Source organism: Loxodonta africana, chromosome 14, assembly GCF_030014295.1.
Source record: "Loxodonta africana isolate mLoxAfr1 chromosome 14, mLoxAfr1.hap2, whole genome shotgun sequence".
Classification (NCBI taxonomy): Eukaryota; Metazoa; Chordata; class Mammalia; order Proboscidea; family Elephantidae; genus Loxodonta; species Loxodonta africana.
This window is the reverse complement of record NC_087355.1, coordinates 50,730,526-51,018,883: the sequence shown is the minus strand read 5'-3', so window position 1 is coordinate 51,018,883 and position 288,358 is coordinate 50,730,526. Positions and strand designations below refer to the sequence as shown.

At 39.1% G+C, this 288,358-nt stretch overlaps 4 protein-coding genes across 13 annotated transcripts; 2 read left to right on the top strand and 2 right to left on the bottom strand.

Annotated features, from left to right (window-relative positions):
- Window positions 1-82,823: 82,823 nt before the first annotated feature.
- RNF19A (ring finger protein 19A, RBR E3 ubiquitin protein ligase) lies at window positions 82,824-133,974 on the top strand. Of its 10 annotated transcripts, none has more exons than XM_064267964.1 (12): window positions 82,824-83,077; window positions 95,460-95,913; window positions 96,894-97,034; window positions 106,299-107,066; window positions 114,733-114,941; window positions 120,997-121,141; window positions 121,672-121,834; window positions 125,142-125,256; window positions 125,793-125,954; window positions 129,284-129,497; window positions 130,662-130,805; window positions 131,784-133,974. In XM_064267964.1, exons 4-12 carry the CDS (start codon window positions 106,393-106,395, stop codon window positions 132,472-132,474), a joined length of 2,517 nt encoding a protein of 838 aa, XP_064124034.1. In that variant the 5' UTR covers window positions 82,824-83,077; window positions 95,460-95,913; window positions 96,894-97,034; window positions 106,299-106,392; the 3' UTR covers window positions 132,475-133,974. The 10 variants fall into 10 exon arrangements, with proteins under 10 accessions (XP_064124034.1, XP_064124035.1, XP_064124033.1 ...); XM_064267962.1 differs by lacking the exon at window positions 82,824-83,077 and adding an exon at window positions 85,902-86,220; XM_064267965.1 differs by lacking the exon at window positions 95,460-95,913.
- Window positions 133,975-147,537: 13,563 nt separating this feature from the next.
- SPAG1 (sperm associated antigen 1) lies at window positions 147,538-228,133 on the bottom strand. The gene is made up of 18 exons (XM_003408415.4): window positions 227,974-228,133; window positions 225,254-225,413; window positions 222,142-222,267; window positions 216,680-216,744; window positions 215,057-215,163; window positions 211,988-212,093; window positions 209,012-209,142; window positions 205,947-206,053; window positions 195,452-195,611; window positions 180,675-181,061; window positions 180,197-180,296; window positions 174,557-174,709; window positions 169,979-170,145; window positions 166,944-167,076; window positions 164,683-164,809; window positions 155,177-155,341; window positions 153,719-154,096; window positions 147,538-153,610 (listed from the first exon to the last, which is right to left on the bottom strand). The coding sequence occupies exons 1-18, from the start codon at window positions 228,111-228,113 to the stop codon at window positions 153,479-153,481; spliced, it is 2,844 nt and encodes a 947-aa protein (XP_003408463.2). The 5' UTR covers window positions 228,114-228,133; the 3' UTR covers window positions 147,538-153,478.
- Window positions 228,134-239,756: 11,623 nt separating this feature from the next.
- POLR2K (RNA polymerase II, I and III subunit K) lies at window positions 239,757-243,127 on the bottom strand. Its single transcript, XM_023545911.2, has 4 exons — window positions 243,022-243,127; window positions 242,184-242,253; window positions 241,758-241,850; window positions 239,757-241,129 (listed from the first exon to the last, which is right to left on the bottom strand). Exons 2-4 carry the CDS (start codon window positions 242,242-242,244, stop codon window positions 241,107-241,109), a joined length of 177 nt encoding a protein of 58 aa, XP_023401679.1. The 5' UTR covers window positions 242,245-242,253; window positions 243,022-243,127; the 3' UTR covers window positions 239,757-241,106.
- Window positions 243,128-247,847: 4,720 nt separating this feature from the next.
- FBXO43 (F-box protein 43) lies at window positions 247,848-262,782 on the top strand. Its single transcript, XM_023545669.2, is given in 8 exon segments — window positions 247,848-247,918; window positions 248,143-248,178; window positions 248,180-248,211; window positions 248,993-248,997; window positions 251,619-253,099; window positions 258,180-258,282; window positions 262,137-262,340; window positions 262,446-262,782. Coding segments are annotated over 8 exon segments (2,181 nt in total). The 3' UTR covers window positions 262,695-262,782.
- Window positions 262,783-288,358: the final 25,576 nt, after the last annotated feature.

Here is a 288,358-nt window from a genome sequence, read left to right as displayed (position 1 = left end):
TATTTCTCAAGATCTTATAATAGTGGTCTTATACAATATTTGTCCTTTTGCCTCTGACTAATTTCGCTCAGCATAATGCCTTCCAGGTTCCTCCATGTTATGAAATGTTTCACAGATTCGTCACTGTTCTTTATCGATGCGTAGTATTCCATTGTGTGAATATACCACAATTTATTTACCCATTCATCTGTTGATGGACACCTTGGTTGCTTCCAACTTTTTGCTATTGTAAACAGAGCTGCAATAAACATGGGTGTGCATATATCTGTTTGTATGAAGGCTCTTGTATCTCTAGGGTATATTCCTAGGAGTGGGATTTCTGGGTTGTATGGTAGTTCTATTTCTAACTGTTTAAGATAACGTCAGATAGATTTCCAAAGTGGTTGTACCATTTTACATTCCCACCAGCAGTGTATGAGAGTTCCAATCTCTCCGCAGCCTCTCCAACATTTATTATTTTGTGTTTCTTGGATTAATGCCAGCCTTGCTGGTGTGAGATGGAATCTCATCGTAGTTTTAATTTGCATTTCTCTAATGGCTAATGATCGAGAGCATTTTCTCATGTATCTGTTGGCTGCCTGAATATCTTCTTTAGAGAAATGTGTGTTTATATCCTTTGCCCACTTCTTGATTGGGTTGTTTGTCTTTTTGTGGTTGAGTTTTGACAGAATCATGTAGATTTTAGAGATCAGGCGCTGGTCGGAGATGTCATAGCTGAAAATTCTTTCCCAATCTGTAGGTGGTCTTCTTTTTCAATAATTTTTGATATATAATTCATATAACATAAAATTCACCTTTTAAAGTGTACTCTTCAGGATATTTACTATGCTGTGCAATCATCGACTCATTGCATTGGGCAAATCTGCTGCAAAAGACTTCTTTGAAGTGTTAAAAAGCAAATATGTCACTTCAACAGCTAAGGTGTGCCTGACCCAAGCCATGTTGTTTTCAATCGCCTCATATGCATTTGAAAGCTGGACAATGAATAATGAAGACAGAAGAATTGACACCTTTGAGTTATGGCGTTGGTGAAGAATATCGAATATACCATGAGCTACCAAAAGAATAAACAAATCTGTCTTGGAAGAAATACAGCCAGAATGCTCCTTAGAAGCAAGAGTGGCAAGACTACATCTCACATGCTTTAGACATGTTATCAGGAGGGATTAGTCCCAGGAGAAGGACATCATGCTTGGTAAAAAGAAGAAGACCCTCAATGAGATGGTTTGACACAGTGACTGCAACAATGGGCTCAAGCATAACAACAATTGTGAGGCTGAAACAGGACCTGGCAGTGTTTCATTCTGTTGTATGTAGGGTCACTATGAGTTGGAACCAACTCAATGGTACCTAACAACAACAACAAAAAAAACAACAACAACATGCACAAAAATCACCACCACTATCTAATTCCAAACTACTTCCATCACCCGGTAAAGAAACCCCTTACCTTTTAGCAGTTAGTCCCCATTCCCCCCTTACCCCACCCCTTGGCAACCTCTAACCCACTTTCTGTCTCTGTGGATTTGCCTATTCTGAATATTTCATATAAATGGAATCATGCAGTGTGTGGCTTTTTGTGTCTTTTTTTTTTTTTTTTTCACTTAGCATGATGTTTTCCAGGTTCATCCGTGTTGTAGTATGTATTTCATTCCTTTTTCTGGCTGCATATGTGGGCTTTTTAAAGTGGATCCCAGACTAAAAGACAAGTAAGTCTTTCCCTCTTAATCTAAATTCTTAAGAATTTTTCTTGTTCAGCTCTCTTCTAGGAGGCAATTGCATTATACACAACTCGCCATGTGGACCCAATTTTCTCCCTTTCCAACCACAGTCTCTTTCCTCTTTTCAGCTTGAGAGGCCCCATAACAGGCGGAAGGATACTTTTCAGGATACTGTGACCACCTTGCAAGTCTTTACCAGTCATGTAACTGAGAGATGCAATCGGGCAAGTGGCAGCTCTGTAATTAATTCTTTTGCTTAAATATAATAAGATATATATATAAAAAAAATTCTTCTAGGCAATCTGCTAATTGTTACCGAATGTAACCCGAGATTTACCAAACCCACTTTTCTCAAGCCCAGTTTACTTTGTAGCATACTCTGCTGCAGATACAGCTTGGAATCAGAGTTACACCAGACCTGTTTAAACTGCAGCTAAATATAATTTGCTGCTATGTTTTAGAGATTGGGGGTGGAGTGGTGGAGATGGGCTGCCATTATTGCTCCTTTTTGGCAGGCGCTTACTGTGCTTTCCTTTAATTATAAACATCCCCCAAGCTGTGAAGTTTCTATAACTGGGAAAGCGGTGGTCCTACCGGATCCATTCTAGGTGTACTTATTATCTATCATAGTATAAAGCAGAAAATAGCTTCATTTTTTTTTTAGTTCGAATGTTTTTTAACAGGTTACATTGGTTATCCAAAATTTTTGAGTTGTCTCTTTCTTTTTTGTATTTGTCACTTTCTAGAAGTTCCTTTTCTAGCTGATTTTCAGGTTTCTTCCTCATGATAAATTGCTTGATCAGAAACTAGGAGTTCTTTTTTTTTTTTTTTCTCATCCAAACTCATGGATACTTTGGTGTTTTCTTGGACAGTTGAGGTAGGATTTAATTGTGGGTATTTGAATGTTTGAGATAGTGGAAAAAAGAATTGAGTTGAAGAGTGTCTTGGTTATCTAGTGCTGCTATAACAGAAATACCACAAGTGGATGGCTTCAACAAACAGAATTCTATTCTCTTGCTGTCTAGTAGGCTAGAAGTCCAAATTCAGGGCACCAGCTCCAGGGGAAGGCTTTCTCTCTCTCTGTCAGCTCTGGAGGAAGGTTCTTGTCATCAATCTTCCCCTGATCTAGGAGCTTCTTAGCACAGGGACCATGGATCCAAAGGATGTGCTATTCTCCTGGCTCTTGTTTCCTGACTGTATGAGGTCCCCATGTTTCTTTGCTCAATTCTGTCTTTTATATCTCAAAAGAGATTGGCTTAAAACACAATCTAATCTTGTAGATTGAATCCTGCCTCATTAACATAACTGCTACTAATCCCATCTCATTAGCATCATAGAGATACGGTTTACAACACATAGGAAAACCACATTAGATGAAAAATGGTGGATAATCACACAATACTGGGAATCATGGCCTAGCCAAATGATACAGGTATTTTGGGGGGACACAATTCAATCCATGACCAAGGGTAATGACAGCTCATATGTGTGAACATGGACTGTGGAAAGCGCATTGTGTAGCATTATTTGGCTTCAAGAATTTGTTGCGATGAGATCAACAAGGCAAAATTATTTAAGCCATCACTCTTGTGGCACACACTGTTGTTCACCTAATACACAAGCCCTTCCCATTCTACTTTGCCTATCTCCAATCTTTTAATGCTCACTTTTTCAGCCTCTCTTGCAGCTAGGAATGACTATGGGACACTGTTGCATGTAGGAAACTTTAGCTTTTCTGATAAATGATGCAAATGTGCCTTTTGTGTTTGTGCCACTGTGACCCCTTCTCTTCTTCCTATCTTGAATATGTTGTGATAACTGGAGCTACAGATGCCTTCTTGAGGTAGTTATCTTGTTATGATAAGGGAACAACAACAACAACAAAAACTAAACCCACTGCCATTGAGTGGATTCCCACTCATAGCAACCCTATAGGGCAGAGTAGAACTGCCCTAAAGGGTTTCCAAGGAGCAGTTAGTGGATTCGAACTGCTGACCTTTTGTTTAGCAGCTGAACTCTTAACCACTGCACTACTAGGGCTCCATGATAAGAAAAAGGCCAAAAGAATTGGAGAGCCGCTAGCCCTGACATCACATCACTGAGCTGATGAATCAACTCCATTAACTGCCTTCTTTCAGCCTTCATGTTGTTTGTGAAATATGAACCTCTATTTGTTTAAGTCACTGTGATGGTTAAGATTGTGCATCAGCTTGGCTGGGCCGTGATTCTCAGTGTGTATGTGTGATCACTCCCAAGATGGAATCTGCTGTGAATAGCCAATCAGTTGAAAGGGAGTTTCCTTGGGGGTGTGGCCTGCATCTGAATATAAGCAGACATTCAGACTCTTTTGCTTACTCTGGCTCCTGCAGTTGCCTCCTGTTCATCTGATCTCCGGTCCTTGGGACTTGAACTATCACCTTATCTACCGATCCTGGGATTCGTCAATCTTCATAGCCTGTGTGGGGGAGCCCTGCTCTCCTACATGCTGATCTTGGGTTCGTCAGCCCCTGAAGCTATGTGAATCAGGAAAAACCTTGCAGTCTTGCCTGCCAGTCATGGGATTCATTGATCTTCATAGCCTGTGAGCAAGAGCCCTGCTCACTGACCTACTGATCTTAGGTTTGCCAGCCCCTGCTGCTACATGAATTGAGAGAAGCCTCTATCCTGATCCACAGACTTAGGATGTTCCAGTCTCTACAATTGCATAAGCCATTTCCTTGATATAAAACTCTCTCTATATATTTATACATGTCTTTTTTGTGTGTGTGTGTCGTCTAGTGCTGCTATAACAGAAATACCACAAGTGGATGGTTTTAACAAAGAGAAGTTTATTCCCTCACAGTTCAGTAGGTTAGAAGTCCAAATTCAGGGCATCAGATCCAGGGGAAGGCTTTCTCTCTGTTGGCTCTGGAGGAAGGTCTTTGTCATCAGTCTTCCCCTGGTCTGGGAGCTTCTCAGGCAGAAGGACCCCAGGTCCAAAGGACACACTTAGCTCCTGGTGCTGCTTTCTTGGTGGTATGAGGTCCCCAACTCTCTGCTTGCTCCCCTTTCTTTTTATCTCTTGTAAGATAAAGGGTAGTGCAGGCCACACCCTAGGGAAACTCCCTTTACTTTGGATCAGGGATGTGACCTGACTAAGGGAGAAATTACAATCACAAAATGGAAGACAAGCATACAATATGGGGAATCATGGCCCAGCCAAATTGATACACACATTTTGGGGGAACATAATTCACTCCATTACAATACAGTTTACTGGTTTTGCTTCTCTAGAAAACCCAGCCTAAAACAGTCACGATTAGTCAGATTTTTGTTACGTGAATACACCGCTAATTGATACCAACAATTTATGGAAAGAACTTTATTACATACTGTCTTAGTTATCTAGTGTTGCTTATAACAGAAATACCACAAGTGGATGGCTTTAACAAAGAGAAATTTATTCTCTCATAGTTTAGGAGGCTAGAAGTCTAAATTCAGGGTGGCAGCTCTAGGGAAAGGCTTTTTCTGTTGGCTCTGAGGGAAGGTCCTTGTCATCAATCTTCTCCGTCAAGGGGCTTCTCAGCACAGGGACTCTGGGTCCAAAGGATGAGCTTATCCTCCTGGCTCCTGTTTCTTGGTGGTATGAGGTTCGCCTGTCTCTCTGCTTTCCCTCTCTTTTATATCTCAAAAAATATAACCTAATCTTGTAGATTGAGTTCTGCATCATTAACATAACTGCCTCTAATCCTGCCTCATTAACATCATAGAGGTAGGATTTACAACACATAGGAAAATCACATCAGAAGACAAAATGGTGGACAATCACACAATACTGGGACTCATGGCCTAGCCAAGTTGGCACACATTTTTGGGGGACAAAACTCAATCCATAACACATACCCATCCTCTATTTTACTAATATTCACTTTAATATTTCTGCCTGTATATTTATCATGTTCTTCTTTTTCTGTCTCCTTTATATTTTTGCACTACCTGAAGTCCATTTTTTATTGTCCCTATAGGTTCTTTTCATGGAAATTTAATAGATATTTAAGTTTGAAATTTCGAGGGAAGAGATTGACAAAATCTATTTTGAAAGAAATATATTCATGAGCAGTTTCATTTTCAGAATCTAATGTGTGTTGCTTCTAACAAACAATTTAGAAGTGTTTCCTGGGGTAGTTGCAACCCACACATGGCAGAACTAGTTAGTGTGGGAGAACGAGGAAGGGAAACTATGACTGTGTCTGTAAGTACAAAGCTGTCTGATTATAGGCCTGTTTGTGCATGAAGACAATTCTTCTAGAAACCTATAACCTTTATCACCCTTTAACACCAAAAGTAGAGTGTGAAATAACCACAGTAGAAAAGTACGGGAGCCTTATTATTGACTCCATTATTGTACTGTATCTTTTAAAGACTTTTAAACTACATTTAAAGAAATCTATACTTCTAATAATTTTTAAATTAATCCCTTGGACATGTGCCAGTGCTCTGTTGAGGAGAATCTGAGTAGTTGCATATTGTTTTGTCTGTTACAAAAATGCTGTTAAGGATGTTGTCCATTGTGTCATGTAGTTTCCTATGTATTAGGACCCTTGGGAGAAATTTCTATTGATCACAGAACTGAGAACATTTGTACCTGAGTAAATAGGTTTATTTTTATCTCGTGAGTATTATAGCTAATTTAATTGTCAATAGGCTGTTGGTTTTGTTTCATTTTGTTGTTGTTGTTGTTTGGTTGTTTGTTTTAATTATCTAAAAAGATGCCCAAGTCTCACAGCATTAGTTCCTATTAGAAAAGGATGAGTTAATCCGTACATATTTCATGTCACAGCCAAGAGTAACTCTGGCCGATAATATACTCCCCGCCTCCTCTTGATTTTTCCTGACATTGACTCAGGATATGCAAACCAAAACCAGTTGCCATCTAGTTGATTCCGACTCATGGCAAGATGTGTGTCAGAATAAAACTGTGCTCCCTAGGGTTGTCAATGGCTGATTTTTCAGAAGTGGATCAACAGGCCTTTCTTCTGAGAACCCCTGGGTGGACTTGAACATCCAACCATTTGGTTGGTAGCCAAGAACATTAGTCATTTGGACCACCCAGGGACTTCAGTGTTAACTAACATTGTATGAATTTTCAAATTTTCATTTATTGCTATCACTAATCCTACAGGAGCCCTGGTGGCACAAAAGTTAACCACTTGGCTCCTAACCAAAAGGTCAGTGGTTCAAACCCACCAGTGGCTTTGCAGGAGAAAAGGCCTGGCAATCTATTCCTGTAAAGATTACAGCCTGGAAAACCCTATGGGAAACCTACTAGAAAACCTCTAATGGGGTAGTTCTACTTTGTCATATGGGATCTCTATGAGTCAGGATCAAGTCAACGGCACACAACAGCAACAACAACATTACCAATCTTTCCATAGTTGATTACATTTTAGGGATTTTTATTTTATAATGGCAATAAATAGAAGTTAATGGGTGTTTTCATAAAGATAAACAATTGCAAAAATATATAATTGCTTTAACGTCATAATTATGGTTTGTTTTTCACTCAGGCCAAGTCCTAAATGGGTGATCCTGATTAGCAATTAGCTCTCCTCCAACCCAGATTCCCTTCAACTCATGGGCTCAACCATCTTCAATATGCAGCTTCCAAGATTACCCTCTGCTCTGCATCAAGCCTGTAGAAAAGGAAAGATCATGGAGCACGGAGCCTGGGGAGGTTTTATAGGCTAGGCTAGGTTACACATATTTCACTGGGCAGTACTCAGCCACATGGCCACACCTAACTGCAAGGGAAGCTGAGCGATAAAGTCCAGCTCTCTGCCCAGGAAAAAGAGAAAACAGGTTTGGTGAAGACACTCCAGTCTCTGCTGCAATGAAACAGATAACAAAGTAAAAGATAGAGCTTTACAACCTGAAGAGGGATGGAAAATTCAATTAACTCTAATCACTTGGGGAAAAGATGGGCTACGACCCAGGGGGGGGACTTCAGCATTCTCTCTACCCAAATCATATGTTAAGAGGTGAAAAAGGCTTAGAGGCTCTGATAAAAATAGGCTAAGGGTGAGATTTGAAAGATACTCTGGGGACACCTGGTTTACTCCTCTCTGGTGACACAATAAATAGAACAAATCCACCTATAAAAAGGAGCTCAGTATGTTAGCAACTTACTGACAGAATCATTCCAGACAAATTCGCAGTCTTACAAATCTAACTGATAATCTGTATTTCAGCTCTAAATAACTCCAGCCTGCCTGAAATACTTCTGCTCTCTTTGGCTGAGTAAAGTGACTGCTTCCCCGGAGAACGTGTATAAGAAGTATGTAGATGGTGAAGCCAATCAATTCATAGTATTAGGACTTTGTGTTAAGTTTCAGCAGTGAGTTTTGTAACTATTGTGATGATCAGTTTGTGTTTGTTATGAAGTTTGAAATATTTAAGAGCATCTGACATATTAGCCTGGCAATTTTATTTTGAGATACTAAACTGATACTGGATTTGTGACTTTAACTTGAAAGTTAGAAAATAAATGAATATGTTTGTAAACAGTGCCGGGATGTTTCAGAGAACCTAATTTACTACATGTATAAGTTAGTTTTATCAGATTTATAAGAATTGTTTGAAATGAGGAAGGATTTTACATGCTAGGTTTGTAGTAAGCCCTATCAGCCATGTGTTTCAGAAACTCATATGTAATAACTTTGTAAAGGTAGTTGAAATTTTTTAGGAAATTAATTATATATGTAAAGGTGGGCAATTGTTTGAGGAAAAGTCATCTTTTTAAGTGTATAAGTTAATTGAACAGTAATCAAATAGCAAGGGAAAGTAATTGTTCTCATTTTTATATAAAAACCACTATATTTATAAATAAAGTAACTAGACTTACAGGTTAAGCTTAAAAACTTAACAAAAGTAAATTTTCAAAATAAAAATTTTGAAATTTAATAAATTGAATATTAATTAATTAAAGAAGCTCTAAGTAGTTCATTTTGCTCACAAATCTCCCACAATTAAATGCTTAATTGAGAGGAGTGAGGAAGGAGAAATACGGAGAGTGACAGGCATTTAATAAAAACCAGGACCAACGACAAATTTAAACAAATGAGTTACTTTCAAGGTGTGGTGTGAGGCTAAAAGTTAGCCCATGGTATCTGCAGCAATTAAAAACATATATATATAATCTTTAGATACCATAATGTGGAAATCAAAACAGGCACAGTGGGGTTGCTATATTATATTTCCTTCTCCACACCCCGTACTCTAGCCAAAGCCAACTATGTGAAATTGGTTAAGACAAAAGAATTTAATTTGTGTGTTAATCCCTCAAGCGTTCCTAAAGATTTAGGTAATTTCCAAAGGCAATTTTGCTGTATGTATTGACTTTAGACGCTAACAAGCAAGTAAGATGTGACTTAGCCCAAGTGACCATCTGACCTGAGCCTCCATGTTGTGTTGTTTTGCCCACAGAAGGGAGAGGTCCAGCCGAGCCTAGTTGCAAATCACTAAAAGGCTGTTATGGATTGAATGTGTGTCAACTTGGCTAGGCTATGATTCCCAGTGTTGTATGGTTGACTGCCATTTTGTGATCTGATGTGATTTTCCTATGTATTATAAATCCTAACCTCTATGATGTTAATGAGGCAAGGCTGAGAGTTATGTTAATGAGGCAGGACCCAATCTATAGAATTAGGTTATATCTTAAATCAATCTCTTTTGAGATATAAAAGAGAGAATCCAGCAGGGAGGAGAGGGACTTCCTACCACCAAGAAAGCAGATCAAAGAGCAGAGTGCATCCTTTGGACCCCGGGTCCCCACGCTGAGAAGCCCTTGACCAGGGAAAGGTTGATGACAAGGACCTTCCCCCAGAGCCAAAAGAGAGAGAAACCCTTTCCTGGGAGCTGGTACCCTGAATTCAGACTTCTAGCCTCCTAAACTGTGAGAGAATAAATTTCTGTTGTTAAAGTCATTCACGTGTGGTATTTCTGCTATAGCAGCACTAGATAACTAAAGGCTGAAGGGGATTCAGGACAGTCTCATTATAAGAAAATTGACAAGAAAGCGTGAAAGTCAGGGACAATTACTACCATAGATTTTTGAGATTTCTTAAAGTTTTATTACCTCCCTATCGGATTGCCTTTCTTTTTTCTTTATTTTATATTTTTGTATGGGACTCATCTATTTCCACCAAGCAGTTGTTGTCACCTGCCTTATAGTGGTCCTCCCACTCATAGTGACCCCATGTACAATGGAATTAAATGCTGCCTGATCCTGCACCATCCCCATGATTGGTTGCAAATTGGACCGTTGTGGTCCATAGGGTTCTCACTGGCTGATTTTAGGAAGTAGATCTCCAGCCCTTTCTTCCCTATCAAGTAGTAAAAGCCCTTAAAAACAATAAAGCAATTGTGCATTTTCTCAGAAACAGCATTGGGTGGGACTGAGGGATGAGTGAGTCAGCATAGGCTGGGAGAGGGGCTCTGGGTGAAGATTTGCTGGGACCCTGGGAAGAAGATGTGAGCAAGAGAAACTCTTGGGCCTTGTGTTAATAGGGAGTACCAGGATAGTGAAAATGGTTAACACGCTTGACTGTTAACTAAAAGGTTGAAGGTTTGAGTTCACCCAGAGACACATCGGAAGAAAGGCTTGGTGATCTACTTCTGAAAAATCAGCCCCTTAAAAACTCTTGTGGAGCCTAGCTCTATTCTGATACACATGGGGTTACCATGAGCTGAAATCAGTTCCATGGCAACTGGTTTTGTGTTAGCAGTAAGAATGGAAGGGCTAGAAAAGACCTCGGCTTGGACTGAGAAGTTGGAGTTTTAACCTGAAGAAAGGTCCAACTCCCCCAATACTCCTGTGGAGTTGTAGCTGATCTTCCTCATTTACGGATGTTTGTAGGTAGAACGGAGCCCTGGTGGTGCAGTGCTTAAGGGCTCAGCTGCTAACTAAAAGGTCAGCTGTTCAAATCCACCTCCTTGGAAACTCTATGGGGCAGTTCTACTCTGTCCCACAGGGTCACTACGAGTCAGAATCAACTCGATGGCAATAGGATAGGTAGAACAAATGAGTGTCCAGACTCTCAAAACCAAGACTTTGAGGCTCCTTCCTAAAAGTACCACTGTGTTTCAACTCAGAAGGCTGAAGCCCAAGTCTTGGCCCTTGAAATTCTTCACTGTGTGATCCTGAGTCCATGACTTAAACTCTCTGGGTCCTTGGTTTCTTTGTCTGCAAAACAGGGATAATAACATCTGCTGCCTACCTCTCAGTCGGGTGGTGCAGTTAACACACTCAGCTGCTAACTGAAACGTTGGAGGTTTGAGTTCACCCAGAGGCACCTCAGAAGAAAGTCCTATTGATCTACTTCTGAAAAATCAGCCACAGAAAACCCTATGGAACACAGATCTGCTCTGGTACAAGTGAGTTCTCCATGGGTTGGACTCAACTGCGGCAACTGGCACTTAACCTCTCAATCAATAGGTATTTGTAGAGTGTCATTATCCACCAGACACCAGGCTAGACACTAGGAGACAGCAGATAATGAGATAGATATGGTCCCTTCACTTATATTCTAGTGGGAAATTGGGCATGAACAAGTAATATAAAAGAGTGATGGTGTCACAATGGAAAAATGCCTGGGTTTATGGGTGCATTCACCAAAGCATATTACCTAGACTGAGGTCCGGGGAGGCTACCTTGAACAAGTAAAATTTGAGCTGAGATGCAGAGAATGAGTAGACCTTAGCAAGACGAAGTGAGGAGGCCATAAGGGAATAATGGTGAAAAAATGTGAGGTGGGGAAGACAGTGGCATGTTGAACCAAGAGAAGGACAGAGTGACAGGGAGTGCAGAACCAGATGGGGAAGGTGGAAAAAGAAGAGGCTGCAGACTGTGCTCAGCCTCATAAACTGTAATAGAGTAATTCTAAGGGAAGTAAAATTATAAGAGTGCTGACATTTATTGGGCCAGGTGCCATGGTAATCACTTTACATGCATTACCTCATTTATCTTTCCCAGTAACGACAAGGTCACACAACCAGTAAATGGTGGAGCCAGAACTCAAACCAGGCAGTCAGCTCCCAGGCCCCCAGAGTTATAACGTGCTGTGTATAAGAATTCTGTGCAAACTCAAAGGCAGGATGCCAACGTCACATATGGACAGCTTAGACCCAGAAGGAATCGTTTCTCCTCAAATCTCTTTTGGATATTCCTATTTTTGTAGGAGGTGTTTCCCAAGGCCACAGATACTGTGAAAAATGATATCAGCTTCTTTTTTAAAGAAACTCATGAGGAACAAATGACTCTTGGTCAGGCATCTCCTCTCTCGGTCAACATCCTGGCAGGAAACTTCCAGTGCTGCCTGAAACAAGCACAAGAGGCTTGACAAGGAAGGAGTGTTCTTCCTTTGCCTGTAATTTGGCTTCCTGTTTTGCTTTCTGAAATTTGCATGGATATTTTTACAATGCTTTTAGGAAAAGTTTTTTTGTTTTGTTTTTAGATCTTTTCCACAAAACAAGATTTATGTTGGTGAGTGATCAGCCAGAGGAATTGTGTAGGATTTGGTCTGAGTTATAAATGCTGTCACCTCCTCTCTGAAGCCTTTTCTGTCCCCCTTCACCCATCCACTTAGAAATGTTTACTTCTTCCTTTGTGCCTTCAATCTTTGTTGTTTTTGTTAGTTGCTATCTAGTTGGCCCCAGACCCATACCGACCCCATGCACAACAAAACAAAACGCTGCCTGGTCCTGCACCATCCCCATGATTGGTTAAGGATTGGACTATAGTGATTCATAAGGTTTTTACTGGATGATTTTCAGAAGTAGATCTCCACGCCTTGCTTCCTAGTTCATCTTAGTCTGGAAGCTCCACTAAAACCTTTCAGCATCATGTCACTGTTGTTGCGGTTGTTAGGTGCCATAGAGTCAGTTCTAACTCATAGCAACCCTATGTACAACAGAACAAAACACTGCCTGATCCTACAACATCCTCACAATCATTGCTATGTTTGAGCCCATCACTGCAACCAGTGTGTCAATTCATCTTGTTGAGGGTCTTCCTCTTTTTAGCTGACTGTCTCTTTTACCAAGCATGATGTCCTTCTCCAGGGACTGGTTGCTCCTAATAACTTGTCCAAATTATGTGAGACAAAGTCTTGCCATTCTTGCTTCTAAGGAGCATTCTGTCTGTACTTTTTCCAGGACAGATTTGTTCATTCTTCTGGCAGTACATGGCATAGTCAATATTCTTTGCCAACACCATAATTCAAAGGCATCCATTCTTCTTCAGTCTTCTGTATTCATTGTCCAGTTTTCACACTCATCTGAGGTGATTGAACACACCATGGCTTGGGGTCAGGCACACCTTAGTTTCTATAGTGAAATCTCTGCTTTTTAACACTTTAAAGAGGTCTTTTGCAGCAGATTTGCCTAATGCAACACGTCACTTAATTTCTTGACTGTTGATTCCATAGGTGTTGATTGTGGATTCAAGGAAAATGAAATCCTTGACAACTTCAATCTTTTCTCTGTTTATCTTGATGTTGCTTATTTGGTCCAGTTTGAGGATTTTTGTTTCCTTTATGTTGAGGTGTAATCCATACTGAAGGCTGTGGTCTTTGATCCTCATCAGTAACTATTTCAAGTTCTCTTCACTTTCAGCAAGCAAGGTTGTGTCATCTGCATAACGCAGGTTGTTAATGAATCTTCCTCCAATCCTGATGCCACTTTTTTCTTCATATAGTGCAGCTTCTCAGATTATTTGCTCAGCATATAGAGTGATTAAGTATGGTGAAGGATACAACCCTGATGCACATCTTTCCTGATCTTAAACCACACCGTATCCCCTTGTTCTGTTTGAACGACTGCCTCTTAATCTATGTATAAGTTCCTCATGAGCACAATTAAGTGTTCTGGAACTCCCACTCTTCACGATGTTACCCATAATTTGTCATGATCCACAGAGTCAAATGTCTTTACATCATAGCAACACAAAAACCTCCAATAACAGATGGGTGGTGGCTGTGCATGACTTACATGAGGAATTGAACCCAAATCTCCCATCTCGTCTGTTTATCCCAGAGTTTACATGGTGCCTGGTGCATAGTAGCCATTCAATAAATGCGTATAGAATGAATGAGCAAATACATGACTGCTTAAAGGCTATCAGCGTCGACTGAGTACCTACTTTGTGGCAAGCACCATGGTGGTGACTTGCACATGTTATCTCATTTAATTCTCATAGCCCTGCTGGGCAGTTACTCTTATTCTCCTTTTTTCAGATGAAGAAACAGGGGCTCAGAATCACACAAGGTAGCACAGATCATAAGCAACTGAGCCAGGAGTCAAGCTCAGGTGCTCTTTCCCATTATCCCCTTTTGCCTCCTCCCAAAAATGTCAAGATGGAAGAAGTCAGCAGCTCAGAGGGTTTGCTGATCCTCACAGGCACTGGCATTTGAAGGCCAAATTTTGAAAGCTGTGTCTTATTTAGTTAGGTAAGGCTTACTTTTGGATGGCTCTGGCATGATGAGGTTCTGGAGACAGAAATTGCCTTCCATTTCTGAAATTGTTCCTTGAGAGGCAGCATAGAGTGGGGGAATGAACGAGGCTGTGGGGTCGGCCAGGCCAGTGATCTATCCCTCGCTTTGTCACTTACCAGCTGTGTGACTCTGGCAAGTTGTTCAATAGCTCTGTACCTGTTATAGAGGGGCAGTCACATCTACGGCATAGGAGAGTGAAGAGTAGATCAGAAATTCTAGGTAAAGTGGCTGGCACGTAACTAACCAGTTGCCGTCAAGTTGACCTGTGACCCCCTGGTTTTCAATTACTGATTTTCAGAAGTAGATTGCCAGGTTTTTCTTCTGAGGTGCCCCTGGGTGGACTTGAACTCAACCTTTTGGTTAGCAGGCGAGTTCATTAACTGTTGCACCATCCGGGGACTCTGACTAGCGCATTGTTGTTGTTAGCTGCCATCAAGTCTCCCTCCAGCTCATGGCAACCCCATGAACAATGGAAGGAAATGTTGCCTGCTCCTGTGCCATCCCTGTGACGATTTCTGTGAGGTGTGATGTTACTGCATCACCAGCTCCCACTGACCCTGTCCACTAGCTTTAGCAGGCACAAGACGTTAGGCACAGTTCATGCCCAAGGACCTCTCTGCTTGGAGCACCCTTTCCATCCTCATCCCCTTATCCTCATGAGTGACACTGTCCTCCACAAAACACCCTCCCTGACCTCCTTTAACCCTGCTGCATGGTTTGTTTGCTGTCTGTCTGTTGGCTGGTTAGTGTAAGGAATCTTGGACTCTTGGTTTAAGCCAGGGGTTAAGCAACTAGAACCTGCAGTCCAAATTCAGCTCTCCCCCTATTTTTGTCTGCCCCACAGCAAAGAATGGTTTTTACATTTTTTTAACACTAAAACAAACAAACAAAAATCAAACAAAACTACTATTTTGTGACATGGGAAAATTATATGACATTCACATTTCAGTGTCCATAAATAAAGTCTTACTGGAACACAACCGTGCTCATTCATTTATGTACTGTCTATGGCTGCTTTCCCACTACACAGGCAGGGTTGAATAGTTGTGACAGAGACCATATTGTCCACAAATCCTAGAATGTTTACTATTTGGCCCTTTACAGAAAAGTTCCCAGTTCCTGGCGTAAGTAAATAACAACAGAAGATTCCTCTCTCGGAAATGCCCGACAGAACCCCTCCCCTTTCCCGCTACCTTGCCCTATTCCCAAATATAGTCCCAGGTCAGAGATTCTTTTGGATTAACAAGCTGCAAACACCCCTGGAAAGTTTACGTGTGCACATGATTCTTCATGCTTGTTTGACTTAATCACACCTTAGGGGCGGATGGAGGAGGGAGAAAGCAGAAAGTGGAGTAGGCGAGGAGGAGGGGGAAAGTGAGGGAAAGAAGGGAACGCGGGAGGCAGTGAGAAAGACAGGCAAAGTCGTAAGTAAATTTGTTCCAAACAAGCAAATCCATAAAAAGGCCAGGAAAGAGAAGATTTAACAGAAATTTGTAAATTCTCCTGCTTTCACTGCAATTGACATAATCAAATCATCTCTTCTTCAGAAAAGCCTAACAGTTTTGGCACAATGGCAGCAAGGGGCAATAACACCAGTAGAGAAATCGATTAACCAAGCAATCTGTGTTGAAAAACTGTGGTATATACTCACTCTAGGAAGTGCTGACCAGTTGAAAGAGATGAATTCAAAACTCCTGGCAAAAGTTGGTTGCCTGGGCTAAGCTAAGCAGTTAGAACTATCTAAAAGAAGTCATTGAATCCCTTAAAAAGATAACCAGTTGCCATGGAGTAGAACAAACACAGGGTTTTCAATGGCTGATTTTTTGGAGGTAGATCAATAGGCTTTTCTTCCAAGATGCCTCTGGGTGGACTTGAACCTCCGACTTCTGGGTTAGCAATCAAGTGCGTTAATTGTTTGCACCACCCAGGACTCACTTAAAAAGATAGAAGCAGCAATTTTAGCATTAAAACTTATATGTTGAAAGATGATAACAGTCAACAAAGAAAGTCCTTGGGGGTGAGGGGAGGAGGAAGGAGACAAGGACATAAAAAAAAAAAAAAAGCCTGGACATTCACTTGATTAGTGTTAATCTTGTTTTATTGCTAGAGAAATCCCAATGATGGCAATACAAGAGAAGTTCTGATTTCATCCTTGGTGCCTATGGACTGTATAGCAAAATTTCCAGGCACAGGCATGGGGATTGTTAAAATATCAGAATAAAACTAGCAAAGCATTTCTTCTCTTTAAGACAAAGACAAGAGTGCAAGGGTTTCCCAAGTCAAGTCCCATTTGGCTTTGGTTTTTTTTTTTTTGTCATTGTTTTTTCCTAGTATGCACTTGATATAGACTTGATATAGAGGAGATATTAAATCTAAACAGGATTCACAGTGGGCTGTGAAGCTGAAAAATCTCATTTCCTCCCCACCAAGGACACTGGCTAATGCCAAAAGAAGATAAAAAAGAAAAAGCAGAAAAGCAAAAGGTAAAGCAGTAAATGCAAAGAGAACAGTACAACATTTGCAACACTGTCTACTTTCTGGTTTATTTAGCATTTGTTTGAGCCCCTGACTCTCCCATTTCAGGGGTTCCACAGTTCCCATTTGGGGGACTTTGTTTACCAGTTTATGTAAAAACTGTAAACAGCAGAAATGGTTTGTTGCCACAAATTACATGTCAGAAGGAGTAAAAGGGGAAGGTTAAAAGGAACTCTTCTAATCAGTACTCCTCAAACTGTCGGATCATAAAAACGAGGAAAGTCTGAAAAACTGTCACAACCAAGAGGAGCCTGAGGAGACCTAATGACTAAATGCAATATGGTGTCCTAGATAGGATCCTGAGACAGAAAAAAAGGAATTAGGTAAAAACTAAAGACATTTGAATAAAGTATGGACTTTGGTTAATAATATTGTGTTAATATTTGTTCATTAATTGTGACAAATGTACCAGACTGTCTAAGATGTTAGTAACAAGCGAAACTGTGCAAGGGTATGGAAACCCTGGTGGCGTAGTGGTTAAGAGCTACGGCTGCTAACCAAAAGGTAGGCAGTTGGAATCCACCAAGTGCTTCTTGGAAACTCTATGGGACAATTCCACTCTGTCCTATAGGATTGCTAAGAGTCGGAATCAACTCGATGGCATTTTTTTTTTTTTTTTTTTTGGTGCAAGGGCATATGAGAGCTCTACACTAGCTTTGAAGGAGCGCTGGTGGTGCAATGGTTAAGTGCTTGGCTGCTAACTGAAAGGTCAGCAGTTTGAACCCATCAGCTGCTCCATGGAGAAAGATGTGGCAGTCTGCTTCCTTAAAGATTTACAGTGCAGGAAACCCTATGCGGCAGTTCTACTTTGCCTTGTAAGGTCACTATGAGTCAGAATTGACCCCATGGTGGTGGGTTTGGTTTGGTTTTTTATACTAGCTTTGCAGTTTTTCCATAAATCTAAAACTGTCCTAAAAAATAACATTAATTATAAAAAAAGAAGGAATTATTCATTTGGTGAGCATTTAGTGAGTGCCAACACATTGCAGACATTGTGCCAGGAGTCTGCCTTGAAGCCTGGTGAATCTGCAAAACTATCCAAGAAGGGCAAAGAGAGGAAATTGTGCCTTTGACTCTGTAATAGCCTCAGTCAGTGTTTTCCAAGGTGAAACACACTGTGGGTAGAATTCTTGCCTTACATGCAGGAGACCTAGGCTCAATTTTGGACCAATGCAATTCACGTGCAGCCATCACCCCTGTGTCAGTGGGGGCTTATGTGTTGCTATGATGGTAAACAGTTTTCAGTAGAGCTTCCAGGCTAAGATGGACAAGAAAGAAAGGCCTGGCAACCTATTTCTGAAAATCAGCCAGTGAAAACCCTCTGGATCACAACAGTCCAATCTATAACCCATCATGGGAATGGCATGGGACTGGGCAATGTTTCCTTCTGCTGTGCATGGGGTCACCATGAATTAGGGTCAGACTTGGCAGTAGCTAATAACAACAACAATTTTAAAAGGAGGGGAATCTTTGTTTAAACAAATTTCAGAAAAACTGCATTAAAATAAGTTAAACATGTTTCTTTACGACAGGACTTCTCAGAGCCTTTAGTATTCTTATACAAGTTACAAATATCCAGAAAGAGGCTGTAGAATGCAGCATTCTCAAACTTACTTGATTGTGAAACTCTTTTATTTCAGAACATCTCTTGGGACTAGTTTCCCCCAAAGACACTTTGGAAAACACTAATTTAAGCAATCTAGAAAGAGGGCTAGCATTGCTGAAAAACTGCTGAATGAAGGGCTTGATAACAGTGAAGTTGAAAGAAACAATGAAAACAATCTAATCAGCCATCACTGAATTTTAACTGCTTGTTTCAGGGATCTCAAGAGCAAAAAAATCTGCCAAGCTAATCACTGAAAAATTCTCATTTTATGCCGAAGGCCTTCAACGAAAACCTAATGGACTGTGTGTCTTGTTAAATGTACCTGGATGAGGGAACTATTAACACTAGGTTCACTTGATGACTTCTGTGTGTTGCTAAACAAAAGGCATTTATATATCAGCCCTTTGAAAAGTGACACAAATATGGGGATAGACAATGAATATTTGGTTGAGATTAGTTAACAGAGATGAATTAATAAATCCTCCCTATCAGTAACTCCTAAGGGACAAAGAAAATTCATTTTGCAGGTAACGATTGACCACTGGAATATTTAGAACCATATATGAGAAATTGTACACTTGATTCCTTTATGTGTGCAACTTTCTCAAGTCTAAAAAAAAATTTCATCTTAATCAGTCTGGGCAGTCATATCTCTTCAGCTGAGGTTAAAACAATAATAGGCTCAGACCATGCCAGAATTTTCCTGCAAATTTGTTTCAAAATATAACAGATGATAAAGGATAAGACTCCAACCTTGACAACACAGCTCTGTTGTAGGACACATTGGTAGCATTTTTATCAACACCTGACTGCTTTTAGCCCAATCCTTGGAGAATTGGGAAAATCTTGCTTGGGATCCATTTAAAGCAGCAGAAAAAAAATTGTAAAAGAAATAGAAGAATTGAGACAGCAGAATAGAGTAAGGCATCAGAATTTAGCAGAAAGAGCACAGGCTTTTTGAAGGGTGGCAAATGAAGGTCTGAAGCCTAGATCTATCCCTGCAAAGCTGAGTAAGCTTGGGCAAGTCACTTTTGGAACCTCAGTTTCCTCATCAGTAAAATGGGAATAATAATACCCCCCTTGTAAGGTTGTTGTAAAATGTAGAAATAATGTTTGCAAAGTGCTTTTGACAGTACTAGACATGTACTCTACTTTCTATAAATGATTATTATAATAAGAGAGTACCATTACCAATCTTAAATGGCAAAGCATTTAGTAATGATACAAGCAAACACTAGAATATCAACGTGAAACAACTGGAAGCCAGTTTATAGGAATTAGAGGAAGGAAAAAGTAAATTTAGGCCAGCTAAAAGTGAATGTTCTGTGGAAAGAACAACTTTATTGCAGCAGCAGAGTGCTTTGGAAGGGAGGCAAGACTAATAAACTTTTAGCCTTTTTACATAACTGAACTCAGTTACGATGTTTCTGCTTAAACCAAACCTCCAAAACACCCTAGACAAAGCTGAAGATGCAGTGGAAGATTTTACCAAGCCGACTGCCCTATATTCCTCAAATCAAAGTCGTCTAGGACTAGTGCATTCCTAGACTCAGAAAAAAACTATCGGATCCTCAAAAATGATACAATGAAAGTGAACCAAGAAAAGTGTTTCCCAAACTATGGTACATACACACCACGGAATAATATGCAAAGATAAAGATCAAAGATGAATCTGTGAAGCATCTCACCACATGAATGAATCTAGACAGCATTATGCTGAGTGGAATAAGTCAATCACAAAAGGACAAATATTGTATGAGACCACTATTATAAAAACTCATGAAAAGGTTTACACACAAAAAGAAATAACTTTTAATGTTACAAGGCAGGGGAGGAGTGGGAGAGAAAAACACTAAATAGAAAATAGGCAAGTGGTAACTTTGGTGAAGGTTAAGACAGTACACAATACTGGGGAAGCCAGCACAACTTGTACAAGGCAAGGTCATGGAAGCTCCATAGACACATCCAAACTCCCTGAGGGACGGAATTACTGGTCTGAGGGCTGTGGGGACTATGGTCTCAGGGAACATCTAGCTGAGGCATAACATAGTTTATAAAGAAAACATTCAACATTCTGCTTTGGTGAGTAGCATCTGGGATTTTAAAAGCTTGTGAGTGGCCATCTAAGATACTCTACTGGTCGCACTCCATCTGGAGCAAGGTAGAATGAAGAAAACCAAAGACGCAAGGGAAATATTAGTCCAAAGAACGTAATGGTCCACAACTACCACAGCTCCGCCAGACTAAGTCCAGCACAACTAGATGGTGCTCGGCTACCACCACTGACTGCTCTGACAGGGATCACAATGGAGAAAAATGTAGAACAAAATTCTAACTCACAAAAAAAAAACCCAAAAAACAGAACTTACTGGTCTGATGGAGATTGGAGACACTCTGAGAGTATGGCCCTGGACATCATTTTAGCTCAGTACTGAAGTCACTCCTGAGGCTCACTCTTGAGCCAAAGATTAGACTGGCCAATAAAACAGAACAAGACTAAATGGGCACACCAGCCCAGAGGCGAGGACGAGAAGGCAGGATGGGGCAGGAAAGCTCGTAATGGGGAACCCAAGGTCAAGAAGGGGAGAGTGCTGACATGTCGTGAGGATGGCAACCAATGTCACAAAACAATGTGTATTGTTTAATGAGAAACTAGTTTGCCCTGGGAACTTTCATCTAAATACAATTTAAAAAAAAGAAAGAAAAGTGTTTCCGAAAGAACATTCTGCAGGATGTTATTCTGAGGAAGTGGAATTATAATTACACAATTTAGGAGCTGTTGTGTTAAAGTTAAACCAGTCTATAGTTCTTTTTTTTTTTTTTTTTTTTTTTTAAGTAATGCATGTACATGACAAAAACTTAAACCGTAGAAAAGGGCATAGAATAAAAAGTAAGGTGTCTTCTCACTTCACCTTCTGTCCACCAGTTCTTTGTCAAATCAAGAATTATTAATGGTTTAGGATAAGTAAGGTACTATTGAAGAAGAAGAATAAAGTAGGAGGGCTTGCACTACCTGATCTCAGAACCTACTATACAGCTACGATAGTCGAAACAGCCTGGTACTGTTATAACAAAAGACATATTGACCAATGGAACAGAATCAGGGACCCAGATGTAAATTCATTCACCTACAATCACCTGATCTTTGACAAAGGCCCAACGTCCATCAAATGGGGAAAAGACAGCCTTTTTAACAAACGATGTTGGCAAAACCAACAAAAATTGGACGTTCATCTGTAAAAAAAATGAAACAGGACCCATACCTCACACCATACACAAAAACTAATTCAAAATGGATAAAGACCTAAATATAAAATCAAAAACTATAAAGATCACAGAAGATAAAAATACGGTCAATGTTAGAGATCCTAATACATAACATAAATAGGATACAAACCATAACTAACAACACACAAACTCCAGAACATAAGCTAGATAACTGGGATTTTCTAAAAAGTAAATTTAGGTTCATCAAAAGACTAAAAAGAGAACCTGCAGACTGGGAAAAAATTTTGGGCTATGACATGTCCTACAAAGATCTAATTTCTAAAGTCTGTAGGAAAATCCAGCCCCTCTATAACACAAAGACAAATAATCAATTTAACAAATGGGTGAAGGATATGAACAGACACTTCACAAAAGGAGACATTCAGATGGCTCACAGGCACATGAGGAAATGCTCGTGATCACTGGCCATTACAGAAATGCGAATCAAAACTATAATGAGACACCACCCTGTCATTACTGGCACAAATAAAAAATAAAGAGAAAACAAATGTTGGAGAGGCTGCAGAGAGATTGAAACACTTATGCAGTGCTGGTGGGAATGCAAAACGGTGCAACCATTTTCAAAAAGGATACAGTGCTTCCTTAAAAAGCTAGAAATAGAAATACCATACAATCCAGCAATCCCACTCCTAGGACTATATCCTAGAGAAATAAGAGGCTATCACACATATAGACATATGCACACCCATGTTCATTGCAGCGTTGTTCTCAACAGCAAAAAGATGGAAACAACCTAAGTGCCCATGAATAGATGAACGGGTAAACAAACTATGGTACATACACAATGGAATAGTGTGCAACAATAAAGAACAATGATGAATCTGTGAAACATCTCACAACATGGACGAATCTGGAGGGCATTAAGCTGAGTGAAATAAGTCAATCAGAAGAGGACAAATACTGTATGAGACCACTATTATAAAAACTCATGAAAAGGTTTACACAGAGAAAGAAACAGTCTTTGATGGTAACGAGGGAGGGGAGAGATGGGGAGGCAAAAACACTAACTAGACAAAAGATAAACGGTAACTTTGGTGAAGGGTAAGACACTATACAATCCGGGGGAAACCAGCACAACTTGACCACAGCAAGGTCATGGAAGCTTCATAGACACAACCAAATTCCCACAGGCATCAAGTTACTGGGCTGAGGGATGTGGGGACTATGGTCTCAGGGAACATCTAGCTCAACTGGCATAATGTATTTTATAAAGAAAATGTCCTACCTCCTACATTGGTGCGTAGTGCCTGGGGTCTTAAAAGCTTGTGGGCAGCCATCTATGATACATCTACTGGTTTCACCCTGTCTGGATCAAGGGAGAATGAAGAAAACCACAGACACATGTCATACAAAAATTAGTCCAAAAGACTAATGAAACACAACTACTACAACCCCCACCAGACTGAGTCCAGCACAACTAGATGGTGCCTGGCTACCACCACTGGCTGCTCTGACAGAGACCAAAATAGAGGGTCCTGGACAGAGCTGAAGAAAAATGTAGAACAAAATTCTAATTCAAAAAGAAAGACCAGACCTGCTGGCCTGACAGAACTGGAGAAACCCAGAAAGCATGGCCCTGGATACACTTTTAACTCAGTACTGAAATCACTCCTGAGGGTATTCATTTTAGCTTTTTTCCCTAGTGGAAGACTTGAAATAACTATATGACCAATACTACACTGATTAAGAAATTGTAACTCATACATATAGTGGAATAGTATAGTGGAATAGAATGAGGCAGATAAAAATAAGGATTTCTCAGCAGTGGCACTGTGAACCTTTTGGGCCAGATAATTGTTATGGAGGGCTGTCTTGTGCACTGCAGGATGTTTAGTAGCTTGCCTGGCTTCTACCCACAAGATGCCAATAGCAAACCTTGCCCCCACCCCAAGATGTGACAACCAAAAATGTCTCCAGATATTGCTCTGGTTGAGAACCATTATCCAATGAACTGATATTTTCCCAAAATATTTTATGTGAACAAAGGAAGATGCAGAAGTATGTAGAGTGGGCTAGCATTTGTATAAGACATTTACCTATAAAGGTCGGCCTTTCGAATCCACCAGGCACTCCTTGGAAACTCTATGGGGCAGTTCTACTCTGTCCCATACCCTGCAATGGGTTTGGAAACCCTGGTGGCGTAGTGGTTAAGTACTACGGCTGCTAACCCAAGGGTTGGCAGTTTGAATCCACCAGGCACTCCTTGGAACCTGAATTCTATAGACCCTTATTACCCCTTCCGGAAACCCTGATGGCATAGTGGTTAAGAGCTACACCTGCTAGCCAAAAGGTTGGCAGTTCAAATTCACCAGGCACTTCTTGGAAGCTCTATGGGGCAGTTCTACTGTGTCCTATAGGGTTGCTATGAGTTGGAATCGACTCAATGGCAATGAGTTTTTTTTTTTTAACCCCTTCAAGGAGCCCTGGTGGCACAATATTAAAGCACCCTCTGGTAACCAGAAGGTTCAAACCCATCAGCGGCTCCACGGAAGAAAAAACCCAGTAATCTGCTCCCATAAAGATTACAACATAGGAATTCCTATGGGGCAGTTCTACTCTGAACTCCTGTGGAGTTCTCATGAGTTGAAATAGGCTTGACAGCCTGCAACAACACCATCCCTTCACCAAGTATATTAATCAGGTTCTTTTCCTTGCAGGTGACTGAAACCCAACCAACTCAGACAAGGTAGTTGTTGTTTTAGGTGCCTTCAAGTCAATTCTGACTCATAGCAACCCCATGTAACAGAGTAGATGCCCCATAGGGTTTTCTCAGTTGTAATTTTTACCAGAAGCCAAGTGCCAGGTCTTTCTCCCATGGAGCCACTGGGTGGGTTCAAACTGCCAGCCCTTTGGTTAGCAGTTGAGACTTTAACCATTTGTGCCACCACAAGGTTAGGCAAATAAGAAGCAAAAAACACTTATTTGCTGATATAAATTAACTTTAAGAAGGTCTGAGATTCAGCTGGGCCTCAAGTATAACTGGCTCCAAGAACTCACACTGGGAGTTTGCTCTCTCTTGCTCACTCACCCTTCCTTGCTCCTCTCTTCGGCTGTATTCTCTCCTCCCAGCACCCAGCTGCTCCTGCACCTGGCTTTCCATTGCTTCACCACCAGAGAGAGATTGAAACACTTGCTCTTAGGCCACAGGTTCAGAAGTATCCAGGAAGTGCTGTGTCAGTGTCCACCCCTGAGCCAAACAGTAGTGGCCTGTGCCAGGAACAGCAAGGACACCCAGCACCCATTAGTACCACGTGCTGAGAGTAGGAGAAGGAGCTTTGCCCGGAAATAGGACAAAGGGGAGGTTCTCTTTCACCAATACATGACGCGTTAACAAAGAGTCCAAGAAACATCCCTGGAGAATATAATCATCATGGACCAAATGACACTTGACAAATAAGGTAAAAAGAATTCAGCATCCAATGTTCTTTTGCAGGTTAAACATATTTGCCAATGTTAAAACCAGTATTAAAAGAAAAAAAAATTTTTTTTGTATTAGACATAGGAAAAAGACTTTTAATTCACGGATTGGCACAAGTGAAGAAATGTAAATCAAAAGATAGCCTACTGTGGTCCTGGGACAGAATGTAAACTCCTAAGCCTTTCAAGGTACAGGAGACCAATTCATTTCTTCACATAAAAGTGGCTAGAATGGTAGATTCCAAATAGAAAAGACTAATGGGGAAAACTGGGCTGCTTAGTACTATAGAGTTGGAACATCTATAAATTGTGTTAGTTTTCTATTTGCCTCTGTAACAAATCACTGCAAACTGAGTAGCTTCAGCAATACAAATGCATTATCTTGGAGTTCTGAGGGTCAAATTTCTAAAATGGTCTTATTGGGCTAAAATCAAGGTGTCAACAGGGCCACACTCCCTTCTGGAGGCTCTAGGGGAAAATCCATTTCCTTGCCTTTTCCAGATTCTAGAGGCCACTTAAATTTCTCATGGCCCCCTTCCTCCATCTCCAAAGCCTGCCACAGCAGATCAAGTCCTTCTTATATCACTGCACTCCGACCTTACTTCCACTGTCACATCTCTTTCTCTGACTCTGGCTCCTTTTCTGTCTCCCTCTTCCACGTTTATGGACCTTGTGATTATATTGGGCCTACCTAGATAATCCTGGATCATCTCCCTATTTTGAAGTCAGCTGAGTAGCACCCTTATTTGCATCTGGAACCTTGATCCCCCTTTGCCATGCAATGTAACATTTTCACAGGTTCTGGGGATTAAGACGTAGACATATTTGTGGGGTCATTATTTTGCCTACCTCACAAATTAATAACTTAAAGATAGCATCACCATTTTCTCTTGAACCATCCAATGGAAGACTGGTATCTAAAATAGCAATTATCAGTGATACTAAGCACTCAAAATGTATAAGGTAAATGTCTAAAGTTTAAATGCTTAAAAAGTTCAGGGGCACAGTTTACATGGACATAGAAAGGTAAGTCTCTGTAAGCAAGATCTGTATGATTCCATTTATATGGAATGTCCAGAATAGGTAAATCCATAGAGACAGAAGGTAAAGGTGTAGTTACCAGGGATTGTGGAGAGGGGGGAATAGGGAGTGATGGCTAACGGATACAAAAATTTGGTTTTCTATCTGGAATGATGAAAATATTCTAAAATTAGATGATGGTTGCACGACTCTATGAATATGCTAAAAACCACTGATGTATACACTTCAGGAAACCCTGGTGGCGTAGTGGTTAAGTGCTACGGCTGCTAACCAAAGGGTTGGCAGTTCGAATCTGCCAGGCTCTCCTTGGAAACCCTATTTGTCAGTTCTACTCTGTCCTATAGGGTCGCTATGAGTCAGAATCGACTCGACAGCACTGGGTTTGGTTTTTGGTTTTTTTGGTATACACTTCAAAATGATGAATATCTTGGTAACTGAATTATATCTCAATAACGGTGTTATTTAAAAAAAAAAAAAAAAGAATTCAGAGAATCACATATAGGGGATCTGTCCCCGGATAATTCAGGGAAACCAACTGATTCTATAATTGTTGTGAGGTAACGTCAAGTCAATTCAGACTCATAGCAACACTTTGTACAACAGATTAAACACTGCCCAGTCCTGTGCCATCCTCAAAATCATGGCAATGTTTGAGCCCATCGTTGCAGCCACTGTGTCAATTCCTCTGGCTGAGAGTTTTCCCCTTTTTCACTGACCCTCTACTTTACCAAGCATGATGTCCTTCTTTAGGGACTGGTCCCTCCTGATAACATGTCCAAAGTATGTAAAACGAAGTCTCACGATTCTTGCTCTATAATCATTTACATTTATTGAGTGTTTTTTAAATCAGGTATTTTCTAAGTATTTCATATGTATTAACTTATTTGATCCTTGCAATAACCTCATGAAAAAAGTACTTTTAGCTTCACTTTACAAATAAACTATGACTTTCCCAAGATGACACAGTAGTAAATTCTCAAACTGGAATTTAAACTCTGGCCACCTAACTCCGGACCTGTTTCTGTTGAGTTGATTCCGACTCATAGCAACCCCATAGGACAGAGTAGAACTGCCCCGTAGGGTTTCCAGGGAGGACCTGGTGGATTTGAACTGCTGACCTTTTGGTTAGCAGTGGAGCTCTTAGCCACTGAGCCACCGTCTAACTTGAGCCCATATTTTTTTAACCACTCTCTACTCATTCTCTTAACCACTACATCATACTGCTTTCTTGACTAGGTGAAGTCCATTATTAAAACAGCATTATCTGGAAACCCAATTCAAATACTACTAAATATTTTAAGCAAAGAGCTATGATCAAAAGGAACTTAATATTTCACTCTAAAAAGCCATATATTTTGGCAGAATTTAAACAATGTAATCAAGAATCAAGAAGAGTTAGCCTATAGTCAAAGCCTGGTTTCGCAAAATATGAGAGGTTATAAAATAGAGTCCAACACTCATCTATCAGTTTGTCATACTGTGGTGGCTTGCATGTTGCCGTGATGCTGGAAGCTATGTCACCAGTATTTAAAATGCCAGCAAGCTCACCCATTGTAGACAGGTTTCAGTGGAGCTTCTAGGCTAAGACAGACTGGAAAGAAGGACCTGGTGATCTACTTCAGAAAAAACTGGCCAGTGAAAACTATGAATAGCAGTAGAACATTGTCTGATACAGTGCCAGAAGATGATCCCTTCAGGCTGGAAGACGTCATGTATTGGATTAAAACCCAGAAAACCAAACCCAGTGCCATTGAGTGGCTATGAGTCAGAATTGACTCCACTCCACGGCAGTGGGTTTATGGATTGGATTATGTGCCCCCCCAAAAAATGTGTGTATCAATTTGGCTGGGCCATGCTTCCCAGTATTGTGTGATTTTCCTGTATGTTGTAAATCCTGTCCCTATTATGTTAATGAGGGAGGATGGGCGGCAGTTGTGTTAGTGAGGCAAGACTCAATCTAAAGATTGGATTGTGTCTTGAGGCAATCTCTTGAGGTATAAAAGAGAGAAGCAAGCAGAGAGACAGGAGGACCTCAAACTACCAAGAAAGCAGTGCCGAGAGCAGAGCATGTCCTTTGGACCTGGGGTCCCTGCTCAGAGAAGCTCCTAGTCTGGGGGAAGATTGATGAGAAGGCCAACAGAGAGAGAAAGCTTTCCCCTGGAACTGACACCCTAAATTTGAACTTTTGGCCTACTTTACTATGAGAAAATAAACTTCTCTTTCTTAAAGCCATCCACTTGTGGTATTTCTGTTATAGCAGCACTAGATAACTAAGACAGAAGGCATTCAAAATATGACTGGAAAAGAGCTACCTTCTCAAAGTAGAGTTGACCTTAATGATGTGAATAGAGTAAAACTTTCAGGACCTTCATTTCCTGATGTGGCACAATTCGAAATGAGAAGAAACAGTTGCAAACATCCATTAGTATTTGCAACCCAGAATGTATGAATTATGAATCTGAGAAAATCGGAAATCATAAAAAATGAAATGGAACACTTAAAGCTTGATATCTAGGCATTAGTGAGCTGAAATGGACTGGTTTTGGCCATTTTGAATTGGACAATCATATGGTCTACTATGCCAGGAATGACAAATTGAAGATTAGTGGCAGAGCATTCATCATCAAAAAGAACATTTCTTGGTGATAGGATAATATCCATATGCCTACAAAGAAGACTATGCAAAGGCACTCAACAGTGTGGATCATAACAAATTATGGATAACATTGCGAAGAATTGGAATTCCAGAACATTTAATTGTGATCATGAGGAGCCTGTACGTAGATCAAGAGGCAGTCGTTCGGACAGAACAAGGGGATATTGCATAGTTTAAACTCAGGGAAGGTGTGTGTCAAGGTTGTATCCTTTACCATACTTATTCAATCTGTATGCTGAGCAAATAATGCAAGAAGCCGGACTATATAAAGAAGAATGCTGCATCAGGATCAGAGGAAGACTCATTAACAACCTGCTATATGTAGATGACACAACCTTGCTTGCTGAAAGTGAAGAAGACTTGAAGCACTTACTGATGCAGATCAAAGACTAGAGTCTTCAGTAGGGGTTACACCTCAACATAAAGAATATAAAAACCCTCACAACTGAAACAATAAACAAAATCATGATAAACAGAGAAAAGATTGAAATTGTCAAGGATTTCTTTTTACTTGGATCTACAATCAACACCAATGGAAGCAGCAGTCAAGAAATCAAATTACGCACTGCACTGGGGAAATTTGCCGCAAAAGACCTGTTTGAAATGTTAAAAAGCAAAGATGTCACCTTGATGACTAAGGTGTGCCTGACGCAAGCCATGGTGTTTTCAATTGCCTCATAATGATGCAAAAACTGAACAGTGAGTAAGGAAGACCAAAGAAGAAGTGATGCCTTTGAAATATGGTGCTGGCAAAGAACATTGAATTATACCATGGACTACCAAAAGAACGAACAAATCTGTCTTGGAGGAAGTACAGCCAAAATACCTCTTTGAAGCAAGGATGGCGAGACTATGTCTCACATACTTTGGGCTTGTTATCAGGAAGGATTAGTCCCTGGAGAAGGACATCATGCTTGGTAGAGTGTCAGCCAAAAAGAGGAAGACCCTCGACGAGATGGACTGACACAATGGTTGTAACAATGGGCTCATGAATAACAACTGTGAGGACGTCACAGGGATGGGCAGTTTTTGTTCTGTTGTACGTAGGGTTGCTATGAGTCAGAGCCAACTCAACTGCACCTAACAACAACAGCAAGGAAGTCCTATTAATATGGCTGTTATTCAAATTTTCTCACCAACCACTACTGCCAAAGATGAAGAAATTGAACATTTTTACCAACTTTTGCAGTCTGAAATTGATCAAACATGCAATCAAGATGCACTGATAATTACTGGTGATTGGAACAAAAAAACTGGAAACAAAGAAGAAGGATCAGTAGTTGGAAAATATGGCCTTAGTGATAGACATGACACCAGAGATCTCATGGTAGAATTTTGCAAGACCAACAAGTTATTCACTACAAATACCTTTTATCAACAACATAAATGGTGACTATACCTGTGGACCTTGTCAGATGGAATACACAGGAATCAAAACAACTACATCTGTGGGAAGATATTATGGAGAAGCTTGATATCATCAGTCAGAATAAGGCCAGGGGCCATCTGCAGAACTAACCATCAATTGCTCATGTGCAAGTTAAAGTTGAAGCTGAAGAAAATTAAAACAAGTCCACAAGTGCCGAAGTGGGACTTTGAGTATATCCTACCTGAATTTAGAGACCATCTCAAGAATAGATTTGACACATTGAACACTAACGACCAAAGACCAGATGAGTTGTGGGAAGACATCAAGGACATTATGCAGGAAGAGAGCAAAAGGTCATTAAAAAGACAGGAAAGAAAGAAAAGACCAAAATGGATGTCAGAAGAGACTCTGAAACTTGCTCTTGAATGTCAAGAAGCTAAAGCAAAAGGAAGAAATGATCACTTAAAAGAGCTTAACAAAGATTTCAAAGGGCAGCTAGATTGGACAAAATAAAGTATTATAATGAAATGTGTAAACACCTGGAGTTAGAAAAAGGGAAGAACACGCTTGGCTTTTCTCAAGCTGAAAGAATTGAAGAAAAAATTCAAGCCTTGAGTTGCAATACTGAAGGATTCTATGGGCAAAATACTGAACTATGCAGGAAGCATCAAAAGAAGATGGAAGGAATACACAGAGTCACTGTACCGAAAAGAACTGGTCGATATTCAACCATTTCAGGAGGCAGCACATGATCAAGATCCAATAGTACTGAAGGAAAAAGTCCAAGCTACACTGAAGGTATTGGCAAAAAACAAGACTCCAGAAATTGACAGAATACCAATTGAGATGTTTCAACAAACAGAAGCAACACTGAAAGTGCTCACTCCTCTGTGCCAAGAAATTTGGAAGACAGCTACCTGGCCAACTGACTGGAAGAGATCCATATATGTGCCCATTCCAAAGAAAGGTGATCCCACAGAGTGTGGAAATTATTGAACAATGTCATTAATATCACACATAAGTAATTTTGCTGAAGATAATTCAAAATGGTTGCAGCAGTACATCTAGAGGGAACTGCCATAAATTTAAGCCAGATTCAGAAGAGGACCTGGAAAGAGGGACATCATTACTGGTATCAGATGGATCTTGGCTGAAAGCACGGAATACCAGAAAGATGTTCACCTGTGTTTTATCGACTATGCAAAGGGATTCTACTGTGTGGATCATAACAAATTATGAGTAACATTGTGAAGAACGGGAATTCCAGAACATTTAATTGTGCTCTTGAGGAACCTGTACGTAGATCAAGAGGTAGTTGTTCGAACAGAACAAGGGGATACCGTGTGGCTTAAAATCAAGAAAGGTGTGCGTCGGAGTTGTATCCTTTCACCATACTTATTCAATCTGTATGCTGAGCAAATAATCCTAGAAGCTGGACTATATGAAGAAGAATGTGACGTCACGATTGGTGGAAGACTCATTAACAACCTGTGATATACAGATGACACAACCTGGCTTGCTGAAAGTGAAGAAGACTGGAAGCACTTACTGATGCAGATCAAAGACTATATATATCCTTCAGTATGGATTACACTTCAACATAAAACAAAGATCCTCACAACTGGACCAATAAGCAACGTCATGATAAACAGGGAAAAGATTGACGTTGTAAAGGATTTCATTTTTCTTGGATTATTACATTGGGCACATCTGCTGCAAAACACCCCTTTAAGGTGTTGAAAAGCAAAGATGTCACCTTGAAGACTAAGGTGCACCTGACCCAAGTCATGGTATTTTCAATCACCTCATATGCATGCGAAAGCTGGACAATGAATACGGAAGACTGAAGAAGATTTGATGCCTTTGAATTATGGTGTTGGTAAAGAATATTGAATTGAATATACCATGAACTGCTAGAAGAATGAACAATTCTGTCTTGGAAGAATTACAGCCAGAGTGCTCGTTAGAAGCAAGGAGGGTGAGACTTCATCTTACGTGTTTTGTACGTGTTATCAGGAAGGACCAATCCTGGAAGAAGAATATCATGCTTGGTAAAGTAGAGGGTCAGTGAAAAAGAGGAAAACCCTCAACAAGATGCCTTGACACAGAGCTGCACCAGTGGGCTAAACATAGCAACAATTGTGAGGATGGCACAGGACTGTGCAGGGTTTTGTTCTATTATACAGAGAATCACTATGAATTGGAACTGACTCGATGGCACCTAACAACAAAAACAACATAAAAAAAAGAGAAGTAGAGTAAATCATCATAGATTAAAACCCCTTCCTACTCAAGTCCGTAAGACATTCCTTAACCAGTTGTATGCCCTTTTAAAATTGCGTCAATAAGAAAAACAATGCGTCAGAGAAGACCAGATATTACATATCCTATAAACATTTCCTTGAGTAGAATGAACTAGGTGATTTTACATCAAGATGAAATATAAATATCTCGCTATCCACATCGATGTGTAATTGACATTTGAATTCCTATGTCATATAAAAATAAACCTTTTTCTTTTGTTACTATTTCTGTTATGTTAATCTGGTGCAAAAATGCAGTTTATATGAGAGATTATGGAAGATTTCAATAGCATTTTTTTTTTTTTTTTTTTGCCTTCACAAAATAAAAGGCAATAAATGTCTGTTAAACAGGACACTCAGGGATAAAGTGATAACATTTCATGCTTTATGATAAAGGTGATGTTTCTTTGCCCTCTTGTTTTAAGATGAAACTTCAGGGATCCTAGTTAAATAACATTCAAAACTTAATGTTTTCTGTCTTGCTAGCTGCAGAGAGTATCATCGTCTTCACAGAAAATGACAGCAATGTTAATTTTTTTTCCTACATAAAAGGACATACTCTCACTGCTCTCATCCTGCGGCAAGGTGTTTGTGGGATACTAGGACAGGGAAGCAGAGCAAAAACCACATTAGAAGAGCCAGCTAGTTGCCTTGGAGGTGTGCCTGAATTAGAATCCCACTTGCAAACAGCAGTCACAATTTTAGCTCAGAATGATGTGTGTAGCTGTGAGCTGCTCTCGAGGATGTGGAAAAGAAGAAGTGTGGCAGCTAGCTAATTACTGACCTTCTTCGTTGCTTTCTTCCATGTTTCACTTACCCCAGCCCCCAGGCTTCATTTCCACCAAGCTGCTGCTCTGCTGAAGTTCTGTATCTGTTCTACACTCCACCATCTCTGAGTCTTGACCCAAGCTGCCCAGATTCCTGGAGAAATCGTCTTCTTTCTACTAACTCCACCTCCCCCAACATACACACATACACGTTCTATGCCTTTTCTTCCATAACTCTCCACTGAACCTACCTAACTCCAGAAAAATTTTATTAGCTTTCTTTCATTCATTCATTTGATAATTTATCCATCCACTCATTTAAAACAAAAACTATCTGCCAAACACCACCAAAACCACCTCTAAATGACTATTTGTCTTCTCTAAGCCACAGTGCAATTATTATAATGATTGTGTATATGTATATGGTAACTCTCTGCCTCATTCTCTGTTCTGTTGCAAGATGGGAATTTGTCTGATCCTTGTATCTTTAAGTACCTCTGGACTCTTAGGCATAAAATTGGTACTCAGTAAATTCTTGTTAGGTAACATTGGTGGTTTAGTGGTAGAATCCTCACCTTCTATGTGGGAGACCCAGGTTGCTGGATTTCCGGCCAATACACCTCATGGGCAGCCACCATTTGTCCCTCAGCAGAGGCTTGCTTGTTGCTATGATGCTGAACAGGTTTCAGTGGAGCTTCCAGACTAAGACAGACTATGAGGAAAGACCTGGTGATCTACTTCCAAAAATGAAAATCAGCTAGTAGAAACCCTATGGATCACAATAATTCAATCCCCAGCTAATCATGAGGATGACACAGGACAAGGCAGCATTTCATTCTGTTGTGCATGGGGTTGCCATGAGTTGGGTGATTTTTGTCAACCTTCCCTTAGAGGCAGCTGTTGCCAAGGGTGGCTATTTTAGGTACACTTCATGGTGAGAGAAAGTGAAGTACTTTGTCTCACATTTCTGAGCCACGCTAACACAGCTGACCTTTGATCTGTCCTCTCCTCGCTCCCATATCCACCTTACCAAAACAAACATGGACTATGTGTCCTCAAGAAGTAACCACACATTCCACTCAACTTTGGCCAAAAACAGGAATGCTCAGGCCCCAAATCCTAGTGCTTTGCCTAAAAACTGCTTATTAATTGTGAAGTTGAAATGAGACCTCATAATACTGTGGACAAAAAGACAGGATTTGAGTCCCAGTGTTGTTACGAATCAGCTGTGACATCCTGGGTGAGCCACATTCTCTTGGAGGTTTAATATCCTCATCTGTAAGAGGTAAATGCTGGGACCCCTGCCCTTTCTACTTCAGAGGCTTCTTGTGAGGATAAAAATGGCACTGCTTAAGAAAGCGCTCTGAAAATTACAAAGCCTACAAAAAATATTGACATGCCTTCTCTGGTTCACTTATTGCCTTTCAGAAAGCCTCACAGCACCTTTCTAAACCAGATTCCATGTCGATGACTCAGATCCTTAATTTTTGCCTTTTGGCACTACAATTTTAAAGAGAACTGTCACTGACTTTCTCTGGATTCACTCAGGCCTCAATCCTCTGCAATCTAACGTTCGTTCTCAGGAATTTAATGATGCTGACTCTTAAAGGTCATCTACGACTTAATTTGCCAAGGCCAAGGGCTTGTTTTCCTTGCCTGAGTGCTGGTCATCTGATGCTATCGATCATTGTTCTTTCTCCACTTCTGTGACATAAGCAACAGTGATTTTTCTCTCACTTCTCAGTCCCACTTTCTCATTACTTTTTGTCTACATTTCTTCTTCCTTCTAACCCCTAAATGTAGCATTCTCCAGTGTTCTGACCCCCATCCTCCTCTTTTGCTTCTCTCTCTGCCCTCAAAGACTCACCCACTGTCTTAGTATCTAGCGCTGCTATAACAGAAATACCACAAGTGGATGGCTTTAACAAAGAGAAATCTATTTCCTCACAGTAAAGTGGCTAAAAGTCCAAATGCAGGGCGTCGGCTCCAGGGGAAGGCTTTTTCTCTCTGTTTTCCTCTGCTCCTGGTGCCGCTTCGAGGTCACTAACTCTCTGTTTGCTTCCCTTTGCTTTTATCTCTTGAGAGATAAAAGGTGGTGCAGGCCACACCCCAGGGAAACTCCGTTTACCTTGGATCAGGGAGGTGACCTGGTAACAGTGTTACAATCCCACCCTAATCCTCTTTAACATAAAATTACAATCACAAAATGGAGAACAACCACAGAATACTGGGAATCATGGCTTAACCAAGTTGATACACACATTTTGGGGGGGACATAATTCAATCCATGGCACCCACCCTTGTGACTTCAGTGACTAGTTTCTAAGCAGATGACCAAGATACGTAGCTTCAGGTCTGCTGGATACTCCTATATGTATGGCCTAACCTCAACTTGTCTGTGTCATATCTAAAATAAAACTTCCTGTTTCTCCCTCAAACTGGCTCTTCTTTCTGCTTTCTCTCTTCCTTATCCCTCATATGTAGTCAATTATCCAATTCTGGCAGCTCTTCTTTTGCAATAAAAAAAAAAAAAAAATATCTTGTCCAAATCCTAATTACTTCATGGAGAGCTATAATAATAGTTCTGCATCTATCTCGCATTCCTCCTGGGCTTTCCTTATTGACAGAAGAGGAGACTGCAAGTTTTGAAAAAAGAGGACTTTTGATTTGTGGTTTAATTACCCACTGGCTTTTAACTTTATGATGAATTTTTGTAATTAACAAATTTCTGCTAAACTTCTTTACATGCTGTCTTGGGAGGAAACTTTTATTATTCTCATTTGTGGTAAAAAGATTATATAATAGTTATCTCAATAGTAAAAGACTATGTAATAGACGTTTCTCAGATCAACAGATTGGTGATGATGCGGTTTGCCAAAAAACATTAATGGCACAGTTTTTCCAACTTCGTGAACTTCTGCCCTGTCCAAATTGGCCCCTGCCTCAAAGCAAGGCTCTAGGCTTCCAGGTCTTTAACACAGGGCCTGCACTACCCCTAAATGTCTAGGTACTTTCCCTGATAACTCATGCCCAACACTCTACTCTGCCCACCCTACTTCCAATATCCCTGCCTAAAGAACACATTGACGCCCAACTTGATCATTTTCCCTGCTGCTTTGCTGCAGCACCTTCCAGTTGTCGCCATTGCTCTCAAAACCCTATCCTTCTGCCCTAGTGAGAAGGAACATGTCTCTAGGTTCTCTCAGGTCAGCTTCCTGCTCATGCCTTAAAATGGGACCAGGATGCCCCCCAAAGAGTGCATTATGTGTTGGTATGGTTGTTTTGTGCCTCTCTTTTGACACTACGGATATTTTAATGTCCACATCTCTTTTGCAGCTTTAAAAGGTGAATCATATGACTTTCAGTCTCTTTTAACTGGTAAATAAAGTGTCCAATAGACAATGATGTAATCCCTATGCCCCTCATCCCTGACACTTATCCATCAGGATGGCATACCATGTTTCTTGGGAAGTCTAGGCCAGACCTCACAACGCTGGCTGAAAGGGAGGAGGCTCCTTCTCACAGTCATGTTATTTGGTCCTGTACTTCCTGCCTCACTTCTCTCAAGGCACATAGTTTGGCCCGAAAATCAAGCCCCAGACTCGATCATCTCCTTCCTCTTTCCCATCTTCCAGATGCTTCCTTTGTTTCCCCATTTTGCCAAGCTCAATGGAAAATTCAGCCCCACAACATTTACCTGCTCTTTTAAGAGTTTCTCATTACAATTGCACTTTGCCTAACTCACACAACAAAATCATGGCCAAAACAAAACAAAAGTCACCTTACTCTACTTCCTTTGCTCCCAGGTGCTCTCTCCAGCAAGGTGACTCTCCTAAATGAACTGAAGACACCTGAGTCTTCATGATGTATATTGTTATACTGCAGGTCCAGTCATTGTCAACACCCTTATGCTAGTTTTTCTTTATTAAAAATTGCAGGAACGTCTGCCAAAAGACCAACAATAACAATGAGATGTAATTTATCAGCCAGAAACAAAAGGGGCTCATAGGAAGGGAAGATGAACAATCAGGAAAAAAGAAAGGTCTGTGGATTGACTTGTCTCCACATCAGAACAGGATGAATCAGCACAGACAGTCACAAAGAGTGGTAACTAGGACACTGACAGGATGATTCCCCTTCCATACTAACTCACAAAGACATTTATGTCCCAGTTACCGTTTGAAACATTTACTTGTTTCTTTGGGCTCTGAAGTTTATGACCTAGTTTTCAGTTTACCTTTCACCTGGTATAGCCACATTCAAAAACACAAAGCAATGCCATTTTATTCTACTTCCTGAAAGACCACTCCAGAATAAAAGTCTAGAGCTGTGAGAGATTGCTTTTTCTCTCCCCTATCCTCTTTCCTCCTTCCCTTCCCTCCCCCTGCACAGCCTCTAGCCTCTATCGACTTTGGCCTAGAATTCTATCAGCTCTTCATCTTTGGGCATAATCAAATGGGTTTTGTAACATGCTGAAATTCAAATATCACAAGAAGAGGTAACACATAAAGCCTTATTAGTCATTCACTTTTTGATAAAAATTATTTGATCTAATGCTTTCCAGAGAGCAAGTTTTGAGAAAGAAAAGAAAGCAAATAGGTTGTGAACACTTAGGAAGGTACAAAGGTCATAGAAGAATCTAGCTTCCAGTTGCCTACATCACAACCTGGTCAAAAGCAGGGTCACAGGTATTCCTAGTTCTAATTCTGCCACATTCCCTCAGCCCCATGTGGTGTCTAAGAGACAAACAGCCTCCAAGTTCCCCACTACCATCACTACCTACATGCCCACAAGTGATGGGAGAAAGAAAGAGCAAATGGATCTCTAATGTAAAATGCAAAAAAAGTTAAGGCAATGGTTTGTTGTGAAGTGTTATTCCTTGAGTGTAGCCATATTTTATCATTAGTCACTAAGCATCGCAAGTTGTGTTTTCAATTAATTTTCGCTATTGGCGTTACAGAAACCAATGGATGCACAGCAAAAACAGTGGTCCTAAGAGTGAGATGGGGAAGGAGGAAGTAACCCTGTGATCACCATCTTGGGACTTTGAGTTTGATTTCTGATGGAAACTTGGCCCAGAGATCTCTGAAATATGGGTGGAAATAAAGCCATTTCAAGAGGTAAGCAGTTTTCAGTCTCACAAGCAAGGAGACTTAAATGTCTATTCAGGACCAGCTACAAAATTTGCAAGATCCACTGAAAAATGAAAACATAGTGCTTTGTTCATAAATTATTTAGAATTTCAAAATGGCGATAGCAGAGAAGTAAACCAAATGCAGGCCTTTCTAAGCATGGCACCCTGTGGGACTGCACAATTTGCAGACCCATGAAGCTGACCTTGGGACCATTTAATTATTCAAACGTAGAGCACAGACCCTCTTGTTGGTTCAGGCATGACTCCAAAGAGCTAAACTGCTCTGTTTAATAATACAACCTTCAAGAAAACAGGGATATGAACTACTTGACTTATTGCTGAATCCCCAGAGCCCAGAGTAGGTACTCAATCAATATTGATTGGGGAAAAAAATGAATAAATGAATAGAAAATAATTTCTGTTTGTTAGACAGCTGCACTATTACAGACTTTATTACATTTGTGTTCAATTTTTCTATGTAGGAAACTGACCTGTAAGTGCAGGAAAACTGTTAATTGTTCTTGTGGAGACATGACTATTCTTTAAAAAAAAATTCTTAAGAAACCATTTATTCAGTAAAACCAAGGAGCTGTTTTCACAAAAGGCTGTGAAAGAACCTGAGTACAGATGGTCCCCTGGAGTTCAGAGGACCAAGTGGAGCCCCAAGTCAGGAGCAGGACTTTCTTATCACTCCTGCAAGGAACCCAGCACCATGCTTTCATCTCAGCTCCTGGAAACACTGGAAGCATGTCTTGGAACATTAGCAGTATGGCAGCTAAGACCAATGGCTCTGAAGCCACACTAACTTCGTCATTTACCTGCTACTTGACCTTGGGCAAGCTACTTAGCCTTTCTGTACCTGTTTCCTCAACCATGAAATGGAGGGATAATAAGTGTTTCCCTCCCAGAGCTGTTTAAAGAATTAAATGAGTTATATATGTAAAGCCCTTAGAAGAGTGCCTGGAACATATTAAGTGCAATTTTTTTTTTTTTAATAAATATTAGCTATTCAATAGCCCTGGTGGTGCAGTGGTTAAGAGCTTAGCTGCTAACCAAAAGGTCAGCAGTTGGAATCTACCAGCCACTCCTTGGAAACCCTCTAGGGCAGTTCTACTCTGTGCTGTAGGGTCACTATGAATCGGAAAGACTCAACGGCAACGTGTTTTGGGTCGTTGTAACAAGGAGCTCTGATGGTGCAATGGTTAAGAGCCCAGATGAGAGGTTGGTGGTTCAAACCTACCCAGTGGTCCTGTGGGAGAAAGGCCTGGCAATTTGCTTCCATAAAGATTGCAGCCTAGGAAGCCCTATGGAGCAATTCTATTCTGTTACATGGGGTTGCTACGAGCTGGATTCAATCCGAGAGCACCCACCACCACCAACATGTATTGTAACACTCTGAGGAGAGACAACATTGTCTTAGGCAGTCGTGAGGCCCCTTTAAGCAGCTTCGTAGACCAATGACCAGTGATTAAGGGAGAAAGAATAGAAGAGTATTAGGCTGCACACTGTCAACAGACAAGTGTGCAAGCTAGGGAAGAAGGATTTTTTTGCAGGGGTGGTGGGGTGGCAGGGCTGTAAACAGAGGGACTTCCAATCACCAATGCTATGCTGCGACTTCACTTGTATATTTCCACTATGGAGGTAGATCACTTTTTGCACAGTGGAAGTCAACTCGCTTTGGTGGTTATGAACAAAGGTTCTAGAGTCAGACTGTCTGGGTTCAACTCCTGGCTCTACCATGGGGGCAAACCTAACCTAATGGTATAACTGAGAAAATATTCATTTCCTAGGGCTACTGTAACAAAGTACCACAAATTGGATAGCTTATAAGAACAGAAATTTATGGTATCACAGTTCTGGAGGCTGGGAGTCCAAGATTAGGGTGTTGTCCAAGTTGATTCCTTTTAAGGGTTCTGGGAGAGAAACTATTCCATGTCTCTCTTCTAGCTTCTGGTGGTCCTGGAAATCCCTGGTGTTCCTGGGCTTATGGTTGTATCTGCTGCTGTCATCACATGTCAGTCCTTCCTGTCTCCCTGTCTGTGCCTCTTCTCCTTCTTCACAAGAACACAATCATAAAGATTAGGACTCACCCTACTCCAGTATGGCCTCACATTAACTGATAACATCTTCAAAGGCTTTATTTCCGAACAGGGTCACGTTTACAGGTACAAAGTTTAGGACTTCATCTCATCTTTTGGGGGGATACAATTCAATCCATAACAAGAACATAGCCCTGGGTAATAATCCTTCTTCTTCTAAAAAATTCAAAGTTGAACTGGAATTGCATTTCTAAGTTTTTCTAAATTCCTACAAAAGATCAAATCTGGGTTTGAGTAATAAAAAAGGACTGTAGCAAGCTGGTTTGGCCCCTATGTGTGAATTAGGAAAAGGTTCCATTTCCTGCAGGTGGCTAAAATCCGTTTTGCCAGGAGACAAGGCTCAGAATGGACTCCAGTCCCAATTTGCCCCCTTGGCAAGGTGCCCTTTACGTCATTAACACATGTGTGCTCAGGCACAGTTAACCAACTTAAAAAACCAAACCAAACCCATTGACATCATGGATGGGGATGTCATAAGTTGAAATGAACTCGATGGCAACCAGTTTGATTTTTTGGTTTTTATTATACAATAGTAAAAATGATTTAAAATTTTTCATGTCTTCCATCAATTGTTGGAAAACTTGGTGGCATAGTAGTAAAGTGCTATAGCTGCTAAGCAAAGGATCTGCAGTTCAGATCCACCAGGCGCTCTTTGGAAACCGTATGGGGCAGTTCTACTCTATCCTACAGGGTCGCTATGAGTCAGAATTGACTCAACGGCAGCGAGTTTGGTTTTTTTTCTTTGTTTGTTTAAGATCAATTGTGCATATTTTCCTAACATACATTCTCCAGTGACCTGGAATGTCCTTGCTGAGGACACTTGCCCAACCAAGGCCCTCAGGGATTTCTTTCCTTGACAGTATGGGAGTGGATGGGTGCTGTACTGACTCAGGATACAGTTTGCAGCAAGCAGTGGGAATGCCTGGAATGACCTTCATTCCATTGTCCATCTGGCAAACTCCTACTCACCTTTCAAGAGTGAGTTGAAATGCCACCTCCTCTGCGAAGCCTTTAAGAATTTCCCCAGGGGAAGTCTGAGCTCTCACATATTTCGCTCATATCTCTTTTATAGTATTTTTGTTATTTCATAATTTTATCCTACATGTTTTTCTGATTAAATTATGACTTCCTTTAAAGGCAGGCAATGAGGCCTGTTTGTCTTTGTTTCCCTGGCACCTAGCACAGTACTTGACTAAATGAATGAATGAGCTGTTCGACCTCATGCAACTCCCACAAACTCTCTCCCATCCAGGCATGGGTTAACCAGTAAGCAAGATACGCACAGGCTTACAGTAAACAAGATGCACACGGGCTTAATCGTGCTTACTTACTAATCTGTAGTGCACATTTTCACATGGGTTTTACCACATCAAAGATTACAACTAATCTGTAGTGCACAGGTGAAATTGTGCACTACAGATTAGTAAGTAAGCACAAGCAAATCTGTGCATACCTTGCTTATTGGGTAAACTTTCCCCCCTCCTACTCCATTTTCTTCATCTGTAAATAAAGACAGCAGTCTATATTCTCAGGATCCTGACCAGCTCTAATGCTTCTTTAATGGATAATATTCAGTTACAGATACTCCATCCAGGCCTTCTTCAGGGGTAGGACAGACACAGTTGCCTTTGGGGTTCTGCCACCTCCCTTTTTGTAGCACCTTCTGCCCATCTGATTCGCCTACACACTCTGAATATAATTCTTTTCCACAGGCCTGTGCACTCAGCTATTTGTCAATATGTCATGGTTAAGAGTGGAGTCTGGAGACAGACTGAGTTCAAATACTGGCTCTAGCACTTATTAGCTGTGTGACATTGGATATGTTATTCAACCTTTCAATTTTATAATTTTAAAATAGGAATGATAATAATAATAATGGTACTTACCTCATAGAGTTGTCTAACACAGGCTCCGATCAATCAGAATGGATGCCAGCCTAAAACAACTAATAAAGCTGTACTGGACAGAGGGTCCCTCCCTCCCCAAAGCTGAGTCTGTTGCAGTGTTGATTCTAATTCTTGGTATGGGTAAAATAAAGACTTGGTGAAATATACCTGCCTAGATATTTTAGGGAGCCCTGGTGGCACATTGGTTAAGAGCTCAGGCTGCTAACCAAAGGGTCCGCAGTTTGAGTCTACCAGCCACTCCTTGGAAACACTATGGGGCAGTTCTACTCTGTCCTATAGGGTTGCTGTGAATCGGAATCGACTCAACAACAACAGGCTTGGTTTTGGGTTTTTTTTTTTTAGATATTTTAAATAAAGCAAAGGAGGGTGTAGTGGTTCAGGTAGTTAAAGGCCAGGCCCTAGAAGGCTTACCTCCAGGCAGATTTCCAAGCGTGGTTGGTTTCACTCTGGCAGTGAATAATGAGACCACCAGGGCTTGCAATTACTTTTCCTGGTTTGTGAACAGAATATGTGTCTACTTATTATCAGAAAATAATAATGATCTCCCAAGATTTATGGTTTTCTGATCATATCTGCAATTTAGGAAATGTGTTTTTAATAGTAACATCTAACATTAGAATAAAATTTTATACTTTTTCCTGTGAATTATTTCACAAGATTCTTAAAAGCCTGTGAAGTGAGTAGAGCAGCTATCCTATGCCCCATTAAAACAGTAATCACTAATTTATTGTATTTGGGAGTATCTAACACATAAGAATTTTGGCAAATTCTTGAAACACAAACAGTGATGAACCAGTAATACTCTCTGGGAGGTGAGTTGGCAACTCGGATATTCTTTGTCACTTTCCTGGAATCTAACTGTAAATCTTAGAGTCCAAGTATAATCACTTATATTAAATGGATCCGTAACTTAGAAATTGCTGTTGTCACAAATGATAAATTACTTCACTTAGCGCCAGGGTATAAGGTTAGTGGTTTTTGTAATTCACAGAGAAAAGTAGAAATAGAGACATAGCAAGTATGAACTTGTTCCCAGATTACGAACGAGTTCTGTTTCTAAATCTGTCTTTAAGTCAAATCTGTGTGTAAGTCGGAACAGTTAGGTATGGCTCATATTTAACATCAGTTAGTCAAACGTTTGTCTTGGAATACAGTCAGCCCTCTGTATCCACAGGTTCTGCATCCGCAGACTCAATCAACTGAGAATCTAAAACATTGTGGGGGAAAAAAAAAAAAGTGATGTGTAGGTATACCCTGCTGTAGTCTCCCGCCATTTCACGGATCATCAGTCTCTCTCCAGCACTTGTTGCTTAAGCATTGCTGGCCTCACATTTGACATGTTCTATGTAGTTTTTTTTTTTTTTAGGCCTACCATGGTTGCATCTGTACTGAAAACGTACGGACTTTTTTTTCTTGTTATTATTCCCTAAACAATGTAGTGTAACAACTATTTACAAAGCATTTACATTGTATTAGGTATTATAAGTAACCTGGAGATGATTTAAAGTACATGGGAGAATATGCATAGGTTATTTTTTTATATGCAAATATTATGCCATTTTATAGGAAGTACTTGTGCATCCTTAGATTTTGGTATCTGCAAAGGGGCCCTGGAACTAATGTTAGTATGCAGTGTGCTTTTCTATCCATAAAAAACATTAAAGAAACACTTGGAGATACACTAAAACAGCTTTAACATAATAATATAGTAATAATAATAATACTTTTCAAGATCTATCCTGAAGTACAATGCTATCAATGATGGGATAATATGCATATGCCTACAAGGAAGACCAGTTAATATCACTATTATTAAAGTCTATGCATCAACAACTAAGGCCAAAGATGAAGAAACTGAAGATTTTTACCAATTTCTGCAGTCTGAAATTGATCAAACATGCAATCAGAATGCACTAATAATTACTAGTGTTGGAATACGAAAGTTGGAAACGAAGATGGCTTGGTGACAGAAATGATGCCAGAGATAACATGATTGAATTTTGCAAGACCAATGATTTCTTCATTGCAAATACCTTTTTTCACTGACATAAACATAAACCACCCCAGATGGAATACACAGGAATCAAATTGGCTACATCTGTAGAAACAGACAATGGAAAAGCTCAATACCATCAGTCAGAACAAGGCCAGGGGCCGGCTGCAGATTAGACTATCAATTACTCACACCCAAGTTCAAGCTGGTAAAGTATGACCTTGAGTTATCTCACCTGAATTTAGAAACCACCTCAAAAATAGATTTGAGGCATTGAACATTAATGACTAAAGACCAAATGAGTTGTGGAATGACATCAAGGACATCATACATGAAGAAAGCAAGAGGTCATTAAAAAGATGGGAGAGAAAGAAAAGACCTAAATGAATGTCAGAAGAGACTCTGGAACGTGCTGTTGAACGTCGAATAGCAAAAGCAAAAGGAAAAAATTATGAAGTAGAGGAGCTGAACAGAAGATTTCAAAAGCTGGCGGCTCAATAAAACAAAGTATTATGATGACATGTGCAAAGAGCTGGAGATAGAAAACCAAAAGGGAAGAACACAACTTAGCATTTCTCAAGCTGAAAGAACTGAAGAAAAGATTCAAGACTCGAGCTGTAATACTGAAGGATTCTACGGGGAAAATATTAAACAACGTAGGAAGCATCAAAAGAAGATGGAAGGAATACACAGAGTCATTATACCAAAAAGAATTAGTCAATGTTGAAAAATTTCAAGAGGTAGCATATGATCAGGAAGTGACAGTACTAAAGGAAGAAGTCCAACCTGCTCCGACGGCATTGGCAAAAAACAAGACTCCAGGAATTGACAGAATATCAATTGAGATGTTTCGACAAATGGATGTAGTGCTGGAAATGCTTACTCATCTATGCCAAGAAATTTTGAAAACAGTTATGTGGCCAACAGACTGGAAGAGATCCATATTTATGCCTATTTCGAAGATGAGTGATCCAACCAAATGTGGAAATTATCGAATAATATCATTAATATCACATGAAAGCAAAATTTTGCTGAAGATCATCCAAAAGTGGCTGCTGCAGTGCATGGACAGGGACTGCCAGAAATTCAAGACGGATTTAGAAGAGGACTTGGAACAAGGGATATCATTGCTGATATCAGATGGATCTTGACTGAAAGCAGAGAATACCAGAAAAATGTTTACATGCGTTTTATTGACCATGCTAAGGCATATGACTGTGTGGATCATAACAAATTATGGATAATGATGTGGAGAATGGGAATTCAGGACCAGGCAGTGTTTCATTCTGTTATGCATAGGGCGACTGTGAGTTGGAACCAACACGACGGCACCTAAAAACAACAACAATAATAATAATGTTCTGATGCACATCACAAAGTAACACCCCTTTGTTACTATAAACCATTGTATATACCCCAAATTTTTAATATAATAGGTTTTACAGGGTTTCATTAATAACTACAGGCTGTATGTCAGTCTTATGTTCATAATCCGGGGACTGCTGGTACACAGATTAAGTATAAAATAACATAACAGCATCTCTCTGAAATACAAAGCTATGAGAAGATGAATAGTCCATCTCTGCTATATGCAAATCAGTACAGTGTTTGGTTACAAATTAGGATGCCATTTGAATTGACAGAACATATGATGCAGAACAAATAATCATCACTGAAAATTCGCAATTCTACCCTCAAGTTATTCCCACATTCCTCTAACTGTTCATTATATTAATTTAGCCTTGGCTTTTAAGAGAATGTTGACAACAGTTAAGTCTGATGCATTAACATGGGTGTTTGGTAGGTATATACCCAAAAGAGTTGAAAGCAGGGACTCAAACAGATACATGTACACCGAAGTTCACTGCAGCATTACTATTCACAGTAGCCAAAAGGTGGAAATAACCTAAGCGTCCATAAATAGATGAATGGATAAATAAAATGTGGTATATGCATACAATGGAATATTATTAAGCCACAGAGAAATGAAGTTCTCCATCCATGTTACGACATGGACGAACGTTGAAAACAGTATGCAGAGTGAAATAAATCAGACACAAAAAGACAGATACTGCATTATCCTGCTTACGTGAAACATCCAGAATAGGCAAATGCATAGAGACCATAGTTTATTAGTGGTTAGCGGGGCAGAGAGAGACAGGGAAATGGGGAGGTATAATTTAAGGGCTACTGATGAAAAAACTGGAAACGGAGTGGTGATGGTTGCACAACATGGTGAGTGTAGTTAATGTCACTAAATTGCACATGTAAAAATGGTTGAAATGGCAAATGCATTTTATATGTATTTCACCACAATAAAATAAATGTAAGTTTGCACAAACTTATGGAGCTATGGAATAGATGTTAATACATAATAGCTAGGTCTGCTGTCTTGAATTCTAGACAAATATTTGATTGATGGTAATCTTATTTCATGAGTCCAGTGCAAATGAATTGTATAAATTCAACACTAAATGCAATTCCTGTGAGACTTTCTTATTCCTGAGAGCAAGTGAGGTAAGCGCTGTTTGTTTACTGAGCAGAATGATGGAATAATGTTTTTGGCAAAATTATGGAGAGTAAGCAGATGGGAAATGGGAGAAGAGCCTCATGGGTAAGGAAAATCATAAGTTTTCACAACATAACTATAAAATATAAAGGAAAATTCTCTTAGAAACCCCATGGGTCACTTGGTTAAACAACAGCTATTTATTTTCCATTCAGTAAGTGTTCTAAACTTTGAGGGTTGAGGGAGTTTTATGACATATGGCTCTCAGTACCAGCTGTGACAGAGAAAAAGGGCTGTTGCTAGAATAATTCTGACTAAGATAATGAGATTCTTAGCTGGCTGCATCTAATACCCTCACAGGAAATTTTAGGATGGAAGTTAGCCAGCAAGCCCATCTTCATTTGCCCTTGACTTTGAGTTGGCACAAACCGTAGTTACTCATTTATTTCCCTAAAAACATTTCCTTTAAAAAAATTTAGTGGAGTCATTTCACATGATAGTCCAGTCTATATTTCAAACTAAGTAAAAGCTTTTAAAAAAAGTTACCTGTCTTGCTGACTTATTCCATCCTTGTCCTCATTATGTCACCCTTCACCATGACTACTGAGGGTGGAGGGACCAATCAACACTAGAATCATTTGAGATGTGAATGCAAGATGGAAATGACCAGGAAGGAACTCTGGATCTATGTGGCGAACGGTCTGGTATGCCCGATTAGGGAGTATCAGCTTTCTGTCATAGGCAATACGAAGCCTCAACTGTTTTCTAAGGAGTATGGCATGATCAGACCCGTGCTTCAAAAAAATCACCCAGGTGACAATATGGAGGACAGGTTGGAGAGGAAAGGGAATGGACTTTGACACATTACTTGGGAGGTCCTTGAAATAGACTGAGGGGAGAAATATTGAGAGCCTGAACTAAAACAGTGGTTTAGTTAACATGCAGCTGTCAGATCCTATTCATTCTCTGAAAGTCTTTACTAATTGAGTTGAATGTCCCAGTAATGTCCATTTTAGCCTTTCGTTTTCCTCCAGTACATGATCCAGTCTAGAATCACATATTGCATTTAGTTGTTATTTCTCTATAGTCTCCTTTAATCTTGGACAATTCATCAGCTGTTATTTATCTTGTATGACATTGACATTTTTGAAGAAAACAGGCCAGTTATTTTATAGACTGTTCCTTAATTTTGGCTTGTCTGCTGTTTTCTCATGATTAGATTCAGGTTTGGCATTTCCAGCTGGAATACCACATAAGTGATGTCATGCCCTTCTCAGGATATGACATCTGGAGGCCACATGATGTCCGTCTGCTCCTCATTGGTTATTTAATCTTGATCACCCGGTCAGGGTGCTGTCTGTATAGTTAATATTTTCCTTCTCGCAACCAAATAAGCAATCTGTGGGGAAACACTTTAAGACCGTATAAACGTTTTGTCCTTCATTAAACTGTCCTCCCTAGATTTAGCATTCTTTGATGATTCTTTACCATAATAGTTGCCAAAATTGTGATTTTTTTTCAAATCCACCGTGCCATTACCAGAAGCTCACTTTTTTAACAGGATACATTACTGCCTGAAATAAGGGACTGCATATTCCAGTCTAGTTGTGGCTTTGTGACTAAATTCTAGAAGCGTTCTGTGGGAGTCATTGAGAAGTCTACTTAAAAGCAGGATTGAGGGGGGAGTTCTCCCTTCCTCCTTCTTCCCGTTGCCTATAATACAAACATGATAATTAGAGGTCCAGCTGCCAACTTAGGCCATCTTGGAACTTACAAATGGAAACTTGAACAGAGGATAAAAGCAGAAAGATAGAAACTTGGATCCCTGTTGACACCATGAAGCTCCCATACTTGCTCTGGACTGCCGGCATCAAGACTTTTATCTTGTTTAAGTCACTATTTTTTGGGTCTCTGTGATAGATGAATAAAAATTTCTGGATAGATACATCCATAGTAGTTGAATCTTTGAGAAAGCATGCATGGCCTCCCAGGAAGAATGTGGTATAAGAAGAGAGAAGTGCTAAGAATCGGAGCCATGAGAGACATTGAAATTTACTGGGTAACTAAAAATAAAAAAAGTAGGTAGTGTAGAAGGGTGCAAAAAGTCAAATGTCATGAAAGAGTGGTGCCCCCAAAGAGGAAAGAATTTTAAGTAGAATGGAATCAAACAGGAGCCTTTTGTGTCTAGCTTCTTTCTTTTAGGATAATATTTTTGAGATTCATCTATGTCGTATGTACCAGTAGTTTCATTTCTTTTTATTGGTGAGTGGTAACCCATTTTATGAATGTATCATAATTTGTCTATCCATTTTCCAGTTGATGAATATTTGACTTACTTCTAGTTTGGGACAAGTATAAAAAGAAAGAAGCTGTAAATATTTGCCTACAGGTTTTCGTGTGAACACATATTTTCATTTCTCTAGGAGTGGGATTGCTGGTTGTAACTTTAGCTTCATAAGAAACTGCCAAATTTTTTTCGAGTGGCTATGTCATTTTGCATTCTAGCAAAGCACAAGAGTTCCTGTTGCTTCACATCTTCATCAGCACTTAATATTGTCAGTGTAAAAGTTTTTACTCATTCTAATAGTGATTTCTCATTGTGGTTTCAATTTACATTTTCCATTTCATACGTAGTCTGCTAATTGCATTGAGCATCTTTTCATGTTCTTATTTGCCATTTTTACCTCTTCTTTGGTGAAGCGGGAAACACTGGTGGCGTAGTGGTTAAGTGCTACCGCTGCTAACCAAAAGGACAGCAGTTTGAATCCGCCAGGCGCTCCTTGGAAACTCTATCGGGCAGTTCTACTCTGTCTTAAAAGGTCGCTGTGAGTCAGAATCAACTCGACGGCAGTGGGTTTGGTTTTTGGTTTTGGTGAAGTGTCTATTCGAATCTTTGCTAGTTTTAAAAACTGAGTTGCTTGTTTTCCTATTACTGAGTTGTGAAAGTTGTTTATATATTCTGGATTCAAATACTTTATCAGTGGTGATGGCTGCAAAAGGTGGTGAATTCAATTAATGTCACTGAATTGTATACTAAAAAATGTTTAAAATGGCAAACTTTTTGCTACATATATTTTACCACAGAAACAGCAACAGCAAGAATGAACTTTATTCTGTACACAACGGGGAGCCACTGCGCGTTTTTAAGAGGCAAGGGACTAATATGAACTCGGTTTGAAAAGGCTTGGACTAGAGGAAATGCATAGAGGAAAGAGATTAGAGATAGAGATTAGTTAGGATTTTGTCATGGTTATGAACAAAGATTATGAGTATAAACAAGGGCAATGGCAGTAGGAAGGGAAAGAAGAAGGTGAATTCAGAACCATTTCAGAAAGTGATAAAGGGAGAGTGTCCTGAAAATATCAAATGTCTTTAAAAACACTGTCCCTAAATCAGCCTTTGGAGACTTATGGAGCAATGGCTGCTGCTGTTGATGTTACTTTTCCTTCTAATGCTGGTTAGGTTAGAACAGTCTATCTGCAAATTATGCTAACAATGATAGCTGGGTAGGATAATCAGAAGTCATTATTCCTTAGAATAGCTATATAGTAACAAATCACTTCCATTTATGAAGGGGCCCTGGTGGCACAATGGTTAAGAACTCAGCTGTTAGCCTAAAGGGTGGCAGTTCAAATTTACCAGCTGCTTCTTGGAAACCCTTTGGGGCAGTGCTACCCTGTCCTACCGGGCTGCTATGAGTCAGAATCAACTCAACAGCAACAGGTTTTTGTTTTTTGTGGTACTATGTGTTAGTCACTGTGCTTCTTGCTACACATCTTTACCTCAGCTCAGAAATAATTTCCCTATTTGGCAGGTGTGGAAAACAAAGGCCATTGAAGTAAAGTAACTTGCCTGGTGTAATTCAGGGCCACACGAAGGATCACTTCTTGAGTCCAAGGCACTTAGCCTGACGGAGATTATAATGAAGATGCATAAAACCCTCCTTTGAACTTTTCTTAATGTTTGCATTTTCTGCTACCTAAATTCACTCTGTCTTTTCCCTTTACTTTTTAGATATCTTCCATCTATCTCATTATTCTTATTAATATGCATCCAAATCCATTGCAAATATTCCTGAACAAAAATAATGTCTGTATTAGGACTTCCATGTACAGGTCCTTGACCTTAGCCCACGTTGCCATATATCATAATTTATAGTTACGTCCCTAAATTGTATGTTAACTAACAAATAAGTATTTGGGGCAGCTTGGTAGGTAACAACTCAATTTCAAATATATTACCATCTTTCTCTGCCTCGTAGCGTTTATCTGCCTCAATAGTCTGCAGTTATTTAAACATTTTATTGCATTTTGCCCTTATTTTATTAAGAGTATAAAATATAAAAGCACTAGACTAGTAATAAGAAGCATTGACCTCGTACACTTAATATACTTGTGAATCACAAAGGAGTGAATCCTCACCCTCCTCAGATACTTATTGGAATTAAACTGGTTGATTTTTGTTCAGTTGTGATGGAAAAACATAAAATTGAGAATATGAATAAAATGTTAGAACCATACTGTCAAAAATTATGTCTAAAAAGTAAGCTGTAATCAGATATATACCAGAAACCAAACCAGTTGCCATTGAGTTGACTCTGACTGTTAGTGATCCTACATGTGTCAGAGAAGAACAGTGGCCCATAGAATTTTCAGTGGCTGATTCTTCAGAAGTAGATCACTAGGGCTTTCTTCCAAGATATCTCTGGGTAGACTCAAACCTTCAACCTTTTGGTTAGCAGCCAACAGCATTAACTATTTGCACCACCCAAACCGCTCCTATACACACACACACACACACACACACACACACACACATGCACAGATACATACTCCAGAATAAATCTTTCCTTATAACATATAAATCTATTATTGACTTTTCACATGTTGATTTTAACATATTTTCACAAATTTATGTATGAAAAGGGGACTTTCCATATATCTTTCCATTCAAAGTTCTCTAATCCTGGAGTCTTATTTAAGTAACTTCTTTCATTTCTTCCTAACGCCCACCTTAAACCTCTTAACGGAAATCTAATGCTTGTTGTTGTTGTTAGGTGCCGTCAAGTCAGTTCCAACTCATAGCAAACTTATGTACAACAGAACGAAACACTGCCTGGTCCTGCGCTATCCTTTACAACTGTTGTTATGCTTGAGCTCATTGTTGCAGCCACTGTGTCAATCCACCTCGTTGAGGGTCTTCCTCTTTTCTACTGACCCTGTACTTTGCCAAGCACAGTGTCCTTCTCCAGGGACTGATCCCTCCTGATAACATGTCCAAAGTATGTAAGACGCAGTTTCACCATCCTTGCTTCTAATGAGCATTCTGGTTGTACTTCCTCTAAGACAGATTTGTTCGTTCTTTTGGCAGTCCATGGTATATTTAATATTCTTCACCAACACCACAATTCGAAGGCATCAACTCTTCTTCGGTCTTCCTTATTCGTTATCCAGCTTTCACATGCATATGTATAAAGCGATGGAAAACACCATGGCTTGGGTCTGGCGCACCTTAGTCTTCAAGGTGACATCTTTGCTTTTCAACACTTTAAAGAGGTCCTTTGCAGCAGATTTACCCAATGCAATGCGTCTTTTGATTTCTTGACTGCTGCTTCCATGGCTGTTGACTGTGGATCCAAGTAAAATGAAATCCTTGACAACTTCAATCTTTTCTTCATTTATCATGATATTGCCCATTGGTCCAGTTGTGAGGATTTTTGTTTTCTTTATGTTGAGGTGCAATCCATACTAAAGGCTGTGGTCTTTGATCTGCATTAGTAAGTGCTTCAAGTCCTTTTCACTTTCAGCAAGCAATTTGTGTCATCTGCATAGCGCAGGTTGTTAATGAGTCTTCCTCCAATCCTGATGCCCTGTTCTTCTTCATATAGTCCAGCTTCTCATATTATCTGCTCAGCATACAAATTGAATAGGTATGGTGAAAGACTACAACTCTGACACACTCCTTTCCTGACATTGAACCAATCAGTACCCCCTTGTTCTGTCTGAACAACTGCCTTTTGATTTATGTAAATGTTCCTCATGAGTACAATTAAGTGTTCTGGAATTCCTAGTCTTCAAAATGCTATCCATAATTTGTTATGATCCATACAGTTGAATGCCTTTGCATAGTCAATAAAACAGGTAAACATCCTTCTGATATTCTCTGCTTTCAGCCAGGATCCATCTGACATCAGCAATGATATCTCTGGTTCCACGCCCTCTTCTGAAACCAGCCTGAATTTCTGGCAGTTCCTTGTCGATATATTGCTGCAACCATTTTTGAATGATCTTCAGCAAAATTTTGCTTGTGTGTGATATTAATGATATTGTTCTATAATTTCCACATTTGGTTGGATCACCTTTCTTGGGAATAGGCGTAACTATTTTTTTTTATGGATCTCTTGCAGTCAGTTGGCCAGGAAGCTGTCTTCCATATTCCTCGGCATATGCTACTACTCCTCTTGTGTTTATCACTAACTTTTCCTCTCTGTGCCGAACTGCAGCTCTCCTCTCTTCAGACCTTTCCATCAGTTGCACTTGTCTTTTCTTTGCCCTGAAATGCTGACTAAATTGTAGGTGGGTTTTCTTCCCAAAATGATCCTAAATGCCTAAAAGGATTAGGAACGAAGTCAACAAGAAGAAGTAAGAATTAGAAACAAAAATAACTCACGTGTATGCAAGAGTCCTCTCTGTTTCTTAATATTTTACTACATGTGGGTTACTTCTTGCTTATACTCTCTTGTTGTTGTTGTTAGGTGCCATTGAGTCAGTCTGACTCATAGCTACCCCATGTACAACAGAACGAAACTCTGCGCCATCCTCACAATTGTTGCTATGCTTGAGCCCATTGTTACAGCCACTGTGTCAAGCCATCTCGTTGAGGGTTTTCCTCTTTCTCGCTGATCCTCTGTTTTACCAAGCATTATGTCCTTCTCCAGGGACTGATCCCTCCTGATAACATGTTCAGAGTATGCGAGACATAGTCTTGCCATCCTTGCTTTCTAAGGAGCATTCTGGTTGTACTTCTTCCAAAACAGATTTGTTCATTCTTCTTTGCCAACACCACAATTCAAAGGTGTCATACACTCTAGGCCTTAAGAACTAGTAGCACTCTTCTGCTTAGCACAGTTATTACCAAATATAATATTAATGTAGTTTAAAAGGCCTAAATTGCAATCTAATGTCTGCCCTTTATAAATAATAAACACAGTAAAATCCTGAACACTTTGGATTTATTAGAGAGAGAAATAAAACTAAATTCATGAAAAGTCTGAACTAGAGACTATTTAAAAAGTCAAATCATATTACTTCCAGTTACATTTAGTAACTTGAACTACTACAGAGGAATTTCTAAGTAGAAGCTCTAGTTGCCTGCTTTAATGATTGAATAACACTTTGGGTAGTTAGTAGGATCTATTTACATTTTTATTTACATTTGAATAGCAAATGCACTTATCTCTTTAAAAGCCATTTCTTCTAAGTAGGCTAACATCCTAACCACCACAGCCATGCAATCACAATCTCACTTAGAGAACTAATTTTCTCTCTGTAGATAGTATTGAAGCCCTGGTGGCACCGTGGTTATGAGCTCAGCAGCTAAACAGAGGTTGGTTGTTTGAATCCACTAGCTGCTCTTTGGAAACCCTGTAGGGCAGTTCTACTCTGTCCTATCGGGACTCTGAGTTGGAATCAACTAGAAGGAAACAGGTTTGGGGTTTTCTTGTTTGTTTTTAGATAGCATGGACAGTAATTCTTTCCAAAATGCTTTCATTACAGATTTACATTAAAAGTTATTTTAATCTGAATAATTAAAGTTACATTCATGGCAGAATTAGAAAGGGTTAGAAAGGGACTCACTGAACTAAAATCATTTATGTGATTTCAACTTTGAGGGGCAGGGTCAAACATTGTCTTAGGCTGTGGTGACCCTCAATCTATCACTCTTGACTTAGCATAAATCGTTAGGGAGTAGTTTTGTTACGTCATAAAGTGCTGGGCCTTGGAGTCAGAAAACAAAATGGGATTATACAGATGAGTTTATACTGAGAATTTACGGATTATGAAACACTTAGATGTGGCACTGATGCACACACACAATCTTAGGACTAAAATAAAAAGAGAGAAAATTACCATGCAAAACCCATATGATTTAGAGTAAGACGAATTTAGTTTTGATCTGTTGCATATAGCACTGATTTTGGCTCAGTCACGTAACCCCTTTGAGCCTGTATTCTAGCTACAGAATGATACTATCAACCTCAGAATGTTATTTTGAGTATTAAATTAAAGAATATGTGAGAAAACATTTTGGAAACTCTTTGCTGTTGTTGTTGCGTGCCGTCGAGTCTGTTCTGACTCACAGTGACCCTATGTACAACAGAACAAAACACTGCCTGGTCCTGCGCCATCGCCACAATCGCTGTTACATGTAAGCTCATTGTTGCAGCCACTGTGTCAGTCTACCTCATTGAGGGTCTTCCCCTTTTTCACTGACTCTGTACTTTACCAGGCATGATGTCCAGCAATTGGTCCCTTACGGTAACATGTCCGAAGTACTCAAGATAAAGTCTCACCATCCTCGTTTCGAAAGAACATTCTGGTCGTACTTCTTCCAAGACAGATTTGTTCGTTCTTCTGGCAATCTGTGGTATATTCAGTAGTACTATTCAAATGCTAGATTAAAAATAGAGAAACGGGGACCGTCACTGTTTAGGAAGTAGTGAGGTTTTGTTTATAGTGATGGAAAAATTGTGCAATAATTATCGGTGATGGTGATACAACACGATTAATGTAATTGATATCACTGAATTGTACACCTGAAAAATGATGAATTGGCAAATGCCGTGTGTATATATTTTTACAACAACAAAATTTGTTTTTAAAGAAAAGGAAAAAATTTAATGGAGAAACATTTCATTTGTATTGTATTGTTTTCAAAATAGGACTTTTCCTGTCTTGGCCTAGGATAAAAATTTCCTCCAACACTTGGTATCATTTGAAAAATGAATAATAAATGCTTCCACCTATGAATGACTTGTAATTATTTCATAATTTTGTGATAGGAAGGAAATACCACAGAAAACAGTAATTTTAGACAAATTGTCAAATTGTCCCTACATTTGTGACTACTTTTTTTCAGGAAAGCATTCCCATATAGATGCAACATGAAGGGTGAAATGGTTTGTCATTGAAACATCAAAAACAACTCATAACTATGTTGTAAAAATTAATTATGCAGTATGTTTTGGTTGCACAGGAACCAAAGACAATTGAGTAACAGGGTCCTAAGAAATGTTGGGAGCAGATTGAAGGGAATAATTGCCTGTAATATTTTTTGTATTTTTACATGAGTGAAAGCCAAGATAATGACTATCAACTAGACTGGACAATCCAACTCCAGGTGGTGATAGAAAATATAACCCATAAACAATTTGTTTATTGTTAACAGGACTTTAAGTCCTGAATGAAGAATTACAAAGAAGAGTAACATTTCCTCGATCCAGGGTCAGAAATTTAGAAATCTCACTGTGGTTTAAATACCAATTATTTCCTCCCTGACAAAATCTCCTCAGCAAGCCTACCAACAGACTGGGTATTTTTTAAGTAGCAGGAGACCTACCCTGCTCTCTGGCCAGCTAATTTGACCAGGGCAGACACTGGCTCAAACTGGGTCAATCATATTCTCAGAGACACACAGGCTGAACTGGGTAGTGTTGGCATTGAGGATGCAAGGTCATGAAGAGTCACTGCCGGAACTGGCGGCATGGCAGCCCACAGCCAGGTGCCAGCCGGTGTTACGAGGGAAAAGAAATAAAAAACGTTGCACAGCTGCAGAAAAACTAGTCTGCAGAGAGGAGAATGGAGCAGATGTGAAACAAAGACAAGTGAGACTAGGAGAACCGCAGCTAGAAAGAGAGAGGGACAGAAAGAAAGGGAGAATGAGAGAAAGAATCTGTCTGACCAAATGTACGTTCTTCAGCTGAGTTCTGTATTATATCTTAAAATAAGTCTCGTTCCCTTTACTTGTGTTGCCTCCAGTGTGTTTTTGTTCCTCAGAATCAAGGAAACCCTTAGTAAGACATTTACGGATTGAACTAGAGCCAAAAAAAAAAAAAAAAGATCTGAACAGTCGAATTGTATTTCAAAATATTACATACAAAAGCTCCCATGGCACTAACGGTCTTTCATTACCCATTTACTTTTTTATAACAATTTTACTGAGATATAATTGACAGACCATAAAGTTCACCTTTCTTTTATTGCCTATTTACTTTTAATTTTTTTTAATTCCATCAGGCTTCCAGATCTAGCTTCCAAGTCAACAAGTAGCCTTATGAACAGAGAGAATGGCTAGTACAAGCAAGCACACTACAGCAATAAAAAGTGACAGTTGACAGACTAGCAGGAAAGGAGGAGACGGAAAAACTATAAATAGGAACAATAATTCCCAAGAAAAAATAAAAGGAGCATTCTGGAGCCCTTCGGAGTGTTTTTGTCAGGCTCTTTCGGTTCCGAGGAACAGCTCAAGTTACATTTAGTTATCAGGGGAAGGAGTTATTATAAGGAATGAAGAAAACAAGGATCTCAGCCCCACAGGGCCTCGTGGGAATCCTCGAAAGGCCAAATCACCAAGCCTCTGAAAGAACGGAAGCCGTAGTGGAGCCAGACCTCATGAAGACTGGAACCAGGGCACCATCATGAATCTAAGGTTACCCCAGGACTTCAGCATCAGGAGTTTACAGCTGTGCACCCCAGTGAGCAGTTACTTCAGTGATTCAGCTCACCCTCCATCTGCACTTGTCAGTGTGTTTTTGGTTTCTCTGCTTGCCCCTTATCCTCTCTTTGGAATTTGCAAACTGGCAGCCTATGACCTGCAGACACATTTGGTTTGGCAGGCACGGTGTCTTCACATTATTTAGAATTCCAAAGCCTTTGGGCGGGGCACAGACTTTTTACCATGGGAATGGACTCAACGGCACTGGATTTTTTCCCCATTACCTTAGCACAGCTCTCTTCTCTCATTTACATTGCCCGCCTGACTGCTGAAGGTATTCGTGCCTGAGACCCCTGATCTTTATCTCTTTTCTACCTCACAAACAGCTGGTTCCAAATAGCTTTTGCTTATTCTACCCCTTCACCTCTCTCTGTTTATCTTTTTAGTTTCCACTGATAGCCAGTAACTCCCAATTCAAATTCCCCAAAAGAAAGAACATGGAGCATTTTGCTCATTTTTAGCTAAACTTTTCCCATTTGTGCAGATCGTAGATTCCTGGCCAGCCCAGAGTATGGCTGCTTTAGGTCAAGTGTGTACACTTGTTCAATCAGCTGTAGCTGAGGAGCTGCAGGGCCCACGTGGAAGTGAGTATAGGTGCCTCGGCTAACTCCACAGCAGGGACTACGGGCAGGCAGAAGGGGTTGGCTGAGAGAAAGGCAACCATTACACTTGTCCAGTACAATGGATAAGAATCACTTAAGTCTACAAAGGAAACTCTGGTGGCATAGTGGTTAAGTGCTATGGCTGCTAACCAAAGGGCCAGCAGTTCAAATCTACCAGCTGCTCCTTGGAAACCCTATGAGACAATTCTACTCTGTCCTATAGGGTCTATAGGGTTGCTCTGAGTAAGAATCGACTCAAGGGCAACGGGTTTGGTTTTTGGTTTAACTCTACACACCTTAAAAAGCCTAAGAGAATCAGCCACCATCTGATCAAACATAATTAATGTCTACGATGCTAACATTGAGTCTTAAAGAAAAGGTTAAATTCTGTTTAGTGTCCTTTATTCAAAGGAACAGAAATATACATACAGTAAAACAACCTGCGAAAGCCAGAAGCTGTGCAAGGCAGAAATCTGGCAGAGAAGGAAAACTCAGATATTTTTCACTAATAGGGAGCAGTAGAAAAGCGGCACCCTGTCAAAGGCAGAATATTTGCAAGACCTGGAAAAATGAGGCAGTCCCATCAAGTTCCAGCTCTCACAGGTTTTGCTGTAGTATAATTTAGAATAATCGCCACTGAAAATTATAAAAGTAAAAATAATAGGAGGTAATTAATGTTTAATTAATTTTTTTTTTAATTAATGTTTACTCAGATATTTCGGAAACCTTGGATGTTAAAATAAAGATCTTATTCTCATTTGAAATAGGAATTAGTCCTAGAAAATTGTTAAGAACAGAAGCTCTAAAAGTTTTCTAATCCTGGCTTTGCCACTTACCAGTTGGCAAATTCTTTAGTAATTCAGTGCCTTGGTTTCCTCAAATATAAAATGAGAATAATAACAGTGCCTGTCTCATAGGGTTGTCGGGATAAATGAGACAATCCAAATAAAACATTTAGAACAAGTGCCTGGCACATAGTAAATGCTAAAAATTGTTAATCATTATTATTATTGCACTGCTGTTGTTACTATATAAATAAAGGAGCTGTGTACTGATAAGTACCTGGTGGTGTTTGGCTGCAAACCGAAAGGTTGGCAGTTCAAACCCACCAGCACCAGCACCTCTGTGGGAGATAAGACCTGGTGATCTGCTCCCGTAAAGATTTCAGCTTAGAAAACCCTATAGGGCAGTTCTACTCTGTCGTATAGGGTCACTATGAGTCAGAATCAACTCAGTGGCACTTAACAACAACAACATATACTAATAGGACATTAGTACAATTTTTATAATGACGGATAATACAAATTATGTATTCCATTTCCATATAAAAGAAACTGCTCCAATCAGATTGCTTTACTGTGCAATGACAGGGTTTTGCTTAATGGGACCTACACTTATTTTAACCGTAGTGCTGGTGTGTCTTATCCATTAACTTATCTTGGTGCCTAGACTGAACGGCAACACATGCAAGGCAATCTTCAGAGCAGGCTCCAAAGCAGACAGTTGTCAATTTGAAAGTAAACACCTTTGAACAACAACAAAGGCTGCAATTGATGCCAAAAGACTTATCTAAAGACTGTCTCTTTGGAGTCTCTGGCCAGTTTTAGGATGACTTCCTGCTTGGACACGGGACAGGAAAGTACTGGAATGGGTGGAGACCAAAAGAACTGAGGCCTGAAAGGAGTCGACTTAGGTTAGTGAAACCGTTAGAATCATCTAGGGAGCTTTCAAAAACATACCAATGCCAGTCCCACCTTAGGCCAAGTAAATTCCAACCCTCGGGGATGGGACAGGGAAGAGAGAGGGCAAGCAACAGCATTTTTCAAAGCTCCCCCAGGTGCTTATAATGTGCAATCAGGGTTGCAAGCCCCGCTATTCTAGGGCTTTATCTGCTTTTCTTCTGCCACTGAGCAGGGTCTTCTCAGAAGAGAGGCTACCAGGCAAGAACAGGGGAAAGGGGAGAAGACAACACAGACCAAGAGCATACTCATCACAGCAGCCTTGTCAGGAGTTCACAAGGCCTTGCTCAGCACTGGGCAGAAACTGAGCGGGAGGTGAAAAGAAGACTATGGTTAGCATTGCCTGCCTTCATAGAGCTTGCAAAAACAGTCGAGGAGTCAAAAGTAGTGCACAAGAGATAGTGGGAGAACCATGGAGCATTACTTCCATTGCGGCTGTGATTAAAATGACATGCTCTAGCAGTTCAGCCAAGGCTGAGATAAGAAGGAACTCCCTGAAGGACAAACGAGATTTGGACACACAAGGGCCTGAGGAAGGGTGTTACAACACGGTGAACAAAATGAACAAAGTCAAAGGGTATAGGAAAGGGCATGGTGTGGGTACAAACTGTGACAAGACGACTCTAAGATAGAGGACGTTTGTTGGAAGTAAACTTGGATAACTTGAGTAGAGTAGGGCCACATTATAGAGGGATGGCATACTAGACTGAGTAATTTAAACATCATGCAATAAGGAATAGGAAATGGTTGTGGGGTTTTGGGACTCTCTGGGTAGTGCAAATGATTAACATGCTCAGTTGTTAACTGAAAGGTTGGAGGTTTGAATTCACCCAGAGGTGCTTTGGAAGAAAGGCCTGACAATCTACGTAAAGAAAATCAGCCATTGAAAGCCCTATGGAACATAGTTCTACTCTGACACACATGGAGTCTTCACGAGTCAGAATCAACTCAATGAAAGCTGGTAGTTGGTGGGGTCTTGGTTGCTAGGGTCTTATGTAAAGGTAGATGTTTTCAAACAACCTAACAGAATGTTGGAGGAGACCAGAGGGAGAAAGACTGGGTAACAAATTGTTACAATAATCCCAACAGAAAGAGGAAGAAAAAGGGTGAATTCTAGAAACAGGTTTTTATTTCTTTTTTTTTTAATTTTTATATTTAATTTTTTCAGGCTATATAATACATGCACATTATAAAATTTGAGAAATCATAGAAAAGTAAAAAGAAGCAGAAAAATATCACATATAGCCTCTCTAAACACAAATAACCAGTGTTAAGATTTTGACATATCTTTCTCGTTTTTAATATATTTTTATTCAGTTGTGATCTCACTGTATATAATCAATTTTTGTATTCCACCTTTTGTTTAATATAATAGTACAAGCATTTTCCCACTTCATTGATAGCTTTAAACACTGTTTTTGTAGTTTTTTTTTTTTTTGTAGCTACAAACACTCTTTGGTATGGATGCACTGTGATTTATTTGTGGGACAATAGCTTTCAAATTGTTTCCAATGTTCTCCCTGCTAACACAGAGCTGTGCAGAAAAACATCTCTGTTTACTAATTTTTGTCTAACTTGATAGTTACATTCATAAGATAGATTGCTAGAACTGCCATTACTGAATTCAAATAAAAATTTTAAATTCTTACTTATTGAGAAATTGCTTTCCAAAAGGAATGAACCAATTTGCAACCTTTCCAACAGAGTATAGCAATGCTGGCTTCTCTCTACTTGCTTTTGCCAATTTGATACAGTAAAAATTGAAATCTAATTTGTATTTCTTTAATTATTTGTAATGTTGAGCTTTTTATGTGCTTACTATCCACTTATATTTCCTCATTTATGACTTATTTTTCATTTTCTTCTCCCACCGTAGAAATAGTAAGAAGGAACAAATTTTTAAGACTTAGTAATGGATTGAGGACGAAAAAGAGATCAAGTTCAAAGCTGCCATGTTCTTGGCAAACATAAACAAAACAAAGCAAAAAAAGAAGCCATAAACAAAAGTAGAAGGTTAAATAGCAATCTAGAAAAAAAATGCAACACATATTGCAAAAAAAAGACTGATTTTCATAATATATAAAAAGCTTCTACCAATTAATAAAAGGCCGACAACCTAATAGAAAAATGGGCAAAGAACATGAAAAAATAGTTCTAGAAAAGGAAATGTAAGTAGATTTTAAACATATGAAATGATGTTCAACCTCACAATAAAAAAAAGCAAGGTAAAAGTAAAATGAGATTGTATTTTTTACCTAAAAAATTGGCAGAGACCAAAAAGTTTAATAAAGTGTTTTGTTGAAGATATTGAAAAACAGGCACCATACATTGTTGATTAGACTTAATTTATATGATCACTTTGGAGAATAATTGGACAATAGCTATCAATATGGAAAATAGATATATCCTTTGACCCAATAATTCCACTTCTAGGAATTTATACTACAGATAATTCAAAATATGTATGAAATAATATATAACCCAGATATTCATTGCAAATTTGTGGATAGGAACACAATATTGGAAATGACCTAATATATACCAATAGATTATTTAAGTAATTTATGGTATCTCTTTACAATTAAATATTATGCAGCTATTAAAAAGAACAGATTGGCTTTGTAGGTACTGATATAGCACCTATTGATATATTCAAGATATATTGTCGTGCGTAAAGCAAGTGCAAAGCCTACCACTGTGTAATGGGAGTAGGCAAGAGGCTATGTGTATACACACACAGACACACTTGATTATATGTACACATATTTGCTTTGGATCAATACATAAGAAACTAATAATAGTAGTTGTCAAGGGACTTTTCATTCTGAATTTTGCACCATATATCTGTTTTTATCTGTCATAAATAAGATATTGGATCTTGAAAGGATGGAGCCCTTTTGGCGAAATGGTTAAGCGCATCTGCTAACTGAAAGGTTGGCACTTCGAACCTACCCAGTGGCTCCACGGGAGAAAGACCTGGTGATCTGCTTTCATAAAGATTACAGCCTAGGAAACCCTATGTGGCAGTTCTCCTCTGTCACATGGGGTCACTGTAAGTCAGAATCAACTCAATGGCATCTAACAACAACAACATCTAGAGGGAGTCACAAAGGGAAAATGTTACTGTAAGAGTAGGGTGATGGCTTTTCTACATTATATGAAATCAAGAGTTGAAAGGGCAGCTACTTGGATTATCTTCTAACTGTGATTTTGGATAAAGCTGCATCAGTCAGTGTTCTACCCTGGGCTATAAGCCCAAGATGGTAAGAGCTATGAATGTTGTCTTCCCCACTGAATCTTCAGCACCTAGTTCATATGGGTGGTTTTTAGTAATTATGTCTTAAATGAATGACTACAAGGATTCTAATCTAAATAACAGAAAATTGAAGGAGCCACAGGTAGAAATGGACAGACGGATGCAAAAGGAATACTCAGAGACAAAAGCATTTGGCAGAGAAAAGAAGGTTCCTTGTAAAAATGTTGCAAGGCAGCCAGACTTCAGAGAGACTAGCTCAGAGCAGTGATTCGGTCTGCCCATTTTGTACTAATGCTGTGTGTCTACAGAAATAGTGCCAAGAGTGTTATGGATAGAGGTGAAGCTGGAAAGCTGGGCAGGAACCAAGTAGTGGTAGGCCTTAGAAGTCAGATAAAGTAGTCAGTCAGTGAAATGAATGAGAGACGTTACAGAGACAGAAGAGGAAATACATTGCATACACGGTTAAGCACTCAACTACTAGCTGAAGGGTTGGCAGTTTGAGCCCACCCAGAGGTGCCTCACAAGACAGGCCTGGGAATCTGCCACTGAAAGGTCACAGGCTTGAAAACTCTATAGAGCAGTTCTACCCTGTACACATGGTGTTGCCATGAGTTGGAATCAACTCAATGGCAACTAACAACAACAACCTTGGCTTCTAGAGACTGAGATCTAAATCAAAGAGGGAATGTATTAACATATGTCACTGGGAAGTCCAGAGACTAGGAATTATCATCAATATATTCTTCCCTTCTTTCCACTTCACTCCCTCCCTGCCCTTTCCACTTTTTTGGGTTGGCTTCATTTTCTTGCACACTCTTTCCACATAGAGGCCTCTGGCAACTACAGCCTTATAACTACCTATAAGTTACCCAGCAGTTCCTAATAGTTTCAGTCAAAATCCAAGAGCTAATTCTTATTGGACAACTTGGATCACAGGCTCATCCCTAATCACTGTGCCAAGCCCTAGTAGGCCAGGCAAGGGTCGTATGCTTACCCCAAAAGGGAGTTAACACCACTTTAACCATATGAGCCAAGAGTGAAGGAAGGGTAGATCCCCAAAGAAATCAACATGCTGTTTTCAAAAACAAGGGTGCTGAACAGATGAAAACAGCAGTTTCATTAATCCAATGAAGATGGTTCCATCCTTTAAGAATAAAAATGGGAAAGAACTTTTAGAGGGAGAAAAATGTAAGATGCTAGAGAAGGTGGGCAAGACTGTGGGAGCAAGCTTTGGAAGAAAGAGGAAGAGATGGTGCTCAGCTCGAAATGTTGGTGATAGAGAATATATATATGGATGCTTAGAGCTAAGAAGAACTTTGACAGTCATCTACTCCAACTCTTTCATCTCTTCTATGCAACTTCCCCACCCCAATATACACACACACAAATTAGGATCACTTACAGGGCAATTCAAACTCCACTTTAATACATTCAGTAATGTATAGTTCATGATTTTGGAAAGCATTTAATTGAATTGTCATATAGATCTGATTCTTAAAATTTCTGCTTTTTATTGAGCTAAAATCTAGTTCTTAGTTTGCCTTTTAGATTAACAAATCGTAAGCCTACTCCATTCACCAGATGATCCTTTAAGTATTGGAAGACGCTTACATTCCTGCCCCAGTTCTTTTTCTTTTAGCCAAGTACAGTTCTTTTGAAGACATACCAGGTGACACGGTTTCCAAATTTTTCTTTAGCCCACGTGGCTTTCTCTGGATCCATGCTGGTTTATATGTGTCTCTCTTAAAACAGGGTGCTTAACCATAATCCTTCAGATGAGGCCTGACTACTGCTGAGTTCAGTGGAACCGTTGCCTTCTTTATCTGGACACTGTACTTTGTTAATGCAACTTAAGATTTCATTGGATTTTAGCAATGCTAAATCACAACTCACTCATTTTGAGCTTGTGATCACCAAAAATCCCCAGGTCTTTTTTCTCACAAATGGCTGTGAAGTGAGGCCTTTTTGTAATTATGCAAGTGATATTTTTTGAGCCAAAAGAATGGAACTTCCTAATTTTCTTAAAAAAAAAACTCTTCTGGTTGTTTCTTCCTGACTCCATCATGTGGCTCACTCTGCCAAAATGTGGCTCTTCATAACCAGGTGGTTTAAGGCCTGCAGACCCTAACGCAAAAGGAGGGAACCCTTCAGCATTTTATTAACTCAACTGGTCTTTTGGCTTATGCACTGACCAAATCTCAGGCCTGATTCCGGAATAATCTGGTTTCTATTCTTTGGTAATGCTTTGGTCACAGGTTGCTCCTCTAATAAGTGGGCAGGCTTCCTAGTCTGTAGTATGTGTGTATCAGTTTCGGTTTCAGATCAGTCACTGTCAACCTTTGCCCCCACTTTAGCTTTGTGCCAACCCTTCTGAGTGAATATACACTTCGGTGTTTGTAAGCTGTTCCACGCCTCTCCTATGGCCAGTTAAAAGGTATTAGCCAGGATAGCTCCAAAAGGATTTAAAGTTAGTCACATTTGGCCCATGCTTTAGAGCAGGGTTGTCAGAGTTCGAACCAACCATCACCATATAGCCAAACTCTCTGATGAGTCTTTGAGCCAATTTTGAGATTCCTAGATCCCATCCCATATCCTTTTACGGGAGAAGCTCTTTGTACTCTAGCTGTGTCATCTGGGGATTTTGATTCCCTATGGCCCGTCCCTGCCCCCAATTGTTCATAGAAGACTCTTTTCATGGGGCTGTAAACCTGATTCCAAAATTTGGAAGGGTTTCCCTGATCTAAGACTTGGATACCCAACTGATGTCTTAAGATGGTAATAGGTAGAAATCCTCTCTTCCACACTGCCCCGGGCCTCTCAGGCTAGCTCCCCTTTGCATATAGATGCTCCCCCAAAGTGAACTAAAATTCACCTTGTCCCTTGGACTTGATGATTTTGACTGCTGACTCTCCTGGATAAGGGTTACTTCCTTTGCTTCACTTAGTCTCCACTGTTCTCTCAGTCCCAATACCACCTTCTTGTCAGCTTGAGCCTGCTTCCCCACCAAAGGGTCAAAAGGTACCCTGAGCCTTTGGGAAACTGCCTGTTATAGTAACTAAAAAGAATGTGAAAATGAGACCCTGAAGGTAGAACAAAAACAAAATACAATTGCTGTCTAGTCAACTCTGATTCATGGCAACCCCATGTGTATCAGGGTGGAACTGTGCTCCACAGGGATTTCAATGGCTGAGATTGCCAGGGCTTTCTTCTGAGACACCTCTAGGTGGATTTGAACCTCCAACCTTTTGGTTACAAACCAAGTGCATTAACCATTTTCATCATCCAGAAACTCCAGAGAGAAAGCGAAAAAAAAAAAAAAAAACCTGTTCCATTGTGCCAATTCCAACTCCTATTGACCCTATGGGACAGAGTAGAACTGCCCCATAGGGTTTTCAAGGCTGTAGTTTTCGTGGAAGCAGACTGCCACATCTTCTTCCCACAGAGCAGCTGGTGGGTTCAAACCTCAACTTTTTGGTGAGCAGCTGAGCGTTTAACCACTGCACCGCAAGAGCGAAGGCAGCCATTCTTAAAAAAGGACTGAAGCCTCAGACTCATTCCTCAAGCATTTGAAGGGTCTGTGTGCACAGGATCTATGTCTCAGATTTCTCACAGATCTCGTCAATAGCTTACTTTCAGATAGTGTCAATAGCAATAACGAGATGATGCATGTGTGCTTCTTGCTCACATCTTCTGAGTCCCTGAATGAGATATGCGGGCTTGCAGAGTGACCGTGAAATCATCAATGATGCTCTCATCACCTTTCCAGACTTGTTTTGTGTGATGCCCTTTTTGTGTTATTTTAAAAAGAGGAACCAGATGTTTTCCTAAGGGGATATTTTAAAGATCCCCTTCCTGTAAAATCAGACACTGGACCATCCAGTCAGGATTTGCCAGGTTATAACCACAATAAAGTAAGGGATGACAGCACCTATAGACAGCTTTCCGGGAACTAATACAATTCCTGGTGTTGAGAAAGAAATTGCTAAATCTACCAAGAAATTTTATAAGAATACCTAGATACTGAAAACTCTTTTCCTTACCAAAATTTTTGGACCAGAAAATGAAAATAATTTTTCTCTGTATTCATTGGCCACACTAAGATTAAAAACTAAAAAATCAAACCTAGATGTCTGGGACTTTTTCATAGCAAAATAGAAAGTACCTGGAAGGCAATCCAAATAAAATCATTCAAAAAGAAGTAATGCTGACTCTCTCCTGAGGAACTGTTCATCAGAATGTTTAGACTGGATCAAAAGAAGTGAATCCAATGGCTCTATGCTGATTATTCTGGGACAGAAGACAAATTCCAAAATAAAAAAATATATATATAAGATATTAATTCAAAGAAACTCTACCAATTCTGAATTTGAAGACACTAAAAAGTGGACTCGGTACTCCTTTCATCAGAGAGACGGTCAAAATACACCATTGTGTTTAGCATAGACTGTTTTAAGAGTTTAAGATGCATATTACTTATTTCAGAATAGAAAATATTGAGAACAAGAAGGAGGAAGGCCTTGGAAAAAGGAAGAAGGAAGTGAATTCAAGGGTTCGTGGGAAGGAGATAAAGAAGTTTGGTGCTTCCCTGGGAAAGGAGAAAAGAGCAGGCAGACAAACGAGATGGAGAAAGGGAACTTTAAGTGGGTGGAAGCATTCCCAAAAGCCTGGGTGGTCTCAGTGAAGCAGGAAAGAGGACCACCTCAGTTTCCCTCACTAGGTGGCAGATCTTTTAGGTAGGCACTCCACCCAGTGCTGTCGAGTCCATTCCGACCCATAGCAACTCTATGATGAGGGTAGGCACTGGATCTGTATAATTCCCTACTGCGATGCCTACTGCCTGGCACAGTGCACGGAATATTGCTAACACTCATTTAATATTTGTACAATAAAATGAGTGGAAGAGCGTGGGCATTAGGGACTTAGAAGAGTGGAAAATGCTGGGAAGAGCTAGGTTAAGGACCGTGCCCTAGAATCAACAAGAGATGAATAATGGGGTTGCTAATTTTTTAATCTGAGATTAGGCGGCATGCATCTAAAGAGAATTGGATCAGCATTTATATGAAATTCAGAAGCAAGAACAGAGACGGAGACAAATGGTAATTGGCATGACCAGCAGAATGGAATGGAAAAGAGGAAGAGAATCTAGGATGCCTGAGAGGGCAATGGAGGCCTTCCTGAAAATGAGGCCAAGGGTGGATACAAGCTGAAAGCAGTATATAGATGAGCAAAGTCATGAGATGTGAAGTACTTCTGAGGGGTTTAGACAAACTGCCCTTTGAAAACACCAATATAACATATACTTTTGTAACAGGCTAAGCACGTAAAATTTTTACAGTAAGTTCTATGGGGACATGAACTCTGTCTGATTTGTTTTCTGTTGTAGCCCAGTTTACTAATTAGATAAATTTAAAAAGGAAAGAGAGAAGGAAGGAAATTAGCTAAGGACATGATTGACATGTGTTATGTCTACTAAAAGTATGACATATGTCAATCATGTCTTGAATTTCCTTCTTTCTTCCTTGTTCATTTAATTAAGAAACTGGGCTACAACAGAAAACAAATCAGACACAGTCCATGTACCCTCAGAATTTAGGGTAAAAATTTGAGTTAGATTTTTAGTCTGTATTAGCACAGATTCTTATACATGCATAAATGTAAACAAATATGTGAATGTGTGTTATAATACACACACACTCACAAGTATATATCCCATCCCTAAACATTACCAGATATTTTTTACAATATTTGAGTTGATAACAATGACTAGAAAATCTGTCAGTTGAGTTGTGTTCTATCTTCTGTGCTGTGGGATAGAGCCAAAATCTGGTAAATAAACAGTCAGTGGACAGAGTGAGCTTGAGGACTCAAGGGGCAGGTTGAGGTTTTTGAAGGCAGAGAACCAAAATCAAATACTTGGGTGAAGATAAAGTTGAGAGATCTTGTCCAGATGTTAGTTACTGAGGGAAGAGATGGCATTCGGAAATGACACAGTCTAGCCAGAGTCAGAGGTCACGGGACTGGCCAGGTCAAACAGAGGGGCAAATTAGCAGGCACCATGTAGGCAAGGCCAGATTAATTTTATGAACTTAATATGTGTTTGCTTCTTTGGAAGACCCAAAAATCAAACCCTCTGCCAAGACCTTTCAGCCTTTTACAGTCTCTGCCTTCAGTAGCAAACATGTTTCCCCGTACAGGATTTTCTGCAAAAATGAATCCTTTGGATTAATTTTCTTTACACCTCTTTTTGAAATGTCTTGTTATAAGGTCCTGTTTATTTTATTTGTGTTCATTTTTTCCATGTTGTTTACTTTGCAAATGCACATGCTCATATATTCAGGTTTCTCAAGTTAAAAATTCTTCACTTGTGAAAAATAAATTCAAAAGTACATTAGAAGCTGAATTAAAAAAAAAAAGCAGGCACTCAGTGATAGACTGGGGTAAGATGGGAGTGAGGATTGGAGGGAGATGAGAATAAAAGGAATTTTTACTCCTCTCCAGGTTTCCTCCCTGGTGGTATAGTGGTTAAGTGCTACGGCTGCTAACCAAAGGATCGGCAGTTCGAATCCAGCAGGTGCTCCTTGGAAACCCTATGGGGCAGTTCTACTCTGTCCTATAGAGTGGCTATGAGTCAGAATCCACTTGATGGCAATGGGTTTGTTTTTTTTGGGGGGGGGGTTCCAGGTTTCCTAAGTCTCCAATATGTAATGTTTTAAGGGAATCCATGGTCCATTTTAAAGTATGACAAAATTTCCACACTTCTTTCCTTTTGGGCCTATAAACCAGTAAAATATTAAAGTGGAGACAAGAGAAATTTCTCTTTGTGATGGATTATCTACATCAGTCATCCAAATCCTTGAATTTGATTGTGTTGCAGGTTTGTACTTCTGAAAATAGATTGTTTCATATGTTTCTAAATCCCAAAACGCTTGCTAGTGAATTGTTCCTCTTCTATCCAATGCTGAAATGCAGTGAAGATACCTTTTAAAAGCCCATATGATGTATGGAACGAACTTTGTACAAAATCTACATTAGATACTCTCCACTTCCTTGTAAAAAAAAAATTATACCTGATCAAAAGGGGAAAAATGTAGAACAGAATTTCAAATTCTCATAGACTCTAGACTTTCTGGAATCATGGAGGGTAGATGAACCCCTGAAACTATTGCCCTGAGATAATCTTTAAACTTTAAATCAAAAATATCCCCTGATGTCTTCTTAAAACCAAATAGTTAACTAGCGAAAAAAGGTCTGCCTTGAGCATTATTATGCTCTTTTAAGAACTATTTATGTGCTAAGTTGACAAGAACAACCTGAAAGGTTGATGGGAACCTTAGTGGGCAGTGAATTTATGTTAATGGGGAAAGAACAACTCAGAAAAGGAGGGTGAGAATGGTTGCACAACTCGAAGTAGAAACTGTTGAATTGGTATGTTTTGCTGTGTATATTCTCAACACTAACAACAAAATAAACAAAATTTAGATAAATAAATAAATAAAATATAGTAGCAACTCTACTGTGTGGGAATTTTTGAACAAAGCCAGATAAAAATCACAGCACTTTAGTAGCTGTTCAGTTTTGCCCTCATGTCCTTGGGATATATTACACAAAGTTTTGCTTTTATCACAGGTCATAAAACTCCTAGACACAATTTGAAATTAATTACGAATCTCTGGCCCTGAGACTTCAGATATTTTTCTCCCTGGCTTTGTTATCCAACTATTTTAAAACCTTGTTCTCTTTGATCATGGATAGGAATGTTGGCTGGGCACAGTCAATGCGGCTCCAACCTTGCAATGTTTTTTGAAAACTCCCAAGTCTGAATTTCAACAACTTAACTTAGGAACCTAAGTTCTCACCCCTGGCCCTAAATATATCAGCTGATGCATTCAAGATATTATGTCATCTCTTGCTTTTTTTTTTTTTTTTAAATTTCACACAGAATTTCAATGAGCCATTTTGGGTTCTAATCACATTTAATAGGAAATAACTGTTTACGTATGCCTTCCCCTAACACGTTGACAGGATTCCCCTGGCAAAGGTAGGTGGATTGTTCTTCATTGGAGCCATACGAGAAGCAGAATTGTTTTTGGTAAATGCTGATGCGGTTTCCTGGCTAGCACACGTGGAGCTAAAGTAACAATGCCACTGAACAGAATGGATAGCAGAGAAGAAGAAGGAGAGTAAGCTATCCTGCAAAAACAGGCTATCCCGTTCCAGCAGGGGTTAGTTTGTACTTATATTTTTTCCCTGCTTAAATGCCTTGTAGTTTCTCACTGTTTCAGTGCTGAGATTCTGCCCAAAATATTAAAAAAAGAACACAATTTCAAAAGAAAATGAAAATACAAAGATAAAACTTTCAAATATGATATTATAGGGAGGACTGAAATCCAGTGTTTTCTTTTTTCCTTAAAATTCTATCTTTCTATGTTATTTTATTTTCAAATGAAAGACATTGAATCCAATATCCACCCATCTTAAAGTGATGCTGTTGATAATACCAAACCAAACCCATTGCCGTCGAGTAGATTCCGACTCATAGCGACCCTATAGGACAGAGTGGAACTGCCCAATAGAGTTTCCAAGGAGTGCCTGTCAGATTTGAACTGCCGACCCTTTGGTTAGCAGCCATAGCACTTAACCCCACTACGCCACCAGGGTTTCCCTGTTGATAATAACTAGTGTTTATTGAGCCATTACTAAGTGCTAGGCACTGTGCTAAATACTTTAACCAAAATAATTTACATTTATTATTTTATTTAATCCTCACAGAAATGTTATGAAGGAAGTATATTTATTATCCTCATTTTAGTGATGAGGAAACAAGCCTAAGAGAATCTTGATGTATTGGTATTTACCTCCCTGTGTTAATAATTTTAGACCTTTTACTGGAGGGGCTCTGAGGATCCAAATGCATACAAGTATTTTTTTTTGCCCAATGAATATTGACATCAGAACAGAAGTGAGCCACAAGAGTGGTTATAATATTTTTTTTAACTTTTAAAAAGATTTTAGAGAGTAATTCTGCTTCTAAGTATATACCCTAAAGAAACTATCCTACATGTACACATGTGCACAAAGAGACCTCTGTAAGAATGCTCATTGCATATTGTTTATGCTTCAACAAGGGGATGTATAAGTAAATTGTAACATACTCATACAATGGAATATTATATAGCAGTTAAAATGAATGAACCAGATTTCCATGTATCAACATGGGTAGATTTTGAAAACAATGTTGAGTTAAAAAAAATTATAAAAAGTTCATAGAATTATACGTTCAGTACAATATAATTTACATAAAAAGTTTGTTTAGTAAAAATCATGTTTAAAACATAAAACAATAGAATGTGTTGTGTGTGAATATGCACTTATATAGTAAAAGTATAAAAATGTGATCCAGTTACTTTTGGGGCGGAAGGGAATGGGCTGAGGAAAGGTACAAAGTATTCTATTTGTAATATCTTATTCCTTTTGCTTTAAAAAAAGGATACAAATATAAGAAAATGTTAACATTTGTTCTTTCAGGGACTACATGGGTCTGTTATCTTATTCTCTGAAAGTTTTTGTATTAAAAAAAATTTTCCATACTTAGAAAAATGAAACATAGATATATTCATGCTGGAAAAGGGTAGGAATCACTACACAGCATAGTCTCAATATTTTAGGCTAACTTTTTTTGAAAGTAGATGTAACCAGATGCCCAGTTTCTCCATAAAATAACTCAGTAAACTACCCACAGAACATTTAGTTTTGAGTCGTGTAAATTCAACGTATCCTCCAAAATAATCTAACTGTGGATATATTCCTTAGTAACTTGATCTAAGGTGAATTTCCTTATGCAGCTTTATGTTAGTTGCAAAGCACAGAGTGAGGGTCCCCTGACCCCACATTATTTTCAAGGGCAGCTGGAAGAACAGTACCTTGGAGACAGTTACAGGCCCCATGCTTCTGCCAAAAGACTCCTCCTCATGGGTCATTATTGTCATCTGGACTGTGCGTTCCCAAATCTCATCCCCCAACCACCTCCCTCCTCTCCTTTCTTCATCTCCGGCAGCATGGGGTTTCACCGTGGGGGAAACTCCCCTGAATGTTATCTAATTAGGCTATTCAATTCTGGTAGTGAGTGTTCTTTCTTATATTATTTGGCATCACAGTTCTGGGACACAGCTAAAAATGAGTCAGTCTGAAAATTAATCTAATCTCTTGTTTATTTGCTTTTGTTTAGAATCTTCTTACTAATAATGTAGTTGAAGAATATAAAGCCAGCACTAGTTGAAGTGCTATTAATTTGTTAATATACTTTGTATGTGAGAAAATTGTCTATGTATATACTTAGATATAATCCCTTTTAGTTCTATAACTAGCAATCAGTACCAGTTTGTTTGTGGGCATGTGTTCATACACACTTTTTCAACCTGCCTTATTACTGCAATGGGTTTTGATATTTCAAAAAAAAGATAAAAGATGGGTATGCACATGCATTATATACAACCAGAAAAACTTAATTTGAAATTAGTAAGGAAATGGAAACAGGAAATTTAAGCAAGGATTGGGTTAAGTACCTGAAGTGCATCCTGCTAAATCTTACGCACTGGCAGGAAGGGGGCCACGTATATGGTCCTAAGCTTTCTCACAGTCAAGGGAAATACTCTCAGTTCCTCAATTAGGTATCCAGAAGACAAAAAACAAAAGGAGATAATAAACAAGGGAAACGCAACTATACCAGGTGTTAAAACCAATGAAAAATATTTTTCTTGTGTCGTCAGAAAGAGTAAATATAGCAACAAGTTTTGTGAAGCTTCCTTGTAAATCCTTTCATGTACACCCAAAGTATTATACCAAAGTGAATTCATTAAGGAAATCTTAGAGGGGGAAGGAGCCATGGCAGAAGACTGGGGGTTGGGATGGCAGGAAGAGGGTGGTCGAGGCACATTCCAGGGACTAAAACGTTGCAATAGTTGGCCTTGAAATGCTGCTTCTCACCAGGATGAACAGAAAATTTGTCTACACTAGGACCCAGTGATAGTAAAAAGAGGCACTACTTACAATTAAGCCCATGAAACAGGCATAAGCCAGGACTATCCTGAACAAACTGGGACATGCGGTCACCCTAAGTCTTTGTTCTTCACCCACTGACCACCTGCTTCCAATGTAACCCACCACTGTGAACCTAGTGAGCCAAACTCATCCTGTCCAAAATGGAGCAGATATAACAAGTTCTGGTGATAGGGGTTTCTGGCCCAGGTCACCAGCAAGGGGGTGGATTTCCTGGGAATCAGCCAAACAGGGACAGTAATGAAGAAAACTGAAGTAAGCAGTGGGTAACCATGGCCTGAGGATCCAGTATCCATCAAAAAAGGATTAGGGGAGATGTCACTTCCAGAGAATGGTGGGAGGAGGAATAAATAAGGTTATAGGTCATGGAGTGGGTCCCACAAAACGGAAAAAACCTCCCCCCGCCCAGCACTCTGTGAAAGATCAACTGAGAGATCTAGTGAAAGAAAACTGCTTGAAGTTGGGATATTATCATAACGGCTAAAGCCCTTAAGTTGTGGTTCTCAAACGTTAGTGTGGTGTGAATTATCTGCAGAGCTTGTTCAAAACTTGATTCCAGGACCCCAACCCCACAGATAATGGTTTTGTTAGTCTGAGATGGAACCTAGGAATCTAGTTTAACAAGCAATCCAGGTGATTCTAGTAAAGATAGTTCTGGTCTACACATTGAGGGGTACCAACCAAAAGGCTGCTTAAATAGCCCTTCAAGGAGTCTAAACTTCCCAGAAGAAAGGGTACCTTGGGCCAGCCTAGGTGAGTAATACGGTGCCAGTTCTCCCCTGGGGGAGTGGGAACGGGACAGGATAAGTAGATGATCAGAGAAGCTCAGCTTTCAGCCACCTGAAGGGCTTTCCCATTGAGAGACCTAGGTCTTTAATTTGCAAGAGATGAAGACCTTTTCTCCTCAAGGTCCCTATGTAGTTCTCACAGTTAAGAGAATCAATAGCAGGGACACAGATGACCCCATTTAAAAAATCCTAGCTGGAATAGCTCCCACTTTAGCCAGCATCCCTTTATCTAGTAATAGCAGCTAATGTTTACCGACAATTTAGCATGCACCAAGCTCTAAGGGCTGTAACTACATTCACTCATTTAATCCTCAGAACAACCCAATGGGATAGGTACTATTATTACCTCCATTTTATGGCTGTGCACATTGATCAGGGCTACTGTGATGCACATCCATGGAACACTTTGCACATTGTGGTCTGTGTTTGGGGCACCACCTGTAGCAATGCAGGGCACAACCTTCTTGACCTTTCCCAGATTTTTGCAATAGCCTTCTAATTGTCTCCCTGCTTCTACTCTTGTTCAGGCTTACATGCTGGTCCTGACATCGTGGATCATAGAAGTTTAATAACCTTTCCAAGCTCACGCAGCTAGAATCTATGCTCCAAAATCTTGCAGATGACAAAGAAGAGGGAACTGCATAACCCTGCCAGGAAGAGAATCGAACCAACTTGGAAATCAGTACATTTGTTTACATAGGGGACAGGATAGTGGAAAGGTCAGAAAGCAGCACATTCCAGTGAATCAACTGTGCCAGTTGAGAATCTCCCACATCTTCCTGGATGAAGCTTCAAGGCTGCCTCTCCCAGTCTTACTAAATGACTATAGAGAATGAAGCCTCAAGCACCCATTCCTGGTGTTCTTTTTTTCCAGCAAAACAACCCTATGGCCAAGCTTCTTGTCTGTGGTGTTCTTATGCAGAATTAATGGCATCTTGTCCTATAACATATTGTTTATGTCACACTTTTGGCTTTTATTAGAATGATTTTCTATGTTCTGTCTCCCTATCAAGTTTACAAGCTTCTTGAGAGCAGGTATGGTGCTTTACCTCAGTTGTGTCTCCGAGTGCCCAGGGAAGGAATCGCATGTAAGCATAGCTAGGCTTCTTTGCTTCCTTCCTTCTTCTCTCTCCTATATGCCAGGCATGAAGCTCCTTGCATTAAAGGTTTAGTGGGAAAGACCTACAAATAATAATGCAGTACTTTGTACAGAAAACTATAGAGGTAAGCACAGGGTTGCTGTACAGCCAGAGAAGATGGGCTTGACTTAGCCTGTAAGGACTAAGGAAGGGTGATAAAATGAGCCAGGCTGAGAAAGAGAGGGGAGAGGCATTCTAAGCAGAGAAGACAGTAAGTAAAAAGAAAGTTAGATGTGTGTGTGTGTGTGCATGAGAGAGGGAGAGAGAGAGAAGAAGGAGGAGGAGGAGGAAAAGGAAGAGAAAGGAGAGAGAGGAAGAAAGGAGGGAGGATTTGTGGTATAAGGAGCTTAATGTGGCTGAAGAAATTTTCACTTGGCTGTGACACCAACAGAAGTCCCTCAGTGGCACAAACGGTTAAGTAGCTGGGTGCTTACCAGAGAGTTAGCCATTCAAATTCACCCAGAGGCGGCTGGGAAGAAAGGCCTGGCGATCTACGCCCAAAAGGTCACAGCCACTGAAAACCCTACGCCCAGTTTTACTCTGAAACACATGGGGTCATCGTGGGTCTCTGCTTCTGGAAGGTCACAGCCACTGAAAAGCTCGATGCACAGTTCTACTTTGAAACACCTGGGCTTGCTATGAGTCGGAATCGACTCTCCCACAGTGGGTTTGGGTTTTTTGTGTTTTTTGGTGACACCAGTAAAGAAGGGTGGGGTAGGAGGAGAGTATGAACTCTGGAGCCAGACTGTCTGGGTAGTCCAAATCCCAGCCTTGCAATTTACAAACTGTGTAACTTTCAGCAAATTATTTAACCTGTAGGGCCTCAGATCCTGATAATAACAGCATCTAATTCTGGGACTGTTGTTAAAATTAAATGCCTCAGTACTCGTAAAATACTTCAAACTGCCTGGCATGTAGTAAGCACTCAGTAAAAGGTATCTATTATTACAACTTTCTCTTTCTCTCTTTTCCCACTTTTAATTCATCAGCAAGTCCTATTAATTCTACCTCTAAACAAATGCCAAAGCCATCCACTTCTGTCTCCACATCTTCCACCAAAGAACCATGATTTTTCTCCTGAATTTTTGCAATATCCTTCTAAATGTCTCCCTGCTTCCACTCTTGCTCTGTGACAATCTGATGTCCACAGCTAGAGCAAGCCTTTGCAAAGGTGAATCAGGTGTTATACCTTGGCTTAAAAATCTGTGTCTAAAAATCAAACACTTATGCTCATCAAGAGACTCCACCAAAAGAGTAAAAAGAGAACGTACAGTCTGGGGGAAAAATTTTGGCTACAGCATATCCAATAAGGGTCTAATCTCTAAAATCTATAAGGTACTACAACACCTCAAAAACAAAAAGACAAAAAACCCAATTAAAAATGGTCAAAGGATATGAACACTTTACCAAAGAAGACATTCAGGTGGCTAACTGACACACAAGGCAATGCTCATGATAATTAGCCATTAGAAAAATGCAAACCAAAACTACAATGAGATACCATCTCACCCCAACAAGGCTGCCACTAATCCAAAGAATACAAAATAACAAATGTTGGAATGGTTATGGAGGGACTGGAACTCTTATGCAGTGCGGGTGGGAATGTAAAATGGCATAACCACTTTGGAAAATGATTTGGCGCTTCCTTAAAAAGCTAGAAATAGAACTACCATATGATCCAGCAATCCCACTCCTAGAATATACCTGAGAGAAATAAGAGCGGTCACACAAATAGACATATGCACACCTATGTTCATTGCAGCACTATTCACAATAGCAAAAAGATGGAAATAACCTAAATGCCCATCAACAGATGAATGGATAAACAAATTATGGTACGTACACACAATAGAATACTATGCAATGATAAAGAAAAATGATGAATCCCTGAAACGTCTCACAACATGGATGAATCTGGAGGGCATTCTGCTAAGTGAAATAAGTCTGTCACAAAAGGACAAATATTGTATGAGACCACTATTATAAGAACTCAAGAAAAGGTTTAAACACAGAAAAAAAGCATTCTCTGATGGTTACCAGGGTGGGAAGAGGGGAGGAGAAATCACTAACTAGATAGTAGACAAGGATCAACTTCAGTGAAGGGAAGGATAACACACAATATATAGGGGAAGTCAGCACCACCGGACCAAAGCAAAAGCAAATAAGTTTCGTGGACACATCCAAACACTTTGAGGGACAGAGTAGCTGAGGCCGGGTCCTGGGGACCACAGTTTTGGGGGACATCCGAGTCAATTGGCATAACAAAGTTTATTAAGGAAATGTTCTACACCCCACTATGATGAGTGGCATCTGGGGTCTTAAAAGCTTGTAAGCGGCCATCTAAGATACATCAACTGGTCCCATCCCACCTGGAGCAAAGGAAAATGAAGAAAACCAAAGACACAAGGAATATATTAGCCCAAAGGACTAAAGGATCAAATGAACCAGAGACTCCATCAGCCTGAGACCAGAAGAACTAGATGGTACCCAGCTACCACCAATGACCGCCCTGACAGGGAACACAAAAGAGAGTTCCAGACAGAGCTAGAGAAAAAGGTAGAATGGAACTCAAATACACGTAAAAAGATCAGACTTAATGGTCCAACAGAGGCTGCAGGAGCCCCCGAAACTATGGCCCCCGGATGTACTGTTAACCCAGAACTGAAACCATTCCTGAAGCCCACTATTCAGAAGAAGATTAGACAAGACTATAAAACAAAAAATAATACACATGAAGAATGTGCTTCTTTGTTCAACCAGATGTATGAGACCAAATGGACAGCTCCAGTCCAAAATCAGGATGAGAAAGCAGGAAGGGGCGGGAACTGGTTGAATGGAAACAGGGAACCCAGGGTGGAAAGGGCGAGTGTGCTGTCACATTGTGGGATTGCAACTAATGTCACAAAACAATACGTGTATAAATTTTTGAATGAGATTAACTTGAGCTGTGAACTTTCACCTAAAGCACAATTAAAAATAATAATAAATTAGCCGGGGGTGATACAATTGACAATAAAAAACACAAAGAGTTGCCTCCTGAGCCTGAACAGAAACAGGTGGTGCCTGGATACTATGAAGAGTCTTCATGTGCACGGGCTGTGCAATAAACAAACATATTTCTTCGGTACCTATTATTCTAAATCTTCATCAATAAATCACTACGCCTCAAAAAAAAAAAAAAAAAAAAAAAACCTCTGTGGTGCCCCATACCAACCATTTAGAATTCTCCTTATTATGCCCTAACAGGTCTGATCCCCTCCTACCTCTCTGATCCCATGTCATACTCCCCTCCCTCTTGCTCACTACACTTCAGCACAACCTCTAACTGCCTTGAATTTGACAAGTTTTTCCTGGAAGGATCTCTACACCTGCTGTTCCCTTTGCCTTCCCCATCCCTCCCTTGCCTGCTTTTTTCTTGTCTTGGAGAACCCAGTTCAAAGACCAAGAGTTGACTTTAGTTTGAGATACCAAACTGAAATCACAACCTCCCTGGTTTCTAGTATTACCTAGCCAACCCACTGCTGTCAAGTGGATTCCGACTCATCAAGACCCTAGGAGACAGAGTACAACTGCCCCCATATGGTTTCTAAGGCGGTAAATCTTTACAGAAGCAGACTGCCACATCTTTCTCCTGCAGAGCAATTGGTGGATTCCTACTGCCGAACTTCTGGTTAGCAGCCGAGTGCTTTAACCGCTGCACCACCAGGGCTCCTCTCTATTGTATTAAATTTCTTTTCCTTATTTCTTCTTCTTCTCCCCCCAGCCCTGTTTTTTGTTCCCCACCCCCAACTAGAATGTAAGCTTTATGAGAGCTGATGCCTGGGCTGTCTTCATTGCTGAATATCTCCAGTGCCTGTAACAGCACCCCAGGTACAGTAAAAACAAAAAACCAAGCCCGTTGCCGTTGACTCGATTCCGACTCATAGCAACCCTACAGGCACTCAATAATTATTTATTGAACTGATGTTGAATGAATTAGGAGAGTAGGGAAATAAGGGAGAAGGCTGCCAAAAATTAAACCACTGGGCCAATTACTACACTTTTGCAGTGTTCCAGTGAGAAATGTGGTGGCCAGAGCAATGGTTTCCAATCTTGGCTGCACATTGGAATCACCTGTGGTTTTAAAATGTTCTGAGGCCTGAGTGCCCCCCTTGGAGATTCTGATTTAATTGGTAGGTGAGGCCTGGGCATCAGAATTTTTTAAAGCTCCCGAGTGGATTCTAACGTGCAACCAAGATTGAGAACACTGTCAGAAGAAGGGATGTAGAAGAGAGGCCTGAGTGGAGAGCTATTTAAAAAGCTGTAATAAACAGAACTTGGTGGTAATTAGGAATTGGAGGCAGCAGAAAGGAGGGTGCGTAGGTAGAATCCTAGAATCCTGGCTTTGGTCTGGGTGAATGAAAGACGCAAGTTTGAGGAAAAGATAATAAATTCTGTTTTGTACAGGCTGAATTTGAGGTGCCTGCAAAAATTTGAGTAGAGATGTTCAATCGGTATTTGTTCCTTAATAGATTTATGTTGCCGGAATCAAGAATAGGAAAGTCCTCTAATTTTCAGTAAGATAAGAAATGAAGAAGCAGGCATCTCTGAAAAATATGATAACTGCGTAGAGAACAAGTCCCTTTCCGTTCTACACAGCATGACTCACCTTCTTTACTCAACACCTTCCAAGTCTGTCCTGAAATATTGTTTAACATATTGATATATTTCCAAAAAGGATTATATTATGTATGAGTGAAAAAAAAATTACTGTTCCATAAATCCATCTAACTTACTATTTTTGTACTACTGTTAGGCTTAAAGTATCCCCAAGATCAAATTGCTTGCAGCCTTCAAGTAGCACTTAAACATGTTGTCTTAGTCATCTAGTGCTTCTATAACAGAAATACCACAAGTGGATAGCTTTAACAAAGAGAAATTTATTCTCTCAGTTTAGTAGGCTACAAGTCTAAATTTCACGCATCAGCTCCGGGGGAAGGCTTTCTGTCTCTGTCATCAATCTCCCCCTGGACTAAGAGCTTCTCAGTGCAGGGACCCTGGGTCCAAAGGATACTCCTGGTGCTGCTTTCTTGGTGGTATGAAATTCCCATGTCTCTCTGCTTGCTTCTTTATATCTCAAAAGAGATTTGCTTAAGACACTATCTAATCTTGTAAATCTCATCAATATAACTGCCACTAATCCATCTCATTACATCATAGTGATAGGATTTACAAGACAGGGAAATCGCCTCAGATAACAAAATGGTACCATCATACAATACTGGGAATCATGACCTAGCCAAGTTGACCAATATTCTGGGGGGGGACACAACTCAGTCCATGACATATGTATACATAACAGCTTAAAGTCTTCCTATAAATGAAGATAAACATACCCATCAATACTTCCTTTAAGATTCCTGGTCAAAAATACTCAGACCTAAACTGCCTACTTTGCATAGTTTCCTAACTGGCATTTACTGGGTTACCAAAGATACCAAGTACAGTCTGAAAGTCCACGGCTGCTTGGTTCATTTCTAAGTTAAATTAGACACACTACAACAGGGATTGAAAGGGTGATATATTTAGTTAAGTAACAGATGGGTACATGGACATTCTGTCCAGCATCTATCACATTCCGTTTCTCAGCATTCCAAGGAAGAAAAAAAAAAAAGGAAGAGGGACTCTAAATCTTGAGAGGAAATAAACTAAAAGGGAATGGATCAGGCTTGGACTGAATTTGTTTATTCAAGTAAGAATTTATACCAAGGCATGTGTAGACTGAAAAATTCAAAGGGTATGACTGGCTCAACGGATGTGAGGGCATGGAACAAAACTGGATTAAAGAAGTGATTCAGAATACATTAGACATCAGTAAGGGCTGAAAATGTGAATTCAAATAAATGGATTATTTGCAATATATTTTAAAATTGAAAAAGAAGTGAGTGAAAGATATTCTGAGCCCTCGCATACGGTGTTAACTGTGGTTGAGTGACCCTGCGAAAGACTGAGACCTATGAAACTGAAAGAGCTAGGAGGGGCAGCTGCGGACGTGCGGGACACTGCTCCAAAGGGCGCCGCCACGCTCTGGTGAAAGACATTTCCTCATCGAGAGCGGCAGGAATTTGCTGCCTACGTCCCGGCTCTGAGCTCCCTGGGGCTGCCAGTCAAGCAGGTGAACTGTGAGAGCACAAAGGAATGAAAAATGCTGTGTGGAATGTCAAGGGCCAGGGTCTCAAAGACCGGCATCTTCCTCCACCTCGGGCGCAGCTCCATCCACCTCCACCTGTCCTTGGAGGAGACGCTCACCGGGCGACAGCCCCATAGCCCGGCCCGCTCGAGGCGGACTGCTGCAAGCGGGAGGAGAAGGAAGGGCCGCTAAGTGCCCCGCGCGGAGGTCGGGCTTGAGGGCCACGATCCGAGCCTCCGGGGTCGTAGGCGGGTCACTCCGGGCGAGCACTGCGCGAAGGCGCGCGAGGAAACCACCACGTCCCAGGACCGCCCGCGGCCGGCCCAGTGGGCGTGACGCTATGACGCACGGCACGTGGGTGGTGCGGCGGGGCGGGGCGGGCGCGGCGGGGCGGGGCGGGAGGAAGGAGTGGGAGGGGGAGGCGGAGAAAGTGGGGGCCGAGACGGGGAGAATGGCAGATGCGGTGCTGGTTCCTGAGAGCTGCCGTCGAGCCAGAGCTGCGGAGGAGTTCGGGAAGGCCGCCGTCCGAACCCCTCCCCTTCGTTCCCCCCGCCCCAGCTGAGAGGCGCCTCCGCCGGCCTGAGGGACCGTCCCCTGAACTTCCTCCGGCTTCTGCCGCCGGCGTTGGGAGATGGGCCTGGTCACCCACAACCCCGCGCCCACCGTCGCTCTGACGAGTTGAAGGTACGGACGGGCACGGGAGGAGGTAACGCCCGGATCGGGAGCGCAGGGCTCGGCTCCAGTTCCGAAGCGCGGTCCTCTGGCCGGCCGCCGCCCTCGCGCCCCTCCCCGGGACGGAAATGGATTCGGAAGTCCCGCGGGAAAGGCGCCCCCTCCCCGCGGTTGGGGCCGGGGTCAGGCCTCGGGCTGCTTCCGGGTCCCCCAGGTCGGGCGTCTGCTTGGCCGAGTGGAGTGTGGGATCCACCCCGCACCCCTCTCTGGCCTGCGAAGTCTGTGGCGCCGGCGGCGGACCCGGCCGTGTTCTGAGGCCCTGGAAGCTGGCGAAAACTGAGGGCGGCCAAGGAGGGGCGGCGGCGGGGGCGGAGCGCATTCCTGGTGGGTGAAATCGGCTCTAACGGGACCGGCTTTCGGGCCTCGCCCCCCGCCGTCTGCTGCTTGGGGCCCTGGGGAGAGGTTCGCCCAGGAGAACTACCACCCCCTTCAAAAACGAACAAAATTAATAATGAGAATCACGGAAAACGGTGCAGCATTGGGGTAAAGTATATGTTAATAAGGGTCTCCGGAACTGTCCCCATAATGCTAAATCTTTGGCGTTCGAACCCGCACCCAGCAAGTAATGCCACTACTTTCGTGTTTTTCATCTGGATTCCACTCTGTCGTTGCTCTTTTTTCTCATTTCCATTAATGGGAGGAAAAAGAAGTTTAGGGTTCATTAGCCCCACGACGCAGGCAGTAAATAAAAGAGGGGAGAGAGTGGTCAAGGCTATATATGGGAGAAAGAAAGCTCAATTTTTTTCCACGGTCCTTGAAGATAGAAATACAGGAACGATGCTTTATTCTCACTACTACTACTCAAAATGTTGTTAGGTTAACGTTGGAAAGTATAGCGTGTAAGTGGCGCTGCAGTTTCCAACCTAGGTATTGGCTGGAAATGCTAGTTTTAAGTGTTGGTAAACAGTGGACGCATAAAGCCACCCTTTTCCCTACCGTAAAATGTTTGTGATCTTTCTTTTCCATTCTACTTTTTTGTAAGAGCACGGCTGTTGTTTCACTGTTTTACGGTTTCCTTTTTCTTGTTTAACCTAGATTCCTTTTCCCTTTTGGGTATATGAGTCTGACGGTATTCCTAAGTTTTATTTTCAGTTTTGCCATTAACCAATGATCTCTCTCTTACTGCACATCTTACCACTTCTGCTTATAATTCAAGTCATTACCATATTTGCCTGTTCATGCTTCTTTTACGCCAACTGTCTGAATTGAATTAGTATTTAAAGACTTCTCTATTTAGAAAACGGTGATGATCTTATGTTAATTCTTATTTTCAACTGTTCCTGCCTTGCTACATACAATTCCATGGTAAGGATTTAGAACTAAGCGTTGGATCTTAACCAAATCCTGCCCCCCCCCCCCCGCGCGCAAAAGACCTTTTTATTTGGTAATTTAGTAATGTTCAGCTTCTTAATATTCTCTTTTTTATTACTGTATACAATATAACTGAAGCTTAAATTTCGTGCGTCAGTGGAGAGTGTTTTAATGTTGTCACAGGGTGTCTTTCTGAGAAAAAAAATTACATTTGGTAAGTAATAATTAGTGTCTTTTTTTCTGGTATCTCTGGCTCACAGAAAGAGGCCAATAACATTAACTTGGAAAACTGCAACATCATTTTGAGAATTGAAACACAACCAAATGCCTAGTCTCCAAGATAGTAACTAATTGATGTATTGTTGTTTCATTTGGGGCATGCCTCATTGGATCATTAGAGTTTAGATAAAGAACTGTCCATGTTACTGTCATCTAACTAGTGTTGGAATGTATTTTTTAAAATTTGGAATTGTGGAATTTTTTGTGCCTTTTTTCTTGACTAAATGAAACCATATTATTTTCTATTTAACATGAAAGATGATACTTCAGCATCTTAACCAAAACGAAAACCAAACCCAGCGCCCTCAAGTCTATTCAGACTCATAGCAACCCTATAGGACAGAGTGGAACTGCCCCATAGAGTTTCCAAGGAGCGCCTGGCAGGTTCGAACTGCCAGCCCTTTGGTTAGCAGCAGTAGCACTTAACCACTATGCCACCAGGGTTTCCTTCAGCATCTTAGTGGCTGTTAAATGCAATTCTTAAAATTGAATGTAGGTAAAGTTATAAAGTAGTATTTTTGCAGTTGTGAATGTAAGACACTTCAGGTCACCTCAAAGGATCAAATTGAAAGACACTATTTGTTATGGGATCGCTCTGTGGTATTAAAAAAATATATATATGGGTAATTAAGGCAAACTTTTTTTTTAAACATTTGAAAGAGACTCTTGTACATTATGGCAAGTCCTGATTTTTATCCTAAACACTTTCAATTTATTTCAGAATTTTTTGGCTTCTAATCATGTGTTTCCCTCCCCATCCCCCCTTTTTTAACTGGAGGTCACCGAGGATTGAGAATTTTCCAAGAGGGAGGACAAAGAAAATATTTGTAATAACGTGTAAAAGTTCCTAGTCAAATGTTGGGCACAGAGTAAGCTGGAGGTAAATTTTGTTGCATTTTCATTTGAATTGCCTGTTTATATTTTTTCTTTATTAAGTCTATATAGGAATTTTTAGGGAATGTTTATTGTTTTTCTGATGCAGCTAACAAGTGACAAGTGGCTGTCAAATGCAGGCTAGTTTCTTACAGACTATGTTATCATTTGGGGCCAAGAGAAAAATTAGTCTATCTTGGACTGAAAGCCAAAGTAAAGTTGCATTTTTAAATTTATATTTGGTTGCCTATTGCATAGCATTTAGCAAAGAAGAGCATCATAGCACAGTAGTAGTTTAATGATTGAAAGTATCCATGATAATATATGGAGTACTTTAGCTTAAAGGCTTTGGTTTAACTCCTATTTAGTAAAATGTTACTCTGATTACTTAGGAAAAATAGCTAAATTTTCTATACTTAGGCTGTTTTCTTCCCTCAGAAGCTAATTTTAAGTTTTCTTTGGCCATTTTTTTCTCTTAAGTCATGAGATGTCAGTTGTTTGCTGACAGAATATGCATAACATGGAAACAATACATGTGCCTAACCATACCTGCACAGCTAAAGGCTGAGGGATGATATTCCTTTGCTAAACACATATGTATTTCAGATGTTCATAGACTTCAACCCAAAAAGGTAATGAAATCATTTTTGGGGTGCTTTAAAATTTGGGTACTTGTTTCTCAATAGCTGTTATATGTCAGTGATACTTTCTGTATTAAAGTGTGAAAAATTAGCACTTTTTGATAAAATAGTTTTTGCTTGTATGGCTCTCTTTGTAGTTGCCACTAGACCTGAAGAAGAATTTTTTTATTCTTAACATTTTCTTGACAGCTATGCCATTAGCCTTAACAGCATTATATATCTTTTCCTATTCATGTTGCTTAGTATTTTATTTTAGAAATCATTTATTAGAGAATTACTATTTGTTAATTTGTTTAAAGTCCTACTTGGGGGAAGTTTTGTTATTCAGAAGCCTCAGTAGGGCAATAAGGGGTTGTTTTAATTCTTAAATAAGTTTGTGCTTTGAATTATGAAGCAAAATACTACTTGGAAATCACCGTAGTTTGTTGAAGCCCAAAGAAACTTCAAAATTAAGTCTTGGGTCCAAAAAAACTGGAGTTGGCCTCTTAGGATTATGGACACTTAACATTTTCAGCCTCTAGCCTCTAGAGACCCCTGAGAGTATAAATAGCCCTGCTGTTATGTGAATAGTCGGCAGGATGCGAGTTGAAGAGCGACTCTGGTAGAGGTGAGCCATGAGGTAAGGAACAAGAAACCAAGAGAAGCTATTGGGAAGGTTACAGTATTAGGCTTCAAGGTAAACATTATATGCTATAATAATATATTAGATCACAAAAATAAACTACAGTTAGTATGAATCTACTGGTGATTTCTAAGTTAGGTACAGGTAGTCCCCAATTTACAATGGGGTTCCGTTCTGATGGCCCCTTCATAAGTTGGTTCTGATGTAAGTCAAATACCCCCTTTTTTTTTTTTTTTTTAGTTTTCAGTATTATTGCCTTTTATTGTCAGTATCTTTATAAATCCGATCTTTGAACTTCTGCAGTTAACATTTGAGAATGATAACATCAGCAAATTATGTACTACAACTGCAACATTGTATGTTGTGCATATTACTAATGATAAGATGTACAAAAGATAAAACCAGATGGTCATAAGTGCGGTCCATTGTACCTCAAATATCGTATAAGTCGTGGACTACCTGTATTGGCATTTGCCCCAAAAAATGGTAAGGTGTTTTTGTCCTAAATTAAATTATTTTTATGTGTTACCTCAAATGAGATAATATATGTGAAATGTGTAATAGAAGTATAGGAGTTAACATAAGCTGTGTGATGGCAGGGGCCATTCTCTTTGTTCACTGAAAGGTTTTAGCACAGCATACAGCCTGACGATAATAGGTGCTGACTATTTGTTAGCTGATAAGTTATATATAATGTGTAAGGTATCTATATCATAACTTTCTCTACAGCAGTGCTGTCCAATAAAAATATAATGTAAACCACATATGCAATTTAAGATTTTCTAGTAGTTACATTTAAAAAGTAAAAAGAAACAGGTGGGATTAATTTTGATGTATCTTATTTAACATATCCAGAATATTATTTCAACACACATTGAGTGACTTGATAGTCTTTTATTCATAGCAAGTCTAAGTGTGTGTTTTACTTTTAGAGCTCAATGTAATTCAGCCCACATTTCAAATGGACAGCCTAGCTCTAGGGATATTTTATATGACATATGACAGCTCCGAGAAATTTCTTATTCTTTTCTACAAAAATTCTTTAGTCTTTTTGATAGGCTTTTTCTGATTGACGTGTCTTTTAAGGCCAGGCACAGAAGTGCATATGGCATTGAACTAGAATTGCTGAGTTGAATTGAAAGTTAGGAGACCTGACTTCCTCAGTTTTACAGCTGCTGAAAAATGACATTGTGTCTTACTCTCTTTTCCTGTCTATAAAATGACCTAATCTAATCTAAGAATGTGCTATCATCTGTTTCACTGGGGATTAGGGTAAATTATTTCTCTGAAACACCCGGCTACTCAGATAAGACTGTGAAAAAGAGAACTTCTCATTTTTAGCAACTTGTCCTAACAAGGCTCAGTATAAAAACAAAAGGAAGAAGTCCCTGTGAGACTACTGCATGTGGAGTGTCCTGTTACCTTCCACACTGGAATCAGTTACAATGAATAAGTCAATACAAGGTACTTTTGTAACATGCAGAATCAGGAGATTTGACGAGGGTGGTTTAAGCACCAGATTTTAAATTGCTGATCTATTTAAATACTGCCTGAACTAATCTAACCTTCAGTTTTTGTTATATGAATAACTGGGGCTTCTTATATAGAAATCCTTAAAATCATGAAATGAGCTCCTTTAGAAAGAGGGAATGGGAATTGGTAAGTACATGTAAGTGGGTAAGGAGAGAGAGCAAAATAGAGAGCAAAATAATCATTTAGAAAATACTATCATCTCAGAGTATATGATGCATAGCCCAATGACTGTAATTCTTTTATCTGAACCAAGAGTGGCAGTGGTTATCTGGTAAGCAGCTGAGAGACTTCTCGTTATAATAAAAACCCCAAAAATCTGGTTATAATAGCCAAACAAAATAGATGTCACCGTATACCCTTTAATCAAAAAACATAAAAAAGGGAGGAGGACTTGTTATGGATGAACATTAAGTGTCTTTGGTGTTTTGCATAAACATAGCACACTGATATCCTTAGCAAAAACTTCTGAAATCACGTTGTAGTGAGTTGAACGGTAGCTTCCAAAGTGATACATATTCACGTCCTAATTCCCAGAGCTGTGAATGTTACCTGATTGGGGAAAAGAGTCATTGCAGATGTGATTAAGTTAAGAATCTTGAGGAGATCATCTTGGATGATCTGGGTGAGCTGTAAATCCAGTGACAAGTGTCTTTAAGAAAACAGTAAAGGGCGATTACAGACAGAAAAGGAGGACACAATATGACCGCAGAGGCAGAGACTGAAGTGATGAAGCCACAATCCCAGGAATGTCTACAGCTGCCAGGAGCTGGAAGAGGCAAAGACCGGCTTCTTCCCTAGTGCCTCCTGAGGACATCTAGCCTCCCAAACTGTGAGAGAATACATTTCACTTGTTTGAAGCCACCCGGTTTGTGGTAATTTGTTACGGCAACCACAGGAAACTAACATACAGTCGAAGGCTTCGGTAAACCAAAGATCTGTGCTTATCTTTGTTTTATATCATGTATTATGATTATCATGGACTAGACAGTTCTTCCTTTAGAATTCTAATACTATAATATCTGCTTTTTCTTAGAAATATCAGAGGTAGCACCCTCCAGTTTGAATAGACCTAAAAAATAGATTGTATCCTATAAGACACATTTTTTTTTCTCTCGTCTTTTCTCCCCTCATTCTCCCAACTTGCCTTCCTTGTTCTTGACTTTTTAAGGTGTAGCTTACCTCGCAGGGAAGGAGGGAGGGAGGGAGTAAAATACTGATGGGGATAGACTAACAGGTTTTTGCATCCTTAAGGTTAAATTCCTAGAAGATTCCCCTCCCATTCCTTTACTGGATCTTCCTCTTCTCTTCTACATCTTAGTGTTAGAATGCCACAGGGCTCAGTCCTTACTCTTCTGCATTCACTCCATTGGTGATTTCATCCATTCTTATGATTTTATATAGCATGCATATACCAACAAGCCCCGAATTTATAACTCTAGGCCGGACTTCTTTCTGTGAATTCCAGCCTTATCGAATAGGTATTTGGATATACATTTCTACCTAGATACAAAGGACATCTCAAGTTTAAATGTCTGAAAATGAACTCTTGGTCTTAGCTTCTCTCTAAAACTAATTCTTTTCACAGCCTTCCCCATTTCATTTGATAGCAGTTTCAGCCTTCTAGTTAACCAGGCCAGTCTGCTCCTGCATTGGCCTATCAGCTCTACCTTCAAAGCTTTTGTATCAGAATACGTTCTCATTACCTCCACTGCTACCACCATGAACCGTCATCATCTCCTACCTAGATAATTGTGGTAGCCTTTAAACTATTCTTCCCACTACCCCCTTTCCCCGCTATGATCTGATCTCGATACAATAGCCAGAATGATCCTTTAAACTATTTGGAGCCTAACTGTCTATTCAGAAGCCTCAAATGTTTCCCCATCTAACTTAGAGTAAAAGCCAAAATCCTTATGCAAGTACCAGTTGCTGTAAACTCAATCCTGACTCATGGGGACCTCATGGGATTCAGAATAGAACTGTGCTCCATAGGGTTTTCAGTGGCTGGTTTTTTAGAAGTAGATCACCAGGCCCTTCTTCCCAAGCGCATCTTGGTGGACTCAAGCCTCCAACCTTTTGGTTAGCAGCCGAGCATACCAGCCAGGGATTCCAGAGTCCTTATAGTGGCCTATAAAAATCTCACAGAACCTGACCCCATTACAATCTGACCTGTCTCAAATATTCTTCACCTTGCTAATTTTTCTTCAGCCATATTCTTTGAACATGCCAGGCACATTCTTGCCTTAGGGCCTTTGCAATACCCCACTTTCTAGCAAAGAATCACAATAAAATATTTAAGCAAAATGTTTAGAAAATTATATACTTCTATATAAAGTTATAAGGAGCCCTGGTAGACCAAACAGTTAAGCACTTAGCTGCTAACTGAAAAGTTGGTGGTTCAAACCCACCCAGCAGTTCCTCAGGAGAAAGATAGGGCAATCTGCTTCCGTAAAGATTAACCCATTGCCGTCCAGTCAATTCCGACTCATAGCAACCCTATGGGACAGAGTAGAACTGCTCCATAGAGTTTCCAAGGAGTGCCTGGTGGATTTTGGTGGATTTGAACTGCTGACCTTTTGGTTAGCAGCTGTAGCTCTTAACCACTATTTCACCAGGGTTTTCTCCATAAAGAGCACAGCCAGGAAAACCCTATGGGGGCAGTTATGCTCTGTTACATGGGCTTGCTGTGAGTCAGAATCAACTGGACAGCACCTAACAACAAAATATAAAGCTAAGGAGCAATTTTTAGCAGTGTTTATAATTACCGACCTAGAATGATTTGTGGAAATATAAAAATTGGGTCTTGAAAGAGTAATAGAATTTGGATAAGCAGACAAGATGGAAAAGAGTATTCCAGGCAGAGGCGCAGGCATAGGGAAACATCATGGAGGTGAAACTACGTTTTGTTAAGCTGTTTAACAAATAGGTCATTTGGCTAGAGCGTGGGTTTTTTATGTCGGGAAACAGTGATAGGAGAGACCAAGAAGGTTAGGTTGTAGAGGGCTTTGAGTGTCATGCGAAATTTGGAATTTATTCTTTATCTGTGGGAAGCCAGGGGAGATGTATAAGCAGACCTGGACAAAGAAACTAATATGATAGTTCAGATACTAGATGTTTATTTGAAGGCCTCATTTCAGAAGTAGGATAGTAGAAAGAGCACTGAGACTTTTGGCTCTGCCACAGTAGCTGTGTGGATAAATCCCACAGTATCTCTAAAACCAGTGCTTTCCAGTAGAACTTGCTGTGATGATGGAGTTGTAGATCTGCAATGCCCAATATGGTAACCTCTAGCCACATATGCTATACCAAAAAAAAAAAAAAATCAAACCTGTTGCTGTTGAGTCAATTCCAACTCATAGCGACTGTATAGGACAGAGCAGAACTGCCCCTGGGGCTTCCAGGGAGCAGCTGGTGGATTCAAATTGCCAACCTTTTGGTTAGTAGCTATAACTCTTAACTACTGGGCCACCAGGGCTGCACATATAGAGCGTTTGAAATGTGACTAGCGCAACCAAGGAACTGTATTTTAAATTTAATTTTAATTAATTTAAAGTTAAATGGTCATATGTTGCTAGTCATAATGTATTTGACCAGGCAGCTCTATACTTCAGTTTTCTAACTTATAAAATGTAAGGGCTAGATTAAAAGACTACTGTCATTAAAAGGATAGGTTCCACAGCCAAATAACTGTAACTGGAAAATACCCACCACCTACTTGGATAGTCAGCACACATGGTACATTGAAGGCTTTTAGATGTCTTAATTTTATTGTTTAATTTTATCATACTTATCATGTTTGCTTTACTGCAGAACTTTCTTTCTTGTAACTTCTGTTAATATCACACATGGCTAGTTTTCCTCAGAGCCATACTTTGGAAACATTTTGTTAGATGAATTCCAAGATAGTTCACAGGAAAATGGAGAAGGGATTTCAGCGATAATAGACTTAATTGGGTGACTGACTAGACTTGAAGAATAAGACAAAGGAAGAGAATAAACAGTTCATGAACAGGGTCTTTTAAAAATTTTGTTCTGTATGCAATGCTAAAGCATTCCATTGGAAGCATAGAGACTACAGGAGGCAATATCTTCAATTTTCAAGTGAGAGATGAGGATTTCCTCAGTAAGGATCTCAAGGTTCTTAAATATTTGCCTCATTAAATTGTCACATTTGTACTCAACACTGACATTGTTGATATTTATGGAAAGAAATAATCATAAAAATGCTGGTGTTAGAGCCAACTTTTTTAGTAGTTAAGGATTGACCTTTTTATGAAATTTTGAGAATGTAAGCAAGAGAATGAACCAGAGGTAGATCACAACACGCTAGCCTCTATTTATTCAAGTAGAAGTATGGAATCATGGATGTTCTAGACTTACAAGGCACCTTGAAAATCATCTAGTCCCCTGGTTTTTGTTTTTTCCTAGTTTTTTTTTGCTTTAAGCAGCAAAACCCTTCAAAGAAAGTATTTTTTGAAGCCCTCTAAAACAAAACTAGAGCCTGTATATAAAATAACTCATTTCCTGGGTTTTAATGTATTCTTTTTTTAATGTATTTCAAGTTCTCAGATTTTTTTTCCTCCAAGAACTTTAAGATGCTTCTTATTTCTTAGTACTAGTTGAAAATTCGAGGTGAGATTTGATTAAAACGAGGCTGGTACAGTTCACTTATCTTTGCTATTTCTATTTCAACTAAAAATACAGAGTTTGAAAGTGTGTTTATATATCTTATTAGTCTTATCTGCTGAGATTGCCTGGAAGCAGTGAACACACTTAGCATCTCGTTCTTAGTTTCTGAATACCATTCTCTTCTAAATGGAATCAGGACTCTTTGGAGAGAAAGTCAATTCTAAGCTGAGGCAGGGAAAGAACAGTGAGCCTAGAACATCTTGTTGTGCCAGAAAGTAAGGAAGTGCTGGAAGAATGATGAGAATATATCAAAATGACTCAGAAGCCAGGCAAAAGGGGCTTTCATGGGTCAAATCAGGGAATTTCGGCACTAATGGATGATAAAAATCATGGGTTAAAGTTTAACAAGGAGTAGAATATTTATGTAATCTCTAAACATCTTTGTATTAATTAGAAAGGAGAAACTAGTAACTTTACAGGGGAGGAATCTGGCAGATACCACTAAATGCATAACTTATTAGGATCGGTGCAAAGCTGGTTTCTGAGGTGGAGTCTGAAGATGTCCCAGATGTCCCGCTTTTCCAAGCTGCTGTTCCAGTCCATCATCTCTGACGTTAGCTACTCCCTCTCCCTTCAGTACTCTCCCTCCTGTCTTCGGGTTTCCTAATTCACTGCAAAATCTGACAGACTCATGACCTGTATAAAGAAAATGGTGCATGCAATTGCAGAGGTTGGCAAGTCCCAAAGTCGTGGGTCAGGCGTAGGCTTCTGCTTGGCTCTCAGTCCCTGCCGGAAGGCACTCACCTTTCTTGCTCTGTAGGCCAGGAAGCCCACTATGCCATCTCCTGTGGGTCTTTCCTGCCAGTCTCTCCTTCCTTGGTGGTAGTGGGCTTTTCTTTCTGCTCTGGAATTGGTTCTCTTTTAAAGCAAAACTGACCAATCCCCTTGGTGGGCCACAATTCTCTTACTTGCACAGCCCCACCCAGTCACCTGGGTGGGAGTTACAAGACCATGGCTAGAGAGGTCATACTAGGTAATTCATCATGTTGCCACCACCTTAACTAAGTGGTTAAAAACATTGTCAGTATTGGGACAAACCATCATCATGTGTCTCCTAATATGAAGCATTGAGGAAGACACAGCATCACTTTTGTGGAATTCCTACCAAAAATACATGACTTGAATCTAATCATGAGAAAACACCAAGCATACCCAGATTGAGGAATATTCTATAAAACAAATGGTCTGTGTTCTTCACAGATGTCAAGGTCAGGTAAGACAGAGGTTTGAGGAACTATTCTAGACTGAGGGAATCCAAGGAGATAAGATAACTGAATGTAATGGTTGATCCTAGATTGGATCCTGCACTGGGGGGAAATAGCTGCGAAGGACATTACTGGAACAATTGGCAAAATTTAAATACAGACTATGCATTAGAAATTTCCTAATTTTGATAGTTCTGTGGTTATATAAGAGGATCTTCTTAGGAAATCCACACTGAAATGTTCAGTAGTAAGGGATTTGATGTCTCAACTTTCTATTGATTAAAAATAAAAAAAATAAGAGGGGAGGGAGGGAGAGAGAAAGTCGGGAATGACAAAGCAAGTATAGGATAAAAGGACATAGGAAGTTCGTTGTACTATTTTTGCAACTTTCTGTAAGTCAGAAATTACAAACAAAAGTTACAAAAAATAGGTTTAATTATGTAAGAATGAATACATTAATCTTACCCCTGATTAAAATATCCCGAGAACTTCAGCTAAACTGAATGATAACCAGTGAGAAACGTGGCTTTAGTAAACAAAATAATAGTCTATGTAAACACTCATGTAACTTCTTTCAGCAAAATATTATTGACTTGCCTACCATATCAATCTGTACTAAGTGCCAGGAATAGAATACAGGATTGAATAAGAAAGAACTTACCTTCAGGAAATTTACAGCGATGAAGACAGTAAATAGTTGGAGTGTCTGGAACGCTCAAACTGATAGTAGGAATTTAGGTCGGTACAGCAATTTTAGAAAGCTGTTTTAGCAGTATCTGCTAAAGCTGAATATACCCTAAAGAAACCAGCAATTCCATTTTTAAGTGTATATCAAACAGAAATAAATATATATGGTCACCAAAAGACTTGTTCTAGAATGTTCCTAGCAACGTAATACTGGCAACTACCCAAGTGCCCATTAATAGTGGAATAGATGAATAAACTGTGGTGTATTTACACAATAGAAAATTATTTAGCAGTGAAAATGAACAAACTATTGCTGTGCTCAACAATCTGGGTAAATCTAACGAATCTGATGTTGAGCTAAAGAAACTAAAACACACAGAAATGCATACTGTATGATTGTATAAATGAAGGCATTTGAATGTGCAGATCATAACAAATTATGGATAACACTTCGAAGAATGGAAATTTCAGAATACTTAATTGTGCCCATGCAGAGGCTGTACAAGGATCATATCGAACAAGGGGCTACTGCATGATTCAAAATTGGAAAAGGCATACATCAGGGTTGTATCCTTTCACCATACTTACTCAATCTGTATGCTAAACAAGTTATTTGCTGGACTATATGAAGAAGAACATGACATCAGAATTGGAGGATGACTTGTTAACAACATGTGCTATGCAAATGGTACAACCTTGCTTGCCAGAAATGAAGACAGCATGACGTACATACTGATGAAGGTCAAAGACCTTCAGTGTGGATTATACCTGAATGTGAAGAAAACTAAAGTCCTCACAGCTGGACCAATAAACAACATGATGATAAATGGAAAAGAAATTGAAGTTGTCAACCTCTATGGAAGCAGCAGCCAAGAAATCAAATGATGTCTTGCACTGGGCATATCTGCTGCAAAAGACCTCTTCAAAGTTGTCACTTTGATGACTAAGGTGCGTTTGACCCGTTTGACCCATTTGACCCACACCATAGTCTTTTCGGTTACCTTATATGCATGCAAAAGTTGGAGAGTGAAAAATGAGGACAGAATCGATCCATTCAAACTGTGGTCAAACTGTACTTTGGCCCGCCAAAGGAATGAACAAATCAGTTTTAGAAGAAATAACCAGAAAGTTTCTTAGGAACAAGGATGGCAAGACTTTGACTCACTTATTTTAGACATATCTGTAGAAGAGGACATCATGTTTGGTAGAGGGTCAGCAAATATGAGGGAAGCTCTAGTGAGGTAGATCGACAAAATAACTGCAACAATGCACTCAAACATACCAACAATCATGAAGGTGGTCCAAGATCGGGTAATGTAACATGTAAAAGTAGCCCTTGTACAAAAGGGTTTTTAAAAAAAATGAAGAGTAGATGTGGTGTATACGGGAGGTAATTAAGGATTTGCCAGCAGAAACAAACTATAAGGAATTGTATATCTTCCTACTTCAGTCTGCCTGCCCTCTCGTACATCTTCTGACTCACACACTGCCTGGCTGTCTATTACATGTGAGCTTTTGTGTTGGCTTATCTGACTTTCTTTGCCTCTTGTCTTTAGTTCTTTCCCCATGTCTGCTTCATTCCTCATTTTCTTCAAATTAATTTTGTTTTTGTTTGTATGTTCCCAGATAAAACGTTAAAACTCACTAGTGTTACGAGAGAAAGACTGGCCTAGCCTGGGACAGAATCTGGCCATCCTTCTAAGAAGCATTCTGGTTGTATTTCTTCTAAGATTGATTTGTTTTTCTGGTAGTCCATGGTATATTTAATATTCTTTGCCAACACTACAATTCAAATACATCAATTCTTTTGTCTTTTTTCATTAGCTTCATGTTTTGTAGCCTTTTGACTCTTTAGTCTTAGTTATCTAGTACTGCTGTAACAGAAATACAAGTGGGTGGCTTTAACAAACAAATTTATTTTCTCACAGTCTAGGAGACTAGAAGTCCGAACTCAGGGCACCGGCTCCAGGGGAAGGCTATCTCTCTGTGTTGGCTCTGGAGGAAGGTCTTGGCATCAGTCCTACCCTGGGTCTAGGGATCATGGGTCGAAAGGACACAGTCCGCTCCAGGTACTTCAGTCTTGGTGATAGGAGGTCACTCTTCTCTCTGCTTGCTTCTCTCTTTTATGTCTCAAAAGAGGTTGACTCAAGATACAACCTGATCTTGTAGATTTTCTCATACCTCATTAACATAACTGCCTCTAATCCTACTTTATTAATATCATAGAGGTTAGGATTTACAACACATAGGATAATTACATCAGATCACAAAATGGAGGACAGCCACACAATACTGGGAATCGTGGCCGAGTCAAATTGACACGTATTTTGGAGGACACAATTCAATTCATGAAACATTGTATCTTCATGTCTTATTTAAAGATCTACTGTCTCTTGTTGCTTTTTTGAATTGGTCCTTAAGTTGATGCTTCACGGAATTCTGTGATTACATACCGAATGCATATAATTTAATAGCAATGTTTTAGAGTTGTATTATAGCCTATTTTATTTCATTTGAATTTGCAGTGAGAAAACTATAACAATAAGCCTTTATGGTTGTTTCCCTCCTGTGTAATTCTTACTCGATTGCTTTAGAAAATACTCCCCTACTTATTTTCTTTCTTATAAAATTAATGAATATATTCTTTGTGTTTGAGTTTCAGTCTCATTTTGAGAGGACATGTTTAGAGAGGAACTAATACGAGTGCTGCATGTCCAGAGGAAAATAGACACATTTTGTTTATTTTGCCTCTTGTTCCAAGAGATGCTATTGTCCCTTCTGAGAATTAAGCTATAATTCGAAGAGGATTTTGAAGATCGCTTCTAGGATCTCTACCAAATCCAGCCTGTACTCTACTTTCTTATGTATATATACCATAAATTAAACACACACACAAAGATTTAGCTAATCAGAGGTTCCCCTCCTGCTGCCCAGGAGAAAGAGGGAAATGAGCTTCTAAATTTGGAGAAGTGGGGTGCTGCTATTAGCAATAATTTATATATTTAAAAAAAAAAAAAGTTCTGAAAAAAAGTGGTTAGAGCGAAATCAACCCACTTCTCTTATTTGGACTATTAGAAGCATTATTCAGATTAATCATGAAACTTGGTAAAATCCAATTTTCGAAGATTATATTCACTCTACTGGATTTACTAAGACAGAGAGTGTACAACACTTGAGAGAATTTGGAGATCTTAAAAAGAACGGAAACAAAAATATGTTTATCCCAAAAAATCTTGATTACCCTCTTTTAACCCTTAAGTTTTTTTTTTTTTATTGTATTTCAGATGAGGGTTTACAGAACAAATCAGTTTCTTATTAAACAATTAATACACATATTGTTATGTGACATTGGCTGCCACCCCTATAACTGTCAACACTTTCTCCTTCTCGACCTTGGGCTCCCTGTTACCAGCATTCCTGTCCCTTCCTGCCTTCTCATCCTTGCCACTGGGTGGGTGTGTCCGTGTAGTCTCGTTTTGTTTGATGGGCCTGTCTATGATGGAAGGGTTTAACTCAGGAGTGGCTTAGGTACTGAGTTAAATGGAAGTCCAGAGACCATATTCAGAGTTTCTCCAGTCTCTGTCAGACCAGTAAGTCTGGTCATTCTTAAGTCTTCTTCTGAGTAGTAAAACTGACTGTACATTTGTATATCAGAATCATAACTTTTTTAGAACTCCAAGGGATTTTAGCAATTAAAACCAACCCAAAACGTTTGGTTTTAATTGCTAAAATCCCTTGGAGTTCTAAAAAAGTTATGATTCTGATATACAAATATGCAGTCAGTTTTTATTACCTCAGTTTTCAAATAAGGAAATTGAAATTTCAAAATATGAAGACTTGGCTAAATCAGCAAGCCACTGAATAAAGAGAGAGAGCTTGAAGGCTCTTGGAATAACTTAGGGGCCAGTCCTAGAAGTGGCATTCATCATTGCACCCACATTGCATTGGCCAGCACGAGTAACATGGCCCCACCTAGCTGCAAGGGGGGTGGAAAGTATAGTCCTCTGTGTACTCAGGGAGCACTGGTGGTGCAGTGATTAAGAACCTGGCTGTTAACCAAAAGACTGGCAGTTCGAATCCACCATCCACTCTGGCTGCTCCTTGGAAACCCTATGGGGCAGTTCTGCTCTGACCTGTAGGGTCACCATGAGTTGGAATCAACTTGATGGCAATGGGTTTGGTGTTTGTTTTTTTTCTTTTGGTGTAATGCGCTCAGGAGGTAAATGAGACAGGCAAGTATAACATCATTTCTGCCACAGTAATTTTTTCCTATTGTTCAGATGATACAGAGAAGCTGTTACTGAACTAAAATCACAAAGCCACTTGGTGGAGCTCTACAGAATCCAGATTTCCTTAAATCAGCTTATAATATGCTTGTTTCTGAGAAGACATTAAAATAATTGAAAGGCATTTAGATTGTATTTCTAGCACCATTGCTGGCTCTTTCTCACGGGGCATCAAATAAATATTTTACCTTTCGTGTCTTACATTTTAAATAAAGATATTGATAATTGGCTTACCTTATAAGGAATGATAAAGTTAGTTAATACTCTTCACTTCTCTCCTACCTCCTAGTTCGTTGCATAGTGCCTGGGGTCTTAAAAGCTCGCAAGTGGCTACCCAGGGCACAACAATTGGTCTCTATTCACCGGGAACAACAGAGGAAGGAGAGTCAGGAATAGAGGAGGATATGGAATGTGTGGGTAATTGCCTCTGTGAGCAACTGCCTCCTTTGCCATGAGACCAGAAAAACTGGATGGTGCCTGGCTGCCATTACTGAACATTTTAGTCAAAGATTCCATAGAAGAATCCTGATCAAAAGAGGGGAGATGCAGGCCAGAATTTCAAATTCTCATGGCCTCTAGACATTCTGGAGCCATGGAGATTAGTTGAACCCCTGAAGCTATTGTCCTGAGATAATCTTTGATCCTTAAACCAAAAATATCCCCTGAAGTCATCTTAAAACTGAACAGTAGTTTAACTTAACTAGTAAAGAAGGTCTGCCTTGAGCATTGTGCTCTTTTAAGAACTATATATGGGATCAAATTGACAACAGCAACTCGAAAGATTGGATAGGAACCTTTGGGTGCAGTGAGTTTATGTTAATGAGGAAGTAACAACTCAGAAAAGGAGTTTGAGAATGGCTGTCGGAAAAACAGCACAGGGGTAGCGTCTGACTTCCTCTAACTTCCGGCGGGGGTGGGGGGGAGGGTTGGAGGAAGAATCAAGATCAACAGCCCAAGGCTGATTCCTGTGAGGCAAAGGTCAGAGATGCCTTCTCTCTCTGCCATCTTTACCAACTCTGACAACAACCGGTCCTTCCACAGCACTCTCTACTGGGTTCAATAATTCATTGCAGTGGCCACACAGAACTTACAGCCGATATTCATGATTATGGGGTTTATTAGGGAAGTAACAGTTACAGTTTAGGTTCAGGAACACTCAGGATACAGTTCTTCCATCAGGACATCCTCTTCTCCACTGTGCTTGGAGGCACGCCTCTCCCTGGCCCTTGGCCTCTGCCCATAGTCATTCAGCTTTCTCTCTTCGTGGGCTAGGAATCCTACCACGCCAGGTCTCTGCTACCAGTCTCGCTGTCTTCAGTGTTAAAGCTGTCTCTCTCTGTCTCCTGGGTCCAGGAGCTTCTCAGTGCAGTGATCCTGGGTCCAAAGGTGCACTTTCTGCTCCTGGCTATTCTTCCTTGTTGGTGGTAGGGTCCTTTTTTTCCTGGGTGTCTCATTTCCAGCCCAGTGGGATGGTAAACCTGACCAGTCCCCTTGGTGGGCAGTTACCCTGTCTGCACAGTTACCATGTCCTACCTCGGTGGGAGTTACGTGACCATGGTAAGAAAAGCCACACAAAAGCACCACCATTGCATGGCTCAAAGAATATAATTATTGTCACTAAATTGTACATGTAGACACTGGTGAATTGGTATGTTTTGCTGTGTATATTCTTAACAACAACAAAACAAAATTTAAAGGAAAAAAATACTTTTCAGTGGAAATTGGCATTTTAAGTGAAGCTGACATAATAATACTGTAGTATCTCTATCTAAGGAGCACTCGTGGCACGATGGCTAAGATCTTGGCTGCTAACTGAAAGGTTGACAGTTCGAACCCACCAGCCACTCCACGGCAATCTGCTTCTGCGAAGATTTACAGCCTTGGAAACCCTGTGGGGCAGTTCTGGTCTGTCCTGTGGGGTTGCTGTGAGTTGGAATCAACTCAGTGACAATGAGTTTTTTTGGTAACTCTGTATCCATTCACATCAATGATTGGAAAACCTGGTGGCATAGTGATTAAGTGCTATGACTGCTAACCAAAAGGTCGGCAGTTCAAATCCTCCAGGCACTCCTTGGAAACTCTATGGGGCAGTTCTGCTCTGTCCTATAGGGTCGCTATGAGTCAGAATCGACTCGACGGCAGTGGATTTTGGTTTTGGGTCTGTATACATATTTGGAGCCCTGTTGGCACAGTGGTTAAGAGCTTGGCTGCTAACCAATAGGTCAGCAGTTCAAATCTACCAACTGCTCCCTGGAAACCCTGTGAAGCAGTTCTGCTCTGTCCTGTAGGGTAGCTGTAAGCCGGGATCAAATCTATGGCAACGGGTTTTATAACATATTTATATTCAACTGCCCACTGAATATACAATATTGATTAGCTTTTTTCTTTTTTGTATAATGTGTTTTCAATAAGTGTGATAGATTATTTAGGCCACCTGTACACATCGTCATTATTTTTGCATTATGAATCTGAGCTATTGGCTTCAGGTTGATAGTTGTTTTTTAACCCTCCCAAAGACTTAACTTTTATGTAAAGAGCTACAACTTCTCATCTTAATGAAATAGAAGTATGTTCTAACTAAAGTGTGAATGTGAATATTATAGTAATAGCATAAATTAGTGAAAGCAGAAAAAATTTATAGAAACTGATGTTAAATTTTACTGGCAAGTTAAATTCTGACCTCTCATCAGTAGCAGTTAACCTCTTGTTGTCCTTTAGACTCTTTGGAGAATCTATTGAAAGCCATGGAGGTATCTTATTCCAAGAATATACATGTCTTCACAATTCCATACATATAATTTCAGATATTTCATAGATTTTTCGGAAGTCTTTCCATGCATTAGCTGCTGTGTTTAAGCATTTTTACTCTTTTCCAGACATTTGTTGTATCACATTTACTTTGTTAGCAGGCTGTATAAAGAAGTGTTTAATGAGTCAGTTTTTATAGAGTCTGTTTCATAATGTTATTTAGATAGTGCGAATGGTTATACAACTTGAAGAATATAATCAGTGTCACTAAATTGCACATGTCAAAGTTGTTGAAATGGTGTATTTTTTTCTGTGTATAGTTTCACCCCCTCCCCAAGATAAATTTAAAAACAAAGAACAGCACAAAATCCTATAGGCTTGGCCCCCAAAATAAGGCTCCTACTTTTTTGTAACCTTAGGTACCAAAAATAAAAGTCTCATTAAAACATAACTAAAAATTTCACTCTATAGTCATTGTCGGGTTAAAGGGTTATAGTGAGGTCCGCCCTTAACAATCTATGGTATAGAGATGATTGTTGTTAATAGCCGTTGAGTCAGCCATGTACAACAGAACTAAACGTTGGCCAGCCCTATGCCATCTTCAGGAGCCTTGGTTTGCTCAATTCTTACAATGATGATAAGAGAAACTTCTTAAATTTTCTGTGTCTGTTAGTGAATCATGAAAGTAGCTGAGTTGGTTTTCACCAAATTTAGAGGAAGTCTTGGGACAATATAATAACTGTTAATGTTTTCATGCGTATTCTTCCAGAAATTGTGTATGCATATGCAAGCCTGTGTGGGTTCATACTATACATACTATTTTGCAGTTATGTTTGTTCACTCAGCATTTTATTATAGGGGTCTTTCTGTATTATTACATATAAATTGTGGTTCATTTCTTTTTACCAGTTCCCTATTGGACGTATTAGTTATTTCTGGGTTTTATGATTTTTGTTTTGTTGTTTTTTTTTTTTTTTTTGCTTCTGTCAACTATCCTGCAGTGAATTTCCTTGTATAGTATATGTTTGCATACTTTCAGCCTATATCTTCTGAAGGATAACCTCTTACATGTAAATTGCTGAGTCAAAGAAAATTTTGAAGTTTGAAATACCACATTGCTTCCCCAAAATTATGCTGATTTGCACGCCTCTCAACTGTATATGGGAGCCCTGGTGGCACAGTGGTAAAAAAAAGAGCTCGGGTGCTAACCAAAAGGTCGACAGTTTGAATCCACCAGCCACTCCTTGAAAACCCTGTGAGGCAGTTCTACTCTGTCCTGTAGGGTCACTGTGAGTCAGAACTGACTCACTGGTAACAGGTCTGGTTTTTAAGTATGTGTGAGAATGCTTATTTCACTACACATACTCCCTGACACTTTATAGCTTTTGTCAATAATCTAATATGCACAAGGATGGTATCTAATGTCTGAATTTTAATATGTTTAGCTATGATTGTTACTGAATATTGCTTACTGTCTTCCTAATTTTTATAATTCCTTTTCTCCAAACTGCCTTTTTGTATCTTTGTTCTTTTTGGTATTAGATTGTACATCTTTTTCTTATTAATGTGTGAAAGCTGTTTTATATTAAGGAAACGTGTTCTTTATTATATCTGCTTTTCTAATTTATCATCTTTTTTTTTTTTTTACTGTATAATCCCATTGCTGTCAAGTCGATTCCGAATCATAGCGACCCCATAGAACAGAGTAGAATTACTCTGCTGGGTTTCTAAGGCTGTAAATCTTTACAGAAGCAGACTGCCACATCTGTCTTCTGCGGAGCGGCTGGTGGGTTCGAACTGCCAACCCTGCAGTTAGCACCCGAGCACTTTAACCACCGTGTCACCAGGGATCCTTTTTTTATAATATAGAAATATTAAATTTTTAGTATTCAAACTTTATTTTCTTTTGATGATTATATGCTCTAGTTTGAACCTTTCGTCCCAGTATAAGAATTAATAGCATCCCCACTCACTCTTACAAGGCTTTCATTTGAATAATAAATTATATTACTATTGAACTTCTAGACATGTGTATTTTGAAAAACTCCCTAGGTGATATTGGTTAAGGTACCACTGGTTTAATATTTTAAGTGATAAATTCTAAGGATAAGGTCCAAGATAGATTGCATGTATAATTCTGTTCTATGATACATGTATTGAACCCTGCAGAACTAAAAGCATTTGAGATGTAAAAGAAAGGAAAAATGTGTAAAGAAAATATGCTGATAATTTTTGTAATACCTGCCTTTACACTCTATATTTTTCTTTGAATTAAGAAACTATGCTGGAAATAATGGGAAAATGTAAATTGAAGGAACATGACTAAAGTTTGCCTGAGTGTAATGTTTTCTAGGTTTTCTTTGTCTTGGGAAACCAGTGTATTACTTTTTCAAGGGCATGTGTGGATATCAATCAGCTCAGAAAACATTTTTTTTATTTTAACCTTTTAATTGTGATATAACAGTCATCCAGAAAAACACGTGAACCATGAGTTTTAGGTCAGTGATTTATCACAAAGTGAACGTACCTTTGTAACCACTATAAAGGTTCTCTTCTGTACCCCCTCCCAAGAGGTAGCCACAGTCCACACTTCTAACATCATAGATGAGTTCTTCCTGTTTTTGAACTTTATGTAAATGGGGTCATACAGTTTGTATTCTTTTGGATGAGGTTAATGTTTGTTTTGTGTATAGCAGTATTTTTTTTTTCATTGTTGTATACTGAAGTTGAATATACCACAATTTATCCATTGTACTGTTGGTGGAAATGTGGGTTGTTCCCAGTATTCTGGCTATTACAACTAACACTGCTATGAACATCGTTATGTATGTCTTCTGATGCATGTTTGCATTCATTTCTCTTTTTCACTTATTTCTAGGAGTCAAATGGCTGAGTAATAGGGTAACTATATGTTCAAATTTGGTAGTACTGTCAAACAGTTTTTCAAAGTAATTGTGCCGTTTTATATTCACAGTGGCAGTGTAAGAGAGTTCCTGTTCCTCCATATCTTTTGTCAACACTTGGAAATGTCGACCTTTTAATTTTAACTATCCTGCTGCAGATGTAGTGGTCCCTCAGTGCAGCTTCAATGTGTATTTCTCTGATGACTAATGATGTTGAACACTTTTTCATATCCTTTTGTGAAGTGCCTATTCAAGTCTTTCTCCCATTTTTCCATTGGATTTTCTGTTTTTTTCTTACTTATTTGTAAGTGTTCTTTACATATTCTGGATACTAGTCTTTTATTATTTATATGTGGCAAATGTCTTCTCTCTAATACTGCTTCTTGATTTTATTGTAGTCTGATTTATCAGTCTTTTTTATGGTTAGTACTATGTATGTTCTCTTTAAGAAATCTTTTTATTCTCTTCCATTGTCTTCTAGAAGCTTCATGGTTTTATTTTCACATTTAGATCTATTAAACACCTGCAATTTATTTTTATGCATGGGGTGATCTATACATCAGGTTCCTTTTTTTTTTTTCCCCCTCAGGTGGATAACCAGTAGAACTAGTACTTTATTTTTTTTTTTTTAAGGCTATTCTTTCTTTAGTGCTGGAAACCTTGTGGCATAGTGGCTAAGTGCTACGGCTGCTAACCAAGAGGTCAGCAGTTCGAAGCCACCAGGCGCTCCTTGGAAACTCTATGGGGGCAGTTCTCCTCTGTCCTATACAGTCGCTGTGAGTTGGAATTGACTCCACAGCAGTGGGTTTGGTTTTTTTTGTTTTTTCTTTAGTACTCAGCAATACCACATTTATCATAAATCAGCTGTCCATGTATATGTGGGTCTTATTTTGGGGCTCTTCTATTTCATTGGTCTTTGTATCCCTACTTGTGACATACCACACTGTCTAAATTACTGTAACTTTATAAGTCATTATATCTGGCGGTGTAAGATACTCTCCCACCCCACTTTATTCTTTCTCAAGATTATGTGGGCCATTCTTAGCCTTTAGTATTTGCAGTACGTTTTATAATTCGTTTGTCAATTTTTTAAAAGAGCAGTGAGGAATTGTTGAAGTCAGAATGATAATGATCAGGCATTTTATGATGATCATATATTTTGTGGAATATTTTAGTAATGATCAGGTCAGAATACACATGTCCTAGTTGCTATTTCAGCATAGGTGGTTTTATATTCTTTTGCAGACTACCTAAGAAATTGGCCTTATATTAAAAAAAAAAAAAAAATAATTGTTAAAGAACATACTTGTTTGAAATTTCATATTGAGTTCGTAAGTTTTTAAAAACATGCAGAAGAATACAATTAAGTGGTCTTGTTTTTTTTCCTCCCCCTCAGGGCATCTATGGTAACAGCCTCCTTTAAGTCGAACTTTTTCAAGAATTCTCTGAAGAAACCAAGTATGATTTTCTTATATCATGACATCATCTGAATGCAAGAACAAGAAACAGGTTTTATCTCTAAATATAATGAAGGGCTGTGTGTAAACACTGACCCTGACTTAATTCTAATGAGCATTTTAGACATGAGTTTACATCGGCAAATGGGTTCAGATCGAGACCTTCAGTCTTCTGCTTCATCTGTGAGCTTGCCTTCAGTCAAAAAGGCACCCAAAAAAAGAAGAATCTCAATAGGCTCTCTGTTTCGAAGGAAAAAGGATAGCAAACGTAAATCAAGGGAGTTAAATGGCGGGGTGGATGGAATTGCAAGTATTGAAAGTATACATTCTGAAATGTGTACTGATAAGAACTCCATTTTCTCTACAAATACCTCCTCTGACAATGGATTAACTTCCATCAGCAAACAAGTTGGAGACTTTATAGAGTGCCCTTTGTGCCTTTTGCGGCATTCTAAAGACAGATTTCCTGAGATAATGACTTGTCATCATAGATCTTGTGTGGATTGCTTACGACAGTATCTAAGGATAGAAATCTCCGAAAGCAGAGTTAATATCAGTTGCCCAGAATGTACTGAACGGTTTAATCCCCATGATATTCGTTTGATATTAAGTGATGATGTCTTGATGGAAAAATATGAAGAATTTATGCTTAGACGGTGGCTTGTTGCAGATCCAGATTGTAGGTGGTGTCCAGCTCCAGACTGTGGGTAAGAAAATATTGTTTGTTTTTTTCTTGAAGTAAATTTTTTTCATTATGGATAAAATAAGAATTTGCTGACTACTGCTCAAAAATCTTAACATGCCAGGGAATTTATTTATTCAATAGACCAACATACATTGAGTACATGCTGTGTTTCAGGCACAGTGTTAGTTAAGGCAGGAATCCTATATTATTCATTTTTGTATATTATCTGCATTTCATATTCATTTAAGAGCATTTTCAGAAGAAGAGGGTATGATGGTTGAGTATAGGATCTAGTTGTGTACAAAATTGACTTTCCCTATCGATTTGAAGAATTTTTATTTTGGTGTAACAGATAAAATGATCAGGATTTTTTTCTTTTTTTGGGAAATTTTTGTGGTCATAAACTTAAATGACCCTTAAAAGGGGATTTTAACATGTTACAGTATGATATGCTCATATTGATAGATACTAGCATTTGCTGGTCTCAAGATCTCAAGATCTAGAACTTATGTAATATTTCAGTCTGCTCAAGTTTTTGAGTAACAAATACCAATTTCCCAACATTAAAAAAAAAAAATGCCCGTTAACAGTAGAATGGATAAATACATTTGTTTTAGTGATTACCCCTTGAGAGGACGAGGAGGGGATGTGAACTCCGAGGGACAATCAGAGGGCTTCTGAAGCCGCTGATATATAAGGTAACCATAGGTTCTGGTTTGCCCAAGGTAGTTCTGATTCTTGCTTATTGTACTAGTATAATTTTTATTAGCAGTACCTTTCTTTCTTAAGTGTTTTATTTAGGCTGTGAATTATATGATCACCATACTGATCATGTTCTTGTGTGGTAGATACGTGGGTATCATTTTATTCTTTATAAATTCTTTGTATGTATGACATATTTCTCAGTAAAATTTTAAAATTTTTCAGAAACTCATTTGGGATATTTTTGCATATTTTTTCTCATGAGACTCTGTTATTATAAAAAATGGCTTAGATCTATTGGTCCCTTCCCACTCGGAACAAAGGAGAATGAAGAAAACCAAAGACACAAGGAAAATACTAGCCCAGAGGACTAAATGAACCAGAGACTCTGCCAGCCTAAGACCAGATGTGCCCGGCTACCAGCAGTGACAGCCCTGACAAGAAACACAGTAGAGAGTCCTGGACAGAACAGGAGAAAAATGTAGAACAGAATTCAAATTCACGTTAAAAAGAACAGACTTAGTGGTCTGTCAGAGACTGGAGGAACCCCAAAACTATGGCCCCTGGACGCTCTGTTAACCCAGAACTGAAACCGTTGCTGAAGCCCACTCTTCAGGCAAAGGTTAGGCAGGACTATAAAACAAAAAATAATACAAGTGAGGAATGTGTTTCTTAGTTCAGTCAGATATATGAGACCAATGGGTAGCTCCTGTCCAAAAACAGGATGAGAAGGCAGAAAGGGACAGGAACTGGTTGAATGGACATGGGACCTGGGGTGGAAAGTGGGAATGTGCTGTCATGTTGTGGGGATTGCAACCAATGCCACAAAACAATGTGTATAAGTTTTTGAGTGAGAAATTAACTTGAGCTATAAACTTGGAAGTAAAGCACAATTTAAACAATAAATAAAACAAGAGAACTCTGGCTAGGTAGGAAAAATGATGGAAAAATGGTATTATATTTCCAATGAAAGAAGAAATCAACGTGTGCCTATCTTAAAAAAAGAAGAAAAAAAGGTTTAGTATCCTGAATATTTTGAAGATGATACCATAAATGTTGACTAAAATATAAAATAATAGAAACACTTTTCTTTAAAAGATACTTCTGTTATGAAAACAACTACTTAATTGTTACATATTTAACAAAGAAATTGTCCTTAATTTGGTCATAAATTAATTTTTGGTTTTGGTGGTTGAATACAGAGATCTGAAAAAATGTGTCAAATTACTTTTATTATTTGTGTATTTTCATTTGTAGTTGATTTATTCTGGCTCTCTAGATTAAGAGTTTATTTTATATATTCATTGACATTATAGGTTGTGTGGTTGTGTTCTGTAGAAAACATCACCTAGTAACATGAAATTTATATGTACACTTTGTAAACAGAATACTACATGAGCCCTTGTTAAAGGTTACAATTTTACTTAGTATGAACATGTACAGACTTGACTTTGAATCAGGATTAAGGATTAAGTGACATAGGTCTTTAATGCTTCTAGCATAATTATTGTTATATAATGATTAAAATAAATCTTTAATGTTCCTGTGATTAAGTTATAAATGTTTAAACACTTGTCTTTAAAGAGTTTGTTACATGCTTTACAGAGTGGTAAGCACACTTTCACAGAGTTAACACTGCAAAGATTCATTCTGGCAACTAGTACTCTGTTGTTTAGAGACAGATTTATTTTCCTAGCATAATTTTCAGTACACAATAAGCACTTTATAGTTCTCATTTAACACTCCTCATCTCCATTTCTGAAGTAAGTTTCGTTTTTATTTTTTAAATCGGACACTTATTTAATGCACCTGTGTATCAAGTATTGGAGATTGAATGATGAACAAAAGACAAAACTCGCAGCCCTCTTGGAACTTATTAAAACCTTTGGACCCTCAGAGGGACATTTTTTTTTTTTATTGTACTTTAAATGAAGGTTTACAGAGCAAATTAGTTTCTCATTAAACAGTTAGTACATGTATTGTTTTATGCCATTGGTTGCCAATCCCATGACATGTCAACACTAACCCCTTCTTGACCTTGGGTTCCCCATTACCAGCTTTCCTATCCCCTTCTGCCTTCTCCCTGGGCTCGTGTGCCCATTTAGTCTCATTTTGTTTTATAGGCCTGTCTAATCTTTGGCTGAAGGGTGAACCTCAGGGGTGACTTTAGTACTGAGCTAAAAGGTTGTGCGAGGGCCATACTCCCGGGGTTTTTCCACATTCTGTCAGACCAGTAAGTCTGGTCTTTTTTTTTTTCATGAATTAGAATTTTGTTCCACATGTTTCTCCAGCTCTGTCTGGGACCCTCTGTTGTGATCCCTGTCAGAGTAGTTGGTGGTGGTAGCGGGGTACCATCTAATTGTGCTGGACTCAGTCTGGTGGAGGCTGTGGTACTTGTGGTCCATTAGCCCTTTGGACTAATCTTTTGCTTGTGTCTTTGGTTTTCTTCATTCTGCCTTGTTCCAGACGGGGTGAGACCAGTGGAGTATCTTAGATGGCTGCTCACAAGCTTTTAAGACCCCAAGAGCTACTTACCAAAGTAGGACGTAGAATATTTTCTTTATAAATTATGTTATGCCCAGCCCCCACAGAGGAACATTTTAAAATTTAAACTGCATTTATTGTTTAAATCTGGCGTGAGGAATATTGTTAAATAGCTGACTATTTGGTTCTCATTCACAGTTATGCGTAGGAATAGTACCAGGACCACAGGCATATAGGTAGTATTTATTTAACCCCTTGCATTGCACAACACACCTGAAAAGCTTTTTTCCATAAATGTCTAGATGTGAAATTATGAATTTTCCTTTTTGCATGTGATATTTATCATTTATCAATATGACATTAATTTTACTTAAACATGTGGATTAACATACCTTGAGAAATACTGCCCCTCCTTCAAAGTAGATAAAAGTACTACTCGACCTGGTTGCCGCTGGAGATGTCTTAATATTCTTCTGAGCACCAGGGCAGATTAGGATTATTTAAATGACTTTCCTTAAAAAAAAAAAAAAAACCCTTGAGAAGGAAGAAAGGGAAATGGAGCAGTAGAGTGGAAGAGGCATGGGAGGTCAAACTTGAGTGCTATAGAACATGCCAGTCCTTACAAGTTCCTAAGAAAAAGCTCTCCATGACTGGGGACAAGAAGAATTGGGATGAAGGGCACATACGGGGAGAAGCATGCACCCTGCCTTTGATAAAAATATCTGATTCCTTCTGCGTAGGAGCTCTAGTTTGTACATTGTCTGGGCAGATAGTAAAAAGTTGGTGTTTTATTTTAGTTTCTGTCATCACCTGTTTCAGTTTGCTAAGGCTATCCCTACTGCCAGCACACACTACCCCTGTCATCTCATGTGAGTCCTTCAGATTTTGCAGGGAGCTTTGAATATACAGGAACATTTATATAATAGAATGTAATTAATTATTTAATGTCTCCAAGCCACTCGAGCAAAACAAAACAAATTCATTTTTGTTCTTCTGTCTTTGTACATTGTGACTGACTTCAAAAGATTGTTGGTTTTGACATTGTCTCCTGCATACCACAATTTCTTCCATCCTGCCTCCCATTTCCTTCTTTCTTCCTGCAAGAAAAGGTAGGATACAAAAGAGATCTAAGGGAAAGTACATTTTCCTATTCACTGAAATTAATATTCTGAACAGAGACTATTTTAGCTTATACTTTGGATTATAACTTGTTGGAACGGCATATACAACTCAATGGCAACCACAACGGGTGCCATCTTCGTGATCGTTGGCATATTTGAGTCCATTTTTATGGATATGTACCTATGATTTGTTGTGTTGTGTGCTGTTGAATCAATTCTGACTGATAGCAACCCTGTCTGACAGAGTAGAGCTGTTTCCTAGGGTTTCCTAGGCTGTAATTTTTTTTGTTTGGCTTTTGTGCATTAGGTGAAAGTTTACAGAGCATATTAGATGCCCATCCAATAGTTTATACATAAAGCATTTCATGGCCTTGGTTTCATTCCCCACAATGTGTCAGCACTCTCCCCATTTCTGCCCTGGGTTCCCTGTTTCCTTTTGTCCTGATTTTCTATCCTTGCCTTCTCATCTTTGCTTTGGGGCAAATATTGCCCTTTTGATCTTGTATAATTGATTGTTCTAAGGAACACATTCTTCTTGGGTGTTGTTTATTTTATGGGCTTATGTATTGTTTGGCTGGAAAGTGGTCTCCAAGAATGGCTTCAGTTACAGGTCAGAAAAGTGGGTGACTTAGGGCCATAGTCTTAGGGGTTCCTCTTGACAGTCCTTACTATCAGACCAGTAAGGCTGGTCTTTTTGTAAATTTAATTTTTTGTTCTACATTTTTCTCCTGCTCTGTCTGGGACCCTCTGTTGTGATCCCAGTCAGAGAGGTCAGTAGTGGTAGCTGGGTACCATCTAGTTCTCGTGGTCCGGGGTTGTGTAGGCATTGGTTCATGTGGTCCCTTAGTCCTTTCGACTAATTGCCCCTTTGAGTCTTTGGTTTTCTTCATTCTTCTTTATTCCAGACAGGGAGAGACCAACAGTTGTAACGTAGATGACAGCTCTAGGTTGTAATCTTTATGGGAGCAGATCATCAGATCTTTTCTCCTGTGGAGCTGCCAGTGGGTTCAGACTGCCGACGCTGACCTTTCTGTTAGCAGCCGAACACTTTTAACCGTTCATGAGGCCACCAGGGTCTGGTATATCTGTGATGCCCAAGCCCATTGCCGTCAAGCTGATTCTGACTCAGTGATCCTCTAGGACAGAGTAGAACTGCCTCAAAGGATCTCTAAGGCTGTAATTTTTTACAGAAGCAGATTACCGCATCTTTCTCTCGTGGAGTGGCTGGTGGGTTTGAACCATTGACCTTTAGGTTAGCAGCCAAGTGCTTAACTGCTGCGTCACCAGCGCTCCTCATACCTATTGCAGACAGTGGTAGAGAATTGGCCTATGAGGAATAAAATGGAGTTCAAGATGTAAGTTTAAAGGGAACAACAGGTCTAAAAATGAAAGAATTCTCTGACTCTTAAAATCTTGTGTATTTTTGTAGATTATCTTGAAATTTAATGAAGCCTGAGTTGAAGTTATTATTTAGATTTTACTGCTAGCAACAATAGGAGTTCTGAAAACTCTCCTAACATTCCAGGCAAGAGGAAATATTTGATATTTACAAAAGCCTTTTATACCTAGATTAACACTTGTTTGTTGCTGTTTTCGAAGAGATCTAGAAAATCCTAGAAAAGTTTTTAATTGAAAAATTTATTGAGATAATAGTAGATTCACATGGCAGTTGTAAGAAATAATACAGAGAGTTAAAGTTTCCCCCGGTGGTACCATTTTGCACAGCTGAAGTACATCACAACCAGGATATGGGCATTGATACAGTCTACCAATCTTATTCAGATTTCGCCACTTTTAAGTTTTTGTTTTTTTTTATGCATACTTGTGTGTGTGTGTGTGTTCTATAAATATTACCATTTGTGTAGGTTCGAGTATTCACCACCAGTCAAGAAATCAAGGTATTAAACGATTCCGTTACCACAGAGATCCCTCTTGTTATTCTTTTATAACCACATTCTCCTACCCTTCCTCCCTGCCCTCGTTGCTAATCTCTGGCAACCACTTATCTATTTATAAAATTTTGTCATTTCAAAAATTTTTTATAAATTCAGTCATGTGTAACCTTTTGAAAATGACTTTTTTTTTTCCACTGAGCATAATTCCTTGGAGATTCATCCAAGTTGTTGCATGTATCATTTGTTCCTTTTTATTGCTGAGTAGTGTTCCATGGTATATATGTTCTGTAGTTTGTTTAACCATGCCCTTGTTGAAGGACATCCGAACTGTTTCCAGTTTTTGGCTGTTACAAATAAAGCTGCTGTGAACATTCATATACAGGTTTTTGTGTGAGCATAAGTTTTCATTTGTCTGAGATAAATGCCCAAGAGTGCCCAGAATTATTTTAAGTCAGAAATTCTTAAACTGCCGAAAAATTAACTCAGAGAATAGGTATTAGGGCTAGTAATGAATCTAGTGCTTTCAGCGTTTTATCTGACAGGGAAAAAAATAAACTTCCTGACTGAAAAATCTCAGTTTGTACACTTTTTGGTAGGAGATTGGCACCAAAGACCACTTTCACCATCATTTTAGAGACAAAAATGTGAGAATTGATGCTTAAATGTCAGGTAATCACGAAGTTTGTGAATTGGCACAGCATGTCATTAACATGTGTAGCCGATCCATTGTCATCATTATTTTTAAATAGGTCATTTTTTAAATCTTCCTGGTTATAAAAGTAATAATTAATTGTGGAAAATCAGAAGTGTATAAATATATAAAAAGGAAAACTAAAGCCCTAATACCAAGAAAACCAATGTTAAGATTTTTGGTAAATTTCTTCTAATCTTTTCTATATGCATATAATACTAATTTAACATAATTTTTATAAAATTGGGATTGAGCTATATATAGTTTGGTGTCCTACTTTTTATGTTTGGCATATCATGAGTATTCTTTGGTGTCCTAAAATTTCTTTCAAAAATATTAGAACTATATAATCTACTAACAAACATGTCCATTTCTTAAATCATTTTCTTTGATGTGATAACTTAGGCATTTTACTGTATATTTGGATATCCTTTGTGATAGGCTCCTATAAGTGGGATTATTTGAGTCACTTGATAATATATTGCCAAAAGTGTTCATTTCAACCGTATTCCACCAGATTTGAATGTTATTTTTCCCTTGTAAATATGATAAGTTAAAAACAAAAAGTTGGAACTTTTAAAATGTTTCTTAGCTATTTGTGTGTCTTCATTTGTGAACCTTATCCTCTCCCCCCTTTTTTATATTGGTGAGATGTTGTTAGGGTTTATGACTATTTGCTAATGCATAAATGTAAAATATGTTATAGGAATAACATTATAGTTGGATAATTGTTTTAGTTAATGAATCTCTTTTGTTTTACATCATGTTTTTAATCTTTTTTCTTGTGCTTTCAAGATACGCTGTGATAGCATTTGGATGTGCCAGCTGTCCAAAATTAACTTGTGGGCGAGAAGGCTGTGGAACAGAGTTTTGCTATCACTGTAAACAGATTTGGCATCCTAACCAGACCTGTGATGCTGCCCGACAAGAGAGAGCCCAGAGTTTACGTTTGAGAACTATTCGATCTTCATCCATTAGTTATAGCCAAGAATCTGGAGCAGCAGGTATTTCTCTCTAACTTTTTGTAATGAAATATTTGACACATACAGAACACTAGTTATTTTAATAAAAATATATAGTGTTCAGCTGCTGTTATCCCCTATCCTCCCTTCAGTTTTCAAAAGTATTTTATGTGTTATCATTTCTGTCCCAGAATCACTCATTTTTTTTCTGTGGAAGAAAGTGGTGTTGAGATCGGAAAGATGCTATTGTCAAAAAAAAAAAGAGTGTCATGATTTACCTAACTAGCAGCTAAAAATGCTTTGAGACTTGTTTATAAGGGTGTTTTAGACAAAGTTTAGCAAATATTTTTAATAAAATATTAATTTTGAAAAACCACCTTTAGATTATTTTTTATATCACAAAATTACAGAATTAAATCAGTATTTATTCTTACAATGCTTTTCTTTTCCATATTTTGTGAAATGCATTTCTTACTTACCAAAGTTTCATCCAGTCCCAGGATCAAGGGTGCAAAATTATACAGGCAATCCTTGGGTTCTGAACTGAGATCCATTCCTAACTGTCTTTAAGTCAAATTTAGGTGAGTTGGAATAGGTGTATACAGTTCATATTCAGCCGTACTTCAGTGCAGGGAAAGACTCGAAGCCTTCTCAGTAATTTTTAAAAGCTGCGTGCGCAGCAAGTGAAGGTGACCTTTACGAAGAATTTGTTTTGAGTAGGGGTTGGTTCAGTCATTTAAAAGTGAGGGCAAATTAACATAACATTAAAGGATATGTGGGAGTTTACTCATGTAAGTCCACATTCCATTCCTAACCCAGGGACTGCATACGTCTTAGTAGAGAGGACACTAAGAACAGTAAGGTGTCTTTGGCCATGAGTTTAAAAGTTAGGTGGGGACCTGTGCATTAAAGTATGCATTTCATCCCAAGAGCTTTAATTTTTTTTTATGAACATCTTAATGTTCCTTGAATAAAAATTTTAAAAATTAATATTTAATGTTCACAGACTTCTGATTGCTTATTGAAATTTTAATCCTTTTTTGAAAAATATTAGTTTTTCTCTCTATAAAAGGCAAAACTTATATAATACAGAAATTTATTAAGAGAATAATTTACATTGCTACCAGCAGTATATTGAAATAATCTTTTGCTTTATATTACTAGAAAAATGGTCTTATTAAAATTTAACATGGAAAATACAACATTTAGTATTTTATATAATGTACATGGATTTTTATGCTTGTTTGGTGACTGGTTTATTCCTGTTTCCTCTCCTGAAGATTTTGGGTGGAACCCAAAGGTATTAGTAATAATATGTAGGTATGAGTCCCAAAGTAGTTCACAGAAAACTATACCTAAACTGTCCCCTGAGGAGTCAGCAGTAGTAACCATTGGGTAGTGCGCTTGGAAAGATATCCCTCCTCTCTCGGGTGGGGTGGGTATTTATTAGTCATAGGACACACAGATATGTATTAAGTAAGAGAATAGATTCTGAAGTTAGACTGCCTGGATTCAAATCTCAGCTCCTCCACTTATTCTCTGTGTGACCCTGAGCAAGTTACTTGCCTAATCTGTAAAATAAGGTACTAATAATACTTATTTCCGTAGGGCTGAAACATTTCCTGACTTGTAGTAAATGCTGTCTGTGAGGCAGGAAACTATAGTCTCCTGATAGAGATTTTAGCATGTCTGGATCTTCATTTTAGAAAATGACAGAGAGATGGCTTTTGTTATAATTTCTTAAATAAACACTGTGATTTCGAGCAGCCATCTAAGATACAGCTATTGGTCTCTACTCGTCTGAAGCAAAAGAGACAGAAGGAAACCAAAGGCTCAAAGAGGAACTAGTCCACAGAACTAATAGCCTACATGAACGACAACCTTTTCTAACCTGAGACCTGAAGAACTGGATAGTGACCCCTGGCTATCATAACCAACTGTTCTGACCAGGGACATAATAGAAGGTCCTGGATAGAATGGGAGAAAAAGGTAGAACAAAATTCAGATTCCTAAAAAAAGTCCAGACCTACTGCCGAGACTATCTCCCTAAGATACCGTTTGAACTTGGCACCGAAGCTACTCCTAGAGGTCACCTTTCAGCCAAATAATAGATTGGCTTATAAAATGAACAGTATCACTCATGAGTAATGTGCTCCCTTAAACAATCAACTATATGAGGTGGTCAACATTTACCCAAAAACAAAGATGAGAAGGCAAGGAGGGAAAGGAAAGCTAGATCAGTGGAAACAACAAACAGAGTGGAAATAATGAGAATGCTGACACATTGTGAAAATTGTAACCAATGTCACAGAACAATTTGTATAAAAATTGTTAAACGGGAGTCTAATTTGCTGTGTAAACTTACCCCAAAAACACAGTAAAATACTATTTTTTTTAAATATCATGGTTTAGTCTTCCAAAAAAAAAAAGATCTTCTTCAGAGCAGTCACCCTGGGAGGTTTTATGTTTATTTCAGCAGTGCTACCTTGGAATGCCTTATTGGTCATAGCCTTTAGGTCCTGATACCTTCTCTTAAATTATCCTTTTAATCTCAATTTTATTTTTGGAAATGTTTGAAAGTTTCTTTGGAGCTCAGTCTTAACAACTAGAGGATCATACTAGGTTGAGTCACTGGTTTGGGGTGAATCCAGACTAACATGTGACTAATATGATCATGAGAGTGATTTTTTATATGAAGTAGCTTTGAAGATGATTCTGAAAGAAAAACTTCTCAAATGATTTGAGCCAAATACTAGCGTTGTTGGAATAAATATAGCTTTCCAAGTCAATTATTTTAAAAAATAAACTTCATTTGGAATTTGTTCCATGTTTGTTTAAAAATCTTAAGATATAAAATTTAAAATCTATATTTAAAGTACAGTTGGCCCTCCGTATCCGCGGGCTCGGCAAGCATGGATTCAACCAACTGCAGATCAAAAAATATCAGGAAAAAGAAAGCTCCAAAAAGCAGAACTTGGATTTACCATGTGCCAAGCAGAATGCTGAGTCCACACGAAATCAAATGAGTGTAGGCATCTCCTGCTGCAGCCTCCCACCATTTCACAGATCCTCAGTCTCTCTGCAGCACTCAGTGTTTAAGCATTGTTTGCCTGGAGTCTTGTCATTATTCACTGAACAATACAGTACCGTAGAACAACTACTCACATAGTATTTACATTGTGTTAGGTATTCTAAGTAATCTAGAGATGATTTAAAGTATACAAGAGGTTGTATGTAGATTATATGCAAATACTACACCATTTTATGTAAGGGACTTGAGCATCCTCGGATTTTGATATCTGCAAGGGGGTTCTGGAACCCATCCCCAGCAGACACCGAGGGATAACTGTACATGCATTTTTACTTACCCATAACTCATTACCATCAAGTCGATTCTGACCAACAGAGACCCTACAGGGTGGAGTAGACCTGCCACATAGGGTTTCCAAGGAGCGGCTGGTGGATTTGAACAGCTGACCTTTTGGTTAGCAGCCAAATGCTTAACCACAGTGCTTCACAAATCAAAGCTGTCAGAACAAATGACTCTGATAATTTCTTTTGATATAATCTATAAAAAATTAAAAATTTGAACTTGGTTCTCACTGACTTGTGGAAAAAGGAAAAGGACCTACCATCTAAAATGATTTTTATTAATTAATGTTATTCCCAATAAACTGGCAGCCTTGCATCTAAGTGAGATTTCTTTCTTATAGCTACTGAGTGGTTTATGTACTTTGAGTTACATTTTAAATGTAGCACATATTTTCTTTTTAACTATATTTTTCTCCTTTCATAAAAATATAATATTTAATGGACTCCACATCACCACCTGTAATCCCCTTCCACTACCACTGTTAACATTTTGTAGTAAGTTCTTTAGAGGTAATGTGCTTAGCAGGAAGGAGGGGAGAACATTTAAAACAAATTTTGAGAACACAGTGTTTTGTATCCTGTTGTTTTTTTCTTAATATGACAGTGCCCATATTTTAACAGTAGACAGAAATATAGTAATAAAAAAAGGCAAAAGCTTTGCCAAACGCTTTAAACAAAGTAGGAGACCTTTTTTTTAAAAAAAAAAATATCAAGGAGCTATGAATTATTTGATCCTTGGCGAACAGGAGTGTGATCAGTAAAACTATAGCATTTTTACATTTTGAGAATATTTTGTAAGAAGTGTATCATATGTGTACAGTAATTTTTTTTTCCTAATTGCTGGCTTAAGGAAAGAGACAGTAGACAAAATAGCCTTAATTATCTATACAGAGAGTGAAAATATTTAGGTACAGATCTATAAAGAGATAAGAGCAAAAACACATTGCTTAGGGTATTAATTCTCTAACATGTAATCTTAGCATTTTGAAAGGCTGTTTTGTGTTTCCAGAACCATAAAACTAAATGGGAATATCACCTTTCAGTTCGTTCTGAGGGATTTCATGTATTAGAACCAAAGCCTAAGTATTTGTACTTCTACTTCTAGTTGGGGTGTGTGTTACCTAAGTGTACACTAGAATGAGGAAGTTTATCAATCGGTATTCCATTTTAAGCAAATTATATTATTATTTCTTTAATTTGATGTATTAGATGTTATATCAAGTATGAAAGCCAGCTTTTTTTCATTCATGTCCCAGTGTTAAATTTTTTTTTAATGCAAACTTTATGTTCTTTGGACTATTTAAATCATGACTTATGGATATTTTTAATTTTTATATTCTAGTAATTATCATTTGTCTTGGTCTGGCTGCATAGAGTTATCAGTTTGCTCAAAATTGCTTGAATCGTTAAAACACTAATTGTGAGCATTGACCAGTTCTTAAGTTAAAAAACAGCTTTGGCCCTAGAAGAAGCACTAAGGAAACCTGAATTCACTGATAAAGCGCACAGGTAAAATTTGACCATAAAACTTGTGGAAAGGAGAATAGAACATAGTTTAATGCTTATAATGTAAGAAATTGGAACAAATACTTAAATTCTGTAAACTTTTTTTTTTAACTGGATAGTTAGAAAACAAAGCTGGATAATAGTAGGAGTAAGATAATTGCAGGTTACTGTTTAAATAGATGCCAAAGTTCAAAATAGTTGTATAATTTGAAATAATTCTTACTCTGTGTCAGTGATTCTAAAGTAATGTACCACTTGATTTTGACTTGGTACCTTTGGGCATTGTAGCCATATACAAGGAGCATACATCAGCAGCATTTGAATGCTTGAATAAAAAGGACAATACAGTCATGAACATAACTAACAATAATTACATTAATTTTGAAACTGTTTACTGGTGTCGATAGTGTTTATGGAAACCCTGGTGGTGTGGTGGTTAAGAGTCGTGTCTGCTGACCAAGAGGTGGGCAGCTCGAATCCACCAGCCACTCCTTAGAAACTCTATGGGGCGGTTCTTTTCTGTCCTATAGGGTCGCTATGAATCGGAATCGACTCAACAGCTGCAGGTTTGGGGTTTTTTTTTAACCCCTTACCTCCTTTTTTTTTTTTTTTCTGTGTACTAATTCTTGGCAAGGCCCATCTGTTTATTGTATGAACTGAAATACAGGAGGGAAAGCTGCTTTTCTAAAGATACCTGTATTATTTTTACAGTGAATATAGTTGATGTTACTTAGAAAAGAAAAATGAACTCATAGTGCTTTGTCTGTAGCCCCTTAGATTAACATCAGATTGTCACTTCCTACTAGTGTTCATTCGCTAAAGAAATAGTATATGGAACGTCTACATTTTAATTAAGTGGAAACAGAAAAGTTCTAGAAAGTGAAGTATCACTCAGAAAAAAAAGCTGTGGAATAGGGACAAAAACAGCCTTATCACAATTTGCCTAGGGCTGACCTTGGTTGGTTTTTCTTTTTATTCCTTGTTCTCATTGTTCTGCTCCTGTGTTTGAAAAATGTTTACAAATAGAAAATTTATTGTAAAATATGTTCCCTTTCTCAGAAAAGAAGATAAAATGCTTTCTATACTAAAAATAGCATATTAGAGCTATCAGTTAATCTACATGTTATTTTTTTTTGACAGTACTATTTCTATCATCTACTAGAAATTGTTGCTTTTAGATAATTTACATACTAAACAGGCCTCTTTGTTTTCCTAATAGTTGATGATATAAAGCCATGCCCACGGTGTGCTGCTTATATAATAAAGATGAATGATGGAAGCTGCAATCACATGACATGTGCTGTCTGTGGTTGTGAGTTTTGTTGGTTGTGTATGAAAGAAATCTCAGATTTACATTATTTAAGGTAAATTTCTAAAATATTTAAAGCGATCTGTTTTAGTCTAGTTACATAGATTTAAAAGGAACCAAATTATTGTGCCAGTCATTTGGGATTGACTAGTCAAAAATAAACGGAGATTTTCTTTTTTTTTTGTTAAACTATAAAGCTGTAACTTAATATCCTGTGGTAGATAATAAATAGTTCCATTAATTTTCTCAGATACAAATTTCCTCATTTAGTCCACTTAAGTGAGTTTATTTGGGCGGGGGGCAGGGGGAAGACTTGATAAGTGTATGCCTAAAACAGGTTTTGCATTAATCTGTTTTTAAAAAACAAATTTAAGATTTTGAGAGTAGTAGAAGACTAGCGGTAAATTTTTAACCTGAATCCCAGCTGTCAATATCCCTTTATTATAATTTATGGTGGTCCTTACCTTAATTTTGGGGGGCTTTTAATCATCCAAAAATTTAAAGAGAAAAAATCTTAACTCGTATGAGGTGCATTGTTGTTGATGTTTTTCAACAGTTACTTTACATAATATTTTTTTCCCCTAGTCCATCAGGATGTACTTTTTGGGGGAAGAAACCTTGGAGTCGAAAGAAGAAAATATTGTGGCAGCTGGGAACACTTGTTGGTGCTCCTGTAGGAATTGCTTTAATAGCTGGCATTGCTATCCCTGCAATGATTATTGGCATTCCAGTGTATGTGGGCCGTAAGGTAAAATGTGTAATTTCTTGTTGGTTCATTATCTTATCCTCAGTTTTTAGGCGCACTGCTTTGGGATCAATGATTTTGTTTCTGTTTGGTTTGGTTTTTGTTTGTGCATTTGTTTTTTTAAGACAAAAGTCATTTTTGGTTTGTTCAATATAAAACAGTTACCATTTTTTATAGGATAGTACAGTTTCAGTGTTTGGTGAGCTCATATGTATACATGAAAAATAGACTTGCTTTAAAATGATCTTAATCTGAAAATTTCAGTACATTTGCATTATAAACCAACTTTGAGTACTAAGTATTGGCGGATATGTACATTTTTTCTCATGGGCATATCCTTGTAAAGTCAGGTCTTTATAACTAAAGCTAATAGCTAAATAACACATGCCTTCAGGCAAAGAATAATTAGCTGGTTCCTAAATTTTTTCCTGAAGCCCTGGTGGTGTAGTGGCTTAAGAGCTACGACTGGTAACCAAAAGGTCAGCAGTTCAGATCCACCAGGTGCTCCTTGGAACCTCAATGGGGCAGTTCTACTCTGTCCTATAGAGTTGCCAGAAGTCGGAATCGACTAGATGGCAGTGGGTTTGGTGTTTTTTTGTTTTTTTTTTTGGTTTAATTGTTTCCAATTTAAGTTCAAATTTTTTTTTTCCCTGAGATTTTAGTACTGTTAGTAAACATGTTGTTTTACAGATTCCAACGGACTTGTGAAAGTACACCAATAATTATTAATGTATGTCACTGGCCTATAATGAATGAATTATAATTAATTAGCTAAGCAAATAATTTTTTGAAAAGATTAACGAAATACGAAGTGGGTAACAAATCTGCTGGTGTCTAAATTAATAGAATCTCAAAATTCAGAAGTAACTTTAGAACTTATTTAATCCCAACCTTCTACCTGGAGCCCTGGTGGCTCAGTGGTTAAGAACTCTGCTGCTAACAAAAACATGGACAGTTCATATCCGCCAGCCACTCCTTAGAAACCATGTGAGGCAGTTCTGCTCTGTCCTGTAGGGCTGCTATGAGTCGCAATTGACTCAACGGCAATGGGTTTGTTTTGGGGTTTAACCTGCTACCCAAGCTGGATAAAGGATAGGACAGGAATAAAAAAATACATAGTGAACTCTCATTGCGTAGTAGGTGTTTTATGTACTTTGACTAACTTTAACCTCGCAGCAGCCTTTCAAGATATTTTAATCTCTAGTTTGTATGTTAGAATATTGAGGCTAAGAAAAGTTGATGTAATTCATTTTTGGTTACACAGAAAGAACCAGAGCTGGAATTTGAATCCAGATGCACAAATTTTTTATATAAGATCCCTGATACATTTCAGTCTAGCCATTTGGGCATTACAGGGAAACCACCAATTCATGGGACAGCCGATTATATTGTCAGATGGCTCTGATTGTTAGAAAATGCAGTCAAAACCTGCTTCCCTTTGTTTCCTTTAATTCATGTTCTAACTTTAGGACCTTACTCAGGATAAGACCAGTCCCTTCCATATAACTGCTAATTAAAAAAAAAAAAACATACATAACTTTTACAAGAAGAATAATTTTTTTAAGTTAGCCCTGGGTCTAAAGACAGACATAAAAATTTATAATCTAAATATTCATTTCAGAGAGTTTTAAGTAGCTAAACTTAAGCTTTTTAAAGTCCCAAACCTAGTAGCTGATTATAGTAACTTTTCATGTAGTGATTCTAAACAAGTTTTTGCTGAAAACAGAACTGTTAACTCAGTTCCTTAGATATAGAAGTAGAAGAGAGAAACCAGTGTACTGTATGTACCTATAAATAATTATAGAGGGAAGATTATATACTTCATTGTTCAAGTTTTAAGTGTAATTTCTAGTCTCGTTTTTTCAAACGTGAACCCAGAGAATTGCAAGTCAGTAAATTGTTTCTATTGAAACAATATTTTCAGTGGTGTTTAGGCCTCAGAACAAGCCTGGGAAAACCTATTAATTAAGTTGATAAAATATCTGAAAGCCGAGTCTTCATTTACAATAAAAAATAGAAATCGTGGCAAAATAATTTAAAAAAATTAAGTTGAAACAGAAATAGTGAGATAATGTAATGACTGTTATTGAACATTGGTGCTTAAGGATGCAGAATTTTCTGGAAGACTCCTTTCCCCTAGCATCCTGCCTTTGTAAGTCTACCTCATCAGTGTATAGCCTCGTCTTTTCTCTGCTTCGGAGTTGAGTTTCCGAGGAATAGGAGTAGGAAGGAGCAGAAATTAGCTGCAGAACCTTGGAAGGTATGCCATTTCTGCCTGCATGGTTATTTAGGGAAATGCGTGGACTATTCTCTGGGAGTATATAGTCATTGCTAGGAAACAGAACTCTGACTAGGAAATATATGTTCCTTGTTCCCATGCTTGCTTTGCCTACCTTCCCTCTCCAACTTTTCTACTGTGCAATATATCCCACAAAGTTCGTTGTATTTTACAGTCCTTAAAATAATCACAAAATAATAGATTATTTTATTAAACCTCACCTGTGATATTGTTAATAAGGCACTTTATTTTACCTGTACACTTTTGAAGCTGAAAATGTACTTTATTAGCTTTAGTCTTTATGAACTATGAGAACAGAGACTAAACTATTTCCTAAATTTCATATAATACAGTAAAGCCTGTGAAAGCTAGAACCTATGTAAGGTGGAAACCTGTCAGAGAAGGAAAACTTAAATATTTTTCACTAATAAAGAGCAATAGAAAAGTGGTAAAAAGCAAAAAAAAAAAAAAAAACCTTGCAAGACCCAGAAAAACAAGGAGTCCCGTCAAGTTCCAGATCTCACAGGTTTCATTGTACTTCACAGGTCACTTTCATGGTGATATTAAAATATATTTATTAATACCTGTACTGTACAAAGATGCTAAGCAGATCCAATTCCTGTTCTCTGGCAGCCATTACTTATTCTTTTTTCTTTCTCTGCCCCTTACTGTGAGCTATAAATGAGAGCATCCTGAGTTGTTTGATAATATTTTTCTTTATAAACAGGGATCTGAGAGAAAAGTGATTTTATTTAGTAATGTTTGCTGATTAGAACTGCCTTTTAAGGTCAATGGAAAGTAAACAAAATAATATCTGTTAAATCACAATCTTATGCAAGTAAATTATTAATGAGGAAATTGTGAAAATATGGTACAAGAACAAAGTTTTCCCTTGAATTAGGACAGTCAACTACAAAATTATGTAAGAAATCACTTCAAACTTCTAGCAAATGTAGGTCTCTTTCATCATACTCAAATACGTAATGTATTTTCTTGTTAATTCCTCTTCCTCATTTTTTTTTGTAATTCAAGATTCACAATCGATATGAAGGCAAGGACGTTTCAAAGCACAAACGGAATTTGGCCATAGCAGGCGGCGTAACTTTGTCTGTAATCGTATCTCCAGTAGTAGCTGCAGTAACTGTAGGTAAGAAAATGCTTTAAAAATGTTAATTACCTCAAATCTTATAACATTAAAATTTTGTGAAAGGATTTTAAAAACAAGGCATTATCTTATTGTTGATGAGAAGGTTACTTTATTTTTTAATTCAAGGACAATTTAAGCTGAGCCTTCAGAAAGCCTCTCGTTTAGAAACTGGGTTGTTTTAAAGTATGGTAGACTCAGTAGCCTGGCCTTAGGGTAGCTGGTAAATCATTAGTAGCTGATGCTCCCCCAACCCCCGCCCCAGTATAGTTCAGAGCCCTGATGCTTAAAAAGAATAAAGGTCGTGTCTCTTTATCTTTTTTTTTTTCCTTTGAGTGTGCCACCTGAAAGACTGGGAGCCTTGAATTTGCTTGTGTCCTTTAACAGCTGGGTAAATCCACTTTTGACAGCTGTTCTAGCCAAATCTTCATAACCCTAGCACTTCCCCCTTGTACATGTTCTCTTGAAAAGACTTTCTAAAACTCATGTTTCTGCGATTTATGTTTTGGTGTATAATGACTAATTGAATTTCTCTTTAGGTATTGGTGTTCCTATTATGTTAGCTTATGTCTATGGCGTTGTTCCAATTTCTCTCTGTCGAAGTGGAGGTTGTGGAGTCTCAGCAGGAAATGGAAAAGGAGTCAGGATTGAATTTGATGATGAAAATGATATAAATGTTGGTGGAACTAATACAGCTGTAGGTGAGTCCTTTAAGCAAAGAAAGAAAATGTAGTTAATAGGGTGGTGTGGGGAGCTGTAGATAACGTGCAAGTCAGAATTTCTGTCGCTGTCCTCTTGTTAGACCTAATAGTGTTAATCCAGAAGTGCGTCAGTGAGATGAACTGCCGAGGAAAGGGGCGCATAGATCAGAGAGGGTAGGATGTTTCTGGGCACCTAACAAGTCAGAATCGACTCGATGGCACCCAGCAACAATAACAACTTCCATTGTGCATTTAATGTCTTAGAAATTGTAGATTTTTCATCTTAAGTTTTGCTTGTTGTTGTCAGGTGCCATCAAGTTGTTTCCGACTCATAGTGACTCTGTGTACAACAGAACTAAACAGTGACAGATCCTGTGCCATCCTCACCCCTTAAAACATTCTAAATCAGTAATAAAAGAATATGAAGAAGCATGTGGTTCATAAAAGAGAACTGCAGATGGCCAATAAATAGGAAACATCTTTAATCCAATGTTATTCAAAGAAATTGAATTAGAACATTAACTGGCAGAAATTGAGAAGAATGAAAATATTTTATTGGAGAGAATGTAAGGAAATAGGCTCTCATAGACTGCCAGTGGAGTGTAAACTAATAAACTTAAAAAAATGTATATGTTCTATATTCTGGCAATTCTTGTTATAGAAGAATTAAGAAATAATCAGGCAGATACACAAAGAAAAATGTCTACCTTCCTGCCTCCCATTCTCTCTTGAACTCACTCCAGTTAGATTTTGGTCTCTATCACTACAGGATTTCATCTTTACCACTTCACCAAAGCAAAGTCACCGGCGCCCTTCATGTTACCAAATACAGTGGTCAATTCTTGACCTTCATGTAAATGTAACATTAGCATCTGACATGGTATATAGACGATGCCCTTCTTCTTGAAACACTTTCTTTACTTGTCTTTTGGAAGCCCTTCTCATCTCAGCATTTCACAGTGGTCACTCTTTTCAGTCTTCTTCGCTGGTTTGTTTTCCGCGCCTAACCTCTAAATGTTGGAGTTTGCCGGGGCTCAGTTCTCAAACTTCTTTTCTTCTTTATCTACACTTGCCTGAATCATCCTAGGTGATCTCATCTATTAAACAGAATATAGACCGACCTCTCCCAAATTTATATCTAAGCCAGAACTCACCCCTGAACTTCAGACTTGTATATGCAGCTCTCCTCTTTAATCTACACTTGGATGTGTAACAATTTCATGCTTAACTTGTCTGCAACCAAACTCTTCCCTCTCAAGCTTATTCTTCCCTCACTCATCCTCATCTTAACAAGTAGCTTCTCCATGCTTCCTATTGCTTGAGCCAAATACCTTTATTTATCGATGACTCCCTTTTTCCCCTCATAACCTGCATCTGATCTATCAGCAAATTCTATTTACTCTTCCCTCAATATTTAGCCACAATCCAACCGTTTTTCTCTCTACTGTTATTTCAGGCTTTACTGTTATTCCAGGCTTCTGTCCTCTTTCTTGGACTATTATAATAGCCTCCTAACTGCTTTTTCACTTTCTTGGCTTCTGCTCAGGGGCTAATTATTTAATATGTAAGGTAAGCACGGGCTTAGTTGTGCTTACTTGCAAACCTGTAGTGAACAATTACATGTTTTTTCAGCACATCAAAGATCCTGCTTCTTAGTGTAGCTGGCTTCTGTCTCTCTCGCAACCCCACAGCACCTTCCTAGAGAATCAAAGCCTCTTTTCAAATTTACAGTCCCTGACAGGAGCCGATGACCCAGTAAGCAAGATAAACACAGGCTTACTTGTGTTTACTTACTAACCGGTAGTGAACAGTTTCACATGGGCTTCACTTTGATGTGGTGTGGTGACCAAAACAACCAAACCTGCAGCTGTCAAGTTGATTCCGACTCATAATGACACTATAGGACAAAATAGAACTGCCCCATAGGGTTTCCAGGGAGCAGCTGGTAGATTTGAACTGCCAACCTTTGGTTAGCACCCATAGCACTTAACCACTGTACCACCAGGGCTGGCGAATCCTATGTGATAATTGTTCAGTAAAGATTAATAAGTAAGCACAAGTAAACCTGTGCTTACTTTGCTTATTGGCTAATCCTCCCCTGCTTCTGCTCACTGAAAATCTTTTCCACAGTGTAACTGTAAGTCAGATCATGTCTTTCCTATGCTCAAAACTCCCCCAATTGCTTCCGATGGTACTGGGGAAAAAATCCGAAGTCCTTATTATAGCGTGTAAGGCCCCGTATGATCTTGGCCCTGGCTACATCTCTGAACTTGTCTCTTGCCACTGTCCTTTTTTATACCACCCCACCTTGTGTTTGTGAGGATGCCAGGTGCTCTCCATCTAGGCCTTTAAACGTGTTGTTGTACCCTCTGCCTGGAATGCTCTTCCCCCAAATAATTTCATAACTTACTCCTTCACTTTCTTTGAGCCTGTGCTCAAGTTTGCCTTATCAGATCATGCTGTATAAAATGGCATATAGGCATGTTCACCTACTCACTCATTATTCTCACTCCCCTTTACTCCTCTTTTCTCTGTTCTATTTTTCATTATAGCATTTATCACTGTATGATTTTACTTACTGGTCTCCCTGTCCCATTTCCCTCTTCCCCAACTGAATATAAACTTTAGGAGAGGGTATTTGTTTCTTGGTTCACTGTATCTGCTGTGCTTAGATCAGTGTTGGGTATAAAAACCAAAACCAAACCCATTGCCATCAAGTTAATTCCAACTCATAGCAACCCTATGGAACAGAGTAGAACTGCTCCATAGAGTTTCCAGGGAGCATCTGGTGGATTTGAACTGCTGACCTTTTGGTTAGCAGCCATAGCATTTAACCACTATACCACCAGGGTTTCCTGGGTATATATAGTAGAACAATACAATACAAAGCATGTGAAAAGTACCATAAGATTGGAATATAGTGTTATCAGATCTTGTAATAGCGTCTGGACAATTGGGACTGTGGGATATATCTAGAAATCAACCTTGGCCTACTCTTGTTGACCCAGAGAATAATATGCTCTTTAAATGACACTCATATTGAAAACTGGAAGTTTTCCTCCAGAGTTAGCTAAATTCTTCAATAACCAGGTTTAAGCTTCTGGGCTGTTTAAAAAATTAGTGACCGTTTAGAATTGAGGGCTGCTCCCTGATCCAGCTCTGCTCACTGAGATATTTCCCTTTGCTGTTACCCTGACACCAGAATCTTTCCTATTCCTGTATGTGTTTTGTACTTCATAATAATATGTCCTATCCAAAATCACAGAGGAATGTAAGATGGGATATTAATAATCATATTTGTTTAATTTCTTTGAAATATTTTGATTTAGACACAACTTCAGTAGCAGAAGCAAGACACAACCCTAGCATAGGAGAGGGAAGTGTTGGTGGTCTGACTGGCAGTTTGAGTGCAAGTGGAAGTCACATGGATCGAATAGGAGCCATCCGAGACAACTTGAGTGAAACGGCTAGCACCATGGCACTAGCTGGAGCTAGCATAACAGGGAGTCTGTCGGGAAGTGCCATGGTAAACTGTTTTAACAGGTGAGAAACAACAGTGTGTTTTGTTTTGATTTTTACCTTATGTTAACTAGAAATTAAGAATTAGATGAGAATTTAGAACACAAATCATGATGATTATATATAACCTTACTATGTCAGGGCTGAAAATAGTAATGTTAAAAAATGAGATTTTAGTGGTGAATAGTGAGTAAGATTTTTAGTTTTTGAATTTTCTGTCACAGTATACCTAGGATGCGATGAAAACTTAAGTCAGAGGCAAAACATCCTGCCACTTTTTTTCACTGCATTTGTCAGATTTTTTCTTTGTAAATCAGAGCTAGAGCTGCTTTGATGGACAGAGTAAAGGCAGTGGTTAAGCCTAGATCTTACCTCTAGGGGTGGCAACAGCTGGATGTTAGGAGGTGAGATGGTCACTGAGGCCAGGGGAGAAGAGATGGAATCAGGGCGCCTGGCAATGCATGATCCAGGGGCAGGATCGTCTGCATGGGTCCTTTAAGTACTAATGGGTACTTCATTCTCTCCAAACCTTTTACCAACAGTCATACATAGGTAGGTAGGAGAAATTAGCACATTTTGTTTCCTCTTCAATTCACTATTCTTTACTTCTTAACTGATTTGATTGTTTTTAATTTTTATATTGGGAGTACAGGAATAAAAATATAAATCAGTCACATCTTACTTTTCAGGTAGTTTGTATTTAAACACACAATCTTTTCCTAAGTTATAGTGGTGTTTATTATTATCTCTAATCTGAAGAGTCAAATGTTACCTGTAGAACCATTTTTAATGTGGACGCCCAGGATTTTTGAGTCACGTTGAGCCATGTATCATGGTTGATAATGTATTCTGATTTTATGTTTTACATTGAAACATGGCATGCAAAATGCCACAGCCTGAGTGAGAATAGGGCTTATTTTTGTCCTGTGTGTTATTTTGCTACTACCTTACTTTGCAGATAGCTAATTTTCCCCGTTCTGTTTGGATGGCTGGTACTGTTCATGGTGTTGAAGTAAAATTTAAATAATCAAATAAGTAGACACCTTAAAAAATAATGTTTATAGTTCTTTTTAAAATAGCTTCCCGTTATGTGGGTTTTTATCAGAATTATTTAAAGATGCATGTTACATACATAGTGCTGATATTACACGTAACCTCAGTTTTTATCTGATCCCCCTCCTCCTTAAGGCTGGAAGTACAAGCAGATGTGCAAAAAGAGCAGTACAGTCTAAGTGGAGAATCTGGCACAGTCAGCTTGGGAACAGTTAGTGACAATGCCAGCACCAAAGCAATGGCAGGATCTATTCTGAATTCCTACATCCCGTTGGACAAGTAAGGAAAGAATTGCTGTAAAACCATTAGAATTTGTTTTGGTAATTTAAAAAGACTTATCCATGTCGCTAGGTAAAATTATCAATGAATAATGGATATCAACTATTGAATTCTCTGGGAAAAGAAAATGGTGAGAAATTGTGTTAAAAGATTGTGAAAGCTGGCAGTGCCTGATTTTTTATGATTTTAAATGTCAGGATGGGATATTTTGTATGTTAATAATTATAGAGTATATACAAGTATTTTCTAGTCATGGCAGAGCTTTTATGTAGTAACCCAAAACCAAAACCCACTGCCGTCGAGTCGATTCCGACTCATAGTGACCCTATAGGACAGAGTAGCAAAGAAGTACATTTTAGAAGAAAAAACCAGCCTTCCGCTCCCCCCTCAAAAGAAATTAAGTATTATAACATCATGGATGAACCTTGAAAACATTATGTTAAATGAAAGAAGCCAGTCAGAAAATACCACAGATTGTATAATTCCATTTATATGAAATATCCAGAATAGACAAATAGAAAGTAGTAGTTGACAGGGGTTGGGGAGAAGAAATTGGGTGGGGACTGTAATGGGCATGGGGGTGATGAAAATGTTTGGGAACTAGATAGGAGTGATAGTTGCACAACTATATGCATATGCTAAAAACTACTGAATTATGCATTTTTTAAGGGTGAATTTTATGGTATGTAAATTATATCTCAGTAAAGCTGTTCTAACAAAAACAGTGCCTGGAATACAGATACACTATTTAAAAATATATATTTGAAGCATTATAAAGTCCTTTTGTTTCAAGTACCTTGGTTTTTTTTTTCTTACTTTTTAGTGGAATGTGTTAGAATTTGTTCTGAAAGATTTTATGTAGTCTTTTTTTTTTTTTTTTTAATTTTCCACACAGAACTCCCTCCCCCTTTATTGTCATCTGAATAAAATTAAAGAAGAAGTCAGATTTTATTTATATTTGTTACTCTTATGTTTCAGAGAAGGCAACAGTATGGAGGTGCAAGTAGATATTGAATCAAAGCCATCCAAATTCAGGCACAATAGTGGAAGCAGTAGTGTGGATGATGGCAGTGCCACCCGAAGTCATATTGGTGGTTCATCTAGTGGCTTGCCTGAAGGTAAATCCAGTGCCACCAAGTGGTCCAAAGAAGCAACAGCAGGAAAAAAATCAAAAAGTGGTAAATTGAGGAAAAAGGGTAACATGAAGATAAATGAGACCAGAGAGGACATGGATGCACAATTGTTGGAACAACAGAGCACGAACTCAAGTGAATTCGAGGCTCCGTCCCTCAGTGACAGCATGCCGTCTGTAGCTGATTCCCACTCAAGTCACTTTTCTGAATTCAGTTGTTCTGATCTAGAAAGCATGAAAACTTCGTGTAGTCATGGTTCCAGTGATTATCATGCCCGCTTTGCTACTGTTAGCATTCTGCCTGAGGTAGAAAATGACCGTCTGGAAAATTCCCCACATCAGTGTAGCATTTCTGTGCTTACCAACACTGCTTCATGTTCAGAAGTTCCACAACTGAATCATATTGCTGAAGAACATAGTAACAATGGACTAATTGCCAATGTTGATTTATATTTTAGTGACACACTAAAAGAAACAAACAACAACCATTCACATCAGACAATGGAATTGAAAGTTGCAATTCAGACTGAAATTTAGGCCTATAAATGCTGCAAAAGAATTACCACTGAACAACCTTGTTTGGAGCTGGTTGAACTACATGTGACTAAGTATCAAGTTACCAGCAGGAGCCAGGTTTCATAATCATAATGCAGATACATTTTCTGTGCTCAGCAAAGCATTGTGTTTTGTGTGGATCTTAGTTACCAAACTATGAAATGAAGGCTTTAAAAGTGCATTATTTTAAGGACAATAAATCTTAAGAGCAAAGCATGTTTTGTGTGTTTGCCGCAAAACATGGCTTGAAGCACATGCTTGTGTACTTAGATGGAAATTTGGCTTAATTTATAATCAGTATAAAATACTAATGCAATTCTATAACATTCTTATAAAGAAAACTTGACGCTTAGGGCTAAGTGGTTAGTGACATTTTATTGAAACCACTAAAGGATACTGTTTAAAAGAACCTTGCAGGTTACTCTCAGTATGTTATACTCTTTGTAACATTTCTATTCATAACTGGGCATAAATTTCATTTTTTTCTTGATATGCAATGTGGATATATAAAGCTTAATGCAGCCCATTTGCTATCATTTGGATACTTAGACACTTTGAGCAAGATTGTGGCAGTTTTTGCACAACTTTGAAATAGAAATACCTGGTACTCTATATATCTTGTGTATTGTTGATGCCATCTTAGAAGAAAAGTGTAATGGTAGGTAATTTAAATATACTGACAGCAACAAATAAGATATATAAAACTGCAAAATAAAATGCCAGTAGTTTATAAGTAGTAGAAAAAGTCACCTTTCACTGAGGGGAAGTTTGCACCCCATTGATTCTTGGTGCCTTTGTGATAGACTGGGTTTTAAGTGCCTAGTCGTTTGAGGACTTTGTTGTATTGTTTTCCATAACATCCTCTCTAGCCACCTTAGATTATGTAGAAAAGTACGGAAAATAGATAAACAATGTGATTAATAATAATGCTGAAAAAGTATTCGCCTACCAAAGACACACTCAGGCTTTAGTGAGTAACTCTACATAACCTCAGTTTTTGACACGTGCATATGTTCTCCAGACATGAAATCAAAGCGTGGTGCGGAGCTCGTACAAGTACAAGAGGGGCCCACGTGTGGTTGGCTTTGTTTCCTTTTGCTTTTGTTCATAGAAGATGTTCAGCTGACATAAGCAAGAGGTTGGCCAAAATACTGCCTGTGCTGTTTACTTCCTGTAAAATTTACTTAAACAAAGCAGGATAACTTCAACAATAGCAGTTAAAATGTTCCATTTTATGTGTTCCTTTTAAACATTGCCATTATGGTGCTACTGAGTGTTTTCTTTTGATAAAAACAAAAATGCCATGGGCTGCAGTCTTCTTCCATCACTTTTCCTCACCAGGCCCATTAATATGCTTATAACACTAGTGCCAGTTATTTGATAGTGCTTATTATGACATTTGTATATGTGTTTGCATTCCAGTTGTGTTCAATAAGGAATGTGTAAATTGCATACATGAAAATAAATGTAAATACTGATGTATCACTGTCTTTTGGTTTGTACATAGACGTTTTTATAAGAACAGGAATATTCATTTGCCATGCGGTACCAAGAAAACCAAACCTGTTGCCATTGAGGCAGTTCCCACTCATAGCGACCCAATACGACAGAGAAGAACTACCCGATAGGGTTTCCAAGAGTGCCTAGTGGATTTGAACTGCCGACCTTTTGGTTAGCGCCCGACCCCTTCGTATTGCAAGCCATTAGATGATTTTGCCTTCTAATCTAAGTCTTAGCCCAAAGAGAAGCATTTGCTGAACTTCCCAACAAACAACCTTAGAAAGGAATGTTAGAAACAGCCCTTTCTTCATGTCTAATTCTTGCTCTTCTCCCTAAAAGAAGCTGCTTTATTAATCAACATAATTTCATGTTTGAGTGAATTCACTTTGAATTTAACTTAAGTAAATAAATCTATCATTAAATTGTGAAAAGAGATCAGTATTATAAATCTTCACTTAACAGAAAAGTAAAAAGTTCTTAAAAGACTATTTTAAGGGATTCTACTCTGGCAGCATATATCCCTTTGGTAACCATTGTTTAATAGATGAATAGTCTAAGGGAATTTGCAGTCCTTAAGTTCAGATTGAATCAGTATACTTCATATGCTAATCAGAACCTTTATGATTTCTGCCAATTTATTCATTCAGCAAAGTCAAAGGCACTGTTCCAGGTGCTGGGGATATAGCAGAGTACCAAATAAACCAGAGACTCTGGCTTCAAGAAGTTTATATTATGGTTGAAGGGAGAGAGACAAAAGTAATGAACATACATACACACAGCTGTAGAATAATGTCAGATGATAACTGCTATGAAAAGTACAGGGGAGATAATGATTGAGAGTGTTGGGAAGTGCTGTTTTATACAGGGCAAACAGGGAGGTTCTCTGATTAGATGATATTTGTGCTAAGATCTAAAGGAAGTGAGGGAGGAACCGTGCAGACCTATCTGGTAGGTGAGCATTTCAAAAAGAGATCTCCAAAATTAGTTAATGGATAATTTAGACATCAATTTTAGGATTTGAGGTTAGTATCTAGTAGAGCAAGTATGCAGTCTTGTTTTTCTTTCAAGAGTGTCTTGGCTGTTCTTGGCACTTTATATATTTCCATAGACATTTTAGAATAACCTAGTTGACTGCCACCAATTTTGATTTGGGATTGCATTGACTATAATTATCCCTATAAAGGTCTTTTGCATGTTTTGTTAAATTCATTTCCCAGGTACTTGATATTTTTATGCTATTATATCTTTTAAAAGTCATTTTCTGTTTGTTGCTAGCAGTATGTAGAAATACAATTGATTTTTGTATCATGATTTTGTATCTGAGGAATTTTACTCTTTAGCTTCAATAGTTAGATTCTTTGGGATTTCTGTGTTGATAATCCTCATCTGTGAATAATTTGTTTTTATTTAACAAAAACTTTTACAGTGCTTTACAGTATCGGACACTTTCTGAGCACTTCTAAAATATTATTTATTCAGAACAACCTTGTGGAGGAGGTACTTTTATTATCCCTCTTTTACAAATGTGGAAACTGAGGCACACAAGTGTTAAGTAACTTGCCCAGCGTTGCATAGCTGGTAAGTAGCAGTGCTGGAATTAAAATTTTGTTTTTTCCTCTTGGATCTTTACACCATTTCTTTCTTTTTCTTGCCCAGATGTACTAGCTAGGACTTCCAGTGTAGAGTGCTAAATAGCAATGGTTATTGTTTATTTGTTAATCTCAAAGAGAAAACTTCCAAAGTTGTACCATTCATTATATTTCCTGCATGTATATTTGTAGATACCCTTTGTCAAGTTTAGGAAACTGCTTTCTAACTCCTAGTTTGCTAAACATTTTTACCTTGGAAGATATGTTGAAGTTTTTTTGGCTGCTTTTGGGGGGGCATCTATCATATGATTTTTCCATTTAATGTGTTAGTATGGTAAATTTGATTTTTCAAATGTTTAACTTCCTGGGATAAACTTCAATTATCAGTGTGTGTAAGACTGGAATTATGTTTTCCTTGAATGTTTGGTAGAAATTGCTGTTGAGGCTGTCTGGCCTGAATAAAGCTCTCTCCTTTATAAGAGTTTTCTAATCCTAGAATGTGTAGGCTTTGCTGGCTGTCAGGTGACAACACAATTCTGCTGTTAAAACATCTTTTTTCCTTTTCTTTCTAGCCTTTTGCCTAATAGCATTGGAGTGCCCATTTCTGCTACATTTGCAAAAGGAGATATGACTTAGATATTACAACGTACCATGTGTACCAGGAGCCTCCAGATTGATTCTTAGAAACTGTAGGCTTCTTGAGGGCAGAGACCTTGTCTTTCCCTTTATTTTTCCTATAAGTATATACTTAAATACTTTGTATATGAAGAGGGAATTGAGGATAAGCTTGCTATGATGGGGCAGAAGCATAATTGAGCAAAGGGAATGAGAGTATTTGTGGACTTAGACTTCAGATTTGGTGACTGGAAAATAAGTTGTTTGAAATAATATCCCTCCCATTGCCTTCGAGTTGATTCTGACTCATAGCTACCCTACAGGACAGAGTAGAACTTCCCTGTAGGGTTTCCTGGGCTGTAATCTTCAGGGAATTAGACTGCACATCTTTTTCCCATGGAGCAGTTAGTGGGTTCAAACCGCTAATCTTTTGGCTAGATGAGCGCTAGGGCTCCTTTTAAAATAATTTAGTGGCTGAAAAACCAATCACTTTTAGCAAAGTGTTATACCAAATATGTTAATTTTTAAATATTCTAAGAGATATGACACTCATTAGAATGCAGGTTTTTTTCTTTTTTAATAATAATTTAATAATTTTTATTGTGCTTTAAGTGAACGTTTACAAGTCAGTCTCCATATACACCTTGCTACACACTCCCAATTACTCTCCCCCTAATGAGACGGCCCGCTCTCCCTCCACTCTCTCTTTTCATGTCCATTTCGCCAGCTTCTAACCCCCTCCACCCTCTCATCTCCCCTCCAGGCAGGAGATGCCAACATAGTCTTAAGTGTCCACCTGATCCAAGAAGCTCACTCCTCACCAGCATCCCTCTCCAACCCATTTGTCCAGTCCAATCCATGTCTGAAGAGTTGGCTTCGGGAATGGTTCCTGTCCTGGGCCAACAGAAGGTCTGGGGCCATGACCACCAGAGTCCTTCTAGTCCCAGACCATTAAGTCTGGTCTTAGGAGAATTTGGGGTCTGGATCCCACTGCTTTCCTGCTCCCTCAGGGGCTCTCTGTTGTGTTCCCTGTCAGGGCAGTCATCGGTTGTAGCCAGGCACCATCTAGTTCTTCTGGTCTCAGGATGATGTAGTCTCTGGTTCATGTGGCCCTTTCTGTCTCTTGGGCTCGTGATCGCCTTGTGTCCTTGGTGTTCTTCTTCTCCTTTGATGCAGGTGGGTTGAGACCAATTGATGCATCTTAGATGGCTGCTTGCTAGCGTTTAAGACCCCAGATGCCACTCTTCAAAGTGGGATGCAGAATGTTTTCTTAATAGATTTTATTACGCCAGTTGACTTAGATGTCCCCTGAAACCATGGTCCCCAGACCCCTGCCCCTGCTACGCTGGCCTTCGAAGCATTCAGTTTATTCAGGAAACTTCTTTGCTTTTGGTTTAGTCCAATTGTGCTGACCTCCCCTGTATTGTGTGCTGTCTTTCCCTTCACCTAAAGTAGTTCTTACCTACTATCTAGTTAGTGAATGCCCCTCTCCCACTCTCCCTCCCTCCCCCATCTCATAACCACGAAAGAATGTTTTCTTCTCAGTTTAAACTGTTTCTCAATTCTTACAATAGTGGTCTTATACAATATTTGACCTTTTGCAGCTGACTAATTTCACTCAGCATAATGCCTTCCAGGTTCCTCCACGTTATGAAATGTTTCACAGATTCCTCACTGTTCTTTATCGATGCGTAGTATTCCATTGTGTGAATATACCATAATTTATCCATTCATCCGTTGATGGGCACCTTGGTTGCTTCCATCTTTTTGTTATTGTAAACAGTGCTGCAATGAACATGGGTGTGCGTATTTCTGTTCGTGTAAAGGCTCTTATCTCTCTAGGATATATTCCAAGGAGTGGGATTGCTGGATCGTATGGTAGTTCTATTTCTAGCTTTTTAAGGAAGCACCAAATCTATTTCCAAAGTGGTTGTGCCGTTTGACATTCCCACCAGCGGTGTATAAGTGTTCCAATCTCTCCACAGCCTCTCCAACATTTATTATTTCGTGTTTTTTTGGATGAATGCCAGCCTTGTTGGAGTGAGATGAAATCTCATTGTAGTTTTGATCTGCATTTCTCTAATGGCTAATGATCATGAACGAATTTCCTCATGTATCTGTTGGCTACCTGAATGTCTTCTTTAGTGAAGTGTCTATTCATATCTTTTGCCCATTTTTTAATTGGGTTATTTGTCTTTTTGCTGTTGAGTTTTAGCAGTATCATGTAGATTTTAGAGATCAGGCACTGATCAGAAATGTCATAGCTAAAAACTTTTTCCCAGTCTGTAGGTAGTCTTTTTACTCTTTTGGTGAAATCTTTGGATGAGCATAGGTGTTTGATTTTTAGGAGCTCCCAGTTATGTAGTTTTTCTTCTACATTCTTTATAATGTTTTGTATACTGTTTATGCATGTATTAGGGTTCCTAACGTTGTCCCTATTTTTTCTTCCATGGTCTTTATCGTAGAATGCAAGTTTTGAAGGGTGGAATAGCCAGGACATTTTAATTTTGCTTTTTATGTTGTTTTGGGTATTTCTGTTTGTTTAAAGAAAATGTAATACTTTCAGCTAAATAAAGGAGGAAATCATTGTTGCCTTAGAGGTAACTTGTGAACTAAAGTTCAGAGGCAATTACTATCAAAAGTTTAAATAAAATGTGCAAAGAATTTGTTAAATGCACACACCCTTTTTTTCTTTCTTTGCTTTTTACTTAGCTCTGCCTTCCTCTTCTCTGCCCCTTTTCCCTCATAACCAAAGTAAATGACCGAGTATATATAATGCCACAGCTTTCTTCATGTTCACATAGGCACACATAATGTATATACATATGTATTTTCTGTCATTATTTTCTTTATTTTTCAATAATACCTTGTTGCAATCTGTCTAAATAAACAGGCATAGCTCTAATTTCATTCTTTCTAATGAATGTTGTTAGGTGCCGTCAGTAAGGGTTCTGACTCACAGTGACCCCATCTACAGCAGAGACACTGCTCGCTCCTGTGCCATCCTCATGATCATTCTAATGAATAGCTGAATAAAACTTTTATGACATAGATGTGCTGTAATTTATTCAGACATTTTCGTATTGATTGACATTTACTCATTTTCATGTCAGGTTTTTGCTTTTTGCTTTTGGTCACTATAAAACGTTGCAAGAAATCACCCTTATACACAAATTCTTATTTTCTCGTAGTTTTAATTATGGAACATAGATGCATGGAAATCTGATAGCTAGTTTGAAAAGTATATGTATTTTTTACTTTAGTAAGTTTCCAGATTGCCTTTCAAAAAAAAAAGGCTGTCACGTTTGCAAGTCCACTAACAATACATGAATACCCGTTACCCTGAATTCCACCAACAATAGGTGTTAGAGCTCTTCATAATTTTTGCAAGACTGTTCAGTATGAAGTGATAACCTCTCTATTACCTGATTGTACATTTCCTTGACTGCTAGTGAGCTTAATCATCTTTGTGTGTGTTTTGGGGCTACTTGAATTTACTGTGCTCTAAATTGCCTTTTAAATACTTGGCCATTTCTTGGGGGGATTGTTTTCCTTGTCAGTTTGAAAGCGATCTTTGTATATTATAGCTATCAATGCCTTGACTTGTGTTATATTTTCTCCAAATCTTTTATTTGACTGTTAATTTTTCTATTTATTTTTTCTTAGTGTGCATTTTAATTCTTAAATAAACTTTTTATTTTGATATTTTGGAATTTACAGAAAAGTTGCCAAGATTGTTCAGAGTTCCTATATAATCTTTGTGTGTTTCGCCATATGAAAGCTACAGAGTTAAATGCGTCTTATTTTAATACTTTTGTTGGTTCTAGTCATGGTTAAGGTCTCCCCTGCTCCTAAATTGTAGTCTCCTTATATTTTTATTTAAATTTTTACATTTGCTTTAATCCATCTTGAATTTATCTCAGCATTTAGTGTAATATAGAGGTTGTTTTATTTTCTTCCAGAGGAAATGCCATTTGTGTTGGCACCGTTGGTTATACAATTTATCCTTTTCCCACCGATTTGAGTACCACCTTTATACTGGAATCCATTTCTAGGTTCTGGGCTCTACATTCTCTATTCTGTTTCACAGATCAATTTAGCTACTCGTGTACCAATTTCATTGTATTATTGTGGCTTTGTATTGTGTTCTGATATCTGGTAAGATATTTTCCATCCCCTTACTACTCTTTTTTATACTTGTCTTAGCTATTCTTGGGAATTTATTTTTCCTTCCTCCGATCTTTAAGATTACTTTAACTAATTTTAGAAAGCCCCCTTGAGATGTTAACTGGAACTGTATTAAATGTACATATTTTTATTATATTGTCTTCCCATCACTAAACATGGTATATCTTTCCATTTGTTCAGATTTTGTTGGTAGTCACAATTTTTAACTGCCTTCACTCAAACCCATGTTTCACAAAACATACTCTGTTCTTTGGGATGTTAATAGTTAAAAAAAGTTACTTGGTTAAGTTTGGGAACCACTATCAACGTTAAATAGGTTTCTTCACTGGATTTTTTTTTTTTTTTTCCCCCTTTGGCTCTGTAGTACACTAGTATCCACTGATAACCTACTAAAAACTGTGGTGTACTGTGTTCTCCAAACTTCCTCGGCCAGGGAACTGTCTTTGTGGAAAATCAGATGTAACTAGTATTCTAAATGTTACTCAGGAAACACTAACTCTAATAGTTTATAGTTCTGGTTTTGTTTAACTCATTTTCTATAAATAAAATGGACACTAAGAAAACTTACTAACAAGCTGTTTCTTTTTAAGCTAGTAACAATATGATTACTATTTTGAATTAAAGGCACTTTGGTGTGCTAGAGGTTTGTTCCATCTTTAAAAAACATTGAGGACTTACAATGTCCCAGGCAGTGTGCTCAGATTAGGGATAAGGAGATACATTTCTTGAAGGAAAAGGCTGTGTCATCCACTTTGTGTAACTGCTGACAGAGAGAAGCTTTCCATTCTGAGAGAAAACCTCATTTACTTACTAGCAAGAAGGTTCTTCTACAGATGCATTGTGCCTGGTATTGCTTTGAGTTTCCTACCTCCTCCTTAGTGGACTTTGGTTAGAGCCCTTCCAACATCTAGCTTCTCTGTCTAGTCTTCCAGGTGAAATTAGCAAAACTACATTAGCCCAAGAGCTGGCACATGACCTGTACAGGACTATGGATTGTCAGGGAGGTGCTACAAGCCTTCTCAAGACTGCACAGTCTTAATAGGACACCTGAAATAACAGCTACCAAAAATGGTACATCTTCAGATACATCTTCCAAAACAAAACCCTTTGCCGTTGAGTTGATTCCGACTCATAGCGACATCTTAGGGTCCTGGTATTTGTTGCCTGCGTGTTTATCACCTACTCTTGCCTCCCACCTAGGTACAAACAACCCAAGAACGACTCACTACCACCATTTCCCAAGGAGAATGGAGGGAAAAATTCCTACAGGTCTTAGATCTAAAACTAATTTGGCCCACAGGAGAGCTGCTGTTCGCTTAACCTGAGTTTGAGAAAGAATCTCTTATTTGTATTCTTTAGCTTGTAACAAAAGAACTATTAAATAACACTTAAATTGTCTATTACCTAGCTGAAGTTAGTTGCAGGAGAGATTTGCAGAGCAGGAAATAGGGTGAAAGGAAGAGTAAATCCTTTGCCCTCCTCCCTTTTTTTAATCTTCTACAGCTTTATTGTCTTACTGACAGACAACAAACTGCATACACTAGAAGTGTCCATTTTCATAAGTTTTGACATATGCATATACCCATGAAATCACAAGAAAATGGACATATTCAATGAAAAAATTTATCTGCTTTCTGTTACTATCGTTAACATTTTCAATAATTTTATATTAATGGAACCTTAACAGTACATACTCTTTGACGGTGGGGGTCTGACTTCTTTCACTCAACATAAGTACTTTGTTATTCATCCATATTCTATTGATAGTTCATTCCTTTTTATTGTTGAGTAGTATTCCATTGTGTGGATGTACCATAATTTGTATACCTGTTCATCTGTTGATAGACATTTGGGTTGTTTCCAGCATTTGGCTATTAAAAATAAAGCTATTATGAACATACGTGTTAGAAATGTTTGTGTGGGCATATGCTTTCATGTCTCTTTGGTAAATACCTGGGAATGGAAGGAAACTGCCAAACTTCGAAAATGGTTGTACCATTTTACATTCCCACGAGCAGTGTTTGAGAGTCAATATTACATCTTTAGCAGTAGGTGGTATGGTTCAGTCTCTCTAATTTTGGCCACTCTATTTTTAGTTGGTGAGTCGGTGAGTAGTACTCTTTCATTGTGGTTTTAAATTGCATTTTCCTAATGACTAATGATGTTGAGCATCTTTTTTTATTGTGCTTTAGATGAAGGTTCACAGCAAATTAGCTTCTCATTAAACAATACACATGCTGTTTTATGACATTGGTTGCCAACCCCAGCATGTGTCAACACGTATCCCTTCTTGACCTTGGGATCCCCATTACCAGCTTTCCTGTTCCCTCTGCCTTCTCATCCTTGCCCCTGGGCAGGGGTGCCCATTTAGTTTCATTTGTTTTATGGGCCTGTCTAATCTTTGGCCGAAGGGTGAACCTCAGGAGTGACTTCAGTACTAAGTTAAAAGTGTGCCCAGAGGCCATATACTCAGCATTTCTCCAGTCTGTCTCAGACCAGTAAGTCTGGTCTTTTTTGTGTGTGTGTGAATTCGAATTTTGTTCTACATTTTTCTCCAGCTCTGCCTGGGACTCTCTGTTGTGTTCCCTGTCAGAGCAGTCGGTGGTGGTGGCCAGGCACCATCTAGTTGTGCTGGACTCAGTTGGGTGGAGGCTGTGGTACTTGTGGTTCATTAGTCCTTTGGACTAATCTTTTCCTTGTGTCTTTGGTTTTCTTCGTTCTTCTTTGCTCCAGATGGAGTGGGACGAGTGGAGTATCTTAGATGGCTGCTCACAAGCTTTTAAGACCACAGACGCTACTCGCTAAAGTAGGATGTAGAACATTTTCTTTATAATCCATGTTATGCCAGTGGAGCTAGATGTCCCCCAAGACCATGGTCCCCAGCCCTCAGCCCAGTAGTTTGGTCGCTCAGACATGTTGAGCGTGTTTTCGTGTGCTTATTTGTTATCCATAGTTCTTTGGTGAAGTGTCTGATCAAATTTTTTCTCCATTTTAAAAACTGGTTTCTCTAGGTACAAATCCTTTGAAAATAAATATGTTGCAAGTACCTTTTCATTTTCTTAGCTATTATCTTTTGAAGAACAAAAGTTTCTAATTTTGATGCAGTCCAATTTATTCTTTATAATTTTTGCTTCTTGTGTCATATTTAAGAAATCTTTGCCAGATCCAAAGTCACTAAGATTTTCTCCTGTTTTATTCTAGAAGTTTTGTAGTTTTAGCTCTTATATTTAGGCATATGTTTTGGCTATCTTACAGAAACAGGATGGACCCCCACCCAAAATTTGGTTCATGTTGAGACTAATGATCACACACACATCCCTCAAGAGGGCATGAAAAGTACTCACATGAGGCTTTTTGAGAAAAGCAGAGCAAGGTTCCCAAGCTGGTTCAAGAATGGTTTGAGAAAGCAAGGAAAGGTGACTAGATTGGGTTTTTATTGTCATTAAGGGGTGGGGCAAGGGTGAGTGTTCCTGTGCACAGGGAGGGGCTTGCAAGGTTGGAGCCTCCTGCTGACACCAAAGGAGGAATCACCTAGGCATTTCTATCAGCTGTCCCAGATGTAGAGCACAAGGGGAGAGAGAGAGAGATGAGGCTTAAAAGCTGTCAGTAACCAAACATCAGAAAATGGAGTCAAACTCTATTTTGTATATAGTGCAAGGTATGGATCCAAGTTTATTATTTATTTTTGCATATGGGTATCAAATTGTTCAGCACCATTTGTTGAAAAGTTATCCTTTATCCATTGAATTGGCGGCCACAGCACTTATGTCAAAAATCAATTGCCCATTTTTGTGTGGGTCTGTTTTTGGACTCTATTCTTTCCTATTGATCTATTTGTCTATCTTTACACCAGTGTCATACTGTCTTGATTACTGGAGCCTTATAGTAAGATGTAAAGTCAGATAGACCAAGTCTTTCAGTTTTGTTCTTTTTCAAAGTTATAGTCTAGGTCCTTAATGTTTCCATAGAAATTTAGAATCAGTTTGTCAATTTCTATCAAAAAGCCTGCTGGGATTTTTATTAGGATTCTATTGAAGCTATAGATCAATTTGGGGAAAATTAGCATCTTAACAATATTAAGTCTTCTGATCCATGGACATGGTACCTCTTTCCATTTATTCTTTAATTTCAGCAATGTGTTTTAGTTTTGAATATACAGCTATTATACGTCACTGGTCATATTTATCCCTAAAATTTTCATACTTATTCATGCTATGGTAAATTTATATATTTTTTCATTTCTGATTATTTGCTACTAGTATATAGAAATACAGCTGGTTCTGCATATTGATCTTTTAAGTCACTTATTAATTCTAGTAACTTTTTTACAGATTCTATAGGATTTTTTATGTAGACAGTCATGTTGTCTACAAATGAAGACAGTTTTACCTCTTCCTTTCCAATCCAGATGCCTCGTATGTCTTTTTGGGGTGTTTTTGGTCTCATCACACTGGTTCTAGTTCCCAGTAAGCACGATGTTATTTAGAAATAGTAAGGGTGGACATCCTTACTTTGTTTCCAGTCATAACGTGGAGGTCTTTAGTCCTTCACTCACCCTTAGCTTTTCTTCCTCCTAGTAAATTCTCCACTAACTCAAATGGGTGGCCTTTCAGGACTAATGGGAGGGCAACTGGAGTTTGTCTCTAACTTACTCTCTGCATTGGGTGGTTTGCTCTCCCCCCGCCCCTCCATTCATTTATACATTCATTCTATGCCAAGAAATTTGGAAGACAGCTACCTGGCCAACCTACTGGAAGAGATCCACATTTACGCCTATTCCTAAGAAAGGTGATCCCACCGAATGAGGAGATCATCAAACAATATCATTAATATCACATGCAGTAAAATTTTGCTGAAGATAATTCAAATGATATTAATGATATTGTTCGATACTTCTGTGTTCTATTGGATCACCTTTCTTTGGAGTGGGCACAAATATGGATGTGCATCAAAGCTGTATCCTTTCACCATACCTATTCAATCTGTATGCTGAGCAAATAATCTGAGAAGCTGGACAATACAAGAACGGGGCATCAGGATAAGAGAAAGACTCATTAATACCCTGCATTATGCTGGTTGACACAACCTTGCTTGCTGAGAGTGAAGAGGACTTGAAGCACTTACTGATGAAGATCAAAGACTACCACGTTCAGTATGGATTACACCTCAATATAAAACAAAAATCTTCACAACTGGACCAATAAGCAACATCATGATAAATGGAGAAAAGATTGAAGTTATCAAGGATTTCATTTTACTTAGATCCACAATCAAAACCCATGGAAGCAGCAGTCAGGAAATCAAAAGACGCATTGTATAGGGCAAATCTGCAAAAGATCTCCTTAAAGTGTTGAAAAGCAAAGATGTCACCTGGAAGACTAAGGTGTGCCTGACCCAAGCCATGGTGTTTTCAGTCACCTCATATGCATGTGAATGTTGGAGAATGAAAAAGGAAGACCAAAGAAGAACTGACATCTTTGAATCGTGGTATTGGAGAAGGATCTTTAATATAGCATGGACTGCCAAAAGAACGAACAAATCTGTCTCGGAAGAAATGGGACCAGAAAGCTCCTTAGAAGCAAGGATGGCGAGACTGTGTCTCACATACTTTGGACATGTTGTCAGGAGGGATCAGTCCCTCTAGAAGGATATCATGCTTGGTAGAGAGTCAGTGAAAAAGAGGAAGACCCTCAACGAGATGGATATATACAACGGCTGCAACAATGGGCTTAAATATAACAGCGATCTTGAGGATGGTGCAGGACCTGGCAGTGTTTTGTTCTGTTATACGTAGGGTCGCTAGGAGTCAGAACCAACTCAACGGGACTTAACAACAACGTTCATTTTAAAAATTGAGATAAAGTTTACATATATCCAAATACACTTTTTTCCCCCAGTGTTTTTTAGTATGTTCACAGAGTTGCATAATCATCATCACTATCTAATTCCAGAACATTTTCATCACCCCAAAAAGAAACCCTGTACCCATAAGTAGTCACTCCCCATTTCCTCCTCCCACCAGCCCTTGTCAACCACTAATCTTTCTGTCTCTATGGGTTTGCCTAGTCTGGATAGTTCATGTAAATGGATTCGTACAATATGTGGTCTTTTTGTGTCTGGGTTCTTTCACTTAGCATAATCTTTTCAATGTTCATCCATGTTATAACATGCAACAACAATAGCAGCTGTGTGCCTTTGAGTCGATTCTGACTCATAGCGTCCCTATAGGACAGGTTAAGAACTGCCCCATAGGGTTTCCAAGGAGTGGCTGGTGCATTCAAACTGCTGGGCTCTTTGCCACCAGTGTGAAATCTTTGCCCTTGTTTGAACACAAATATGAACTAGGTAGGATGAAAATTGTGTTTGTTGAAAACGATACTGTATGATCCCACTTATATGAAATAATCTAGAATAGGCCAAGGCATAGACACAAAGTTTATCAGTGGTTACTAGAAGCCGGGGGAGGAGCAAATGGGGAGTTACTGCTGAAGGGCATTGAGTTTCTGCTTGGGTTGGCGAAAAACGTGGAAAAAGTGGCGATGGCAGCACAACATGGTGAATGTGATTACCGTCATTGAATTCTACACTTAAAAATGGTTAAAATGGCAAAAAAAAAAAAAAAAAGCAATTAAAAAATATAGTCTCCCCACCCCACTGTTTAATTATAGCAGCAAGTACTCGGTCCTATCTTATAGGTGGGAAACGGGCATAAAAGAGGTCAAATGGCAGCTAGTCAGTTTAAATTTTTGGCTCTTTTTGGATTTGATTTAGTCCCCATTAAAACCCTTGCCTCATTTCTGCCCTGCTGCACAGTGAAGCGTGCCTGCCTGCAATGGCAGAGTTTTAGATTGTTTCTAGTGCCTGTGATACTGGAAATTCTACAGTAGAGTAATTCAGTCATACTGAGCTCTTCCTTCTCGTTGACCCGTGTCGGTTTCAAAACCTGGCTTAGATTTACCCTCTTCCTCTGAAAACCTTCATTGACTGTACTTGGCCCTTTGACACTTGTACATTTAATTGATTTTTTTTTTAAACTTTAACTAGGTTTTATTGCTTATTTATTCCAACTTAAGCTTTTAAAAAAAAAAAAAACCGTTTGCTGTCGAGTCCATTACTTCCCACTCATAGCGACCCTATAGGACAAAGCAGAACTGCCCCCATAGGGTTTCTCAGGAGCGCCTGCCTGGTGGATTCGAACTGCAGACCTTTTGGTTAGCAGCCACAGCACTTAACCACTACGCCACCAGGCTTTGCAAATTAAGCATAAGCTCACTAAAATAGGAACTGTCTGTTTTATTTATCGGCCACAATACTTGATTGAGACGGTAATAAATACGTTAGTCCACTTACAATGCCCATGCAACTCAGATGTTAGCTACTGTGCATTCACCTTTTAGACTAGTGGGCCACATACTCCAACGTGCATAAGAACCTTACAGGATGTACTTTTAAAGCCAGATTCTCAATTCCCTGGACTCTAAGATTCCCAGGTGATTCTGATGCAAATATCCCAAGTACCAGTCTTTGAGAAATATTTAAAGTGTCATTCTCAATAACAGGAATTCCTTTAAACTTTGGAAACCAAAGGACCTTTTAGGGCAGTATCCTTTACTTTCATTCATTCAACAAAACATTTACTAAGCACCGACCAGCCTGGACCAGACTCTTTGAACGTTCACCCGTTTGCATGTTGCCACAACCTGTGGAGGCATCTCTTAGCTATTGTAACATGACCAACTCCCAGGAGATGGCACCAGAGATCCAAGGCCAGCCACTTCTCTGGCTATACTATTTCTATTGGAGGGGTCTTAATGAGTATCTCTTATTCAGTAGGTAAAAAATGAAGGTGTCCATACTATTTAAAGGAACTTTCTTAATCTTTTTTAAACATAGATGAGATAAATGTAATTATGGGAAGAAAGCAATTATACAAATGGGAAGAAAAGGTGTTACATCTTATTAAGTACCACCAGGCATTTTACATGAACTACATAATACAACAACTCTGGTAGGGAGGTATCCCCATTTTGCAGATGAGGAACCTGAAGTCTGCAAGGTCATACAGCTCATAAGTAGAGCTGGGAGTTGATTCCAAGTTTATCTGATGCTCTTAAGCAGTCTCCTAGAGAAAAGGAGAGAAAGGCAGTTGTGCGAGTTTCATACTCTGTCCCTTGCTTGTTTTTCATTGATTTTTCTACCATCAATTAACCTTCAACTATCTCTTTTACATGATTTTTAGCAAAAGGCATCAAAACCTATAAACTTTGATGGAATTCATTGTATTCTCGAGACAGGGGATCTCTGCTAACACTTAGCTATTCCTGTATAGAGAACTCAGAGAAGGCAGGATTCTGTGACTTCACATCATTTTCTAGGCATGCTTCTGGTCAGGGTAGCGCTTGTAAGCTAAAAGGAAAGTAAAACAAATTCCAAAGGAACATCCTTTGCTCCTGCCTGTTCCTAGAAAGCAAAGCCCGTAATGTATTAGAAAAACAAGTATAAGAAAATACATTTGAAATAACGTTAATGTAATGTTCTACCCTAACTCCTGATTAATCTCTGCACATAACACAGAATCAACCCTGTCTGCTTCCTCCTGAGAAGATCTCTAGAAAAGTGTAAGAAGTACACTGTTTCTATCAGTGAGGCACCACAAATTGGGAGGATGAAGGGCATTTTCCCCGAGATCCATCAAGAAGAGAAAATGAAAAGGTTAAACCAGCATCGCCATGTCTTTGAAGCTTTCCTGACAGATAATCAAATTTTCAACATATCCATCACTTTACACTGTCAGTATGTAGAGCCCTTTGCACTTTGAGATCTTGCTCATGCAACAAGTACTCTCCGAGTTTGTCTAGAGTATATTATGGTGCCTTCTGAGCAGTTCAGAAATACAACGGCCTTTTTGGACTCAATGTTGTACCTGCACATAAGGCTTGCCTCTTCACTTTTCAAATTTCATCTCCTTTGCCCACAAATAAATCTTAGCAAAAGGGGGAAACCAGTATAGTTACAGTTTCTCTGCATTTCAAAATAGGCAGTATTCTCAGTTAGGCTTTAGTATAAATAAAGGGATTAAATTTAGATAAGATGATCTCTAAAAGAAATGTCTTCAGGCTATAACGTAACCTAATTCTACAACTGAGAAAAAGCTGCTGGATTTGAACATGGTTGTTGAGAACAGTTTAACTAGTGAAGGGAGTCCGAAGCCAAATTTCCTTTTAAAAAGGAGTAAATGGGAAGTGGGGAAAATGGCCAAAGTTATTTTTAAAACATGACTATAGGAAAGGATGGAAGCTTGAGGCTGAAAGGACTTTTCTTTATGTGAAAAGTTGAATAGGTTTGTAGGCTGAGAGGAAGAAGGCAGTGGCAAGAGATTGCAGATGTAAGAAGGCATTACTCTTGGAGGCGAGTCCTGGAAGAAGAGGAGATGGGGTCAAGAGCACAGATGAGGGGTGAGCATTAAAAGGAAGAATACTCTCTGCGGGGGGGGGAAGAATTGGTGAAAAGGGAAGAAAGCTGATTGGAGCAGTCACGTGGGATAGCCTGTTATTTTAGTCAAGGTCCTGAGGCTGAGGGAGACGTGGGTAATGGGCCATGGGAACATGTGCTAACAACTACAGAAGCCAATGATGGTCCATAGTTAGGAGACAAAGGAGTCCTGGTGGCACAATGGTTAAGTGTTTGGTTGCTAACCTACCAGCAGCTCCGTGGGAGAAAAGACCTGGCAAATCTCCTGTTAATAAGATTACAGCCTAGGAAACCCTATGGGACAGTTGTACTCTGTCATATAGGGTTGCTGAGTTGGAATTGACGGCACACAACAAGAAGTAGTCAGGAAATGTGGAACTCTAGATTCAAGCTCCATACGGGGTTGGGGGGGACCTTTCGTTCGTCTGTGAACCTGCAATAGTATACCGCTTAGAAAGCATTTTCATACATGAGCTTTGTAACACATGAAATGTCAGCCCAGATAACATTTTACAAAAAAAGCAGTTATGCCTACAGCAATTGTGATCTGCTCAGGATTAAAAAAAAACCAAACCCATTGCCATCAAGTCAACTCCAACTCACAGTGACCCTATACATACCTAGTAAATAATTTTCATGTCTAGTTTTCACTGAAGAGCCTTTGCCTTTTTCCTTCCTTTTCACCTGTGCCTTGGAACTTTGCTTATAAGGTCTTTGAGGCATGAGTTAAGCTTCGATGATGAATAACCCGCACTCTCTAGACTTACTGTATTTGAGACTTTTCTAACTTCCAGATGCATGATTCACAGCAATTAGAGGTAACGAGTGCTGACATTCCAGTGGAGCACTTTAATGTGTGTGTACCAAGAATAAGGTGATACAGTTAGTAATGCTTCTCATTCATTCAGTGAGGGTGTATTGAGTGTTGTGCCAGGCATCCTGCTGAGCAAGACGGGGGAGCGAATGAATCAGACTTTGCTGTTACAGGCAGGTAAATGCAAAAATACCAATGTGGTAAGTGCTATGACAGTGCACATGATGGCTTAATACAAAGTTTATGTTTTATACCTGCCATGTGTCCTTTGCAAATTGGTGGGACTCTGCTTCAAACCAAGCTGGGAGGTACCATCACCTTGTAACTGCACTGGAACATGAGGCCTTCTTGGTCTCTGTAGCAAGGAGAAGGTCAGCCAGATGGCTTTGCCAGCTCTTGTATACTTTGGCCCAGGAAGTGACACACATGTCACTTCTACCCACACCCACTGCTAGAATTGGTTACATGATGCAGCCAATCACAAAGAGGCTGAGAAGTATAGTCTTGTGTATACCCAGATGGGGAAGAAAGGTATTGGCTAAGAGTAGTAATGCCTGACCCACAAAGGAACTACTTGTATATTTAAAACTCTGAGACTTCCTGCCATCTTACATGTAGCATACAACTCTCTATTCTATCCAGGTATTACCACCTTCACACAAACCTTATGCTCCATTAATATTAAACTCTCAGTCCCCTGAACATACCAAGGTATTTCACAACTTCCGTTCAAGCTGTTGAGCACCTTGATGTCTTTGCATCTCTGCTCCTCTGCCTGACATGTCCTTGTTTCTCCACCATGTGACAAACTCAGGCTGGTAGATTACTTCCTCCTTGAAACCTTCCCCCCCACCCCCCACAAGCAGGACTGAGTGCTCCTCTTGCTCTGTGTCATCACTATAAATACCTCTATTAGTTTACCAAAATTGGTCATTTACATATTCCTTGCCTCCACTAAGCTGTAACTCTTGAAGGCCAGGCAGTTTACTCATTATTCCATCATATATTTAATAAATAGTTTTCATCACACAGCACAGTGTTGATGAGTTCAAAAGACAGACTGCCCAGGTTTGAATCTGGGACCTATCACTTTTGTGACCCTTTTGTAACACTTTGGTGTTAATCTATACAACCTTCTCTATACCATGCTTTCCTCATCTGTAACAGAATTGTTAGGAGGTTAAATTAGATAATGTGGGATAAGCTTTATGAGCAGTGCCTGGCACAAACTAAAGATGAAGAACTATCAGTTATAAATATCGACATGACTGTATTAGGCACTGTGCTAGGTGCTGGATATGTAATTGTCAACAGAAAAGAAAGTTTTCTTTTTATTGTGTCTTTACTATGAAGTTACTCTAAATCTCCTGTTGCTATGTAAAGGAAAAGAGGGGTCCCGTTTCCATAAGTAAACTCCATACACAGGGTACAATCTTAACACAATCCGTCATTTACTATTATAAAAATTTAATAGTATTACAAAGGGCAGGACCAGGTAGTGTTGTGCTCTGTTGTACATTGGGTCGCTATGAGTCCAAACTGACTCAACATCACCTAACAACAACAACAAAAAGGGAAAACCTGTTATATTTGTTTGCATTAAGGTTGGAATTAAGTACCTATTATAGCAGATTTTCATGAATGAACAAAAGAAAGAAAAGGAAAATGGCACACAGTTTGAAAGTTACCGTTTACCCAAGATGATTTTTGATATAGTCTGTAATTATAAAAGATTAAATAGTAAATGGATATGGAAATAATGAACGTGATATTTTATCTTTCATCTTTACTAAGAAAATGAACAAGAAAATTCTCCAGAAAAAGGGAACTGACTACAGACTACAGGAATAAATGACAGTATACTGATAGAGCCCTGAATGCTTTATTACAAGAAATACCTTTACTCTGACCCAGTGAACAATCAGGAGGAGCTTCACTGTGATAAGAGTTCTTGATTTTCCCTTTTACAGTAAGGGAATAAATACGGTCACGTTTAAAGCAGAAAACAAAAAGGGGATGGGGATACATTGAAATGTCTGGGGAAAATGAGGGGATGACAATTCAAATAGAAATACAAGCTTAGTTTGCTTTTATATAGTAGTTCCTTTGGTTTAGGCAATATAAAAGGGAAACTAACTTCTTAAAATCTAATAAAAAGTGTTAGAAATTTTTAGCAAATTTTGGTCTTAAATTATAAGGCAATGTTTCCATATTAGAAAAAATAAGTTCCTCTTATAGCTGTAAATTAATAAACACAATTTATTTAATAATCATATGGTTTTATCATAGCATAGACTTAAATTGGGATTTCATCTTAACTGACTGTATCCATAAGCAGTATAAAATGGGATTTATTTATAGATCTTAACAGGAAATAAAGATAATATAATAATCACTGTTAATGACTTTCTTTTAAAAATAATTGCAAATACATTTCTGCTAAACCGAAGAGGACTCTGTCATAGCCCAAAGAAATGCAATTTAACTCAAATTTTTAACGAGTTATTAAAAGAAAATGTGTAGTATAACTTAAAATGCATTTTGAACAAGTTCCAAATATACTTATTATACTTATTGTTAAATATAAAGACGCTAGGCTCTCTGGTACATAAGAGAATATTTACAACTAGTAAAAGGCAGATTAGAGAATATACATGTTCTGTATATAAAAATAAGTAAAATATATTATGGTCCAGACCAAGGGATCTTTTCTCAGTCGGGCTTTATCCACGTAATTCTGTCCCACCACCACCTCATTAGCATCACTGAACACACACATGCCTGGAAGAGACCTAACAGGAATCTTGACTTAAAGCTCATACTGCCTTTTGAGGGCCTGTAAATCTTCTAAAGTAAACTGGTTGGTTGATGTGTTTAAAAGGTCATCAAATAGCTGTTCGATTTGCTCCTTTTGGCCCTTGCTAATTAGTGTCAACATCATCTGCAAAAAGGAGAAAAATTGTATTAGCGTAAATCATTAACATTTTAAAGTTATGGCAATCCTAAAAAAATTATTCAATCTCTATTCATAAAACATTTTGCCACTTACCTTAAACCTTTCCACTTTACTCAGATATAAAAGATGCTGATACACCAAAGAGGGATCTTTATCAATAAGATTATTTTTCAGAGACTGAATGAAGAGGAGAAACATGTCCCCTTCAAGTTTGTTACTCAACAACATTGGCAAGTCTTTCGGTTCAGTGATGGCTAAAAGCTCTGCACAAGCGTCTTTATCTTTCCTAGTATTTATAGCATTTACAACTTGACCAAATTCATAGGCATTATTAGGCTTGCAGATCTGTAGTTTCTCACAGGGTTCTGGTGGCCCATTGCTTTCATTTCCCTTTTCAGAAGCAAGGCTGTCAATGGAGACATCTGGTGAGGTCCTCCCAGTCGTCTCTCCAGTCGTCTCTCTTTCACTCACCTTCACAAGGAAAGGACTAACACTGTGACACAGAGCAACACTCACCGTCCACATCATAAATTATAGTCATCACAGTGGGAATTTAAAACATAAGATACATCGTATTTTAGTCAAGTTCTAAGTGAAAAAGCTATAATTTGTAATTAACTGTAAAATCTATAATTTTTACATAAATTTTATGGTATTATATAAGAATTCAATTCAGAAAAGTATTCTTTTTTAAGGTTTAAAAAAAAACTTGGATATTAAAAATATGATAAAATTTTACTTTTATAATTTTCCAAGAACAAAAGCTATTGTATAAAATAAAAAAGATCTATGCAACTTTATCTCTTTTTCATGATACATTTTACATTTACTTATTTCCTTACCTTTAACAGAGAAGTGAGTTTACATTCTTCAATTCTCTTAAAGCAGTTTGCTTCCCTCTTCAGAGAGAGAAAAAAAAACTTCCTAGCTTTTCTTCACATATTAGCCTTGTACTCTTAGTGGGAATGTCAAACTATAAATGGGATGATACTGGCATTCATGAATATTCATGTATTCATGAGTTGGCATTAAGTGATAGCAAAGTAAAAAGCTACAGCATAAGACATTTGAGTTATCTGAAATCACATAGGTAGGTTTGTTTCTGAGATAGACCACAATCTCTGATGAATCCAGTGTTGTTTCAGAATGCTAAAAAGGTCTGAGTCAATCTGGAAAATGTCATGGGGTATGGCTTATAAGGCCACTGAAACAGACCAGATTCTCCAGGTCTACCCTGACGCAAAGCTCATGGAGTGGTAGCAATACAAGTCACAGGCAAGATGGTGGGTGGGGAGGGTGGGGCACAGATAGGAAGAACTTCAGTAATGAGGAAACTCCCAATACCATTCATGGGCCCAAGTTGAGAAATACATTGGCTAATTACCACTGGGAAGAAGTTCTGTCTTTGTAATTGGTTAAACCTTTCTCGTTGATCATCAGAATAAACACACAAAGTTAAAAAAACTTTTGCAGAACTCATAGGAATATGACCTTAGAATCTAGTATAAGATCCCCAAAAGAGTACTTTCAAAGGTAATCAAATACAAATACCTCTTGAATCTCAATTTTCCTTCTCTCCTTTTCTTTCCTGAATGATGCTGTATTATCCTTAATATTAAGGAATCTGGTTACCTCTTCCAGTTCCATCTTTGCCTCAACAATACTTGGGTCTAATAGGAGAACTTTATTGAGATCATTTAAACTTTTCTGATAATCCTGAAAGTAGACAGAGAAAACAATTAGAAATTAAATGAGACATGGCAGATAACCCCCGTGGGTGCGAAGTGAAGCTAAGCCAAGCAGAGTGGTGTCTTCAGTGGGTCCCCACTATCACCACTAAACACAGGCCTAGGGAGTGAGTGTGGAGCCAAAACATTATAGCCCATAACTCAGCGAACATCCATTCTAGAAGAAAAAGCACAGATTCTGGGGCTAGAAGACTCAAGTTCAATTCTGTATCACCATGGCCTTCACAGTCCCTCACACATAATAGGCACGTGTTAACTGTTTGCTGATTAAATAAGCGAAAGAATGAACATGTTCATATTAGCACTTACTAGGGGTGAAACTTAACCAAGATCTACTTAAACTTTCTCAACTTCAGTTTTCTCATTTTTAAAATAAGGATAATAAAAGCTTCCTATTTTTTTTTTATTCTAGCTTTCACAAGGCTATTCCACGAAGTAAATTAATAATAATATGTAAGTGGTTTTAAACCTGTACAGAGCTACACAAATGTTAGTTTTCACTATAGTCCTCTTTTTCCATAAAACCCTCCAAAGTCGCATACTGTTCAAAATAGGATAAATTCAATGTTTATCCTTCCATTTAAGAGTCAGACAAGGCACTAAAGAGGAAAAAGAAGGGGAGTCTAAGACCAACAAGACATGGCTAGTGAATCTGGTGGCAGACAAATGCCACAAAAGCATCGTCCACTGTAATAGGTCTTACTCTAGAACTACAGTTTAGATTTATGTTTTGGTTAAGCCAAAAATGATTTGGTGAGGAGGCAAGGAGTCCTAATGATGTCTAACCTCTCCAAGTATTCCTGACACATCAGTAACACCATGTGCGGGAGACTGGACCACAGATTAAGCTATGCTAGTGGTTATGCGGAAACCTTGGTGGCGTAGTGGTTAAGTGCTACGGCTGCTAACCAAAAGGTCGGCAGTTCGAATCCACCAGGCGCTCCTTGGAAACTCTGTGGGGCAGCTCTACTCTGTTCTATAGGGACTATGAGTTGGCAGTGGATTTTTGGTTTTGTGGTTATGTGACATTCCTGAGGGGCCAGCTGTAACTCCACGCCCCCCCCCCACCCGAGCAACACACCAGAGTAACATGTTAAAGGGATAATCTTGAACCCATTCTAATGTATAAAAAAAAAATTATTTACAAATTATAGTTTATTATTTACTATTAGTACCACTTGTGTCACAACAGCACAGTTGGAACCTGGTAGGAAAAAATGACATTTTATTTATGTCTTATGTGTTCTAAGCAAGGAACCACATGTGAAAGACAAGGGAATGGGGCAGTAGGGCACGATGAGGAAGTAACAACAGCTAACCCTTACTGTTCTAAGCATTTTATAAGTAGTATCATTTTATGCTCACAATAACCTAATAAAGACTAACTTTTACTGTCCCCATTTTAAAGTGGGACACTAAGGAAATTGAAAGGTTATCTTTGGGATGATCAAGGTAGCAATGACCAGAAGGTAGATGATAATAGTGTGGAGCTCAAGTGAGAAGACTGCAAGTAGAGGTTTGTGAGCTACAGCCTTGGGCATGGAGGTCTGACACCAAAAGAGAGGATCGATTTCTCCATTCCTTCAGTAGAAGTCCCTGCTACAGAGCAATCTGTCTGGCTGGGGGAGACAGGAGAAAGCTGGTAATACAGTTTGATAAATGTTAAAACAGAGGCAAGTATGAAGAGAGGGGTGGGAAGCAGGAAGGGTGGAGATGGCATCAAGCAAGGAGGCAGGATAAGAGGAGGTGGTCCAGCCTGTCAGACCTCAGAGAGTGGCTGGGTACATTCACTGAACAAATATTCACTGAACACAGCCATGTGCTAGGAGCTAGGAGTGAAATCAAAACCAAACCTGTTGCCATCGAGTCAATTTCAACTCACAGCAAATCTATAGGACAGGGCAGAACTTCCCCATAAGGTTTCCAAAAGCTGTAATCTTTACGGAAGAAGATTGTCACATCTTTCTCCCATGGAGTAGCTGGTGGGTTCAAACTGTTGACCTTTCAGTTAGCAGCTGAGCACTTAACCACTGTGCCACTAGGGCTCCTTGGAACTGGAAATAGCGTGGCAAAAAAGACACAGTCCCTGTCCTCATGGAAGCTTACAACTATTGGGGGAGAGGGTGGAGAGACTATAAAAAGACAAGTAAACAAATGAATAAATCAAATATAGACTGACATTAGAACAATTAAGAAAACCAAAGATTGAGATGGATACTAATGAGGGGGAAAGGTCTCCTTTTGACACAGTTGTCAGAGACACCAAGACCTGAAGGAAAACCAGCCACGCAGAGGCCAAGGAAGAGCAGAGCTACTATATAGAGAAATGTGTGGATCTGGCAAAAAGGAGAACATTGAAAGTTGCTAAGAGCCTCATTAGGCCTTTAAAAAAAAATAGTATAATCACAGACATTTGTGACATTATTTACTATTAATAGATTTGCTTAAACTATAATAGCAACAATTATAAGATACTACTTCTTGATATTTTTTGCCTTGCAGCATCCCCAAATGACCAAGTTCCTTAAGGAAGGCACCATGTCTTATTCACCTCTGTGCTCCCAACGCTAAGCACATAATTATTGTTGTTGGGTGCCACTGAGTAGGTTCTGACTCATAGCAGCCCTATGTACAACAGAACAAAACACTGCCTGGTCTTGCACCATCCTCACAATCGTTACGCTTGAGCCCACTGTTGCAGCCACTGCATATATCCATCTCCTTGAGGGTCTTCCTCTTTTTTGCTGTCCCTCTACTTTACCAAACATAATGTCCTTCCCCAGAGACTGATCCCTCCTGATAGCACGTCCTAAGTATGTGAGATGAAGTCTCGCCATCCTTGCTTCTAAGAAGCACTCTAGCCACACTTCTTCCAAGACAGATTTATTTGTTCTTTTGGCAGTCTGTAGTATATTCAATATTCTTCACCAGCACCACAATTCAAAGGCATCAATTCTTTGGTCTTCCTTATTCATTGTCCAGCTTTCGCACACATATGAAGCGATTGAAAACACCATGGCTTGACTCAGGTGCACCTTAGTAATCCAGGTGACATCTTTGCTTCTTAAAGCTTCTTTAAAGATATCTGTTGCAGTAGATTTGCCCAAAGCAATGCATCTTTTGATTTCTTGACTGCTGCTTCCGTGGCTGATGACTGTGATCCAAGTAAAATGAAATCCTTTAGAACTTCAATCTCTTCTCTGTTTATCATGATGTTGCTTCTTGGTCCAGTTGCTATTCATAAGGTTTTCACTGGCTAATTCTTTGGAGAAGTAGACCGCTGGGTTCTTCTTCCTAGTCTGTCTTAGTCTGAAAGCTCAGCTGAAACCGTCCACCATGGGTGACCTTGCTGGTATCTGAGTACCCATGGCATAGCTTCCAGCATCACAGCAACATGCAAGTCCCCACAGTACGACAAACTGACAGATGCATGAGGGACCACATAACTGGCACTTGATAAAAGACATAAATTGTAAATAAAGGCAAATGCTCAGCTGTCTTTTCTTGTGAAGAACAGCTGCATGTTAAAGAAAGCCCCTGTTTTTCAAAACTGGCAAAATAAACTATTAAGGGCATCTAGGAAAAACATAAAACCCTGAGAAAGCAAAGTGTTCCCCTGAGAGCTATGGCAGGTCCACTTCCTCATCATGTTCACTCTTGAAGGACCAAGGCGTGAGTTCTGACGCATTTTAAAAGCAGTGGTAGCCTTTAAAGATCCTGAAATTAAATTCATTTGGCACATAACTCGAACACGTAAATCAAGCTGTTTAAGAAGTCTGACTGGAAAAACAAGCTACCAGACTCATAATCTAGTGGGACCGGATTACTCAAATTTGGGATTATCTTTCTGCCTCATAATACAATTTCTAGAATTCATTTGAAGGAAGTATAAAATTCCAGTCTTTCATTAGGGACAGCTTTTGACTTTTAATCAGGTAAACAGGTTCAAAGAGACAGACAGCCAGGAGTTTGAGCTTATTCTAAACTTATGAGTCACGCAGATCTATGCCTCATTTACCCAAATCCATTAGGCTCAAAAGAAGTTAAGAGTGAATTCCAAAGAAGGCTCCTTTTAAAAAAGTATTCTTGGAGCCACACACCAGCTAGAAGTCTTTACATAAAGTTTACAAATATGTACATTACTAACACAACCCCCCACCCCCAAAAATCACTGCCGTGGAGTCAATTCCAACTCATAGCAACCCTACTGGACAGAATAGAACGGCCCCATTAAGTTTTTGAGGACCGCCTGGTGGATTCAAACTGCCGACCTTTTGGCTAGCGGACGTAGCTCTTAACCACTACACCACCAGGGTGTCCACTAACACATAAGAAGTGGGTAAAGTCACATGCCACCACTGTCAGTTTGTTTGTTGTACTGTGGTAGCTTGAGTGTTGCTGTGATGCTGGAAGCTATGCCACCACTATTTCAAATACCAACTGGGTCACCCATGGTGGAGAGGTTTCAGCTGAGCTTCCAGACTATGACAGACTAGTAAGAAGGACTTGGAGATCTACTTCTGAAAAAAAAAACTGGCTGGTGAAAACATTACAGATAGCAGCTGAACATTGTCTGATAAACTGCCAGAAGACGAGTCCCTCAGATTGGAAGGCACTCAAAATACAACTGGGTAAGAACTGCCTCCTCGAAGTAAAATCAACATTAATGACGTGGATGGAGTCAAGCTTTTGGGACCTTCATTTGCTGATGTGACACAACTCAAAATGAGAAGAAACAGCTTCAAACATCCATTGGTAATGGGAACATGGAATGTATGAAGTATGAATCAAGGAAAATTGGAAGCTATCAAAAACGAAATGGAATGCTTAAAGATCAGTATTCTAGGCATTAGTGAGCTGAAATGGACTGGTACTGGCCGTTTTGTGTCAGACAATCGTATGGTCTGCTATGCTGGGAATGACAAATTGAAGAGGAACAGCAACACATTCATTGCCAAAAAGAACATTTCAAGATCTATCCTGAAGTACAACACTGTCACTGACAGGATAATATCCATATGCCTACAAGGAAGACCAGTTAATACTATTATTCAAATTTATGCACCAACCACTAACACCAAAGTTGAAGAAACTGAAGATATTTACCAACTTCTGCAGTCTGAAATTGATCAAACATGCAATTAGGATGCATAGATAACTACTGGTAATTGAAATGTGAATGTCAGAAACGAGGAAGAAAGATCAGTAGTTGGAAAATATGGTTTTGGTGATAGAAATGACACTGGAGACCCCATAATGGAATTTGGCAAAATCAATGACTTACTCATTGGAAATACATTTTTTCAACAAAATAAACAGTGACTATAATCTCACCGGATGGAATACACAAGAATCAAATTGACTACATCTGTTGAAAGAGATGATGGAGAAGCTCAGTATCATCAGAACAAGGCCATATGCAAGTTCAAATTGAAGCTGAAAAAAATTAAAACAAGTCTGTGAGAGTCAAAGTACAACCCTGAATATATCCAACCTGAATTTAGAGACCATCTCAAGAATAGATTTGACCCACTGAACACGAAATGACCGAATGACTGAAGACCAGATGAGTTGTGGGATGACGTCACACATGAAGAAAGCAAAAGCTCATTAAAAAGAAAAAAAGACCAAAATGGATGTCAGAAGAGACTCTGAAACTTGCTGTTGAACAGAGTAGCTAAAGTGAAAGGAAGAAATGACGAAGTAAAAGAGCTGAACCCAGGATTTCAAAGGGTGGCTTGAGAAGACAAGGTAATATGTTACAATGAAATGTGCAAAGACCTGGAGTTAGAAAACCAAAAGGGAAGAACACACTCGGCATTTCTCAGCTGAAAGAACTGAAAAAAAAAATTCAATCCTCGAGTTGCAATTTTGAAGGACTCTATGGGCAAAATATTAAACAATGCGGGAAGCATCAAAAGATGGAGGGAACATACAAAGTCACTGATCCAGAAAGAATCTGTTGATGTTCAATCATTTCAAGAGGTAGCATATGATCAAGAACCAATGGTACTGAAGGAAAAAGTCCAAGCTGCACTGAAGGCACTGGTGAAAAACAAGGCTCCAGGAATTGATGGAATACCAATTGAGACATTTCAACAACCGGATGCAACACTGGAAGCACTCACTTGTCTATGCCAAGAAATTTGGAAGACAGCTACCTGGCCAACTAACTGGAAGAGATCCATATTTGTGCCCATTCCAAAGAAAGGAATGCAGAAATTATTGAATAATATCATTAATAGCACATGTAAGTCAAATTTTGCTGAAGATCATTCAAAAGCGGTTGCAGCAGTACATTGACAGGAAACTGCCAGAAATTCAAGCCAGATTCAGAAGAAGACACAGAATGAGGGATATCATTGCTGATGTGAGACGGATCTTGGCTGAAAGGCAGAGAATACCAGAAAGATGTTTACCTGTGTTGGACTGACCATGCAAAAGCATTCGACTGTGTGGATCATAACAAATTATGGATAACATTGCGAAGAATGGGAATTCCAGAACAGTTAACTGTACTCATGCACCTGTACATAGACCAAGAAGCAATCATTCAAGCAGAACAAGGGGATACTCCTTGGTTTAAAATCAGGAAAGGTGTGTGTCAGGATTGTATCCTTTCACCATATTTATTCCATCTGTATGCTGAGCAAATAATCCGAGAAGCTGGACTATATGAAGAACGCAGCATCAGGATTAGAGGAAGACTCATTAATAACCTGCAATATGCAGGTGACACAACCTTGCTTGCTGAAAGTGAAGAGAACTTGAAGCACTTGCTGATGAAGATGGATGGATTACACCTCAACATAAAGAAAACAAAAATCCTCACAACTGGACCAATAAGCAATATCATGATAAAGAAGACAAGACTAAAGTTGTCAAGGATTTCATTTTACTTGGACCCACAATCAATGCCCAGGGAAGCAGCCATCAAGAAATCAAATGACATATTGAATTTGGCAAACCTACTGCAAAAGACCTCTTTAAAGTGCTGAAAAACAAAGATGTCACCTTGAGGGCTAAGGTATGCCTGACCCAAGCCATGGCGTTTTCAATCGCCTCATTCATACACCAAAGCTGGGCAATGAATAAGGAAGTCTGAAGAAGAACTGATGCATTTGAATTATGGTGTTGGTGAAGACCACTGAATATTCTATAGGTTGCCAGAAGAATGAACAATGTGTCTTGGAAGAAACACAGTCATAATGCTCCTTAGAAGCAAAGCTGGCAAGACTTCGTCTCACTTACTTTGGACATGTTATCAGGAGGGACCAATCCCTGGAATAGGACTTCATTTCTGGTAGAGGGTCAGTGTAAAAGAGGAAGATCCTTAACAAGATGGACTGACACGACAACAGGCTCAAACACAGCAATGACTTTGAGGAAAGTGCAAGACCAGGCAGTGTTTCATTCTGTTGTATATACAGTTGCTATGAGTCAGAACCAACTCAACAGCACCAAATAACAACAAGGTCAGGTGGACACTGTAAACGCAGTGTAGCCATATGACTACAGGGACTATCCAAAGGCATTTGTGTCCTGTTAAGAAGCATGGGTATCACTCAACTCTCCACGGAGCCTGAGTGGATCTATGGTCTGGAATAGCATGCATAGAGATTGTCCTCACTTGATTTGCCATGCAAAAACATGACTGCTCCCTCCAACAAAACTTAGCTTTACGGTAGAATAAACTTTTAGATGTTTCCCTGTCAGTGACAGGGTGGAATTAAAAGAACCCTGTCAGACTCAATAAGCTAAAAGCTGAACTATCCCCTTCGCTCCTCAAACCTGTCCTTCCTCTTGCACGCCCTCCGTTATTGGCCGCTCCAACCAGAAATTTGGGTGGTAGCCCTGTCCTTCCTTCCCCAACACACATTCTACTGCTCACGATGTCCTATCAACTCTACCTTCAAACAAGTTCACCCCTGAAGGAACAAGTGAATCAATCCCTTCCCTTCTCTCTTCCCTCTGCCAGTACCTTCCCTCAGGCATTTCTCACCTTGGTGGCCTCTCACTTTTCTCCCTACTGCATGCTGGCTCCCCTTCTGATCCACCTTCCATGCTGCCCCAGATCTGATCCATCATGACACTATTTACCACCCTTCAGGGGCTCCCATCACCTTCAGAATCAAGTCCATGCCCCTCATGACATGACTCTCTCCCCAGCCCCACCCACACCTGGGCTCCGGCTGTGCCGTTTGTGAACAAGTCCATAGAAACACGTGCAAAGGTCAGAGCAGTTTCATTCCTAACAGCCTCAAACTGGAAACAATCCAAATGCCATCCACCACTGAATGTTCAAACAGTGTGGTGTATTCATACAACTCCACAATAAAGGGAACAAATTCCTGACACACACAAAATGTGGATAATCTCACATGGTACGCTGAGCAAAAGAGGTCAAAGAGTATACTGTATATAATTATATTTATGTTAACATCAAGAAGAGGCAAAACTAATCTACAGTGATAGGAATTAGATCACTCATTGCCTGGGATGGGGGTGAAGGGAGGGAGATTGATTGCAAGCGATATAGGGAATTTTCTGGAAAGGTGGAAATGAGCTTTATCTTGACTGGGGGGTGGCTACATGAGGATTTACATTTATCAAAAGTCAATGACCTGCACACTTACAAATGTATGAATTTCATGTATCAGACCTTAATAAAAGTGACAGTTTAAAGATACCATTTGAGGAAATGCCATTTCCCAATATGTTCCTGGTATTTCCTTGTGGTATTATTTTCTACACAGATGAGTATTTGCTCATCAGGATTTTTATGCAGAAGAATCAGCATAAAGAAAAGTGCAATTATAAAATATTATTTTTCTTCTAAACTAATGGTGTGGTTTTCTTAGAGAAGAATGCCTTGCTACAGGCTCACACTGGCTAGCAGCCAGCTGAAGGCCCAGCTTACCACAAACTTCCAAATCTCTCATTTTTCTCTACCAACTTCCACTGGGTGGTCCATTCTAATGCCCCCTCCAACTTGTAACTCCAATCCTTGCTGGAGGAACTTGGTGGCATTTCTGGTAGCCTTCAGTAACTGAATTTTCTGTCCTTTAAAGCGAACCTATTACTTACAAAATTAGAAAATCCTAAATTTTGAGCTGGATGGAACCACGTTATAGTTAGGGCTAAACTCTGAGGCCTATTCCAGGGTTTCAGGACTGGTCAGTATAGAACTAGGATTAAATCCCAGGATAAGCGCATTCCCCCCGCTCTGTGACCCCCAGGCCTATGTTTGTGAAAAGTACTTGATTTGTTCAGAGCTGAAACTTATATGTTAAGATGAAGATCTCTCACCTTGAGTCCTTTATTAGCCAGAGCTCGTCTATAGCAAGCTTTCACGTTCCCATCATCTATCTGAAGCGCCTCATCACAGTCCTGCTTTGCGTCTTCAAACTGGCATAGCTTCAAGTAACAGAGAGCTCTAGCATAATACAACAGAACTCAGGATTATGAAAGGTAAAGATGGCATATCTATAAATTTAGGCAGCTAATAAAAATCAGAAAATAATAACTCGATAAGTCTGCTTTTATACCACAACAGTTCCAACTGAAACGTAATATTTTACTCCAATTATGGCACTTTCTTGCAATACATGAAATTATGGCACTGGGGATACAATTACATATAAAATACACTCCTAGCCATCAAAGAGGAGACAGTATAGTGGAGCAGACAATTAAAACAAGCAAACACAGTCAAATCTGTACAGGGTGCTCTGGGAGTCAACAGCTGACAACCTAATCAGATCTGGAGGGATGGACATGGAGGATGGAGTAGTTATGGAAGCCTTCCTGGAAGAAGTGACAGTTTAAGTTGAATCCAAAAGTATGAAGTAAGAAGTATCCAATGTAATGGCACTGCGTTGAGGGGGTTAAGATGGAGAGATGGAAAGTGGAGGCCAAGGGTATAGCCTGAGCAAACGCCTATGGTGGGAGAGAACATGGTACTCTCGATGAGCTGAGAAACGTTCCACAGCCAAAGTGCAGGAATGAGGCTGCAAGCGTCGCCAGGCCAGATCGTGAAAGGGCCTTGTAAATCATGGCTAGGAGGTTGAGCTTCAGAGATGCACTGAAGGGTTTCTAAATAGGGACTGACATGTTTGCCATGTTTCAGAAAGATCACGTGAGCTGCAATTTGGAGAATGAGACCAGAGGGAACAAGGCTGTTCAGAGTCATTGTAGGGGATGTTGCAGGCATCAGGAAGAGAAAATAGTGGCCCAGAGCCAGGGAGTGATGGTGAAGGTGGGAAGGGTCACACTGAAGAGGTATTTAGAAGGTAGGACCACTGGGGTTTGCTCACTGACAAGAGAAGGGAGATCAGGGAGAGGGAGGCATCAGCCAGGGTGAAAACCAGTAGTGAGTGCAGAAGGCAGGTGAGGGTACAGCCCTGGAGCTCAGAAGAGAGAGATCTGGGAGAGGATGAAATGGTCAGAGAGTATGTAAGCAAGAAAAGAACCCAGACCTTCAGAAAGCTGAGAATACCAGGGAAAGAAAAGCCCGCAGAGGGAGCAGTCTGCCACTGCTGCCGGGGCAGAGGGGGCTCCAGGAAAACCAGGCAGGTAATAATGTCCGGTGCTGCACAGGTTAAACAGAGGCCAAACCAAAAAACCAAACCACTGCCCTCAAGTTAATTCTGAGTCATAGCGACACTATATAGAACAGAGCAGAACTGCTCCATAGGGTTTCCAAGGCTGTAAATCTTTACAGAAGCAGACTGCCCCATCTTTCTCCTGCACAGCAGCTGGGTGGGTTCGAACTGCTGACCTTTCTGTTAGCAGTTGAGCACTTAACCACTGCACCACCAGGAGCAAGAGGAGCAAAAAATATCTGTAGGATTTAGTGACAATAAAAGTTTTTTGGCAAAAAGATTGCCAATGGAGGAGAACATGTACAAAAACAAAGTGGTGAGAGCTTGAGTTAAAAAGCATTTATCTGAAATGGCTAGAAAAACTCATGTTGTGAGTTCCTGTAAGAACTTGTTAACCCATACTCTATCCACTCTCTAAAAACCCCCAAATCACGACATTCTAAATAGGGATCTTTTACCATATATGGTAAACATGGCACCTGAGCAGCATTCTAGAACAATCTGCCCACTCCCACTGCACACTATAAAAGATGCTGGTCCCTGCCCTCAGTGCTTCAGAAGGAAAAGGGCATTGCTCCCTAAGACACTCCTTTGAAAGGGAACCGATTCCTCCTCCCACCACGCTGGGCAATGTCCTGGCCCAGCTAGCTGCAAATGCAAACAAAACACAGAGAAATGCCAAAATACTTGAAATGCCAAGTCAGAGCAGGACCAGGCAAAGCAGCAACACTAACTTGCAGGAAACCGGTAACACATAGAGTACGTCAGAGCTACGGTCCCTCCCTCACCTCATTTTTTCCATCTCTTCAGATTTCCTATGGTCCCACCCCTTTGAAAAACACTCATTTCGGACAATTTGCTATAACATTCCCAGTACCATGAAAAGCAAACTTTGGCAATTAATATTTCTTTTTTTAAAATAAAAATTATTAACATAAGAAATGCATCAAGTTATAAAGAACTTGCCTGTTGGTATATATGGCACATTCCTGGTCGTTAATCTTTAAACATTCACTGTATTTACTAAGGGCAGCTTTATAATTTTTGTCCTTTACACATTGATTTCCTTCTTCCTTAAGGGTTCTAAACAGTTTTTCATCTATGGCGCCAAAATAAAAAAGACAGAGTTTTCATATAAGCACTTCCACAGAATCTTAACTACATCTCTAAGTAAATCCTCTACTGCAAATTGACTTGAACTACACACCACGCAGAGCTAAAGCCAAAACATTTTACATGAGTTAAAAATATAAACTGGCTATAAGTAAAAATGATTATAAAATTATGACATTATTATTTTCAATTTAGAAAATAAAATGCAAGTAACTTCTATCATTTTAGCCAGACTGGCATGCCTTCTTTTCTCTACTGGGATTCTGGAGGCAGTAACAGAGGTCGGAAAAGGCTCTGAGCTGGGAATCCAGCCAGGCCTGCAGCTATTCTACCTCTGGACTCTTCCACAATAAATGCCAATAAAATGCCCTTATGTGCTTAAGCCATTAAGGGTTGGGTTTTCTGTTATCTGCAACTAAGAGTCCCAACTGTTCGTTTCTAGATCTACGAACTATTCCAGTTACTTTACAGTGAGCCTGGCTGGCTTTCTGCTCAGAATCATATTCCTCTTTCCACGTGTGTGTTCAGGAGAAACTGACCCCTCAGATCAGGAACTCAGGCCTAAGCCAATCAGCACATGGCATTTGTTCATCAAAGGGACGGACTGGCTCAGGAAACTAGCACATGACCCAGTTCAGCCCAATTCAGGCAACAGAATAACAGGACAAAAAAAATTAAGGCTTTTGGGCAGCATACTTCCTCATTCTTAAATTAATGCAACCAAAAACCGTGGTGTCTCTCTCCCTTCAACACTGATATGTATAGCTGTAAAGTTTAGGGCTGCTACAGTTCCATCATTTCTGGCCAGAGCCTGGACTCTGATGAGCCAGGTCTGACTTTAGAGCCTGCCCCTCTTCCAGTTACATGAGCCAGTATCTTCCCTTACAGTTTAAGTCAATGGACTTTCTGTTACTTGCAACCAAAGTTTTCTAACACACATAATATGAAGTATTAAAATTTAAAGTTTTAAACCTAGGTGCTGGCTTTACCCTATGGAGTAACTTGATATGTAATAAAAATCCATAACTTAAAATTTAAAATGAGCCTTTAAATTGTACAATCTAAGAAATCTTCTAACAGATATACTAAATTTATAGTAGTATAAACCTGGAATGGAAATAATTTTCTTTCTCCCTCTGTACAAAGTTATGTAAAATGTTACTCAGTTAATTCTTCATCTTTTATTTCAAATCACAGAACATTTCTGCCTCATGTTTCACATTTCAAAAGATTTCACACAATGGTTGTCAAATGACACATCTCTAAGTGTCCTAGTATGTACACCCTAAAATAGAATATCACAGAGGATTTTTCCCAGAATTTGCTGTAAAGCTTTGCTCAAACTTTTCTTCCTCTATTTTTTTTTAAACCTCTGGTATTCACTCAGTAATAATTCGTAAACAAATATGAACAGAAAATTTCAGATACAGCTGATTATACTTGTGCTTATGATTTTTCTATTAGATATCTACAGTATGGATGGTATGTGCATTTTGTTAATAATAAATAGCTACCCTTTATTGTGCAAATACTTTTTGCCAAGCCCCATTATTTAATAATGGACTCTGGAAAACTAGAGATCTCCAAGATGTTCCTAGGAGTGCTGAATTGTCTAAAAGCATTGGAAGATGCTCCTTGCCTCCTTTTTCTAAGGAATGAAGAGGATGAGGGCCTAACATTAGCCATTCAGACAGCATGGTTCAGGAACCTCAGAGGCTCTTCCAAATGAAGCCCAACCTGGGATGCACCTGGAGTTCCTAAGCGGACAAGAGAAATGCGGCCTCAACTGGCTTTAAAGCTCAGAAAACATGAGTTAAGTCACATTTCTTAAACACTTACTATACGTAAAGTAATAAGGTAGGCACTATGGGAATCCAGATAAGTTAACAACTATGCCATAAGGCAGAGAAAAAAAAAACAAAACCCATTGCTGTTGAGTCAATTCCAACTCATAGGGACTCTATATGACAGAGTAGAACTGGTCCATGGGTTTCCAAGGAGCAGCTGGTGGAGTCGAGCTGCCAATCTTTTGGTTAGCAGCTGAGCTCCTAACCACTGCACCACCAGGGCTCCATAAGCCAAAAGGTACCTGCTATATATTTATGTTGTGATGTGTTTTTTTATTCTTATTTTGAGCACATCAATTCTATTACCATATTTTTATGCAAATTAAGGTGCACCTTCTATGTTAGTTTGCCAATAGCACCCTCCCCACCCCCCGTGAAGTATTTTCTCAAGTACCACTATGCCAGTTTTTTTTTTACATGTTGCTGTTAGCATAGCATGCTTATAAAAATATCTTGTGGGGGCAGGGCATGGTGGGCAAATAAACATAGAAGGTGTGTTATTTGTGTAAAAATATGGTACTGTAGTCTTGCCACATAGCTGGTCTACTAAAGAGTTACATGATGCTTTTTTTTTCTTATTATTAACAACACTGCTAACTTAGGTTGGCGGTTCAAGTCCACCCTGAGGTGCCTCAGAAGAAAGGCCTGGTGCTCTACTTCCAAAAAATCAGCCACTGAAAACCCTATGGAGCACAGTTCTACTCTGACACACGTGGGATTGCCAGGAGTTGGAGCTGATTTGATGGAAACTGGTATGGGAGTCACAAAGTCAGCAAATATGCTAAGTACTTTACATGCTTACCTCCATTTATTCCTGACAACAACCCCATGAGATAGTTATTAACATTCTCTCCCTGTCATATGCGTTAGGCTACTCGAGATGTGAAGCAACTTCTTAAGACTACATACTAAAAGAAGGCAAACGGGGAGTTGAACCCAGGTCTGATGCCAGGCTTCATGCTTTAATCCCCTTGCTTTACTGTGAAAATACACGCACATGCTCAAGAGAACCTCCAGAAGAGAGGAGCGCAGACTCCACACCTGGAATGCCTGGTTGCTGACGGCTGCTGGAATCTCCCGCTTGGGCCGACCTGGTCACTGCTGCAGGATGCCACGCTCGCAGTTGCGCAGAAGTGGGCACAGATGGGACGGGTGACAGCTTCTCCCGCCAGTTTGGTCCATCCAGATCCATTAAAACTCTTGCTATTCTAAAAAATAAGTTTTTGCTATTGATCATGCAGTTTGCTTTTTATATCACTGAAGGTCATATCAAGATAAGATTTACAAATGCTATCCAAATGTGTACTTCCTTATAGAAAACATACAGTCTTGAGCAATTTTCTGTCCACATAAATTAAAATGGCTTCAAAAGAACTTTTAGAAGTTGCCACAAACTATATAACTTTAGGCCATTCTTTAGTTCAAAGAAAAAATACATTTCTCTTTTGTTAAAAGAAAATGTAATGTGCATATCATGTCCCCTCAGTAATTAATGTAAGTATTAAATTGATAATGTGTTACTCTTGAGAATAATCAGAAGTACTTTAGGATTTCTGTATCCAAACTGAAATACTGAAGTGGTTAAAAACAAGACTACAAGACTGATTGCTGTAACTGCGGAGGCTTAGCTGTCACGTGGCACGCTGCTTTTTGTTAAACATTTACAATACGGTGGAGGAGTCTTACCTGATGTTTTTTTCACCTCTAAAATAATCCTATTCTGTTTTCATATAAACAAGGTGAAAGAATGGGATGTTGGAGTCTACTACAAGGGACCCCTGCATTATTGACATTTACTAATGGCCATCATGTGATTCAGAGTAACATCGCTGATTGCAACATTCTCTTTACTTTAAACATAAAATATCATACTTAGATTTAAAAACAAAACTCAATTATGTCTTTGGGATGAATCTGGTGGGGAAAAAAAAAAAAAGGTATTTCCCAAGACTGAGAAAGTTCACTGGTAGTTAGTACAATGCATTGAAGTAAGTTACCTTAGGAGTTTCCTATATTCTCTGTGGGAAACATTTTTATATTTATACATGGACTAATACAATACATATACTTTCCTCACAGTTTCTTAGACTGAAATTTCAATATCTGATCTTTGGTTATGATAGCCAAATCCCAACTGTTTTAGTGTAAAAAGGCAAATCTGAAAATTAATGTATAACCATCCATAGTTGTAGAAGATAAAGAAGCTTTAGGAAGAGAATTTCGAAGCAAAACTTGATTACCAGCAGAGAGGAAGGAAGAAGCTGCTGAAAAGAGATGATGTGTTGCCAGGGAGTAAATAAGTATGTGCAGGGGAATTTAACAAGTAAGATTCCTGGAGAGGAAGAAAGGAACATGGTTAATGGAAGACAGGTACAAAATAAGCACAGATGTTTAAATAAAATAATAATAAGCTGCTGTTTAATTTTCCATAATGAACTAGAATAGATGGAAAAGCAAGCATAAATATGAGATTCACAAAAAGGAATAGTGAACTTTTAAAAGCGGGTATTTTATATAAAAGTATATATGGCAAAACTGGAGTAAGCCTCCGCATCTTCTTATATAATGATATATCGACAAGAACCATTCAGTTAAAAAATGAGTATTAAAAGTCAATTGGTCTAAAAGAGCCAGCTTGTGTAACATATAAAAAGCACAATATAGAAGTTTCAGATGTGAATATTCGTGGTCTTTTAGTTACAATATTTCTCCCTTCAAGCTATCCAGCCTATCACCATTAAGCTACATTTCCTAAAATACCTTTGTATCAGGTCTCCCTATGTCACATATGCTTCAGGTGTCTTCCAACTTTATTTCATGAGAATCTGTGTGTGAAGACCCTACTTTACCCAAATATCCTGGGAACTACCAGGCAGAGAATGGCGCAAATTAAAAGCAAAACCTCTAAGTATAGGAGGGAACTAAGCTTCAGGACCTTGTTTTTTGTAATGGATTCTTAGATATGACACCAAAAACGTGTGCAATAAATGATAAAATAAAATGGACCGCATCAAAATTAAAAGCTTTTGTGCATCAAAGGACACTATCAAAAAAATGAAAAGGCAACCTAAAGAATGGGAAAAATATTTAGAAACCATATATCTGATAAAGGTTTAATATCTCAAATATGTAAAGAACTCCTACAACTCAACAACAAAAAGACTAACAAGCCAATTAAAAAATGGGCAAAGGACTTGAATAGACATTTCTCCAAAGAATATATACAAATAACCAATAAGCACATGAAAAGGTGATCAACATCACTAACCATTAACCTGTTGCCATTGAGTTGATTCTAACTCATAGCGACCCTATAGGACAGAGTAGAACTGCCCCATAGTGTTTCCAAGGAGCAGCTGGTGGATTTGAACTGCTGACCTTTTGGTTAGCTGCCCAGCTCTTAACCACTATGGCACCCGGGCTCCTCGCTAGCTGTTAGGGAAATATAAATCAAAACCACAGTGAGATATTACTTCACACCCACTGAGATGACCACGATCAGAAAAATGGAAAATAACAAATGCAGGATGTTGAGAAATTAGAACCCTCATCCATTGCTGGTGGGAATGCAAAATGGTGGAGCTGATGTGGAAAACACTTTGGCAGTTCCTCAAAAAGTGAAACATAGAATTACCATATCAACCAGCAATCCCACTTCTAGGTGGGTATATACCCAAGAAGCTTGAGAGCTGGTACTCAAACTGGTACTTATACACCAATGTTTATTGCAGCACTATTCACAACAGTCAAATGGTGGGAACAACCCAAGTATCCATCAATAAATGAGAGGATAAACAAAATGTGGTATTACATACTATGTTACTCAGCTATCAGGAGAAATGAAGTTCTGATACATGCTATGACACGGGTAGACCTTGAAAACATTGTTAAGTGAAATAAGCCAGACACAAAAGGACAAATATTATATGCTTTCACTTATATAAAGTATCTAGAATAGGCAAACACATAGAGACAAAAGTACATTAGGGGCTACCCAAGGCTATGGGGAAGGATGCAGGAAGTTACTGCTTAAGGGGTACTGAGTTTCTGCCTGGGGTGAAACACAGACACATATGATGCCAAACAGATGCACATGTGAGCAAGGAGCAGATCACATGCGGTAACAAGGCTGTGCAGTAGGGCAAATGGCTGGGAGAGCTACCAGCTGAGATGGCCTCCTTTCATAAGCTAGAGAGATCAAGGAAGCTGTGAATGTCTGAGGTTTGATCCAGTCTACGCTGCCACATATAACCAGTATATATCCCTCTCTTCTGGTGAGGCTGGGACTACACAGGTTCCGTGTGACCACAAAGTGAATGCCCCAGGGAATGGCTGTTGCCTCTGTTTTCTCCAAAACAGGCTGGGACCAGTTGAGGAAGTAAGGCATCATTTTAAAAAATGATTCATCCAAAATATGCCAAAATTCTCATTTTCTGTAATTTTGCTCAAGGTCTCCTCATGTTCTCTATCAGTGCCCTTCAAAAGACTATCTCAAGTGCTCTCCATTAAGGCTTCCCAAACAACTATAACCACAAAATATAACACACAGACTTTCCCTACAGTTTCTTAAACTGAGACGTCAATATCCAGTCTTTGGTGATGACAAGTTATAGACAAAGGTGGCCTGATCTCTCTGTAAGCCCCCACCACCCTTATCATCTAACATCTTCTTGCACTTGGGGAAAATTCGTCTTATATTAAGTTTTCCCTCCTAGCTAGATTTTAGTTAGCTTAAAGACAGAGACCATGCCATTTTATCTTTTTGTCTTTTCTGGGGAAAATGCAACACTGTATACTAGACTAGTACCAGCACAGTGTAGCATAGCAATAAATACTGGAGGCTATGCTCTGGGCAAAATAGGATGAGACAGTATTGTACATAACTACAAATGTTATCCAACTAGTACCTTCCAAATTTCACCTGAAAGCAACTTACGAAGTTTGGAAATTCTTACCTTCCCATTCTCACTCAAGGGATAAATGGGTCATTATATAAATCAGACCCAAATTCCTTGCTATTTCACCATTATAAATTAACACTCATCCTAGATGAGCATCTATGTACAAGGGCATACAAAACAAATGTCTAGGAGGCTCATGAAGACATCTGTTCTCCTGAGGAAAAACAACAGATACGCTTCCACTGACAGATGTGGTGCCAGTGAACATCTGCAAAGCCTGTAGGAGGAGAAGATTCAAAATGGCAGTTTTCACTGCATTTTTGGATCCATAATCAATGCTGATTTATGACATCAGTGAAAACACCTTCCTAACCCCACAGATATTTACAATACTAAAGTTAAATCTGTACATTTTGAGTACCAGACATGAGTTCAACCCATGTTATTAAAAAAACAAAACGAATATGAATGGTAATCAATGGACCAGAAAGCAAACAATGTAAAGCAGTGAGAGAACAGCTCAAAATATATTAAGGGATAGTCAGCCATTAAGTGAGAGAGAGAGAACCATTTGGTTTTAACGGAGAAGAAGGCCATCGTTCACATAAATACAGAACTGGCAACACATCTACACTTAGACATCTTTCATGAAGTAGAGGAAAATCTAACTCCGTTATAGAACAAGCAGCCCTTCAGTAGCTACCTCGGGTGAGATTACCTGTTGATACCGTCATTTGCTACCTGGATTCCACAGTCTATTTGCAACACTGTTTTATAATCCACGTAAGCTTTCCGATACTGCTCTAAAGCTTCATAGGCCATTGCTCGTCGCAGAAGAGGTTTGACTGAGAATGGATGAAGTTCCAGGGCTCTAAAGAAAACAAAGATACTGAAAATTATTTATTCTGCAAATTACTCTTTAGTGTATACTTAACTGAATGTATATTGCAGTACTGTCGTTGTTATTTGGTTGCTGTGGAGTCGATTTCGACCCATGGTGACTGCCTGTGTGCAGAGCAGAACTGCTCCACAGGGTTTTCAACCCTGTGACCTTTCAGAAGCAGATTGCCAGGTCTCTCTCCTGAGGTTCCTCTTAATGGGTCTGAACTGCCAACCCTTCCTCCAATAGTCAATGTTTAACCATTTGTGCCACCTAGGGACTCTCAAATATGTACATGTCTGATATTCTATCTCCAGCAGCTGGTATATACCAGAGAGGCAAGCCAGCACTAACACTCTGGAGATTCCTCCTTCCCCACTGAGCTCCCTGGTGGCAGGCAGTGTGCCTCTCACACTCCTCTGTGCCCCAAAAGAGCCCAGCATAGTACCAGGTACAGAGTAGACTTTCAACAGATGCTTGTTATTGACGAATTAAGAAGAAAGTTCTTGTTTGAACCTATGCATTTAATAAAGCACCTTAGCACAGAACCATAAAAATGTGAATTACTTTTTAAAAATAATCTCCCTAAAACTTAATAAAGTTTACTATGATTTACTTGCTGAAAAAGGGCTCACAGGGAAGAAAGGAATTAGACATACAATGGTTTCTTATAAGTCATGGATTTTCACCTTGCATTTTTTTAGTCTATGAAGTGTTTCCAATATCACTGAAGATGTAGTTCAAGGTTATGTTCTTTGGTTTTGTTTGAAGCAACTATTTAAAACTACTTCCCACTAAATGTACTTCATTATATTCTGAAATAAAGCATACAATCAAAACACTGTATTTATGAAAGAAGCCCACTGTACTCTCGGTTTTAACAAAATTCACTGAAGCTGTGAACAAGTACCCCATCAGAGATCCTATGAAGCATATACTTTCTATATAACCTACTAACCAATATCCACACCAGACTGTTTGCACTGGGGGACTGCGGGTTCACTCTTTTTAACTCTTATGCTACAGGTAGAGACTTGGTGGCGCAGTGGTTAAGGTCTCGGCTGCCAACCAAAAGGTCAGCACTTTGAATCCACCAGCAGGAACTTGGAAACTCTATGGGGCAGTTCTACTCTGTCCTACAGGGTTGCTATGGGTTGGAATCAACTAGACGGCAATGGGTTTGGTTTGGTGTGCTACGGGGAATTTATGTGTCAAATATTTAACTTGCTTTGGGGAAAGCAAGAGCAAGTGCTGCTTTGCTTAACTTGTTTTTTCAACAGTCTTAGCAACCCGCTGTCTACTCCAGTCTACAATGATTTGGCAAGGATGAAGACGTGATGGAGTGTCCGCTTATGCTGGTCATTGGAGACTTTCTCATCTAATCTCACAACAAACCTAAAAGATAAACATTACTATGCTCACTTTGCAGGTGAGGAAACTGAGAGACACATAGAGCGATTTACTCACATGTCAGTTCTTCTGAATTAAAGCTTCAATGAAGGCAAGTCTGTCCTGAGTACCGCTATATTCCCAGTGCCTAGATCAACACCTCAGCCATAAGATGCGCTCAGCAAGCCTGTTGAATGAACCTTCAGAGCCTACGTTCTTTCTACCACAACCACACAGATAACACTGCAAATGAAGGAGGTGTGAGTCATTTGCCACTGACTCATTCACTCACAACTCGCTATTTCACACCCGTTAGCCCGTTGCCATCAGTCGACTCTGACTCATAGCAACCCTAAGGATACTCGACTGCACACATGAGTGCGCATCTCAACTCTGTACTGTGGAAGTTATTCTAGAAACGCTGATAAACCTATCAGCATCGTTTCTCTGAAAAATAACCACTTTGGCTCTGCCCAGCTGTTAGATTATGAGTGGCTTTAATTATCTTCTTTGTGCTGTACTAGATTTTAAAATTTCTCTATGATGAGTACGTCTTACTTTTATAATCAGTAAAAGTTACTTTAAAAAGTAAAATTAAAATCAAGTAAAAATATTTAAATATCAAAAAATAGATTCCTGAGTGTCAGGACCCATCACCTGTACCTCTGCCTTAAATTCAGCTTAGCCTAATTTTTAGCGGAGAAGTCCTGGTGGTACAATGGTTAAGCACTGGGCTGCTAACCAAAAGTTGGCGATTTGAATCTACCCAATGGCTCCAGGGGAGAAAGACCTGGTGATCTGCTTCCATAACGATTATAGCCTAGGAAGCCCTATGTTCTACTCTGTCACGTGGGGTCACTGTGAGTCGAAAATTGACTCAACAACACGTAACAACAATGTTTAGGAGATATTCACATTAACAGAGATGATAAAGACATGTCCCTCTCACAATCACTTGGCCACCTCTATTTCACAGCAGACTTCCAACACCCAAGGTGCCATTTATCCAATCAAGATGGACCTGAGCCAGTCTTAGAATCTAAATTGAGGAAGATGATGCATTTAATTTTTAGCACCTCCTAGCCAGAAAATGTAAGGCTTTCTTTTTTTTTCTTTATTTAACCACAATCCTGAAAATGATATGAGCTTATGGAAACTCCATTAAGGAAAATGAGTGTCTATTCATAAAGACAAATACAGGACAATTTTAAACCAGGGTTTACAGAGCGGGCTGTCTATTCAAGTTAACATGGTTAAGACTTTAAAAGGTCTTCTAATTTCAAGTCGTCCTGAGTCAAAATCGACTCCATGGCAACTAGCAACAACAACAACAACAATTTCAAGTGTGCCAAAGAATAGCAAAGATAAGCAAAAGCAGACAAATTCTAGGCAACATACAGTTACAGTCTCTCCAAATACTGTCAGTAGAAAGTCACTGAGAAAATTCTGGTGTGGTTTTGATGCCCTAAAAAGGCTCTTCAACAGAATGGGAAAAGCAAGTATTTTTTAGCTGGTAAGAATAACAAAAATAAAAAGTAATTTCTAAAATAACGGTTTTTATGCTTATATTTAGGCATCATAACCCTTTTTCATGTTTCATCTGGAAGTTTAAGATAGAAACGTGGAGATGCTGCAGTGAGGAGGGGGACAGGGCCTGGAGCCCCTGGAGCATCTTCCAAGAACATCCTCTACACACTCTACACTCTGAACAGTGATTCTCCAAATGTGAAACACCAGGAAATAGCGATGTGCCTAACGGTGCCTCCCAGGAGTTTATACATTTAAAATCACATAGTAGTTTTCCCCAAATCGCATAAAAAGTTATTTTAATAGGTAAGATTCCACTCCCCCTTACTTTAAGTTTTGCTCTCATGAGTTTTTCCTTTTAGATGTTTGACTCCTGCTATCACTTGCCTGGTAATAAGGGCTCATGGAACACAAAACAGCTCTTTAAGGAGCAAACAGAATTAACTAAAAACCTAAAAAAATAAGCTTCCTTTAAATTGTATGCAATCTTTTTGAGATGAAGATATGGTCATATCTTAATAAGTAGAAGACACACAGATGTAGAAAATAGTCATTTCTGCTATTATTCCTAGTTCATGCAGGCTTGAATATATCCAATTTTCAACATGTTCTCAAAAGTACACCATGGCTTCTCTGGCATTAAAACAAGTTTGAGAACCACTACTAGGGAGTAAAATCACCCCTTACTGGCACCAGCTCCATGCCCTTTATACTGGGACTCATATGCCAGGTGTCAAAGAACACATCTAAGTAGGTCGGTCTCTCGGAAGGCCAGCACTGACCAGCAGAGCCAGATTCCTTGGCCCAGAACACAGTTCTTATCTAAGGACACCTTACCTAAATCTCCCCTGCAGGCCCTCTCCCACTCCTCCCCAGGGCAAGCCCCCATTCCGGGCTCCCCGGACATCATGGCTAGTGTCTATCTTGGACTCCCTCCTGGATCTACACTGAAATGTAAGGAATTTTAGCTAGCAAACATCTGCTCCTTAAGAGTTCTCATTTAAGGACCAAGTGAGTCCACTGTTCTACAGCAGCCCTAACTTGAAGGGCCCCAAGTTTTAACTAAAGAGTTCTGAATTCGCTTACTGTAAAAAGGCATAAGACAAAGCTCTAGGGTAATATATTACAGACACTTGAGCCAAAAGGTTCTCAGATACATATCACAAACTGCCTAGTGTCTTGCAAATACACATGGTCTTTTTTTGTTGTTGTTGGTTAGTTCTGGGCAGGAGTAAATCTCTAACAACTGTCTCTTCAGGGAAAGAAAAAAGAAAAAAAGCTCAGGCTTCGGTGTTGTCAATCTTCATGGTATTTGTACTCCCACTATTGCCGACTTAAAGCTACCAACTAGACATCCAATGGCTCAAAAAATCCTGAAAATGTGATGAGCTAGTACGAGCTCACACAATGGATGAGGTCGAAAGTTGGTCCAAAGTGAATATAAACATTGTCTATTTTTAATTGGAATATGTAAAACTGGCAAACATCCAAGGGTCTCCCAAGGCCTTTTTATACCATAAGCACAGATGCTAGCAAGATTTCACCCATATCAGTAAACTGATACTGCCAATAGAAAAACGATAAATTGTTCACCTTATAAACAAGGTGTCCACAGAATTTATTGTCCAAACTAGGGCTTCTGAGAGTGAAAGGGGGTGATATTAATAATTATACCACACAACCAGACTAAACCATAACTTTATCAGTCAAATCAGAATATAACTTATTTTTATATGCATTACCAATTGCTTCTTGCCAAAGGGTTCCTATAGCGGACTTATTGTTTAATGGTAAAACAATACTTTTATTCATGTAAACATATTCACCCATTCCAGTGTGTAACTTATTGAGTACCATCAGCAGGTATTGCGTTTTGAGGGGTACAAAGCTATAGAAGACAGGATTTCTGACCTTAAGAAGTTAAAATCCAGTGCAGTGGATGACACAGTACCTGTAAGTGTGACGGAGTGACAGTGCATGCATTAGAGATGTGCACAAGACCGGGACCTTCCTCTGGATAGGGTGGCCAGGGAGGCAAACAGGGTGTGGCAGCTGAGCGGAAGTTGCAAAAGCAAAGATGTGCAGAGTACATTCCAGGAAGCAGGACAACATGGGCAAAGGCTTGGAGCCAGGGGCGGGTGAGTGTAAGAAACTGGTACAGTGGACCAAATGGGAGCTTGTTTTGGAGGTAGTGTGGTGACAATTATGCTTATCTGGAAGACAATACTAAATGCCTGTTCGAAATAGGAAAAGTTATTCTGATGCCACGGTGGACTGGAGGAGGCAGAGAAACTAGGCAGAAGGCTTTTCCAGTAGTCTAGGAGTGATGTGTAAACCACATGAGTTAAGGTGGTAACAGCGAAAATGAAAAGGAAAAAAAAAAAACGCTTTTATAACTGTCTTCATATATGTGAAAGGAGAATCTATGATAGTATGTATTAAGATGACTTAAAACTATATAAGAAATCAGACCCTTGTGCAGAAATTGAGGATATTAAATATTGCATTCATCCTATTGAAATCATAGTAATTTCTTGGCAAACCTGAAAACGTGCAGTTTACCTGTTACAATCTTGAATGCAGCCACTGCAGTTTCCTTCTTTTAGGTAACATGCTGCTCTATTTGAATATAAGATACTTGGATCATCTGCACTTTCATTTCCTGAAATCACATTGAATTAAATACAGTTAAAATCCACTAGCAAAATCACAGTTCCCCAGATTATAAGGTCTCCGACGGCACTGCAGTCCCACAGGCTGTTGACAATGCAGCTCTCCAAGGAGCTGGCTCTATCCCCCCCGCAATCGCCACAGAGAAGGGAAGCCCGTAAGGGACAGGTGCAAACGTGCTTCGCCCGGGCACATGCTACACATTCCAATGTATGGCTCACAATGGATCAGGTCACACAGAGCCCTCGGTCGCGGGAAGGAAATGCAAGTCCCTGTCACTGAGGGGGGGGCCTGCGCCTCTCCTGGGGTAGCTCTGAGATCCCGTGAACCGCAGCCCGGGGGTCTCGGTAAATCCCAAGGCGCAGCTCACCTGCAGACTCCAGCTGCGCTATCGCCGCCGAGTACTTGAGGGCCGCCTCCGCGAACTGCCCGTTTTTAAACAGCTCGTTGCCCTCGCTCTTCAGGCCCGCTGGGGCGGGCGGCGCGCCGGGCCCCGGGGACGCGTCGGGCGCAGCGGGGTCAGCGGCATCCTGCCCGCCGCCCGTGTGCCCGTTGGCACCGCCCCCCGTCGCCGTCGCCAGGGCCCGCGGCCGGCGCTGCTTGTCGGTGCCCGGTGCCGGCGCCCTTGCCGGCCCCCGCCGCGGCGCGCCCCTCTCCGGCCGCTTGCCGCCTTCGCCTCTGCGGGTGAGCTTCTTCTGGATGTTGCCCATGGCGCGCGGCTCGCCAGCACGGCCGGCTCCCGCCGACTCCGCGGCCTCTGTGGGGAAGTGGGTGCGGGAAGTCAGTGTTTGCATCATCAGAAGAAACTACCGCGGAAGCCGCGGGGGTGCCGGGCGCAGAGGCGCGGCCGCGCCGCTCGTAGGGGCAGTTTCGCGGGGGAAGCCGGGCTGGGTGCCGCCCCCTCGGGCGGAGCCCTGCGCTCCCCGGGCCTCCTGGGCGGACGTCCGTAGAGAAGGTTCCACGGCGGAGTCGGTGTCCTCCGGGCCCCTGGCTTCCCGAGGACACAGCTCTTTAGTTACGGACTGACGCCAAGCCCTGATTTAAGTCTTTACACGCTCAACAGCTTGTGACGTGAAAACCGGCATTTCGAAATCATTCCCTAGGGTTCTACCTCGTCATCAAATCTTAACTATCAAGGTAGAGCTAACAAAACTTTTAGATTTAAAATCTAATATGTGCTTTTCTTTCTTCTCACAAGTTATGAATGAATGAATGAATAGCAAAAGGAAAGAAAAGAAAGTCACTAGAACTTGATGAGTACAATAACTGTGCCCAAGATTAGGGTAACCTTTCCTCATTGTAAAGGCTGGGAGAAAGGGATCATTTGAAAGAAAAGTAATGTCGAAGTGACCTTTAAGTCATTTAAAAATGAATATAGCAAAGAAGTCCATCTAAAATAGGCATCTAATTTTTAAGCTTACAGTGAACCTTAAACACGTAGTAAATTTTCCATTTCAATGCCTTATTCAAACCTAAAAACTTCTTTTATCTTGATTGAAGGATTTCAGTATTAACCATGGCTTTAGTAACTGATTATTGTATCTACTGTTTTTAAATATGAAAATTATGTATAAATATTTCATTGATGGGTATCTTAATTTTTACAAGAAGGCAATTAAGCATGTCACTGCACTGTTAAAAGGAACTTAAATACAGAGACTGCCAGACCTTCTCTTTTAACAAATTCTAATCTCGTTTCTAACGGATGTATTTTTCCATTGTGTTTCAAGATTGGTAAAGGAAGGATTTGAAGCACAAAGACAAAGGGAATAGAATATCCTAATTGTTTTTTTTAATTATCTAAATGAAAATCAGTGAATCATTAAGACACGCACCGAGTATAAAAACACACTAATTACTACAGTGTTCTACACAGTAGAATTGCCTCTATGAAACATCTAATTTGGATCACCAACTGTTAGGGACTGAATTGTGTCCTCCCCAAATATGTTTTTATCATACAAAAACAAATTTATTATATATCTCTATTCTCTGGGGTAAATTCTTAGAAATCGAATCACTTAGCTAAATGTTAAGAGCATTTTTAAGTGTAAACTACTGAATTGGATTGGAAAGCTTACTATCACTAATATAGCAATACTCCCCCAAATGATCTATAGACTCAATGTAATCCCAGTTGGCTTTTTCCAGAAACTGACAAACTAATCCTAAAATTCATATGGAAAGGGACCCAGCATAGCCGAAACAATCTTGAAAAAGAAAAACAAAGTTGGAAGAGTAACTCTCAGTTTTAAAACTACGAAGCTATAGTAATCAAGACGACGCGGTACTGGACTAAGGGTAGAGAAGTAGATCAATGGAATACAATTGGGTCTAGAAGGAAACCAGCACATTTACAGGCACCTGATTTTTGATGAGGGTATGAAGACAATTCAATGGTGGAAAGAGCAATCTTTTCAACAAGTGCTGCTCAGAAAACTGGATAGCCACATGCAAAAGAATGATGGTGGGCCCTTATCTAATACCCCTCGCCCCCCAAAAAAACCAAACCCAGAGCCGTCGAGTCAATTCTGACTCGTAACAACCCTATAGGACAGAGTAGAACTGCCCCACAGAGTTTCCAAGGAGCGCCTGGTGGATTCGAACTGCTGACCCTTTGGTTAGAAGCCGTAGCACTTAACCACTATGCCACCAGGATTCCCTTATCTAATACAAAAAAAAATGTATACAAAAATGTACTCAAACCCCCCAAATTGGGATTGCATTGTATTTATCTTTTTGTTGTAGAGGTGTTGGATTTTCCTATAGATTTTAGAGATTAGACCCTTGTGGGACATGTTGCAGCCAAAAATTTTTTCTCAGTGTGTAGGTTCCGTTTTTACTTTTTGGTGAAGTCTTTTTATAAGCATAATTGTTTAATTTTAGGAGCTGCCAGTTATCTAGTTTCTCTTCTGGTGTTTGTACATTGTTAGTTATGGTTTGTATTATATTTATGCCATGTATATTTTTGGTTTATTAGTGCCCCTAGTATTTTCCCTATTTTTTCCTCCATGATCTTTATAGTTTTTGGTTTTATATTTAGGTCTTTGATCCATTTTGAGTTAGTTTTTGTATATGGTGTGAAGTATGGATCCTGTTTCTTTTTTTTTTTTTTTACAGATGGACATCCAGTTTTGCCAGCACCATTTGTTAAAAAGACTGCCTTTTCTCCATTTAATGGATTTTGGCCCTTTGTCAAAGCTCAGTTGACCATAGGTGGATGGATTTACATCTGGGTTCTCAATTTTGTTCCGTTGGTCTATGTGTCTGTTGTTGTACCAGTACCAGGCTGTTCTGACTACCATGCCTGTATAGTAGGTTCTGAGGTTAGGTAGTGTGAGGCCTCCTACTTTGTTCTTTTTCTTCAATATTGCTTTGCTTATCCAGGGCCTCTTTCCTTTCCATGTAAAGTTGGTGATTAGTTTTTCCATCTCGTTAAAGAATGCTGTTGGTATTTAGATCGGGATTACAATACACCTGTAGATTGCTTTGGGTAGAATTGACATTTTCACAATGTTAAGTCTTCCTATCCACGGGCATGGTATGTTTTTCCATTTATGTAGTTCTCTTTTGGTTTCTTACAGTAGTGTTTTGTACTGTTCTTTTTATAGGTCTTTTACATCCATGGTTAGATTTATTCCTAAGTTTTTTTTTTTTAAGGGCTATAATTTAAATGGTATTCTTTCCTGATTTCCTTTTCAAAGTTCTCTTTGTTAGTGTATAGGAATCCAACTGATTTTTTTAGGTTGACCTTACATACTGCTACTCTGCTGAATCTTTCTGTTAGTTCCAGTAGTTTTCTTGTGGAGTCTTTTAGGTTCTCTTTTTTATGTATAGTATCATATCATCTGCGAATAGGGATAGCTTTATTTCTTCCTTACCAATTTGGATGCCCTTTATTTCTTTTTCTTGCCTTATTGCTCTAGCTAGCCCTTCCAGCACAATGTTAAATAGGAGTGGCGATAAAGGGCATCCTTGTCTTGTTCCTGTTCTCAGTACAAATGTTTTCAGCCTCTCTTCACTGATAATGATGCTGGCTGTTGGTTTTCTATAGAGGCTCTTTATTATTCTGAGGAATGTTTCTTGGGAGTTTTTTATCATGAATTGGTGTTGGACTTTATTGAATGCCTTTCTGTGTCAACTGAGATGATCAAATGATTCTTTTCTTTGTTTTGTTTATGTGGTGGATTACATTGATTGGTTTTCTAATGTTGAACCATCCTTGCATACCTGGCATGAATCCCACTTGGTTGTTATATATATATATTTTTATATGATGCTGAGTTCTATTAGCTAGAATTTTGTTGAGAATTTTTGCACCTATATTCATGAGAGATATTGGTTTGTAATTTTTTTTTTGTGGTGTCTTTGCCTAGTTTTGGTATCAGGGTTATGCTGGTTTCATAGAATGAATCTGTTAGTATCCCATCCTTCTCTATACTCTGAAATAGTTTGAGTAGTACTGGTGTGAGCTCTTTTCTGAATGTTTGGTAGAATTCTCCAGTGAAGCCATCTGGCCCAGGACTTTTTTTTGTTGGGAGTTTATTACCTTTTCAACTTCTTCTCTTGTTATGGGTCTGTTCAGATTTTTGACCTCAGTTTGTGTTAGCTCAGGTAGGTAGCGTATTTATAGACCTTGTGCATTTCCTCTAGGTTTTCAAATTTGTTGGAGTACAATTTTTCATGTTCTCTGTTATGATGCTTTTTACTTCAGTTGGGTCTGTTGTAATGTCCCCCATTTCATTTCTTATTTGGGTTATTTGCTTCTTTTCCTGAGTTTCTTTTGTCAGTATCCCCAGTGGTTTGTTGATTCTTTCAAAGAACCAACTTTTGGTTTTGTTGATTTTTTTCTATCGTTTTTCTATTCTCTATTTTATTTATTTCTGCTCTGACCTTTAGTATTTCCTTTCTTCTTGTGGCTGTGGGCTTATTTTGCTGTTCTCTATTTGTTCAAGTTGTATTGCTAATGTTTTGATTTTATCCCTTCTTTTTTGATATGTGCATCTGCTGCTATAAATTGACCTTTGAGCACTGCCTTTGCTGTGTCCCAAAGGTTTTGGTACTATGTGTTTTCATTCTTGTTTGATTCTAGGAATTTTTTATTCCATCTTTGATTTCTTCTATTTCCCAGTGGTTTTTAAGCAAGGCGTTGTTCAGTTTCCATGTATCTGATTTTTTTCCCCTTGCTCTTCTTGTTATTAATTTCTACTTTTATGGCATTCTGATCAGAGAAGATGATTTGTATTATCTCAGTGTTTTGGATTTTGTTGAGGGTTGCTTTGTGGCCTAAGATGTGGTCTATTTTGGAGAATGTTCCATATGTGTTGGAAAAGAATATATACTTTGTTGCTGTTGGGTAGAGTATTCTATATGTCTGTGAGATCAAGTTGGTTGATTGTGGCCTTTAGATCTTTTGTATCTTTGTTGAGTTTCTTTCTAGATGTTCTGTATTTTACTGAAAGTGGTGTGTTGAAGTCTCCTATTATTATTGTGAAACTGTCAATTTCTCTTTTCAGTGCTGTTAGAGTTTCTTCTATGTATTTTGGAAGCCTGTCTTCATGATGGATTGTCCCTTTAATCATTATACAATGTTCTCCCTTGTCTTTTATGGTGAATTTTGTTTTAAAGTCTATTTTATCTGAGATCAGTATTGCCACTCCTCTTTTTTGGTAGCTGTTTGCTTGATATATTTTTTTTGCATCCTTGGATTTTTAATATATTTATATCTTTGTTTCTAAGGTGTGCCTCTTGTAGACAGTATATTGATGGGTCCTTTTTTTTTTTTTTTAATCCATTCTGTCACTCTTTGTCTCTTTATGGGTGCACTTAAGCCATTTACCTTCAGTGTGATTATTGATAGGCGTGAGTTTATTGTTTTCATTTTGTCGAGATTTGTTTGTTTTTTGTGGTACTGATGTTTTCTTTGTTCTTCTTGCTTTCCTGTGCTGAATTCCTTTAGTTTGTGCATTTTCATTTCTTTTGTTTTTGAAGATTTTGCATTTACTGAGACTTTATGTTTTTCTTCTTTATTTTGATGAGTAGGTTTGTTAACTTTCTATGTGGTTACCTTGAAATTTACCCCCATCTTCCTAAGTTTGAACCAGTCTTTTATTACTTGATATCACCGTGACTTCCTCTCCATTTTAAAGTTCTATACCTACACCATTTATTGTTGTTTTATTGTTCTGGTGTTGCCATTTACAGATTGACGTCTCTGGTTCCCTGTTGTAGGTGTTTTAGTTTTGTTTTATCCTTGAGAGTTCATTACCTATGTTGGTATCTGCCTGATACTGTCCTGTGTCCTAAATTCAGGTTGCTATCTGATGTTGTTTGTTCTCTAACAGAACAACTCTTTTTAATATTTCTTGTAAGTCTGGTTTGGTTTTTACATAGTCCCTAAATTTCTGTTTATCTGGAAATGTTCTAATTTCTCAGTCATATCTGAGCGAGTATTTTCCAGGATATATTATTCTTGGTTGGCAATTCCTGTCTTTCAAGGTTTTATATATATCATCCCATTGCTGTCATTCCTGCATGGTTTCTGCCAAGTAATCAGAGCTTAGTCTTATCGTTCCCTGTTTGTATGTGACTTTTCTTTTTTTCTCAGGCTGTTCTCAGGATTCTTTCTTTGTTTTTGGTTTTGGCGAGTATGATTATGATATGTCTTGGTGATTTTCTTTTGGGGTCTATCCTATATGGGGTTTGATGAACTTCTTGGATGGTTAGCTTTTCATCTTTGATGATATTAAGGAAGTTTGCTGTCAGCAAATCTTCAATGATCCTCTCTGTTTTTTCCATTTTTCTCTCCTTGTTCAGGAACTCCGATCATGCACAAATTTTTCTCTTGTTTGTATCCCACACAATTTTCAGGTTCTCTTCATTCTTTTCTCTGATTTTTCCTCAAGCAAAATGGTATTAAAGGACTTGTCATCAATTGTTTCAGATTTGCTTCTAAAACCTCTTGCATTGTCCATTTCTGAAATCTTGTTCATCTTTTGGATTTCTAATTGCTGTTTTTGTATGATTTCTAATTGTTTATTTATTTTTACATTTTGTTCTCTTATTATTTTCCTGAATTCTTCCATTGCTTTGTCTGTGTTTTCCCTGATTTTATCTGTATTTTCCATGATTTTGTCTATTTTTTTCCTTAGTTTTGTCTGTTTTCCTTCATCTCTTTCCTAACCTCTTGGACAGCCCTGAATATTAGACTTTTGATTTCCCTAACAGGTAGTTCCAGTGCCTTTTCTTCTACTGGAAGATGATTTGGTGTTTTACTTTGGTCACTTACTGGAGCCATCCTGTGCTGTTTTTTGTTTTTGTTTTTTTCCTATGTTTTTATATTTTCTGTTCACTCCGGGACATTCAGGAATTATTTTCTTCGTTCATTGATTGTAAGTTTGTTTGTCGTGTCCTGATTTTTTGTTTCATTTGGTTATGTCTGGGCAAGTGGGCTGGGTGTGTTTTGTTGCTTGCTTGTTGGAGCACAATACTGCTCACTACCTTGTAAAGGTGGACTGGGTCTGTTGTTCAACTATGGTGGAGCAGGGCAGGTCCAGTGGTAGGGGAGGGATGGGTCGTTGTGGCATGAACTGGGGCCGGCAGGGCAGGACCAAGGGGCAGTGCAGAGTGGGGTCCAGTGGGTCTCGCTGTTGCCGTTCAGGGGTTTGTCATTCAGCGCATGGTGGAGATACAGCAGGGAAGGGAGAGTATATGATGTGTGGATTTAAGTGGAAAAGAGGAAGAAGAGAGAAACAAAAACAAAAAAATAAGGGAAAAAACTAAATAAAATGGCAGTATGGTGGGAGTTGGCAGGTGGGGTGGGGCAGACCTGGAGAGGCAGTGTGCCAGTGGCTCTCTAGTGAAGTGGTGCAGCTCAGCTTGTCAAGAAAGGGCGTGGGTGGTGCATGGGGCTAGACAGGTGGGAGAAAGGAAAGACGGGAAAGAGAAAGAAGAAAAAAACAACAAAAATATGGTGTTGAAGGAACCAGCCATTGGTGTCAGGTGGAACCGGGGTGGTGGCAAGCTGGTGTCTCTCTCACGAGGCAGTGCAGTACCACTCATCAGGAAGGAGCCAAGGCAGTGCAGGAACTAGGTAGGAGGGAGAAGGAAAGGGAAAAAAGGGAAAGATAAAGGAAAATAAAAAAAATATGGCACTGAGGGACTAGGCCTGTAGGGGCAGCACCAACCCAGGGAGCCTGTGTGCCAGTGGCACTCTAGCCGAGCAGTGCAGCATGGCCCGTTGAGAAGTGACAGGGGCGGGGCACAGAGCTAGGTGGGCAGAAGGAAGGAAAGGAGAGAGAGAAGAACAAAACAAACAAAAAAAAATGGCACTGAGAGAGCTGACCAGTGGGGGCAGCGCAGACCCAAGGAGGCCATGTGTTTGTGGCTCTCTAGCCAAGCGGTATAGCATGGCCTGTCAAGAAGGGGCGGAGATGGTGCACAGGGCTAGGTGGGAAGGAGAAAGGAAAGGAAGAGAGAGAGAGGGAAGAAACAAACAAACAAAATATGGCACTGAGGCAGCTGGCTGGTGAGAGCGGTGCAGACCTGGGGAGACCATGTGCCAGTGGCTCTCTAACCAAGCGGGGTGGCATGGGCTGTCGAGAAGGGGCAGGTATAGTGCATGGGGTTAGGTGGGCGGGAGAAAGGAAAGGAGAAAGAAAAAAAAACAAGAACAACAACAACAAAAACGGCACTGAGGGAGCCAGCCGGTTGGGGCAACATGGACCTGAAGAGGCCGTGTGCCAGTGGCTCTCTAGCTGAGCGGTGTGGCACAGCCTGTTGAAAAGGGGCAAGGATGGTGCATGAGGCTAGGTGGGCAAGACAAAGGAAAGGAGAGAGAGAAGAAACAAACAAAAGTAAATAAACAAACAGTCAAATGGCACTGAGGGAGCTGGCTGGTAGGGGTGGCATGGAACTGGGGAAGCCACGTGCCAGGGTAGCTAGTAAGCCATTGTCTCTCCAGCTGAGCAACCATGGCCCACTGGAAAGCAGTGGAGGCAGCATATACGTCAGAAAGGTGGGGGGTGGAAAAGTGTATATCCCTAGTTACCAGGTGCTCTGTATCCTGCTGGGAGCTCCATGAAGTTGCTTTCCCATACTCCCTGTCTTGAGTCCTTGGTGGCTGTGGTGCAAGATGGAGAATCCATGCTACATTAGCTGGCAGGGGACTGCCACCTCGTAGTGCTCCTTATTTTCTGTTCTCTGTCAGTTTCTTCTTCTATTTGGTGCTTGATCAAGTTCTTTATTCCTTCATTTCATGCTTAGGATTCCAGGATTGATGTTTGTATTTTTTTACTTAGTTTTTCAGGTCTTTGCTACAGAGGGACAGCATGGTGCTTCTATCTATAGTGCCATGTTGGCTCCACCTCTCTTTTCTTCATGACTTTGCCTATTGTTTAACTTTTAGAAATAGCCATCCTTCCACCCCCTAAACTTGCCAATTCTAGGACAATATAAATATTTATCTGTATTTAATTTTTCTTTCTGTGGGTGACTTTAATTTTCTTATATTTCAAGTTGAGAAATAAGCGATAGCACTATAAGGAAAACTAGATGCTTACTTCCCTCTGATTCTTACAAATTCTATAAGGAGATAGATGGAATAAATACCAAAGTCTCTGATGGTTACAGTTGTGTGATGAATGCCACTTCTAAGTGATCACTACTCAGACAAGAAACACAAATAGGTAGGGAGCTTCTAAGAGAAGGCATCAACTCAAACCCCAGATCTAATCATCCTGGCACATATGCAGGTATTTCTTAACACTAGTCCTTAGAAGGACAGGTGACGAAAGCCTATGAATTATCTTATCTCAGTACTTGACACAGAGGAGGCGCTCAATCATTGTCAGTCATTATATTAAATCCATTGGTTATATTATACCTTAGTCTGGATGAACTGGGCCTGGCCAACCCAGGTGGAGCTGGAAGAGGGGCAGCATATAAGCTGAAGTCACAAAACACTAATTGCTAAATTTTTCCATGATCCCCAGGGCTCCCTGAAACATACCCCATAATGACTAAGAATTCTTTCTTGGAATGGGGTGGAAGGGAGAATCAAATGCAAGGATTCCAACTTAATAACCTCCTTCTGGGCTTTAACATTATTTTCCCCAAAATAACTAGGGTTCTTCTCATGAGTCCACAGCTCCAGGACCTCTTTTTACACATCTCATAACAACATAACTTAGTAGAAGTGAGTGTAAGCTAGTTAAACGGATTTCAGTTAATCTTAAATGGACAGCTTCCGAGTTTCCAGCTATTTATCCTGCCTTATCTTGATTTGCTTTCCTGATAAAACAGTCTTAACATTTATATTCTCCGTATTTGTTTTCTGAATCTTACATATTTTATATATTCCCTAACTACAAAATATTGGGAGTCTAAGTGGCCACCTCAACAGCAGCTAACAACAACAACAAAGTGACAGGATCAGAAGTGGTTCAGTTAAAGCTCTGGCTGCTTGGAGATCTGAATGGGAATACTGCTTCTTTATGGAACTCACCTTAGGGATAGTCACCTGAGGCAGAAACACTTTTTAATCAGTCTGTTAAATGATATTAGGAGCCCTGGAAGCACAGTGGTTAAGAGCTACGGCTGCTAACCAAAAGGTGGGCAATTCAGATCTACCAGGTGCTCCTTGGAAACCGTATAGGGCAGTTCTACTCTGTCCTATAGAGTCACTATGAGTCAGAGTCGACTTGATGGCAATGGGTTTGGTTTTGATTCTTAAGAGAGAGAATTTGGAGTTACACAGATGGCCATATCTCACCCATGTGACTTGCAACCTGAGAAAATGTGGCAAATAACTGAAGTTTTCTAGGTCTCCATTACTTAATTTATAAAAGCGTGGATAGTTATAGTTTCCTTGAGGATTAAACAAAATAATCTATCTAAAGTACTTCCATAGTTCTTCAAATGTGCTAACATTAAAAAAAAAAAAAATTAGTGAGATGGCACTCCATCCTGTCTCTCCCACTGAATATAACTAAAAACCTGGGACATAATTTATGGGGACAGCTATATGAGGACATTAAAAAGCAAATGGTACTAGGCAGACTGGGGAAGGAGACCAGAAATTAAAATACTGCCAAACTACTGGTGAGTTTCCTGTTTCCATTCCTCTTAGATCTCCTACCCAGAACTCAAAGGCAGCCCAAAACCTGGAACTGTGTATCAGGTGCAGATAGAATGAGTCTCAAGAGAAGTCATCTATTATTTGCCAAAACAGAGAAAGCAGACCCCTACAGGACAGAGAAAATGGGTGAAATTCCCTGTTTTTTTATTTTGTTTTATTCCCTATCTGTGCAATTCTGCAGCAGTTGCAGTGGCAGCCATGTAGGCATCTTAGACTCTGAAGGATGGGAACTCTTCTCTCTGGCAAAAGGAGCTGTTATCCCAAGAATATTGGGGGTTTTCTCTTTTTTCGTTCCTTGTTCTCTTGCTGCTTGGTTCTGGAGGCAGACCCAGTTGCTGGAAGTCCACAACAGAATGGAGAAAGTAAAGGCCTGGCTTTCTAGCCAGAGGAACAGGAAGAAAAAACTCTGGGAACCAAAAGTGTTGAGAAGATTACAGAGGAGGGAGCTCAAGAAAACAATTGCATAAAATTATGTGTGAGCTCCTGGGCTTACCCTCGAGGTGATCCACATGCATGTATCTGTCAATAAATGGCATACTAAAGGCTTTGAGAACTAAATTACAGGGGAAGACCATGGCCTAGACTAGTCACTATGTAGTGCACAAGTGGGACAGATCCGAAGAGCACTGCAAAGTCTTTAAAAACTGAACTGACATTGGAACCACAGTTCATAGAAGTCAAGTACTAGGAAATTATTACTGAACCTAACCATATCGATTGCCTGCTTTAAAAAAAAAAAAAATTTCAACATTCTCCATAGGATTTAAACAACATAATATTCAAAATGGCCAAAATACAATCCAAAATTACATGACATATGAGGAACTAAGATAAGAAAATATAAACATTCCTCAAGGGAAAAGACAATAAAAAAGCTGGGCTCCATCACAATAAAAACCTTTTCTCTGCAAAAGACAAGAAAATGAATGAAAAAACAAGCTACATATTGAAAGAAAATATTTTCAAATCCCATGTGTAACAAAGGACTTGTATTGAAAATATATAAAGAACTCTTAAAACTCACCAGTAAGCAAACAACCCAATTAAAAAAAAAAAAAAAGGTGTAAGATTTGAGCAGATATGTCACCAAAAACATTAGAGATGACAAATAAGCACATAAAAGGTGTTCATAATCAGAATGTAAATTACAACCACAATGAAAAACCACCATACACCTATTAGAATGGCTAAATAAACACACACACACACACACACACACACACACAGACAATACCAAATGCTCACATGGATGTAATGCAACTAGAACTCTCTACATTGCTAGTGGGAATGCAAAATGGTACAGTCACACTGGAAAAGAGTCTGAGAATTTCTGGTAAAGTTAAACATATACATGCATATGACCCAGCAATCCCACTAGTGGGTGTTACCCTAAGGAAATGAAAACATGTCGACACAAAAACTTGCACATGATTGTTTACAGCAGCCCTACTGAAATTTGCCAAATGCTGGAAACAACCCAAATGTTCTTAAACAGGTAGATGGACAGACAAACTGTGCTACATCCATACAATGGAATACCACTGAGCAAAAAAAAGGAATGAAATATTGATACATGAACAAATCTCAAAGACATTATGCCATATAAAGGAAACTAGTCTCCAAAAGTTGCATACTTTCTTGTGAACATATAACATTCTGGCGAAGGCAAAACTATAGGGACAAAGAACAGATCAGTGGTTGCCCGGGCTTGGGGTAAGGGAAGGATTTAGCTAAAAGGGGCAGCAAGAAGGAGTTTTTTGGGGTGTTAGAAGGATTCTGTATCCTGAATGGATGGTGGTTAAATGAAATTATAAATGTGTTCAAACTGTAAACTAAAAAGAAGAGTCAATTTTACTGTATGTAAATTTTTAAAGAATAATTTTAAAGTAGTAGAAATAATACAATTTATATTTCATGAACACTTAATTTTGCCCATGAGGAACTTGTACATAGACCAAAAGGCGGTCATTTGAACAGAACAAGGGGATACTGCATGGTTTAAAGTCAGAAAAGGTGTGCGTCAGGGTTGTATCCTTTCACCATAGCTATTCAATCTCTATGCTGAGCAAATAATTTGAGAAGCTGCACTATATGAAAAAGAATGGGGCATCAGGATTGGAGGAAGACTCGTTAACAACCTGCGTTATGCAGATGACACAGCCTTGCTTGCTGAAAGTGAAGAAGACTTAAGCACTTACTGATGAAGATCAAAGACTACAGCCCTCAGTATGGATTATACCTCAACATAAAGAAAACAAATATCCTCACAACTGGATCAATAAGAAACATCATGATAAGCGGAGAAAAGATTGAAGTTGTCAAGGATTTTATGTGAATCCACAATCAACACCCATGGAAGCAGTAGTCAAGAAATCAAACAACGCATTGCATTGAGCAAATCTGCTGCAAAAGACCTCTTTAAAGTGTTAAAAAGCAAAATATCACTTTAAGGACTAAAATGTGCCTGACCAAAGCCATGATGTTTTCAGCTGCCTCATGCATGTGGAAGCTGGATAAGGAAGACCAAAAAAGAATTGATGCATTTGAATTATGGTGTTGGTGAAGAATAACAAATATACCATGGACTGCCAGAAGAATGAACAAATCTGTCTTGGAAGAAGTACAGCCAGAATGCTCCTTAAGAGCAGGGATGGGGAGACTTCATCTCACTTACTTTGGACATGTTATCAGGAGGGACCAGTCCCTGGAGAAGGACATCATCCTTAGTAAAATAGAGGGTCAGCATAAAAAAGGAAGACCTCAAATGAGATGGACTGACACAGTGGCTGCAACCATAACAGGCTCAGTCATAACAAGGATTATGAGGATGGCAAAGGACGGGGCAGTGTTTCATTCTATTGTACATAGGGTCGCTATGAGTTGGAACCAACTTGATGGCACTTAACAACAACATACTTCATCTTGTTCCAGGTAAGATTTAAAATTATTTCCTTTGACTCTAAGATACTTGGTAAACTATCTTAATCTGAATATAAACCCCAAGAAAGAATATTTGCCGCCACAACTTATTTAAAATCTGGCTGAAAAACTCTTTACCTTAATGTCTCCCTTTTTCATCCTTTTGACGCCCTCTTGTCCTTTCCCTGCTCTCTCTCACACTAGTGTATACTGATGTTCTGTCTCCTCCTTTTTCTTTCCCTCTGCCTCTTTTTCTTTCCTTTTGCCTTTCTCCTATCTTAACTGTTCATATTTTGATCTGAATATTTAACATTCTATAAAAAATAAAACCTTGTTCTTTTTCCTCTTTATTTTTAAAATTGAGTGAATTGAATATATTTCTCTCTCAAATGAAACTATTCTGTTAAATTACCTAGCAGCTGATTTTTATTTCTGAAAGATTTTCAAAATTGATATTTTCCCTTGATTGCTCCAGGGCTTTCAAGAGGAGGTTTCTCCCTTCTGGTCAAGCAAGGAGGCAAGAATTGCCCCTCGGAGCTGATGGAACTATCATTGCTTTACATTATGAAAAAGAACCTTTATCTAGTCTAGATTTTTTTTTAAGTATTATTTCAGAAGTGAAATTATACTTATTTCTTCTGCATATTTAAAACATTTTTTGAAAAGCACAAATTGCAATTTTCCAACAAAGCATTAATTTTAGGCATATAAATGGCTACCCATACCCCCTTTTAAGCCAGTTTGTTTGCAACCAAATAGATATATACAAAATTATCATCTAAGAGAGATATTTAAGGTTAACTTGCAAATGACTGGTGTCACCAAGACATAACCATTTATATTTAAAGGTGATAATCAGGAATTAAAGTGAACACTAGGAAGAGGTACCAGGTTAAGATGAAGAATGAGGTTGGGGTGTGTTCCAAAGAAAGCTGTATTAAGAAGAAGATGAGCCAAAATTCCTGGTGGATTTACCAGTAAAGGTAGAAAAAGTTTGATAAACTAAGAATTTCTGTACAAACAAAAATTGAGCCAGTTCATCATATAAAAAGGTAATTTTGGGCATAACCAGAATAGAAAAGATGTTTTACTCTTATCTCCACTGCCTTCTTCATGTTTTCTTCCACTATCCTTTCCATCTTCATCTTCGGAGTTCTCTACTTCCTGAATAACCATCCTTTTTCCTTTGGTTTGAGTCTTACATGCAGGTTCAGCATTTTTCAGATCTTGTTGAACCTCTGACAAGATTTTCTGTAACAAAATCACCACCATATTAAAGAAAATATTTTCCTTTAATTAAAAAAAAAAAAAAAACTATTAGGCAAGAATATAAAGATATTAAAAAGTGAATAAAAGTTACTGAGAAGGCTTTTTTCGTGGTGATCTTATTTTTCTTTTCAAAATGAAGACAACTTCATTGCTGTCTGATTATAATTATACATGTCCACTGTAAAAAAATTTAAAGCACAACAAATATAAAAAAAAGGAAGAACAAAGCTAAAGACCAATACTACCTGACTTCAAGACTTACTATAAAGCTAAAGTAATCAAAACAGCAAAACCCAAAATCAAACCCATGGCTATCGAATTGATTCCAATTCACAGCGATCCTATATGACAGAGTAGAACTGCCCCATAGGTTTTCCAAGGCTGTAAATCTTTACGAAAGCAGACTGCCACATCTTTTTCCTACAGAGCCACTGGTGGGTTCCAACCACCGACCTTTTGGTTAGCAGCTGAGTGCCTTAACCACTGTGCCATCAGTATTAGCCCAGGCATTAGCTAAGGCATAGAGAAACAGGTCAATGGAACAGAATAGAGTGTAGAAATAGACTCACACACATATAGTCAAATGATCTTCGGCCAAAAAAAAAAGGCTATTTCTCTAAGGAGACTCTTCAGATGGAATAAAAAAAAATTCCTAGAATCAAGTAAGAATGAAAACACATCTCACCAAACCTTTGGGACACAGTGAAAGCAGCACTCAGAGGGCAATTTATAGCCATAAATGCACACATCAAAAAAGAAGAATGGGCCAAAACCAAAACATTAACCCCACAATTCAGACAAAAGCAAGAGAGCAGCAAAAGAAGCCCACAGTCATGATAAGAAAGGAAATAATACAAAGCAGAAATATATGAAATAGAGAGCTGAAAAACAATAAAGAATCAACAATACCAGAAGTTGGTTCTTGGAAAGGATCAACAAAATTAAAAACTATTAGCCAAATTGACAAAAGAATAGCAGGAGAGGAAGCAAATAACACGAATAAGAAATGAGATGGGTGACATTACAACAGAATCAACTGAAATAAAAAGGATCAAAACAAAATGCTGTGAAAAATTGTACTCCAACAAATTCGAAAACCTAGAGGAAACTGACAAATTCTAGGAACACACTACCTACCTAAACTAACACAAACTGAGGTCAAAAATCTGAACAGACCCATAACAAGAGAAAAGATTGAAAAGGTAATAAACTCCCCCCTCCCAAAAAAGTCCTGGCCCAGATGGCTTCACTGAAGAATTCTATCAAACATTCAGAGAACAGCTCACACCAATACTGCTCAAGCTATTTCAGGGTATACAAAAGGAAGGAATACTCCCAAATTCACTCTACAAAGCCAGTATAACCCTAATAACAAAGCCAGGCAAACACACCACAAAAAAAGAAAATAACAGACCAATCATGTCTCATGAATACAGACACAAAAATTCTCAACAAATTCTAGCCAACTAAACAGCATATCAAATAAAAGAATACATCACAACCAAGTGGGATTCACACCAAGTATGCAAGGATGGTTCAACATTAGAAATTCAATCAGCATACTCCACCACATAAACAGAACAAAAGCATCACATGATCATCTCAATTGATGCAAAAGATCATTTGATAAAGTGCAACACCCGTTCCTGGTAAAAATTCTCAATAAGATAGGAGTACAAGGGAAATTCCTCAACATAGTAAAGAGCGTTTATATAAAAATTGACAGTCAATATTATTCTCTGTGGAGAGACTTCAAGCATTCCTCTTGAGAATGGGAACCAGACAAGGATGTCCTTTATCACTGCCCTTATTCAACATTGTGCTGGAAGTCCTAGAAAGTGCAATAAGGCAAGAAAAAGAAATAAAGTGCATTCAGATTGGTAACAAAAAAGTAAAACTATCCTTACAGACAATATGATCACATACATAGAAAACCTCAAAGTTTTCACAAGAAAGCCAGTGGAACTAATAGAAGAATTCAGCAAAGTAGCAGGATACAAGATCACCTTACAAAAATAAGTTGAATTCCTATACACCAACAAAGAGAACTTCAAAAAGGCAATTAGGAAAACAGCATTTACTATAGATCCCCAAAGGATAAAACACTTAGGAATAAATCTAACTAGGGATTTAAAAGACCTATACAAAGAACAGAGAACAGTACAAAGAACAGTACAAAACACTACTGCAGGAAACCAAAAGAGAACTACGTAAATGGAAAAACATACCATGTTCATGGATAGGAAGACTCAACACTGTGAAAATAGTACTACCCAAAGTGATCTACAGATATAATGCAATCCCAATCCAAATTTTAACAACATTCTTTAATGAGATGGAAAAACTAAGCACCAACTTTATATGGAAGGGAAAGAGGCCCTGCATAAGTAAAGCATTACTGAAGAAGAATAAAATAGGAGGTCTCATACTACCTGATCTCAGAACCTACTATACAGCCATTGTAGTCAAAACAACCTGGTACTGATAGGACAGACACACAGACCAATGGAACAAAATCAAGAATCCAGACATAAATCTAACCACCTATGGTCAGCCAATCTTTGACAAAGAGCCAAAATCCATTAAATGGGGGAAAATACAGTTTCTTTAACAAACAGTGCTGGCAAAACTGGATGTCCATTTGTAAAAAAATGAAACAGGACCATACCTCACACCAAACACAGAAAACTAACTCAAAATGGATCAACGTCCTAAATATAAAACCTAAAACTATAAAGATCATGGAAGAAAAATAGGGACAGTGCTAGAGACCCTAATATAGGGCATAAATAGAATACCAAACATAACTAAAAATGCACAAACCACAGAAGATGAACTAGATAAATAGGACTTCTTAAAATGAAACACTTATACTTATCAAAAGACTTCTCCAAAGGGGTAAAAAAGAGAACCTACAGACTGGGAAAAAATTTTTGGCTATGACATATCTGAAAAGTGTCTAGTCTCTAAAATTTATAGAAAACTTCAACACCTCAACAACAAAAAGACAAACAATCCAATTTAAAAATGTGCTAAGGATATGGATAGACACTTCACCAAAGAAGACATTCAGATGGCTAACAAACACATGAAGAAATGCTCACAATCACTAGCCATTAAAAAAAAAAAAAAATTAGAGAGATACAAATCAAAACTACAATGAGATACCATCTCATTCCAACATTACTGGCACTAATCCAAACAACAGAAAATAACAAATGTTGGCGAGGTTGCGGGGAGATTGGTACTCTTATACACTGCTAGTGGGAATGCTAAATGGTACAGCCACTAAGGAAAACAGTATGGTGCTTTCTTAAAAAGCTAGAAATAGAAATACCATATGACCCAGCAATCCCACTCCTTGGTATATGCCCTAAAGAAATAAGAGCCATGACACAAATAGATGTATGCACACCTATCTTCATTGCAGCATTATTCACAACAGCAAAAAGATGGAAACAACATAACTGTCCATCAACAGATGAATGAATTAACAAACTGTGGTTCATACACACAGTGGAATATAACACAGTGATATAATGATAAATCCGTGAAACATCTCACAACATGGATAAATTTGGAGGACATTATATTGAGTGAACTAAGTCAATCACAAAATAACAAGTACTGTATAAGACCACTATTATAAAGAAACAAGAAAAGGTTTACACACAAAAAAATATTCTTCGATGGTTACCGGGGATGGTTAGGGGAAAGGAGGGAAAATTACCAGACAGATAGAAGACACATATTAACATTGGTGAAGGAAAAAAAATACACAATATGGGAGAAGTCAGGGAAACATGACAAAGTCATGCGGGGACACTGAGAGGTACGAAAGAACAAATGGCAACATCAGTAATTACTAAAGCATAGATAATCTTGCAACAATAGTATTAACAAACACTAATTTACGGATAGATACATAAGTAGATAGGTATGCCAAGAGGTGTGGGAAGGTGAAAAGGAACACATTCACCTGCAGATATAGGTTTGGTGTGGATATTTCTACCTACATAACTGTGGTTGCTGCTTATATCTTAATACAGACAGGAGAGCACACAAGGGCCACTGTCAGGGCAACTTCTTAAACAAGAAGGACACCTCGCAGGATGAAGTTCCTAGGCTTGAAGGTGAAGGACCATAGACTCACAGGACATCTACATCAGTTGGCACAACATAGGTCATAAAGACAAACTTCTGCATCCTGCTTCAGTGAGTATCGTTTGGGATCTTAAAAGCTTGTGAGTGGGCATCTAAGATACAACTATTGACATCTTCTCATCTGGAACAAAGGAGAGTGAAGAAAACCAAAGACTCAAGGGAGCAATTAGTCCAAAGGACAAATTGACCACATGAACCACAGCCTACATGACCCTGAGACCAGACTGAAATGGTGCCCAACTACAACTACCGACTGCTCTGACTGATCGCAACAGAGGGTCCTGGACAGAGTGGGAGCAAAATGTAGAACAAAGCATTAAATTCACAAAAAAGAACAGACTTACTGATCTGACAGAGACTGGAACCCCTGAGACTATAGCCCTAAGGCACTCTTCTCAACTGGAAATAAAGCCATTTCTGGATACCACCTTTCAGCCAGACCATAGACAAGCTTATAAAATAAACAATAACACCCATGTGTCTATCAGTTTGTTGTATTGTGGGGGCTTGTGTGTTGCTGTGATGCTGGAAGCTATGCCACCAGTATTCAAATACCAGCAGGGTCACCCATGACAGACAGGTTTCAGCTGAGCTTCCAGACTAAGAAGAAGGACCCAGTGGTCTACTTCTGAAAAGAATTAGCCAGTGAAAACCTTATGAATAGCGGCAAATCATTGTCTGACATAGTGCCAGAAGATGAGCTCCCCAGGTTGGAAGGCACTCAAAAGATGACTGGGAAAGAGCTGCCTCCTCGTAGAGTTGACCTTAATGATGTGGATGGTGTCAAGCTTTCAGGACCTTCATTTGCTGATATAGCACAACTCAAAATGAGAAGAAACAGCTGCAAACATCCATTAATAATTAGAACATGAAATATACGAAGTATGAATCTAGGAAATTGGAAATCGTCAAAAATGAAGTGGAAGGCATAAAGATCTATTTCCTAGGCATAGTGAACTGAAATGGACTGGTATGACCATTGTGAATCAGACAGTCATATGGTCTGCTATGCAGGGAATGGTAACTTGAAGAGGAATGGTGTTGCATTCATCGTCAAAAAGAATATTTCAAGATCTATCCTGAAGTACCGCACTGTAAGTGATAAGGTAATATCCATAGGCCTACAAGGAAGACTGGTTAATACCACTGTTATTAAAATGTATGCAGCAACCACTAGGGCCAAAGATGAAGAAATTGAAGATTTTTACAAACTTCTACAGTCTGAAATTGATCAAACATGCAATCAGGATGCATTAGTAACTACTGGTGATTGGGATGCAAAAGCTGGAAACGAAGAAAGGTCCAAAACCAAACCAAACCCGTTGCCATTGAGTCAATTCCGATTCATAGCAACCCTATAGGACAGAGTAGAACTGCCCCATAGAGTTTCCAAGGAGTGCCTGGTGGATTCAAACTGCTGACCTTTTGGTTAGCAGCCATAGCTCTTAACCACTACGACACCAGGGTTTCCAAAAAAGGATCGGTAGTTGGAAAATATTGCCTTGGTGATAGAAACGATGCCAGAGATCACATGATAGAATTCTGCAAGACCAATGACTTCATTGCAAATACCTTTTTCAACAACATAAACAGTGACTACACACATTATACATGTGGACCTCACCAGATGAAATACACCAGGAATCAAATCAACTACATCTGTGGAAGGAGACAGTGGAAAAGCTCAATATCATCAGTCAGAACAAGTCCAGGGGCTGACTGTGGAACAGACTATCAATTGCTCATATGGAAGTTCAAGTTGAAGCTGAAAAAAACTGGAACAAGTCCACGAGAGCCAAAGTATGATCTTGAGTATATCCCACCTGAATTTAGAGACCATTTCAAGAATTGATTTGACACGTTGAACACTAATGACCAAAGACCAGATGAGCTGTGGAATGACATCAAAGACATTACATAATGAAGAAGGTAAGACGTCATTAAAAAGACAGGAGAGGAAGAGAAGACTGAAATGGATGTTAGAAGAGACTCTCAAACTTGTTCTTGAATGTCAAGTAGCAAAAGGAAGAAATGATAAAGTAAAATTGCTGAGCAGAAGATTTCAAAGGGTGGCTCGGGAAGACAAACTAAAGTATTATAATGACATGTGCAAAGAGCCGGAAATAGAAAACCAAAAGGGATGAATACTCTTGGCATTTCTCAAGCTGAAAGAACTGAAGAAAAAAATTCAAGCCATGAGTTGCAATACTGAAGGATTCTATGGGGAAAATATTAAATGGTGCAGGAAACATCAAAAGAAGATGGAAGGAATACACAGAGTCACTATATCAAAAAGATTTGGTTGACATTCAGCCATTTCAGGAGGTAGCATATGATCAGGAATTGATGGTCCTGAAGGAAGAAATCCAAGGTGCACTGGAGGCACTGGAGAAAAACATGGCTTCAGGAATGGATGGAATACTAATTGAGATGTTTCAACAAATGCATGCAGCACTGGAAGTGCTCACTCATATATGCCAAGAAATTTGGAAGACAGCTACCTGACCAACTGACTGGAAGAGATCCATATTTATGCCTATTCCAAAAAAAGTTGATCCAACCAAATGCAGAAATTATCAGACAATATCATTAATATCACACGAAAGTAAAATTTTGCTGAAGATCATTCAAAAGCACCTGCAGCAGTATATCGACAGGGAACTGTCATAAATTCAAGCCAGATTCAGAAGAGGACATGGAACACGGCAGGTCATTGCTGATGTCAGATGGATTCTGGCTGAAAGCAGAGAATACCAGAAGGATGTTTACATATGCTTTATTGGCTATGCAAAGGCATTTGACTGTGTGGATCATAACAAATTATGGGTAACATTGCAAAGAATGGGAATTCCAGAACACTTAATTGTGCTATGGAGGAACCTGTACATAGATCAAGAGGGGATGCTGTATGGAGAGGTCACCACACTTATTCAATCTGTATGCTGAGCAAATAACTTGAGAAGCTGGACTATATGAAGAAAATTGCAGTATTCGGATTGGAGGAAGACTCATTAACAACCTACGTTATGCAGATGTCACAACCTCGCTTGCTGAAAGTGAAAAGGACTTGAAGCACTTACTGATGAGGGTCAAAGACCACAGCCTTCAGTATGGATTATTCCTCAACATAAAGAAAACAAAAATCCTCACAACTGGACCGATAAGCAACATCATGATAAGCAGAAAAGACTGAAGTTGTCAAGAATTTCATTTTACTTGGATCCATCAACAGCCGTGGAAGCAGCAGTCAAGAAGTAAGATGATTGCACTGGGCAAATCTGCTGCAAAAGTGTTAAAAAGCAAAGATGTTACCTTGAAGACTAAGGTGTGCCTGACCTGAGCCATGGTGTTTTCAATCACCTCATACGCATGTGAAAGCTGAACAATGAATAAGGAAGACTGAAAAAGAATTGACACCTTTGAATTGTGGTGCTGGTGAAGAATACTGAACATACCATGGACTGTAAAAAGAATGAACAAATCTGTCTTGGAAAAAATGCAACAAGAATGCACCTTAGAAGCAAAAATGGTGAGACTACAACTCACATACTCTGGTCATGTTATCAGGAGGTACCAATCCCTGGAGAAGGACATCATGCTTGGCAAAATAGAGGGTCAGCGAAAAAAAGGAAAACCCTCAACGAGATAACTGACACAGTGGCTACAACAATGGGCTCAAGCATAATGATTGTGAGCATGGCGCAGGACCGGACAGTGTTTCATTCTGTTGTAGGATCACTATGAGTTGGATCTGACTCCATGGCACCTAACGACAACAACAAACTGAGATAAATGTGCTCCTTAGACAATCAATTATAAAAGATCAAAAGGGAAACATGCACAAAAGTAAAGATGAGAGGGTAGGAAGGGGTAGAAAATCAGGACGAAAGTAAATGGGGAACCTAGGTCAGAAATGGGGAGAGTGAATGAAACCTATGTCATGGAACACTGTATGTACAAACTATTGAATGGGAAACTAATTTGCTCTGTAAACTTTCACGTAGTGTACAAAAAAATTTTTTTTAAAAGAAAAGGAGAGTCTTCAATGAACATTGCTAGAACAACTAGATATCCACGTGTAAAAAAATGAATGTAGACACAGACCTTACACTTTTCACAAAAATTAGCTAAAAATGGATCATAGACTTAAATGTAAAACACTTTACAAACTGTAGTTCTCAAAGTTATAAAACTTCTAGAACATAACATAGAAAACCTAGGTGAGCCTGGGTTTGGCAACGACTTTTTAGACACAATACCAAAAGTACGATTTATGAAAGAAAAAATTTATAAGTTAACCTTCATTAAAATGAAAAACTTTTCTGTAAAAGACACCTTTAAGGAAATGAAAAGACAAGCCACAGACTGGAATAAAATACTTGCAAAACATGCATCTGATAAAGAATTTGTATCCAAAATATACAAAGAATTCTTAAATCTCAACAAGAAAACAAACAACCCAATTCAAAAATGTGCAAAAGATCTGAACAGATACCTCATCAAAGAAGACATACGGATGGTAAATAACCAGATGAAAGAAAAGGTGATCAATATCATATGTCACTAGAAAACTGTAAATTAAAACAACAGTGAAATACCACTATACACAGAATGGCTAAAATGCAAAACATTTACACCACCAAATGCTGGCAATATGTGAAACAACAGGAACTCTCATTCATTGCTGACGGAAATATAAAATGGACAGCCATTTTAGGAGACAGTGTGGCAATTTCTCACAAAGCTAAACAAAATCTTACTGCACTCCCTAGTAGTTATCCAAGTGAGTTGGAAACTTACGCCCACACAATAACCTCTACATGAATATTTAGAGCAGTTTCATTCATCATTGCTAAAAATTGGAAGCAACAAGGTGTCCTTCAACAGATGAATAGAAAACAAACTGGGACATTCATGTAATGGAATATTATTCATGATAAAAAGATATGAGCTATCAAGTGACAAAAAACATGGAGCAATCTTAAGTGCACATGGCTAAATGAAAGAAGCCAGTCTGAAAAGACTACATACTGTATGATCCATACTATATGAAATTCTGGAAAAGGTAAAAGCATAGGGATAGTAAAAAGATAGTGTTTGCTAGGGGAGAGGAAGACAGAGAGAAATAACCCAATAGGTATCTATGGAAACTTAGTGACTACTAATTGTTGGGAGACTATTCTCCACAGGTCTCTCATATTTATGAACACACTGAGAGCAGAGACACAGGCAGTCTTTGTCCTGGACTATCTTTTCAAGGATGTTTGTACAGAAAGCAGCTTTGGAAAATAGAGATAGTATCACCTTTCAGAAGAGAGGGCAGTTTTGTTTTTCTCCAGTGTAATAAAGATAATGTCTTCCCCTAGAGCAGAGGTTGGATAGGTTTGCTTGTAGCCCATTATAAAAGATGGGGTTTCCTAAACTTGGGGTTCGTCAGCTGTGACACAAACCCACTGACTATGCAGCATCCACCTGGGCCACTGTTTGTCACCTTCATAAGACTAGGCAGCAAAGGGAACTGACACAAACATGAAGCTTATCTGCTTGCTACGCTGTGTGTAATAAAGTCTTTTATCTCTATCCCAGGAGTCTTATATCTTCTACCAGGCTAGCTAGTTAATTTGCAAGTAGGGTAAAATCTCAGACCCTTCACAGTTCTTGACACTTATCTCTACCATTTAGATCTTAATACATAACCCCCCAAGTACTTATCTGAGTGAGTCTGCTCAGTCAGTAGTAAGTGCTGCCAACAATGCTATGCTTACCGTGCAAGTCAGTGTTAGAGAGACAAACACTCTTCTATGGCCATGGAGCTCCTGCCTAATCCTAGCTTCACTCTGCATAGTAAATCACGATTAGCTCAGAGAATAGCACTGCCTACAATTAATGACTGGGAAGGGAAAAATTAAATATTTGTCTTTTGAACATAGGTTTATAGTTCTGGACAATTATTTTAAGAGCCTGTTTTCTTCCACTTCAAATAAATGTTAACATTTTGGGGTGCCTGGGCTATGCCTACTTTTTAAAGCTGTTACCTAATCCTCAATATAAATTATTCAGCGAGATTGAAATCAGCAATTATTGTATCATTTCAACATAAATACAAAAATAGCAAACTATAGAATTAGGTGAGAAATTACGTTCTGTACTTACCTTAGCCAAATCATTATCAGGTTCAACATCCAGTACTTTACTCAAATCTTCTACAGCCTGCTGGAGCTTGTTTTGATGTTTATATGTAGTGGCACGGCGCAGAAGAGCTGAAAATTACCCAAAATAAAATTTATGGATTTTAAGATTTGGCATTATAGTTATAACATTTTGCAAATGGAAGAATATAAGTAGCAGAGAAAAGTTTAGGATGTTATTATACAAAGGCTTAGCTACACCCATTTTCATATTGTACACAGAGAAAATGATACTGAAGTAAACAGAAGAGGCTACATCAGGCAACCATGCCCTCTAACACCTCCCCCGCTCTGGCAGTCCCTGGCCCTGCCAGCTGCCCCCAGAGCTGAGAAACTCCACAGCTCAAAACGTTGGTAATCCTTCAGAGGCACCACATCCTGCTGCAGCACTGGGAAGCTTTTCACTGAACAACAACGTTCTCCTTCTTATAGTCATCACTGGCATTATTTTATTACTTTACCACTTTATAAAAGCCTTAGCAAATTCTTTATTTAATGTATTGATGACTAGCAGCTATCTCAGAATATCAGCTCATTAGCAAAATCTGTAGGGCACTCTCTAAAATAATTAGAAGGAGTTATTTTGCACAGGAAACTGTGAGAAAATCCTAATGATTAAGTCAGCTAGGTTCAGAAATTGAGTACTTCAACAATTTGCATCAGCTTTTTGGATAGGTTTCAGTGTATAACTTGATAGTTATTTAATACTAAAGATGAATGCCTCTCTAGCAGGGCTTCAAACCTGTTCGTTCCAGTTCCAACCCCTGCTAAGAATTTCCAGGTGATGCTAATACTGCTGGTTAGGGACCAATTCTGAGAAGCATTAGTGGAGCAGTAGTTCTCAAAATTTATTATACGTAAGAATCACCTGGGGATCTTGTTAAACTGTACATTCTGATTCAGTATATCTGGGTGGAAATGCAAATTCTCAGCAGGGGTTCTAACAGGAACAAACCAGTTTGAAGCCCTTCTTTCTACTCCCATCATTATCCATTATCATATAGTAAGAGAGCTTTGTATTAAGTCATTTTGAAAAGAATCAGGCTTGGTAATTCTGAAAAGCAAGAATTTATATCTGATATACTTTATTATGCCATTTTAAAACTTAATTATAAATTTGACCAATTTTATTTTAGTCTTAGAATGAGCCATGAAAAGTGAAAGTGTAAGTCATTTTGTTATAAATTTAATCAAAATTGTAGCACTGTGCTTTAAGCTGGAAACCCTGGTGGCGTAGTGGTTAAGTGCTACGGCTGCTAACCAAAGGGTCGGCAGTTCTAATCCTCCAGGCGCTCCTTGGAAACTCTATGGGGCAGCTCTACTCTGTCCTATAGGGTCGCTATGAGTCGGAATCGACTCAACGGCACTGGGTTTTTTTTTTTTTTTTGGTGCTTTAAGTACAGTTTAGCTATTGCTCTTCAGGAATTTTTATGAAGAAATATTGATATAAAAATTATCTGTTTTTCTTACTTTTATTTTGAATAATTTTAGATTCACAGAAAAGTTACAAAGATAGTACTGAAAGTTCCCATATACCTTCAGCTACTTCCCCTAATGCTAACATCTTATACAGCCATTGCCAAAATTAAGAAATTAACATGGGTATACTACTATTAACCATAGACTTTATTCAGATTTCACCAGTTTTTCTACTAATGTCCTTTTTCTGTTCTAGGATTGCATCCAACCTACCACATTATGTTTAGAACAATTATTTTTTTGAGTTAAAAATAAAGTTTTGAAGAGGAAGTTATTTACTCACTTAAGCAAACATAAGATTTCTTAGTGTTTTATGGCCATGTTCATTACTAGTTTGTCTTTTCCAAATTTGTTTTTTAGTAGTGAAGATTCTGGTGTGTAAGAAATTACTCAAACAAGGAAGAATTAAAACATAAGGGCATCCTAGTGGCAGAAGAGTAGCATAGTGGTTGAATGTGGGCTCTGGCGTCTGTCATGTGGCTTTGAGTCCTGGCTCTGCCATTGGCTAGCTCTGTGATCTTGGGTGAGTCACTTAATCTCTCTGCACCTCAGTTACTTCCTTTGTAAAATCAGTGTTTTAATAATAGTATCTGTACCACTCAGGCAGTTGTGAAAATTACTGGAGTTAATATATGTAAAGCTCTTGGCAAAGGATCTGGCACAGAGGTGGTACAGGCCCAACAGGAGAACACAAAACTTTCACGGGGTGCCTGATTAAAGCTGGGAGCCTACCCAAACTCTGTGATGAAGACCAGCTAGCACAAAATGCAGGCACAAGAGGATTTTACTGAGGGCAATACATGACAATGATAGTTGGGATTGATGCACCAGGTTCTCCTCAGCACATCTATGGCTTATGCCCATCCATGTTTGCAGGCACAAAGGGGTACATTCCATGTGAAAAAATATAAGTATTTATATTTATATGAAGTCCACAGATGTTTAAAGAAATATATTGTATCTATTATAATTTGTGTTACTCCTTCTTGGAATGAGTCCTTTTTGATAGCAGAAAAGGAAGGGAACCAAGTCTGAGTTGCATATTTCAGGCTTGGGCTATGGTAGAGAAGAATAGTCACTGAAGTGGGAAACACAAGACAGAGTGCAGGTTTTGGTGGAACAATATACTCAGTTTGGGACACATTTAATTTAAAATGTGTATGGACATCTAGGTGGTAGATGGTAGAAGGTTTTAGAGCTCCAGTATGGGCTTTTTATTTTATTCTACCAGAAAAAGTATAGTATCAGAAAAAATGTCCATATTAAAATAGACTTAATTTTTTTTTTACTAAGTGACATATTTTGAATCAAGCTTGAGATATTTCTTAAAATATACATTTTATTCAATCTTCTGGGATTATTAGCTACTTCAATACAAATAACCAGGGGTTTACATTCCAAACTGAACTTAAAAGTAATTTTATGAAGGTGGTGACTCACAAGAACAAATTTTTTATTTTAAATACTTTTAGTGTAAATGTATGAGTGTCTAAAAATGGTCTTTAATATATCCTTCTGTAAATTTTTAAATATTCTACAAATTTTTATTACCTTTTAAGTTTCCAGGTTCTAACTCCAAGACCTTTTCACAATCCTGAAAAGCACTATTCCAATTCTGTAATTTGATTTTTGCTTGAGCTCGGTTATTATACGCAGCTACGGTAGGAAGCACTGATATACTCCTATAAAAGAAACACTTGCTGGTACCAAGCAGACTTAAGGTAAACATAAGAATATAGAAAAACTCAGCTAAAGTTATAAATGAAACGATTATAGCCTAGATCATCCAAAGTAATAAAATAATTTCTATGAATATGCATAAAGGCAATATTTACATAATGCTTAAATATCCAGTTAAAAGGTTTAAAGCTCACTCATGCTTTAATGGCATCGTGAGAATTTAAATATTCATGTTGTTGTGTACCATCAAGTTGATTCCAACTCATATCAACTCTGTTTGACAGAGTAGAAATGCCTCACAGGGTTTCCTAGGCAGTAATAAAGATTATAGGAGCAGATCACCAGGTGTTTTCTTCCTTAGAATAACTGGTAAGTTCACACTACAGACCTTCTGGTTAGCAGCTAAGCACTTAACCATTATGTCACTGGGGTTCCTAGTAAATACCTATAGATCTCCTAAAACACTGGCTTAGTTAACCTCAAATATCAAACAAATTTTTTTGACTTCTTGGGGCAATTTCCTAGTACAAAAAAAAGTAGAACAATCAACCACAACTTTATTGAGCTGTTAGTGTGTTATTAGACACAAATCAGTTTGTAATCTAAAAAGTAGATGTAACTTTAAGAAAATAATCATAAAGTAACTTCATTAAAGGAAACAAGAGGCCAGTAGTCAATAGGATGAGGAATACAGACCTTAAGAGAGCAAATTTTACTAGAAGTGTGAATGCAAAAGAATTAATGAAAAGAAAAACTTAGCATCTACTGGGCTGTTGCTCAAGAATTTGATTTGGAATACTGTGAAATAATGTATACCCAGATATAGGAAAGGTAAGGATATTGGTACATTCAATTTACTAAATCCAGAAAAGAAGTAGAAGATGAAAATGGAAGAGTCACAGAAAGTGTCGATTTCCAAGATCATTACCAAACCAAAACCAAACTGTTGTCATCGAGTTGATTCTGATTCTTGGTGACCCCTTGTATTACAGAATAGAACTGCTCTGGAGGGTTTTCTTGGTGGCAATCTTTACAGAAGCAGATAACCAAGTCTTTCTTCTGCAGTGCTGCTGGTGGGTTTGAACCGCCAACCTTTAGGTTAGTAGGTGAGTGTAAACCATTTGCACCACCCAGCAACCTACTAAGATCATTAAAGATGAATATAAAGAAATTGCCTGGTTGGGTAGAGACCAGACACGGAAAACACACATGAATAATAACAAGAGTATCTTACACTGAGTACACAGGCCAGACAAAGCAGAACTGCCCCCACAGGGTTTTCTAGGTTGCGGTCTTTACGGGAGCAGATTACGAGGACTTTCTCCCGCGGAGCCGCTGGGTGGGTTTGAACCACCAACTTTTTGGTTAGCAGCCAAGTACTTAACAGTTACACCACCAGGGCTCCTGAGGTAGACACTATCATATCCTCATCACGGTGAAAAAACTGAGGCAAGAGAGGTGAAGAACCTGCCCCAGGTCAGAAAGTGGTAGTCTGAGTTTCCTTAACCAATGTGCTACACTGCTTTAATCCATCAGTGGTATGAGTCCTCAAGAGAACGTAAAAATTTTGCTCCCCTAATATACAAGACAATCACTAGAGAGACTCTTCACTGGTGGAGATGTACAAGAAGAGAAAGACCAACATCAGAGCTGGAGAGGTCTGACAACAACTTGCTTGAATAGGGAAGGCTGCACTGAGTGAATGATCCATCAAATATCCTCTTTACTTTGTGTGTTCACTTAAACAGTCTAAGGAGACAAACTTCTCCAGAGACACAAACAACTTTAAGAAACAAAACAAAGTAAAACCAACCATCTTCATTCTGAGGGTTGAAGGAAGATTTTACAGTGTTTTGTTTTAAGGTAACACTAGTGATTTGGTAAGCACCATTTGTCTGTAACACTATTTCAGTCTACTTTTCATAGACTATAAGAGCTTCAAAAGTTCATACAACAAATATTTGTTCAACATCTGCTACAAACCAGGTACTTGGCTGGACATTAGGGATAAAATGGTGTAAAGAACTGACAGTTGGGCTCTGCCCTCACAGGGCTTAAAGTCCAGTTGACATCTGACAAGTGATACAAAGGAGAAATAAGATTGTTACAAGTGCCTATAACTTGGGGAGTAGGGAGGGGCTGCGATTTAACCCAGTGTGTAGGAGGTCAGGAAAGACTTCCCTGAGGAAGTGAGGCACTGGCTGTTACCTGAAATATAAAGAATGTAAATAATGAGAAGAAGGAAGAACATTCCAGACAGAAGACTCAACACATAGAAAGGCCCTGGGAGGGAGATCTACAAGTACTAGGATTAGATCCAGGCAATCTGACTGCAGAAGCCAAACTCTTGACCTCTGTGCTATATGAAAGGAACCTGGTGGTACAGTGAGTAAGCTCTCAGCTGCTAACCAGAGGGTCCATGGTTCAAACCCACCAGACACTCCACAGAAGAAAGATGTCGTAGTCTTGCTTCCATAAAGATTACAGCCTTAGAAACCCTATGGGGCAGTTCTACTCTGTCCTACAGGGTAACTATGAGTCAGAATCAACTTGATGGCAACAGATAAGCTGTATGAACTTTCTATCAAGTTCCTTTCTGATAGCTTCTATTTTCTCTGAAAAGTAGGAAAGTTAAGTCATCTGCCAAAAGTGGGGGTGGGGTAGGAGGACTGAAGTTTAAGAAAAGTATTGAAAAAACAAGGCAAACATAAGTGAATTTATGACAAATCACAAGTACAATTTCTTGAATGATTCTGGCATACACTACTGACTTACATCAATTCGACAATTAAATTTAAGCATTATCATTTTTAAAATGGCAAGTTTGGACAACAAAAATAGGCTCACCTTGTATAATACATCACAGCTTCTTCATAATCCCCTGAGTTGAAAGCTTCGTTTCCTTTTTCCTTTTCATGAGTAGCAAAAAAATCCTTTTCCCTATCAGTTAGTCCTAGAGATAAATCTATCTGTTACACGTGAAAATATACTTAAGTGTAATTTAAAAAAATTTAAATTTAAGAATGCTTATTTTTAAAACTTTGAATTAACAGAAGTTGTGTGATAGATACATTGACAACAACAACAAAAAAAAAAAAGAGTAGCTGCTAAGGCTGCTTATGTATAACCAAACACCTCATGGGGTTTTGTTTCTTGGTTTGGAGGTTTAGGGTCATAGTTTCACGGGACATCCCAGCTAATTGGCCTGATAACATGTTCAGTGCTTCTGTTCTACCTCCTGAAACTAGTGCCGTGAGATAAGCGTTAAACCTTAAGCCAAAAATATCCCCTGAATTCTTCTTTAAACCAAACAATAATTTAGCTTAACTAGTAAAGAATGTCTGCCTTGTGCTCTGTTAAGATCTATCTATATGGGATCAAAGTGACAACAGCAACTGAAAAGATCAGATAGGAACCTTAGGGGGCAGTACATTTATGTTAATGGGGAAGGAACAACTCAGAAAACGAGGGTGAGAATGGTTGCACAACTCGAAGAATGTAATCAGTGTCACTAACTGGTACATGTAGAAATTGTTGAATTGGTATATGTTCTGCTGTGTATATTCTCAACAACGAAAATAAAGTAAATTATTTTTTAAAAAATTATGGCACCAAAAAAATTGTGTATGGTTACAGAAAAAAAAAAAGGATGCTTATTTAAACAATAGAAATAGAAAATCATAAAATAAACAAAAGAAAACCAAGGATTGATTCCTAAGTTTATAGATATTTCTTTTCAGAGTAGTCTTGGAGGCAACAGCCTCAACTGCTCCTTTCCTTGTACAACGAAATAAAGGCGTCTTTCTGATCTCCCATCTCGGCCTCTTGTTTATTGGCTGTAACAAGTCACATTGAGCAAAATATGGGGTTTTCACCTGACATTTCTGTTTTTTTTTTTTTTTTCTGGTGAGCCAGCCAGAAGTCATCACTGGGTTCCTGAGACAGACCGTGCCGGGGACCCTGCCTGATATCTGATGCCACATGGAGAGTTCTCCAGGAGGGGATGGGGGGAATCCTGAAGGCTGATCTGCCTTGGGCCCAAGAGTGAATCCATGGGAGACACGAAATGTGCCTGGGGTTATTGGGTATGAGCACCTAGAGATCCCACCTAAGCCAAAAGTACCCCTACACTTGTTCCAGCCTGGTGAATAAAACCAAACCCATTACGGTCAAGTCAATTACAACTCATAACGATCCTATAGGGAAGAGAAGAACTGCCCCATAGAGTTTCCAAGGAGTACCTGGTGGATTTGAACTGCTGACCTTTTGGTTAGCAGCCATAGCGCTTAACCACTACGCCACCAGGTTTTCCGCCTAGTGATTAGGTCTTCCTAAAAGCCTAACAGTCAGAGCCTCTCCAAAAAAAGCAGACCAGTCTTTTCGAGGTATTACTAACAACCCCAACCTCTATGAGGCCCAGCAGTCTCAAAGCTTAGATCCACCACACCCAAGAAAAACAAACTGTTCCACCAGAGGTAGAGGGACAAACTCCTCAGAACAGTGAGAAATGGACTTACAAACCTATTAAAGACCCAAGTATTTGTTTATAAAACACCCTGCTGCATAGATCCAATCCCAAACTAACTTTTTAATCTTGTTCATTGTATTACATACACTGTTTGCCTTTTTGTTTCTTTATGCTGTGTTTAAACAAGTGAAATTTATAAGAGGCTGACAGCCTTCTAGCCAACATTAGTTGCTAACCTTCTGCAAGAAATTTGTGTAGCCAAAGCTAAGTGAGAAAACAATCCATTCATCCAATTCCGTTTCCCAGAGAGAAAATGTGAAGAGTTGTTACATCTGCCAACCGTTCCCCACCTCCTCTGCTGATTTAAAAGTTCCTTAGAGAAGCCCTATCCCCTTATAAGACACGCCAGACTTGGTTCACAATTGTCCAATAGTTTAAAATGGGCATTGGTCATGAGTGACCAACACCCAAAGAAAAGGAGGGAATGAGGCAGGCACCTCAGAGCCCAATACTTCTGAGAGACGCCCGCTCTGGCTTATCCTCCTACGCCAAGTAGAATAAGCCGCCCATTCTTCTAAAATTGCCCTTGACAAGATAACCACAGAATGGGCAACAGATGGCCTCGACCCGCCTCTAGGTGGAGACTTCGCCTCCTAATGAGAGAAAATCAACCTCTTCCTCCATCCTGGGAGATCAAACCCTTGTCTAAAGAAAATGCATAGTCATTTCCAAACTCTGAGCACCTATGTAAAGGTCAGTCCTGACTATTTGTGATAAATTTGCATTTTCTTGTCTGCTCTCTGTCAAGGCCCACCTCCCCAAGCTGCCTGCCCGCAGTCTTGAGGCAACAGTCCCGATTGCTCTTTTCCTTGTACAACGAAATAAAGGCACCTTTCTGATCATCCCCTCACCCCCCAAAAAAGATATTTCTTTTTTTATCACTTAAAATTTTTGAGGGTATAGATATTTTATGATTGGTTTGTATTAATCTAAAGATGCTATTTGGAAACCCAGGTGGTATAGTGGTTAAGTGCTACAGCTGCTAACCAAAAGGCAGGCAGTTTGGATCCACCAGGCGCCCCTTGGAAACCCTGTGGGGCCGCTCTACTCTGTCCTGTAGGGTCGCTATGAATCAGAATTGACTCAACGGCAGTAGGTTTTGTTTTTTGTTTTTAATTCATTTACAAGCTTCAAATGAAAACAAAGTACTCTATCACTCAAAAAATGAATTATGGTAAGAAAAATAGGCTTATATTTTTGGAGTTTTACTAAATTCAAGTATTGCAACTATTATCTTACAAAATTATTTAAAATATAGAATTGAATTTGTTAGTGGTGGCTAACTCCAGTGGAAAATCTATAAATTTTTTAATAAAATTCTGCAACATTTAAGGAGGATGTCTTCTAGGTTGACAGTTTTCATTACTGTTCCCCCATCCCCAAATTACCTGCTGTATCTATCCTTGTCTCAATTTTAGATAAATGTGACTTGTTTATGACAGTGTTTTCTTTGTAATCTTCATCAATTTTTGAACATTCCTTCTCCACATCAAATCTTAAATGAAAGAATAATAAAAACTATAATACAAATAAGAAAATACAATTTATTATTTATATTCTTGTATTTATACCCCTGTGCCTTTGAACACATATTAAAAAATGCATACTAGGTTTGTATTACAAATCATTCACATTTCCCTTCAGAAAACATGCAATATAAGTGAGGACATAAAAATTAATTAGATCTACAAAGATTCTCTGGAAGAATTCTGATCAAAAGGGAGAAATGAAAAACAGAGTTTTAAACTCTCACGGAATCGAGACTTTCTAGAGCCACTCAGGCTGGATGAACTCCTGAAAATATTGCCCTGAGATATGTGTTAAACCTTAAACCAAAAATATCCCCTGAAGTCTTCTTTAAACCAAACAATAGTTTAGCTTAATTAGTAAAGGATGTCTGCCTTGAGCACTGTGCTCTTTTAAGAGCTACCTGTATGGAAACATGAAAGATTAAATAGGAAACTTAGCAGACAGTTAGTTTATGTTAATGGAGGAGTGTCATGGATTGAATTGGGTCCCCCCAAAATATGTGTAACTTGACTTGGCCGTGATTCCCAGTATTGTGTGGTTGTCCTCCATTTTGTGATTTGATGTAATTTTCCTACATGTTGGAAATCCTAATCTCTGCCTGTGGTGAATGATGCAAGATGAGGCTGTGTTAAAGAGGATTAGGGTGGGATGCAACACCCTTATTCAGGTCACAGCCCTGATCTGATATGAGGGGAGTTTCCCTGTGGTGTGGCCTGTATCGCCTTTTATCTTACAAGAGATAAAAGGAAGAGGAGTGAGCAGAAAGACAGGGACCTCCTACCACCAAGAAAGAAGAGCCGGGATAGGAGAAGCTCCTAGACCAGGGGAAGACTAACGACAAGGACCTTCCTTCCCCCAGAGCTGACAGAGACAGAAAGCCTTCCCTTGGAGCTGGAGCTCTGAATTCTGACTTGTAGCCTCCTAAACTGTGAAAGAATAAATTTCTGTTTGTTGAAGCCATCCACTTGAGGTATTTCTATTACAGTAACATTAGACAACTGAGACAGGGAGAAACAATTTGAAAAAGGAGGGTGAGGATAGTAGCTCAACTCAAAGAATGTAATCAGTGTCACTGAATTGTACATGTAGAAATTGTTGGATTTGTGTATGTTCTACGTATATTCTCAACAAACAACAAAAAAAGAAAAATCATTAAAAAAATTAATGAGATCTCTCTGTTCAGAACTTTATAGGTATAATTATGACCAATCTCCCTGTTTTTAATGTTTTATTCTTTTTTATTTTAGGTGGGTATAAGAATTATGTATTCTTAGTTGATCTTATAAACAAAAGGATGCAGTAGCTTCTTCTTTAATAACAAAATCCAAAGTGCTTAGGTTAGGTGTTTTTAGTATTCTACTGAAATAATGAGTATTGTTGACATATTCAGTTTTATAATAATTATTTAAGAAGTTATTACACTAATTTATGGTAGAAAAATCTTCAGTGACAAATTTTATATAAAGAAATGCAAAACATACTTATCCCATTCTGCATAATCCCTTGGAATTTTCTTTTTAGCTGGCTTACTTTTAGAATACTTTTCCTGAAATAAAAAAAAAAATCATATTTTATGAGATACATTCTATCTAAGATTGGCAGGTTAATATAATGCAGTGCAAAGCATTACATTGAGATATAAAAATTGAATGGATATAAAAACAGGTCCCTTTGAAGTTATAACAACTCCAATATTATAGTTATCAACAAAATAATGTACAGCAGGTAAGAGAAAGGATTTTAAATTTGTAGTTGATCCTGAGAAAAATCTACAGACCTTCAAGTACATAAAGAGGATTTTTACTAATTCATTATTTAAGATATATAAAATAAAATAGCTCACATGGGTGAAATGTGTGATTATTACTGATTTTCTTATCACCTTAAAAAGGTACTAAAGTATCATTCATTGTTTTACAACCTTGGCATTGGAGAAATAACAGAAAAAAGAATAACCACTTTGCCATATTGTTTGCAATGGCAGACACCTAACTAGGACTAATTCTATTAAAAAAGAATAAATGATTGGTTTATGTAGACAAACTGATGAAGAGGCAGGGGTATTGCCAGATGAGGAGATTCACAGCCTTTGTCCCTGCCTTTCCTCCTCTCCCAGGCTCTCCTTCTCTTTCCCCCGTCCTTAAGACTCTGCTTCTCTCTGCCTGCTGGTTTTATTTTTCCCGAAGGCTTTCTCTATGTACGGTAAAACCTGCGACAGCCAGAAACTGTGTAAGGCAGAAATCTGTAAGAGAAGGAAAACTCAAATATTTTCCACTAATAAAGTGTGACCAAAAAAAGCGGTAACACTGTACCCTGTCAAAGGTGGAAAACTTTTGAGATCTGGAAAAACAAGGCAGTCCCATCAAGTTGCGGTTCTCCTAAGTTTCACTGTAGTAGGAATCATGGCTATAAGTAGTTCTGGAATTATAACTTCACAGGCCTCCCATCAGAAAGGAAAAAGAAGAGCCACTCTTCTCTCCAGCTTCAGTTTGAGAAATCTCAGGAAAGGCCTCTGATTGGCTAGTTTAGGTCATGCGCCCATCCCTGACTAGGCACTAAGCCAAAAAGCCAAACCCCTTGCTGTCAAATTGTTTCCAACTTATAGCAACCCTATAGGACAGAGTAGAACTGCCCCACAGGGTTTCCAAGGAGCGGCTGGTTGATTCAAACTGCTGACCTCTTGGTTAGCAGCCAAACTCTTAACCACTGCGTCACCAGGGCTCCAGCAACCAAGCACTAGCATGGTGCTATAAAGTGTTCCAAATTAAGTCATATGCCTGCTGCTGAGAACCGGGAGCAGGTTCTGCAACAGAAGGGAATAGGAGGGAAGGTGTGCTGGACAGTAAACAGTAGCCATTATTCTCACATTAATCTCCCAGAGCAAGTAAAATTTTATGCTAGATAAGTGATAAAGACTAAGGAATGTTAATTTTACAAAAATATCTATATAGTCTGAAAAAAGGGAAATATAGTAGTACTTATAATAATAAAGTAGGTACTGATTTTATAAGCCATTAAAGTCTTCACTATTAGATTTGTGATGGCTAAGAGATAAATTAGCATACTAGAACTATAAACTGCATGGGGTACCACGTAGTCCTTACAGGCTCAGTAAATATCATCAGGTGCTTGAACTTATTTTTCTGCTCATAAAGACAATGTTCTCAACACTAAGGTGGTGTTTGTCATTGTTGTTAGGTAGCATAGTTTTAAAAGGGCACTAATTAGAAACCAGGGGTACTTAACACTCACAGTGGCTCTCAAATACCTGACTGTGATGAAAAAAAAAAATCCTCGGATCAGAAAATGAACATGGCTCAATAAGAGATTCAAGACATGGACCCAGGTGCATGAGATAAAATATAATGTGTGATCTTATATTTTATGTTATAAAAGAAGGCAACGTCTTCTAACTGCAGAAGATTGGGATAGGCACCACTTCTACATAATCCCGTAGTATTTCATACTTAGTCTCTTATAATCCATGACATACTCCATAGTGGGAATCAAACTTTTTGGTATCAGGATCTTTTTACACTCTTGAAAATTATTGAGGACGCCAATGAGCTTTTGTTTAGGTAGGCTATATCTACTGATATGTACAATATTAGAAATTAAAACTGAGAAAGTGTTCAATTATTTATTCATTAATTTAAATGTAACAGTGATAAGCCCATTGCATGTTAGCATAAAGAGCATATTTTTATGAAAATAACTAAATTAAAAAAAAATAGAAGAATGACATTGTTCTATATTTTTGCAAATTTCTTTTTTTCTATTTTTTTATTGTGCTTTAGATGAAGGTTTACAGAACAAATGCGTTTCCCATTAGACAATTTACATATTGTTTTGTGACATTGGTTGCCAACCCCACAGTGTCCCAACACTCTCCCCTTCTTGATCTTGGGTTCCCCATTATCAGCTTTCCTGTCCCCTCCTGCCTTCTCATTCTTGCCCCTGGGTTGGTTTGCCCATTTAGTCTCAATTTGTTTTATGGGCCTGTATAATCTTTGGCTGAAGGGTGAACCTCAGGAGTGACTTCAATATTGAGTTAAAAGGGTGTCCAGGAGCCATAATCTCGGGGTTTCTCCAGTCTCTGTTAGACCAGTAAGTCTGGTTTTTCTTTTGTGAGTTTCAATTTTGTTCTATATTTTTCTTCAGCTCTGCCCAGGACCCTCTATTGTGATCCCTGTCAGAGCAGTTGGTGGTGATAGCTGGGCACCATCTAACTGGGCTGGACTCAGCCTGGTGGAGGCTGTGGTAGTTGTGGTTCATTAGTCCTTTGGACTAACCTTTCCCTCGTGTCTTTGGTTTTCTTCATTCTTCCTTGCTCCAAATGGGGTGGGACCATTAGAGCATCTTAGGTGGCCACTCACAAGCTTTTAAGACCCCAGACGCTACTCCCCAAAGTAGGATGTAGAAAGTTTTCTTTATAAATTATGTTATGCCAATTGAGCTAAAAGTCCCCTGAGACCTGGTCCCCAGCCCTACCCAACCCTCAGCCCAGTAATTCGGTCCCTCAGGGAGTTTGGATGCAAATTTCTTTCATGTGTGGTTTAAAACAGCTGGGTTCTCATATCTTCTTTGGCATTCATTCTGTTGTGCCATGCTCTTTTGAGGAAGTATATGCTATGCCTCACACAGATATGTGGTTACAAAAGTATTCTATTAGGTTTTTTGGATAATTATTTCTGCTTTGAAATTATATCTAAACTCAACAAGTGGTAATTTCTTAAAGATTAGTTATAATGTAGAAATATAGACTCTGAAACCATATCAATAAACTTTTTGTACATTAAAATCCACCCATCTATTTTGTATTTTGAATGGGTGTTTTACACATGTACAATTTTGTAAAATCAAGAATTGGTCATTCTGAGTTACCCAGATCTTCCAAATGCTGACACATTTCATTATATGACATTAAAAAAAAAATCACATTTTCCCGAGAGTATGGCCCCTGGACACCCTTTTAACTCAGTACGGAAGTCACTCCTAAGGCTCACCCTTCAGCCAAAGATTAGACAGGCCCATAAAACAAAATGAAACTAAATGGACACACCAGCCGAGGGGAAAGGACAAGAAGGCAGGAGTGGACAAGAAAGCTGGATGAATGGAAATGGGGAACCCAAGGTAGAGAAGGGGAGAGTGTTGACATGTCACCGGGCTGGCAACCAATGTCACAAAACAATATGTGTATTAATTGTCTAAAGAGAAACTAATTTGCTCTGTAATCCTTCATCTAAAGCACAATAAAGAAATAAATAAGCAAATAATCTCATTTGTTAATATCCCTACCAAAAAAATAAAATAAACCCATTGCCGTCGAGTTGATTCCGACTCATAGCAACCCTATAAGACAGAGTAGAACTACCTCATAGGTTCCCAAGGAGCAGCTGGTGGATTTGAACTGCTAGCCTTTTCGTTAGCAGCCAAATGCTTAACCACTGTGCACTAGGGCTCCAATATCCCTACAGAGTTCATAAAAAAGTCTTTAAGTATTCTTCTTAAATGGGATATTTTTTGCACAAACAGGTATTCCGAGAGTCACATATCAAATACCCTAATCTGCATTTGAAAGCTTAGATTTTATCACTAGCAACAAATACTGTCAATTCTTTTCCCTGAAGTGACAGGCCACATTAATCATTTTCGAGGAAATGTCTGCCAAAAACCCATGTCTGAATAACCATAGTTTGTCAGTCACTCTTTCTAGTAAAAACAATGTCCTAGGAAAAAAAACAGCTACTTTAGCTCGCAACTCAATCACACAATACCTTTTCTTAAGATATCTATGATATTTTCTACCACTATGCAGTATCGTGGTTTCTGTGAACTTCTCATTTTGTCACACAGAATATTAAAATGATGTGTTTTTGAGGTTCAAGTTTGAATACAATGAATAAATTTTACTTGTTTCATCAAGGACATTCTAAACTGAAACTGGATTTTTTTTTTTTTTTTTTACTGTGGTGTGTAGCAGTGGAGAAAACAATGACTACTAGTAGTACCGATACCTGGATTTGTGCTAAGGCACCAGCAGTTTTGCCCACTATTGCTTTTGCACCCTCAGCACAAATGTCGACATAGTGAAAAAGACAAAGTATTACTATTATTAAAATAGCTTTGACTTTCTGAACAGGTTCTTGGGGATCTAGGGATGTACAGACCATACTCTAAGAACTGTTATACTACTGATCTGCCTATCCCACTAGACTATAAACCCCTTGAGGGTAGAAACCAAGTCTTAGTCATTGTTCTGTCTCCAGGACACAGACTCGGCACATAGTGGATGTTCAATAAATATGACTTTATTGATTACAGGCAGTGGCGTCCTTACCATACTACTGTGAACCTCAGTTACCTGAATAATTCCTAATGGAAAAGATCAAGAAGGTAAATTATCAGAGAGCAGAGTCACGAAGGACTGTGGGTTTTTAAAAATAAAATTGGGGATTCAAAGAAAAGAACAGAATAACAAGAATGAGTCCATTAGGAAGGAAGAAAATTAGGTAACTATCCTATCAAAAATAAGAGGAATAAAAGAAAAAAAGTAGGGCAGAGGGATTGGAATGAGAGAGCCAAGTGAAAGCCCAGAGACCCTCAACGCCGAGGAGACATGGACTAGGTTCTGTAATACCACCCAGAAAAAAACCAGTGCCCAGTGAGGGTAAAAGAGACAGGACAGGAAAAAAAAAAAAATGACGAAAGGCAGTAAACCCAAGATGCAAATCTTCAAAGGAGAAAGGTACTTCATTTTGATCTGCAAGCCAGGAGATATACTCTGCTCGAGAAGGTAACTATACGTGGCCAGCTGAAAACAATCCCAACTCCTGGAGGGCATCACACTTTGGCTCCTCCAATTAAACTGAGAGAGCTCTCTTTAAAAAACCACCACCACCTTCTCCACCTACCACCCACACCTCCCCCCAGAAAGGCCTACCTTGCCAACAGGAAGACAGCTGTTTGAACCACGAACTGGAGGCAAATTATTGTTCATGGCTGGAAATGTTTCAGTTTCAGGGAAGTGTATTTTATTTTCTTCTTTTTTAATTTCTGATACCCAACTCTAAGAACAAGGGAGAAAGAGGTAAATATACAGTTTGAAATAATTAATCAGGCATGAGAAAGGACTATACATCATCATAGTTTCCTCTGGGTCAATATTTTAGATGGCAATTTGATCATCCCATTCTATCTGGAATGTTTTTCCTACTTTTATTTATCTTGCTAGATCTTATTTATCATCTCTTCCAACAAGCTTTCCCTGAACCTCCTGGATGGGCTAAAAGTGCTCATCCTGTATGCATGACCATAAAGATTTTAAATCATCTATTTATTATTTGTCTCTCTCAATGTACTGTGAGCTCCTTGAGGGTGGGGCCTATGTCTTAATCTCATATTTGTGATTCAAGAACCTAGCACAATGTCTGGCACACAATAGGTTTTCGATAATTTTTGCTGAACTGAATTATCATAGGTGCCAGGAAAAATTGAGTGGATGCTGTAAATAAAAGAGATTTCTTTATTATCTGTAAAATTCTATTATTTATTCAGCAAATACATATTGAAGGTCTAATGTTTATCAGATACCCTTATACAGGCACTAGGGTGCAATAATAACTATATTATCTGTCCCATCCATACAGGACACAGGGAGGATGGAAGGGGGCATGAAACGAAAAAGAAAAACAAGGGAAGAGAGGTACAAAGAAGGGGAGAATTTTTTTTTGTAATTCCTAGTAATTTTTTTAAACTGTACTTTAGATGACGGTTTACAGAACAAACTAGCTTCTCATTAAACAGTTTGTACACAATTGTTTTATGACATCAATTAACAACCTCACAACATGTCGACACTCTCCCTTCTCTACCTTGGGTTCCCTATTACCAGCTTTCTTGTCCCCTCCTGCCTTCGGGCTAGTGTGTCCCTTTAGTGGAAAGAGGAAAAATTTTAGAAGGAGTAAGGGAGAATGGGGAATGAGGAAGAAGTGGCAAAGAAAGTGTGGAAAAAAAGGGAAGTGAGAAGGGAACAAACTCAAGAAGTGACAAAATGGAAAGGACACACAATGGGGGAGAAAGCAGGCTCTGCAACTAAGCCTAATCTGTTTATACGTTAAAGATAACACCAAAGAATTGTGGGTACAAAGTGTCTTTTGTTGCTGAATTAGTCCATTCCTAATGGTTGTTGCTGTTAGTCGCTGTGGAGTCCATTCTGACTCATGGCTACCCCGTATGTGCAGAGCAGAACTGCTCCACAGGGTTTTCAACTTTTGCGGAAGCAGATCCGGAGGCCTTTCTTCCAAGGCCTCTGAGTGCATTTGGACCACCAGCCTTTCAGCCAGTGCTTAAGCATTTTAGCCAACCAGCTGCTGTGAAGTGTTGTTCTTGACTTGTTAATAGATTACCAGATTTTCAAACTCAATTCAATGAAATGGTAAAACGAGAAAGCTTAAAGTCTTAAAAATTTAGCTTTCTGAGTTAGAGAATACATATACTTCAAAATTGTTTTTAAATGTACTAACCATTCCCAGAAATATATGCTAAATAAAATAAATAAAAGGAAAGCAAAAAACCTGTCTTTCCAGAGTCAGTTTAAAAAAAATACTCTACCCATCACCAGCAGAATGCACATTATTTTCCAGTGCGTACAGAACATCCAGGAAGACAGAATACTTACTGGGCCATAAAACAAGTCTCAATAAATTTAAAAAGACTGAAATGATACAAACTATCTTCTCTGACTACAATGGAATTAAACTAGAAATCAACAATAAAAAGATACCTGAAAAACCCCAAAACCTTTGGATATCTAATAATATATTTCTAAATAATCCAAAAAAGAAATCACAAGGGAAATTAGAAAATATTTTTAACTAAATGTAAATGAAAGCACAACACACCAAATTTGTGAGACATAACTAAAGTAGTGCTTAGAGGGAAATTTAGAGTGTTAACTGCTTATATTACAAAGGTCTCAAATCAATACATATGCTTCCATCCTAAAAAAAAAAAAAAACCCCAAAAAAGATGAGCAAATTAAGTTCAAACTGAACAGAAGTAAAGAAATTAAAAAAAAAAAAAAAAAGAGCAGAAATCAGTGAAGTAGAAAACAGGAAAGCAATAGAGAAAACTGATGAAAATGAAGGCTTTCTCTGAAAAGATCAATAAAATTGATAAACCTCTAGCCAGACTGATAAGGAAAATAAGAGATAGAATAAAAATGACCAACATCAGGAATGAAAGAGGGTCATCATTACAGGTGCTACTGGTGGGAGAGTACAAAGGTACAACTTTTCTGGAGAACATGGAAATAGGTTTCAAATCCTATCTGAAAATTTCAAAAAATATTCAAACTCTTTGATTAAGAAATTTGAATTCTAATAATTCTTTCTGAGGAAATAACTAGGGTAGTACAAAAAAAATTTTGGACAAACACGATTTATAGAGGGGCACAGTGGTTGGGAGCTTGGCTGCTAATCAAAAGGTTGGCAGTTCAGATTCACTAGCCACTCCCTGGACACTCTGTGGGGCAGTTCTACTCTGTCCTATAGGGTCACTATGAGTCAGCAGTGACTCGAAGGCAACAGGTTTGTTTCCTTGTTTGTTGTTTTGATTAAACTATGATTTTTCAAAGGATGGACTATTAGTCATTTAAAACACGCACACAACGCACACACACAGGTGGGCATTCATAATATTCTCCTGGGTGCAAAAAGCAACCGATACTACCTAAGTAATTACCACTAAAGGCAGCCCAGATGGCACAAGGGTTAAGCACTCAGCTGCTAACCAACGGTGGGTGGTTTGAACCCACTAGCCCCTCCGTGGGAGAAAGATGTGGCAGTCTGCTTCTGTAAAGATTTACAGTTTGGGAACCACATGGGGCTCTTCTGTTCTATGGGGTCGCTATGAGTCAGAGTTGACTCTATGGCAACAGGTTTAATTACCACCAAGAGCCTTTTACTGACAGACAAGAAGCCTTCAGGATATCAGATAAGTGAAGCAGATGCATATACAATGTCACTACGATATTTATCACATATTGGTGTTACCTTTATATCGCCATCGATTTTTTCCCATTCTTCTGCCGTAAAACTGGATGCTGTTGCTGCAGGCTTATCTTTCCTCAAGGCTCTACTTTGAGGAGCTAAGCTTTTAAGGCGCTTTTCACAAAATTCTGTAAGTTCAGGATAATATCCTTCCTCACCAGACCTTAAAAAAAAAAATTCTTAGAGAGTTAAAGCCGTATCTAGAGATCATCTAGGCAGACTGTTTACTATTTGGGTTCCACGGAGTCAAGGGGCTATTGGGAGATCTCAAGGGCTGTCCCTGCACAAGGCCAAAGGCTGGGCTGCTCTGCTGGCTTCCCTCCCACCCTCCCCTACGAGCGCAGCCTCTATTTTCATCTGTTAATCGATGAAGTAATGAAACAAAGGGGAAAAAACAAACAAACAAAAAACTCCAAAGGAACCAATTTCCATCATACACACTTTAAAAATGGAATAAATAACATTTTCTCTCCTCTTTAATACACATATGGTTACTTTTATGCATAAGGTAATTTAAACTTCTAAGTCGAAATTCAATATTGGAGACAGGGACAGAGCGAGAATTTGGACTTCTTTCCAATGAGGAGTTTCTGTTTGTAATCCAATTTTTTTTTCAAAGGCACAGGAATAAATGATAGAGACTGATTAGACAAAAAGTCTCTAAATTTAACCAGTCAAGGAATAGTTTCTTCCTTAGAGAGTTAAACTGAGACATCAGTTTTTTGTTTGTTTTTAAGGAAAATCAATCTTTTCTACTTCTCTTGTAGTTCTGTTTACTCTTAATTTTTTTAAGAAAAATAGAAGTCGATCCGTTTTCAAATGAAATATTAAAAATAATTCCAACTCAACACAATATAATTTAACCAGGCCAGTCATAGGATTTCTTGGAATCAACATTATAACAAAAACCTATTGCCGTAGAGCTGATTTCGACACACAGAGATCCTACAGGACAGAGTAGAACTATTCCATAGGGTTTCCACAGCTGTGATCTTTTCGGAAGGAGACTGCCACATCTTTCACCCAAGGAGCAGCTGGTAGGCTTGAACCACCAACCTTTCTGTTAGCAGCTGAGCACTTAAACACTGTACCACCAGGGTGCCTTTAACACTATTACAGTGGTTTTCAAACTCTTTCATCCCATAAACTTGTCATGTTCTCCATGAATCCTTGACCAAATATGAATGAAAATACTCTTACACTGCTGAGGAAAACAATGATATGATTCTTCACCTTCTATTTCAGAAATGATGAGATTATTACATCAACTCTGGCTGGGGACAAGCAGTGTTTAGGGAGGACAAGAGGATAGAGTGATGACAGAGAAAAAGAAAGAACACAGTGATAATGAAGGAAAGCAGTCAGAAGAATGAAGAGAGAACCACTGCCAAGCATTAGGAATACTGGACTACTGATGCCACAGGAAGGAGTATTTGCACTCCATAATCACCTTCTGCAATAGAATTCTGGCCTCCAAATGAACACACACCAAGAAATCCTGAATCAGTGTCAAAGGTTGCTACTGCAAGGGGCAGTGTTTCTCAAAGTGGGCTCCTTTGTCCACCTGTACAACAATCAGCTTCCCACCCTCTGCACTTGTTAAAAACACATGGTCCTGGGACCTACACCACATTTCCTGAAGTGGCATCTCTGGAAATGGGGCCCTCAATTTTGCATTTTTAACAAGAACATTTGATGCACATAACAGTTTGGCAATCAGGCTCTTACCCTGAGAAGGCCCGGATTCCTTCTCGTCTGATGCCATCTTCAGTCCTCCCCACCACCCTCCCTCTGATCAGCTTGCTGTAAGCCAGCCACCTATGCTGGCAGATGGTATGGAGAGTGCCAAAGAACTCTGTTGGTGTCGGCTGGGGCAGTAGCCTTACCTCCTAACAGCCACTTCCACAGCTACTTTATGTTTTCCTGGAAAAATGTGGAGGAAGCAAGAAAAATACCCCCTTATATGCTAACTGCTGGGGCCCTGGTGGTGCAGTGGTTATGAGCTATGGCTGCTAACCAAAAGGATGGTAGTTCAAATCCAGCAGCCACTCCTTGGAAACCCTATGGGGCAGTTCTACTCTGTCCTATAGGGTTGCCATGAGTTGGAATCGACTCAATGGCAACAGGCTTTTTGGTATACTGATTATTAATGCTGGAAGTAGAGCTAGTCAGAACCCTCAAAACTAACCAAAGAAGGTGGAGTTTTTCCTAGGGGACACTGGGTTCACATCAATGGTGGTAGAATAGTTAGAAAAAAGATAGGGATAAGAGTTGTGCAACATGAAGAGTATAAACAATGTTACTGAGTTGTACATGCAGAAACTGATGAATTGGCAAATGTTTTGTTTGGTATATTTGCACTATGTAAAAAAAAATCCAGTATTGCAAAGTCAGCCCTTAAAGACCAACTAGCATTGGCACTTGTTTCTCTGCACTATTCAGTTATTTTCTTGAAACTCTGCAGGCAAATTAAAGTACAGAAACTAACTGAACCCTAAGGATGATATTAAAATATTTATGTTAATCAGATGGGGGGGGGGACCTAACCATAGAAGCAAAACCACTATTCTGAAACCTAACATGGACAAGACCAACAAACAGCCTCAATGTTTGAAATTGTCTCCAATATTTTTAATGTAACTTTTAATTTTTAGAAGGCAGAAACAATATAATTAAAATCAACAGACTATTACTGAAACATGAAACAATTTTTAAATGCTTACCTGAGCACACAAAAAATTTTTTCCAAGTGTTTAATATCTGAACATTTTTCAATATATTTGAAATCCAAATGTTCAACAGGAATTTTAAATGTTTTTGTTGTTCCAAAGCCCCACAATGATGGACAGTCTTTGGCAGTCATGCCTGAAATATTCAACAGTACAGGACAACAGTTAACAATATATACAGTAATAGTCCGTTTGGACAGCAGTAAGCATCTAGGTACTTCTGTGATATCTATTTTTCATTTCTATAGAAAAGGGGGAGATGGAGAGCTTTCTTCCAGGGAGAAAGAAGGTACTTATTTTAAACACTCTCACCCTGATAATAACAGTTAACATTTCTGGAGCTAAATTAGTGATGGGCCACGTATGGCTTATCTCGCTCAATCTTCACTCATGCAAAGCTGGAATACAATGACAAAGTAGGTTTTGGCGCTCAACTGCTTTTTTAAGATATCTTTCAATATTGATTTTAAATGATCTTCTTCCACCTTGAACCAGTTGCCGTTGAGTCAATTCAGACTCATAGCGACCCTACAGGACAGAGTAGAACTGCCCCACAGGGTTTCCGAGCTACGATCTTTACGGAAGCAGACTGCCTTATTTTTCTCCCTTGGAGAGGCTGGTGAGTTCGAACCACCGACATTTCAGTTAGCAGCCAAGCGCTTAACCACTGTACCACCAGGGCTCCTTTGTCCACCTTAGCTGTTTATTAAACTCCCAATCATCCTTTGCGATTCAGAACAAACATAGGTAGCATCTTTTTAAGTTTGCCTAACATCACTCTCTTCCCGTTCTTTGCCTCCTTACATTCCCTGCCACTCACTCCCATCAATCAACAACTTCCAGATACGTGTTCTAAAACACTTTGTACATACCTTGTTTATAGCACGTGGCACATATTTTAATTTTATTTCTCTGTCTTCCCTTCTAGATTGTGAGAGATCCTACTTTTATCCATCTTCATAACTTCAGGACTAGCATAAGTAGTGTCTCATGCCAAAACCAAACCCGTTGCCATGGAGTCAGTTCTGACTCTTGGCGCCTCCATGTGTTTGCAGAGTAGAACTGTGTTCCACAGGGCTTTCATGGCTGTAAGCTTTCAGAAGCAGATCATCAGGCCTTTCTTCCAAGATGACGCTGGGTCAGTTCCTACTGCCAACCTTTTGGTTAGTAGCCACGTGCTTAACCATTTGCGCCACCCAGGGACTCTTCGTCCCGTCATAAACACTTGCTGAATTGAACTAAATTGGGAATAAGAAGGCCTTGGACAGCTTCACCATAGTGATCCTGCTGCTAATAATGATGGTAATAATAACAGTAAGAAATACTTACACAGTTCTTAATGTGTGCAGGGCACCATTCTAAGCACTTTATATGTATTACTTCATTTAATCCTTCAAGTACTATAGCAGGTAGATATTAAGTAGAGAATGATAATAATAAAAACAGTTAACATTTATGAAGCTAAATACTAAGTCCCATATATGATCTTACTTAATTTTCTAATTTCTCCCATGAAATATAACAATTACTAACGTTTTACGTGAGTTGAAGTTCCCAGTAAGTAAACTGCTTAAGGCCATATAGCTTAGTAGTGAAAAAAGGATTTGAATCTCAATAGGCTAACTACAGATCTCACTTGGTTAACAATTGAACCAGTGCTTTTCAAACTGCAGGTGCCAACCCATGAAATCAGTTTAGAGAGCTGAAATGAGCATTCTTTTAAAATGAGATAAAATGTCGTTGTTAGGTGCCACTGAGATGGTTCCGACTCACAGCAACTCTATGTATAACAGAAAGAAAGCACTGCCGGATCCTATGCCATCCTCACAGTCATTGTTATGCTTGAGCCCACTGCTGCAGCCACTATGTCAATTCATCTCCTTGAGGGTCTTCCTCTTTTTTGCTGACCTTCTACTTTACCAAGCATGATGTCCTTCTCCAGGGACTAATCCCTCCTGATAACATGTCCAAAACAGGTGAGACAAAGTCTCACCATCCTTACTTCTAAGGAGCATTCTGGCTGTGCTTCTTCCAAGACAGATTTGTTCATTCTTTCAGCAGTCCATAATATATTCAATATTCTTCACCAACACCATAACTCAAAGGCATCAATTCTTCAGTCTTCCTTATTCATTGTCCAGCTTTCGCATGTGTATGAGGCGATTGAAATATCATGACTTGGGTCAGGTACACCTTAGTCCTCAAAGTGACATCTTTGCTTTCTAACACTTTGAAGAGGTCTTTTGCAGCAGATATGCCCAATCCCATACGTCATTTCATTTCCTGACTGCAGCTTCCATAAATGATGATTGTGGATCCAAGTAAAATGAAATCCTTGACAATATCAATCTTTTTTCCATTTATCATGATGTTGCTTACTGGTCCAGTTGTGAGGATTTTTGTTTTCTTTATGTTAAGGTGTAATCCATCCAGAAGGCTGTAGTCTGATCTTCATCAGTAAGTGCTTGAAGTTCTCTTTGCTTTCGGCAAGCAAGGTTGTGCCATCTGCATATCTCAGGTTGTTAATGAGTCTTCCACCGATCCTGATGCCATATTCCTCTTCATATAGTCCAGATTCCCAGATTATTTGCTCAGCATACAGATTGAATAAGTACGGTGAAAGGATACAATCCTGACACACACCTTTCTTGATTTTAAACCATGCAGTATTCCCTTGCTCTGTTGGCATGACTGCCTCTTGGCCTATGTACAGGTTTCACATGAGCACAGCTAAGTGTTCTGGAATTCCCATTCTTCGAAATGTTATCTGTAATTTGTTATGATTCACATAGTCGAATGCCTTTGCACAGTCAATAAAACAGAGGTAAACATGTTTCTGGTATTTTCTCCTTTCAGCCATAATCTGACATCAGCAATGATATCTCTCAGTCCACATCCTCTTCCGAATCCAGCTTGAATTTCTGGCAGTTCCCTGTCGATGTACTGCTGTAACAGTTTTTTTTAATTATCTTCAGCAAAACTTACTTGCCTGCGATATTAATGATATTGTTCGATAATTTCTGTTGGATCACCTTTCTTTGGAATGGGCACAAATATGGATCTCTTCCAGTTGATTGACCAGGCAGCTGTCTTCCAAATTTCTTGGCATAGATGAGTGAGCACTTCCAGCGCTGCATCCATTTGATGAAACATTTCAACTGGTATTCCATCAATTCCTGGAGTCTTGTTTTTTGCTAGTGCCTTCAGTGCAGCTTGGACTTCTTCCTTCAGTACCATCGGTTCTTGATCATATGCTACCTCCTGAAATGCTTGAAATGTCAACCAATTTTTTTTAGTACAGTGACTCTGTATATTCCTTCCATTTGTTTCTGATGCTTCCTGCATCATTATTTTGCCCATAGAATTCCTCAAAATTGCAATTCACGGCTTGAATTTTTTCTTCAGCTCTTCCAGCTTGAGAAATACCAAGCGTATTCTTCCCCTTTGGTTTTCTATCTCCAGGTCTTTGCACATTTCATTATAATACTTCATTTTGTTTTCTTGAGCTGCTCTTTGAAATCTTCTGTTTAGCTGTTTTACTTCATATTTCTTCCATTCATTTTAGCTACTCTACGCTCAAGAGCAAGTTTCAGAGTCTCATCTGACGTCCATTTTGGTCTTTTCTTTCTTTCTTTTTAATGACCTTTTTTTTTTTTTTATGTATAACATCCTTGATGTTTTCCCACAACTTGCCTGGTCTTCGATCATTAGTGTTCAATTCATCAAATCTATTCTTGATATGGTCTCCATATACTCAAGGGGGATATACTCAAGGTCGCATTTTGGCTCTTGTGGACTTGTTTTAATTTTCTTCAGCTTCAACTTGAACTTGCATATGAGCAATTGATATTCTGTTCCACAGTCCACCCCTGACCTTATTCTGATTGATGATACTCGGCCTTTCCATCATCTCTTTCCACAGATAGTTGATTTGATTCCTGTGTTTTCCATCCAGTGAGGTCCACATGTATAGTCGCTGTTTATGTTGCCTGAAGAAAGGTACTTGCAATGAAGAAGTCATTGGTCTTGCAAAATTCAATCATGTGCACTCTGACATCGTTTCTATCACCAAGGCCATGTTTTCCAACTATAGATCCTTCGTTTCCAATTTTTGCATTCCAATCACCAATAATTATCCACACATTTTGACTGCATATTTGACCAATCTCGGAGTGCAAAAGTTGGTAAAAAATCTTCAGTTTCCTCATCTTTGGCATTAGTGTTTGGTACATAAATTTGAATAATAGTTGTATTAACTGGTCTTCCTTGTAGGCATATGGATATTATCCTATCACTGACAGTGCTGTACTTCAGGATTGATCTTGAAATATCCTTTTTGATGATGAATGTGACACCATTACTTTTCGATTTGTCATTCCCCACATAGTAGAACATACGGTTGCCTGATTCAAAATGGCCAATACCAGTCCATTTCAGCTCACTAATGCTTAGGATGTCTATGTTTATATGTCCCATTTCATTTTTGACCACTTCCAATTTTCCTAGATTCATACTTCGTACATTCCATTTCCTATTATTAATGGATGTTTACAGCTGTTTCTTCTCATTTTGAGTCATGCCACATCAGCAACTGAAGGTCCCAAAAGCTTGACTCCAACCACATAATTAAGGTAAACTCTACTTTGAAGGTAGCCCTGGTAGTGCAGTAGTTAAGCATTTGGCTGTAAACCAAGAGGTTGGCAGTTCAAATCCACCTGCCGCTCCTTGGAAACCCTATAGGGCAGTTCTGTTCTGTTCTGTCCTATAGGGTTGCTATGAGTTGGAATCAGCTCTACGGCAAGGATTTTTTTTTTTTTTCTCTTCTACTTTGAGGCAGCAACTCTTCCCCAGTCATATTTTGAGTGCCTTCCAATCTGAGGGGATCATCTTCCAATATCAACGTTCTGCTGCTATTCATAAGGTTTTCACTGGCCAATTTTTTCACAGGTAGACTGCCAGGTCCTTCTTTTTAGTCTATCTTAGTCTGGAAGCTCTGCTGAAACCTGTCCGCCAAGGGTGACTCTGCTGGTATTTGACATACTGGTGGCAAAGCTCCAGTATCACAGCAACACACAAGCCATCAGGGGATGACAAGCTGATGTAAATAGAATAGAATAGCACAGAATAGCACAGCATAGCACAGCACTGCACAGCACAGCACAGCACAGCATAGCACAGCATAGAATAAAGAAATATCACATTGTCTGGCACATAACATTAAAGTAAATACTGTTTCGTAAAAAGTTTTCTTATCTATGTAAACAGAAATTATATGTACATGTGTGTATAAATGCACATGGATGCAAATTAAAATCTATTTCTTGCTATGGGTCACTGTCAAAGTTTTTTATAAACCACTCACTAAACCATATGGAAAACCTGGTGGCATAGTGGTTAAGAGTTTGGCTGCTACTGTTCACAACAGCAAAAAGATGGAAACAACCTAGATGCCCATCAATAGATGAATGGATAAACGAACTGTGGTACATACACATGATGGAGTATTATGCAACGATAAAGAACAACGATGAATCTGTGAAGCATCTCATAACATGGATGAATCTGGAGGGCATTATGCTGAGTGAAATAAGTCAATCAAAAAAAAAAAGTCAATCACAAAAGAACAAATATTGTAGGAGACCACTACTGTAAAAACTCATGAAAAGGTTTACATGCAAAAAGAAACAATCTTTGATGGTTATGAGGGAGTGGAGGGGTGGGGTTGGAAAAACACTAAACAGACAATAGATAAGTGGTAATTTTGGTGAAGGGTAAGACGGTACACAATACTGGGGAAGGCAGCACAACTTGTGCAAGGCAAGGTCATGGAAGCTAAATAGATACCTCCAAACTCTCTGAGGGACCAAATTGGTGGGTGAGGGCTATGGGGACCATGGTCTTGGGGAACATCTAACTCAACTGGCATAACACAGTTTATAAAGAAAATGTTTTATATTCTACTTTGGTGAGTAGCATCTGGGGTCTTAAAAGCCTGTAAGTGACCATCTACGATAGTGCACTGGTCTCACCCCTTCTGCAGCAAGGAAGAATGAAGAAAACTAAAGATACAAGAGAAAGATTAGTCCAAAGGACTAATGGACCACATCTACCACAGCCTCCACCAGACTGAGTCCAGTATAACCAGATGGTGCCTGGCTACCACCATTGACTGCTCTGACAGGGATCACAATAGAGGGTACTGGAGAGGGCTGGAGAAAAATGTAGAACAAAATAATAACTCACAAAAAAACACCAGACTTGGTGGCCTAACAGAGACTGGAGAAACCCTGATAGTATGGCCCCTGGACACCCTATCAGCTCAGTATTGAAGTCACTCCTAAGGTTCACCCTTTGTCCAAAAATCAGACAGGCCCATAAAACAAAACAAGACTAAAGGGGCACAGCAGCCCTGGGGGAAGGACTAGAAGGCAGGAGGGGACAGGAAAGCTGGTAATAGGGAATCTAAGGTTTAGAAGGGAAAGTGTTGACAGTGTTGTGGGGTGGTTAATCAATGTCATAAAACAATATATGTACTAACTGTTTAATGAGAAACTAGTTCTGTAAACCTTCATCTAAAGTACAATAAAAATTAAAAAAAAAAAAAAGAGTTTGGCTGCTAATCAAAAGGTCGGCAGTTTGAATCCACCTGCGCTCCTAGGGAACCCTATGGGGCAGTTCTGCTCTGTCCTATAGGGTTGCTGTGAGCCAGAATCGACTCAGCGGCAACGCGCTTGGTTTTTCACATTTCTAAAAAAAAAAAAAAAAAATTGGGTGGTGGTTTTAAAAGCAAAAAAGAAACAGTAGCAGTGTGTCTAATTCACTAAGAGGTTTTCCTTCAGCAAGATGCCCTCTGGGAGTCTGTCACATATCAGACCTCTGCAGAAAAATAGGATGCTCTGTCAGCCTCTCCTCCATGTACCTGCTGGCTTTGACTTAGGTATAGAATATACATGACAGTTCAGCTTTTGGATGAGACCCAGCTGAGAAATTAGATTGTGGCTTTCACACCACACCTGCAGGGCCCACCATGATGAATGTCTCCCATCACAAGGAAAGCCTTAAGGATGGATGTTTCAGGAAAGCAAGATGAAGAACTTTTTAATTATTGGTGCTGCTCAGAATAAAACGGGTTGCCTTTGGGGAATTTGTCCAAAGAGGCTGGAGGATCTTTGATGGGAGAGATTTAAGCATCTAGCTGGGATTGAAATGGATTACATAGAATTTAAGGTACCTTGCAATTTTATGATTTGAATAAAATATAATAAAAAAAATTTGACAGGATAGGGCCACCTCTTAAGACACAACCTATGTCATTCTGAAAACTGTTTTTAACATTTCTCTGAGAATTTTTTGAAAATTCCCACTTCTCCCCCCTCCCCCCCTTTTTTTTTGGTGGGACATACATTCTCAAGACTACAAATATTAATTCTCAGGTTCCAAAAAGTAATCTGTACAGTTTATATGCTCTCTTTAAAATTCTTCCACATCTGTTTGCAGTTCTTGTCTGATTAGGGAAATCTTCCGTTTTATGTATGTACCTGGATTTAATTTCTTCTCCATCATCCTGAGCCACATCCATTTCCCATATTTCCTAATCAGTTTATCAATAATACCTCTAGTGCAAACTGATATGAATTCACTGGCTTCACAGAAACCTGGCCATCTCCCACCAACGCACGTTCTGTCCAGCACCCACAGGGCCGAGCGCCCCCTGCAGCCGGAAACGGAACGGAAACGGCATCCTTCAGCCGTAGCAACGGTTTCTATGTACCGCGCAGCCGGTCAGAGCGGCGAGTTCAGGGCCTGGCCCCGACGCCGGAGCTATATAGACAATATGTAACGGTCAGGAAGCACCTTAAAGCCCTTCTTTTGAAATCGCTTCCCACCCCCTGGCCCTGGAAACCAGGATTTATCGCCGCAGGCAGTTCCCGGGAACTCCAGGGCGGCGACCCTGCCCCAGCGACCCCCGTCCCAACTTCGACTCCGGCCCCGGCGGCCTGGAAGGCCCCTAGTGTGCTTCCTCAGACCGGGAAGGATGTCCATTCCAGGACGCGCTCCCCCGTCTCCGACTCTCGCCCCCGCTCGGGGAGGGAAGGATTGCGCCGGGGAGCTGTAGTTCACTCCTGTCCCGCAGACACACACAAGCATTCACCTGGTTCTCAGACCCCGCGCGGTGAGGAGGACACGGCCGCTAGCAACGCACTAAAGGCGCCGCAGGTGCAGAGGGAAGGACGCGTCGCCCCGCCCCGGGACCCCAAGACGAACGGCTGACGGCCAGGAGGCGGGGACTAGGCCCCCCTGCAGAGTGATTGGCCAGTCCCCGCCCTGCCACCCCGTCGATTGGCCTTACAAGTCCCAGCTTCGCTTCATCTTCGCTGGGTCAAGGGAACATTTTGGGGGAGGTAACATTTTTTAAGATGAGTGGGGAGCCCTGGTGGCGCAGTGGGTAAGGGCTGGACTGCTAACTGAACGGTCTATGGTTGGAACCCACCAGCCGTTCCGAGGGAGAAAAGACCTGGCCATCTGCTCCCATAAAGATTACGGCCTTGGAAAACCTATGGGGCAGTTGTCCTCTGTCACATAGGATCACTATGAGACGGAATTGACTCTTCGGCATGTAATAAGAGTGGTAGGGTGAGAGCTCCCCTCCCTCTCCTTTGATACATTTCACATTCAGTTAAAACATTGTTACTTGTCCTGTTATCCTGGATTGTTGTAGTACCTGACCAAAAAAAAAAAAAAAAAAAAAAAAACCAAACTCATTGCTGTGGAGTTGATTCCGACTCATAGCGACCCTACAGGACAGAGTAGAACAGCCCCAGAGATTCCAAGGAGCACCTGATGGATTTGAACTGCTGACCTTTTGGTTAGCAGCTGTAGCACTTAACCACTAGCCACCCTACTTAGCTATAGAAACATAATTAAAATTTCATAAACTCCATTGCAAGCTAGATGCATGTTCCCCCCCTGAACAAGAGTAAATAACTTTTGTACTCTTCTTGTAGTTATTCAAGATTTCCTCTTCCTTTTCATGCAGTCAACATTTTTAGAGTGCTGATTATGAGCCAGGCACTGTACTTGTTGTTAGGTGCCGTCGAGTCGGTTCCGACTCATAGAGACCCTGTGCACAACAGAGCAAACACTGGCCTCTCCTGCACCATCCTCACAACCATTGTTACGCTTGAACTCATTGTTGCAGCCACTATGTCAAGCCACCTTGTTCAGGCTCTTCCCCTTTTCCGCTGATCCTGTACTTTGCCACTGTACTAGGTGCTGGGACATAAAGGTGAACGAGACATAACGCAATTCAGATGAATAAAACAGTAGAGATCACTTGTGGAGAACTGTACTCCAGTTTTGTAATTTCACACTAGTTAAAATAGATGATGAACACAAAAAACCTAGTACAGTACCTGGCACATAGTAGGAGTTCAATATACTTCTCCATTTTTGTATTTCTATCAAAGACCTTACGGTCTATCAGCAGGTGCTGGTGATGGTAAAAATTCTAATGCTCAAAATATAATTTACTATATTTATGTTGTCATTTCCGTTGTCAGTGTTGGAGAATGGATTCAAGCTCTAGAATAATCCTTAGGTCACTTTACTAAATTCTTCATGATGGCCAACAGCATCACACTCACCAGCCCCTCAAAGTCACTTCACACCTCATTCCAGCCAGCAAACTTGGTTTAAAATTACATCCTAAATTGACAGCACTAAGCCTACCAAGATGTCACATGATTTTACTTTCAGCATAGGAAGGAACAGTTTAAGTATTCGGGAGAGTAGTTGTAATTCCACATGTCCTGCAATTCTTTTCTCACTAATACTTAATGTTTTCTTTTGGTTATAATTACGTATATACTTATGCTGAATAAACAAGCAGAATAAAAAGCAATTTGAAGACAACAGATTACATAGGCAAATGAAAATTATAGTCTTTATAGAAATAAGATATTGCATCCAAGAAACAAGAACAGAAATATGCATATGTATATGTAAAGGGGGAACAAAGAAAAATAACTAAGCTCATGGAAATTAAAAATATACCAGAAACAAAAAGCCCAATAGAAGGATTAGAAGATAAAGAACTCTCTCACAGAGTAAAGGAAAAAAAGGGTGGAAAACAAGAAAAGACCAAAAAAAAAAAAAAATAGGTCAAAGAAGTCTAATATTTGATTTAAAAAAAAAAAAGTATTTCTAGAAAGAGAAAATTGAGGGTAGGAAGTTATTTTTTACTAAAAATTTCCCCAAATTGAAGACCTTTGAGTTTCCTGATTGAAAGTGCCACTAAGTGACCAAAGCAATGGAAAAAACAGACGCATGCCAAGGCACATACAGTAAAAATTCAGAACACTGACAAAATTCTGTTTCCAGAGAGAAAATGGCTCACATTCAAAGGATTAGAAGTACTTCTAACTGGGTTCCCTGCTGCCACTCCTGTCCCTACACAGTTCATTCTCACCTAACAGCCAAGTGATCTTTTAAATCTTAAACCATGTTACTCTCCTGTTTACTCCCCCAGTGGCTTCCTACCACGAGGCCTTAAGTGAGCTGACCCGTCCACCTCTACAACCTCATCTCCTCCCACTCTCCTCCTTCACGAAGTTCCAGTCACGTGGGCTTAATTCTGAAGTGATAACAAGACAAGCTCACCTTCTACCCCTGAACCCTTTCAGTTTCCTCTATTTCAGAAATGCTCATTCCCCTTGCTCTCCTATGGCTGGATGGATCCTTCAGCCCTATTCTCCTTGACTAATTTTCAACATAAACATTATTCTATGAAGGGTAGAGATGTACGTGTATATGTGTATGTGAAAAGGAGGCAACTTGTTTTTCTATCTCCTCAGCCATCTCTATTTTATTCTTCCTTAGGGCTCATTCATCATTTCTGATTTAATCTGCTATATTTGAATTTTTCATAATTTCAGTCTCTGAAGATTGTCTCAAAGGACTGTTAATGCCACATACTGACCATACTTCCTCTACTGTGACAATGAAACCAAAGTTAGAAAAAAAAACGTGAATTGCTCAGTTATTGAGTAGGTAAGTGGCAAGACTAGATCTGAACCACTCTCATTCAGTACTTTTTCTAATCAGTGTGTCCAGAGTCATGTGTAAGCAATGTATTAGGGGTCAAGTTATGTGCTAATTTTAAGTTCAAATTTCTGATTTCTGACTTTTATATTTATAGAGCACTAGTCAAAAGAGGAACCCTGGTGGCACAGTGGTTAAGAGCTTGACTGCTAACCCAAAGGTCGGCAGTTCAAATCCACTGGCCGCTCCTTGGAAACCCTATGAGGCAGTTCTACTCTGTCCTATTGGGTCACAATGAGCCGAAGAACCCTTTTAAAGGAATTTTACATCTGTTTTCTTCTTAAAAATATGTAAAATTACTTCAATTTTATAGATGAAGGGGGTATGAAAAGGCTATGTAATGCTTTTTCCATTAAACCATTCTGTCCTGTCAACAAATAACAATATTCAAGTAAACTATTAATACACAAGGGACCTATGATGAAGTTATAACAGTTAAGGTAAGTGCAACTACATTATCCAATGAGTTGGTGTTTATTTGTTCAATAGGCTGCCATAAGGAGACATCTTATGTGTACATCAGGACTCCCTTTCCTGAAAAGGATAAGGTCAAGAAGGCCAGTGTCAAGAACATACTTGGATAATAAAATCATGAAAGCTATAAAAAAAAAAAAAAAAAAAAAAAAAATTTTTTTCTTATGGATAAAGCAAAGTCCTGACCAAAGCAGCACTCTAAAAATCTGAGCATGGTAGTACTTCACATAAAAAAAAAACCCAAACCCATTGCCATCAAGTCAATTCCAACTCATAGTGACCCTGTAGGACAGAGCAGAACTGCCCAATAGGGTTTCCAAGGAGCAAGCTGGTGGATTTGAACCGCCGACCTTATGGTTAGGAGCCAAGCTCTTAACCACTGCACCACCAGGGCTTCAGTATTTCACACAGCAGGTAATAAATTTTTAGAAGATGTTAGTGGAAATGCACTTATATCAAAAATGGTATAGGTAATTTTTTGAATGTCAGAGACAGACATAGCTATTAGTAAAATGAGATATATCTAATCTTTAAAATCGATATTAGGGAGGCCAACATAACAATCCATAATGATGGAGTAATAGGTGTGACCATCAATTCCAGCTCCCTCAGATCAAGGCAAGGGCCCTGGTGGTGCAGTGGTTAAAGCACTCAGCTGTTAACTGAAAGGCTTCGGTTTAAACCCACCAGCCACTCTGCAGGAGAAAGATTTGGCAATCTTATTTTCGTGAAGATTTACAGCCTTGGAAACCCTATGGGGCAGTTGTACGCTGTCTTATAGGGTTGCTATAAGTTGGAATTGACTTGATGGCAGTGGATTTGGTTTTTGGTTTGGAAAATCAAGGCAAGTTTTAAACATTTATCCAATAAATCAGTGTAAACTAATCCCCATTCTTTTTGTATCCTGAAAGCAGGAGTTTTGACCTGAATGAATGATTGTATCTGGGAAACTATACCTGACTTAATAGTCTTCTTCATCCACTTTACTTGGGGTTGATTTTGCCTTACAGGGAACAACCATTAAGGTTTCTTTCTGTTAAGATTTTTAAAAGTCAAGAATTATGCAGAGACACAGAAAGGCGTATGTCAAGTAACGAATGAAAAACAGAACTCAGGATGATGTATGCATACAAGTATACTGGTACACTCTGTACCAAGTGACACTACAGAGTTTATGAACAGCTGGTGATACATCAGTGGTTTCCAAGGAACATGCTTAGTCAGAGCTCATGAGGCCCTAGAAACCTGCATTTTTAACAAGGTCCCAGATAATTCTAGGTTGTGATTAAAAGTTTGTGGAAGCAATTTTAACCTTCACTGTATGTCAGATTAAAGGTACAATAAAATTTTATGTCATGTAATTCAACAAAAGTAATTTATTTGCACAAAATATTAACAGATACCCAAATACAGTATGGCTTTAAAAACTAAATAAAATGAAATCAAGTATAGAGGTGGATTCATAAAGGTAAGTATACTATCCCAAAAGCTATACAATATGAAACATTAGTGGCAAATCCAAATACAAGTGGAGATGTTCCTCTGAGTTCGTTTCATCGAGCGTCAAAAACCACCACTATTAAACTCAGTTAAGGACAAAAAAAATATTTAAAAATTATATGAAACTTCCAAGTCACTTTCTCTTGGTAATAGTTTGTTATATTTAATTTGAAATGCACAAAAGAATAGAATTCATTGTTTACTGTTAGAATTGGAGATGAACTAAAAAAAATTTCAATTTTAATTAGCCCTTCTTCCAGGATAAAAAGGCTGATGCATCGAAAAACACTGAAGCAATGCTAAAGGTGATAACTTGTTGATTTCTAAAAAATTATTAGTTACCACAAAACAATTTACCCTCAGTCTTTGGGCTAACTTGTAGGCTGTACTTTTTCCATTAGGTAGTACACACAACACTTGTTATTTCACGTTGTATAATCTACTTTGTCCATACACCCAAGATCAAGAATATAAAAGAGAATTCCAGAAAAATAAACTTATGTGAACCAAAATCAACCAGTACTTAGAATATTAACAGCCTATACACTGACATATTGGTCCACGGGAATACTAACCATGCCTTTTTTTAAGTATTCTTCCAAGTTATTACCATATTTACGAGGAAACAGTCTTTGATTATCAACCCAAGCACTAGTCTTCATTTCCTCCTACTTCATACTTAGAAAGCATAGTTAAAAGGATACATCTTTTAGTCCTTTTCTTGTACATTATTCTGTATCCACATTCTCTGCATCTGATTGGATCCCTGGATTTTATTTCATTTTCTGTGTGACATTCTGGAAAAGAAAACATATTTATTCAATATCTAAAAAAGAAAACACTACAGACAAGAAAATTATCTTAACCACATTTTTCAATCAAAGCACTAAAATATACTAAATCTCAGGGGTATTTTGATATTACCAAATACATGAAGGGGGAAAGAAAAAACTTGTGGGCAATGCACTTTTTTCCAGAAGAGAAAATGAAATAAATCTTAACGAGATTTTTGTATGGTTGCAATAATGTTTTATTTTATAACATTAAAGATCAGTGACTCATTTATGCAAAGGATAAATATAATCCCTTTCAAAAAAGTTAAAATACTTTTATGTAAATGCTACTCTTACCTCCGCAGATATATATCATTGGCTGCTGTTTTGGGGGTTGCACGTCCTTCTGGATGTCCATTGTTAGTTCCTGAAATCACAGACTCAAATACTGAATATCTCAAGGCTTCTCACAAATCCACCCAGGCCCCATTTTTTCTCAAGAAAATCTAAAATGGTCCCAACTCCTAATCTGTACTTTCCCCAACACTAAAAGCAGGTCTAAAGGACAAAAAAAAAAAAAAAAAGTACGGAGCATTACCCCAAACGCGACATAGTAATAAATACCCTATACATGTCATTTCGTTATAATCTTCACAACAGTCCTAGGGATTATCACTCTTATTTAACAGATAAAGAAACCAAGGCTTAGAGAAGTTTGCCCAGGGTTACTTAGCTAGTAAGAAGCAGAGGAACTCAGGTTTACCTTCAAAGCTCGCGTTCTCATTTAACTCAAACACAAGCTCTATTTTTCCACAGCTTAGAAAAATATGGCCTAAAAGTTATATACGTCAACAGGGGAACATGATATCCGAAGATAAAGGAAGACAAATAAGTAACTCCCCAATAGCCGTGGTGTCAATTCCTGCTCATATCGACCCTACAGGACAGAGTAGAACTGCTCCACAGGGATTCCAACGAGCGTCTGGTGGATCGGAACTGCCGACCTTTGGTTAGCAGCCGAGCTCTTAACCACTGCACCACCAGGGCTCCCCTAAACAGCTAGACTAAAACAGGCAAAGGACTGACCCCAGCCTCTCTCAACCCTAGCTCCACACCCGGACCTTTTTAGTCCCCAGTGTGTTCCCAGTTTTGACCTAAATATCCACCCCCAAAGTCTAACTCTTCGTTTTCCTACCTGTGAAGTATGAAGGCCTTACTCTGTGCTAGAAAACAGCAACCAGTCCGTAGTTGAGTCGTTGTCAACTTCCGGCGCTTGAATGTGACGCAGGAGGTGGCGTAGCCGCCCTTTCCTTCCGGGGCGTGGCTGAGCGAGCAACCAGGACTGAGGATAGGCAGTGAAGCCAGAGTTTTTGTGTTTTAAGACTCTGTGGAGTTAAGTGCCTATTTCGCCCCCCACCTCAGCTAGTTGCATTTGCAAAACAAAGGAGGTTTTTTTTTTTTTTTTTTCTGACTAATGAAGTCATTTCAAAATGATAAGTTTTTCAGGAGGGGTCCCTGGTGGCCGCAGTAGTTAAGAGCTTGGCTGCTAACGAAAGGTCAGCAGTTAGAATCCACCTGGCGCTCCTTGGAAATCCTATGGGCCAGTTCTGCTCTGTCCTACACTCCATGGCAAGGATTTTTTTAGAGGGTTAGAAAATCAGATGACAGAAGATCCGTGGAATCCTAGGCTAGCCATTACTCGGGCGAACATAGAAGGAATTGCCTCCACCACTTCAAATAGAAAAACACATTCCAGATTATGTTTTTCAAATCTTGCATGTTTAATACCTGTTTTGGGACAGCGGGGCAGCTGCCTCCGCTCCTTTGCATTATTTTGTTTTGGCTTTTCCACCCATTTTCTCTTCTGCTTGGTCATCAAGTGGATTCTGACTCATTGTGACTCCCGGAAGTAGATCGCCAGGCCTTTCTCAGGTGCCTTTGGTTGGACTCAAACCTCCAACCTTTCAGTTAGTGGCCAAGCACTGAAAGGTTGCACCACCCAGGAATTCCACTATGATTTAAATCTATAAGTAGTGTCAGATTCTCATGTACACATAAACATGAAAATTGGCATTATTTATTTCTATTCTACAAATAAAGAACTAGAGCTAGGCTCGGAGAAGTTAAAAACTTGCCAATGGGTCCCACAGCTTCCCAAACCATGGGCAAGTTTTTAAACAGGTCTTTTTTTGTATATAGGGTCGCTATGAGTCAAAATCGACACGACTCGACGCCAACGAGCTTGGTTTTTGGTTTGTGTATTTTAATTGCATATCCTTTATCGGAAGCATGTTTGTCAAAGATCAGTTGACTATATTTGTGTGGTTCTATTCCCGGCTCTCTATTCTGTCCCATTGATCTATTCGTCTATTCTTTCACAAATATAGTGAGTCCTGAAGTAGGGTAGTGTCAGTAGGGTATTGTCAGTCCTCTTCGTTTTTTATTTCTTCAGAATTCTGTTGACTATTCTAGATCTATTGCCTTTGCATATAAACTTTAGAGTCAGTTTGTGTATATCCACAAAATCATTTTCCGGAATTTAGCTGGGATTATGTTGCATTTGTAGATCAAGTTTTTCACTCATCTTCACTTAAGTATAGCTGTATAGCTTGAATGTTATCGTGATTGAAAAAGTCTTCCATTATGTTTTACTGGATGAACCCTAAAAGAGGCACTAGATCTTGTGAAAAGCGAGTGAGTTTTAGAATTCTGAGGTCAATGATGAGATAATATTCAACCCAAAGAAAGGAAGCAAACAATCAAATAATGAGGTGTGTAAAGAATGTGAAAATCTAGCTCAGTGGCTTAAATCTGGGTTATATAAAACTCAGGGCAAGTTACATGTCTTTTGCCTTTTTTTTTTTTTTTTTTTTGGAGGGGGAGGGAAATGAAAATAATTCTTCCTTGAAAGATAGAAGGGAGTTATATGTTTCTTTCACTCCTTAACAGTAATATCTATAGAAAAATTAATTAACTGGGGAAAGACAAAAACAGCTATATTTAAATAGTGGGTGCATTTGTATGGGTTTTATTTAACCACAGACTAAATGCCCTGCCCTACTCACATTGGCAAGGATGAAGGTGGGGAGCAGACATTAAACCAAATAAGTAAATTACATGGAGAAAAATACAGCAGAGAAGGAGGGCAAATGCTGAGGTAGGGTGGGGAATGCCTGTAGTAGAGATTTGTTTGAAGAACCAGGAAGGTCACTGACTACCTGGGAATACCTCTGGAGGGGAGGGGGCTTCAGAGAGTTGCTAAGTCTTGAAGATTGTGTAGTTCACCAACCTCATACCTTCAACTGCTTTCCTTAAGTTCCATAGGTATCGCAAATTTAACAACCCCACACTAGATTTATCTTGTTTTCTCCCAAACTGGTAGTCTTCACCCCCTCATCCTCTGCTCCATGCAGTTAATTCTGTCCACTGATTATGTCAATCCTAGTTTTTCTTCCCCACCACTATCTTTTGGAGTAACACAGTAGCCTCCTAACTCATCTTCTTGCAGCCACCCTCACCTTCCTTCATTCTGTCCTCCATTCTGAAGCCATTTTAGAAAGAGTGAGTGGTCTTCCTAAGGAAACCCTGGTGGCATAGTAGTTAAGTGCTATGGCTGCTAACCAAAAGGTCAGCAGTTTGAATCCACCAGGCACTCCTTGGAAATTCTATGGGGCAGTTCTACTCTGTCCTATAGGGTCACTATGAGTCGGAGTCAACGCAACGCGTAGTCTTTCTAAAATGCTCTGAATTGCCCAGAGGATGAGATTTAGACTTTTAGCATATATCCAACACCCTCCATGACTTGGCCTCTTCCGCTTCTCAAATTTTTTTCTTGCCACTTCTTAAAACAAGCCTTATTTTCTGGCTATAACAAATTATTTATAGTCTCCCTAATGTGTTTAGGTGTCCTGCTCTTGCACATATATATATTTTTTTTAAGTTTGGAGTTTTTTATTATCTACCTGAAGTTAGCTCTGCCCCCTCTTCCCCAGTAGAGATAGTCGGTCCCTCCTTCCTTTGTGCCACTACTATACCTCTTTACAGCACTTATACCAATGAGCCTCTTTAGAAAGCAGTAGATATGCCTTCCTCATCTTTGTATGCACAGTACCTAACCCGGAATCCTCTCAAAGGCAATGGGTTTGGTTTTTTTAACCCAATACTTGACACATACTAACCAGTTGCATTCTAGCTGGCTCTGACTCATGGCGACCCCATGTATGTCAGAGTAGAACTGTGCTCCATAGGTTTTCAATGGCTGATTTTCCAGAAGTAGGTCACCAGGCCTTGCTTTCCAGGTGCCTCTGGGTGGACTCAAACATCCAACCTTTGGATTAGCAGGGAGCTCTTAACACAGGGACTCCATTATACAGGACACCAGAGTTCAAATTTAAATATGACTAGGCAACAGTTTAACCATCTAGTCACTTACCTGTGTTAATTACTGGTGGATCTCCAGTTCTTAATGCAGTGCCTGGCATATAATAACCAAACCAAAAAACCAAACCTCTTGCCCTAGAGTGGATTCTGACTCATTGCGACCCTCCTTGGAGAGAGTAGAGCTGCCCTGTAGGGTTTCTGAGGAGGGCTGGTGGATTCAAACTGCCGACCTTTCGGTTAGCAGCCGAGCTTTTAACTACTGCACCACCGGGAGCCCCATAAATACTTCTTGGATGAAAATTAGTTGTTTTTTTTTTTAATGAACTATTTGGCACGAGGAAACCCTGGTGGCGTAGTGGTTAAGTGCTAACTCTGCTAACCAAACGGTCGGCAGTTCCAATCTGCCAGGCGCTCCTTGGAAACTCTGTCTATGAGGCAGTTCTAATCTGTCCTATAGGGTCGCTGTGAGTCAGAATCGACTCATTGGCAGTGGGTTTGGTTTTTGGGTTATTTGGCACGAGGGTATTTGGGCGTTTGACATGCCCAAAGTGATGTTTGTAAACAGTGAGTGCGTTTCACTTCATTTTTATTAGTAACTTTTTCCTTATTACAAAATCAATATATATTCATTGAAGAAAGATAAGAAAATATAGATAAAAAGACAAAACTGAAAAACAAAGATAATCCTGCTCCGAGATGCTATACCTGCGTTACTCAAACCTTTCAAACATTATCCTGTGTATAGCCATAATTTTAACTTAAAAGGAGTTGTTTGGTTTTGTAACCGTATTTTTACACTTAATATTTCAGGAAACATTTTCAAATAAATATTCTTCTAAATTATTTTTAATGTAGGGCACACTTGCCTTTCTAAATATGCATTCCAAAGTTTATGGTTTAGGGGAAGTGGGAGGAGGAAGAGCCTTTCAAATTAGGAAGCCCTCAACTGGACGGCTATGGGTTTGGGTTTGGTTTTGAGCTGTGTTTAGGTCGTCGTTGTGTGTGCTGGGGCGGGGGCGGTGCAGCGGGAGAAGAAGAGCCAGAGAGAGGGAGAGGCCTCCTCCCGCAGAGGCGGCGCCTGGGGCCTGCTGGTCGCGGGGCGGCCGGCAGGGGCGCCGCGGAGCAGGAGGAAGAGGCGGTGCGGGCGGGCGGGGCGTAGCGGTTGCCCAGGGCGGGCAGTTCAAACCGTAGGAGGGAGACGCTGCGGCCCCACGCGAGCCTGGCGTGGGGGTTGCCATAGCCCACATCCCTAGGGGCGGGGCGGTGGCTCCTCCCCAGCGCACCCAGCAGCTGCTGCCGCTCTCTCCCTTCCCTCCTCAGCGCCCCCCTGGGCGCCTCCAGTCTCCAGGTGGGGAGGAGCGGCGGACCCCAGGTGGGGGCGCCCACTAGCGGGCCTTTGGGCCTCCCACGGCCCCGCGCCCCGTTTTCTTTTTCAGGTGCTGGGACTGGAGAGGCTCCCTGAAGCCGTTCATTTCTTAGCTCCCTCCGTTTCAGGTGACTCCGACCCATCCTCTGCCTCTCCGCGCCTTAGCCCTGCCTGCTCCAGCCTGGCCTGGGGAAGGTCCGGGAAGGGACGAGCAATTGACGCCCTGGTGAGACCGTTAGCGGCCTCACCCCACAGATAGCACCACAGGAGAGTAAATGACAGCGCTGCACCTCACACTGTATGGTCAGAAATCCGAATTTGGGAAGCTTATTCGTTTTCAAGACTAGTCGGAGAAAACAAGGATATTAAAATTACTGTTGTGTGAAGGCTGAAGGCAATTCACAATGATTTAGGCCTTTTCAAGTGTTAAAAATAATCTGGGAAGCATGCATGTAGTTTATGTACCCTTCATATTTTAGCATTCGATGTGCTGTCGCTGCACGTTTCAATTAATTGTTCAAACTAAAGTTTTTCTCTTTAAGTGGTACTACTTTGGCATGAATTTTAAAGCCAGAATGACAGATTTTCTTGTTTGGACGCCTACCTAGCTGACATCTAAGAGCTCGACATTTACTGATGGTAAGATTTTCCACTTTAACAGATTAAGGAAATTTGGTTTTAATATGGTTAAATAGTAAGTATTTCAGTCTCTGATAAGTGCTTTGCTTTTTGTTGTTGTTGTTAAAGAGCACTGTAGAGATGTGTTCTCTACACTTTTATCAAGAGCTTGCTCTTAAAAAGTGAATATCCAAGAGGCTTGTTTGATCCATCAGTGAGTTGTTGAATCAGCAAAATTAAGTAAGTGGGGATGCATTCCGGAGCGTGAATAATTTTAAAATTAGGCTTTGAACAAGATTGATGGGTGGTTGGGACGAATGTCCTGGGGTAGTAGAAAAAAGAAAGTGATGACAAAAGCACGCTGAAGGCACCTTCAAATGTGCAGATGAACAGAAAGAAATTAGAAAGTTTTCGTCTGTCTGTAACAAGCCTTGGCCTTAGTGGCCTGTGGTTTTTCAGTTAGGCAGCATCTACACCCGCACAACTTTATATGTTAACAGTTTGCCTCTTGTTTCCCAAATGCTAGTAAGGTGAGACACCTAGTGGTCAAGTAGCAGAATAGTTAAATCTTTAAAAACTTTTTACAAGGGCTGTTTAACCTGATTTTCTCTGATTTCTTGAGTGAAAACTGTTACTTGATAGAATGATTCTCATAGATGGAGAAAGCAATCCATAAGTTGTTGTTGTTGTTAGGTGCCGTCGAGTCGGTTCCGACTCATAGCGACCCTATGCACAACAGAACGAAACACTGCCCAGTCCTGCGCCATCCTTACAATCATTATGCTTGAGCTCATTGTTGCAGCCACTGTCAGTCCACCTCCTTGAGAGTCTTCATAAGTGGAGGTTTAATTTGAACACACATTCTATCTTAATATAATATTCTGAAAACATGAACATTTTTTTAAAATTTTATATATGCATTTATAATTTTATAATACAAATTATAGAAAACAAAGTTGAATAATCTTGGCAAGATAGTGATTCTCAAAGTCTAGATGTAGATCAGAAAGGGGCATGTGTGAGATTTATCAAAAAGATATATAGGTTTAAAGGATTGAAAAACACTGACTTAAATACTTTGCCCAGTAAAAACGATCTTCTAATGATCATGCCATAAAGAATTATTTTTATTTTACAATTAGAGTAGCAATTGTTACCAAAAAAAAAGAAGGGGTATGCTCTCATATATTTAATCGATGTAATTTAGGGATAAATAAATTATTTTCCCAGAACTGTCCACTACAGTGTATTTTCCCAGGATCTTTGAATAGAAAAAAAATCATCAAGTGTTTGGCCTGGAGAAAACTTTGAAAGAATGACAGTTTCTTACATTTTTCACAATGTGTCAGCATTCTCATTATTTCCATTCTGGTTGTTCCATTCCATTAATCTAATTTCCCTGTCCCTCTCCTTTACCTTCTAATCTTTGTTTTAGGGTAAATGTTGACGGTTGAATCTCATATAGATGATTTTTTCAAGGAACTCAGTACTCACTGGTGATATTGTTTATTTTATGAGCCAATCTATTATTTAGCTGAAAGGTAACCTTTGGGAATGGTTTCAGATACAAGTTTAAAGGGCATACCAGGGTGACAGTCTAAGGGGTTCCTCTGGTCTCTACCAGTCCAGTAGGTCTGGCCTTTTCAAAGAATTTGAATCTTGTTCTACATTTTCCTCCCATTCTATCTAGGACCATCTATTATGTCCCTGGTCAGAATGGTTGGTAGTGGTAGCAGGACACCATCTAGTTCTTCTGGTCTCAGGATAAATGAGGACGTGGTTCATGTGGGCTGTTAGTCCTGTAGAGTACTTTCCCTTCCTTCTCTTTGCTACAGAAGAGTAGAAACCAATAGCTGTGTCTTAGATGGCTGCTCCCAGCTTTTAAGATCCCAGGCACTACTCACCAAACTAGGATGTAGAACATAAACTTTATGAACTATGTTGTGTCAATTTACTGAGTTGTCCCACGAGACTATGGCCCTAAGCCTTCAAATCCGCTAAACCAATCCTGCGAGGTATTTGGTTATGTCTAGGAAGTATCCTGTAACCATGCCCCCTATGTGCTTTATTATATATATGAATATATATGCAACATACACAAACATGTATGTACATATGTCTACAGATACACCTATACATACACACACATATACTCACATATGCCTTCCTATACACATATATATATACATATCTACCTATATAACCACACACATATTTTTGTTGTTATTGCTATTGTTGAAAAATTGTTGTATATGTTATGTTATAGAATTTTATAGCATTTACTAAAAACATCTCTTATTCTTGTGTACTTCTTGGTGTCATCATTTACCTTGGTCAGGTTGTGCTTAGTGCACCTGCACTCAGTATTGCCTTTCCCGTCACCAGAAATAACAAATGCCTGCTGTTTAGAAAGTGATTTCTCTTCCCTCCCACTCCGTGGTAAGCACCAAAGAATGTTGCTTTCTGTATGTATACTTATTCTTGTCTTTTCCCAAAAGTGAGATCATACAATATTTGTCCTTTTGTGATTGACTTCTTTCACTCAGAATAATGTCCTCCAGATTCATCTATGTTATGTTTTGAAAACTCATCATTATTCTTTATAGCTGCGTAGTATTCCATTGTATGAATGTATGATTTGTTTATCCATCCATCTGTTGATGGGCACTTAAGCTATTTCTGTCTTTTTGCTATTAATCACAATGCTGCAATCAACATAGATGTGCATATGTCTATTCATGTCACTCCTGTTAGATCTCTAGGGTGTATACCTAGGAGTGGGATTGCTGGATCCTAAGGTATCTCTCTTTCTAGCTTTTTGAGGAAGTGCCATACCTTTTTTCCATAGTGGTTGTACCATTTAGCTTTTTTTTTTTTAAAGTAGTTTTGTTTACATCTCAGAACCTTGAAAGGAAATGTCCAACTGACTAATTTAGGCCAGCACAAATAAACTAGAATATAAAACTAAAAATATGTACTTTAGTGTTGTTAAAAATCACAAGGAAAGAGCTCAGTTGCTAACCAAATGGTCGGCAGTTTGAATCCACCAGCAGCTCCTTTGAACCCTATGGGACAGTTCTACTCTGTCCTATAGGGTCTCTATGAGTCGGCATCAACTGACCCAGCAATGGTTTGTTTTTTTTTTTTAACCCAAAAATGATGCTGCCAGATTTTTTCTCTTCAAATATAGCTCAAGAAAATATTTGTGTATGATTCTTAGACAATGGTTAGACAAATAATCTATGAATCTTTATAACCTGAAAGTTTTAGTTTTTATGATGCCATGAATTTATGTAGTATAAATCCAGTATATTATGGAGTAAAATTTTCTGCTATTATCTGTATACTTATGCCAAATAATGTATTGTGGTGTAACCTGTCTGCTTACTCCTTCCAAAGGAAGAATAAAACTTGTTTTCACTTTGCAGAAATTGATTTCGAAGATGGAAAGGCACTCAGTTCAAGCTAGCACGGGAGCAGGAAGTGAGGTGGACTCTCCCACTGTTGATTTGAAGTCCTCCAGCTTTAAAGACTTTTGTCCCACATCTTCACTTCAAGATAGTGGCTACAGTGAGTTATTAAAATCTTGCAGATTTGATAATGCAGATAAAGAATTTTTTGGAAAGAAAGAAGAAGGCCCAGCATTAATCCATGAACACCCTGAAACTTCAAATCTGGGCTTAATACATCCTTTAAAGTATCCCACTCAAGAAAAGAGATTTATCTTCCCTTGGAAGGAAAAGGAGAAAACCCCAGAACTTTGTGAAACTCCTAAAGTCAGTGGAAAAAAATTTTTACCACGCAGAAGGTTGAATCTATCTTTTGCTCTTCTACAGGGGGAATTTGAATCACAAAATCGTTCTCTAGAAAGTAGTGTAAGCCAAGTTCTCCGTGAAGAAAAAAATATTCCAAGCAGCATTTCAGGGTTCCCAAGGCAAAATAATTTTAGTCCTTTAGTTACCAGCACTTTAAAAACAGAAGAAGCTACTTCCAGCAGTCAAAAATTGAGACTTAATTTTTCACAGCAGAAGACTTCCACAATAGATGATTCCAAAGGTGAATGTAGCCTGTTTGAAGTTGAATGTATATCTCCAATTCAGGGCAATAGTTTTAAAGACTCTGTCACACATGACTTCAGTGATAGCAGCTTAAGTGTTAATGATGAGAATACATATCCTGAACTTCTGGGCTCTGTTAGTGGAAGAACTTGTGGAACAGATGAAGACATATTTGTGACTCCAGTAAGTAATCTTGTTGCAAACATTAAATTTAGTGCAAGTAAAACACTTTCTCCTTCAACTCAAGTGAGAGACAATGCTTCAACACCTGAAGACAGTGGTTTTAATTCACTCAGCTTGGATAAATCAGAAGATTCCCTCTCTGATCAGGAGGGTTCTTTTCAAGAGCTACTTCAGAGACATAAGGGAACCCTCAAAGTGGGGGACACCATAGGAAAGTCAAGGCATCTTGGAAGGTTGAGAAGACTGTCCACCCTTCGGGAGCAAGGCTCACAGTCAGAGACAGAAGAAGAAAAGCAGATCAACCACTCTGAGTCTAAAACCGAATCAGCAGCTGCTTCAGAAATCTCCGAGAGTCAGCTGAGCTGTGACAGTAAGACTGGGGACTTGATTTTAAGCTTTGAGAATTTATCAAATACCCCAGCTCTGCAGTTAGTACATGAGCTCTTTGTGAACAGCAAAAGGAAAAGATTCCAGCAACATGGTGCACATGAATTCCTGGGAGAAATGGATGGGGGGAAAATAGCTGTACTGCAGTGTGTGCTTGCAGGACTGATTGGCAAGAAAATGGGTATAGAAAAACTGGACATCTTAACAGAATTAAAATACAGAAACTTAAAGCATATTCTTGCTATGGTTTTAGAGTCCTTGACTGCAGAAAGCCTATGCAGGTAAGAAATAAAATGTCTTTATGAAGTAAAACTTCCTTTTATCATTTTTTAAGTTAGGAAGTTTTTCTAGGAAGTAGGAAGTTTTTCTGAGTTGTTTTTTCGATCCTTTGTTGTCCTGCACTTTATCAAAGGCAGCTTAGGTGAACTAGAACTTGCTGATATAGTTCTTCTGTTTAAAAATCTGACTTAGAAGCAACAATATAGTCTTTTCTGCATAGTTAAAATTCATAATACTGTGATCATTTGGAAGTTCCTAAAAATTGAACTTTAAATTTTCATGATGGTAAGCCTTTATCCATGGAAGTTGCTTAATGACATTTAATTGTTCACATTCTATTGTCAGATTGCAAACATATTAAAGGTATGACACTTGGTCAGTAATAAGTAATGTAAAGCATTATGGTGACTGAGAAATGGCAGCCTAGAGAGGATACCATTGAGTTATTTAATCTAAATTCTAGAATCCAAGGACAGGGATTAGTTTTCATGTTAGGGCTTAGTCTTTTGAGAGACCAAGGAAATATAGATTATTTCATTGACAGCATAGCAGTGGAAGTTAATTAATTAGGAGAATTTCAAGAAATTAGAAACTGAAGAATTTGCTATTTTAAAGGAACTACAGTGTATTGTAGAATTAAAGAGAAACTAAGCCAGACTTTGAGGAGTATTGAAGGTGGGAACCAGGGTTGCAAAGTGAAGTGAGACTGTGTTCATACTGGTGATTTTGAGGAGTTGCAGGACTATCGGAAGACAAGACCCTTAGGAATGCCATGACTGGGAAAGAGGGAAACCATGTGGAATGGGATTTCTGCAAGGTGATGTTTTGAGGAGAACATGCGGGAGAGTTAGTGAACCTCTTTCTTGACAGGTATATGTTAAGAGCGTTTCCTCGAGTCCTTGCTATATTTATGGCCACTAGTTCTGTTGTTAACACATTTCTTCACTTCCATAAATTAATTGTAAGCTATAGAAGAGAACTGTAGAATTTCACAGCCAAAATCTTCTGAGGTATCTAGTCCAATCACAAATTTTGCAGATGAGGAAACTAAGCCCAAGAGAAGTTAAGTGCCCTGCCGAACGTCCCTGAAGAAGATAGGAATGGTTCCAGGTCTACAACCTAGCTCTCTGATTTCTAATCCAGTATTTTTCCCACTAGCTCTTGTAAGGTTTGAGGCCCTTCAGAGTAGACTTGATGGGAAATGTGTTTCGTGTACACCAAGGAGGATTAATAAACAGATTAGTGCACCCATGCTTTCTAAAAATGTTCAAATGAGATAAAAATTTTTTTTTTTAATTAAGGAAATGGCTAAGGTATAGAAATGTTATTTTTATATGCTGTAGTACTTGTATACAGACCATTTAAAAATAAAAAATTGGATGACACTTTTGTGTGCTCCCTTGTGTGAGCAGTTGATGTTCAATCATATCTCAACAATTATCTTTCCTGCTCATCCCTCCAAATTGATAGTATTTGTATTGCCTAATGTATGTATAGAAACCCTGGTGGTGTAGTGGTTAAGTGCTATGGCTGCTAACTAAAGGGTCGGCAGTTCGAATCCACCAGGTGCCCCTTGGAAACTCTATGGGGCAGTTCTACTCTGGCCTATAGGGTCGCTGTGAGTCGGAATTGACTCGACGGCACTGGGTTTGGTTTGGTTTTTAATGTATGTATAATGTCAGCAGTGCTTATTCTTTGTGTGTGTATGTGTGTGTTTTAAAGCATTCTCATATAGTTATTTAGTTTTATTTAATCGTGCTTTAAGTGAAAGTTTACAACTCAAGTTAGTTTCTCATACGACAATTTATACACACATTGTTATGTGACCCTAGTTGCGCTCACTATAATGCACACTCCTTTCTACCCTGGATTTCCCGCGTCCATTTAACCAGCTCCTGCCCCTTCTTTTTGTCTTCTTAACTCTCCTCCAAACAGGAGCTGCCCATTTAGTCTCATATATCTACTTGAACTGAGAAGCGCGCTCTTCACGAGTATAATTTTATGTCTTATAGTCCAGTCTAATCTTTGTTTGAAGAGCTGGCTTTGGGAATGGTTTTAGTTCTGGGTTAACAGAGCATCTAGGGGCCATGTCTTCCAGGGTTCCTCCAGTCTCAGACCCTTAAGTCTAGTCTTTTTTACTAGGATTTGAGTTCTGTACCCCACTTTTCTCCTGCTGTATCAGGGAGTCTGTCGTGTTGCCTTCAGGGCGGTCACTGGTGGTAGCCAGGCACCATCTAGATCTTCTGGTCTCAGGCTGATGGAATCTCTAGTTTATGTGGCCCTTTCTGTCTCTGGGGCTAACATTTTCCTTGACTCTTTGATGTTCTTCCTTCTCCATTGCTCTAGGTAAGTTGGGGCCAGTTGATGCATCTTAGATGAGCAGTGCTTATTCTTGGTAAGGTGAGAAATGATAGTTGAAATTAGCTATGGCAAACACCCAATTATATAGCTCATTTCTTCCCCATCAGTGGATGCCATTCTGCCTATTCTTCTCCTTCTGTTTAATTATAAGGCACATTTATTGATTAGAGATAGGCAATAGCAACTGAAACAGTTATGGAGCTGGAAGAATAGTAGTGTTGACAACTCAGCCATCACCTGGGACCCTCCACAAAAAGTGACTTTTCCCCCCAACTTTCTCTTGACCTTCTTATTCCCTTTGAGTGATTTGTTAAGTTAGAGTAATACAAAAAAAGACCAGACTAACAGATGGGGCAGTTGAAGAGTCACTTTTTCTTTAATAATGTAACCAATGTTACTTGTAAAAAAGCAATCACTAGACCTAAGTTGTGTTTTTCTTTAGTTGCTTCATTCTCATAAATGCTGACTTATAAAATAGAAAATTTTTGGTGCTGCCCATAGTAATATTTATTATTCGACACCTAACACTTCCAATGAAGAATTCATTGTTCTTATATTTATCTATGTAATCAAAATGACACCAAAACAAAACCCATTGCCATCGAGTCAATTCTGACTCATAGCAACCCTATAGGACAGAGTAGAACTGCCCCATATGGTTTCCAAGGAGCGCCTGGTGTATTCAAACTGCCAACCTTTTGGTTGGCAGCCATAGCTCTTAACCACTACGCCACCAGGGTTTTCCCACTCACAGTACCAAATTCTGTCTTAGTTATCTAGTGCTGCTATAAAAGGAATACAACAAGTGGATGGCTTTAACAAAGAGAGTTTATTCTCTCACAGTCCAGTAGGCTAGAAGTCCGAATTCAGGGTGCCAGCTCCAGAGGAAGACTCTGTCGGCTCTGGAGGAAGGTCCTTGTCATCAGCGTTCCCTTGGTCTGGGGGCATCTCAGCTCAGGAACCTCCAGTTCAAAGGACACGCTCTGCTCCTGGCACTGCTTTCTTGGTGGTATGAGGTTCCCCACTCTCTGCTGCTTCCCTTTCTTTTAATCTCCTGAGAGATAAAAGGTGGTGCAGGCCATTCCCCAGGGAAACTCCCTTTTCATTGGATCAGGAATGTGACCTGGGTAAGGGTGTTACAATCCTACCCTAATCCTCTTTAATATAAAATTACCATCACAAAATGGAGGACAACCACACGATACTGGAAATCATGGCCTAGCCAAATTAATACACACATTTTTGGGGGGACATAATTCAATCCATAACATTCCACCCTTTGGCCCCCCAAAAATCACATCCTTGCAACATGCAAAACATATTCACCCCATCATATAATAACAAAAGTCTTAGCTCCAAGTACAAAATCCAAAAATTCCTCTTCATCTGGGAAATCTAGAATACAAGTTATCAGCTTTCAAAGGAATAACAGCAGAATACACACAAGCTAGACATTTCCATTGCAAATGGGAGAAGCTGAAGGAAAAGAAGGGATAACAGGCACCAAGCAAGTCAGCAGAACACATTACATTAGTTTGAAAATAGTTCTCTGAGACCGTTTACACAATGGCCCTGCCCTCCGGAGTCTAGGTATTGGCCATACCCTCTGGATTCTGAGTGAAGGCCCCTCAGCCCTGGCCTTCAGCTCCGCCTTCCAGGCCCACTGGGACAGCAACTCTGCTCCCTCAGCTTTAGGTGCGCCATTCTCCTAGTCCACTTAGTGGCGACTCCACCTTTAGAAACACCAGAGGCTGTCGCTCCACTCTTTGAGACCCCTGAGGTCATGGCCATACCTTTTGAGACAGAGGCAGCTCAGCTTCTTGTGTTCCTTGTCTCTTTAGCTTCTGTTTCCTGGCTTCTCAGCTCTGGGGCCTCACGCCTGCATCTGCACTGCTGGGGCAAGTGTTGCAAAGCTCAGTAGCTCCACTGATAAGTGCCCGGAGGCACCCCACTCCACCAGGAAGCCTCCTGCACACCAGCACTCAGCTCTCTGGCTCCATGGGTCTATAAGCCTAGCTCCACCAATAAGCACCAGAAGGCACCCAACTCCGCCAGGAAGCCTCCTGCGCACAGGCACTCAGCTCTCTTACTCTGTAAGTCGGCTCCAGTGCTGTCTCTCACTGGTCTCGGTTCTGCTGCCGCCAGTTCTCTGCTGCTGCCTCTTCTCTGCCGCTGCATGTTCTCTGCTGTGCTGGTCCTCTGCTGCTGTGGCTTCTTTATCCATTCAGTTTCAAAACCACTTCCACATTTTAGGTGTCTGTTAGAGCAGCACCTCACTCTCCCAGTTCCAAAATGATAGAGATTTTAAAAATACAATAATAGGAGAAATTGATAAAACTTCTTGTGCTACAAATGATAATCATTTGCAGCATACCATGTTCCAAGTTTTTAAACTTAGTGCCACTTATGAAGTTAATTTCTCTTAAGCAGCCTCCCTTGGACACATATTGGCATTCTATGAAACTATTTTTCCCTCAACCATTTCTAAGGTAGTCATCTATCAACATAATGCCTGCTTATTTTTAATATTTTAATAGGAATTCTTTCATATGGCAAATCAAAATACAAAAGAATATTGGCCAAGTCCTATTTTAAATGTAAAATTAGGTTTAAATGTACTGTCCTAAATCTTTAAACCAAATTTTTCCTATTAATTACCATGCACAAAACATGTTCATCTTGTGAATATATACAGTATAAGGACTGATCTTTTTGTTCTAGTGTTTGGAGAGTAAGCAGAAATTGGCGTGAAATTGTTATTCAAGATAAAAAAGCAAATCGGAGGAGAAAATTTTATATCACACAATTGAAAACAGATTCTGAGGTAATGTGTATAATACTTTTCTAAAATGGTTTGTATAAAAACTTAATAATACAATATTGCTGAACAACCTGATTTGGTTTTCCTGCTATCTTTTTTACATTTTCCAATTAGCAAGCATTCACTCATAAACTCTTTTCCAAAATTTCATTTCCACTCAGTCCTTATAGTAGAATAGACTACCTAGCATCAAGAACATCCTGGTTTTTTTGTGTGTTAATTTGGATCCTATTCATAATTAGATATTCTTACGGCATTTTTTGCTAGTCTTTTGAGTGGATATTATGTGCCAGTAACTGTGCTAGTTGCCCGGATTACAATGGCGATCATTTCTGACACAGTCACTGCTCTCTTGGAGCTCATAGAATCGTGGGTAAGAACAAGTAAACAGGTAATTACAATGCAGCAGTGCCCTGGGTTCTACAGGAACACTTAAAAGGGGTGTGTCACTGATACTTGGGAATCCAGAGATGGCTTCTGAGAAAAAAGTGCCATCTAAGGTGAGACCTGAACAACGCATTACGAGTTAGCCAGGTGAAGAGGACAGAGCAGGGAGCTTCAGAAGAGGGAATAGCATATATGCTGCCTAGAGGTGAGTGTGAACATGGCAGATTGTACTTGCGAATCGTCATAAACTTGTAGTTCTTTCAAAGATTTGAGGTGCAGCTTTGCAACTACAAGAAAAGTCCTGTAGAAGCTGATGACGGTAATTCTTCCTAAGGACGGAAGTTGATGTAGCAGGCATCTGATGAGCTGTGGCACCTATATTTGATTGTAAATTCAACATTTATATCTTTCTTAGGCATTGGTGCCAAAAGAAACTCTGAGACTTAACTCTTCTATTTTTGTTTTAGTAGAAAGTATTTCATAACATACTAAAAATAAATTTCTAATTTGACTAAATATAGTAATTAAAAGGAGCATAGGATAAATATGAACACCTAGGTATAGATTGGTGAGTTCTCATTACAATGAACTATCAGAGACTCTTGTTTACTAAAATTTTGGTTTTCCTTTCTACTTTAAAGAAAAATTTTACCCTCTCATCTGTGGTGTTACCTTAGAGCTATTGTGAGCTCCTGCCTACTTACCGCTGCAGCTGCTGGCTCTGGGGGCTTATGATAGGATGTTCACTGGCCTTAGGAACATGTTTTTTAGACTGCTGCCCTGCATGCTAGGGACAAACTTACAAAACCATTTTCTTTTAAGCAAGCACCTGTTCATTTTAAACTCTTAGCTGCATACACTCCTTACCTCTTACAGTGAAGAGATTATTCTGATTATTCTAGATAAAATATTGTATCCTCACATTCTGGCCACCACTTTTATTTTTTTAATTTGGTTTCTTAAAGGACTATAATTTTTTCCTTACTTGAATTAAAAAAAATTGTTTGCTTTTTGTTTTAATTATCTTCCAAGTAATACAAGTGATTGTTTGAAAAGTCAAATTGCACTGGAACGTTATAATGAAACCCACCACTCTCCTACCTCATCCCTTCCTGCTCTCAATTCTTGTTCCATCAAGGCAGTCATTGTCAACTCTAGTTGTTTCTTCTGGAATTTACCTCCATATGTCTAAATAGCATACTTATACTGCTATTTCTTGATATTTTTTCTACAGATGGATTAGGTTAGTTCTCTAACCTGGTACTACCACGACCTACCTACTTCCTCTCTGAGTTCCTTTTTCCTTTTGTCTTAAGAATGTAATTATAGACCATTTGGTGCTAAATCAGAATTAGGTCTGACATTAAGATTGGGTTGAGATAGTTTTTCACAGATATAAGATGTAGTATATTAGGGTTATACTTTCTTATATAACTTTTTTTCCCCCAGAGTTGATAATTGCCCAGTTTTTTTCTCTTTCTTTCTGTTTGGTGTTTCTCTCTACAGATCCCTGATTCATCCCCTGTAAGTCCAAACAAATTAAATATTCTATCAATTCCTTCTTTTCCTCAAAGACATCCTTTCTGGTGCTCTCTGCCCTCCTATTCTGAAACGGACTGATTGCCTTATACTGAACTATCCAAATGCATCATTAATCAAAACAGAAAAATTACGAAACAAAGTTGTTTCATGGTTTTCCTCATCCTTCTATAGTGTAACCGGAAGTGCCTTATACGTGAAAATTAGAAGGCATAAATCAGATTTGGGTAAAAGGATTTCATTTTTATCTGTTTGCTTTGGAACGAGGAGAATGTGGTATTAGAATTGAAATACCACACCCTATCCACTTGATTTCTTAATTTACTGTATTCTTCACCCTTTTTTCATATTCATGGAAATAAACAGTTTCAGGGTGATTCTACTTTCATGTTTCAGTATTTTGTGGTTCTGTGATGATGCATATGTTTTGAAAAATTTTGGCACTCAGGAACATGTACTTTGGTTGATTGTTTTGCCTCTCATTGTTCAGAAATAGTAGCACATGTTTTTAAGCAATGTGAGGGCAGGGGTTAGAATGTTTTATTTACCTGGCACCTGTTAGATGTTCTATAAATATTTGTCGAATGAATGAATGTTTCTTCCGTGGCTAAAATTTGCTTCAACAACATATGTTTGTTCATTTTTTTTTTTTTTGGTGCATACACAATCGCCATATTTACCAACTGCATTGAAATCCAGTGGCCATTTTCCTTTTAGTGTGCTGTTGTGTCGTGCACTTGTGGCCTAGGCCGAAAATCATTTCATACACATGGAATTTCAGAAAGATATACTGAGTCCTTGAACAAATTCAATGCGTTCACCTGTATTTGTTCTAATTTTTGAAAACCAATATGCATCCATTACACTTGCACATATATTTTTAAACTGTAAATCGCATACAATTTTGGGACCAGCTAATCTCATTTCCTGTACTTATCATACTGTAATTTCTCATGTTTTAGCTCTTTCACAGTCAGGAGTCAGTTATGGCAAAGGGAAACTATCAAGGGGGAGGAAGCACAATTACAGCTGGACACATGAGGAAATCCACCTGTAGTACATTTTACTTTGTTAATTCATTAAGGATGCCAGTTTGTTAAAAAATTTTAACTTTTTACCATTTTTTTCCCATTACAATCCTTAACAAAACAGAAGGCTTATAAGGATAGCTCCTTGAAAGTATTTCTTACCTGAATATTTGAATAATGTGGGAATCTAGCTCCAATGAGAGAGGCTTTGTTTTTTTTTTTTTTCTTCTCCTTTTAAGATATCAAAGCTGTGTAAAACTTAACTATAAAGATGAATCAGTACCAGGTATTTGTAAAAACCAGCCAAAGAAATTGGGATTTATGGTCAAACCAGGCCTGCTGTTTTTCTGACATGTAAGGTAAGAAACCTTCAAAGATTTCTGTGATATCCCATAGCAAACTGTAAAAAGGTTTATCTCTTTTTTAAACCTTATCTTAAAACAGAGTTTGGTTAACAAGTTTGTGGGTCAAATCCAGTACATTGCCTGTGTTTTAAAATAAAGTTTTATTAGAACATAGGCATGGTCTCTTATTTACATATTATCTATGGGTGTTTTTGCTATGACAGCAGGGTTGAGTAGCTGTGACGATGTAGCCCACAAAGCCTAAGATATTTACTATCTGGCCCTTTTTGGAAAAGTTGGCCAACATGAGGCTTAAATTAAATGGAAAAATGACCAATCATACAAACCTGAAGCTAGCATTTATTTTATTTTTTTTCTTTTTATACTTCTTTGACTTTGAAGTGTTAAGTGAAAGAAAAAAAATTTTTTTTTTCCTAAAAAGCAATGGTTAGGGAGATAATTGTAGCAGGGTGAAACCATTTAAGTCCATGTGCATCAGAAAGTTATCCTGGAACTTTTCCGATATTGTACTATTGACCCGTCTCATCTTTTACCACAGGGGGCTCTATTAAATGTTGAGGATGCTGCAACTCGGGTCCATCTTATAAATCGATCAGCTTTAAGATCTGTGCAAGCGCAGGCTAGGACACCAGGTTCTCAGAGAGAACAAGTTCCAACGTTATCTCCTTGGGGAGAAGTTTTGACACCTATAGCAAGTTCTTCTGTTACTCCCCTAAGTAGTAAGCAGGAAGAATATGTTAAGGTGGGTATTTCTCATACGTTATTAGAAATAAATATTTACAGAATTTAAAATAGAGTGATGCTGTCTATGAAACTGGAAGATTCAGTGCGTATGCTTTTACTGCAGGTTGCCAAAACACTTTTTATCGATGAAGCATTAAAACCTTGCCCAAGGTGCCAATCCCCTGCTAAGTACCAGCCATATAAGAAAAGGGGACTGTGTAGCCGCACAGCCTGTGGCTTTGAGTTTTGTGTGTTATGTTTGTGTGCTTATCATGGGTCTGAAGAATGTAGTAGAGGAGCAGCAAAGCCAAGGAATAGAAAAGATACTCTTCCAGGAAGTGCCCAGAGTAAGCGGAATTTAAAACGCCTCTAAAGAGACTTTCAGTATAAAGAAGCACTCCCCTTACGCAGTGTTTTATTTGCCTGACGTAAAATTATGAGTATTTTGAAAACATGCAAATCTTCCCATTAATAACAGATGATGATTTATTTCCTATATTGTATATATTATAATCTATGTCATTGTATGTTCTCTTTAATGAGTTTTGGAAATTTTTTATTTTATTGTCATTTTTATCCATTTTAATAACTTGGTTTTTTTGAATAAAGAATTTTCGATGTTGTGACGTTTATGTATTTTACTGTTTCATGTAACATTTTAAAAATTTGTACATTTCAGCACTATGTGTTGAAATGTTTCTCAGTCATTTTTTAAAAATAGTTTTCCAAATAATATTTAAAAATTTGAACTTGAGACCATGAGCTTATAGATTTGGGAAATTACTTGACTCAAATGAGATATAAATAAAATTCAGTTTTCAGAAGTTCTATTGAATTTACTCTATAATTTCAATCTTTCTCTTAATGAGTGGCATATTTGGGTAGACTTCTGGTTAAATAAAATTTACTTAATATTGATAACTAAGAAGACATAAAAAGTAAGTTATGGGAAGTATGTGGTTAGTGACAATGGAAGCCTTAGTTCATAAACTCCTATAAGTCACATGTTTCAAATAAATATTTTGTAAAACTCTAGAACTGTAGTTAGAGATTTCATTTATTTAATACATAATGTACTCCTTTCCAAAAATGATTTGAAGTTGCACATTCCATTTACAGAACAGCAACAAGGAAGGGATAAGTTCTGTTGTTGAACAAATCAAAGTGGAAAGTTTGAAAATAGTTTAATAATTTTTTTTTGTGTTTAAGTAAGTGATGTGTACATATGTCTGTGTACATACTATCTACCCAGATTTCAAATGTAGCTCTTCTCGTACACTATTTTAATAAAACATTTAAGTGTGAATTCATATAGATATATTTTGAAAAACCTGCCTAAAATTTTAACTTGTTCCTTAACTAGCTATCAAATTTTGATTTGATTACTAAATGTTAAATTTATAGCCTTCCTAATTCCACAAGGAGTCCTGATGGCGCAGTGGTCAAGAGCCACGGCGAGCTATGGCTGCTAACCAAAAGGTGGGCAGTCTGAATCCTTGAAAACACTATGAGGCAGTTCTACTCTGTTCTACAGGGCCACTGTGGGTTGGAATCGACTAGACTGCAATGAGCTTAATTCCAAAAAGAATTTTTGGAGGCTAAATGTAAATAAGAGTAAACATTAGTTGTATTTAATAAAGGTTCACAATCCCTAAGTTTTCCATCATATTTTTCTGATTTGATTCTAAACAATTTTAGTTCTTAATGTCTTTAATTTCCTGAGATATCTTCCACATCAGAATCAATCTATTTATTAATGTTGTTCACTTAAAGTGTAACTTTCTTCCTCAATCTGAGACGTTTCTTTGTTTTTCAGAAACTTATTCCCAGCCTTCTCTTAATTTATTTAATCCAAATTACTTGTCTTTGGCCTCTCTTTCTGTGGCTCAGATCAAATCACATCTTCTCTGTAGTGTGAACTTCATTGCTATTTTATGCTCTTGACTTCTGCCTGACCTAATTGCCATTTCAGAAATGACTTTTTAGGTCTTAAAAATCACAGCTCCAGTTCCATAATAATTTTTTAAAAAATGAAATGCAATATTGTCTATTCTACATCATCTTAAATGCTGATGTTTCCCAATAACTTCTGAATTTTTATTTGATTACACAAAAATGGAAAAGGAAAGATAACCATTTCTTTCACCACTTTACACATGAAATTGTTGTGTGTATAGGAATCTGGAATCTTATTTGGAGAAAACCAATAAATGCTTTATTTTTTTTTTACTAATTTAGGGTAAGAACTCCTCACTCTTTCTTCCCTGTGGTCTGCCCCTTGACAAACTTGCTAGGTAATGGGAAGGAATTGTTTCTTTTTAACTTCTACTTGACTCCAGGAAGGACAGGTGTTTCCTCTTTCAGACCTCCTATTTGGGGAGGGAAGAAAAAAAAAAAAAAAGGCCAGGAACTTGTGGCAAATATCGTGAAGAGAAATAACACTTTAGGAACTATCTGATCGTTTTATACTAGCATTTCTATGGGCACAAATATGGATTTTTTAATTTACTCTAACCATTTAAAGATTTAATAAAGTCTTATTATGGACTGCTTTAAATCGTTTCTCTTAAAAACATTATAGCATATATAGAAAATAAATGTTTTAAAAGGTGAAAATGCCTGTTGTTTTTGTGTGGAGGGTAAATTTGTCAAAGGTCACACTAAACGTTCCACAAGGGGGCACCAAAGACTCATTTATGGTGATTTTGGCTCTGCATCAATAGAGTAAATTCAGCTTTTCTGTGTTTGACATTGATGTGCTGTCACATAGCCAAATAGTGAAAATGTTCCTTTGCTTAATTTTTAAAGTGTTTACAGAATAAATTTTGGTAATAATTACTACTCAGAGTTGGTAATTAAAATATTTTAGCTGGCTTGCAAGAGTGTTCTGTTTTCGGGGTGACTTCTAACAGAACACCTTCTTGGCTGCCCCTGGTGTGCTGCCTTGGCTATCTGTGTTATCTTGCCCGACGGTTCTGCACTCCTGGCTCCCTCTTCATGGACTGTGGGGCCAGGAGACTGGAAGGAGCAGCAGAAACCTGGCAGGTGAATGCTGGTTATGAATGGTGGTGGTGTGCTACCAGCAATTTCCCTCTGGCATTCTCATTGCTGCAGAAAGGTAGATCCTTTCTGGTTCAGATCCTAATCACATCTTGTCTAGATTACTGTAATTGCCTCCTAACAGGTCTCTTTGCTTCCAGTTTCTCCTCATTTGAGTCTGTCCTCAATGTCCATTGCCAGGTTATTTGTACTAAAATGTGGCTCCAATCATGTTACTTCCTATTAAAAGTGTAGCAGAATTTAGGATCTCTATAACATGATCCTAACTTTCTAGCAATCTCTCCCACCATTGCCACTCTGAACCCTTTGTTCTGGTCAAACCAGGCTCTTTGCTGTTTTCTAAACTTCCCCTGTGCTTTCTCCCAACTTCCTCCCTCCGTTGCCATGTTAAATCCCATGATAATCCTACTAATTTTTAGTTTCTGTCCTTGAATCATTTTCTGATCTCTCCAACAAAATGGATTTTTACCTTTTAAAAGCCTAGTGTTTATCTGTGCCTTCCTTATACTTCTGCCATGTCCTGCTTGTGTTAAATTTTTTTACATCTCTTCCACCATTGGCAAGTTCCTTAAGGCCAGGAACAGTTCTTACCCACCTGTTTCCCTCAGCCTACTGTCTTGTGCATGGTAGAAGATGCAGCAAGTATTAATTAAGAGGTTGAATTAATAATGATCATGTGTCAGACATGATATGATCAGTTTTATCCAATCTCAATTTTCTCTTTTTTTTAGCTGCTATCACAGTTAACTTCAAATATAGTTATTTGCTTTTGAGAGAGCTGAAACTGTGTCTGTTTTAAATGTGTTGGCAGAACATTTAGCTGTCCAGAGAACATATGAAATCTAGGAAAGGTAGTTACTCTAAGGAGCCCTGATGGTGCAGTGGTTAAGAGCGTGACTGCTAAACAAAAGGCCAGCAGCTTGAACTCACCAGCCTCTCCTTGGAAGCCCTATGGCGGCAGTTCTACTCTGTTCTAAAAGGTCAGTATGAGTCAGAATCGACTTGACGGCAAGCAACAGTTTGGTTTTCGGTGACACAGCCGTTAAGTGCTTGGCTGCTAACTGAAGGGTCAATGGTTTGGACACCCCACCCCGGCTACTCCACAGGAAAAAGATGTGGCAGTCTGCTTCTGTAAAGATTACAAACTTGAAAACCCTGTGGGACAGTTCTACTCTGTCCTATAGGGTTGCTATGAGCCAGAATCGACTCAATGTCAACAGAGTAATTACTCTATTTAGCACTCTCTCAAAAAAAAAAAAATTTTTTTTTCTTTGTTTGCTCCAACCCTCCAACTGTTTGGAGTTTTGCCCTAGGTTCCATTTCCCAATCCCTCCTGGCCCTTGCGAATGCTCAAATTGTCATTCTCCCCCTTCTTCCTGTGGCTCCCTCCTACCTGTCTTTTTGTCTTCTAAGACTACCGATAAGATGTCCCCTGCGCTGATCGTTCCCCTCCCCTTCTGCCCGGTTTGGTTGTATCACTGTCCTCCTCAGCATATCCAGAACTCCTATGTATCCTTGTTATCACAACATTCATCATAACGTTTATGTTTTGTTAGACAGCAAATTCCTCTGCCCTGTGTCTCTGTTTTCCCAGCCCTTTATCTAGTGCCTAAGCACTGAACATAATGACAAAGGGTGCTATGGGAGCAAACAGAACAAGTAAAACCCATTGCCAGCAAGCCCATTCCAATTCATGGCGACCCCATGTGTTACAGAGTGGAACTGCTCCATGGGGTTTTTGTGGCTACAATCTTTATAGAAGCAGATCACCGGACCTTTCTTCCACAGTACCGCCGGACGGGTTTAAATTGCCAAGCTTTAGGTTAGTAATCTTGCACAAACTATTTGCACCAGGAACAAAGAGAAGGAACTTCTAATTCAAACAATTCTGTTATTATTAAAATGAGGAAGAGGTGTTAGGCTGCTGATATGAAAGGCCTCCTTGTTTCTTGTCTGTGTTGCTGGGGTGCCTCGGCCTCCCTCCTTAAGTACTGATATGAATTATAATTTGCAGTCGTTTTCAAGTTTACTTCGTAAATACTGTTGGATTGTTTGAGGAGCAGTTTCTGTAACCCTCCCTTTAGCATCCACTGCTGTAAGCATCCAGAGACACAGCAATGTTGACAGAAAGGGCTGTAGAATCCTGAGACAGTGACTCTGATTTAAAACATTTATTTATCTTTACTGTTGGTGGCAAATTTTTGATTCGGCAAGGCGGTGAACTATTGCCTTGTAGACATTATCTCACCATATTAAGAGCAGTCCTGTGAGTACGATACCATTATTACATGCATTAAGTCTTAGAGGGGCTTAAAAATGTGTTTGGCCCAAAAACCTGTTTTTATTGAGCTAATACCTAGTCATGGTGACCCCACATGTTACAGAGTAGAACTGCTCAATAGGGTTTTCTTGGTTATAATCTTTGCAAAAGCAGATCACCAGGCCTTTCTTTCACAGTGCCCCTGAGTGGATTTAAACCTCTTTTAGGTTATTTATTTATTTTTTTTAGGTTAGTAGTTGGATGCAAATTATTTGTGCCACCCGGGAACCTTAAACCTGGTACCATTGAATCAATTCTGACTCATGGCGACCCCCCGTGTTTCAGAGTAGAACTGCACTCCGTAGGGTTTTTAATGGGTATAATCTTATGGAAGTATATCACCAGGACTATCTTCTGAGGCATGGCTGGGTAGATTCAAACTGCCAACCTTCTGGTTAGGAACTGAAAACTAACCATTTGCACCCCCCGGCTGGATTTAAAATGGTGGCTGTTTGACTCAAAATATTTAGTCTTGTGCTCTCTGCCTGCTCCTATTGGCCTGAATAGATTTTCCCCACCTCAGCAGTACAGCTTGGGCTCTTATATTCCCTGCTTTCTTAGAAAACCACTTGCTGTTGGTTTGGATTCAGGTAAAGAGATCAGAAATTTAAGCAGTTGGATTTTTTTTTTTTTTTTCCTGAACACTGATAACTTGATTTCCAGATTAGAAACTAAGATCTTTTATTTTGAACTTTCTAATGTTCTTTCATAAATTTTAATAATACCATATTTATTTCTTCATTAAATATGGTTTATTCATTTAACACATTTATTGTGCGTTTATTGAATCACGCCATGCTTTGTTCTAGGTGCTGAGGGTATAGGAGAGAAAAAACATGTCAAAAAATCCCTTAGAGCTTAAATCCATAAAACAGGAGGAGAAGAGAAAAATGAAATTTTTTTTACTTGAAAAATCACAACATCCTAGAGTAATATTACAGTTTTTGAAAGTTTAACTACACAAGGGTTAAAAATTGAATTATCTCATCAGTTTGTGCAAGAAACAAAGTAATGTAATGGAATATATTGACAATTAGACTAAATCTAAACCAGCAGGTCCAGATGGCAGTTATCTTGGATAAGTTAAGAAATTGCCTAATGAATGTATTAAACTAATTATGTTCCTTCTTCAAAAAATTATGAACTGTTAAGAAAGAGAAAAAAAAATGTTTTCCAGTTAAATGTGATATGGATGGGCATAATTGTTATCCAATGTGGGTAATACAAGATACAAAATTTTTAAAAAAGGAAAGATAATAAATGATTTTGAAAAATGTGGAAATAAACAATATATGAATTTTATAACCTGTGTTTCTGATTTCTCTGCCACACCTGCAGTTACTTTAGGAATTGGAGTGGGGGATGGTATCATCCATCATTAGTTGTTGAGTTGCCATCCTGCTCCCAAGGAAAACACTCTACAGCACCGTCCTGTCATTCCAATTCATTTATGTGTAAAAATTAGAAATACTCTTTAGCCGTGAAAAAATAGATGAGGACAACCCAAATGATAACAAACAGACCCTTTATTCAGAGCTTCCTATAGCAAGGGAGTCAGCACCATCACTTGTGTTTGGCAGAGACTCAAATGCAGACAGGGGAGTGAGAAAGCTGCATGGTAGAAAAAGGGAAGGCTTCAGGTGTGCCCTGATCCATGGTGGTTGGCTGGGGAAGCTGCAGCAGGTGGACTAGAAGTGGGGCATCAGGTGTGTTAGTTAGGAGAGCAGGTTTGCCTTTCTGTGGTTGCTCCTGAGTTGGAAGTAGAGGCAAAAATTGACCAAGTCCTGACCTTTCTGGGCCTATTGCTGCAGAGGTTGTGGTTTGGCTTTCTGGGTTGGATGCTGGCAGAGGTTGTGTGCGTCGATTTCTATTTCATATATGGTTTGGCCATTGTCCATTTTGTATATTCCAACTCCCAGCCATATAAAACATTCCCCAAATATCCCATTACCCTCCAAAGTTAAAATAACAATGATAATTAATACGAATTTCAGCCTTTGGTGCTATTCCTGCTCATACTCACACAGGTTTAGAATAAGGCATAAGTTGGACCCTACCACACTAATCCCAAGGAAGGACTGGTACTTTTCTTTAAATCATCAAACAGGTAGGATGCCTGAAAATATGCCATTGATTGTCAAGGAGATATATACACATACACATACTAGCCAATCTCTCCAGCAGTACTTGGGAGAGTCATAAATCCTTGCAGTTTCTCACTCTGAGCACATTATGTACAGTAGCCCTAATGTATATTAATCCTTGCAATTCAGAAGGCCAGCTCTTGTGACATTTGGTTTGGGGCTTATATCTGAAACCACTGATCATTTTTCTCTGTCCACAGTGGTTTCACATAATGTCACTTCTGTCCTATTCCATGGATATTTTGACTTCTCCTTGTATCACTGTTGTAGCTGCTTAAGGGAAGACTGCCTGAGACGTTCTTCAAGGCTCCCCAAATTAAGTCTTGAAGAATGAGAAAGTTTGGCCTGGCAAAGAAAAGCGAGAAGGGTTTCCCTGTTTGTGGAAACAGCACTAGCAAATGCTTGAAAACCCCATTTATATGCTGACTCTCAAGTTTATATCTCCCAAATTCCAGGCTTCAAGACACAGTTGGGTGTCACCTTCTCCAGAATACCTTCCCATAAACTCCCTTCATTGGCCTCCCCTCTTGCTCCTGCACATTTTGAGCGAATCCATATTTTAAAACCATATTCATATTAAAATCATCTGTACAGGGAGCTGCATCCTCTACTGCCATGCTACCCACCCAGACTACAAACTCCTGGGGGTTGAAGGAGCTATGTCTTATTTAATGCCCCAGCACCCACTACGGTGCCTACCACTTAGTAAATATTTGTTGAAATAAACTTATGGAGGTTGTCTCCACTGCAATCCTTCTGTACTGCCCTCTGCTCACAGATAAGATTTGCTAATTTCTGTTTTACATAGCCATACTGATAAAAAAAAAAAAAAAGAAGTCAGTAATTTGTTTTAACATTAATAGCAGCTAACACTTATTGTACATTTACTATGGGGGTCTAACAATAACCCTAAATGATTGATATTATTCTCAATTTACAATTTAGGAAACCCTGGTGACGTAGTGGTTAAGAGCTATGGCTGCTAACCAAAAGGTAGTCAGTTTGAATCCACCAGGTGCTTCTTGGAAACCATATGGGGCAGTTCTACTCTGTCCTTTAGGGTCGCTACGAGTCAGAACAGACTTGGTGGCAACAGGTTTGGTTTTGGTTTATATCAACTGCAAACTCAACATTTTCACTTGGATGACTAGTAAACTTCTTAAACTCTTCCACAACATGCTCCACACACAGCCTTCCCTATCTCCATTGATGGCAACTCCATCCTTCTGGTCGCTCAGGCCAAAAACCTTGGAGTCATTGTCAACTACTTTTTTGTTCATCCACTGATCTGATTTGTCAGGAAATCATCTTGGACCTGCCTTTATAATATATGTAAAATCTAAGTCTTTCTCAAACCTATATTACTATGACCTTGATGAGAGCCACATCCGCTCTTGCCTGCTTCTATTCTTGTCCATCTAGGGTCCATTATATAGTACCCAGAGTGATCCTCTTCAAATAAAAGTAAAACTATACTTCTCCATTCAGAACTCTCCTATGGTTTCCATTTCACTTGGAATGAAAGGCCTACAAAGCCGTTTGTGACCTGTTCCCCCAAACCTCTTACCTCTCTGTTCTCCTTTTCTACTATGCTCCCTTGACTTCCTTTAGCCCTCTGATTGATTTTATTTGGCCATGTGATTTTTTTTTTTTTAAGTTCTGTTTTTGCCTGTGTAATATCAAAAGGCAATAAATATAACTAGCAGGTGTTATGCTTCCTTGTAATACATGGAAGTCTTTGCTTGCTTAAAGCATTTATATACCGGCAGGTCCTTGGCTGGCCTTGGAGTGTCCCCTGCACTGTAGGAGGCAAACATAGAGCCACTGAAGGTTTTAAGTAGGTCAGATTTGCATTTAGATAGATTTCATTTTCAGCCTGGAGAATGGATCTGAGGGGAACTCTACTGCCAACAAAGACTTGAAGAAAGACAAGTTAGAAAGTCCAGATGGGAGCCTATGTTAAGGTTTTGGTTGCTAGTGAGAGTGGAGAGAAGATTACAGAATCAGAAATACTTTAGAAGGTAAATTATCGGTACCTATGTTTGTTTTGTTGTTTAGTATTTGACTGAAGGAAACCTGGTGGCACAATGATTAAGTGCTTGGCTGCTAACTGAAAGGTTGGTAGTTCAAACACACCCAGTGGCTCTATGGGAGAAAGACCTGGAGATCTGCTTTCATAAAGATTATAGCCAAAAAAACTCTATGGGCTACTTCTCTGTCACTTGGGGTCCTCACATGGGGTCACTCTGAGTTGGATTCAACTCAATGGCACCCAACTACAGCAACAACACAGTGATCAACTGAATATGAGTTGGGGGGGTGGTTTTTAGGGTGACTCCCAGGTTTCTGGCTTGAATCGCTTGGTACCATTTACTGAACACAGGATTTATGTAAAAAGATGAAATTTGAAGATGTGAGTTTCATATTGGACAAATTTTGACTTGGAAGCCTCCAAGGAACAGTCATGTCACTGGTGGAGAAAGCAATTGAATTCAGGATTCTTAGGCTCAGGTGAGAGGTCTGGGCTGGAAATTTAGTTACTCACAACTTTACTAAAAATATTAATTCTTTTCTCTTGAGAATTTTTTTTTTTCACTTTTGTACTTAAACTCTTCAATCATAACTTTTTCCTGAACGCATACACACATTAGGGACAGCCTCAATTTTATTGTCTTCAACAGCCTCCCTGGGTAACTTTCAAAGCTAAATACCTTGAAAATGCAACAGTCTTAACTGACCGGAGCAGTGTGGGGAAGATCTGGTCCCTAAAGCACATGAATATTTAATTTAAAAAAATTGTACTGAAATATACGGGCATACTTTGTTTTATTGCGCTTTGCAGATATCGCGTTTTTTACAAATGGAAGGTTTGTGGCAACCCTGCGTCGAGCAAGTCTATCGATGCCATTTTTCCAACAGCATGAGCTAACTTGGTATCTCTATGTCACGTTTTGGTAATTCTTGCAATATTTCAAACTTTTTCATCTTTATTATATGTTATGGTAATCTATGATCAGTGATCTTTGATGTTTCTATTGTACTTGTTTTGGGGTACCATGAACCACTCCCATATAAGATGTTGAACTGAATCATTAAATGTGTGTTCTGACTGCTCCACTGACCAGCTGCTCCCCAGTCTCTCTCCCTCTCCTCATACCTCCCTCTATTCCCTGAGATAGAACAGTATTGAAATTAGGCCAGTTAATAGCCCTACAGTGACCTCTAAGTATTCAAATGAAAGGAAGAGTCACACATCTCTGACTTTAAATCAAAAGCTAGAAATGATTAAGCTTAGTGAGGAAGGCATGTTGAAAGCCCAGATAGGCTGAAAGCTAGGCCTCTTGCGCCAAACAGTTAGCCAAGCTGTGAATGCAAAGGAGAAGTTTTTGAAGGAAACTAAAAGTGCTACTCCAGTAAACATGCAAAAGATATGAAAGCAAAACAGGCTTATTGCTGATACGGAGAAAGTTTTAGTGGTCTGGAGAGAAGATCAAACCAGCCACAACATTCCCTTAAGTCGAAACCTAATCCAGAGCAAGGTCCTTAACTCTCTTCAATTTTATGAAGGCTTAGAGGTGAGGAAGCTGCATAAGAAGAGTTTGAAGCAAAGAGAGGTTGGTTTATGAGTTTAAGAAGCCATCTCCATAACATAAAAGTGCAAGGTTATAGAAGCTGCAGCAAATTATCCAAAAGATCTAGCTGAGATAATTGATAAAGGTGGCTACACTGTACAGCAGATTTTCAATGTAGAGGAAACAGCCTTATATTGGAAGAAGATGCCATCTAGGACTTTCAGAGCTAGAGAGGAGAAGTCAATGCCTGGCTTCAAACCTTCAAAGGACTGGCTGACTCTCTTGTTAGGGGCTAATACAGCTGACAACTTTAAGTTGAAGCCAATGCTCATTTACCATTCTGAAAATCCTAGGGCCCTTAAAAATTATGCTAAATCTACTCTGGGTGTGCTGCTGTATAAATGGAACAATAAAGTGTAGATGACAGCACGGCTGTTTACAACATGGTTTACTGAATATTTTAAGCCCACTGTTGAGACCTACTGCTCAGAAAAAGATTCCTTTCAAAATATTACTGCTCATTGACAATGCACCTAGTCACACAAGAACTCTGATTGAGATGTATAAGGAGATTAATGTTATTTTCATGCCTACCAACACAACATCCATTCTGCAGCCCATGGATAAAGGAGTAATTTTGACTTTCAAGTCTTACTATTTAAGAAATACATTTCATAAGGCTATAGGTGGTACACATAATGATTCCTGTGATGGATCTGGGCAAAGTAAATTCAAAACCTTCTGGAAAGGATTCACCATTTTAGATGCCATTAAGAACATTTGTGATTCATGGGAGGAGGTAAAAATAGCAACATTTACAGGAGTTTGGAAGAAATTGATTCCAACCCTCATGGATGACTTTGAGGGATTCAAGACTTCAGTGGAGGAAGTAACGGCAGATGTGGTGAAAATAGCAAGAGAACTGGAATTAGAAGTGGAGCCTGCAGATGTGACTGAATTGCTGCATGATAAAACTTTAACAGATGAGGAGTTACTTCTTATGGATGCGCAAAGAAAGTGGTTCCTTGAGATGGAATCTTCTCCTAGTGAAGATGCTATGAACATTGCTGAAATCACAAGGGATTTAGAATATTACATAAACTTAGTTGATTCTGAAAGAAGTTCTACTGTGGGTAAAATGCTATCTAACAGCATTGCATGCTACACAGAAATCTCTCGTGAAAGGAAGTCAACTGATGCAGCGAACTTCCTTGTTGTCTTACGTTAAGAAATTGCCACAGCCATCCCAACTTTCAGCTATCACCACCCTGATCAGTCAGCAGCCATCAACATTGTACGCTCCACCACCAAAAAGATCATGACCTGCTAAATAAAGGCTCAGGTAATGGTTAGCAGTTTTTAGCAATAAAGTATTTTTTAATTTAGGTTTTTTTTTTTTAGACATAATGCTATTGCACACTTAATTGACTGCCAAAAAACCAAAACCAAACCCACTGCCGTTGAGTCAATTTCAACTCATAGCGACCCTATAGCACAGAGTAGAACTGCCCCACAGGGTTTCCAACAAGCAGCTGGTGGATTCAAAATGCTGACCTCTTGGTTAGCAGCTGAGCTCTTAACCACTTATGCACTGGGAAACCAAAAAATTCATGTGACTCGCTTTATTTTGATATTGGCTTTATTGAGGTGGTCTGGAACTGAACCAGCAATATCTCTGAGGCATGCCTGTAACAAAAAAATTGCCACTTTAACCATTTTTAAATGTATAACTCAGGGACAATTACATTCACCATGTTGTGCAACCATCACCATTATTTATCACAGGCAAAGGGGGTGGGGCCAAGGAGGACGCTTGCCCCTAAGGCAGAAGTCCAAGGGGGTGCCAGATGAGGCTCAGAATGACATTCCGAGGTGCCATAAATATGAAAGGCGCCTGAGGCAGGTGGACAAAAGGGGGTAAGGAGTTTCTGCCCACACATGGCATTTTGAAATGGGGGGGGGAGGGAAAGGTTGCAATTTAGAGATTGGCCCTGGGCGCTTACCCTCCCTAAGCCTCTGTTATCAATCTCCAAGCTTTTCAGCAACCCAAACAGAAACTTAGCATCCCTTAAGCAATAACTCACCAATTCCCCCCTCCCCTGCTAACGACTAATAAACTTTTGTCTCTATGCATTCGCCTAGTCCGGATATTTCCTATAAGTGGGATCATTATAATATTTAACTTCATAAAGGCATCTCACGCAACTGTGAGTGAGATCAAGAGCTATGTGTTGAACGTCATCCTCCTGTTTTCAAGAAAACTCCTGAGGTGAACTCTTCCCTTTTGTCCTCAGGGCTAGCCCCTCTGGCCTCCTCTCCCGCGCCAACTTTCTAGCTGATCTTAGTATGGGACATCATATTTCCTTGGATGGTGCAGGCTGGATCTTGTTGATACAAAACAGGCCAGAGCCACGGTCACCACAGTAACGGGCCCCGGCCCTTTCGGCCCTTAGGGGCTACTCCAGGTCCCCTCCTGGGGTGGTCTCGCTGGAGGTCCGGGCGCGCACCCACCTCTGCCCCGGGAAGAAAGGGCTCGGGGCGGTCCCGGGTGCCCCCTCCTCCGTCCGGGGCCCCGAAACGCGCGTCACCGCTTGGCCTCCGGCGCCGCGCCCGGGCCCGAAACCGCCCGCTTGTTCGGCGCTCGCATTGTCTCAGCTCCATAGCAACTCGGGCGAGGCAGGGGCTCCCAGGCAGGCGCAGCCCGGCGGCCCACGCGCCGCGTCCGCGTCCGCTAAGGGAGAGACGGACCCTGACGCGCTGGGCCCGGAAGGGCCGCGCGGGAGGCGGCCGCAGCATGCGCGGGAAGCGGCTCACCGCCGGTAGGTCGTCAGGCCGGGGCCGCAGCTCTCGCCCGCCAGAACGAAGGCCGCGGCCCTCGCGCCATCCCCGTTGGCCACGGTGCGGCCGCCCACGCACCCCCTCGAGCTGTAATTCTCCTTGCTTGGGCGTCTCCTAAATATTCGAGAAGCTGGCGTCGGATTTTACTCTCAGTCCCGCCTTTCTTTACATTTTCTAATTTACACCGTATTATTTTATCTTACTTAATTCTCCATTTTGCAGCAGGAATAATGGAGGCTTCCCATCTGTTAACTCCAGGGTCACAGTGAATTAATGACCAAACTGGATTCCAGAGGGCTTTCCTCCCCACTTCCATCTTGAATTCCAACTTAAAATTCAATCCATGTGCAGAGAAGGAACAGAGGGCCAAAAATGTACTGTGCTTGCCCGTGAATAAAGCAGAGCTAGGTGCTGTCTCAAATTATTTCATTTACTTTAAAAAGGAAATCAGATTTGAGTGAGATAATGTAATGTTTTATTTTGTTTCAGAGCCACCAACTATTACAGAAGAAGGATTTGTAAGTATAATTTATGTGGGCTACTTATTCTTTTCCTTGGCTTTTTAAAAAATAACATATATTAGATTACAGAAGAAAGGTGTGTGTTTTATTTCCTCCTTTTTGGCAAACGAATATTAGTGGATGTCTTGGTTTAGTAATAATAGTGATAACTGAGTACAAGACCTTTTTACATTACTTAATAGATGAATTTTTAAGAAGGGACCAATTAACTTGTATGATGAATGATATTTATTGTTAAAGTTTTTTCCCTCACGTAAATTCCTTCATTTACTTTCTCTAAGTTCCCTTAATGACTTCGTGAGAGGTGGTTTTATTGTGATGTGGTTGTGCATTTCCTGGTTGCAGTAAACATTAGTGAAAAAAAATTAGTAGATAGCGTTAATTAGTAAGGAGCGGTCAGTTTATAATTTCTTTCAAAATGTGCTAAATGTTGTTCTTAGTCCAGACACCTTGAGGAGTATTAATAAGTGCTTCAGCAAATATGTTATATACACTTTCATTTAAGTGAATACCATCTTTAGGATGGGTTCTATTGTAATTCATATTGTACATTTAAAGAACTCAACCAGGGTTAGACAGGAATAACCTGTTGCTGCCGGTCGATTCCAAATCATAGCGACACTATAGGACAGAGTAGAACTGCCCCATAGAGTTTCCAAGAAGTGCCTGGTGGATTCGAACTGCCAACCTTTTGGTTAGCAGCCATAGCTCTTAACCACTACACCACCAGGGTTTCCTTAAAACAGAAAAAACCAAACCATTGTGGTGGAGTCGATTCCAGCTCATAGGGTTTCCTTAAAAACCCTAACCCAGCAGATCCTAATTCCTTCTAAGTTCTGAGCCTGATTTCTAAGAGCTCTCCCCACTTCTCTGGAAACCCTGGTGGCGTAGTGGTTAAGTGCTATGGTTGCTAACCAAAAGGTCAGCAGTTCGAATCCTCCAGATGCTCCTTGGAAACGCTCTGCTCTGTCTTACAGGGTCTGTCCTATAGGGTTCTACTCTGTCCTTTAGGGTCGCTGTGAGTCTGAATCGACTTGACGGCAACGGGTTTGGATTTTTTTTTTTTTTTTGGTTTACCCACTTCTCTATAGTGTTTGCGTATCCCCTCCAGCACTTATTTCTTTTGTTGGCTAATTATCTTATTTGCTTCTGACTTTTTATTCAGCAAACAGGTGTGCCTTGTACATTCATAAAAAAATGCAGTGCTAAGTGCTGAAGATAAGTCCCAAGAAGTTCAGTCTAGCAGGGACTATGAGAGAAGATAGGGCTATGGCTGCATCTTCTAGCAGCTTCCATTTTCACACTTGCAGACTACTGGCTCTCAGAGGGGCCAAGGCTGAGGCACACAGAGCATGTCAGAAACCCTGTCCATCCTCTGTCTTCATTGGCAGAGCTCTGTTTAGCGTTAAATTTAAGCTCCCTGAGTAGCTCTTCATTCCACTAGGAGGTGAGCATTTCTGGAGCCTGCTAGTCCTTTCCCATACCATTCAGGCGTGAGTTCTCTAAAGAGCACTCAGCAACATTCCATTTCTTGTGTGAGCCATGGGCTCACCTCTTTAGGCCTTTGGCACCATCTGGGAACTCAGACTAGCTTGAAGCCTTTATTAGCTACTCCTCCTCTTAGCTTCTTTGACACCACTGTCTTTCAGTTCCCCCATTTCTCATACTTATCCCCTGCTTTTCCTGGTTTCTCTTTTTTTTTCTCCATGAAATCGTTGACCTTTTTTAGGATTCTATTCTATAGGCTTTCCCTGGGTGAGCTCCTCTTCTCCTTCTATAACTTCAGCTACCTGTATTTCATGGGGCTTCCAAATCTACACTTCCAGGCCAGACACCTGGATTATTAGACATTTTCATTGTCTGGATGTCCTGGATCACTTCAGCAGTCTAAACTGAACTTAATCCCCACCCCCAACTTCTGTTTGTCCTACTGTTCTGATTTTGGTTAATGGTGCCACTGGCCATTTAGTTACCCAAGCCAGAGCCTTTCTTCCCTTTTCTTCACCCTCCACCTGCAATCATTTACCAAGTTCCTCTCATAGCCAGATCTTTTTCTCCATCCGCACAGCTACTGTCTTGTTTCAAGCCCTCATCCTTGGGCCTGGACTTTGGCAGTAGTCCTAACTGATATCGCTGCCTCCAATATTCCTTCCGCCAACTCCAATTTATCTTCGCCTAAAGCCTAAAATGCAAACTTCTGTGCTTCAACTGTACCGAATTACTTGCTATTGCTTTGTTCTGTCTACCTTCAGGTATTCCCTTTTCCTGTCACTCCTACCCTGGCTATCAGATTACTGTGTTCTTTAAAAAAAATTACCATGTTGATCATGGGGCCATGTTACTTGACTACTCAGAGCTTTTACTGATAGCTGCTATTTATTGTCTACATGCTAGTATTTAACCTCAAAACAACCCTATCAGGTGGGTATTATTACCCACGTTTCACAGATGAGGAAATCAAAGTTCAAAGAGGTTAACTAATTTGGCCCAAGACCACGCGTCTAGTAACTGGCAGAGACAGAACGTCAAAAGCTTCACATTAGCATTCAAAACCTTTTCTATAACTTTTCAGTCTTCTTTAACCTCACCTCGCAATACTTTTCTACGTGATAAAGACAACAGGCATTGTTCTTGGTTTATAAAGTACTTCCACATGCCTTCCGTTCCAGCCAAACTGCTCCCCTGCCTCCTTGCCTTTGCTGTTGAGTTTTGTTTCAGTTGCCCTTCCTCATCTATTTCACAATCTTGCACATTCTTCAAAGCCCAGCTCATCTCCTCCATGAAACCTTTCCAACCTAAAATCATCCAGACTGCCTTTGAGCTCTGTGCAGCTCTCAGTCAAGAGCAATTTGTGACAGGATCCTCAAATTCATATGTTCACCAAGCACTGTCTGTAGATTAAATAGTGTGTCTTGCACATATATTTACCTGTTTTTCAAAAGGGTGAAGTATTGTTCTCACTGATAAACTGTACTCAGAAAAAAGTGTGTGGCAGAGACCTCTAGTTCCCCCAAAATCCATTCTCCTTTTCCATAATACATACTAGACATGTTGCAATTCAGAATGAAGACTACATTTTCAAGCCCCTTTGAAACTAAATGTGATCATGTAACTGTATTCTAGCCAATAGGATGTAAGCATAAGTTTTGTGTCCTTCTGGAAAGCTGACATTTACAGAGATTCAATAACTGACCCCTAGGTCACAAAGCTAGGAGTTGGCTGAGCCACAGTCAGAACCCTTGGTATTCTGATGCTAACACTCTTATGTGTAAAGAGAGAGAATGTGCCCTCTTTCATTTTTCCTGCTGGCTGGAACGAGGATGTGATGGCTGGGGTTGAAGCAGTCATGTTGGATGATGAGGTGGAAGCTCCAGCTTGGGATAGTAGAGTCACAAGAGAAAAAGGCCCTGGGATCCTGATAATTGGGAAGCTACAATACCAGCAGGGCTTCGAACTGGCTCTTTCCAGTTCAGCCTAGCCCTGCTGGAAACCTAATCTCTTTCTTAGAAAACGAGCAGTGTATGCATTGCACAGCAAGCAGATTTCTTATGCTTCGGATTGTGAGCAGAGCTGGAAACAGCGGTGCCCTGCTCAAAGATGGTGGCCAACTGCGCTGCTTTGAATGTGTGTTCCTTTGCACAGTCCTGCCAATAATCCAATCTCAGGGCTTGCTAGGCCTCTTCCAAGTCTCCCATCCCGGGGCTTCGACCCATAATTTTTCCTGTTCTGGTTATTGTTCCAAATCACCCAAATTGTAAAAATTTGGGGTCTTTTCCAATTTTGTTTACTCAGCCGTAACTGAACTGGTTTGAACTGATTTGAAGCCCAGAATACCAGCCCTGGACTACTTATGGTTACATGAGAGAAATAAACTTCTGTTTTATTTAAATCATGCTATTTTGGTTTTCTGTCATTGGTAGCTGAATCATACACTAAATTTAAGATGCTTGTATATTCATGATAACTTTTTTCATTTTGTACTTCTCAATCAGTGGATCTAAAAGTACAGTGCTATTGTGAATCTCTGCAAAATATTTTAACCTTAACATGAGATTTTCATCCTCAAAAAATGGAATAACTAGATTAAATCATTCTTTTGTCAGGGACACATTGCCTTGTATATGTTTTCACTTTGTGTAAATTTTGTAATTTCTTAAGAAAATTGCTAGCTCCTACAATGTTGGTACTATGTCTCAATACACCTTAATATTTCTGATAGTGTATGGCATAATTCCCAGAATATGTTGTTAAATGATTAACAACATAAATATTGGTCGATGGATATTTTCATAAATAATTAGTGTAATTTGCTTCATTTTAAGGGGGCAGAACTTTGATATATTTTCCACGTGTCTTAAGCACTGTCTTCTGGCATATTTCTACTTTAATGTTTTTATCAATGTTGTGTTTGATGTGGTCCTTGAGCATTCTCTTAGGGAAAATATATTTTAAAAATTTAGTATATTTAGTTCTCCCAATACTTCTCTTGGAGTGGTGTATTTATTTTTAATTATAGAAGCAGTGTATGAATACATTGTTATAAGTAATTCAAATGATGTAAAGTGAATGTTTCCCTTCACTACTTCCCTTAATCTCAAGCCTTTCTCATTGCTTTCAGGTGTGTGTATATGTATATATTTTTTCCCATAAAAACCAAAATATAGACCTACCATGGCAAAAAGACTAGAGTTCAGACAATTTTTTATGATATGCGGGCATTTGATTGTGTGCTAGGTACACGTTGAGAAAAGTTTAAAGTGAGAGTGACTCAAATTTTTCGTCAACATTTAAACAGAATAAATTAGTATTAAAGATTTAAGTACCTTTTTATTATGTGCATTGAAAATAGTTTGAAACTGTGCAAGTAGGTATGTTATGCTTCAAAAAGAAATCTTTGTAGATTAAAAATTCATTGTACATGTAATGATCTATTTTGTCGAAAGCTTTCTGGTATATAAAATCCCAGTTTCATTAACTTTAAAAGAAGATGCCGTAAAAAAAAAAAAAAAGATGATTCTCTTTTAATTTTACCATTAAGAGGGAGTTTTATAGGGTCGCTATGAATCGGAATCGACTTGACAGCAGTGGGCTTGGTTTTGGGTTTAGTTTCAAGAAGGAGCCCTGGTAACACAGTGGCTAAGCACTCTGTTGCTACCTGAAAGGTTGGTGGTTTTCAAACTCACTAGCTCTTCTAGGGAAAAAGATGTGGCAGTCTGCTCCTGTAAAGATTAAAGCCTTGGAAACCCTATGGGGCAGTTTTACTTTGCCCTATGGCGTCGTTATGAGTTGGAATTGACTTGTTGACAGTGGGTTTGGTTTTTTGGTTTTAGTTTTTAACTAATCTTTAATTTGTTCAAATTCATATTGTTATCTGTATAGGTTGGATGAAATTATACTAAACACAAAGGATTTGCCAAGCATGAGGATTTTCTCGTTATTCTAATATATAAAAGATCCCTAATTCCAACTCTTGTGAACCAGACTATTTAGTTATCTGGCCTTTAATGACTTCTTGATGTTTATTTTTTCAAATTGTAAATATGGTCAGCTATGCCTAAATTGGTTGGATGAACTGTGGGAGCACACTCAGGTTGACACTATAGCTGGCTTTATAATGAAATGGTGGAGGACAGGGTCAGGTAGAGGTAGGCACTACTGCTACTCTCCTCCTATTCTCCTTACCTTAAAAGAATGCAGAACTATATGCCAGAATGTTGCAAGGAGGTAACTCGGAAACTGAGATGTGTCCTTCCGGTCCATTGGAAGGTGTTAGACTGGTTGAAATTCTTTCATCCCTGTAGAGAGTCTTGTACTCTGGGTAGGAATAAAATTCTCTGATGTTTTTTGAAACTACAGAAACTACGTTAAAGGGTCCATCAATAAGTTAGTCAGAAAGTATATCATTAAGTAACTACTTGCATTTATTACTGTGTTTTGCACAATTGGAAACCCTGGTGGCATAGTGGTTAAGTGCTACAGGTGCTAACCAGCAATTTGAATCCACCAGGCCCTCCTTGGAAACTCTATGGGGGGCAGTTCTTCTCTGTCCTGTAGGGTCACTATGAGTTGGAATTGACTTGATGGCAGTGGGGTTTTTTTTTTTTTTTGGCTTTTGCACTGTTGGGTACACACAATGGCAGTCACTATTCCCAAAAGTAGTGTACCTTCTGATTGACATATGACCCTTAATATGGAACAGTAAGAAGAGGAACAATTTATATTTGTTTAAATTATAAAGTTTGAAGCAAAAATGCTTTAGAATTTAGAGAAGCCTGCCATATCTTGTTTTTGCCCATAGGTTATAGGAGCCCTGGTGGTGTAGTGGTTAAGAACTCAGCTGCTAACCAAAAGGTCGACAGTTGAAATTCACCGGCTGCTCCTTGGAAACCCTATGGGGCAGTTCTACTTTGTCCTATAGGATCGCTGTGAGTCAGAACTGACTCGATGACACCTAACAACAAGGTGTAGATCTGGAGAAAAAGTGTTAAAGGGTGTGAGATACTTTGTTTTTAATTGGAATATCGGGTTGTAAAGACCTTTGTATAAAGGCTATTTGGCCCTACTGGATTGATTGAAGCCTAATAGGTATAGTTAGAAAGCATAATTAGATAAAAGGGAATCCAGAGCTTCCTTTACCTTCCCAAGGCCCTTGGGTGTTTTTGCCAGGAGAGAGTGAGAATGGAAACCCAGTGGAAAAGTACTCTTGGTTGGTTGTTGCTTGTAATGTGTGATGATAATCTTTGGGAGTAAAAGGAGGAGAGTCCATACTTTTGCTCATTGTTTGGATGATTCATTCTTATCTTCTTCCTTCGTAGACTTCATTCATAAGAAAATATAACTTTGTGAACCAGTGGAAATATAATAAATGGGCTTTCAACTCTTAAATTTCCAAACTGCCCTCGATCTAAGCAGAATCTCTTGTCAACAAGCTGCTTTATGGAGCTTGTTTCAGCTTATGTCCTCTTTTTCTGATGTTTTCCTCTTTTGGTAATCTCTCTACTTTTTATTTCATTGATGTCGTTTTATTAGATGACCAATCTTTTCAAGTTTCAGTGTAATTATTCAAGTAACAAAAATATTGAAAGTACGTACTATCTATGGGCATTGAGAAAAAACAATGAGATTCAACCCTTTTCCTCTAGGAGTTCACAATCTAGTGGGTGAGACATGTAAACAATTATAGTATGACGTTATCCACTGCCGTCAAGTCGATTTCGACTCATAGCGACCCTCACAGGACAGAGAAGAACTTGCCCTGTAGGGTTTGCAAGGAGCGACTGGTGGATTCGAACTGCCAAACTTTTGGTTAGCAGCCAAGCTCTTAACCACTGTGCCACCAGGGCTCCAGTATGAAGTTATAAGGGTGACCAGATGACCATTTATCTAGACTTTGGAGAGGAAAAATGATGGATAGGTGAATCGGGAAAATATTTTTCTAGGCAGAATAATCAGCATGTGTACTGTGTAGAAGAACTGTAAGAAATTTGCTATGACTGGAGCGTGGTAGTATGATATGTGGCTGGGCAGGAACCAAATCACATGAGTCATAAACTGTTTTTGTGGTTGAAAATGATTGGGATTGAGGGACAGGTGGGTCTGTTGCATTAATTGAGATGTGGTTTGGAAGACTGATCCATAGGGCAAGTAGGTGCAGAAAGGATGAGGTTTGGCATGTTATGGACAGGAGAGTGAACTAGAGGTCCCAGGAGTCTGACCCTGAGAGGATAGGATCCCAGGGTAATGGCAGAGGATAACTAGATAACAAGGAATTTATTCCAAACCATTTGCCCTCAAGTTAATTCCAACTCATACTGACCCTATAAATGTGTTGCCATCGAGTCGATTCTGACTCATGGCGACCCTACAGGACAGTAGAACAGCCCCATATGGTTTCCAAGGAGTGCCTGCTGGATTCAAACTGCCAACCTTTAGGTTAGCAGCCATAGCTCTTAACCACTATGCCACCAGGGTTTCCTATCCAGCCTATAGGACAGAGTAGAACTGCCCCAGAGGGTTTCTAACCTTTACTGAAGCAGACTGCCAGATTTTTCTCCTGCGGAGCAGCTGGTGGGGTCGAACTGCCAGTCTTTCAGATAGCAAGCAAATGGTTAAACCACTGTGCCACCAGGACTCCTGGAATTTGTTCTAGAGGCACTAATAATGATTTGGGGTATGTCATTTAGTACATAGAAGGCAAAGAAGGCTATCCATGGGGTACAGAGAAACATGATCTTTCTTTCTTGTTTTTTATGCATTTTGTAGTAAGTTGGCAGACATTGGTGTACTTCACCACTAAACACTTCAGCATGAATATCAATAACTAGCTTTCAGTATTTGTTTATCGTTTTTTTGTTGATGTAAAATTTATGCACAGTAAATACACAAACCTGAAGTATACCATTTGATGACTTTTGAAAAATGCATGTAATGATGAAATCCAACCCCCATCAATATATACAATATTTCCATCATCCTAGAAAGATCCTTCAAGCCCCTTGCCAGCTGATTCTTGCCCCTATTCCCCCAAACAACCACTGTCTTAATAGTCTTACCTTAGATTAGTTTTGCTTATTTTTGAGCTTCACATAAATGGAACTGTACAGTTGTTTTTTTTTTTGTGCGAGGCTTCTTTTGCTCAGAATGTTTTTGAGATTCATCCATGTCATTTTGTGATTCCGATGTGTTCGTAACTTTTTTGATTGTTATATAATTTTAATATCAGGTTTTTGCTTGAAATGACTATGTGCAATTTTTAATCAAGACTTTTTAATGGTGATCTGTTAATATTCTTGAGTCATCTCCATTGGTGAGAAACTGTTCACCCAATAAGTGATACAATTTTTTTTAACTATTCTTTTTTTAAATTTATTTTAATTTTATGGAAACCCTGGTGGCATAGTGGGTAAGTGCTATGGCTGCTAACCAAAGGGTCGGCAGTTTGAATCCACCAGGCGCTCCTTGGAAACTCTATGGGGCAGTTCTACTCTGTCCATAGGGTTGCTGAGTCGGAATCGACTTGACGGCACTGGATCTGGTTTGGGTTTGGGTTTAATTTTATCGTGCTTTGGAAACCCTGGTGGTGTAGTGGTTAAGTGCTGCAGCTGCTAACGAAAGGTTTTGCGGTTTGAATCCACCAGGTGCTCCTTGGAAACTCTATAGGGCAGTTCTACTCTGTCCTATAGGGTTGCTATGAGTCGGAATTGACTCGACGGCACTGGGTTTGGTTTTAGTTTTGGCTTTGTGCTTTATGTGAAAGTTTACAGTGCAAATTAGTTTCTCATTCAAAAATTTATACACAAATTGTTTTGTGACATCAGTTGCAGTCCCCATAATGAGTCAACACTCTCCCCCTTTCCACTTTGGGTTCCCCGTGTCCATTCATCCATTAAAATATTCTTTTACAACCATTCTAAATTGCAAGAATTGAAATTAAATTGTAAGATTTAACAGTTCTTCCCTTTTTTCATGATAAATGTAACGTTAAGATCTCTTGGAATAATGCAAATGGATTTATCCTTATCAACTATTTCAAAATAATGAAGCAGTTTTGTATTGCAGAATGCACGCATTTTGGGAGCAATCACCTTGTATCTATTTTGGATACTACTACAAGGATCCATCAGTCATAAGTTACCAACAGACTGAAGTGTCAGATATACGTGAAGACAAAGATTTAGGGCCACCATCCGTAGCTGTGCCTTCCAGTATCTCCCTTCTCCCCTTCTCCCAACCTGGCAGCACTGTGGGCTGTGTACTATGTTTCTTGGACACATTAAATAGAGACTCCCCTGGCAGCATCTTGGGCTGGTGGCATGCTCTGCAGCTAGCTAATAAATCCATGTCTAGGGACTTGAGCAACTGCTTGGCCATGCTCAGTGCCTTTCAGAGAAGTAGTGTGTGTGGGAAGTAGCTCATAAATTGCTGTCTCCAGAGGAGGGAGTTGGGTCTCAGGAGTCCTAAACAAGATTGCTTACAACCAGAGATCACCATCCTTGGAGCTCCAGCCATGCCAGGCTGTGTCTACTTGCCTTGAGGGCTGAAGAGGTCCACTGTCTCTTGGCCCACTGAATCCCACTGGCAGCATACTACCAAGTTCCACTGTATACCTGATGAGGAATCTTTGGTCTAGTGATTACCTTGTTCAAAAAGAAGGAAAGAAAGAATTTATATACATAGCTTAGGAACAGGAAGGAGAAGGAGGTTCATCCTGTTGGTATCATTTCAGGAATATGGGCAGTCCCCGGGTTACGAATGAGATCTGTTTCTGTGTCATAACTCTAGAAGGTGCAAGATATACAAGGAAGGTCTTATAAACAAGGAAGAAAAAATATGATACAGCCGACAAAAACCATAGCCCCAAAAAGAATATAATACATGCCATAAAATAATTACAGTATTGTATAGCTTGTACATTTTAGAGTTAAGAAGCAATTGTAGTTCATCTGGCTGAAAGGTGCAGCAAAATTATTTTTTACGTAGAAGTTCTACCTACCATAATTAGTAAGCACACGTGAACTATTTTGCTTAGGCCTGTTCCAGTAAGAAATGTAAGAAGTTTGGACTAAAAATGGAAAAGTTGACTTCACCTTCGCAGATGGCACACCTGTAACATATGAAAAAACAGGTTTCAAGAGTGTATTCAGTTCTAAAGAAGTGTTCCTACCTTCCATTGCATCATTCAGCAGGAGAATTTGTGTTGCAAATTTTGCAGTCAAGTTCATTGAATGATGTAATGGAGGAATTGATTGTAACTCAGTTTTCTTGTTGATTGTGCACTTAACCATCACCAGTTTACTGGTTTTTTTGAAGATATTACAGTCAAGTATGGAGACTTCATTTTAATTCTGCTTCAGATCAAGTCCTTTGATTTTTTTTTTTTTTTATTAAAGGGTTTTGAGAGCACCAGTTTATAAGATCCTCATTGGTTTATAAGACTGTATTTTCTTACCAATGTGACAAGATGTGTGAACATATTGAAGTAGAAACTGAAGGGGGAAAATAGGCTCATATTTTTAGGCTTCTAATTCCCAACTGCCATTCCCACTCAAGTGAGACAAGAAGGTTGAACAGATGACATTTGGATTCTACACTTCCTGTTGCAGAGCTCTCCTGATCTCAGTAGAATCACAGATATTTAATATTGTTAGAAATTAAGATAATTTCAGAAGAGAAATACAGATTTTGATGTATTTAAATAAAACATTAAAAAAATTAAAAAGTTATTAAAATAACTTTATCTAAATAAAGTATCTATGATTGTCTCTAAGTACAAACCTGAATATGTGACTGAATATCAAGTAAATGCCCTATCAGTGTGGTTTGGTTTTGGGTGGACCTGAGGAAGCTAAAAGCAAACTGCGTACCAAGAAGCTAGAGTAGTGCTACTCAAGGAGGGTCTGTGGACTGGGGCCAGTTTGACAACTATTTCTTATTAGTCAATGATGAGATGTGTTCAAGTTGAGAGGAAATGTTTAGAAACTTTATAGCAATTTGACAGAGTATGTTTATTTATTGAATCTAATAGTAAATTGGGCTTATATTATGTGTATCTTTTATTCTATTTGCTAATAATGCATTTATTG

Bases quoted from the DNA above. Each gene is read 5' to 3' on its own strand.
- RNF19A (XM_064267963.1), top strand. From the start codon at position 106,393: ATGCAAGAACAAGAAACAGGTTTTATCTCTAAATATAATGAAGGGCTG. The intron at 121,142-121,671 runs GTAAATTTCTAA...TTTTTCCCCTAG, and splicing joins TCAGATTTACATTATTTAAG to TCCATCAGGATGTACTTTTT. The intron at 125,257-125,792 runs GTAAGAAAATGC...ATTTCTCTTTAG, and splicing joins AGTAGCTGCAGTAACTGTAG to GTATTGGTGTTCCTATTATG.
- SPAG1 (XM_003408415.4), bottom strand. From the start codon at position 228,113: ATGACTGCCAAAGACTGTCCATCATTGTGGGGCTTTGGAACAACAAAA. The intron at 174,710-180,196 runs GTAAACTGCACG...TGTTTTCTTTAG, and splicing joins TGCATTCAAGATTGTAACAG to AGCCCTGGAACTTCATCCAT. The intron at 154,097-155,176 runs GTATTTGTATTT...TTCCTTGTGAAG, and splicing joins GGAAAATTGAGATTCAAGAG to GTGAGTGAAAGAGAGACGAC.
- POLR2K (XM_023545911.2), bottom strand. From the start codon at position 242,244: ATGGACATCCAGAAGGACGTGCAACCCCCAAAACAGCAGCCAATGATA. The intron at 241,851-242,183 runs GTAAGAGTAGCA...TTTCTTTTCCAG, and splicing joins AATGATATATATCTGCGGAG to AATGTCACACAGAAAATGAA. The intron at 241,130-241,757 runs GTATCCTTTTAA...TGAGTTTAATAG, and splicing joins CAAGAAAAGGACTAAAAGAT to TGGTGGTTTTTGACGCTCGA.